The sequence below is a fragment of the Oryctolagus cuniculus genome, chromosome 8 (assembly GCF_964237555.1).
Source record: "Oryctolagus cuniculus chromosome 8, mOryCun1.1, whole genome shotgun sequence".
In the NCBI taxonomy this organism is placed as follows: Eukaryota; Metazoa; Chordata; class Mammalia; order Lagomorpha; family Leporidae; genus Oryctolagus; species Oryctolagus cuniculus.
Genome location: NC_091439.1, coordinates 54756086 through 54976144, shown reverse-complemented (window position 1 = coordinate 54976144; position 220059 = coordinate 54756086). Strand labels below are relative to the sequence as shown.

At 43.8% G+C, this 220059-nt stretch overlaps 1 protein-coding gene across 6 annotated transcripts; it reads right to left on the bottom strand.

Moving 5' to 3' along the window:
• Positions 1–38991: 38991 nt before the first annotated feature.
• ELOVL6 (ELOVL fatty acid elongase 6) lies at positions 38992–170137 on the bottom strand. 6 transcript variants are annotated; one of them, XM_008267482.4, is made up of 5 exons: positions 169908–170137; positions 169068–169188; positions 73662–73793; positions 48851–49002; positions 38992–44424 (listed from the first exon to the last, which is right to left on the bottom strand). In XM_008267482.4, exons 2-5 carry the CDS (start codon positions 169154–169156, stop codon positions 44000–44002), a joined length of 798 nt encoding a protein of 265 aa, XP_008265704.1. In that variant the 5' UTR covers positions 169157–169188; positions 169908–170137; the 3' UTR covers positions 38992–43999. The 6 variants fall into 6 exon arrangements, with proteins under 6 accessions (XP_008265704.1, XP_002717168.1, XP_051675477.1 ...); XM_002717122.5 differs by lacking the exon at positions 169908–170137 and adding an exon at positions 169330–169470; XM_051819517.2 differs by lacking the exon at positions 169908–170137 and adding an exon at positions 169300–169441.
• Between the last annotated feature and the right edge of the window lie 49922 nt (positions 170138–220059).

The following is a 220059-nucleotide window of genomic DNA, read 5'->3' as shown; positions in this document are numbered from 1 at the left end:
ATTGGAGTGCTGGTATAAGTCCTGCTTGCTCTGCTTCTAATCCAGCTCCCTGTTAATACAACCAGAAAGGCAATGGAAGATGGTAGAAGTACCTGGACCTTTCCCACCTATGTGGGAGAACTAGGTGGAGTTCCTGGTTTCTGCTTGCAGCCTGGCCCCACCCTAGATGTTGTGGCCTTTTGGGGAATGAAAAAGCAGATGGAAGATACCTCTCTCCCTGTTGATCTCTCTCTCTGTTTCTCCCTCTTTCTCTGTCACTTCACCTTTCAAATAAATTCTAAAATATTGGGGCCAATGCTGTGGCATAGAAGGTTAAGCCTCTGCCTGCAGTGGTCCCAGCTACTCCACTTCTGATCCAGCTCTCTGCTAATGTGCCTGCAAAAGCAGTGGAAGATGGCCCAAGTCCTTGGGCTCCTGCACTCATCTGGGAGACCTGGAAGAAGCTGCTGGCTCCTAGCTTTGTCTTGGCCCAGTCCCAGCCATTGTGGCCATTTGGGGAGTGAACCAGTGGATAGAAGATTCTCTCTATATATATTTATCTCCCCTTCTCTATATCTCTGCCCTTCATATAATAAATAAATCTTTAAAAAAATTAAATCTTAAAAATAAGATTGGAGGCCAGCGCCGTGGCTCACTAGGCTAATCCTCCACCTAGCGGCGCCGGCACACCGGGTTCTAGTCCCGGTCAGGGCACCGGATTCTGTCCCGGTTGCCCTTCTTCCAGGCCAGCTCTCTGCTGTGGCCAGGGAGTGCAGTGGAGGATGGCCCAAGTGCTTGGGCCCTGCACCCCATGGGAGACCAGGATAAGTACTTGGCTCTTGCCATCAGATCAGCGCGGTGCGGGTTTGGAGGGTGAACCAACGGCAAAGGAAGACCTTTCTCTCTGTCTCTCTCTCTCACTGTCCACTCTGCCTGTTAAAAAAAATTAAAAAAAAATAAGATTGGAAAGTGCAAGGAGGTAAGGCTGTCATTTTCTCTCTTCAAGTACTTGTTAGTCTGTGAACAGCAGGCTTGTAGTAACATGGGAGAGAAATTGGAGCTTTTAACGGATCTTTGGGCTATAAGACTAGCATCAAAATTTAGGACCTGACAAAGAGTGGCCCTGATAACAAATTCAGGTTTTACATAAGATATGTGAGATGCTACCATCTATGCACTAACAAAAGCACTGACAAAAAGATCCAAAGTAGCTCATTCAAAAATGGGGTTTAGGTGATCTAATGCCACCGTTAATCTTACTACAGGCAAAAGTGAATTCTTTCTAGAGGAACATAATATAATTCAGAACCTCTGATTACTTCTTCAAATTTTTATGAGCAACATCTGGCATTCAGGAAAAAAAGAAAAGAAAACTAGAACAATTAGCCAAAACCAAGAGAAAAGAGAGCAAGCCAAATAAGCAGACTTACAAGGGATCCATTTATTGAACTTATCATATGTGGGTTTAAAATATTGTAGGTCTTTATAATAAAGGATACACAAAGTAATAAAAAGGATGCCATTGTGGATTTGAATCTTTGAAAATAATGCACTAAAAATATAACAAATTGAGAACCTAGTAAATGGGTTCATTTATATACTTTTTGTAAATGGGTTTAATTGCAGATCACACATAAGTAGAGAATTTATTGAAGTAGAAAATAGATCAATAAAAAAGATCCATAAAGAAATATAAAGAGAAAAATGATGCAAAATACAGAAAAAGCAAGAATTATGAAAACACAGAAATCTAATATGTGTGTATGTGTGTGTGTGTTCAATTCTACAAGGAAAGAAGAGAGAAAATGGGCTTAAAAACAATATTTGAAGAAATAACATATGATAAAATTCTAGAAATGAGGAATAATTACTGAATAAAAAATTCTACAAACCAAATAGAATAAATACAAGCAAAATCATAAATCCAAGGAAAATAACAAATATTTAAAAGCAGTCATAAATAACAATGATTTGAAATGAACAATAGATAGGCCAAAGATAAAAACCATCACAAGGGAAAAAAAAGCAAAACAAAAAAGAAACCAACAAATATCTCTACAAATGCTGAATAATAAACACAGCAATTCAAGAAACACATATAAGAGAGAGAACATGATGCCCAAAAGAACACAGCACTTCAATACTAGATGCAAAGACGAAGAGATTGAAGAAATGCCAGAAATACAATTCAAAAAATTGATCGTAGTATTACTAAGAAGTAATCAGAAGCAAATCCACGAACTAACGAAATCCATACATGACATGAAAGAAAATTTCTCCCATGAAATTGAGATCTTAAAGAGAAATCAAAATGAAATCTTGGAACTGAAGAATTCAATAGAACGAATAAAAAATATGGTGGGAAGCCTTAACAACAGACTCAGTGAAGCAGAAGAAAGAATATCCAAGTTAGAAGACAAATTGTTGGAAATTTTATAGTCAGACCAAAAAAAAAAAAAAAAAAGAAAACTAAAAAACAGAGTTGGAGATGTAAGGGATACTATTAAACCATCCAACATACAGGTCTTAGGAGTTCCTGAAGGTGTGGAAAGAGAGAATGAATTAGAAGGCCTTTTTAGTGAAATAATTACAGAAAATTTCTCTAATTTGGAGAAAGAAGGTACATCCAAGTAGAGGAAGCACATAAGACTCCAAACAGACATCACCAGAAAAGATCTTCAGTATGACACACTGTAGTCAAACTCTTCATGAAGAAAAGATTCTAAAATGTGCACAAGAGAAATGCCAGATTTCTTTCAGAGGATCTCTAATTAGGCTCACAGCTGACTTCTCAGTAGAAACCCTACAGGCTAGGAGAGAATGGAGATACATAGTTCAAGTCTTAAGAGAAACAAGCTGTCAACCCAGAATACTGTACCCTGCAGAGCTTGCTTTGATGAATGAAGGTGAAATAAAGACCATCCATAACAAATAGAAATTGAAAGAATTTGTCACCAACCATCCAGTCTTACAAAAATGCTTAAGAATGTGCTACACCGCCGGCGCCGTGGCTCAACAGGCTAATCCTCCGCTTTGCGGTGCCGGCACACCGGGTTCTAGTCCCGGTCGGGGCACCAGGTTCTGTCCCGGTTGCCCTTCTTCCAGGCCAGCTCTCTGCTGTGGCCAGGGAGTGCAGTGGAGGATGGCCCAAGTGCTTGGGCCCTGCACCCCACGGGAGACCAGGATAAATACCTGGCTCCTGGCTTCAGATCAGCGCGGTGCACCGGCCGCAGCGGCCATTGGAGGGTGAACCAGCGGCAAAAGGAAGACCTTTCTCTCTGTCTCTCTCTCTCTCACTGTCCACTCTGCCTGTCGAAAAAAAAAAAAAATGCTCATCACTATGAAAGAAGGTGAAGGGCAGAAAATCTCCCAGTAAAAGTACAGAGGAAATCCAAAAGTAAACAATAGAAATATTTATGGAAAAATAGCAGGGCAAAGTCATTACTTATCAATAGTCACCTTGATGGGAATGACTTCAACTCCCTAGTTAAAAGAGACAGACTGGCTGAATGGATTAAAAAACAAAACCCATCTATTTGCTGGCTACAAGAAGCACATCTCACTAGCAAAGATACATGCAGACTGAAAGTGAAAGGATGGAAGAAGATATTCCATGCTAGCAGAAACCAAAAAAGAGCTGTTATACCCACCCTAATATCAGACAAAATAGACTGCAGCACAAAAACTGTTAAGAGAGACAAAGAAGGGCACTATGTAGAGAGTAAGGGATCAATTCAACAGGAAGATATGACTATTATAAATGTATATGCACCTAATTACAGGGCACCTGGCTATTTAAAATAAATGTTAATGGATCTATAGGGGGAAATAGGCTAAAATATAATAGTAATGGGGGATTTCAGTACCCCACTTTCAGCAATAAACAGATCAACCAGACAGAAATTCAGCAAGGACACAGAAGAGTTAATCAACACTATAGACCAAATGGACCTAACAGATATTTATAGAACTTTCTATCTTACATTCGCAGGATACACATTCTTCTCACCAGTGAATGGAACTTTCCCAAGGATTGATCACATGCTAAGCCATAAAGCAAGTCTCAGCAAATTCAAACAATCCAAAATCATACCATGCATCTTCTCTGACCACAACAGAATGAAGCTGGAAGTCAACAACTCAGGAATCTCTAGAACATATGCAAACACATGGAGACTGAACAACATGCTCCTGAATGAACAGTGGGTCATAGAGTAAATAAAAATAGAAATAAAAATTTTTGGAAAAAATGAAGATGACATATAACATATCAAAACTTATGGGATACAGGAAAAGCAGTATTAAGAAGAAAGTTGATAGCAATTGGCGCCTACATCAAGAAATTAGAAATGAATCTCAAGGACCTAGAAAAACAATAGCAAACCTAACCCAAAACTAGTAGGAGAAAACAAATAATTGAAATTAGAGAAGAAATAAGCAAAATTAAAATAAAAAGTACAAAAGATCATCAAAATAAAAGGCTGGTTTTTTGAAACAATAAAACAGAATTGATACACCATTGACTGAACTAACCAAAAAAAAGAAGACCCAAATCAATAAAATTAGAGATAAAAAAGAAATGTAACAACAGCCACCACAGAAATAAAAAGAATAATCAGAAATTACTACAAAGAACTGTATGCCAACAAATTGGGAAACGTAGAAGAAATGGGGAGATTCCTTGACACATACAGTCTACATAAGTTAAGCCATGAAGACACAGAAAACCTAAATAGACCAATAACCAACACAGAAACTGAATCTTTATTCAAATTGATCTTTATTGACCTACCCAACAAGGAAAAGCCCAGAACCAGATGGCTTCACTGCTGAATTCTACCAGACATTTAAAGAAGAACTAACGCCAATTCTTCTCAAGCTAATCAAAACCATTGAAAGGGAGGGAATCCTCCCAAACTCCTTTTATGAAGCCAGCATCATCTTAATTCCTGAAAAAGATACAACAGGGATACAACAAAGAAAGATAACTACTGACCAATTTCTGTGAGGACAATAGACAGAAAAATCCTCAACAAAACTCTAGCCAATCGAATTCGACAACACATCAGAAAGATCATTCACCCAGACCAATTGGAATTTATCCCTGTTATACAGGGATGGTTCAACATTTTCAAATCAATCAATGTGAAACATCACATTAACAAACTGAAGAACAAAAAACATATTATTATATGAATAGATGCAGAGGAAGCATTTGATAAAATATAACACCCTTTCATGATGAAAACTAAGCAAATTGGATATGGAAGGAACATTCCTCAACACTAGGCAATTTATGACAAACCCACAGCCAGCGTGCTATTGAATGGGGAAAAGTTAGAAGATCCAGAACCAGACAAGGATGCCCACTCTCACCATTGCTATTCAGTATCACACTGGAAGTTTTAGCCAGAGCCATTAGGCAAGAAAAGAAGGAAGTTAAACTATTCCTATTTGCAGATGACATGATTCTATATGTATATTGGGGTTCCAAAAAACTCCACTAGTAGACTGTTGGAACTCATAGAAGACTTCAGTAAAGTGGCAGGATATAAAATCAACACACAAAAATCAATAGCCTTTGTATATACAAACAATGCCATGGCTGAAAAGAACTTCTAAGATAAATCCCATTCACAACAGCTACAAAAAAATCAAATACCTTGCAATAAATTTAACCAAAGGATCTCAAAGATCTCTACAACAAGAATTATGAAACACTAAAGAAAGAAATAGAAGAATAAAAAACAAAGGAAAAATATTCCATGTTCATGGATTGGAAGAATCAATATCATCAAAATGTCCATTCTTCTGAAAGCAATTTACAGATTCAATGTAATACCAGTCAAAAATGGTAACAAAGACATTTTTCTCATATAGAAAAAAAATTATGCTGAAATGCATATGGAAACACAGGATACCCTGAATAGCTAAAATAATCCTAAACAACAGAAACAAAGCTGGAGGCATCACAATATCAGATGTCAAGACATACTACGCGGCAGTTATATTCAAAACAGCCTGGTACTGGTACAGATGGATAGACCAACGGAACAGAACAGAAATACCAGAAATCAATTCATGCATCTACAACTTTGACAAAAGAACTAAAATCAATTCCAGGAGCAAAGACAGTCTCTTCAACAGATGGTGCTGGGAAAACTGGATCTACACATGCAGAAGTGGCAAGCAAGACCCCTACCTTACACCTTATACAAAAATCTAAAAATGGATTAAAGACCCAAGTCTATGACCTGATACCATCAAATTAGTAGAGAACATTGAGGAAATCCTGCAAGATATTGGAATAGGCAAAGAGTTCTTGGAAAAGACTCCAGAGACACAGGCAATCATAGCCAAAATTGACAAGTGGGATTACATCAAATTGAGAAACTTCTGTACTGCATAAGAAATACCTAGCAATGTGAAGAGGCAACCGACAGAATGGGAGAAAATATTTGCAAACTATGCAACTGATAAAAGATTAATAACCAGAATATATAAGACATCAAGAAACTCAACAACAACAAAACAAACAACCCAGTTAAGAAATGGCAAAAGTACTTAAACAGGCATTTTTCAAAAAAGGAAATCCAAATGGCCAACAGACACATGAAAAAATGCTCAGACTCAGTAGCCATCAGGGAAATGCCAATCAAAACCACAATGAGGTTTCACCTCACCCCTGTTAGAATGGCTTTCATAAAGAGATCAACAAACAACAAATGCTGGTGAGGATGTGGGGAAAGTTACTCTAATCTACTGTTGGTGGGAATGTAAACTGGTAAAGCCACTATGGAAGACAGTTTGGAGATACTTCAGAAATCTGAACATAGACCTACCTGTCGCTCCCCTTCTTCGTGGAGGAACGACACTAAACCCTGCGCTGTTCTTTCGTCTGCTCGGCCCTCCCCGGGTTTGCTGCTGGTTCTTCCCGGGTTGGCTACCATCCCTTCCACCTCCGTGGAAGGGCGGTTCCCCCTGCCACTTTCCCCACTTCCGCGGGGGAGCGGCACACCGCCGGCCGGCTCTCTCGGGGGCTGCACAGGTGTTCCTTCAGATAGATGTTCCCGGTGCATGTTGTCTCTCTCCTCCTTTATAGTCCTCTTCCACCAATCCCAACTCTGCTACCCACACGCCGAGTACGCTGCTCTCCTCCAATCAGGAGCAGGTCCTGCTGTTTATTGGTTGAACTGGAGGCAGCTGTGTGGAAGCTGTTTCCTCCTCTCCCAGCGCCATATTGTGGGAGAGCAGATGCATATAATAAGTGTTAATTCCAGTAACAGTCTAGTCCCAGTTGCTCCCCACAGATCCCTCTTTTTTATTTTTGGTGTTGATACGCGCCTGTCTTCGGTGCCCTGCGGCGCACACTCTGCTCTGCTTGCCGGAGTTGCCCACAGGTGCCTACAAGCCCCACCAATCAGGCAAACCGAATCCGGGTCCTCTCTTTGCCATGTTGTGAGGAGGTTTCCAGGTGCTGATGCGTGCCTGTGTTCGGTGCCCTGCAGCGCATGCTCTGCTCTGCTAGAACTGCCTGCAAGTACTTACAAGCCCTACCAATCAGGCAAACCGAATCCAAGCCCTCTCATTGCTGTCTTGTGGGGAGACTTATTGGTGTTGATAACGTGCCTGTCTTCGGTGACCTGCAGCCGCCCACAGGTGCTTATCGTCTTACTAATCAGGCAGACCGAATCCAAGCTCTCTCATTGCCATGTTGTGGGGAGGCCTTATTTTTCTCCATTTCTCTATCTCTGGGCATTCCTATTTCTCCTATTTTACTTCTATCTGCCAGCATTCCTATTTCTCTCATTTTACTTCTAAACTTCTGTTTCTCTTATCCCTGCAGCTTCCCGGCGCCCGCCCCGAGGCTGCTTCTCGGCGCCTCGCCCCGCGGCGGCTTCCCGGCTTCGCGCGCTCCGTGGTCTCCACGCCCTTTGTGCCCACACCACGGCCTTAGCACCAGCCCCGTGTTCTCTCTACTTGCGCCTCGTGCGCTCTCCCCATTCGTGCCCCGTGCGCTCTCTCTGCGCGCGGCGGCTTCCGCGAGTCACACAGCCTAGCTCACATTTCCGCCACCAGTATTCAGTCTAAGTTCCCCGGGCTAACCTGGCGAAATCAACCTAGCTTACGTCTGTGCCTTTCTGTTTGGCTTCCCGTCTTTTGCTCCCCGGGCTAATCTGACGGATTCCAACCTGGCCCACGTCTCCGCCTCTGGTTCCAGATTTTTGCCCCTTGTTCCCCGGGCTGACTTGACGAATCCCAACATAGCTTACATCTCCGCCTCAGCCTGCCCCCGCGGCTTCATCCTCCCTAACATTTTTCTCTACCCGGTATGTTTCCTAACTTTTCTTCCAACAATATTCCCCTCTCATTTTTCCTGGCTTCTCCCCACAGTCCGTATCTGAGTCTAAGTTTCTTCTAGGTTTCACTTTCGACCTTACAGATTTCTCCCAGCTTCCCCGCCATAGTCCGTATCCGAGTCTATGCCTAGGCTTTCAATAGCTTCTTCCGGCACCTTTTTCGTCTGGCTTTCCCCTAGGCTCTCTCTAATCTCTCTCTCTGGTATTTTCCCACTTCTTCCCGCTTCTTCCCTCCTAGGTTCCCTATCCGAGTCACGGCACCATTATGTCGCTCCCCCTCTTCATGGAGGAACGACACTAAACCCTGCCTAGGCTTCCTATCTGAGTCACGGCACCATTATGTCGCTCCCCTTCTTCGTGGAGGAACGACACTAAACCCTGCGCTGTTCTTTCGTCTGCTCGGCCCTCCCCGGGTTTGCTGCTGGTTCTTCCCTGGTTGGCTACCATCCCTTCCACCTCCGTGGAAGGGCGGTTCCCCCTGCCACTTTCCCCACTTCCGCGGGGGAGCGGCACACCGCCGGCCGGCTCTCTCGGGGGCTGCACAGGTGTTCCTTCAGATAGATGTTCCCGGTGCATGTTGTCTCTCTCCTCCTTTATAGTCCTCTTCCACCAATCCCAACTCTGCTACCCACACGCCGAGTACGCTGCTCTCCTCCAATCAGGAGCAGGTCCTGCTGTTTATTGGTTGAACTGGAGGCAGCTGTGTGGAAGCTGTTTCCTCCTCTCCCAGCGCCATATTGTGGGAGAGCAGATGCATATAATAAGTGTTAATTCCAGTAACAGTCTAGTCCCAGTTGCTCCCCACAGATCCCTCTTTTTTATTTTTGGTGTTGATACGCGCCTGTCTTCGGTGCCCTGCGGCGCACACTCTGCTCTGCTTGCCGGAGTTGCCCACAGGTGCCTACAAGCCCCACCAATCAGGCAAACCGAATCCGGGTCCTCTCTTTGCCATGTTGTGAGGAGGTTTCCAGGTGCTGATGCGTGCCTGTGTTCGGTGCCCTGCAGCGCATGCTCTGCTCTGCTAGAACTGCCTGCAAGTACTTACAAGCCCTACCAATCAGGCAAACCGAATCCAAGCCCTCTCATTGCTGTCTTGTGGGGAGACTTATTGGTGTTGATAACGTGCCTGTCTTCGGTGACCTGCAGCCGCCCACAGGTGCTTATCGTCTTACTAATCAGGCAGACCGAATCCAAGCTCTCTCATTGCCATGTTGTGGGGAGGCCTTATTTTTCTCCATTTCTCTATCTCTGGGCATTCCTATTTCTCCTATTTTACTTCTATCTGCCAGCATTCCTATTTCTCTCATTTTACTTCTAAACTTCTGTTTCTCTTATCCCTGCAGCTTCCCGGCGCCCGCCCCGAGGCTGCTTCTCGGCGCCTCGCCCCGCGGCGGCTTCCCGGCTTCGCGCGCTCCGTGGTCTCCACGCCCTTTGTGCCCACACCACGGCCTTAGCACCAGCCCCGTGTTCTCTCTACTTGCGCCTCGTGCGCTCTCCCCATTCGTGCCCCGTGCGCTCTCTCTGCGCGCGGCGGCTTCCGCGAGTCACACAGCCTAGCTCACATTTCCGCCACCAGTATTCAGTCTAAGTTCCCCGGGCTAACCTGGCGAAATCAACCTAGCTTACGTCTGTGCCTTTCTGTTTGGCTTCCCGTCTTTTGCTCCCCGGGCTAATCTGACGGATTCCAACCTGGCCCACGTCTCCGCCTCTGGTTCCAGATTTTTGCCCCTTGTTCCCCGGGCTGACTTGACGAATCCCAACATAGCTTACATCTCCGCCTCAGCCTGCCCCCGCGGCTTCATCCTCCCTAACATTTTTCTCTACCCGGTATGTTTCCTAACTTTTCTTCCAACAATATTCCCCTCTCATTTTTCCTGGCTTCTCCCCACAGTCCGTATCTGAGTCTAAGTTTCTTCTAGGTTTCACTTTCGACCTTACAGATTTCTCCCAGCTTCCCCGCCATAGTCCGTATCCGAGTCTATGCCTAGGCTTTCAATAGCTTCTTCCGGCACCTTTTTCGTCTGGCTTTCCCCTAGGCTCTCTCTAATCTCTCTCTCTGGTATTTTCCCACTTCTTCCCGCTTCTTCCCTCCTAGGTTCCCTATCCGAGTCACGGCACCATTATGTCGCTCCCCCTCTTCATGGAGGAACGACACTAAACCCTGCCTAGGCTTCCTATCTGAGTCACGGCACCATTATGTCGCTCCCCTTCTTCGTGGAGGAACGACACTAAACCCTGCGCTGTTCTTTCGTCTGCTCGGCCCTCCCCGGGTTTGCTGCTGGTTCTTCCCTGGTTGGCTACCATCCCTTCCACCTCCGTGGAAGGGCGGTTCCCCACTTCCCCGGGGGAGCGGCACACCGCCGGCCGGCTCTCTCGGGGGCTGCACAGGTGTTCCTTCAGATAGATGTTCCCGGTGCATGTTGTCTCTCTCCTCCTTTATAGTCCTCTTCCACCAATCCCAACTCTGCTACCCACACGCCGAGTACGCTGCTCTCCTCCAATCAGGAGCAGGTCCTGCTGTTTATTGGTTGAACTGGAGGCAGCTGTGTGGAAGCTGTTTCCTCCTCTCCCAGCGCCATATTGTGGGAGAGCAGATGCATATAATAAGTGTTAATTCCAGTAACAGTCTAGTCCCAGTTGCTCCCCACACCTACCATATGCCCCAGCCATCCCACTGCTGGGAGTTTACCCAAGGGAAATGAAATCAGCAAATGAAAGAATTATCTCTACCCCCATGTTTATTGCAGTTTAATTCACAATATCTAAGATATGGAATCAACCCAAATGCCTGTCAACTGAAGACTAGATAAAGAAATTGTGGGATATATAATGGAATACTACTTAGATGTTAAAAAATTAAAAAATGAAATATGGTCATTTGCAACAAAGTGGCTGAAATTGGGAAACATCATATATAGTTAATGAGCCAGTCCCAAACGGACAAATACCACATGTTCTCCCTGACCTGGGATAACTAATAGAGCACCTAAAAGGTAATCTATGGAATTGAAATTGACACTTTGAGAAGCAATGAGCTTGAAAAGCCATTGTCCTGGTTGTTGAAGAACAGTTTTTTCCCCATACTATTTGGTGAAAACTTAACATAGAGTTAATCATATGTGTATGAAGTTAATTGAAAATAGATCTTCTTTAAAAATAAGAATGAGAATAGAGAGGGAGGAGGAAGAGTGGTGAGAGAGTAGGCGAGAGGGTGGGTACAGTGGGAAGAATCACCATGTTCCTAGAGTTGAAGTTACGAAATGTATGAAGTTTGTATTCCTTAAATAAAAGGTTTCTGGGGGAAAAAGAAAAATTAACAATAATACAGATGACTGACCAATGGAAATAATGAAAGTCAGAAGAAAATAGAATATGTTTAAAGTGTCAAAACAGAATCCTATACCTAGCCAAAACTGAAAAGGTCAATATAGGTAACTGTAAACTGATTTAATTTGTATTAAAAATCAAAATTTGCTTGTGAAAAATTACATAGAATTTGATCTAATAACAGAAATTACTATAAAGCAATAGTTCTTAAGAAGTATGTTATTGTTACATGATAGGAGATGAATATGATAACAAAAAGCACATAGAAACTGAAAGATGATTGAATGGACACTCACAGTGGAGGAGTAAGGATAGACTATTGCTAAATACATTGAGAAGATATTCAGAAAATAAGAAACAAATCACTACCTTACATTTTACATAAATTGATTCTATGGAGAATCTAACCTTAAATGTGGCAGACAAAACTAAAAAATCTTATAGAAGACTTTATTAGAGCACATTTATATAGTTCTGGAGTATGGATAAATTTCTTAATAAAGACCCCAAAAAGGAAAATATCAAGGTTATCATTAAAATAAAGAACTTTCTATGCCTCAAAATACACCATAAAAGGGTAAATATGTAAGATTCAAGCTTTGAAAAGAAATTCTCAGTAGATACATGTGACAAAGTAAAGAATATATAAATGTTTCTTAAAGTTATGAGAGAACCGATGCAATAGAAAGATGAGCAGAAGAGAGAACATAAATATGACCCCAAAACCACATGAAAAAGATGATCTATCTCATTAGTAATCAGCACAATATGAAATGAAACCACAATTAGATACTATTTCATACTTAGCCATTTTCAAAAATGTTACACAAGTCCAAGGTTGGGCAAGAATGTGGAATTATCAATACTCTTAGACATTGCTGGTGGAAGAGTTAATTGGTAAAAAGTCATTTTGACATTAGCTAGAATATTACCAATTAGAACATACTTAGATTGTAAAACTTACAGATTCAGTCTGAGATATATATCCTAGAGAAAATTTTATACTTGTGTGTCTCAAGGTATATCCCAGAGGGTTCAGAGTAGCTAAAAACTGGAAACCACATAAATATTCATCAACAGTAACATAAATAAAAAATACAGCATAGTTTTATTATGGAAGACTGCATAGTGACTAAATAAGTGAATTAAGGTGGATGTTTAGCTTAGTGCCTAAAGCACCATCACATTGAAGTAGCTAATTTCAATGTCTGGCTCTGGCTCCCAATTCCACCTTCCTGCCAGTGACGCAGACCCAGGGAGGCAGCAGTGACGGCCCAAGAAATTGAGTTCCTGCTGCCCAAAAGAGAGATCTGGGTTGAGTTCTTGGCTCCTGTCTTGGGTCCCAACCCCTCTGGTTTATGCATGTATTTGGGCAGTGAACCAACAGATAGATGGTGTCTCTGTGTTTGTGTCTTGCTCTCTCTCTTTCTACCTCTTGAACAAATAAACTAATTAATTTTTAAAAATAAGTGATTTACAGCTATATATATGACAATGGATTAATTTTAGAAATTGTGTTTAATCTGGGTTAGCCAGGAAAACAGGAAACATTTTACTCATTAAATAATTTATATAAACGTTATAAATAGGGAAAATTAAACAGTATATTATTTATGGATGCAGGCTTATGTGACAGAATTACAAAAGAAAGCCAGGGAATCATTGAGAAACCATTCTGTAGGGCAACTGTCTTTAGTGCCGGGAGAGGAACCCATCAGTAGGGGGACTCAAGTGCTTCTGCAGTCCTGACAGAGCTCTGTCCCCAGGTCTCAGTGGTGGGCACATCCATGGTTTTGTTACAATGATTTCTCTGTGAACTTCCTATATACATGTATTGTCACTTTTTTTTGTGAGATTTATTTCACGCTTCAATAAAAACGAGTGAAAAGAACACAAAAGAAATTGTCCTTAAATTCTATGGAACACTTCATGGATTCCAAAGCAGCATTATTCACATTCCTTGCATTCATTCCGGCTGGGCTTGCTGAACTCTGGCTCCCTGAAGCCACAGAGCATGCTGGATTAACATACTTCGGAGCTGGGGATTTTCCTCCTGAAGAGAAGCAGAAAATGCTCCCTCTGCACACCTTGAACACTTTTGGTGAACAGAGGGATAAACAAGAAAAATAGGGTCATGGCAGAGCTGAGGAAAGAAGGGAGATATATAGCCCAAGAGACAAATTGGAAAGATTAAACACTGCCATTTAGAATCTCATACGAAATTATTTAGTTGGGGATGGTAACAATGATATTCATAACTATGATGAGATGGAGCATGCAGAGTCTATGCTTTGCCTTGGGTTGAGAGTCCTTGTTTCTTCTATTAATGTGAGCTGACTTTCAACAATCCATTGTTTGGGCTTTGCACTAGCTTTCGGTTTTAAATGCTACTTTTCAAATCCTTGTGCAAACTTTTCTGTGTTTGCTAAATTACTAAGCAAGATTCATACAGCAATGCCTGTTTGTCCTGAGCTGGAACTCATAATAAAACTGTCTGTGCTTCCTGCATTCATGCAGTCATGGGTAGGGACAACTGTTTAAGGAGTTAGAAAATCAAGTTCACAAGGTTCTCTGCCTCTGACAGCTTTGGTTAATCCTCCGTGTGTCGGAACTCTCAGAACCAGCCTTGTTCTTTTCTCATTCCAAAGCCAGAGTTCTAAGTGACTTTTTATTCTGACCCAGCTGTTACCATTTTCTGATTCATAAACCGTCATACAGGTCAGCAGAGTGCTCAGAGAATAAGGCAAATGGAAAAACCAGGGCTTTGGAGATGCTGCAGATCCCCGAAGCAGTCACTATCTTCACAATCTGTAACCCTGGCCCTACTGCTGGGGCATCTTCCAGATGCGGTCTGTCCTACCCCAGGCCATCCAGATCTGCCTGGCTGAGGAGCGCCCTATGGCTCCCGCCTTCATTTCCACCACTTGCTGTTGCAGGGAGCAAAGCACAGCTGTTGCACCATCAGAGTTGGGAGGAAATTCTTCCTTACAGCGAGTCATCACGGCTGTTCACTGGGCTAGAGCGCTGATGTTGCAAATATGTAAAATGGCGTCCCTTCGTCTCCAGAGAGTCATCTTTTCTTAAACTGCCCCCGCTGGTCTTGGCCATTGTGCTACGGACTATGTTTTGGATTATGTTTTCAGACGTTGCAGACACAGTCTCAGGCTCTGCTGGTGCCTCCTCTTTGGAGGCGTGACTCTGCTATGACAGCATCTTTTTAGAGGGAGAGGCTCTAAGTGGGCACCGCACTCCAGATGTGGTCAAATCCTGGGTAGTACTCAGTGACTTCGTTCCCCTTTTATAGTATGTTTTCCAAATTTTGCTAGTTTTGAAAGAAACCACTTGATACAGGAAGCACATATGAGGGTTCTTCAAAAAGTGTGTGGAAAATGGAATTAAAAGATAAGCTTATTTGGGTGTGCAGAAGTTTTGAAATCCATGCAGGGCCAGCGCTGTGGTGTGGCGGGTAAAGCCACAGCCTGCAGTGCTGGCATCCTATATGGGCGCCAGTTCGAGTCCTGGCTGCTCCACTTCTGATCCAGCTCTCTGCTATGGCCTGGGAAAGCAGTAGAAGATGGCCCAAGTCCTTGGGCCCTTGCACTTACGTGGGAGACCCGGAGGAAGCTCCTGTCTTCAGATTGGCGCAGCTTTGGCCGTTGTGGCCAATTGGGGAGTGAACCAGCAGATGGAAGACCCCCCCCCACTCCGGCCCCTGGCGTTCCTTCTCTCTCTGTGTAACTCTGACTTTCAAATAAATAAATTAATTAAAAAATAAAAAGAAATCCATGCATATGAGGAGTCTTCAAAAATTTTATGGGAAATATATATTACGAAAAACTATACATGGATTTCATAAATGTTGTACCATCATAAATGTGTTCATTTAATTCCATTTTCCCACAAATTAAAAATGCATTTATTTTCATTTTATTTGAAGGGCAGAGAGATCTTTCACCCTCTGGTTCACTTTCCAAATGCCCTCAACAACTGAGGCTCCTGGGCTTTGACCAGGAATCCAGAACTCAATTCAAGCATCCCACGTGGTTGGCAGTGACCCAAGTACTAGTACCCTTATCTGCTGTCTACCTGGATGTTCTTTAGCAGGAAATTGGAGTGGAACCGGAGTAGCTGGGACTGAACCAGGTGTTCAGATAAGGGATACTGTGTTTGAAGCAGTGACGAAACTGTTGCACCAACCACCCCACTCCCCATAAATGAAGTATCCTTGTATAGAAATAGTAAGATTAGCACCCAGCACCCACTGAAGCTATCTCCCCTAAGGAAGTGTTCATTGCAAAGTTGCCAGGACATCCATTCCAGATGTCCCCTGGCACTCAGAGGGATCAGGCAGGAGCCTGCTTGCTCAGCCCCACTGCACAAAGGCTCCTGTCTCTTCTTCTCACTGCAGGTCCGCTCCACTCTCCTCTTCCATCGGCAAAGTGCCCTTTCTGTGTCTTTCATGTTTCCTTGGAGCTTTGACTCGCCTGTTCTCCAGTGTGCCATGACACCACCACCAGGGACCACACAGCATTTCATTTCAAATATCCCTGCCTCAGCATCCAGCTCTCAAACTTGAACATCCACAGCATCACCCAGGGAATCTTGTTAAAGTGCAAATAGTGATTCAGTCGATCTAGGGGGAGGAATTAGCACTTTTAACAAGTTCCCAGATCACATGTATGCTTCCGGTCCATAGGTTAGACTTTGAGTAGCAAATGAATCAGGACACAGTGAGTCGTTTCCCAACCCCACATTTCTGGGAAAAAGAATTGGAGTCTGTTGATCCGGTTTTCGGATTTGTTCACCCTGGGCCAGGTGTTTACCTTGATCCTGTTAGCCCTCGGTATGGAAACAGACGTCCATAATCCAAAGTGACCACTTTAATTGGGCCTTTGAGGAGGAGCTATGCACAGACCGGGTCATTCAATACGAAAGAAATACCTATAGAGGGCCCCTGGAACTCCTACATCACTTGCATGTCTGTGACTCACTGCATCAAATTTTCATACCTTGTTCTTGTGCAATTTTTCTGATAAGAGAGATTGTGATTTCCCAACACTATGAATGTGGTTCTGATTTCCTTTAAACCCTGCCCACACAATGGAATTAAACTTGCTTCTGATGCTGAGTGAGGCTTATGACTGGCAGATTACAATGTCCCAGAAAAGAGAGACACAATTTGAATTATCCTCTTGTGACAGACTTTCATAACTTAGACCCTATTCTGTCATTCCAGTGAGATTTTGGAAGAATGGAAAGACTTGCTGTCTTGGCCAGCCATCCTTTTAAGATTGGAATACTTGATAGTGTGTTTGTGTCTTTGAGTCTGGCCCTGAATTTAGTGCACATCAGCCTTCACATACATGGAATTTACAATTTCAGTGGTCAAATGTTCCTTTACTTTTCCAAAAATTATTTATTTATCTGAGAAGCAGAGAGGGAGAGAGAGTGAATGTGAAACATATGGACAGAGACCTCCTATCCACTGGTTCACTCCTTAAATGCCTACAATGGTCAGGACTGCACCAGGCTGAAGTACAGGAACTGGAAATTCAATCTGGGTCTCCCTTATAGGTGTCAGAGACCCAACTTTTGGAGCCATGATCAGTTGCCTCCCAGGGTGTGCATTAGCAGGAAGCTGGAATCAGAAGTGAAGCTGGGTACAGCATCTACACTGCTGCACCAAATGCCTGCCTCCAAATGTCCTTTGTCAGTGGGTTTTCAGGTAGGTGAATATGGCCCTTCCATGAGCTTGATTGCAAGACTCTGTGTGATAACTATAGGGATTTGCACACACACACACACACACACACACACACAGGGTGCTGACCTCTGCAGCACACTCAGGAAGGACACTGGGTACAATGTCAGTGTTTCATTTCTACTCCCTGGTTCAGGGGCTTACTCCACGGTGGTGACTCCTCAATGCTTTCCCCTACCTATTCCAGTGTGTGCCTATATGTGGGTTTTGTTGTTGAAGTTTGTTTGTTTTCTAAGTTTTAAGTAAATAGGTAGTTTCTAAAGGTTGAAGTACTTTAAGAAGTGTGCAACAGAGAGGGGATGACAGCGATGGATGAGACGGGCTAATGAGAAACTTCTCTGGAATAAGTCTGGGGAAGGTAAAGAAGTGATTTGAGCTTGGGGAGCTTAGGAAGAAATCCCATAGCAACGCATTTCAGCCTTAGATTGTTGGAGCTGGTCCTATTGTTCATTCAGTCAAAAAGAAAAAAAATAAAAACTAGTCCTATAAAAATCATATGATCCATCTGAGGTTTGCAAGAAGTCTTCCATAATTCAGAGAAATGGCACATTAATTTAATCAGAAACTTGGCTTCTTTTCCGCCTCTTCATTTGGTCAATTAAGAGGCATAGCCGCAATGGATAGATTCATTCTTTATGCAAAGAAAATCAAAGTACTCTCAGAGGTTTGTTGGGCCAAGGAGATGCTCACATGGGACCACTTTAAAGATCAATTTCCAAAGGCCATGAAAAATAAATGGAAAAGCCCTTGTGTGAGCCTGTTAGCATCTGTACCATTGCATTATGCATGATCCTTGCCATGTTCCTAGCGTGTCTATTCATCACACTGTTTCAACACGGATTTTCCATTTTTGCCCAGTGGCAGATACCAAGACCAAACACATAGCTTCTTCACTCTGGTTCTCTTGGCAGGAGCTTTGCCTGTGCTTTTGTTATTTTTTTTAAGCTCCCTATAATTTATTTTTGTTTGGTATAGCCACAGAGGTTTGGCCTCTTCCATTGGGAGCATTTTTGGAGGCTTATAGATATTTCCCTCATCTTGATATTTGCTTTGTAATTAATTCTTCTTTTTGTATCACTGTCATTTAAAACAATTTGAATATATATCACTAGAAGTAGAGTCTATATAAATAGTTAACACATATGACTCTCATGTAGAGGTTACAAGAAAAAAAACATGATCTGATTCCTAGCTTACAACAGTAAGTAAACAACATCATGGAATTTTTTTCTAACAGTAATTAACCAATCAGTTTTGATGCTATGGTTTATAGAATGGAAGCTTGCATTTAAATTATAGTTCCAATAAACACTCATTATATTTGTTTAATTGAAATGATTTCTGTACTTTATAGGCACTGAATTTTTGGATATCATAGCAAGTAGAAAGCCCATTTTTCTTTTCTTGGATAGATTTAATTTTGCTAATAGCTATTCAGACTCTTTCAGACTGCTGATTATTTGTCTCTGGGCATTTTTTCATTTTGTTTATTCTGTCTGTGTTCCAAAGCTCCTGTTCTAATATGTTGTGTATTGCTTGCTCTGCTCTTTCTGGATATTTCAATTTCTTCTGAGTAAATTTTGTGAATGTTTGTTATTAATTTGTCAGGAAAAATATTTTAGTGCAAATCACAGTTGATTTGGATTGTTAGTACATTAAAATGTGTAATGACTGCATGCTACAGTTGAACCTTTCCTATTGAATATGAATGGTATCTCTGGCAGTGGTCTAAGTGGCAACACTTAGGAACCTTATGAGGTTCCGTAAAGATCAGCTTTGATCACTTTCTACTTTGCCCTTATATGAGAGACATAGTTGTGCAGTGACCAAGAGTTCCAGAAGCCAAATCCCTCTTTTCCTAAAAAACGACTTTTCAGAAGGAGTGTAGAGCTCATGTACAAATTGTAGAAAAGCTTGGAATTGAGACAAATTGGAGGAAATGTATAATTTTTGCCATGGAAAGTGGAGAGAGATGGATATGAATCTAAACCGTAAAATTTTCACTCAGCTTTATAGGCTGGGATGATGGGGTTATTTTTTTTTCAACTCCAGATGTCAAGCCAAGCAGGTTTCTGCTACAGCAGGGTTTGCAGACTGTAAAATGCATGACTGCAAGGATGGGAACTGCTTTCAAGTGGTACCCATTTGAACAAGTTTTTATTTTAATGGTTACTGGTTTATTTTTGGTCCAATATCTTACCATGAAAAATTTCAGAATACAGCCAAGTGGAAAGAATTTTGCGGTGAACACTGTAAACCCGTCTAAATTTACCATTACTGTTTCATCATGCTTGCTTTCTCACATATCCAACCCTCTGTCTCCTGATAGAGGTATCAATCCATCTTATTTTAATGTGCTTCATGGTAAGTTGCCGATGACTGTACATTTCTCCCAAAATACTTTTGCATGCAGATTTTTAACACGAGTTCAATATTTGTTTAGAGTTTTTTTCTCTCAGAGTAAAATTTACTGAATTGACAAAATAGAAAGATACATCTGTGTAATCCAAAACCCCTATCAAAATATGAGACATCACTATCACCCTAGAAGGTTCTCTTGCTTCCTCCTTAATCCCTGCCCTTACCTCTGCTCCCAGTTAACTGCTGTTTTGTTTCCAACATAGATAACTTTGCCTGTTGGAGAACTTCAAATTAATGAAATCATACAATATGTACTCATTTGTTGAAGTCTTCTTCCATTTAGTCTCATTTCTTTCTTCATTTCTGTCATTCTGCCCATTGGTAGTTCATTCCTTTTCAGTGCTGAATACTATTTCATTGTGTGTATATATCACATGTGTTTATCCATTCTCTGGTCTGTTTTTCGTTTTTAACTACTACAAACAAAACTGCTGTGAACATTCTTACGTAGTCTTTTATGTAAACATATATTTTATAAAGTCATAGGATAGGTGTGCTTTTTGGCTTTATAAGAAACACACTGAATTTTCCCTCAAGCGGTTGTGTTGTTTTATATTCCCATCCAATAATGCTTGGGAGGTCCTGCTGTCTTGTAGTCAATCTTTTTCAACTTACTCATTCTGGAAAATGTGAGTGGTATCTCACTGAAGTTTTAATTTGTGTTTCCCAAGTATTTTAAGATTGTTTAGAAAAAACTAAAATTGTAATACTCAGTCCATAATTGCAGAACCAAGTAAAAATTGAGTCAATTTAAGATCAAATTGAATAAAAATACCAGGCTGCCGTGGTTGTTTGGCCTAATGGTTAAGCTGCAGGGGGGATGTCCACACCCCATGTCGTATTTCCCTGGTTCAAGTGCTGGCTCCTATCCTGATTCTGGTTTTCTCCTAATGTGTACCCTGGGAACGACTGAGTGCCTGCCACCCAAATGACTTTGGCTATTGCAGGTATTTGGGAAGTGAACCAACAGATAGGAATATTTCTCTTTCTCTCTCTGTCTCTTTCTCTCTCTCTCCCTCCCTCCTTCCCTTCCTCCCTCCCTTCCTCCCTCCCTTTTTTCCCTTCCTCCCTCCCTTTTATCCCTTCCTCCCTTCCTTCCTCCCTTGCCTTCTCTCTCCATCTCAAATAAAAAAATGAAAACATTTTAGATACCAGGTAACTACCTGAGGTGGTGTATGGCCATAGATTTGTGGAAATGATCTGTGAGTAAGAAAAGTTCGAGAAATGGTTTACAGAGGAAGTAATTTTTCAGAATTCCTCTATTATCAATGGTGTTTTTTTTTTGATCTAGTAAAAAAATCAATACAATAAAAATATTTTAAAATCCTAATGTACCATGATCTACTACAGAGTTGTTGAGCTCTGAGACTAGGATTCTATATGTTGAAAGAGAAAATTTGTTAGACCAACTATGTAAAGTAGGTTTATCGAGCAAAGAAAAGCAAAACAAAACAAAATAAAGCAAAGGAAAACAAAAACAATTTACAAATTGGGCAGCTCCCAGAATCAGAACAGGTTCTGAGAACTCTCCCCAACAACGTGACCTGAGAGCACTGGCAGGAAACAGAGTGAGACCTGGAGACCTGGAGACTACTAACTTAATTGGCTACTGCTTAATCGGCTGAGCTTCATGCAACTAGGAAGCTCAAGCACTGTGGGTAAGATCTGTTGGTTTGGTCTGTTCAGCCCAGTGCAGTCCACGTCAATGCCTCCTACATATTTTATTCAACATATCTAAGCCCGGAGAGAAAAAGATTTCTTTTGAGACCATGCTTTAAAGAGTCTAATTGTATGAAACTGAGACAGAGCAAAATAATATCACAAAGGCAAAATGGCAAGGTGGAAATCAGTCACAATTTGGAGTCAGCCTGCCTGGTTTGACTTTCTTTCCCCTACTGACTAGCTCTGTGACCTTGGCAAATTACCTTACTGTGCCTCAGTTTCCTCTCTGTAAAATGTGAGAAATCACAGAGCCAATGTCACATGGCATTAAGAGGAGTACACAAGTAGAAACACGTAAATCACGCATAGTCACCAGCATCTAAGAGGTGATCTACTGCTATTATTCTTGTAGGGTAACCACTTAGCACCAACTTATTCCACTGAGGAATGAAGCAGAAGAAAAAAACCTCTGGAAGGCCCTCTAGAATAGGCATGTCGGTTGCCAGCCTGGCATTCATTCTCCTTCTATCCAGTAGAGCAACCTGCTCTTCCATTAGGCAGTAACCGTTCCCAATTCTCAGTGTGTGGTGGACTCTGTTTCTTGACCAGGTGATCCAGGACTGGCCAATTAGCATTCCCCATCCCTCCTGCACACATTGATAGCTCCAGAGATGGACATCTGATCTCAGACAGAATACTACCCATGAGATGTCTGCTGGTGCCATTGAGAAGGACTGACTCCCTGATGAGACATAATGATGGTTCTACTCGGAACCATTTTTCATCCTCTGGGGAGAGCCTGCCTGAGACTGAATTCCCCAGACAGAGATACAAAACTGGAGAGAGAGAGAGAGAGAAAGAGAGGGTGAGAGAGGTCTACTGACATTTACCAACTGGTTATTTTGGCCTGAGGTTACCAGCTGTGAATTCAAACATTACCCTTACTGCCTAGGCCAGTTGGACTTCACTTTCTGTCATTTGTAACAGAATCCCAGTGATTGCATTTTTGATAGTCAAGGGCATGTTATCGCGAGACAATTTCCTTGAGTTAAGCTCTAGGGACTTCGCTGTGTTTGTGTAAATGCTTATTGCTGCTGAAACTCAAGTGTATAGATTCCATGGAGATCCCGGCAGAGCTAGGTTTAGGAAATACCCCAGTAGATTGAGAGGCTGGTGTGGAGAGAAATGATGCCAGTCAGTTCACTGTGAAGCAGCTGTGGAGACCAGGAGGCGAGTCATCGATGTTCAGTGTCATCCAGATATCACGGTCTGGGATAGAACTGAGTGAAGTGGGGGCGTGGGGGCAGGGTAGGATTCTTTTGTAGATGTTGCCCTGGCCATGTACACAGGATAAGTCAGAGGAGACAGCTGCTGCTTTGCTTTGCCCCTCTTGTGGTCTGCCCCTCTCAATTGTTGCTACTGAGACTTTTAGAACCTTTGCCTCCAGGTCTCGTCACTCTTTGATAATGCTTTTGATAATAATCCTACATTATACCCCTGGACTGAGACTCATAATAAACATGAAGTAATCATCTGATTTCAACTGGCTCAATCATCTGGAAAGGGTGCCTTTCAATCATCTGGTTGCACTGGAACTAAGCCTAAGATTACCACATCTATATTTAGTGACTCCCTAATCATAGTATCAATAAATACGACTTCGTACTGCAAAGCTGGATAATTGCATTTATTCTTGTTAACATCTCATGTGCCTCAAAGAGTAATTACAGATAATGAGGAAGTTGAGGTTCAAAGGATTGGGCATGTTATTGAATGATGGATGGAGAGTGCTTGGAGGATATCATAGGGGTTAATCACTGAGGCTCAAGCTGCCTGCTTGTGCACAGCTAAGGGAGAAGCAGCACGAGCCTTGTCCTGATGAACCATCATCCCGACTCCACGCTGGCCTCAATTACAGAAACCTAGCCTCTAGGAAAACAAGAGAACTGGCAATAAGGAATGAGTGGGTACGGTGCAGACAGGTGAGGGATGGGTAGGACTGGGCTAAGGGTAAGTGTGCAAAAGTCTGTAAAATTGATCTGCAATTAGCAAAAATTTTCTGGTTATGATGCATTCTCTAGTCACTTCATTTATTCAATAATTTTTAGATTCAATTCATTCACTCATGCAAACACTACTGAGACTGTATCAATGTTTCAGGGACTGTACTAAGTACTAGGTCTAAAATGAGGCAGTTGCAGAGAGTTTATAGTCCATCTGGGGAAGCAGCAGTGATGGTTAAAAAGTCACAGTGCAGGATGTTAGAATCTAACCTACTTTATAGGGTCAGGCTCCACTTTGCTGAGGACCTGACCTTGAAGCAGAGACCAGAAGGAATTAGATCAGAAAGACAGATGCAGTGGATATGGGAAGGCCCTGAGAGGGGGAACAGCTGGCTCCTTGGAAGACCTGAAGGGATGCCAGAGTGCTTGGAGGAAGGTGAAGGAGGTGAGCATAGTTGAGGGTGTGGGCTGGGACTGGATCAAGTGCAGCTCTCTAGGCCCTGTGCAGGAGAAAGATAGATAGAAGGAAAAGACAGACAGCCACATTTAAATGGGTATATGAATAAAAATATTAAAGGAAAGGGGAGAAGACAAGAAACCATTTCAGATGGTTCAAAAACCAACACAATTTTTAGAAATTGAAATTTCAAAGCAAAGAGACAGAGAGCAGAGCAGCACATCTAATGCATGACCTTCAAGGGCCAGCAAGGTAATATGAACATGCAAAGCCACCATGTATAACAGGAGGCTGTAGAGGGGTCTACACGAAAGCATCCAAATTAATAGTGGGAGTTGTGGTATGGTGGGTTAAACCACTGCTTGGGATGCTCAGGTTTCTTAGTAGAGTGCCTAGATTGACTCTTGCTTCTGCTTTTGACCCAGCTTCCTGCTAATGTGCTTCCTGCGAGTTAGCAGGTGATGCCTCAAGTACTTGGGTTCCTGCCACTCATGCAGGAGATATGAGTGGAGTTCCAGGCTTCTGGCTTCAGCCTGGCCCAGTCTCAGTTGTAGGCATCTGGGGAATGAGCTAGCAGATGGAGGATTTCTCTCTCTCTCTCTGTCACTCTGCCTTACTCTCTCTCTCTCTCTCTCTGTCACTCTGCCTTTCAAGTAAACAAACTTCTAAAAAGGTATTCAAATTGAAAACTATACATATGGATGTACTTCAAATACTCATGGGCAAACATAAGCCAAAGATAAGTTTATTGTGTTGCTGAAAAAAATTAAAATTTGTGCATATTTTGTAATATGCATTTTTCATGAACTTTTTGAAGACTTCTTGTATATTTAAAATAAATCATGCTGATCAAACAGTTTGCAACCCCAGGAATAAAGTGATGCACACCCACAGTGAACAGACAACAGCGATGGAAGTCCGCAGCAAATCCTTTCTGCAGCATGGAAGTTGTGCTCTCTGATCCTCCTTCCTTTCCTGATCTGCTCCAGGGCACATGCCCCAGATCCTGTGGGTCCATGTTAGCCACGTGCTGTGGCTCCTTAGGAAGACAGCCCCTCTCTATGCTTACCATACACAGCACGCCCCTGGTTGGGTTATGCTGGGATTTGAATCTAATCAGGAGTCTGGCAACCAGGAAAGGATATGGGGCACATCAAGAGAAAGATGGGCTTGGTGAGAGGCACTTGTCTAAGGGGAAGCCTCTTGAAGGAAGGGAGTGTGTGTGTGGCAAGGTGAAGGCTCTGTCTTCCAACAGAGGGGAGAAAGGGAAACTGGGGGCATCAGTGTTCTCAAGGCTATCTACCCAGATAGCCCCATTCCAATTCTCAGCTCTCACGTCTTTCCCATCAAAGCTCTGGAAGACTGGCCTCTCCATTCCAGCTTGTCTCAAGTTCTGCCATGCACACAGATCAGTGTTTCAGCTGCAAGAGATGAAGGGCACTACAAACTACAGCATTTTTCTTTTGCTCAAAATTGTTGATGACTAGGGTTGCCAGTCCATTCCTCTTGTTATTGGACCAGATCTCTGGGCTTTCCAGCCACTATTTCCCCCATATCTTCTATGCACCTGTCTCATTGAACCAGTAAATCCATCTCTTTCCACCTGTATCTCATTCCAGCTCACTGCAGGTAAAGGTCTTGGTAGTTAGCACACCGAGGACAAGGAGAACACCATTTCCTGCCAGTGATGTGGTCCTTCATCTACTGGGCTTGTGATCCAGTGAGAGGGTCCTCTCCTCAGCCCTGCTTCCTAGGCTCACGTGCAACACCCGCTCTCTCAGGTAGGACTTACTGGAAGCAAAGCTTGATGTAGAGCTTCTTGTTCGTGTTATCACTGGAGAGTGGTCCCTGGAGTAGAGAGGGGAGAGAAATGGGAGTAGGACAGGCAAGTGAAAAACCTAAACAAGGCTGTGATTGCCCTAGAGAGTTGCTTCCGCTTGGGGAAAAACTGGAGCAGGAATTGCACCACAGAATTGGCCACCCCTGGAGTAGGGGTTGTCTTGGACCCCAATGGCAGTAGATAATGGCCTGTGATCTGCACCATCTGTCCCCTGCCCCCTGCCACCACACACACACAGTGTGGACACTTCTCCATGGAGTTTTCACCTAACACATACAGCAGTCGGGAGATGGGTGCTCTGGATGCAAAGACCCCACAACACTTACTACGGCCATCACTACCATTATCGGGACTGATGATTTTGTTGGAGAGCAGTTTGTATTTTTTGCAGCTTGATAGTTTTGTTTCAATGGTGGTGACAAAACATGCTATTTGTTTTCCTTCATGTAAGGTTATGTTTTCCTTAATGTGGAAAAAGGTGGAAAAGCCTGTTAATTGAAAGGGAAAATGCAAGTGAATTTATTAAATAAAGTATGAAGAAATAAAAAGGTTTATTGTAGCAAGGTTCTCTTCTCATTCCCCAGAAGTCCCCCTAACACATACCCACACACGTAGCTCTCTGCTCCCCTAAGAATGTCTTTCTGTTGCTTTCGGAGGTAAGAACACCTTTTTTCATTTTTTTTTTTTCCTGTTAACCGTAATCCACACAAGGGTTTCTGAGTTGGTGAATTAATCCACTGTATCCGGCTTACATCTGGCTAAGAAAGATACACTATTATATTATATAGGCACAAAATACAGGTCTTAATATATGAACCAGAATTAACTAAAGTTTTGTGTAGAAATATCCATTTTGCCTCAATCATGTCATGTAAGCAGCTGAGCATTATTTTTCTGAAAGCTGCTGGGAAACTTCCAGAATGATCTATTGAACTATAAATGTGAATCTATTTATAATTTATAAGCAAATAAGCCTCAGGCATGTTTTTTGAGTTTCAGACTTCTCTGGCTAGACCTCACAGCAGTCAAGAAAAAAACAAATACTTTTTGAAGGTAACTCTAATTTTTCTTCCAACATTCAGCATACGTGAAGGAATTTGGGGAAATTTTGCATTTAGGTGAAACCCATTTATAAACTTTTTCTTATAAAAACATTATAAGCCTTGCAGCAATCATGGGGGCAGGAAGTACTTGATATTTATTCAAACCATTGCTTATGAATATTGGAGGTGCAGGCTACTGAGAATGGTGGTGCAGGGGCACTGGGCTGAAATACCTTATTAAAAGGGAAGGACTTATACATTTCAGCATTCAAGACCACAAATAGTTATGCTCTTCCAGGAAAAAAAAAATGCAGAAGAGGGGATTGCTGCCCATGCCAGGAGACAGAATTTTTGAGCAGTTCTCAGGAGAGCAATAAAGGCCCAGTGTGGGTCTGATTGATTTGCAACTGGATAGGTATTAACTTGAAGAAGGTTTTTGAGAAATATTTGAAATTATGATTACTCTTATTGGGCTGTCTTGAAGATTTAACTGTGCCTCCCAGTGCTATGCGATCAGTACAAAATGTAAGTGACTCGTGAGTTTTTGGAGGTGGATATTGAAGGGTGATGGTGATATGCTGATGGAAATCAAAGATTTCTCTTTTGTTGGTCTGGAGTGGTGGCTTGGCATAATGCATACTAGCTAACGCTTACTGAGGACTAAGGACGTAACAGCCGCTGGGAACTTGATTTGTGATGGAGGTGCTATTACTGTGCGCAGCTGACAGATAAGGAAATAGCGGTGCAGTGAGGGTCAGCAACTTGCTCATACTGATGCAACTGGTTAGTGATAGAGTTCCACTAGCATGCATAGTCTGGCACCAAAGCACGTGCTCTTAACTAGCTTACTCCTTGGCTTCCAAGGGTAGAAGCACATCCAGGAGAAGGAACGGGTAGACTTACTGCACTCCAGGTACTCTGATGCAAGAAAAGCAAATGGCTCCTTTTCTGACAAATTCCTTCAATTCCGTTCCACAGCTCATCTGTTTTGGGAAAGTCAGGTTAGTGCTGGTGGTTTCTGAGTCTCCAATGATCTTTTTTTTTTTTTTTTCCAGTTTACTTTTCTAAATTCTCTACTTGATTTTATTTGAATCTGATAACAATGCAAAAAATAGCCTGGATCTGACTACAAGAATGTCTCCTTTGTGGACGTGTGGGAGGATTTAGAGAGACAGTTGGGAAAAAGAGTTGGAGTCTTCGGGAGCCTCAAGGGCATCAGAAGCAGTGGAAATGCAAGGTGAGTGAAGGGCAGGGACTGGCCCTGAGTGCGCCCTGTGACTCAGAGACTTCCAGGGAGCCCAGGGTATCCCCTGCTGGGCCAAGGCTCTTTGCACAATAGGCCTATAAATGGAATAGGCGAGCTATCAGGCCACACTTGCAAAGGAGGGAACAGTGGAAAGTAGCAGCTCGGATGACAAGGTGTTTACTGACAAAGAGGCAAAATCTAATGGAAAAATATCCATGCTGGAAGCCTCTTGGGCCCTTCAGCCACAGAGCGTCCTCTGGGGAGGACATTTGGCTCACAATTACTGTGCTAGTAAAGGTGCCGGACGATGAGGTGGCGGGTGCAGGCTGGGAGGGTGATAATGACAAGCTGGCAACCTGAAAGAGAATAAAGCAGATTGATGGCTTGAAAACCTAACCCAAGCCGCGGTGAAGCACAGGGGACTGTCAGTTGCAAAGTGCCAAGGACCTCAAGGGGATTGGAAATCTGGGGAAATGAGGCCAATTCCTGCTCCGTATGTCTGGATCTTTTGAATATATCATGATACTTATCCTACCTTTCATGGCATGAAAAATGTTCAATTGTGATCGATTTACATTCCTTCCAAAAGTTTCCTGGAAGTTAATTTAAAACATTACAGCTATAGAGATTAAATGTTGGTTCCTTGGATTTCCTGGCTCATAAATATTTATTGACTGAGTGAATAAATAAATGGCCATTTGCTCTGGCCAGGACATTATTTCTTTGGGCAGTCCTTCCCTAGTTTTGTGTGGACTAATTATTACAATTATGATCAGGGTGGGTACTTGGCCTGGTGGTTCAACTGGCACTCGAGACACCTGCATCTCATATTGGAGTGCCTGGTTTGAATTCTGTCTCAGCTCCTGATTCCAGCTTCCTCCTGCTGCCCACACTTTGGGGGAGCAAGTCATGGCTGACGAAGGTGACTGAATTCTTGTCCATTGTTTTGGGCATTTCAGGGAGTGAACCAGCTGTTGGGAACACATGTTCTACATCTCTGTTTATGAAATGTAATAAATAATGATCAAAACACTTCTTTCTAGTGAGTTAACCAAAATTCAATTAAATAATTTTGAGTATCCTTTGTGTCATACTTTGTGCACTGCTTTGTATAATTTCTTTAGAGCCATGATGGGCTTTGGTTAATGGTGAGATAACATGACAGGCACCCCAGGGTTCACATGCCTCTAAGATTCTGTACAATTACATTTCTGCTTTTCTATTTAGCTTACCTTGTTAAATGGGGATAAAATGATCTTGTACAAACTTAATTGGAATATTGAAGAACCAGTGGGGAAATGCCCAAAGCACTTTGATCATCTTAATTGTGTATGCCTGGCGATTATATTAATTGAAATGTCTTTTGTGAGTAGCATGTAAGTGGGTGTTTTGTCTTTGAAACAGTTGGCTTTCAATTTACTTGAATTCAAATTCATTTTTAAATGTGTGCATTTTAGAGTAGGGGGAAAATGGTCATTTTCTGCCCTCAAACTATGGCTCTATATGAAAGTGGTTGATTCTGGGTTGGAGTTTGCAAAAGCAAAAGGAGAACCTGGGCCATCATCTTGTGCCAAAGCCAATGGGAGCTGTTTCAGACTACTGAGATCATGATGAAAGAACCTGGGAGTTGTGCTAAAGGGTTCCACTGCCCAAGGGTGGGAGAATTTGAGGAGCCATAATAAATAACGATGGTAAGTGATTGAAATGTATAAAAGTCCAGGATTTCATAAAGATAACAAAAGATTCACAGATGAAATTCTCAAGATTCATTTTTCATCCGTAGAGGTGACACGTGCATCAGATTGATACTCTGAAACTGGTCACTGAAGCAAAGAATTAAGGATGTAGCTATCCTTCCAATATAAATTATATTTCAGAATGCCCCAGTTGCCTTAGCTGATGAAGAATACTTTGTCTCAAGCGAAAAAATATTAGTGAATACACGTGGAAGAAATGAAAGAATCATGAAATTTCAGTTTTTCATCTCCAAGGAAGTAAATAGTTCAAAGGATTATTATTGAAATAGATGTCAGAAGATTTAAGTGAAAGGTTTACAGGAATCTGGGTATTCAAAAGATGTCATGGTACTTGCCCACGGAATAAGGGGAAACAGTATTAGAATGGGAGGGGATAGAATTTCTGTTTATGCCGCCTGAGCAATCCTAGTTTCTGTAAAGGTGAGACACCCAGACATCATAACATGAAGAAGCAACACGAAGCTAACAGTGCCATCGAAAATGTTTGGCAAAAATCTCAAGTTGACTCTCATTAAGCTTTTGTTAGTTTGTTTTTTGAAAGACAGAGTTAGAGAGAGAGAGAGAGAGAGAGAGAGAGAGATCTTCCATCCACTGGTTTACTTCCAAAATGGTGGCAACAACCTGGCTCGACCAGGCTGAAGCCAGCAGCCAGGAGCTTCTTCCAGATCTCCCATGTGGGTGCAGTGACCCAAGCACTTGAGCCATCTTCTACTGCTTTCCCAGGAGCGTCAGCGGGGAGCTGGATTAAAAGTGGGGCAGCGGGGACTACAACTGGCTGCCCATATGGAATGCTGGCACTGCATGCTTTAAACTGTTTTGCCATAGTTCCAGCCCCTCTCATTAAACTTTAAGATGCAAGATCTCATAATTATAGACGACACCAGGGAGAGAGTAGTTAGGTAAGTGATATAAGCTAACAATCAGAAAAATCCAGCCCACGGGATGTGTCCTGGGACCCTTGCCTCTGTTTCCTTAAGAAGTTTGTTGACATGGAGGAAAAGCAGAGAGGACCAGTCTGCAGAAAGGGCAGAGAAATGCAGAAGATGGACAGGATAGCAGGCCATAGTAAGAAATTATTGTTAACTATTCTACGTGTCGTATATCATTACTGTTGTCATGTAACAGAACATCTTGTTTTTAGAAATGTTTACTGATGTTTTCAAGAGCAAAATGTCCCAATGCCTGGAATTTGCATGAAAACAAATTTAACATGCTCCATTTAGGGGCTGAAAATAAGGCACTCATTATATACTCTCTCTTCTTTAACATATGTATACAATTTCTCAAAAGTTTGATCAGTGGTTAGACGCAATAAAGTTTCTTACAAATTAAGCTCTGAGGGGCAGTTCAAAACACTAAGACTCCAAACATACACAACACACACACACACACACAATATGAGACATTTTTGATATGGACTAAAATGGCTTTTTGAATGCAATAAGAATTTTTCTTAGTAAGCAGCTTCAATATGGCAAAAGGAAAAAAGGAAAGGGAAACAGGTTCTAATACCCTATTTATGGAAGACATTCCATGTTATTCCAGTTTTACAGCTGGGCATGGGATGAAAAGCGAAATTCATTGACTAGAACTGAAATTTGGGGGGAAATAGGCCAGTGCAGTTAAAATGCAGCTACTATAATACAATTGCAAAGTCGCACAGAAGTGTAAGGTGCACCAAAACCCTTGACAAGAAGAGCCCTTTCTAGTGGCATGATGCATGAATTAAATGAGGTTTATCTAATTCCCACAGTTAAAGCAAAAGGCATAACTTAAAACCTCAAAATGCAGTTGACCTAGTTTGAATGGACAAGCAAGCAAATGTGCTTCCTCAGCACAGGTGCAGCTTCTGACAGTTCTCTTCGCAGGATTTCCACACACATTTTAAGATTTGTGAGATTAGAGGTAAGTGAAGAGGTCTACGTTTGACAATACATTTAGTTGGTGATATTGTATTTCCTACTTTTGAATGACAAGGGCATATTTAATTTTGAATTTTATATGTAAACTCCAAAGTTTCAGGGCATTTGAATGTAGCAATCATTTGGGAGATAGCTAAGGCTCTGGAGTGAAGTTTCTTTTATTAGAGAACCTAATAAGAAGATGTACATGTTCTTTTTTTAAAAAAAAAAAGATTTATTTATTCATTTGAAAGTCAGAGTTACAGAGAGAGGCAGGGGGAGAGAGAGAGAGAGAGAGAGAGAGAGAGAGAGAGAGAGAGAGATCCTCTGGTTCACTCCCCAGAGGGTCGCAAAGGCCAGAGCCAGGAGACAGGAGCTTCTTCTGGGTCTCCCATGTGGGTGCAGGGGCCCAAGGATTTGGGCCATCTTCTGCTGCTTTCCCAGGCCATAGCAGAGAGCTGGATCAGAAGTGGAGCAGATGGAACTCAAACCGGAACCCATATGGGATGCTGACTGTGCCACAGTGCCAGCCCAATGTGCATGTTCTTACCAGGCTCACCTGTCACAGCCACCATACAAGAAGGCCATTCTGCTTGAAATTCAGATGCTTCTGTTTGCACCAATAGCCTAGACAATTTCACATTGCATCACAGAGTTACAGGATGCAGGAATTCACTTGTATCTTCTTAAAACTTGTTTTTATTACAATACTCATGCTAGAAATGAGCCAAGCAGTCAAAAATGATCCTTCAGGACAAGTGAGAATAATATCTGAACCCAACGAGTAGATGTTTAGGTGAAGAATTTTTTCTCTTTCTCTCAAAGGTCTTCGCTAACCCACCATGAATAAATATCAAAAGCAGGAAAGAAAAATGAACTACAACAAACACATCAAAATAAACTGCACACTTCTTCGTTGAAACATAGTTGAAAACCCATATCTTCTTCCCTATTAGTCTGCAAAAGGTGTTTTCTGCATTTATAATTTGTTCTACAATAATAAGGCAGAGAAGTTCTATAGGCAAACTTCTGGGATATCACAATAAGGAATAAACATAGGCTCAAGTGTGGACCACCCAGAAAGGAGAAAATATGAAATATTAATAATAGTAGTAGCAGCAATAGCAGCTGACATTTTGGAACACTTACTATCTGCCAAGTAACATACTAAGGGACTTACAAGTGTATTTAATTGAGTTCTCACAATGACTCTATGCAATAGGTACATTACTATCCACCTTACAGAAATAAGGAGACTGAGGCAGAGGTTCAAATAACTACCCAGTGGCATAACTCCAAGCAACTGATCTCCAAAGCCTACATTCTGAAGTCTTACACAAGGATTTTGGTGATCACAGCTACTATGTTACAGGAGATTGTAACGTTTCCATTGGAATAAGTGAATATTCATTATTCAATCCCTCAAACCATAGCTCTGCCTGGTTTAGTTTTTGTATTTTGATGTTGTTTATTGTACTTCAGTTTAATGATCTTTTTTTGTTTTTTAAAGGTTTGATTAATGTGTAATACTTTTTTTTTTTTTTTTTGGACAGGCAGAGTGGACAGTGAGAGAGAGAGAGAGAGAGAGAGAGAGACAGAGAGAAAGGTCTTCCTTTTTCTGTTGGTTTACCCCCACAATGGCCGCTGTGGCCGGTGCACTGCGGCTGGCGCACTGCGCTAATCCAAAGCCAGGAGCCAAGTGCTTCTCCTGGTCTCCCATGCAGGTGCAGGGCCCAAGCACTTGGGCCATCCTCCACTGCACTCCCGGGCCACAGCAGAGAGCTGGACTGGAAGAGGAGCAACTGGGACAGAATCCAGCACCCCGACCAGGACTAGAATCTGGTGTGCCAGCACCGCAGGTGGAGGATTAGCCTATTGAGCCATGGCGCCGGTCTAACATGTGTAATACTTGTACATTTTTATGGGGCATAGTGCAATACTGCAAACACATGCACACAATATAAACCAATCAAACCAGGAACCTAGGTTCTGCTTCTTTATCTCTTCCATTTCCTTATCTTTTTCTTTGGAGCCTACAGCTTATCTCTTGCAGTTCTTTCTTTCTTTTTTTTTTTTTTTAAGATTTGTATTTCTTTGAACGACAGAGTTATAGAGTGAAAGAGACAAAGAGATCTTCCATCCACTGGTTCAATCCCTATGTGGCTGCAATGGTCAGGTTTGGGCCAAGCTGAAGCCAGGAGCCAGGGGTTTCATCCAGGTCACCCATGTGGGTGTAGGGGTCCAAGCACATGGGCCATCTTTGGCTACTTTCCCAAGCTTGTTAGCAGAGAGCTGGATCAGAAGTGGAGCAGCCAGGACTTGAACCACTGCTCATATGGGATGTTGGTACCGGAAGTGGTGGCTGAACCCACCTTGCCACAATGCCAGCCCCCTCATTTTGTTTCAGTGTCTGACTGCAATATTTAAAAATACCTGTCTTCAAATTCAGATGTTCTTTATTCCCATTGATCTAGTTTGTTTTGAAGCTTTCAACTGCATTTTTTTTATTTGCCTTCTCTTAAGTTCATTTCCATGATATGTTGGGATCTTTTTCAAGTCTTTATCTCTTTGTCGAATTTCTCAACTGTATTTTGTGTGTGTGTGTGTGTGTGGTTTAATTTCATACAACTCTCTGTGTCCTCTTGTATCTCTTTGAGCACCCTTCCAATCATTCTTTTGGATTCTTTAACAGGAACTTTGTCAATCTTTTGTTCCTTGAGGCCTGTTACTAAAGCATTTTGATCTTCCTTTGGGGCTGTCACATGGCCTTGCTTTCTCATACTTCCTGTGTCCCTATGTTGATATTTCTGTGTCTGGTGGATTAGTTGTTTCTTTTAATAAGTAGCTTTCACAGTAAAGGTTTTTTCTGAAGGGGTGTCTTCAGATACTGGTGTGATAAGCTATTTTGGCTTTATTTACAGTGAATGCTGTAGTATAATCTCTCCTAGCAGGAGCAGTGGGAACATCGGGTGCTTTTTCAGTTCCAGCAGGGTGCCTGGGTGTAGGGAGCAGCCCGTAGGTCAGGGTCTGGAGTCACGAGGGGCACTAGCTTCAGTCCTGTGGCTGGGGTTCTGGGAACACTGCCCCAGGGTCCCGGAGGGGTTGCTTGAGTCCCGCTATTGCCAAGGGTGTGGCCAGGGTTGGTACTGCTGGCCCAATGTTCAGGAGGGGAGATTGAGGCCCTGCAGTACCAGCCCCAGGTTTCTATGTAATGTTTTGTCATCCATCTGCCTTTCCTGTCCCAAAGCAAACAATTACTCTGTTATGAGGCCTGCACTTGGGTAAGTGATGAAGCGAGCACTCCAGTGGGCCCCATGCCCTAATGCTGGAACACACTTGGAGCTCACAGCCTGCAAGGCCAGCATGGCATGGTGGAGGGCTAAGGCCTACTTCGCTATGGGCTGCCTACTGCTGAGGTGGGTTTGCAGCTGAGGACACTAAGAACAATCAAAAACGATGCTAGCAGGGATATAAATCCTATTGACTGGGGCCACAGATCTTCTTGTTCCATCCACAGATATTGGCCTAGAACAGTGTATCTACCCAGTGTTTTTATTTATTTATTTATTTATTTAAAAGGCAAAGTTGAGAGAGAGAGAGAGAGAGAGAGAGAGAGACACCTTCCATCTGCTGTTTCACTCCCCAAATGGTTTCAAATCCTGGGGCTGGGTTAGGTTAAAACCAGGATGCTGGAACTATATCCAAGTCACCCACTTTGCTGGTAGGCAGGGCCCACGAGGTCAGTTTGGAAGCTCAGTGGGCTTACTGCTATTCTATTGATTCTAGCATTCTAAAGCTATGGAGAAGAGGACAGCTTCTCATTCAGAGCCAATGCACTGACTGGGTATTTTATGGTTACTCACGGGTGGCTGTGAGATGCGGACGATAGGGGCATAGCCAACTCTGCTTTCCTTCTCCCCACCGAGAGCTGCTGGCCTCCTTAGGAAACCCCCACTGGAGTTTTCATAAATAAAACAGCATAGAAACACCCCGGGGGCCGGCCTGTCCCTGGAGTATGAAAGGAATTAGTGTTCGTCAATAGAAAAGGAAGCTGTGTGTGAAACCCCCAGTGTAACATGGTTTTCACCCCTGGGCGTGGGGCTGAAAATACCACAGATGACAGGGAGAGAAGGGTGGTGTCAGGAGGGGCTGGCACGCGTGCTTAACCCTTAGGCTGCCAGGTTGGTTTCATAGCGCGTATGTGCAGGATCTTTTCCTGGCAATAACTATTTCCTATTTCCAGGCAATAACTGAGACCTACCCTGGGCCTACGAATATTCTGTACCGCATAAATAAATGCGGCAAAATCTCCAAGACTCCTTCTTTCAATTATGTAGATGAAGAATCATGAAAAGCAGAAAATTAAAAAAACAATACAAAGCTATAAAAGGGGCAAAAATATAACTGATCAGACAAAAGTCTCTTTCAGATCAGGTCCCGTCTTTCTCCAAGCACAGCCTTTCTTATCCTGCTTGCTGATATAACATGACATGGACTGAGGCCAAGGGTACATCCACATGCAATTCTGTGTGTGCACGTGTGTCACTCTGTGGGCTTGAGGACTCTGTCCATGCACACACTCTAGTTGTGCTTGTACACAGCTGGGCATCCCAATTTGGTCTCAGAGAGCAGTGCCTGGCAATAACTGAGACCTACCCTGGGCCTACGAAGCCTGGAGACTAGACAGCTACACACCAGCCAGAAGGAGAAGCCTCCAAGTTATTCGAACTGCCACGACCATTGATTTAGGACACCAATTCATTTCATTCACTCTAAATCAAACAGAAATAAAAACCCAAGCATGATCATGCCATGACAATATTGATATTCTAATCCCAGTCTTGTTTTCCGCTGGAGGAAGCCTGCTACATGACACTTTTGGTCTTGGAGTGTAGTCGTTTGGTAGCTGGACAGTGATATAACTGCTTGCAAGTTTTCACGCGGGCTGTTTCATTTCTGAAGCTTTCATTTTGTGAGACACTCCAGAAGCTACAGGTGTGGCACAGTCAGTTATTCATATCAATTTTTTGGGATTTTGCTGTCAAAGCAGAACACTTCAGAAGGTAGAATTCTCTTTCCCATCCCTGTTTTGGAAGTTAGTAAAAAACACTTTGTGGGCAATACGGACTGTTTTCACATTTTACCACGAGTTAAGAAAACACACGTAATGGGTTGCAAATGGAAAGGCAAGTTCTAGCTTAACAATGTATTCTGAGATGTGAAAAGAGGTGTAATTGACTGTGGGACATCTGCCCCAATAGTAGGTCCTGCAGGGACGTTGCTGTTGTATACAGAATATGGGGGCTCCAAAAACAAAGAATGACATAAGCCATTCAACCTAAAATATGCAATGGAATCTATACCTGAACAGCAGAATTTGAAGACCAAATTCTTTTAGGACCAAAGAATGGACACCTTGGGCAACCCCCAACAAATAGTAGGCGTGTAAGGCACACACAGAGCCCTTACTCCGAAGGAGGTGCTGCCATGACGAAGACATTCCTCTAACATACTACCCTGAAACACTGTCCAAAGGTCAGTTCAGATAACTGGGAGTTGATTCATTTATACTCCTTTGCAAAAGATTGAATGGCTGCAATGTAATTGAGGTTGAGATAATGTTCAAATCTCATCCTTGTCTGACCTCAGAGAAGTTTAAAGCATAATGGTGCAGAGGGACGTGGGGAGATCAATAGCAAAAAGTTGATGACTGTGTAATGTTCCAACTATATAGGAGTAAGAGGTTCTGAGGGGCCGGCGCTGTGGTGTGGTAGGCTAAGCCTCCACCTGTGGTGCCAGCATCCCATATGGGCACCGGTTCGTGTCCCAGCTGCTCTTCTGATTCAGCTCTCTGCTATTGGTCTGGGAAAGCAGAAGAGGATGGCCTAAGTGCTTGGTCCACTGCACCTACGTGGGAGACCAGAATTTGTTAGCTTTTGGCTCCTGGCTTTGGATTGGACCAGCTCCAACTGTTGTGGCCACTTCCGGAGTAAACCAGTGGGTGGAAGACCTTTCTTTCTGTTTCTCCACCTGTCTGTAACTCTGCCTCTCAAATAAATAAATCTTTTTTTTTTTTTAAAGTTCTGAGGTTTTATTGCATGGTAAGTAAAAGTGCTATGTATTTTTCTGCTTAAAACAAAAACGTAAAGATAGAAATTTAATGTTTTCACTACAAAGAAATGTTAAATTCTTGAGGACATGGATATGAACTGCTTGGACATTGCACTACACATGTATCAAAACAGCATATGGTACCCCAGAAATGTGTACAGTTCTTCTAACAAAATACTTTAAAAAACAAAGTATGGGAGGTCAGTGCTGTGGCATAGTGAGTTAACACCCAGGTGTGTGGCACTGGCATCCCATATAGGCACTGGTTCGAGTCCCAGCTGCTTCACTTCTGATCCCACTCCCTGCTAATGCACTTGGGAAGCTCGTGAAGAATGGCCCAGATCCTTGTGTCCCTGCACCCATGTGGGAGACCCAGAGAATGCTCCTGGCTCCAGATTGGCTCAGCTCTGCCCATTGCATACATTGGGGAAATGAAGCAGTAGATAAGACCTCTCTCTGTCCAATAAATTAAAAACAAACAAACAAAAGGCATGGAATGGACATTTGTTGCAATGGTTAAGCCACTACTTGGGGGGCCTGTATCCCATACTGGAGTGCCCAGGTTGTAGTCCCAGCTCTATTCTTGAATCCAGCTTCCACTATGGGAGGCAACATGTGATGGCGCAAGTGGTTGGATCCCTGCCACCCTTGTGGAAGACACCAGACTGAGTTCCTAGCTCACGTTTGGCCCAGCTCTGGCTATCATGGGCATTTGAAGTGAACCAGTGGATGGGAGATTGAGGTCTCTCTGTCGTTAAAAGGCACAACTCTCATTCCTTCCACTTCTGTGACACTGGATCTAGTGAATATATTTTTTTTCACCTGTAAAAGAAGGAATCAATTTCTACTGTCTGCCCCATTAAGACTGCTCTGGGCAGCCAAAAGATAAGAGAATCCTGTGATACCCCTGCAAGGCTAGACACCTTGTGGGAACGAAGTCAGCGGGACCAGAAGCACGTCATTGCTGGGTTGCTTTGGAGAACCGAGGAGGAGTGGCCTCACGTCCCTCCCATGAGCATAACAGGCCCAAAGGTGGCACTAGCTTTTCTGAGTAGTTCTGTGCCCTGGATGTCCTTTTTGAATTGCTCAGATCAAGAGAGAAGAGAAACCAGAAACAGTTCGATTTTAAATCAAAATTTATGATTTTATTTTTAATACACCAGAAAAAATATTTCTTTTAATGTTGTGAAATAAGCACTTGAAAATAACAATTCCAACATTGCTGTGATTTGCTCTGTGAGGCTTCTCCGAGTGGGCATCCATCTGAACAGAGACGCTGGGGCCCCTAAGAAGCTGAATCTTCCAGTGGTTCTCAAGGTAGCAGCAAGCAACCTCCTGGCTGCACAGCCCCCGACAGACATCCCTGCCTGAGGCGAGCACGGTCAGAGAGAGCACATTTGGGCTACTTCTGTAGCCTTCTTGACCTCTGTCCACTGAAAGGGAGGCTCAAGCGCCACCAGGCGTGGGGAAAATAACAGCACTTAAATAGCAACAGGAGTCAGGATCTTTCAATTTGAGCCTACATGGATTGCAAATGTGGCTTGACCCTGGATAACGGGACAAGTTTCTTTCACTTAAACAGTATCTTTAGAAGGTATTTACCACAACAGACGGGAATTTGGGCTTCCAGTGAAGTCTATGTGACTGGGACTTCTGCCGGTCCACCCTAGAAACCCAAGGTGCGAGGCTGCGCTCCAAGGGGCCGTCTGGACCGCTAGCGCATCGTCTGCACTCTCTTTAGAACGCGGAAGGCAGGAGCAGGGGTGCCTCATCACCACGCCCACTTTCTTCTGTGAATTCTGATATAGCAAAGGCTCTGAGGATGAGAAACCGTTGTGAAGTCGTCCGTGCTGGGCACAGGGGCCCTCAGCTGGCCTCTCCAGCTTGAGAACCTGCCGCACGGCTTGCACATGCTTGTAACTACAATCGGGCACAGCAGGCATCCTGGGATATGCTGGTCCTGCACTCGTATTTGTTTTATGTAGCTTTTGGGCACTAGTGTACAGAGGCTGTTGGCTCCTTGGCGAACTGAGACCCGGCCCTTCAGACTGATTGTCGGAACACAACAGGGTGGTGTTCAGCGCTCAGCGTGTGCATCTACACGACAGGCAAAAGGCGGTGGTGCATTTGTAGCAACATCTCTTCCTCATGGCAACGGGTCTGAGGCACAAAGATTAGGTGTTGTACATAAATAGAAAAGGGACCAAAGAAAACTTAAAAAGAAAAAAAAAAAAGCCGTAGGAGACAATGACCCACAGCACGAACACAGGCTCTCCGATCATCCCAGATAGCAAAGTATTTATTATTGAAAACAAAGGTTGGGGGGAAAAAAGACTACATTGGAGTACTGGAAAGTTGGAGGCCATCATGAAATTCTCACACAATGGAGCAAAAGTTTCATGATGGAAACTTTTTCAGGGAAACAAAGTGTCTAAAAGAGACGTGGACCATGAGTACACAACTCCAAGCTCTGAAGCTGAGAGGCTAAGTCTGTTTGGTCATCTCTCCTGACAGTGCACCTGGCCAATCCAGCAACTCTTATAAAGAATCATTAACCAAACTGTGAAACAAAACCAAGCCAAACCGTCAGAATGTGCTGTAGCTAACTTAGTTGTGCAATACATACTCTGAGTAGAACCTGCTCTATCAGTCTAAAGAAAAGATAAGTAACCTGAGTAGGCGATCTCTCCCAGGTCATTCAGCAGTTTAGGAATACAGCCAGACTTCTAGAATACTTGTCTCCAGTGTAGTTGACTCCAGGTGCTTGGTTACTCTGTTGTGACAGGCTTTGTCTTATAAACATACTACACTTGATTTTTTTTTTTAAATTATGTGAGGTTCTCTCCTAGACCTGTTCTCTTAGTTTCATACTGTCTTTCCATTCAGTTCTCTAAAAACCCACTCAGATGACGTTTCCAACTTACGCTTAGATACATTGCTCACTAGACTAACTGGTTTCTTGACATAGTCTCCCTCTTCCCCTCATTTTCATAGTGGGCTAGGATTAGAAGGCTGGCAGTAGATTACCTGGAATCATAACCTCAATCCTTGATTTTAGTTGGGTGCTTTGGTCTGGCACTGGATATAAATAATATGGTAGTGACTCTTTTCTCAGTTGTAAAAGAAGGTCCGGATGATACTCCCTGCTCTATGAATAGAGTATTTCTCACTAGGATTTCATTGCAAACTCACAGACATGGGTTGATGCTCAGACCTAGGGTAAGAAATCATATATACTTATATATATTATATCAAAGATTTGTGGAGTTTTTCCCCAAGCCAGAATATGCTTTTACCATATTTGTATTGGAATGCAGTGGAGAATCTCTGCTAGAAAGATATCTATTGCCGCACAGTGGGGCGGCTGTAAAAACTCTACCTGCCCATGTTTTTCTGGAATGTTAACCGACAGCAGGATTATCTATGTGGCAGTCAATCCTCTGGCAGGTTTTAGGCTTGTCATGGGCCAGCGATCTAGCCTCATATCATGATGTAATTAAAGTGGCTGAGCTGAGATGTTAAACAGTGCACTGAACCTGTAATACCAGATTTTTTTTTTAAATGTGTGGCTTTCTTCCTCCCATGATAAACACTGGAAATGCCTCTACAACTGTTTAGCTAGTTTAAAAACTATTTATTAGACACTCAACCTGAAAACGAAAGTTCTAAATTATTATACAAGTGGACACAGGCGTGAGCCTAACCCAGAGGAAAGTGCTTTGGAAGCTTCGTTGAAGAGTCTTTGTAAGGTTTAGGCTCATTTCTTCATTCTAACCTGCATTAAAGGATCTGTGATCATCCACAGAATAATTAAATTAAGTCAACCAGATGAGCCTCAAACTGGTCCTTCAATTAAACTCAAGTCAACTGTTACGGGGCCTTTTCCCTCACTTTAATTATTCCAGTTACTTTTCTGTTATAAGGAGGGGAAGGCTTATTGCACAGTATCATGTATCTGCAAAGCTCATAATAACATTATTGGCATCCTAAGAACCTATCAGTTGTCATAGCAGGACCTGTCCTTTCAGCTCATGTCAGTTTTTGCCGTAATACTAATAATACATTCCTCCATGGATCACGGCTCACCTCTGAAACAACATCAAGACATCATAGACCTCTCACAGTAACTTTTCACACAGACGCTAACAGCCTCCCTTCGTGCGCGTTCCCCCCAACCAGTGCTTGTCGTCATGACTTGGGTTTGCATGGATCCTCTGTTCATTGTTCAAGCCATTCACACAGAATGGAATACAACTTTATTCTTTTGAAGTTCCACACATAAACAAGAGGCTGATAAAGCCCTTGCCATCTCTGACAGAAAAAGCAGAGCAGCTCTGTTTCATGAATGACAGCACAATTAAAGCTAAAATAATATAAAAATAATTTGAAAAATCCCTTTTACTGTACACTCTCAAATAAAGCAAGAAAGATAAACAACAGTTTCTTTTTCTGCTAGCCAGAAAATGTGTTTCTAGTCATTTGGGCTTCGAAGTTCAGTGTACCCAACAACAGTGTGCATATATGTGTATGTGTGTATAATCTATGCAGTGCGGTAGCCCCTAATCTTTTCATCTATTTTTGCCTAATCATTAAGCTACTTAACCAATTAGAATACTATTATATCACATTGAACAACTTTACATAATTGCTTCTTTGAAATACTAGGAACATTGACACATTTATTTGGCTTGTGTAAAGGACTGGAATATTACAGATAATATCATCTAGCATTTTGTTTGTTTAAAGAATATGGCTCTTCATAAATTGATTTTCTGAGTTCCAGAGCGAAAAGTCCCTTTTAAAAAAATTCTGAAACTGATTTGAAGCAGGACGAATGTCTTCTGATTTGGCCAAAAATATGAGGAGTGTTTTACAGTGTCTAAAATTTGACGGATATGTCTATAGGGGGCCCTTGTTGTCAATGGTTTTCAGCCAAACTTGCCATGAAGCACGTTTGTCGCAGTATCTCCACTCGGCCAGCAGAGGGCACTTTAAACATCTCTACATTGCTTGGGGAGCAAGTGCAGATGATGCAGAAACACAGTGTTCACCCTATATCAGAAAAAGTCTTGCAGGTTTCTTTTTGAGATTCACAAAAATAGAGAACATATGGACTGTGCCATAGGGTTTCATTTGGAAAGCAATGAGCATGTGTGAAGTGAAAGAGGGAGGGGCATATGTGTCGTCTGTGGAGTTGATTTCCGGTTCACTTCTCTTGCCGTCGTCTTGCCTCCTTTCCCAGCTAAGAGGGAGTTTTCATAGTTCTGATTCTGTATTTCACTCTTCTGTCTGGGGCAACTGAACAAAGGATAATGCTTCCTGTCTCATGTAAGAGTAGAAATCACAGACCATCTGTCACACACGCTCTGGGACGGAGCCGCCCTTGGAGGACCCAGGCTGCATTGTCCCCATCCTCCCTGGAAGAACCTTGGAAAAGGACCCTGCCCTGTTTGGTTCTGGCAAACTCATTTAACATGAGGCTATGCAGTCAAGGGAAAAATACTGCTCTTTTTTTTTCCCCTCTACATTGAAATTAAAAAAAAAAAATGACTAAGACATCTTTTCTCACAGGGGCTACGCCAGTTAGCCTTTCTTAACAAAGCTTCATTTCTGCAAAAGTATTATCGTTCTAGATCTACACCCTGTCTCTTCCGTTGGTCTCTCTCCTATTGGTTCCAATTTCGTGCTGAAGTAGATGAGAATGGACTGTGTGTCTACGTGCACTCGCGGTTTCTTAAAGTCAAATTTTTTCATCCTTAGAGAAATAGAACACCTAGTAAATACATTTGTTTCATGTAGTGTTAATAGCCTTTGTTTGCCTTCTGCTCGTCCCTCTCTGTCTCTGGCTCCCTTTAGCGCTCATTTGTTCTGGAGGTGACAGAAGGAGGGAAGGGGGTCGCCAGGAGCAGTGCTTGGAGATGGAGGTGCACTCAGTGAGTTCTCACCCGAAAAGGATCATAAACTTACTGGGTTATGTCAATCTAATTATCCCTCAGCTGCCTCGGGTTCTGTGTTTGCTCGTGTGTTTTGTTTTGTTTTAGCTGCACCATGTGTGATTCCTTGTGCCATTTTCTTTTGTCTATTATTTTTCTTGATGACCCTGAGCTATGGCTTCCTCCTCAGTTCCAACACTATTCAGCCTTCGTTGTTTTCCTCATTTTGCCGATGTAGGCCTCAAAGAAGAAATGGCAGAAGAGCACAAGGTAGCTGAGGTACATGAGTGAGGACCAGAAGATGTTCTGAAAATGAGAATGACACTGGTCCTGCTGCATCCAGTAGAAGACCAGGTAGTTAATGACACAGCCCATCAGCATCTGAGTGATCTGGGACAAGGTGATGAACATGGCAAACTTCCGGGAGACTCGGAAACCTGCAGCCCGCAAGGCATAGTAAGAGTACATGACGGCGTGCACGCCGTAGTTCATAGTCATGAACCAACCACCCCCGGCAACCATGTCTTTGTAGGAGTACCAAGAGTACAGGAGCACAGTGATGTGGTGGTACCAGTGCAGGAAGATCAGCTTCTGCTTCCTCAGAATAATGAATATTGTATCTCCTGAAAGACAAAGACAGGAGAGAATGACCGTGAGCCCCCGATCATGCCGTCATGACAACTGATGGTCTGGGAAGCTGGGCCTAGAATCTGGGAGCCACACGTACTGTACTTACTAGCCCTGCGGCCTTGAGCAAGTTCCTTATGACTGCGACTTTCTAGTTTCCTCTTATAAAGTGGGGTTAATTAATAACAGTCTGAAGTTTAAAGAGGCCATTCAACAAGTCTTTATACATGGTAAGTAAGCAACGGATCTTATGTTTAAGGCATGTGAGACAAATCCCATTAACTTTTGATCTGGAAGGAACATCAGCAACCATGTTCCAATTCCCACCTCAACTATACATTTTGGGAAATACCATCTGGAGAGGGTGGGTGATTTGCTTCAGGACATTTGTCAAGCAAGAGACACCTGCTGGAACTTAAGTGCCCGCAAAATGTTCTTGTTCTCTGTAGAATAGTGAAAGGCTACAGTTTTTTATTGGTCCACAACAAAAGGCATCTCTCAAGGGCATAACTTTGGGATCGTCTAAAAAATGTGAAGCCTTGCTATTTGGAATGAAAAGAAAACTTAAACAAAAGGGCCAAGGCAGGGAAAAAAAACAAAAAACAAAAAACAAAAAACGGGGGAACAGAAGTCTTCTTTTTATACACATTTGCTGATGAGAGTATAGCAATGAGTCACAAGAAAATTACAGTTTTTATTGTAGAGAATAAACTGAAAAAGCTTTCTAAGATCTGTCAAGACTTTTCTAACAATATCCCTTTGAAGGAAAAGCCCTCTCTTTTCAGAGGTAAGGAATCTCCACAATGCAAACTAGAATTCATTTCAGGTAAGCAGATTCTACATAGTCAGCCTGCAATACCAATAGGTTCTGCATCCATGGATTTTATCAAATGGGATAGAAAATATTTTTTTAAAACTGCATTTGTACTTAACACACACTAAATTGTTTTCCTTTGCCATTAACCCCTCAACATTTCAGCCTAACATCTTTGCACATAGCATTTGCATTGTGTTGGCTAGCATAAGTAACCTAGAAATGACTTAAAGTACATGGGAAAATGGGCAGAGGTTCCATACTATTTTATGTAAAGGACTTTGGCAATCAGCATTTTGGTATCCTGGTGGGGTGGTGGGGGTGGCGAGGTGTCCTACAGCCAATCCCCCATGAACACTGGTGACCTCAAATGGCTTCTTGTGTAACAATGAGAGCTAGAAGGTCCTTCCTATCCTGAAGTTTAAGCGCAAAGGGAACTAGTACTTAGTCTGCTCCCTCACATTCTCCATGGATAGCTGGAAATGGGTGGCAATACACAAGGTCAAAGAGCCCTGGGCCCTGGGAAGACTTAACATTCTGACGGCTGTGGTTGGAATATACAGGGGCTGCCTCCTTCCATCACTCAAGAACTATTAGTTTATTTCCCTGCTGAACTGTTAAGCATTATGTTCAGAGCACAAGAGGAAGGATTCTAATTGCTACATTCTGAACCTATCATAAAATTTCTGTTGAAATCGTCTTCTCTCTTGCAAAACGCCTGCTTTGTCTGCAACTATCAGCCAGGCTCATCCAGACACATGGAGATGGTAACTCTCATGTGTAAGCTTAAAGGACAGAACTGGTGTCAGGAGACCTGCGGTCTACTTCTTAGCAGTAAACTGGGCTACCTCTGCACGGCTGCTAAAGATCCACTCTGTTCTGTGGGGCCTCCCCTCTCTCTGCAGACTATAGTGCAGACACAATAACTCCAGACTACCTCTGTTCACAGTGGAAACACTGTAGAAGTCCAAGGAACTGTATGTCAAAATCAAGTTTAATCATTCATAATTGAGATGTTTTTAATGTGTTAGTATTAACACAAATATAAGCCCCACATGACACAGCAATACAACCTGTTTGCCATAAACAAGCATTTAATCATCGCAAATTCTTTAGATTTACCTCTGTCCTCACTTTCATGTTAAAAGCTGATCCTATTAGAAGGGCTAATGTGGAACAGAAAGTGGAGCCTGCAGTCAGTCAGTTCTAGCTTTGAGAATCACTTTGTGTTTCTCCTGTCTGGGGCACAGGTTGGAGCTTGGGCTTGATTTGAGTCACTTAAGGTGCTTCTACTTCCTTTGAGGGAGGAGGAGCAGCATGAATGGGAAAGGAAGTGTCATAAAATCTTGAAATCAAAAAATCAAAATTAATTTGAATTCAACTAAGAACCTCATCCAGAACAAATATGCAGGATGGCAGACGGCATAAGAAATATCTCCCAGGAATGGCTCTGGATCAGCCAGCCGGGGCACCATTCTATAGCTACTTAAGGTTACTGTCCCCACAACGGGTGCCCCAGAGAATGGTATTTCCTTTGGAGAAACAAGGGTGGGCAGGGGTGGGGGAGAGGGCCTTTGACATTGCAGCTGAGACCTGCCAGTCACACGATTCTGGCAAGTACGAGTTATTTTTTCTCCAGGGAACTACATAATATCACATTTAATTTATCACAAGCCGAGGCCATTCTGAGTTGTGATATTTACCGAATTGCCCAGCAGCAATGGAATGACCCAGAAATGTAAACCATCCTGCAGACTGTACATTTAATGTTGGCCACTGGCCTTATGGAGAGAATTCTGGGGAGGTACACACAGGCGGTTCCAGTCATGGCACCCATTTCAGCTACCTCTCAGGTCATGTTCTCTTTATTATGGTCTCGCTAACCTCCAGGCCAGCTATTTTCAGCCCAGACAGCTTGCAGAAAGGGCGTGGGATTTCTCACATCTATGTGTTGCCCCTGAGCCCGAGCATTTCCTACCCATGCACCTGCCAAGTGTGACTCTCTGTAGCTATGGAGGAGTCATCAGCATCTGGAAATCTCCGGGGCACTCAGGGCCACTAAGAGCCGAGGAGGGCCTACTCTGTATCTGTGTGCATTGTTACAGTCGGCTGGGGCCCCGTTCACAGGGTTAGTTGGAGTGCTGCTGAGTCAGTTTTAAAAACAATGACAAGCTCAACAGAGCAAGGACCTAGATTCAGAGCAGATGTTTCCAAGTTTTACCAACAGCAAATCTCAGCAGGTTTTAACATAATTCACACAGTAGGTGCTAAAGACCTGACCCAGAATGCAGGGCGGTGGCTGTCTTCTCTGAATTTGTCCTAGTAATAGAATGCATAGGTACAGATCTTCATTTGGTGGAAAAAGTTTTGAGGATGCATGGTGTGATGGCTGCACAACACATGGATATTGCGTATAGTGTATCACACACACACACACACACACACACACACAAACCCAGTTCAGGGAAAACTGCAGGCATGCAGTTATAGGAGGAAAATACAATTTCATTGTTGTCTGTGGAAGAAATGTTCTTCATTCTCATCAGTAGAAGCTTAGAATCTTAGAATACCGAAAGGCACAATCTAGGATCTAAAAACATGAAAAATTCTCAAGAGCCCTAAATCTTTCTCAATTTAACAGAAGTGACAAGGTTTCCTGACTACAGAAAGCTGGGACGGAATATAACCTGTGACAGGTGCAAAAGGGCATCCACGGGAATGTGCTCACTAAGTAGGGCCAGGACTGGCTGACTCGGACACTCCCGCTCTGAGTTTTGATCTGATTTGACCCCACCTCTGCAAGGCCATTATCCAACAGGCTCCAGAATATTTGAAGGACAAGATTTGGCATTCTAAAATTTAAAAAAGGACACTCAGAACATGAGAATATTATTATCAATCGATCCCTTCTCCTGACAATAATGGCTTTTCCTAGAGAAATGTGCCCACGTCCAACCCTTGTCACTCAGTCTTCCTGTTACTTCTAACCTATGCCACTCTTAGATTCAAGACCATGAGAGCTGAGCCTTAGAAATGGACAGACACAGCCAAGTATTTTCTATTAATTTCTAGAAGGTGAACGATTCTACATATGTCCATTTCATGGCCAGTCTCAGGGATGATCAAAATCAAACACCGCCAGAGACCAACCCTTAGCGCATCCATTAATGAGAACATGAGACTACTCAAATGAAAAGCTTAATCTTCTAATCTGAATCCTAATTTGGGAAATGAAAGTATTCACGGATGTGCCATATGGAAATAGCTGTGTTGCTTTTCATTTTCTCCTATTCCAATATTAGCTCAGCTGTTAGAGAGCTTTAGAGAGGGCGCTGTGTACATTTTATAAGCCCTTGAGAGAATAATTTTTAGCAGTACTTAAAAATTGGCATGTTTCCTTTAAACAATTTTGCTATTAAGATACAGGACTGGAAAGAAGGAAGAGTAAAGAGCAAAACAGTCAAGATCTCAAATCCAATCATTGTTGACTTTCCTGCAACCAACCACACAGGACCTGCAAACTGTCTTTCTGTTCCTTTTTTCAGAAATATTGTGGAAGCATAGCTACAAAGAGAGGGGGGAGAACGGGGAGGAGAGAAAACACTCACCTAGTTCCGGTGCTTTGCTGAGCACAAATGCATAAGCCCAGAATTTGCTGACTGGTCCATTGTAAAAACTCTGGTCACAAACTGACTGCTTGAGGCCTTTGGTCATCAAAATGTATACCATATAAGCACCAGTACGAAGAGCACCGAATATACTTCATAAAAAAAAAAAAAAAAAAAGAAAGAAAGAAAGGAAACAGCGTTTAGTAAGATCATTTCACTTCTGGCTATTGAGCATACTTACAGGACAGCTGGGCCCTTGGCAGGAAACAGGCAGGGAAGCGTCGTAATAATTTGTGTCTACCTGGAAGCATCTTGAACGGTTAAGGGCACGAGAGCTAACACAGTGCTCTATCCTCCAGAGCAGATGCGCTCCCACATCGTCACTAATGTTCCTAAAAGCGGTCGTGGATAAGCAGAATCTTCAGTGACCTTGGTGTTGCAGTTGAGAACTATTCCTTGGGGAGAACCTGGGGGTGGCTGTGAATCCTGGGAATTAATCTCAGCTCTGTCCTATGGCCAATCGTTCTCCTCCCTGAAAATCTGTTTATCTCTGTAAGCTAACTCTTCTACATCGGGCCTGGCCTTATCAATCCAGACTTCCTGGCTTCCGTGTGGACTCCTCAGGAGGCTCCAAACCCCGGTTCTGGGTGCCCACTTTTCACTGTAACTCATCTTTCTCAAAGAGACCAGAAGGCACCTCTTTCAAAGCTCAGCTCGCCTATATCATTTCCCCTAGGCAGCCAATACGAGGCAGAGATGAATGTTTCCCACAACCATGGAGTAACACACAGCTCAATGCTGTTCTCCAAAGCCCTCCACATAGACAGGGGTGCTCATCAAAGATCATTGAAAAAGTGGACTGTTGGAAAAAAGAAGAAAACCTGACATGAAAACAAAGGACCCCAAGGACTGCTAAGTTCACAAGAAGGCTCTGCAAATATGCTGTGTTCAGTAATACAGCCCGGAGTGTGAAAGGACTTGGCAACTGGAACCAGCAGCTTCCAGCAGCGAGTGCATCTGTGAAGTGTCTCTCCCAGAGTGTGCAAGACACAGCCGGGACTGAGAAAGAGAACTGGTCAACACAGAGGAGACACGTGCTTGCCTATCCTTTCTCTGCCCAAAAGGGCAGCAGCCACGTCAACTGGGAGATGAAGGAGTGAACATCTGTAGAACCGAGTGGCACCCTCACCAGACTGGGAGGTGGAGCTTTCTTATCTCCTCAGAGGCACTACACACACACACACACACACACACACATTAATTTGAAGCGTGTTAGAAGTGCTGTAAAGTGTCATTAAGGCTGCCCCTAAAGCCTGTGGTCACCAACTAGAACGACAGATCCACTTTGCAGAGGGCCCAGGTAATGAAGAATTCCTGGCTTCTATAAAGGCACAACACCTGCATCCATCAAATGGTGTCACTCTTTGCAATGCAAAAGATGACCCTGCATAGGATGATTTATTGTCCTCCGGTGGCGGTAGATCCTGTTCAGCCCTTCTTTGGCCTCCCTCAGCACTCAGAACGAAAATCCCAGCTCCTTCCCAGGACCAACCAGCCTCTGAAGGGCCTCTGTCCCCTCTTGTTCCCCTCTCTCCGTCTTTCCACGTGAGGCAAACCATTTCAGAAAGCACTTTTCAGATGCTTTCTGTTTCCTGCCTTAGGGCCTTTGCCCATGCCTTTTCCTCCACAGGGAGAGTTTTTCTCTCAGGTTCCTTAGGTTTGGCTCCTTCTGTCTCATCTCAAAGAAATTATCTCCTCCTAATGGGATGTCCTAATTTGGGGAGGAGGACTGTATTGCTAAACACAGATCATGAAGACTTTTGTCTTACTTCAAGTTTCTTTTTTTCTGTCTTGTCTTTACCATGACAGAAGATGGCTGAATTTTAATACAAAAACTTGTCACCATCACTATGTTAAGGTATTGCACTTACACACTTCGACTCGCTGCAACAGAATATGGAAGTGTGCGTGTGGTGTTTCCACTAAGCATGTGTAACACACACTGTTGGTTGTTCAGCCTATAGCCAAATTCCTTCCTCTTCCATGTTAACAGACAGCAATTTCTTCCAATGTATTCTTCCCCCAAGAAAGGTGATCTTAGCTCTAATCTAGGAATAAATCTTAAATATCTAAGCCAGTTTTTGTAATCTCATTTTCCTTACCAGTGATTTGTTAAGGTAGGCATGCGACCCAATTCTAGCCCATGTGATCAGAGGAGAAGGCTGCTGGTGGTTTGCCCTTAAACGTGTATTTCTGGAATGCAGCAATCATCTTCCACCACGAGGGAGTCACCTTGAGGACAAAGCCAGCTCAGGGAATATGTGGTAAATTCTTCAAGATGTGACTGAAGGGCTCAGTGAACCGTTCAGTGACTCACAAGCCTCCCTGTTTTTAAAACAATAAAACTTCCTCAGAGTATTAGCTGTTCACGGGTGTGCATTCGATTACTTGCAGCCCAGTGCATCCCAGCAGACACAACGCTCAAGGTCTGACTCTCAGCAGATGTCTGACAGTATTAACATGCTATGCAAAAGTTCTCTCTGTGACTCTAAGATGCATCTAGTCAAAATTAGTGTTGGTAGACCAGTTGCTATATTAGTTATCTGTTTATATAAACTGGTAAGGGAGAGGTCAATGACTTTTGGGTAACCCAGAAGCAAGGAAAAGTATAAATGACACACTTTCAAAATGTCAAGTCTTTGCTCCAGATTTACGACTTTGTTCAGATTCATCGGGCAGACTTTATAACACTTCCCGTCCCCCGCTACACTGTAGACCACCACCTCCAGAAATAACACGGCCCAGAGCTCTTCTCCCACTATATTTGCAGCTAGACTGTGTGCTGTGCACACGACTGAAGTTCATCCAAGGACAATATCTTTGAAATAGTTACTTTCCTTTCATCCTCTGGGGTTTCAAAATCAAGGTACTTTATCCCCAATTTCTAAAGCACAAGCTAGTTTATTTTTTTCCAGCCATTTAAATATTTATCAGCATGGTTTTTGATGCTGGGATGGCAAAAAAGAATGAGGCTCCGGCTGGTGGTGGCAGTCCTGGAAGGCTTCAGAGGAAATGGTGTTTGAGTTAGGGGCAAATCGGGATTTAAAAGTATGAAAGGAAGGGTATAGAGTGGTCATTTCAGGGCATTTTAGAAGGTTTTGGTTTCATGAGGACGCACAATATTGCTGACAACAAGCGTAGTGCACATATTATTGTCCCATTTCTGGACATAAGCCTCATTCCCTAAGCTCCAAACAATAAGGCTGACTCAGACCAGAGGACAGTGGCACTTTTCAGGGAAACCGTCAGTGCCAGCCATTGGGCCCATGTGTCTGCAGGCAAAGGCGCATTGTTGTGATGTGACAATGCTACTGATGGAGAGCAATGGGGGAGCTGCTCGGGCAGTGGGGTGATTGTTATTCGTGGGAAGCCATGAGCTCTGCCCCTGGCACGTCTCAGCCACTGCACGCTTTGGAACCAGGTGGCTTCTATGATAACAGTGTCACACTGTGGCACTTTTATCAAAATATACTTTAAGATGAGGAGACATTTTTCTTTGCCTGTGACATTATCTTGCAGCAGGCAATTGTGAGCTTCTTTTTTTTTTTTCTTTTATTTATTTATTTATTTATTGGCAGGCAGAGTGGACAGTGAGAGAGAGAGACAGAGCAAAAGGTCTTCCTTTTCCGTTGGTTCACCCCCACCCCCCCAAGTGGATGCTGTGGCCAGCACACCATGCTGATCCAAAGCCAGGAGCCAGGTGCTTCTCCTGGTCTCCCATGAGGGTGCAGGGCACAAGTACCTGGGCCATCCTCCACTGCACTCCCGGGCCACAGCAGAGAGCTGGCCTGGAAGAGGAGCAACCGGGATAGAATCTGGCGCCCCAACTGGGACTAGAACCCGGTGTGCCGGCGCCACAGGCGGAGGACTAGCCTATTGATCCGTGGTGCCAGCCTGAGCTTCTGTTCTGCCACCTCTAGCCCTGCCTATGTCAGACATTGCTAATCCATTTTGCCACTCTTTCTGGCCATGTCTGGTGGTAGCACTGAAGTTCTCGAAGCTACTACTTCAAGCCACTGCTTGCAGTTGCAATTTGAAATGTTTGTATTTACTGGGCTCCAACACAGCTCCATCATTTACTGGTGTCATCAATAGCAAGTTATTAAGTGTTTTCACTCATGTGAAATGAGGATAATATCCAACTTGCAAAATGTGTTCTAAGACTTCTGTAAAGCAACATGAAAGCATTTTGTTAGCATTGAGTCTCTGATACACGGGTGCTCAGTAAAAGCTTTTACTGCAGTACTCGTATTCCCTTACTCGTCGTTGTTGTAACTGACGCTGCGATGCATTCCTGTGTTGAATACCACCATTACCTCACTCATCTCACTCCGTCAGGGAGGAGATCAAGGCTAACGGCCTTTAAGTGAAGTCAAGGCAACCGATTTATAGAGAATTTGCTTGCTCCACTGCTTCCTATTGCAACAAGAAGTCTACTTGTATATAAGAAGGACCTTCTATCACTGAGAAACTATACATCAATTACAAGAATTTTTTTTCCACCAAAATAAATTTATCTCTTAATTTTATGTCCCATGGACTTTTTGAAGCCCCCCTCATCTTTTGCTCCCCACAGTGCTGGTTGTATTGCTGGGCAGTTCACCAGGCCAAGGCTGCCCTGTGATAAACCCACATCCTTGTTGGTCTCTCATCTCCCAAGGGCTCAGTAGCTGCCTTCCCTTTGCCGGGAGACGTACTGTCTGGTTTTTAACAAGCATTCTACCCGCACTCATGGCCTGGGTTCAAGGGGCTGACCCCTGAGTCTCAGGGCATCAGTCAGGGTCATCATTCCCACAGCTCTTCTGGGCAGTTCCCTGAGGCCTGGGAGGCTGCTCTTACACAGTGGCCCTTCCCCAGCAGAGGGATGCAGACGACTGGTGGCCCCTGCGGGGCAGAGCTGCTGTCTGGCAATAGTGGGAGTAGGCCAGAGTGTGGTCAGGGAGCCCTGCAGCTGGGGCACGTACAGACAGCTCCAAACCCAGCAGGCTGCGTCCAGATGTCAGCTCCCATGCTGATAAAAGTTGATCACATGTGAGCCCTTCACAGCACAAGTTTCAGTGACAGCTAGCCAGATCACGCAGAGGATGAAGTGAGCATTCTCCACCAGCACTTCGTGAGGGAGAGGCATCCAGCTCCCGTGCCAGGTACCTTTCAAGCAGGTAATAAAGACTATTCTGGAGCCACAGATGCAAACAAGCTGAGGGTCTGAGTTCCATGAGAGCAGATGACTACTACATACGTGTCTTTTCTCAGATGTGAGATGACACAGGACACCTAATACTCATTGGACAGTAATTGCAATATTCCTCAGGAGGACTTTCTATCTGCTGCTACATACATCTCTGCATTGTTTGACAATTGGAAAACAACAGCATACTAATTGGTAATTTTAACATATTTATTTGAGTAAGAGAGAGCGCAAGAGAGCATGCTTCCCTCTACTAGTTCATTCACCAAATGCCTATAACATCTGGGTAGGGCCAGGGCCGGGGCCAAAGCTGGGAGCCAGGAACTCAGTCCAGGGCTTGTGTATGATAATAACTACCTGAAGCATCAGCACTGTTCCTAGGGACTACATGAACAAGAAGTTGGAGTCAAGAGCCAGGAACAGGATGCAATGCTGGCATTTAGATGTAGCACGCAAGAGTCCTAATAGTGGCTTAATCCCACTAGAAGGAATGAAGTGCCTCATCACAATGGACACATTGAGTAGACAGGCTCAACGGTACCACCTCATAAGGTGTTACTAGTAAGTTTTATAGTGTGAAGTTGAGATATAACCCTCATCTGTGATCAGCCCTTGGATGACAAATTGGAATTAGAATTTATTGGGAAAAGATAGATTCATTTATTGAATCAACACCTACTTAATCTACAGCCACTGTATATCAGACATTACAGTACTCACTGGTAGGGGCAGTATCTCTAGAAGCCTATAGCAAGAGGAAAAAAAAAAACCATGTAAATAAACAAAACTGTAGCAATAACAGAATTGCGAGTCCTGGAAGATTACTGAAAGAGTGTATGTATATGTGGTTGGGGTTCTTTTTTGGTTATATTCAAAAACAGATGCTGGAAAATTTAGAATAAAAGTTCTCATTTTCAGGTTTCAGTTTTTTTTTTTCTTTTACAAGTATTGAGGTCCTTTATAAAGATGTAAAGAGATTTAGCTAATCTTGGAACCCAGACTCTAGGAAGATTGATAATTTATTTGAGCAAACATTTTATGGCCATCTGGAAGTCACAATGGGATCTCTCAGTAAACACTCTCAGAATTCTAGAATTCTGCCTTGGGAAGAAAGAAACATGAGTATAAATCATCAACCCTTTTAATTTTTTCCATAGCAACATCAATAGTTGTTAAAAACTATTTTTATAAGATTCCTACATTAGTCCTCAACTTAAATGTAGGCATGTTGGAATCAAAAGATGGTTCCTAAGGACTTTTAATTGTGAAATGGCAGCCACCTCAGTCTCCACCCTGGTAACCCAATAACCACAGGTACAATTACTTTCAGGATTAGGCAACGAACGTGCTTTTATCCAACTCCTGCACCACCATCAAAAGGCAAAAATGAGGTGTGATAGTCTTGCCAGTCGTCAAAACATGGCAACAGCTGACCCAACAGAAGCAATAACTTTTTAGAAACACAGGAGAGATCAGAGATGCTTCTGATAGCACAACCGGAGCTGCTCTGGTTCTTAGACTCATGGCAGTTTGCAGAGCAGGCAGAATACTCTATGATTCCAGAACAGGTTAAAACAAATAACAACAGTCTACAAATCCGCTCTACGCCCTTAGACTAGGGAGAGATGTGTGCCACACGGAAGCATGGCATCTCCGTGTCAATATCATGTCTCTTCTGACAACATGAAATCCAAATTCTAAATTTTCCCACACCTGAGAACATGCATCCTCACTATAAAATACCTACTTAATTTGGCCTAGGGTTTATGTCTTGGCCAAAACATATTCTTCAATAACAATCTAACAAACCATCAAAGTGCAAACTGTTTTTTTCCAATAAATAAGCAGTTTATTGGGGACACATACTGTAGTTTCTCTGAAAATTTACTTCCTCTACTCTTCCACTAAATATGCAAAGTGCATATAATTTCACTTTACCATTTACTATTGAGTGGTCATTTAAAGGTCTGATAAAATAATTGAAAATATAAGGGGCTGGCATTGTGGTGTACTGGGTTAAATTGCCTTCTGTGGTGCTGGCATCCTATATGGGTGCTGGTTCGAGTCCCGGCTGCTCTACTTCCGATCCAGCTGTCTGCTATGGCCTGGGAAGGCAGTAGAAGATGGCCCAAGTCTGTAGGCCCTGTACCTGCATGGGAGACCTGGAAAAAGCTTCTGGCTCCTGATTCCTGATCAGTTGAGCTCTGGCTATTGAGGCCATTTGGGGAGTGAACCAGAAGATGGAAGACCTCTCTCTCTCTGCCTCTCAGTAACTCTGCCTTTCAAATAAATAAATAAATCATAAAAAAAGGAAAGAAAATACATACATATTTGGACACAATACCTCCAGTGGCGGCATATAATATACCCATTAAATGTACTTGAGGAAGTATATGAACTAACATGTTTTGTAATAGCAAAAAAGATGGATTGGACATAGTCTGAATGTGCATTGACAGGACAATGGTCAAATAAATTACAATGGACATAATACAGCCATAAATGTACCAGGTAGATTTGCATTAAATGCTGACATGAAATAACCCTAAGGCACATGCTGTTAAGAGTAAAAAAAGAAGTAGGCCAGTCCATACGGTATAGTGCAGTTTGTGCACATTTTTAAAAGGTTATGCAAGCATGTTTGTTAAACAACCATTGAAGGAAAACCTTCACGATTTTAAAAACTACTTTTAAGATTTTGTATAACATATGGCTAAGGACAGATAAGGTATATTCATTAACTGCTAGACTAATGAAATGCTGCATGTTGCAGTGTGCAGTCTATTGAGGCTAAAGGTTTCCTGGAAGAAGCAGTAAATGAGGAAGTCCTAGGACACAAAGACACCATCCTAATGGATTACATGTCCCCTGATGGACAAACATCAAGCAGGGACACACTTAGTGACTGTCACCTCTGCCCACCACCAATCCCCTTGATGAGTCAGAAAACTTTGGTCTCAAACAAGCATCTGACTGAATGTTTGATAGGATAGGTTGGCTTTGATCCACTTCATGATATGTTGGTTTATTCTCTTAACTTCTTGTTATTTTCTTTTTTAAAGAATTATTTTATTTCTTCGAAATACAGAGTTACAGAGAGAGAGAGGTCTCCAATCTGCTGGTTCACTCCCCAGATGGCCGCAACGGTTGGAGCTGTGCAGATCCAAAGCCAGGAGCCAGTACCCAGGAACCAGGAGCTTCTTCCAGATCTGCTACGTGGGTGCAGGGGCCCAAGCACTTGGCCCCAAGCACCAGGCCATAGCAGAGAGCTAGATCGGAAGAGGAGCAGCCGGGACTAGAACCAGAGCCCATATGGAATGCCAGCGCTTCAGGCCAGGGCTTTAACCCACTGTGCCACAGCGCTGGCCCTTATTCCCTTAACTTATAAAATTAACTCCAATTTTTTTGTTAAAGATTTATTTATTTGAAATGCAGGGCAATTGACAGAGGGCAAGACAGAGCTCCTCCATCTGCTTGTTCACTCCCCATATGGCTGCAACAGTCAAAGCTGGGCCATGCTGAATTTAGAAGCAAAGAACTTCATAAAATTCTAGTGCTGGCCAAAATATAACTAAATTGGAACCTTTGTGCACTGTTGGAGGGAGAGTACAAAGACACTGTGGAAAACTGCATGGCAGTTTCCACCACAAAATTAAAAATAGAATACTCAAGGGGCCAGTGCTGTGGCGCAGTAGGTTAGTTCTCCGCCTGCGATCCTGGCATCCCATAAGGGCACCGGTTCTAGTCCTGGCTACTCTTCTTCCCATTCAGCGCTGGGCTATGGCCTGGGAAAGCAGTAGAAGATGGCCCAAGTCCTTGGGCCCTTGCACCCATGTGGGAGACCTGGAAGACGCTCCTGGCTCCTCGCTGCAGTTTGGCACAGCTCCGACCCTTGCGGCCATCTAGGGAGTGAACCAGCGGACAGAAGATCTTTCTCTCGGTCTCTCCCTCTCACTGTCTATAACTATCTCTCAAATAAATAAAAATAAAATCATTAAAATAATTAGAATAATCAAGTAACTCAGCAATCCCATTTCTAGGTACATATAACCAAAAAAATTGACAGCAAGGTCCTAAAGACATATTTTTATATGCATGTTCATTACAGCACTATTGACAATAATTAAGACAGGGAAGCAACCCAAGTGACCAATGATAAAGGAATGGAAAAACTAAATGTGGTGCAAATGCAAAATGGGATACTATTCAGCCTTTGAAAGAAACGTCTGATGCATGCTATAACGTAGCTGAGCCTTGAAGACATTAAGTACAGTCACAAAGCCATAAATACTGTATGACTCAGCTTACAAGGAATCTGAAGGAGTCAAATCTGTAGATAGAGAAAGGGATCGGTGGTTTTCAGGAGCTGGGTGGAGGTGGAAATGGGGAGTTTTCTTTAAATGGGTACAGAATTCCAGTTTTACAAGATGATAAAGTTCTACAGTGTTTGTACAGCAATGCAAATATAATTAACACTATAGAACTACACACATAAAAATGATTAAGAAGATAAGCTTTATGCTTTTTTCCCCTATTTTACCTCATCAAAAGCACTGAATGAGGGCCTTGGATATCTCTGCACCTCCATTCCTGTGCCTTGAAGTTCAAAGGTTCTAACAGTGAATGTATTAGCCTGAAACACGCAATCACTCAGGCAGGCAGGGTGGGGTTGCACACAAGCATTTTGGCACTGAGGTGGGAACATGCCGATAGAGCAAGTGGAATAGAAACACTGAGCACCGGGACCACATGGCCACCGCCAGCATCCTGCCGGACAGTGACTCAGCACTTTAATCTACAAAGTACATGTGTTCATAAGGAGTGCTGAAAAGAGTAAACCTTAGTGCAAGGATCCTGGACCTTGCTACAAAGTACAAGAGAGGATGTGGCTGAAACCAGAACTGTCCTCCATAATTCATCATATTTAACTACATATGACAAGCTGTATCAACTTTTCATTTGGACTCAATCGACATCCACAAATCTTTTTGGCAACTCCAAGGAAATCTCAAATTAAGGTGGCCTTTCAGGTATTGTTACATGTAAATAGCAGAACTAGTGACACTTCCCTGAATATGGAGACAAGAAGCTAGGCTCCCACCTGAGCAAATCTGATTCTGATAAAGTAAATTGTTACTGTTTGGCTTAATTCGCTTAAAAGAATTTACTCTGTGCCACTATATATTAGGTTATTTTTAGTATCAAGGGATTAAGTAAAGAAAAGGGGTTGGCATTGTAGCACAGCAGGTTAAGCCATCACCTGCAGTGCCAGCATCACATATAGGTGCCAACTTGAGTCCCAGTTGCTCCACTTCAGATCCAGCTCCCTGCTAATGCACCTGGGAAAGCAGCAGAGGAGGGGCCAAGTGTTTGGGCCCCTGCATCTGAGCAAGAGACCTGGATGAAGCTCCTGGTTTCTGGCTTTGGCCTGGCCCAACACTGGTTGTTGCAGCCATTTGGGGAGTGAATCAGTGGTTGGAGAGGGTCTCTCTCTCTCTTTCACCCTCTCCTCTCCCCCGCCCCGCCCCATAACTCTGCCTTTCAAATAAATAAATAAATCTTTTTAAAAAAAGATATAGATGCAAGAAATCTATTTTCACAAAGTCTATATTCTAGAAGAGAATCACAAATACATTAAAAAATCGCATAATAGTTTCAGGGAGTGGTAAGTGTCATAATGATAAAATGGGGTGAGTGACAGTGTTTAAGGACAAGGGCAGGGAGGTCTTCTACTGAGATGACAAGGAATCTCAGAAGAGGTAACACGTAATCTGAAAATGGACAAATGAAAGGAGTCACTCCAGCAGGATCTAGAGAAGAACATACCTATCAGGGAAACTGACAAACTTGCAAAGCATGAATAAACTGGGCATGTTGGACATCCGAGACCAGCGAAGCTGGTGCTGTCAGGGCTGGAATGAGATGCAGTTTAACAGGTGAGCCATAGGTGAGGACCAGAACTTTCAGGACAGTTCAGGATTCTATAGGTCACAGAGATAGAAATATTAATAATTAAAAATAATACAACTCATTTTACCCTAACTGCACTGTACAAGCATTGGAAGGATTGGTTTTGAAAAATAAGTACTGGGATTGGCACTGTGGCATAGTGGGTAGGTGAAGCCACCGCTTGCAGTGCCTCTGTCCTACATGGGTTCGCGTCCTGGCTGCTCTGCTTCTGATCCAGCTCTCTGCTGTGGCCTGGGAAAGCAGTAGAAGATGGCCCAGGTCCTTAGGCCCCTGCACCCTCATGGGAGACCGGGAAGAAGCTCCTAGCTCCTGGCTTTGGATCAGCACAACTCCGGCTGTTGTGGCCAGTTGGGGAGTGAACCAGTGGACGGAAGACCTCTCTCTCTCTGCCTCTCCTTCTCTGTGTAACTCTGACTTTCAAATAAAGAATAAAATGAACCTCTAAAAAAATAATTAAGTACTTTATTTGAGAGGCAAAGAGACAGAGACTGAGCTCTCAGATGCCCACAATACCCAAGGCTGAGTCACAACAAAACTAAAGCCAGGAATGCAACAGCGATCTCTCATGTGGGTGGCAGGAACACAATTATTTCAGCCATCAGCTGCCACCTCCCTGGAACTGTACTAGCTGGAAGCTGGAATTTGGAGTGGAGTTCAGACTCAAACCAAGGCACTTCAATATGGGACATGGGCAACTAGCAACGTAACTGGCTAGATCAAATGCAAACACCACTGGTAGGAGCTAACCAGGAGAGTTACATAATATGACCTATATTTTTTGAAGATAACATAGGCTGCTATATGGAAAATGGACTACACTATAATATTAGTAACAAATATGCATAATGATAATGTTAGTAAATTTTTATTATTATTGTAATATAAGTGGTCAGAGAGGACATTTAGAAAGATACTTTATCTCTCACTTCCAAAGCAAATGATGGTAGCTAGTACATGGTGACAATGGATATGCATTTTGGTCTCATGGGGAGTTGATAGGACTGGCTAAAAACCGTTTTATAAAACTCCACTTTGGGGGCCGGCGCCGTGGCTCACTTGGTTAATCTCCACCTGTAGCACCGGCATCCCATATGGGCACTGGGTTCTAGTCCCGGCTGCTCCTCTTCCAATCCAGCTCTCTGCTGCGGCCTGGGAAGGCAGTGGAGGATGGCCCAAGTGCTTGGGCCCTGCACCCACGTGGGAGACAGGGAGGAAGCACTTGGCTCCTGGCTTCGGATCGGCGTAGCTCCGGCCGTAGCAGCCATTTGGGGAGTGAACCAACGGAAGGAAGACCTTTCTCTCTGTCTCTCTGACTGTCTGTAACTCTACCTGTCAAAAAACAAACAACAACAACAACAAACTCCATTTTGAACTATGTTGAATTTGAGGTAGACAGAACATCTAGGAAGGCACATGTAGACTAATGAAACAAGGACTTGAAGAGATGGGAAACTTACATGTGCATGTGTTTGGAGGGGCGTGTGGTGTCCTGGAGACATTGCCCTCATAGGATGTCACAGGAGGGGGATTAGATGCTATTTTGGGGTTGCTGTGCCTCTCATGGCTCTGCAGAGATGACATTAGGCTAAGAAGGAAGCCCACTTAGATAGTTACTTCCTGAAGTGAAAGGTCACCAGCGCAGTGATGCTATCTCAGGTGCAAGTCTCCAGTTAGTAGTCCATGATGGGGGAGAAGATGGCTGTAGAATGTCAGAAACACACTAAGAAATACACGAGTAAGGAGCAAGTATGCCGAGCAGTCCAGAGACACAGTCTGATACCCAGAGCGGCACACCATGCACTGTGCTTGTCACCTGCTGAACACATCCTGATGGCCTTTAGCTGTTCAGTAGGGACGGTTCATGAAGGAGGCCCTGACTCTGGGGTGGGGGGAAGAGTCCTATCTGAGGGACACAGAAGTCCCGGAATACTAAGGAAATTTTACCGGACGGCAAATCGCAGAACACGCAGGCTTCCAGGCTCCACCTTCAGGGGCTCTAATGTTTTTATTCATATTAATCTTCTGAAGACTTTATAGGTTCAACTTTTACATTTTTTCTTATTTACCTGTATTTAATCAATGTGCAATTGTACATGTGAGGGTGCTTCAAAAAAGATTAAAAAGATTAGTTTATTTTGGTACCAACATTTCACAGACCCACAGTTTTTTCAAACTCTGCATTTCCTGCAAACACTTTGAAGGCCCCTCCTACTGATGGATATTCCAATACCTGTATACAACGTGTACTGATCAAATCAGGGTGATGAGCATTTTCATCTCTTTACATTTCTTTATGTTTGGAAACTACAAGCTTTCTTGTAATTCTGAGCAAACTATAAAATAGGTTATTGTGAATTATAGTCACCCCACACCAGAACCTATTCCAGCGGCTCCAATTTAGTAGCTTTGAGGGAGGATCCTGAAATGGGAATTCTTAATCACCATTCCAGATTTTGATGCAAGTGGCCTACAAGTGGCACTTGCGCCAGCCCCACAGCAAAGTTTTTCCATCTTGATTTGTGAAAGTACTGAAATACTTCATTATTTTCAAATATTCAAGGGACTTCTCCATTTCTAAAAATGTGACCCCACTTTACTAGCATTCTCTTCGTAGGACTGCTGTGAGGAAGAGTGAGACAGGGGCTATATCAATTAGATATGCCATCTAAATGGGTTTTCAGGTTTGGAAATTCAGAGGAAAATCTGTAACTTTCTGTTTTCAATAGATGGAGCCTGTTCAACTTTAAACCAGGGCCTACTTTTTGGAAGAAGAATTTTCTGAACAATAAACACCTTTGATTCAATATTGAGAGTTTCCACTCCCTCCACCCTGGCGCCCACCTGTGGGGAGGGCTTGATGAATTACCTAACAGTCAAAAGTTGGCCTAACTGAAATCCTCAACCCTTTTATTACTGCGGCAGCCTAGGAGTGGATGAGCCAGATTTTCTGTGGTTTTGATTAGATTGTTCTCTATATTGCATTCTTAGTAGTCAAAGCAAACAGACCACTTCTGAGCAAATCACTCCTTTAGAAATAGCTCTTATAGATTTCAGACACTAGTCTTGCACCTTGACTCATAATTTTTTCCAAGTCCAGAGTCATTTGAATGGCCTGACAACTTGGCAGCTCTAAAGAGTAATTATTCTCACGCTTGGACTTGATCCAATATAGGAAACAAGGAAAGACTTCCGGAAGGTTTCCAAGCCCCACCGACCCTGGCAACAGACCTGTGTCTGCCAGTGTCTCAATGGGTTTCTTAGTGTGCACCTGTCCTTACTGTCACCGCAAAGAGATTTACCTTCACCTTGTCCACATACTTAATTAAACCACAGCTACACTTTTAGGTTAAGGAACAAAAAGATTCATGGTGGGATGAAGAATGAATTTAAATGACTCTTAATATCTACAATACTTCTAATCAAAGGGATTTCTTGTAGCTTTGTTTAGTCAAAAGTTTGCTCATTTTGTCCTTTGTAAGCAGAGTCAATTTGGTTGTTTTGCTTTTTTTTTTTTTTTTGGATTCCAGCCTTTCTGAAAAAAACTTACAAATATATAGTTTTACTAAACTTTTAATGAAGATTTTTTTAAAAGATGTATTTATTTATTTGAAAGTCAGAGTTACACAGAGAGAGGAGAGGCAGAGAGAGAGAGAGAGAGAGAGAGAGAGAGAGAGAGGTCTTCTATCAGATGGTTCACTTCCCAATTGGCCACAACGGCCGGAGCTGTGCAGATCCGAAGCCAGGAGCCAGGAGCTTCCTCCGGATCTCCCACATGGGTGCAGGGGCCCAAGCACATGGGCCATCCTCCACTGCATTCCCAGGCCACAGCAGAGATCTGGATCGGATGTGGGGCAGCCGGGTCTCAAACCAGTGCCCATATGGCAAGCTGTGCTTCAGGCCCGGGTGTTAACCCACTGCACCACAGTGCTGGCCCCTTTTTAATGAATATTTTAATTCTATTTAGGATTTATAGAACATGTTACAGGTTTCTTTTTAATAAATTCATCAGCAATTATAATAGATGAAAACTATTTATTTACCTTAAAAAAATTGAAAGGAAGAGATAGAGATGCAGACAGAGAAAATGGTCATGCACTAGTTTATTCCTGAAGTGCCAGTAATGGTCAGGAGTAGTCTGGGCCGATGCTGAGAAAGAAAAGTGGAAGTGGAATATGATCTAAATGATCTCTTTACATATGTCTCAACCACCACTCATAAAGGATGTAACTTCTGCCCATTATCACCAAGAGTATTCTACACATCTGATTACCACATATGGCTTGCAAGATGCAGCACCCAATCACTGATTGCCTTGAGAAATCACTGAATCACACGGTGTGGGGGGGCTCGGGATGCAGGAGAACAGACATGGCCCAGCTCCTCTGCACCTGGCCACACGAGGCAGTTCTCTTGAAAGTCAAAGAACATTGGGCTTTCATGGTTCACCATTAGATTCAGATCCAATTCTCTCTGCAATCTTATCCTGTGCATGTGAACTTGAAGAAAGAAGTGCAGAGTGTATTATAAAGGGATGGCAGAAAGAGGATCAATAAAATATTCACGGGTCAAGTAAAGATGGAAGGAAGTGGAAATAGTCAATGTACAACAAGAAAGAAACATATGAGGCAGGAAAATGTGTATTTGCCTTTAATTTTAATAATAAGGCAAGTGGCTTGGGTAGGCATTTTTCAAAAGATAAAACCAAATGGTCAACAGACACATGAAAAAGTGCTCAGGATCACAAGGCATCAGGGAAATGTAAATTGAAACCATAATGAGGATTCAACTCACCCCAGTTAGAATGGCTTTCACACTGGAATCAAAAAACAATAAAAGCTGGTGAGGATGTGGGGAAAAAGGTTCCCTAATCCACTGTTGATGGGAATGAAAATTAATATAGTCATTGTGGAAGATAGTATGTAGATACCTCAGAAAGCTGAAAATAGATCTACCATATGACCCAGCCATCCCGCGCCTGGAAATTTACCCCAAGGAAATGAAATCAGCAGATTAAAGAGTTATCTGTGGCCAGTGCCGCGGCTTACTAGGCTAATTCTCCGCCTGTGGCTCCGGCACCCTGAATTCTAGTCCCGGTCGGGGCGCCGGATTCTGTCCCGGTTGCTCCTCTTCCAGGCCAGCTCTCTGCTGTGGCCCGGGAGTGCAGTGGAGGATGGCCCAAGGGCTTGGGCCCTGCACCCGCATGGGAGACCAGGAGGAAGCACCTGGCTCCTGGCTTCGGATTGGCGCAGCGCGCCAGCCGTAGCGGTCATTTGGGGAGTGAACCAACGGAAGGAAGACCTTTCTCTCTGTCTCTCTCACTATCTAACTCTGCCTGTCAAAAACAACAACAACAAAACAAAAAAAGTTTTGTTTACTGCATGTTTACTGCAGCTCAATTCACAATAGCTAAGATGTGATAAAGAAAATGTGCTATATATAGACTATTACTCAGCTGTGAATAAATGAAATCCTGTCTTATGATACTGGAAACCTTACTAAGTGAAATAAGCAAGTCCCAAAAAGACAAATGCCACATGTTTCCCCTGATCTGTTGTAACTCTAACTAATAGAGTACAAAAAAAATGTAATGTAGACGTGAAACTGACATTTTTGAGAATGGATTATTGTTTACAGCCATTGTCTCTACTGTTGTAGAACAGTGTTTTCTTCTTCTTACTACTTGTTGAATTCTTTACTTAGTGGAGGGTTAATCTTTTGATTATAAAAGAAACTGAAAGTATGTCATTATAAAAATTAAAAATAAGAAAGAAGGGATAGGGTGGGAGAGTGGGCAGATGAAAGCTGGGGTGGGGTAGGAAGTGTCACTTTGCTCCTAAATTTGTATATATGAAATACACGAAATTTATTCACCTTAAATAAATCTTAACATGTTAAAAAAATGAAAAAACTTAAAAAAAAAAAACCACTTTTACCTGTCTCTACGCTATGAAATTAAGAACCTATGGCCATAAGGAGGACAGAATTGCATATACATCCTAGAGGTGCCAATCAGTGAACACTCAAGTATGATTCTGTCTCTAGAGATGTGATGAAAAAAATGGGTTTGGTTTCAGCAAAAATATATGGGACAGAAAGAGCCAGAGCCAGGCTGTTCACTTGAGACTGGAAAATTTTCAGTTTTAACTACATTCTTATGAAAGTTGGAAACTAGATTTTCTTCCCATTTCTTCTCTCTTCAGCTCTGCAGCCTTGTCCTAGACAGTGTGTGTGTGTGTGTGTGTGTGTTGCAGCAAGCTAGTATAAACTCCAATTTAAAGCTAAATCCTTTCAGAGAACCCAAATCCTTGGCTCCTGGATAAGACAGCTCTGAATAGCTAATGATTCAAAATTTCTGCAAAACATAAAGCATTCTATTAAGCTGTATTGAAATTTTCTGCTCCAGCTCTGGGTTAATAGAGATACCAGGAATCAATTAACAATCTCTTGCAGCTGCATATTCACTAAGTCAATGACATTCATCTACATCTCAAAACAACAAAAAAATATATAAAAAGCCACCTACTTCTCTACCATTGTACTCTTAGCAATTCAATGAAAGCAGTAATAGGAAATCATTGCTTTATTATGTTGTTAGAAAACTGTGGTGTGTGAGCAATGAAGTATTATGTCCCAAATCAATCATTTTAATTACATAGACTGAGGTCAAAACCACAGGGCTCTGAAAATTCTAAGAACTACAAAATGATAATGCATAGTGATGACTGCTTGCACAGCACAGCCTCCAGAAAGCACAACAATTTAGTGAGAAGTGATACTAAGAAGGGATCAAACAGTCCACACCAACTCGCACAAGTGAAATTCCTTGAAACAAATGGTAGGAAATGAATTCCAGGGAGACCTAGTTACCAATTAGCCGAAACCACCTACTGGCAGCACTGGCTAGAAGAATTGCTGGTTGCAGGGGAGGAAAACTGGGCTTCCTCTGCCTTATGCAAGACTAAGTGAGATGTGGGCCACCTGTCAGTACAACAGCATCATCAAAAATAGATGAGCAATTACTATTTGAAGCTCTTGGTGGAAACAGAATAAAAATAGAGATTTCACGAAAGAGTTGTCAATACTTTCAATGCTGGGATTGTAAGCAACCTGCAAGAGTTATTTCACATGTGAAAGGCATTATATTCAGGAGTGAGGTTTTCATTGATTTAACAGCAGCAGAGAGGGTGCATGACCAGTGTTTCTCCACCAAATCCTGACCCATTTCTTTCCTACTTGCTCCACTCAACTCCATATCTTGAGGACAACCAGACTAACAAGGAAGTGTCATCTAATTCTCTGCTCATTAATGGTAACCTCTAGGATAAAAACTCCTAGTACTTTTCTAAGCTATTTTATTTATTTTAATGTTTTCACCTGCCAATCTACCACTGCGGTTACTTTAGCTCAATAATAATATCAGCATCATTTAATACCTTCCAGATTATGTAGTTAGGAAATTTCATAAAATGTTCATTCCTTAGATCTGAAGGATTTGGTTTTTGTTAAAGATTTACTTGTTCATTTGAGGCAGAATTACAGAGAGAGAAAGGGAGAGAGATCCTGCATCCACTGGTTCACTCCCCAAATGGCCACAACATCCAGGACTGGGCCAAGCTGAAGCCAGAAGCCTGGAGCTCCATCTGATTCTCCTGCGTGGGTGTAGGGACCCAAGCATTTGGGACACCTTTAGCTGCTTTTCCAGGTGAATTAGCAGGGAGCTGGATCAGAAATGGAGCAGCTAGGACTTGAACCAACACCCACACAAGATGCTGGGGTCGCAGGTGGTGGCTTAACCCACTGTACCACAGATGGCCAACCCCTGAAGGGTTTTTTAAAGTATCCATTTTCTAGTTCAAATTCCTATAGCTAAGGACACACAATCAAAGCAAACGCTGCTAAGCAAGAAGGATCCTTTAAGGAATTTCAAAGTGAGACTGTGATCCCTAACTCATTCTTAATTCAAAACAATTAACAAATGCTACAGGTGTCATTAAACTTACACCCTCAATTATCTTACAACTCGTCTAGAACAGTCATGCTATTTTTCAACCAAGTTTCAGGAAAGCTATAGAATTCCAGCTATTTAAATAAGCATGGTAAAATGATTTAAAACATCTTATGGGACTGGCGCCGTGACACAGTAGGTTAATCATCCACCTGTGGTGCCAGCATCCCCTATGTGCACTGGTTCGAGTCTCAGCTGCCCCTCTTCCAATCCAGCTCTCTGCTATGGCCTGGGAAAGAAATAAAAGATGGCCCAAGTGCTTGGGCCCCTGTACCCGCATTGGAGACCTGGAAGAAGCTCCTGGCTCCTGGCTTCGGATCTGCACAGCTCTGGCCATTGCGGCCATCTGGGGAGTGAACCAATGGAAGGAAGACCTTCCTCTCTGTCTCTCCCTCTCACTGTCTGTAACTCTACCAGTCAAATAAATAAAATCTTAAAAAAAAAAAAATCTTACATGTCAGCTGTTTCAAGTTGTTACAGCACCTGTAAGATCAAGATATTATGGAAGTCATATTTGTTCTGAACTCAGATGTATGGACTGTATTATAGATAATTAAACTGATGATAAAAACATTTTAACAGTAAATATCTGTGGGGAGTGATATTAAAGACTTGGAGTGTGAGCTTTTCTGTGGTTTTCAGTTTTCCTGCACAGAAAATCCTCACTAATATAACTGTAAAAGGAAAGTGTTTAATAAACACATAACTGGTGGATAGCTTTTCCAACAGTAAATATGCAAAGCTTGTCAAGTCCATGGAACATATGAGGAGAATGAGAAGCTGTCCTGTGTCTACGCGTACAGAAACCTGCAGTTCTTTGTCGTGTTTGCACACACCACACTGACACTGGTCTCAGCAAGTCTGCAGAAACAGGATGACCTTCAGGTCAGTGCTGATCAGCAACAGCCAAGCAAAGGACAGGCCAGATCTGTCTCCCGTGACCGACGCCCACAGCACCATTTGCAAAGTAGAGGGACATTTCTGGGCTTCTCACCAGTAAGCCCCCATTCACAGCGCATCGGGATTCTCCCTCCTTCTGGGACATTTTTAACTTTAAAAGGCAGAAATATCATGCACTTACTTAATTCATTATTATTTTCTTAGAAATACCAGAAACTCCCAGTAGTGAGTCCCTGGATTCCAGAGAAAAATGGAAACATGTCTCTATTTCTCCATTTGGAAAGAAATGTAGACCATTGTTAATAAGTTTCCTCTCTTCATCTCCTTTATTCAATTTTTACAAAGAAATATTTGTTAAGTACCCACTTGGACACTAGAGACACACCAGGAAATCAAGTAGATCAAAATCCCTGCCCTTGGGGCTGGCGTTTGTGGCACATCGTATTAAGTTGGCTGGTTTGAGTCCTGGCTGCTCCGCCTCTGACCCAGCTCCCTGTTGATGCATGCAGGAAAGCTTGGCTGGAGAAAGCATTTGAGGGACACTGATAGGTTATTACAATACTGAAGATGTGAAGTAATGCAAACCAGGACTGGAATTTTTGGGGAGGAAATGAGGAAGTAAGACAGATACCTAAGATGTTAAAAAGAGAATAAATCCAAGTTGGTGACTGGTTCAATGAGAGTTATTTGCAAATAAAAGCTTTTGAAGACTTAAAAGATGTTTACTAGGGTGAGATAAATTTTGATAAGGGGAAATAAAAATGAATCTGGTTTTAAATTTGAGTAACGATGAGTCAAATGTTCAGAAATGTAGACAGGAGATGAAACTGGATGAGAGGGTCAATATGAAAAATGAAGATGTGTAAGCTACAAGCTCGCAAGTGGTCACTGGTTTTCTGACTTTTGCTGTTTTATGAAGCCAATATAATTTCTCAGTGTGTTACATACAGAATATCATTTGATTTATCATTTAAGTTGGGCCATTTTTAGAGTGAGTGGGGAGTGACTATTAATAACACTGAGAGAATGGGCATGAAACCAAGATCACCCAGAGAAGGCCAATATGTACAGACTCCTGCTTACGTACTCTATCTTACTTTCAAAGAACAGAAAGTTGTCATTTCTTATTTTTATTATTGCTCAGGTTTTTCTTTTCAAAAATTTTTATTGATTGATTTACTTATTTACTTGTTTATCTGAGAGACTGACAGACTGAAAAAAAGGGCAGCATCCATCTACTCTCACTCCCCAAATGCCTGCACCAATTGGTACCAAAGTCAGGCTAAAGCTATGAGCAAATAACTGAACTCAGGTCTTCCACTTATGTAGCAGAGATCCAGCTACTTGAGCTGTCACCACTGCCTTCTGGAGTGTGCATTATCAGGAAGCAGGAATAGGAGCAGAGCCTGGACTTCAACCCCGGCACTCAGTGTAGGACACAACTGAGCCATACCCCTGCTCCTGCTCTTGATTTTTCAATAGGAGTTAAGAGATTCATTTCCTGTCCTATTTCTGTGGTTTGAGACTAGGCGGATCCCACCTGGCAGATTCCAGTCTCAGATAGCTAGAAACAAAGACAATGCTAACAAAGTAGCATGTCATAAAACTCCTCTATGACCTACTGCTAATGATTGCATGACTACTGAAGTGTGGAGGGCAGAATCAGAGCTCCTGTGGGTGGCAATGGACCTTCTAATATCAATGTTTTCCAAAATCTTGTTCACAATATCAGGATCAAGGGGGTTACTCTGTGGCATTGCAGGTAGAGCTGGCATGAATGGGAGGAGAAATAAGAGGTTAGTTAAGTAAAGCTTTTCTCGACTTAAATTTGAATTGGAGGTAGCAGTATCAACTTTGGATATATTTCTTTTAAAAAAATAAGTTTCCATTTCTGAAAGGCTTACAAATAACAAAAAAGCACCATCTACCACCCGCAGTATTCAGAATGGTTTTAAATATTATCTGCCACCCCCAAAAGGAACTAGGGCTGTTTGGAGAATGGCTGATCCCAGTTCTGAACAACAGAACTGTGGGTTGGTGAGTTTGGAACATCTTCCCATACAAAAACACAAAAAGACACCAGCATCAGAAAGAGTAGTTCTAGACTATAAAATATCAAAAATCAAATTTAACTCAAAATCACTGACACATAGAAAGTATAAATTCATGAGTTTGTCATAATACTTAAGAGAATAAACTTTATTGCCCATGGGCAGTTAAACAATTTTTTTAAATGGCAAATATGGGCAAAGAATCAAGCATTTATTCAGATTTTACCAAAACCATGAATATTTCAAAAGAACTAAAGAGCTGATGAAAGCAAATTTCTTCTTACAGAAAGTCTTGTCAAGTATTAAGCCTAAATTTAACCACCCTTCTAGATCTACCTACCAATTCAAAACATACTGGGCACACACGAGCCAATTCCCTTGGTAAATCCCGTTTCATAAAGCTTAACAAAGATTTTTAAAAACATGAAATACAGGGTTTAGAAGAAGGCAATGAAGCCAAACCCAGTGCGGCGAAACAACAGACTAAATGGTTTGGTGTCTTCAAGAGGTTGGTTATCAGAGGAAGAGACAGAAGGAGAGAAAATGAAGAACACTCCAAGTTAAAAGAAAGATAAATGGAAATCCCTACAGATTTTATTTGATAAGAATCTTAATGATTAACTTAAAAATCATTTAAGAGACAACAGGAAAGATTTAAACATTTCATGAAAAAGTCTAATTGTTAGTTTTTATGACTAATGAGACAATTATTAGAAGACAATGATAAAGTTTTCATTTTTTTTTCCACAAAAGAGCACTTAAGTTTCAGCCATGGTATCGTTTCTTTCAGAATTATTGCCTGCATCATGTGGTGGTAAGGGGGACTCTGCAGGGTAAAGAGGAAACGTGAATTGCCAAGAGCTGAAAACCCTTTAAGCTGGGTCACCAGTGCACAGGCCATTGTGCACTTTTGACTCTCAAATGTCTTAAAGTTTAAAATAACAAAAAAATAAAGGCTCCGGGAACAATGGAAAATTGGTAAAATGCAGAAAGACCTCCTTGGAAGAGAAATCACGTCCCTCTTAAATTTCTAACTATCATATATGGCTCAAGCTTTGTCAACCAGAGACATGAATTAAAATAAAATGCTACTTTGTTTTACAGAATCATGATATGATATAGATTTCACTGGAACAGCATTTAGTGACAGATTCACAGCATGGGTACATGCAACCTTACAAAGTGCACTGAAATAAAAAGTGTATTCAGAAGTGGTGAGAACAGGGGTGTTTCTGTGCAGGGATCTAACAGAGTGCATCTATATTAATTACCAGAGTTTAATGGCAAAATCCTATTCCTGCTTGATCATCATTAGGAAGCAGTAAGTGACTAATGACATTTTTTAATGATACCAACTGTTTCTGTTTAACAGAACAGTTACCATAGAAGATGAGAAAATACAAATGAATACCTATAAAAATTGTAGTTCATAGTTCTATAGTGTATCAGAATTTGCCCCTCCCCCGGCTCCACCAAGCTTAGCCCTAAACGTGCTGTCCCCCCCCCTTTTTTTTTTGACAGGCAGAGTGGACAGTGAGAGAGACAGAGAGAAAGGTCTTCCTTTGCTGTTGGTTCACCCTCCAATGGCCGCTGCGGCTGGTGCACCGCACTGATCCGAAGCCAGGAGCCAGGTGCCTCTCCTGGTCTCCCATGCGGGTGCAGGGCCCAAGCACTTGGGCCATCCTCCACTGCACTCCCTGGCCACTGCAGATAGCTGGACTGGAAGAGGGGCAACCAGGACAGAATCCATGCCCTGACTGGGACTAGAACCTGGTGTGCTAGTGCCTCAGGCAGAGGATTAGCCAAGTGAGCCGCGGTGCCGGCCATGTGCTGCTTTTGACAAGTAAAACACAAGAACAGGTGTCTTGTTGTTAGTGCAGTAGGTAAATTTTGGCACATGGCTGGACACCAGCTGCATGCTGATTAGTCTTGTGATGGCCGGCACATCAATATGATGACTAGAAACACTCCTTAATGCCTCAGGAGGAATATGTCTGCATGTTGGCTGACAGCTATGTCTGGAGAGACGAGGCTTGGTCCTAAAAGGCTCTATGTTGAGATCTGCAAGGTGCAAACTGAGAACTAGCTACATACACACATGCTCGAGAGTCGGGTCAGGGAACAGGGATGGAGGTTGTGACTGGAGATGCACAGCCAAAGTGCTCTCTGGTCTAGTGGAGCTGACAAAGACAAAGCCTGCTCCTTCTCTGCCTGGGTGCCATTTTTTTTGATTAAATATTAGTAACAGCATGCTTATGACATCTGAACTCTGCTAACCAACGGATTCCAACAGTTCCCTCCTGTGGCTTTCCATTTAGCCCTACAAATGTATTTATGCAACAAAAGTAGTGAAAGTCACACATCGTTTCTAGTCCTAACAGATGAATTGGATTACTGCACTAACTGGATCAGGGCATGGATTATTAGACAGAGAAAGAGATGACTTGAGAACTCAGAAAAGAAGAGTTTGAGTAGATCGTGGCAAATCCGGTTGCAAATTCATGTTCTTTCTCATGCCATGCCATCAATGCACTGAATAATCAAAACATATCAGATATAGAGTAAGATGTCCCATAACTGCTCTCTGATCAAATTGAATGACTTTATTAAGAGGAAAAAAAGGGAAAGGAAACCTACCTGAAGACTGCAAGGGTCAGAGACCAGAGCACTAGCGGCTTCCTCAGTTCAAACTTCGCCCGTTTGTTCATTAGGTGCCTCCCACCAAATATAAAGGCAGCATACAGAGCAGAAAACAGGAAAGATTTCTTCCTATAAGCAAACAAACAAATGAAACCTTAGAAAACAGAATCCTTTATTTTTGTTTATTAGGAAGCATCAACCTTTATGCCAGTTTCCCTTATTGTAATTGAGCACAGACCCTTGGGAAGGCAGCCCTTCAGTGAAGACAAGCGCCCAGGTGCTGAATGGAAAAATCCCTCTATGAGTTAGTTCATACAGCAAATTAACGGACATCTCCTTGTCAGAGCTGGCTATAAAGCTGCTTCCAAAAGTTTGTGGAAAATGACAGGAAAAGACAAGGTTACTTTGGTGCAACAAAATTCAAAGTCCATGTATAGGGTTTTTTTCATAATACACGTTTTCCATGAAATTTTCGAAGAATTGTCTTTTCTTTTTTAGGCTTTATGATTCAAATTTCAGTAACAGTACGGCAGTACAAAGTTACCTTTTTGATGACAGGATTGATTTTATTCTTTCGAGTTTGTTGAGTTGATTTTAATAAGCGAAATGCTTAAAAAAAAACAAATAGCAGGACTGTCTTGGAACAAGAAAGCCATTTAGAGGTGTCTCTTCCTAACAGGCTAATGATACTAAAAAGAGCTTGTACGCAACCTACATGACTCACGACTTCTCCACCATGGATTCCTGAAATCCTCTCTGCCAAAGATGTCAAGTACTAAATTCCAATACTATCATCAGGAATAGGCATGACTGTCAGGTATGAATGCAATAGGGGAACACAAAACCATCCATATTTGAAGCTAAACTAATTTCTTTTAAAAAATTTCATTGGGGGGATATAGCAGGTTAAGCCTCTACCTACAACACAGACATCCCATATGGGCCCAGTTTGAGTCCTGGCTGCTCTACCTCTGATCTGACTACCTGCTGATGTGCCTGAGAAGGCAGCAGAAAATGGCCCAAGTTCTTGGGCCCCCGTACCACATAGGAGACCGGATGAAGCTCCAGGTTCTTGGCTTCCACCTGCCCAGCACTAGCCATTGTGGCCATTTGGGCAGTTAACTAACAGATGGAAGATCTCTCTCTCTCCTCTCTGTCACTTTGCCTTTCAAACAAATTTAAAATAAACTTAAAAAATTCTTTTTACCTATTTGAATGTCAGAGAGAGAGAGAGAGAGCTTTTATCTGCTAGTTCACTCTTCAAATGGGTGCAACAGCTAGGGCTGGACCAGGCAGAAGCCAGCAGCCAGAAGGTCCATCTGTGTCTCCCATGTAAGTAGCAGGGACCCATGTATTTGTGCCATCATCAGTTGCTTTCGTAGGTGTATCAGCAGGAATGCTAGATTGGAAGCAGAGCAGCCAGGACACAAACTAGCACTAGATATGGTATGACAGCCTCGCAAAGGGAGGCTTAACCCACTGCACCATTAAGACTGGCCCTGAAACTATAAGATTTTTGGCTTATACAAATTTACATTCCCATCAACAGTGCCGAAAATTTGCCCTTTCTCCACATCCTGAGCAGCATTTATTACTGTTTTGATAACAGCCATCCTAATAGGAGTGAAGTGATAACACTGTGGTTTTGATTTGCACTTCCCTGATGGCTAGCAATATGGACCGTTTTTTCATACATTGGTTGACCATTTGTATTTCTTCTGAAAACTATCCATTCAGGTCTTTTGCCCTTTTCTTAATCGGATGGACTGGTTGGTTTTGTGGTTGAGTTTTTTGAGTTCCTGATATATTCTGGACATTAACTCTTTGTCTGATAAATGGCAGAACCACTAGCAAAAAACAGTATGGAGATATCTCCAAAAACTAAAGAGAACCTGCTATATGATACAACAATCCCACCGCTGGGTATAAATACAAAAGACATGAAATCACTGTAAAGAGATATCAGCTCCACCATGTTTATTCCAGCATTGTTCATAATACCAAGATAGGGAACCAGCTAAAGTTGAATGGATAAAGAAAATATGGCTTATATACACAATGGAATCCCATTCAGTCATAAGAATGAATGAAATCTTGTCATGTGCAGCAATATGGATGGAACTCGAGGAAAGAATGTAAGTAGAATTAACTAAACACAGGAAGACAAATACTGTATATTCTCCTTATATGAGGGAGCTAAAAAACAAAACAAAAAACAAATCCACCTCAGTATGAACACAAAACATTGATTACAAAGACTGGGAGGGGTAGGAGGAATAGAGGGAATTTGGATTGAAAAAACTGGAAAAGTTAGGTGCAGTTTATAGAGTGTGACAAATATACTAATATAAAATGTTAATAAAATTTCTGATCTGACTGCCTATTCATAGAGTATATGGAGTATAAATGAAGTGGGACACTGCAGGACATTTGAACTTATTTCTTGAAGTCAGTGATATATTGTAGAAATCTGGGGCAGTTCTAAAGTAAAAACAATTTGAGAAACATAAAAAATGCATGGGTTTGAGTGTTGGCTCCAGCTCCTGCTTCCAGACTCTTGCTAGTGCAGACCTTGGGAGGCAGCAAGTGATGGCTCAGATAGCTGAGTCCCTGCCACACATAGCAGATTTGGATTGCATTCCAGCTCTGGGCTAAAGCTTAGCCCAGCCCCAGCCATTGTGGTTATTCGGGGAGTAACCAACAGATAGAAATTCTCTCTGTCTCTCAAATAGATAAATGGAAAAAACAAATAAAAAAGTTGTTAAGGATAAGTTTATTTTATTTTTTTAAATAGACTCATTTATTTATTTAAAAGCACAATGAACGAGAGAGAGATATCTTGTATCTGCTGGTTCACCCCAAAATGGCCCCAGTGGCCAGGGCTCATCCAGGGTAAAGCCAGGAGCCTGTAGAGCTCCATCTGGGTCTCCCACATGAGTGACAGGGGCCCTGGTATGTGGGCCATCCTCCGCTGCTTTCCCAGGTACATTAGCAGGGAGCTGGATTGGAAGCAGAGCAGCGAGGACTTGAATTAGCAGTCCTAAATGGGATGTCAGCATTGCAGCCGACAGTTTAAGCTCACTGTGCCAAAATGCTGACCCTAAGCATAATTGTAAAGACATTTACAAGTTATTGATATACACTGAAATATTTATGTGTGAAAATACCCGTTTTGGATTTTCCTTAAACTGCCCCAGGAAACAGACAAAAGAGAGATAAAACAAGATAGGTCAAAGGGGTGATGAACAATGCCACTCATCAATCTTTCTCCTGTTTTCTCTCTCGTGTAAATGCTTAAAATTATAAAAAAGCTTTTAAATTTTTCTAGTAAGATGTTTATTAAACCAAATCAAAGACAATCCAGTATTTTGTTAACCAGCATTTTTACTCCTTTACCAAAGCAACATCTAGTGACATGCATAATTTTCTACTTGTTGTGCATAAAACTTTAATTCCATTGGTACTGAACTGGAGAATCAGCCTTTCTAGGCTACCACACAGTTCACACACAATGGCCTGAATAACCCTCTGGATCCATTGCATGGCCTTTCCATGAGGAACAGATCACACTCTGGTGACCATATCATTTCGTGTATGCATTACAAAAGTTCCAAGGACTGCCTCATACTCTGACCGTAACTGGTTTCATTCCTGCGTAACGCAAAAAATCTGCAGCTAGACAAATGTGATAGTAATTGGGTGATGCCAAAAATGTTGTCTTATAATTCTGCCAACAGTTCATACTCTTCTTCTAAGTGCCTGATATTTCTCTTAACAGTTGTAGCTTTCTTTTTAAACAAGCTTTAGAGCAAGTATAATATAACTTTTTTGTTTCCTAATCTGGGAATGAAACTTGCCATAATGTCTCAGTATTTACAATCTCTTCTCTGCATGTTGCAATACAATATATCAATTTTAAGATTCTTACTTTGCACTTATTCTATATAAAATCATGAACTGATTTCTTAGCAGTGAACAGTGCTGTTTTGAAAATAATAGAAAACTTAGTGGTCGCATGCCATCAAAAGTATGTTTCCTAACAAAAGGCACTGGGATGTGGCGCAAATGGATCTCTAACTCAATTATGTTCTTTTCCTCCAATTTTCCTAATCAGGCCTCTATTCACATTTTTAACTTTTAAATGATTTTCGTAGCCATAGACTGTTATTATCCCTGCAGATGTTAGAGCTAAACTGACAATGTTAATTTTATGATGCTAAGAGGTTGTCTGTAGAAATGTTTATGCTTTTTTTCCTAGCACTAATTTAATGCAACCACTAAATGAATCCTGATCAATCTTTGAGTTGAAATTTTAATACAGCATGAGAACAATAAAAAAGCAACTCTAACAAACAGAACTATTGGATCTGTCATAACGTGTTATCACATTATAAAGGAAATAGTATGAATTATCTTTTCCAAATTACAAAGTGACTATAACCACACCACTATGATTTATTGAGTGACTCTTATGAGTAGATAAAATGCTAAAAAGTTTTACCATTTAATCCCCTGCATCACTTCACGATGCGTGTAAAGTGTTATCACGTTATAAAGGAGCAGACTTAGGCTAAGGAGCCTCAGACACCCCCACTCCAAACTTTCAGGAGAAAAACAGGGGGGGGGGGGGACTAGATGTGTTTGAAGTGCACAAGAATTGCTTGATTCCTCCTGCTCAATTTCATGATGATTTTGAATAGAAAGAACACTGTTCACTGTGGAAAGGTGAAGACTCTCGCCACCTTCATGTTTCAAGTGCCGCATTTTCTGGGCCTGGACCACTTTTCTCCAAGTCTTCTCCCCCTCCTTGAGAACACAAGTTAATTACACACTGCTGAAAACATCCGCTTAGCAGTATCATGATTTCTCTTACTCACTCAATAGCTTTCAGATTTTGGTTATGATGGCACTAATTGGTATTTGTATTTTTTTCCCATTTCCAGTTCTTTCATCAAGGTGAATAGAAATAAAATAATGAATGGGAATTAGGCCATCTTAAAGATCTGACTTTCTCTATTATACCACCTTGTTCCAAAATATTCCCTATGAGACGCTTTACTAACCTTGCCAGATTAGCTGATCAAGTTCCTGCTTATAATTCGTACTCTCATTTATTTCCCTACCCATTTATTTCTCTACTTTAAAAAAATTGTGTATAACTCAAATACATTTTTTTTTTCAACTTGTGAGATTCCACTGAAACCACTCCTTAGCTAAGTCTCCTTGGTATTGCCATCAAGCTCTCTGCCAGCTGTCTTGTACTCCTGCGAGAGTCCAACAAGTCTCTTTCCCAATGGAGAAACTTTCATGTGGGCAGCATTTCAACACAGGATAATTGCTAACGAACAGTTTGGGAGATGGCCAGAGCTCCTCCTCAACTGTTTCATTGCGTACATGAACGACCTTGTTTTTGTTTTTGTTTTTTTTTTTTTTTTTTTTGACAGGCAGAGTTAGACAGAGAGGAAGGTCTTCCTTTTTCCGTTGGTTCACCCCCCAAGTGGCCGCTATGGCCTGCACGTTGTGGCCGGCGTGCTGTGCCGATCCGAAGCCAGGAGCCAGGTGCTTCTCCTGGTCTCCCATGGGGTGCAGGGCCCAAGGACCTGGGCCATCCTCCACTGCACTCCGGGGCCACAGCAGAGAGTTCGGCTGGAAGAGGAGCAACTGGGACAGAATCTGGAGCCCTGACTGGGACTAGAACCCGGGGTACCGGTGCCGCAGGCCTACGACTGTGTTTATGGCTAAGTCCATCTGCAAGGTGTAAGGAGTCATGAAAGTGAAGATCAAGCTGCAAGGAAGAAAAAAAAAAAAAAGAGGCCTGAACGCACCTCCTGCTTAGGCTGATATCTACTTAGTTCTAAGTAGAAGGCTCTGAAGCTGAGAGAGTGAACAAACTGGTGGGGCCACATTTCTTTTAAGATTTAAGTTGCTGATTCAAGTCGGGAAACAATTCATTGTTCTGAAAGTGATTTTAAGAACATTAATAAGTAGGGAGCCCAGACCTACATGGAGGCGTAGTGGGTTAAGCCACAGCCTGCAATGCTGGTATTCCATATGGGTGCTGGTATGAGTCCTGGCTGCTCCACTTCCAATCCAGCTCCCTGCTAAAGGCCTGGGAAAGCAGCCGATGATGGCCCAAGTCCCTGGGCTCCAACACCCATGTGGGAGACCCCAGTGAAACTCCTGGATATGGACTGGCCAAGCTCTGGCTATAGCAGTCATTTGGGGAGCAAACCAGCAGATGGAGATCTCTTTCTTCCTCCCTCTCTCTGTAATTCTGCCTTTCAAATAAATAAATAAATATTAAAAAGGGGGGGGAGGGAGGGAGCCCAGACACAGGAGGAAATAGCTCTAGATTTTGCCAATATAACATGTGATGTCTAATGCTGGTTAGGATCCGAGAAAATTATAAAGGAAAGTTTTCTACAGAAGAACCTCTAGCAGTTATAGCCAGGGCTGAGTTTGCCATAGTCTTGAGGATTCTCCAAGACTTCATACAAAGCATTTTTCTATATTAAAAACTATGTGGGGAGCCAGAGCTGTGGCATAGCAGTTAAAGCCGCTGCCTGCAGTGCAGGCATCCCATAGGGGTGCAGGTTCGAGTCTGGGCTGCTCCTCTTCTGATCCAGCTCTCTACCTATGGCCTGGGAAAGCAGTGGAAGATAGCCCAAGTCCTTGGGCGCCTGCATCCACTTAGGAGACCTGGAGGAAGCTCCTGTGTCCTGGCTTTGAACTGGCCCAGCTTTAGCCGTTGTGGACATTTGGCGAGTGAACCATCAGATGAAAGACATTTCTCTCTGTCTGTAGCTCAACCTCTCAAATAAATATATAAAATCTTAAAAAAAAAAAAAAACTTAAGGGAGTTTTCCAGCAGATTTAATTTGTAAGATAATTCTACCCCAAAAATTTACAACATGCCCAGAAATTTTGCAAAATTATTTTTGCACAATAATAGGATATAGCCCATAATTAATAGAAATAACAATGGCTTTACAATTGCAAGACAAAGCCACAAATAATGAAGAAAAATGCATTATTCCTATTATTCTAATATTTTATGTTTAACCCAGGAACCTATAATGTGCGATTTCTGAGCTTTTTTCAGTTGCAAACACCTCTTTCTCATTCTGCTTCCTCCTCAGAGGCTATTTCAGAGATCACAGGTTCTCCTTCAAAAAAGGTGAGAAAACCATTCTGCTATAATTCGCTTTTGCTATCACTGAAATAGGCCATGATCAAAGCAGAGCTACATTTAGTGTTACAGGTTCAGAACCACAGCTACAGCTCCCTTTTCAGGGAAGGACAGTTCTCTTAGAAATAGACCTGGTGGGCCTGCCCTGTGACAGCAGGTTAAAGCCCTGGCCTGCAGCGCTGGCATCCTACATGGGCACTGGTTCTAGTTCCAGCTGCTCCACTTCTGATCCAGCTCCTTGCTAATGCACTTGGGAAAACACTGGAAGATCGTCCAAGTCCTGGGGCCCCTGCACCCAAGTGGAAGACCTGGAAGAAGCTCCTGGCTCCTGGCTTCCTAAAGACTCAGCTCAGGCCATTGTGGCCATTTGGGGAGTGAACCAGTGGATGGAAGACCTCTCTCTCTTTCTCTGCCTCTCCTTCTCTCTCTGTGTAACTCTGACTTTCAAATAAATAAATAAATCTTAAAAAAAAATCTTGGTGAATCCTGTTTTGTTGTTACAATTAAAAATAACGATGTTCGGGAGGAAAATGCTCTCAAAATGTGAAAGCCAAAACCAAACCAAACAAAACCCTTAACTAAAAATTGCCATCTATTTAATACTGAAATCAGCAGATATTACTTAATCCCTTTTGTTTCTTTACAAACTGTTTTTCAGTAGCTGATGAAAAATGTTGACAACCATTCATCTGTCCAAAGTTCATTCAAAATGTAATGAATTTGGGGGTTAGTGCTGTAGCATAGTGGGCTAAGTCACCACCTCCAAAGCCGGCAACCCATTGGTTCCAGTCCCAGCTGCTCCACTTCTGATCTAGCTCCCTGCTCAAGTGCCTGAGAAAGCATGGAAGATGGCCCAAGTGCTTGGGCCCCTGTACTTATATGGGAGACCTGGAAGAAATTCCAGGCTCCAGGCTTCAGCCTAGCCCAGCTTTGGCTGTTGCTACCATTTGGGGAGTGAACCAGTAGATGGAATCAAACTCTACCTTTCTCACTGTGCCTTTAAATCTACTGTAGTGAACTTTTGTCACAGGCATTTGCAGTGTGAAAAGTATGCACTGAATTAGAAAAAACAATAATCTCTATGGAAAAAGTAAATTCTGTCTCTGATAATCTAGTCAAGAAAATGTACAGGGAAAAACCTGGTGGTTATCCCTGTGTGTTACAGGTAATGTCAAGGGGATAATGAGAAGATGGTCTGTGGAAAGCAGGGCTCTCGAGTGCACTCTGGAGGCCTTGGATGATGAACAGAGCCACCTGGCAGTAAGCAGTAGCGTTAGGCATGCGCTACACTGGCTTGTGTACTAGACCTGCGGCTTTGGAGTGGGTGTGGCGGGAAGTCTGTTTACAGATGCAGGTTAAAGTGGGGTTGTACAAAGCTCTGACAACTGTAGCAAAGTTCAGGTTGCATCTCTACGTGAAGGCTACAGAAAATTGTGAGGTTTGAGACCAGTAGTTTGCTACTGTTACTAATTACAGTATTGACAGGTCTATCTTCATTGGGCTTTCTTCTTTTTGTCTTTGAAGTATATATTTATTCATTTACGGAATCTGAAAGGTAGAGAGGAACAGAGACACAGGGAGATTTCCCATCCACTGGTTCACTCCCCAAATTCTGCAACAGGTCAGGTTGAAGACAGAAGCCAGGATTGGAAACACCATCTGGGTCCCCCATGTGGGTGGCAGGTACCCAACCACTGCCTCCAAGAATGCCATGAGCAGGAAGCTGGATCAGAATCAGAGGAGCTGGGACTCAAGAGATGTTCCAATATAAGATGTGGGCATCCCAAGCTAAGTCTTAACCACTAGACTGCAGCCTCTGCCTCGTTTCTTCTTTTTAAATAAAGAAAAGGACAGATTAACTCGCATGTGTACCATTGTGTCTTTGAGTGAGAGGCAGAAAGAGCTGCTACCAGTGCTGTCCAGAAAAAAATAGGAAAAAACAAAAACAAAAAACAAACAAAAAAAAAAAACAAAAAAAAACACCTGCTGGTAGAAATCAGAGAGTAAGGCCAGCACTGTGGTGTACTGGGCTAAGCCTCCGCCTGTGGAGCTGGTATCCCATATGGGTGCTGGTTTATGTCCTGGCTATTTCACTTCCAGTCCAGGTCTCTGCTAATGGCCTGGGAAAGCAGTAAAAGATAGCCCAGATGCTTGGGCCCCTGCACCCGCATAGGAGACCCAGAGGAAGGCTTCAGATCAGCCCAGCTCCGGCCCTTGCAGCCATGTGGGGAGTGAACCAGTGGATGGAAGACCTATTTCTCTGTCTCTCCCTTTCTGTCTGTAACTCTACCTCTCAAATAAATAAACAAAAAAAAATTTTTTTTAAAAAGGAAGTCAGAGAGAGAGCACTGAAAGTCTTGAGGGTGGAGTGACACATAAAGATATATTCGCCCAGAATCTTGGTCTGGATTTCTTCTATTCTAGAGAGCAGCTGCCGGCTGGCTCACTGGGCTAATCCTCCGCCTTGCGGCACCGGCACACCGGGTTCTAGTCCCGGTCGGGGCGCCGGATTCTGTCCCGGTTGCCCCTCTTCCAGGCCAGCTCTCTACTGTGGCCAGGGAGTGCAGTAGAGGATGGCCCAAGTGCTTGGGCCCTGCACCCCATGGGAGACCAGGAGAAGCACCTGGCTCCTGCCATCCGATCAGCGCGGTGTGCCAGCTGCAGCGTGCCGGCCATTGGAGGGTGAACCAACGGCAAAGGAAGACCTTTCTCTCTGTCTTTCTCTCTCACTGTCCACCCTGCCTGTCAAAAAAAAAAAAAAAAAAAAAAAAAGAGAGAGCAGCTGCGGTGGAAGCTGGATTCCAGGTCTCTGAGTCAATGCTCTTGCCCACTCCCCACAGCATCCGTTGCCGCAGCTGTTAGCTGCAGGACTTGCCGAAATGTGTGTGTGTGAACTTGAATAATTGCTGCTCTTTACAGGAATCACCAGATGGGACCACATCTCTGAATAATATTCTCCCACTCTGAGGAATGGATGGCAAATTGCTAGGCTAATCATTGCATTATTTCAGTAAATTTGGTGCTTGGTTCAGCGTCTGAAAATGTCTTGTCACATTGAGAAATGTCTGTTTCAGGGCTAAAAGAGTCCATCTTAGAGAAGTGCAAGAATATTTTCCCTTTGATTTTGTAGATCAAGAAGAAGCAACTTCAAAGTTAGAACCAAAGACTGTAAACCTACTAAATCCAAGAATTAAAATACATATTTGTCATAAAAATGACCATTTCTTATCACATTAGAAGGGAGGAAGCAGCCGGCGCCGTGGCTCAATAGGCTAATCCTCCGCCTGCGGCACCGGCACACCGGGTTCTAGTCCCGGTTGGGGCGCCGGATTCTGTCCCTGTTGCCCTCTTCCAGGCCAGCTCTTTGCTGTGGCCCGGGAGTGCAGTGGAGGATGGCCCAAGTGCTTGGGCCCTGCACTGCATGGGAGACCAGGAAAAGCACCTGGCTCCTGGCTTCGGATCAGCGTGATGCACTGGCCGCGGCAGCCATTGGAGGGTGAACCAACAGTAAAGGAAGACCTTTCTCTCTCTGTCCACTCTGCCTGTCAAAAAAAAAAAAGGGGGGGGGGAGGAAGCTTGGGGCTGGCACTGTAGCATAGTAGCCTGGGCTTCTGCCTGCGACACCAGCATTCCATATGGGCATCAGTTCATGTCCTGGCTGCTCCACTTCTGATTCAGCTCTCTGGCTATGGCCTGGGAAAGCAGTGGAACTTGGCTCACATGCTTGGGCCCCTGCACCTGCATGGGAGACCTGCAGAAGGCTCCTGGCTCCTGGCTTTGGATCAGCTCAGCTCCTGCCATTACAGATATAGATCTAAAAAAGAAAGAAAGAGAGGGAGAAAGAAATAAAGAAGAAAAGAAGAGAAGAGAAGAGAAGAGAAGAGAAGAGAAGAGAAGAGAAGAGAAGAGAAGAGAAGAGAAAAGAAAAGAAAAGGGGGAAGCTTACCACTACCCTTGAATCAAAACAAACCTCCCCACCGAGAGCAAACTAACAAAGGAGCTCCACTCTGAAAAATAATTTATGGTTTCTGTCTTTCTTGAGCATGCTCTCTCAATATTCTTATTTTGTTTCTCTGCTGCTGATTGTCACTCCCAGGCAACTTTCCTACCTAATAAACATCACTTTCCTACCTAATAAACATCAAGGTGATACCAGTCGAAGCAAAACCTGAAACCCCCATGGAAGCCCCGAATAAGAGAAGCAGCATGTACAGAACAGAATCCAGAATGCGCTCCCAGCAACAACTCATTGTCATTGTACTAACTCCCTTGAAGGAAATGTCCTTTGTCCTACAAAATGGAAAACTCTTCTGAATTTCCAAAGGGGGCCATGCTCATCTAGGAGTATTTGAAAACATAATAATGAGCGTAATTCAGAAAGCACACCACAATTTTGAAATGGTTCCAGTAAGGGCAGCTGAGTGAGTCCTCTTATGCTTCTTAAAATCTATTATGTAACACAAATGAGACATTGGTGATCTAGTCTAATTTACTCCAACGGCTTGTGTAGGTTTATAGATTATAGGCTTTTCTGAGAGATGTGGAATAAAACCGGCAGTGAAGAAGCACAATTAAAAGGCTCTCTTTGGGGCAGGCCTTGATGCGGGAGAAGACACCCGTGGGCTGCCAGATTCCCACGTCCGAGTGCCTGGTGAGCGTCCTGGCTCTGTTCCCAATTCAGCTTTCTGCCATACGCACCCTAAGAAGCAGCAGGTGACTGATGCAGGGAGGCTGTGCCCTGTCACTCATGTGAGACACCTTGATTGGGTTCTGGACTGGTGGACATGTGGGAATGGAGCAGCAGATAGAGGCGTTCTCCCTCCTCCTCCCTTTCTCTCTCTCAAACAAATACAAATCAAACAAAAACAAATAGGATGTGATTATCCAATGGAATGGACCTCAGCAAGAAATTCTAAACTTCTCATCTTGGGAATTTCATGTTAAAGTTCTGGCTGGTGGTCATCCAGGTTCCGCTGACTATAGAAATAATATTCACAAATGGCATCTTGCATTCATTAGTTTGTGGTCATGTGGTGCAGGGAGGCTTCTTTCAGGAAAAAAAAAAAGTCCCAAATCTGAAGACACTCCTCCTTCCTCTACGTATAAACAAGCAGGTCATACTTTAGTAAAGGATAAAAATCTGTCTCTTGTCTGTCTTCATCCCAAGCTGCCCTGGATGTTTTATAGATAACAGACTTATCTAAGCACTGAAAACTAAAACCAGAAATGAAAAAAAAAAAAAAAAGTCCCACTATAAAAAGGATGATTATTCACAATAGAATGGAAACCGGATTTCAGGTTTATAAGACGAAGTCCAATTCAGACACGGACTTTTCCTAGCTTAAATCAAAACTGAGAAAAATGACAGCTGTGCAGACAGCTATATAAACAAGCATAAACATAGCCACGTTTGTAGCACTTCCTCTACAGCTGAGTGCTGAACGTTTAGATTGAAAGATGATCCATTGCTATTGCACGTTATTAATTATCTTATCTTTATACAGGGTTTTCCTTTATACTTATTGCCTCACAGGCAACTATGTAAGCAGCTAGAAAATAAAATGAAATGGCATGTTTTCATTTAACTATTGAATGAAAAACATTCTTTTTTTTCTAAATTTATTTCCAGTTTATTTGAAAGGCAGTGTACAAGTGAGAAAAAGAGAGAGAGAGAGAGAGACCTTCCATCCACTGGTTCACTCCCCACATGCCTAACAGTAGATAGGACTGGGCCAGGCCGAAGCCAGGAACCCAAAACTCCAGCCAGGGCTCCCACATGGATGTCAGGGACTCAAGCACTTGAATCATCATCTGGGTTTGCATTAGCAGGAAGCTGGAGACAAAGCTGAGGAGCCAGGACGTGCACTACATTCTGGTATGAAACGCAGGAATCCCAAGCAGCTACCGAAGCTGCTCAAACATCTGACTCAGATTTATTCTTGTCATAACCTTTCCTTTAATAGAAATTTTGAAAGGAAACTGGGGAATCCCTAAAGGAAATACAGCCCAAATGCTGTTTCTGGACTTCAGAGGAAATAAAATAGCTCAACAGCGATGAAGATGATCTCATGGTATATCTCACAGACTGTCTTTTATCAGCAAAACCAAATTCACATAGGAAATGAAGCTTGAGTGAAAACTGGCGATGACAATTATTGCTCAATTACCAAGAGGGGACTGTGAGGGAACATTTTGCTCTAATAATAATAGTAATAAAATAATAAAGCTTTGGTTTGGGTACCCACATTGCTTCTTCAAGGTCTGAATGGCTCGCTCATACAGTGCCTAAGATCAGAACCATGGATACTGTGAGGGACGGATTGTATTATGTATTAGTTTCCTAGGGCTGCTGGAACAGACCTCCACAAAACTAGTGGTCTCTAACAGCATAAATGTATTTATTATCTCGCAATTCTGGAAGTCAAGGGTCTGAAATGGTTCTATGAGGCTAAAGCGTTACCAGGGCTGCATTCCTTCTGGAGGTCCTAGGGCAAAATGAGGCTCCATGCCTTTTCCAACATCTACAGATGAGCTAGCATCTCCTGGCTGCCTTTCACAGATATCTGGGAGAGGGTCAGCTGTTGGCATCTAGTGTGTGTAGGCAGTGCTCCCCAATACAAACTATGCAGCCCCAAATGTCAAGAATGCCATGGGTGGGAATAGCTCCGTTTTGATAAGTTCTGGAATTATAAACACGAAAAAGCACATCCATTGTGAGGAACAAAATAAACTGTGCTGTATTTTAAACCTCAGAGCAAACTGTTTATCCATTCTCAGGTCTTAATTCTCCCATACATGTCTGCCAGGTTGGGAGGCACTGATTCTCCTCTGATGATTGCGCATAAAACAAAACAAGTTCAACAGGAAGCTATGTCATCAGTTGCTACAGAGTCAAACCTGTCAGCAAGTGCCCAAAGCCGGTTTGGGGCCCTTTTATCTTTATGGTTCAGGAGACTTTTATCTTCCTATCTGGCTACCTACCTCATTCACCACAAAAACTTTCACTTTACCACCTTCCCCCACCTTTTCCCCTTAATTCAAGGTTTGAAGTCAAGAAAGATGATAGATCGTTTAGGGAAAAGTTCTTATTGGGAAAAAAAGACATCTCAAGATCATTCAGATAACAAGGAAAGTAAGAGCCCATTTCTTCGGAAAATGAAGAGGGAGTTGGTTTGTAAGTTTCTCCTTCACTTGCATGTCAGGTGAATCCTACCGCACGACTGAAGTATGCCTAGGATTTACAAAAAGGAAGTCTCAAATCTCAGTGCCCATGGCAACCTTTTCTGTAATGAGTTTCAGAAAGGAGGGAAACTGCTTAGGGACAGGAGTGTGTGCCTGACTCATTGTTCCTTTGAGAATCAGAAGGTTAACATGTCTCCCTGTATTCCTAAAAAACTGCCCCTTGGGGTATGCACCATGAGCAAATGTGTCCCTTATCCCTCATGCTGTCCTGTGCCCACCTTGTCAATGAATAGCCATCCCTCCAAAAGCTGAACTTGACCGTTGGCACTTGAACTAGTCTCTTCTACTTTGCTTATCTGTCAACACTGATTTACTAAGCACAACACTTTGGAGTAACAATATTTATCACTTGGCTATACTTATAGAGAAAGGTTTTCTACCTGCTGGAGAAAAAAATTAAGTAAAAAAACAGGATCGGACAAGTGTTTACTCAAGATACTTCTCTGAGTCTAAAGCACTTTGTAAATCCATTTCAGGAATTCTTGATGCAAGGTTAAGTTAACTTTGTACAAGAACTCATGACTTTCAAGAGACAGGACTGGGATTTTAACCTAGGCAGCAGAGTATCAGAGACTGGGCTCCCAACCACTCCGTTATATTCTTATCCAGAATCTTAACACTTGGTCCTTTCAACATCAATGATTTTGATTTGTGGGCGTTTGGCGCTGCAGTTAAGATGCTACTTGGAACACCTGCATCCCATATCGGAGTGCCTGAGGTTGAGTCCTGGCTCTGCTTATGGTTTCAGTTTCCCACTAATGTGTAACCTGGGTGCCAGAGGTGATGGCTGAAGTACATGGGTCTCTGCCACCCACATAGAGACTCAAACTAAATTTCTGGCTCCTGGCTTCAGCCTGGCACAGATCCAGTTGTTGTAGGCATTTGGGGAGTGAACCAATCAATGGAAGATCTCTCTGTCTCTCAAATGAAATGAAAAGAAATTCCCATATCAGAGTGCTTGGCTTTGAGTCCTGGATCCTCTGCCTCCATTCCACCTTCCTGCTAATGTGCAGCTTAAGAAGCAACAGATGATGGCTCAAGTACTGGTGTTCCTGCCACCCACCTGGGAGACCCAGACTGAGTTCCAGGCTCCTGGCTTTGGCCTGGAGGTTGAAGGCATTTGGGAAGTGAACCAGCAGATGCAAGATCTCTCTCTTTCTCTGTCTCTCTGCCTTTCAAATAAAATAAGTGATTTAAAAGAAAAAAATGTGCATCACTTAACACTTGCAGTCCACTTTTTCTCCAAGAAAATCCTTAAGTCATGGTTGTAAGGATATTGATTTTTAAAGAAAAAAAAAAAAAAAACAGGAAGAAAAACAGAACAACAACAACTAGAAAAAAATCGTATGCCTGCTTACGAGGCTGAAGTCTCTGGGGCGTATTTCTCTGCTTGAAGCAGGCTGCTCTTCTTCCATCCAGTGTGTGCCCACTTTCTTGTAGGCTGGCAGCCATGCTCCCTTCACTGTTCCATGGCAGGATGTTCTGTAAGGTCTCAGGCATAAGACACAGTGTTCTTCCCACTCCAGCTGACTTACTCTGTAGTTCCAGCTGTCTACAAGGACATACAAAGATTCTGTGCTTGAGGATTTTAAAATATGGAAAAAACTGCGGGGTGTAGAAATACACAAGACTATACACAAAAAATGTAAGCATGAAGTTATAGAAAGATAAGGACTTTATATTTTTGTATATAGTATATAATCTTTACTACCAGTCAACTCCCTTACATATTTAAATACAAATGTCATTAATGTCAAAGGGTGGGTTATATACAGACTGCAGGAATGCTAAAGCTTTGATGCTGTCTTCTAAGGCACACACCAACCTGGGAAGTGCTTCCTGCCTGGTCTGGTCATTTTGTTAATTTCTCTGAAGACAGTCCCTGACAGCTTCTAAGCCAAGTTGATTCTCCTAGTCCTCCCTGCATCACCACTGCACTTCCTGCGCCTTTTCCATGCTTCATAGAGCACTGACCTCTTTTTATTTCACAAGTGAACTAACATGGCTGCCATTCCTTCAAAACCGTGTAAGGTAGGAAGGACCTGAATCTTACTCTACTTTGAATGCAGAGGGCCTTCTATCCACTTTCTCTAACATATGAAGGAATGACATTTGGGGCATTTAAAAAACCTTGTCATTTGGACATACAATAAGGAGAAAGAATATTACTAGGAGATGAAATAAAACAATTGACACTCGAGACATCTATGAATCTATGCTTTAGCACTTGAGGCTAAATCTAAACAGTACAAATTATATGCTTTTTATAGTTTTCTTTTTTTGTCTGCTCAGGAGCTGAAAGAATCCTGCACATTAATCTAAACACATGGAGTGAAATGGACATTTTGAGATTTCATGATTGTTGAGGAACAGCGTTTTTTTTTTTAATCCGATTTGTTGAACTCTTTATTTAGTGTAGGGTTAACCTTATAACCATTAAGTAAAATAAAAATATCTCTTTGTAAAAATTAAGAGTGGGAATAGGAAGGGGAGGAGGAAGGGTTGAAATGTGGGTGGGAGGGAGGGTAGGGTGGGAAGTACCACTATGTTCCGAAATCTGTATATATGAAATACATGAAACTTGTATAACTTCAATAAAATAAATAAATAAACAAATAAAAACCTAAATACAATTATACTGGCACTATTTTTTTTTATCTTTTATTTAATGAATATAAATTTCCAAAGTACGACTCATGTGTTACAATGGCTTCCCCCCCCATACCGTCCCTCCCACCCACAACCCTCCCCTTTCCCACTCCCTCTCCCCTTCCATTCACATCAAGATTCATTTTCGATTATCTTAATATACAGAAGATCAGCTTAGTATACCTTAAGTAAGTATTTCAACAGTTTGCTCCCACACAGAAACATAAAGTGAAAAATAATAGATGATTTTTTTTAAATGATGATGAAATCAGATCAGACCTATTGTCATGTTTAATCCCAGTGAGAGTCAAGTTGGGAATTGATAATTTCTTTCTTTCTTTTTTTTTTTTTTTTTACAGAAGATCAGTTTAGTGTACATTAAGTAAAGATTTCAGTCGTTTGCACCCCCATAGAAACACAAAGTGAAATATACTGTTTGAGTACTCGTTATAGCATTAAGCCTCAGTGTACAGCACGTTAAGGACAGAGATCCTACATGAGGAGTAAGTGCACAGTGACTCCTGTTGTTGACTTTACCAATTGACACTCCTGTTTATGGCATCAGTAATCTCCCTATGCACCAGTTATGAGTTTCCAAGGCTATGGAAGCCCCTTGAGTTCTCCGACTCTTATCTTGTTTAGACACGGTCATAGTCAAAGTGGAGGTTCTCTCCTCCCTTCAGAGAAAGGCACCTCCCTCTTTGAAGACCTGTTCTTTCCACTGGGATCTCACTCACAGAGATCTTTTTGCCAGAGTGTCTTGGCTTTCCATGCCTGAAATACTCTCATGGGCTTTTCAGCCAGATCCGAGTGCCTTTAGGGCTGATTCTGAGGCCAGAGTGCTATTTAGGACATCCGCCATTCTATGAGTCTGCTAAGTATCTCACTTCCCATGTTGGATCACTCTCCCCTTTATTTATTCTATCGGTTGGTGTTAGCAGATACTAGACTTGTTTATGTGCTCCCTTTGACTCTTAGTCCTTTCATTATGATCAATTGTGAACTGAAATTGATCACTTGGAGTAGTGAGATGGCATTGGCACATGCCACCTTGATGGGATTGAATTGGAATCCCCTGGTATGTTTCCAACTCTACCAATTGGGGCAAGTCAGCCCGAGCATGCCCCAAATTATACATCTCTTCCCTCTCTTATTCCCACTCTTATGTTTAACAGGGATCACAAATTTAGTTAATTTTCAACACTTAAGAATAACTGTGTGATAATTACGGAATTAAACCAGTCATATTAAGTAGAACAGACAAAAAAAAAATACTATGAGGGATAATGTATTAAGTTGTCCATTAGCAGTCAGGGCTATGCTGATCAAGTCACCATTTCTCATAGTGTCCATTTCACTTCAGGAGGTTTCCTTTTTGGTGTTGAGTCAGTTGTCACCGATCAGGGAGAACATATGGTATTTGTCCCTTTGGGACTGGCTTACTTCACTCAGCATGATGTGTTCCAGATTCCTCCATTTTGTTGCAAATGACTGGATTTCGTTGTTTCTTACTGCGGTATAGTACTCTAAAGAATACATATCCCATAATTTCTTTATCCACTCTACCGTTGTTGGGCATTTAGGTTGGTTCCAGGTCTTGGCTATTGTGAATTGTATACTGGCACTATTTTTTTAAACTCCCTTTGGATACATGATGATGTTTGACCCAGCAGGCTGCTCCCGGATTAGCTGGTGCCATCAGGCCCTCCCTGCTCAGCAATGATGGCGAAGTGCCACACCAGTTGCTTCACTTCCTGCTGACCAAGAATTACTCTCTCAACTGTTTGTATAAAGTAAGCAAATGTGGAAATAGCACAGGTATGGGGTGAGCTAGTGCTGAGACAGGATCACTTTCCCATGAGAGTTGACTCTGCTTTGCAATCAACGGACTCTATTATTCGCTGACACATTTCCAGATTCCTTGAAGGGCCAAGCTTAATCTGAAATCAGCATAATGCTTAAGCCGATATCATAATGTTTTGATTCTCAATGAAGCAGGTTTTCTTTAACCAGGATCATTATGTTATCAAAGAAAGTCATGAGATAGCAGTTGGTGTCTACCTATTGATAGGCAAATGGAAAATGACAACTACTCCAGGTTCTGGTGAGTACCGTGACACAGGCATGCTTTGGTTGCTGCTAGTGACACGAGTGTGCTTAGGCACGCTTCTACATTGCTAAGGGAAGGTAAAATGATACATCTCTGAGCAACAGTTTGGCAGTATTTATCAAGAAGTTTTGAAACACTCATACCTTTTATTTTGTAAGGCCACAGGACTCTGTCCACAACAAACAATCTAACCTTGGTAAAGTCAAGATGATCACTGAAGTAAAAAAGCAAACTGGGTGTGGGATATACTACACTCTAAACACTCAAAAGACAGTACTGAATGAAGATAACAACACAACATATAAAAACTTATGGGATACATCAAAAGCAGTGTTAAGAGGAAAGTTCATAGCGATAGGTGCCTACATCAAGATATTGGAAAGGCACCAAAAAAATGAGCTATCAATGCATCTCAAGGATCTAGAAAAACTACAGCAAACCAAACCTAAAACTAGGAGAGAATTAAAATTAGAGAAGAAATCAACAGAATTGAATCCAAAAATCATTACAAAAGATCAGCAAAACGAAGAGCTGTTTTTTTGAAAAAAAATAAAAAAAAATTGACACACCATTGGCCCAACTAACTAAAAACAGGAGAGAAGACCCAAATCGATAAAATCAGAGATGAAAATGGGAATGTAACAACACACACCACAGAAATAAAAGAACTCTACTAAGAGACTATTGGAACTCATAGAAGAGTTTGGCAAAGTAGCAGCATATAAAAAATCAACAGCCTTTGTATACACAGGCAATTTCTCGGCTGAGAAAGAACTGCTAAGATCAATTCCATTCACAATAGCTATAAAAACAATCAAATACCTTGGAATAAACTTGACCAAGGATGTCAAACATCTCTACGGTGAGAATTACAAAATCTTAAAGAAAGAAATAGAAGAGGATACCAAAAAATGGAAAAATCTTCCATGTTCATGGATTGGAAGAATCAATATCATCAAAATGTCCATTCTCCCGAAAGCAATTTATACATTCAATGCGATACTGATCAAAATACCAAAGACATTCTCCTCAGATCTGGAAAAAATGATGCTGAAATTCATATGGAAGCACAAGAGACCTCGAATAGCTAAAGCAATCTTGTACAACAAAAACAAAGCCGGAGGCATCACAATACCAGATTTCAGTACATACTACAGGATAGTTAAAATCAAAACGGCATGATACTGGTACAGAAACAGATGGATAGACCAATGGAACAGAACAGAAACTCCAGAAATCAACCCAAACATCTACAACCAACTTATATTTGATCAAGGATCTAAAACCAATTCCTGGAGCAAGGGCAGTCTATTCAACAAATGGTCCTGGGAAACTTGGATTTCCACATGCAGAAGCATGAAGCAAGACCCCTACCTTTCACCTTACACAAAAATCCACGCAACATGGATTAAAGACCTAAATCTACGACCCAACACCATCAAATTATTAGAGAACATCAGAGAAACACTGCAAGATATAGGCGCAGGCAAAGATTTCTTGGAAAAGATCCCAGAGGCACAAGTCAGAATTAACAATTAGAATTATATCAAAGTGAGAAGTTTCTGTACTTCAAAAGAAACAGGAAAGTGAAGAGGCAACCATCAGAATGGGAAAAATATTTGCAAATTATGCAACTGATGATTAATAACCAGAATCTACAAAGAGATCAAGAAACTCCATAACCACAAAACAAACAATCCACTTAAGAGATGGCCACGCTGAAGCCAGGAGCTGGGAGTTTCATCTGGGTCTCCCATCATTATGATCAATTATATAAACACAATCAAAGTGCAGGCATTTGGCATAGTAAAGTTGCCACTTGGGATGCCTCCATCCCCTATTAGAGTGCCTGGTTTGAGGCTTGGCTGCTCCATTTGTGATACAGCTTCCTGCTAATGTCCACTCTGGGAGGCAGCAGATGATGGCTCAAGTACTGGGATCCCTGCCACCTATGTGGGAGAACTGAATAGAGTTCTGCTCTCCTGGCTTTGGCCTGGCCTAGCACTGACTGTTGTGGGCTTTTGGGGAGTGATCCGGAGGATAGAAGCTCTCTTTCTCTCTGCCTTTCAAAGAAAATGAAAATAAATAAAAATGTGAATAGAATCTTATGCAAAGTCAAACTAGCTGGGTCTTCATGCTGAGGACTTCTCAAATCATGATTAGCAATTTTAGGGTACAGGTGAGACCAAAACTCTTGTGAATTTGACATAGGCCTTCTGTGAGTGCATGAGCTTAAAAAGCAATGACAAGGCCAGCGCCGTGGCTCACTTGGCTAATCCTCCGCCTGCACCATATGGGTGCTGGGTTATAGTTCCAGTTGCTCCTCTTCCAGTCCAGCTCTCTGCTGTGGCCCAGGAAGACAATGGAGGATGGCCCAAGTCCTTGGGCCCTGCACCCGCATGGGAGACCAGGAAGAAGCACCTGGCTCCTGGCTTCAGATCGGCGCAGCACTGGCCAAGCAGCCATTTGGGGAGTGAACCAACGGAACAAAGACCTTTCTCTCTGTCTCCGTCTCACTGTCTATAACTCTACCTGTCAAATAAATAAATTAAAAAAAAAAAAAAAGAAGAAGCAATAACCAAGCAAAACAATACAATCCAAGTTTGTAGCAAGTAAGAGCTTTTCTGAGAACAAGTTGTAATTTTGATATCTGAGCTCGAAAATAGAAGTAATATTGTACAACAATAATCTGAACGCTTAATTCTTATAAAAAAAATTGCCAATACAGGACATAGTTCCAAGAGCCTTAGATAAAATGTTTACCTCATTCTTGAACTGGGCTGAAAAGTAGTGGACCACTTAGAAGCAGTTAAGTTGGGCAATGGTAACAGAAGACAATATCTAAAAATAAGCCAATATTCTCAGAAGATGAAAACAACAAACACTGTTATGGGTAGATACCTTTTCCCTGGACCTGTGAATAGTGAGAGCAAAAGGATCCCTTTTACACTGATTTACAGATTAGGCAACAGTGAAGAAAGGAATTGCATCTAACCATGTGGCTGATTTAGGCCCAATGTTAAAGGCTAAAAGGCTCATGAGATGTCAACACTATTTATAGTCATGACATTTGTACTCTGCTCATTCTTTTTTATAACTGAAATATTTTCACAATCAAAAAAATTTATTGCAGGTCAGTTTCTGAGTTACTGAGAGCTGAGTTCAGACTGGTCATACAGAGTGTGGGTGGAGACTAAAGCACTTTATTAGGTCATTGCTCTGCCTTGAGATAGGTGACAGGGAACAGCGAACCTTGTCGGAAGGTTATGGTCAGAGCTCATCTGAATGGGTAAAACTGGCATCATTTCTTTGATGTCAGCAGATGGTCAGAGGGTATCAACCCACAAGTTACAGTCAGGGCACAAAATCATCAGATATTCCAAACTAGCTACTGGCTAGGAACCTGCCCTCAATTCCACACGCCTGGCATCGAATGAACCTGACTGATCATGAGCAAACATTCACCAGCTATTTGACCTGAAGCCCATCTTTCACTTTGGGTCTCGTTGGAGACCTAATGTTCTTAGGTAATCGGTTTCCAATCTTTGCCCTTTGCCCATGATCTCCCATAGACCTTTACATGAAAACAGGAGCAGGGGTGGGAGTGGATTTTTACACACACGTCAAAAGGGGCTGACATTGTGAAACAGCTTTGGGAGGTTTCTGTTCTCAGCAATCCCCATTGGGCTCCCGCTGGCTGTTAGGTGCAGAAAACCAACTGAGAGCTAACCCAGAGTCCCAACTGAGCAGAGCTCTGTTCACCTTAGCAGTCCCGGGGCAGAGCTGTGCACGGCGGACTCTGGCGTGCAACAGGGAAAGTTTCCATGTCAAGAGTGATGTGCGAATGCCAAGCTAATCTCTAACTTTAGAGTGCAATCTTTGTCTTTGTTATAAACTCTTTGGCTAGATCCATTCTCAACTGTACATTTTCTGTAAAGACTTGGCAAAGGTAAGACACAGAGCAAGATCAGCTTTACCTACTGGACCTCATGGTCAGGGATTTTTCCCAAATAACAAATAACACCAAAGTAACAAATGATTCTTTTTTCTTTTTTCATTAAATTGATAAATTCTCTAGGATATTATTGAATCTAATAATTTATGCCCCCGATTTACTGAAACATAGATGGCATATTCATAAAAGACCTGTATCTTATGTCTAGTCTCCAAAACAGACCCAAAGAATTAAAGTTCATTGTGACATCACATACATTAAAAAAATAATAAATTTTCAGTATATTTTCCAACTCCAGCAATCCCTCTCCACTCCCCCACAAATATATTATCTTTGCAAAGACTACGAAATTAGAGGAATTATAAAATTTGTCTGTTTTTATTACTCTAGGATTTTGAATCATGAAATGACTTGAATGACTCATTCAACGAGTATTAACCAAGCACCTACTGTGCACCAAGCACTCTTCTCAGTGAACAAAACAGACCAGAAGTCCTGCTTTTGTGGAGTTTACAAGCCTAGAGACAGACAATGAATAAGACAACAAATAAAGGGTATGGTAGAAGGTTATAAATCACTATGATGGGAAGAAGAAAGAGCAAAGAAGCACAAGGGGAAAAAAGGACAGAGAGCGAGGGACTGACGCCAATTTTAGAGAGTGTGGCACCCTGGAAAGAAGAATCTGAGCAAGCATTTGAAGGAAGTGAGGGGATGAGTCACTCCAGGGGGAAATGTGAAAGGCAGAGCGAAATAGCCAGGCAAGATAAAAACACCCGATTCTGCTAGGTCTGTCTTTGGAAAATGCAATGCACTGAAATTACTTTCAACAGACGGCCTGATTTTCTACAAGCACCTTAATTCTCCACTGGCAAACTTTTTGGGTCCAACCTGCATAAAAAGTGTAATGATTCCTGCCAAGCACAAGGAAATAGGTGTTCAATTTGTTTCATGAGTCAGCAGGGGTGTAGAGAACTCAGGCCTTCGTGTGCATTTCTCTAAAAGTACAGATTAAAAGCCTAATGGTACTGTGGAAATCAGAACAAAAAGGCAAATGACAATGAATAAAACATGCCTCAAATATGAAAAAAGGAATCAAATGATTTTCTTTAATAAGGAAAATAAATAAAGATATATCCAGCAAATATGTCTTTCCACTTTCAAAAATTTGACATTTTATTCTGGGGCTTCTGTGAGTTGAGATGAAAGTTTTTAATTTTCAATCAAGTAGTAAGATGATATGCATTATAATCCACTTTATGAAGCCATCATTGAGTAGAAATATAAGCGTAAACATATAAACATAAACATTTCAAAGTTGTTTTCTTAAAAACCCAAAGACGTATTGAAAAAAAATACCAACTTTCTGTAGGTCCCTACATGTTATAAAAATATCTTCCTACCACTACAGAACTCCAAGAGATCTCACTCTGTGTAAATGACAGGGCAAGATTATATATATATCTAAAGAAAAAATGGATAAAAGTTAATTCTCCTTATTTGCTCTATTAAGAAGGTACCCTGTGGTGGTTGGTTTATGGATGATTTTTATTTTCTATGTGTGTTTAAAGTGTGTTATAAACTTAACAACAGGATCCAAGAATGTTTATAACTTTTATAATAAAAAAAAGCAAGATAACCTCTTTTAATTACAGCGAGGGAAGCAAGAGATTGCAAGTTGAGAATTAGGAAATGAGAATAAAGAACTTGACCTCTGTCTTGGTCTTAAACAAAAAAGCAGCTCCTGGTCTAGGGAGTGATAGGAAGGAAGCAGTCCAAAAAAAAATGTCAGAGTTGGGATTTCCAGTACAATAGCCCTTTCTATTCTTTTTTTTTTTTTTTAAAGATTGAGAGGTTTTCCATTTGCTTTTTCATTCCCCAAATGGCTGCAACAGCTGGAACTGATCTGATCTGAAGCCGGGAGCCAGGAGAATCTTCTGGGTCTCCCATGTGGATGCAGGGGCCCAAGGACTTGGGCCATCCTCTGCTGCTTTCCCAAGAGCGTTAGCAGGGAGTTGGATCAGAAGTGGAGCAGCCAGGACTCGAAGGAATGCCATATGGGGATGCCGGCGCTGTAGGCCGGGGCTTTAATCCGCTACGACACAGTACCGGCCCCAGCCCCTTCTATTCTTGGGGTATACATTCCAGGACCCTAGTGGATGCCTCAAAACACAGACAGCACCAAAGCGTTTTATATATACCATGCTTTCACCTATACATGCATGAAAATGTTTAATTTACAAAGTAGGCTCAATAGGAGATGAACAAAATGAAATAAAACAATAAGTTATAATAAAATTGCTAGCATCACTACTCTTGTGCTTTGGGCCCATAATTAAGCAAGATAAGAGTTACACAAGCATGGCAATACTGCGACTATCACTGTTAACCAAGAGGCCAATGACACAGATAGAACACACGGCATGGATACGATGGACAAAGAGTGAATCAGTTCCTGAACAGGATAGAGCAGGAGAGCTAGAGATTTCTTCACACTATTCAGACTACTCAGAACCACGCGCAATTTCAAACTTACGAATTGCTCATTTCTGGACAGAGGCTGACTCTGAGTAACTGAAATCTCAGAAAGTGGAAGCACAATAAGAGAGAACTACTCCAGCGACAAACCAGTGGCTCAATTTTGGTCCCCCTGGTGACTGCCAGGAATTCTCCCATGGAGGGGCACCTGTGAAGGGTACCGGGCAATTAGATGCCGATTTCCTCTGGGGCTGCCGCAGAACTGAGGGGTCGCAGGTGCACACCTGCTTCAGAACCTGCCTGGTGCTGCAGATTTCCTCCTCCCAAACTCCTGAACCTGGCAGAGGAACCATAAAGGACTTCGCTGAAGTCTCAGAAGATTTTTAGCTTGGTGCTTGAACCACTCCATCAAGATCATTATGACTTCAAAGAAAAAAACAAAACTTTAATTTATCTCAAAGGCAGACAGAGAGACAGAGAGATCTTCACTGCTGGTTCAGTCCCCAAATGCTCACAACAGCCCAGGCTGGGCTCTGCCAAAGCCAGAAGCTTGGAACTCAATCCAGGTCTCCCATGTGGGTGGCAGGGCCCCAAGTACTTGAGCCAGCACGTGCTGCCTCCCAGGTGGTACACCCACAGGAAGCTGGAACTGGAAGAGGAGCCAGGACTCGAAAGCAGACACTTCGATGAGGATGTGTGGGCATCGCAAGTGGCATCTTTACTACTGCACCAAGCACAAAATCATTATGACTAAATAGCTTCACATATTCAACCGCCACCATTCCAAACCCCTCGGGACTAGTTGATTTCCTGGCACAAAGATAAGCACAGATAAAGCATATCAAATTATATCCCGGTGTAAACACTTCTGGCAAGTATCCTATTTACTCAAAAAATCAGTACACTAACAGCAAGGAAAAGTAATAGACTATCTCTTGCACTTTGCATTAACAGAGACAGAACATATGCACTGTGGTTGCCACAGCACACCATCATTTAAGGTTAGCCTACGACTCACTGAGCTCCTAAACCTTCTCTTTTATGTGAGAACCTAACAAAAACATTCCTTCAAAGTTCCTTACCCTTTAAAAACAGAAAACAGAAACTTAGGAATAACATACTTGTTTTTCTTCGTAAGTAATGAGCTATATCAGGTGTAAGATTTAGTTTTCCAGAAATTGCTTTGAAGATTACAGTTTATTTTAACGATGGACATCAAATATATTTTTTTACTTCTGATAAAATTTTTCAAATGGTACAAACTTCTGCTGAGTTACCATTGTTTTGAAGAACTTATTCTCAGCTGAGAGTAAGATGATTTCTGATTCACTCACGCTTTTGTGTTATTCAACACATGAGGGTGCTTCAAACGGTGAGATGTTTACTTCGGTACAAGCAGCTCGGAAACCCAGGTAGTTTTTCCATAATATGGATTTCCATGAATGTTTTAAAGACTCCCTCATGTCCATGGATTTCAAAACGTTTTTGCACTAAAATAAACTTAATCTGTACATTTCATTTTCCACAAATGTATGGAACTACTCTCATATTCAGTAAGAGCCAACTATGTGCTGGGCATTGAGAGTGTTGACAAAATAGATCTATTCCCTCCAAAGACTCTAAGTCTTTTTTGGGCAGTAAAACAGACAAATAAATGGAAAAGGAAGGGAATGGAGAAGGAAACAGAGAAGCCATTGCAATCCAGCTTTCTGTGACACAGAAGCCTTTAGGGAAAAAAAAAAAAAAACATTCGAAGACAAAGAGCACAAAACTGGCCGAGAATGTGAGAGGGAACAGCACGGACAAAGAGCCAAAAGCAGGAAAGAGAAAGGACACTCAAACAACTACAAGAAACTCTGAGTGCTTGACTTCCAATTCCAAAGAGTAAATGGAAGACATTGAGACGAAGGCCAAGCGCCAGTGGAAGATGCCAAGGGCTCTCTCAGAGCATATAAAGAAGCGTCTTTTTAATCCTAGGAGCGATGGGGCACTGGAGGTTCTAAGGAATGATGTCAAAAGGCTTGGGTTTGTGATCAGTCTGATGAAATCCAAGTGGAACAAGAGCAAGTGCTGTGGGAGTGGCAGAGGTTTTAGATAGCAGCAGAGCCTGGCGCAGGTACTGTGGGCAGCCTGGTTCCAGGAAGTAGCTGAGCCTGCACATTCCCACCTGGAGACTCAAGTCAGAGTGTCTGGGCAAACGTTCCACACACACGGTGTGAGAGGTTCAGCAGGAGCCTCTGCAAGCGATTTCACACACTTACCCGTGAGCACCGGGCAGAGAGCGAAGTATAATATCTCACTGGTTTTGGAGTTTATCATGTTCTTTGCTATGAAACCATGCTCCACCCATCGTGTGTCAGCTACCAGTGTTCAATAATGTCAGTTTCAGAACTAAGAAAACAGTCATCAAAGTTTCCAACCAACAAGACAAAACTTGTACTGCAATGTCCTCAGCTCACTGGGAACTATTCTGGAAGGTCGAGAAAGGCTGAACTGATGGGGATATTTAAGTGACGGAGTTACCAAGACAGAGCATTCAGACCTCAAAGGTGCAATACACGTTTCCAAAGTATGGGTTTATCTTGCAATAGATCTATGCCCAGGAAAATTATATAAATGTTTTAAATTAAATTTATCTTGAAAACATTCGGGGAGCTTTCTTATGTAAGAGCAATGTAGCAACAGTCAAGACCCTGTACTGTTGCTGTATGAAATGTTCTTTAAGACAGACACACCCACATGGGATTGCTCTGAAAGGCCAGGCTTGTCCCTAGTGCCACCTCCTAAAACATCCTGGCATCAAGTGTTGTTTTAGGAGATGAGATGGCCTGGGACTGGAACTCCGGTTTCACCAGACTGGATAGCTCCGAGTATGGCAGTAGGACTGAACTCCCACACGCACCACCCAGCTCTCTCTTGCTCCCTCCCAGGGACTGGTCTGGGAAGAGCCCTGTGATGGAGTTAGGGTAATGATCATGTAAGTAACAAGGGCCAGGTGAAACTTCTGGGAAAGCCCTTGAAAACATTTTGACTTGGCTGGCCTGACACTCCCAAGTATGAGTCCTTGGCACTTCGCTTTCCTGCCTCATCACAGACACGGTGCCTGGCAACAGCTGTCTCATCCTCGTGTGGCAATACACAGGAGAAAAAAAAGTGCAGTCACAGAGGAAGCCAGCCGAGTTTCCTGACAGCATCGCTGGGATGCCTTTGCAGCTCTAGCCTGTGCTATTTTGGCCTTCTACTGTGAGATACGAGGAAATCCCCACACACCACAGTTAAGATCCTCCTTGTTATCTTTCTGTTATTTCCAGCCCAACACAATCATAATATTCTGAATTTCTGTTGAGACTTCCTTGAATATGACATACCCAATTCGGTTGCCATTGACAATATGTGCAACTCCGTAGTGATTTTAATAACTGGGCAGAAATCTTCAGAACTTACACATATGCATAGAGATGTCTGTACAGCCTCCTTCTATAAAGATATCGAGCTGCCCTATCTACGTGTTATTACCACAGACAGCAGGAAAACGGAAGCCATGAGCCCTCCACACACTTCCAGTGCACCTTGGCTATAATCATTCTCATTTAGTTGAGCTTGACTGATCAAATATTAAAAATGACTGAGCCCAGGACACTAAAGCAGAACCAGTTCAGTGGCCCAAGGAGAAGTCATTTCTCAGGAAAACAGAAGGACAAAATGTTCTGTGAACAATTCTAGGCAAATTAAACTAACACAACAATAATAAAGTGACGCAGTACTAAGCAGCATACAGACCAGCCAGAGTCAGCTTTCAACCACCCAGCCCTGGACGGCTTAGCTCACTTTCAGTAAAACATGGCAGGTGTGTTCCAGGCTGTAGCAGCTACACGTATTCAGAGATACAGCCTGTCTGCCAGACTTTAAGATTTTTCAGGCCAGTTTATAAGCATATGACTATCCATCCTTTAAGGATTTCAAAGACAATCTGTGCATGAGTACACATAAAATATAGGTAAGCAAACAAGGAGATAGCATATAAATTTAGCACAGTATAAAGATCATTAGAGACTTCTAAGCTCTAGCCACACCGGTTTGCTTTTTGTTAGAAGCTTTCACAGGTTAAGGAAGCCTCCTAAATCATCAGTGTTTATATTATGTGTAGGGACTACACCTTGGGTATTGCATTGAAAATAACAAAGCATTTATGACAAATATCTGCCACAGCTACTTTCCAACCTCTGCAAATTCCTGGGAGCTTTGCAAGGTGATTTTAGTTGGCACTGACGAAAACAGTGGCAGAGGGGAGACAATGTGCTCAAAGCAGAGGTGCCCTGAAGAGAACTAAGAGAGTTTTGGGGTTGCTTAAATCTAGAGTCCTGTGGATTATATTTTTGTAAAATGAACTATTCAAATAGTTTTTGTGCATAAAAAAAAAAGCGGCCATAGGATTTCCAAATCCCCAGTTCACTTTATGACAGGCAATCTTTTCTCTATATGACTAACCTGCCTCTTTTATAAACACGGTGAGTATTTTTAGAATTATTAGTAACACATCCAATTTAATAGACTGTATGTGAATAAAAGAATATGATCAGGGCTAGCTAGCACTGTGTTATGGGGGTAAGGTTACCACCTGCAATGCTGGCATATGGGTACTGGTTCGAGTCCCAGGTGCTCTACTTCCTATCCAGCTCCTTGCTAACTGGGAAAGCAGCAGAAGATGGCCCAGGTCCTTGGACCCCTGCACCCACATGAGAGACCTGAAAGAAGCTCTGGGCTCCTGGCTTCAGCCTGGCCCAGGTGTGGTCATTGTGTCCATTTGGGGTTTCGAATGAGTGAACCAGAGGATGGAAGATTTCTCTCTCTCTCTCTCTCTTTCCCTCTATCTCTGTAACTCTGCCTTTCAAGTAAATAAAATAAATGTTAAAAAAAAATAAGATCACGGGGCGCCGGATTCTGTCCCGGTTGCCCCTCTTCCAGGCCAGCTCTCTGCTATGGCTCAGGAGTGCAGTGGAGGATGGCCCAAGTGCTTGGGCTCTGCACCCGCATGGGAGACCAGGAGAAGCACCTGGCTCCTGGCTTCAGGTCAGCGAGGTGCACCGGCCACAGCGCGCCAGCCGTGGCGGCCATTGCAGGGTGAACCAACAGCAAAAGGAAGACCTTTCTCTCTGTCTCTCTCTCTCTCACTGTCCACTCTGCCTATCAAATAAATAAATAAATAAATAAGATCAAGGACTCCAATTGATTTTCTTTTCTTATTCAAAAACAGTTTTTAAAATATGCTCATGAAAACCACCTAGAGTATTTCCTGTAAGAAAGCACTGAGGAGCAGGTGTTCGGTCTAGCAGTGGAGTCACCGCATCCCATGTCAGAGTACCTGGGTTTGTTTCCTGGCTCCTGTTCCTGACTGCAGCTTCCTGCAAATACAGACCCTGGGAGACAGTGTGATGGTTCGACTAATTGGTTCCCTGCCACTCATGTAGCCGACCTGGACTGAGTTCTGGCCCCAGTCTGACCAGGTCCTGGCCATTATAGACTTTTGGGAGAATGAAGCAACAGATAGGATTGCTTTCTCTCTGAAGTGAATAAATAGATATTAAGAAGAAAAAACAGTCAATAGATGATTCTAACTTTCACAGGAACACATGGGGGCCCCACTTTGAGAAACACTGGGCTATACCATTCTGGATGCTGGGAACACAACCTCAAATTGCCCATAGTGTGACAGACAGGTAAACAAAAAAGTCTCATCTGGTCTAACTATTCAGAGGTATGAAGAGGATGGGAGAAGAGCATAGACCGGAGGGCAGAGAGTCTTCTGCAAAAACGCCCAGCCTAACAGAGCGGCAGAACTGCTGGATGAGAACAGAGACAGGTGCTTCTGGCAGGAGAGGGGTGGAGGGTGGGTATGCGGCAGGTTGCGAATGACTGAACACGGGCTATAGGAACCAGAAATGAGGCTGGAGCATTGAGATGAAGTTGTACAAGGCTCGGCTGAACTTTATCCTGAAGACACTGAGGGTTTTCAGTGAGGGAGGAGGAGCACGGTAGGTTAAACATTTAGAAAGCCTGCCAGGCAGCAGCCACCTGGAAGACAGACGGGAGGGGTGTATACAAAATAATAACCCGACGGAGAAAGAGGCCAGGTAAGTGCAACTCTCCTGCAGAGGGGAGGCCAACAGGTGACAGGCTCTGAAACGCAGACATCCAGAGAGTGCTCATTTCCTACTCCGATGGAGCCAAATTCAACAGAGGAGGTGGAACAGAGAGTTCTAAGCAATGGTTTAATGTAGGGAGAGAAGCAATGATTCTTGGACTTCCAGTTTGGTTACCTGGGTTGTTGATGTCAGCTTGGTGGTTGGAGAGTACAGAAGAGGCATTTTGGGGGCTGGTGTTGTGGTGCAGGGGGTTGGGCTACCACTTGGCATGCCTGCATCACATGTCAGAGTGCCAGTGTGAGTCCAAGATGTTCCACTTCTGATCCAGCTCCCTGCTCCTGTGCTTAGGAGGCAGCAGATGGTGGCTCCGGTGCTTGGGCTCGTGTCAGCCACATGGGAGGCTTAGATGGGAATTTATGGCTCCTGGCTTCAGCCTGGCCCAGCTCTGCCTGTTACAGCCATTTGGGGAGTGGGCAAGCATATGGAAGATGGATGTCTGTCTGTCTGTCTCTCTTTTCTGTCATTCTACCTTTCAAATAAATAAATAAATCCTTTTTTTTAAAAAGAGCCATTTCAGTTTTCACCAGCAGAGACTAATGGGACTGTAGGACTCGCTTATAGAGAGAGGCAGGAAGAAATCGACAGTGTGGAACTTAGGAATGTCAGAGCTGAAGATGTGTATGTGGAAGTCATTCACTTCCGATGGGTGGTGATTTAAGTCAAGGGCACGAATGAGAATATCCAAGGGAAGCACTCTGAAGGTCAAGGTGGTGCTCAATTGGAGAGTGAGGAGTAGGGAGGAATATCATACTTTAACAGCAAGTGGAAAAGAAACCGATAGAGAAGAATAAGAAGACAGCCCAAAATGCAGAAGACAGAGAAGTGTCAGAGGAGAGAGAGGTTGAGTGTTACACTGCAGTCAAGCCAGACAGTTACTGGGAGGGAGAGTGTTCCACCAGCACCCACTGGCTTAATCAGGGCCTAATCACTGTGTGAATGGTTCATTCACTTCTTCCACAAATATTTAATGAAATCCCCTGGGTACCAGGGGCTATACAGATAAACCAGACAGCCCCAGCCCACCTGAGAGCATAGCATAAGCACTTTACATTTCCTTACACATCTTACACTACATAAAAAATATGTACTGGGGCTTATTGAGCATCATGTATTAAAACAGAGCCAGTCCAAGAGCCACACTCGTACGTAAAGCATGTGTTGACATTGCACTTGGTCAAGTGGGTGAGAGGTGGAGTGAAGGGGTGCTGGAGGGAATCACAGAAGCCTCAGAGACAGGAGGGAGGTAGACAAGATATGGCCCTGACCTTCTCACCTGTTAACCCTTTACTTAGTCCCCAAAGGGCGGGGTTTACTTAATCTTCAGGGCAGAAGAGAAGTAGATATTTTCCAATAGCAAAGAAATAATTAAATTCAGCAAATCCAGCTAAAATGTTTCTAGGCTCTAACTACATTTACACAAACAGCTTATCTCACAGTACTTGCCCAAGCCCTGACTAAATGGCTATTTCATAAAATCTTAGGAAAATAATCGCCTCTAAACACCCCAAATGACAATTATTAGGAAGCACGTTGACACAGTTTTAGAAAAACTTAACTAATAATAATACCCAGAGGAGCTGCTGGATTGCTGCACTTAGCATTTTTTTTTTTCAATACATTTTCAGTACTATTTCACCCTCTGAGTGGTCAGCCACGGCTTCCTAGCTTCCCTATCTCCTTTGTGCTTCAGGTCCCCAAATGTTCATTTATTTGAAAAGCTGTTCTTTGAGGCTAAAGTAATAAAATGAGCTGTGAAGTGGTAATCACACCATATCCACCTTACCCCAACATGGAACCAGGGAGAAGCTGGAGAAGGATGAGGGGTGGAAATGGAGAAAACAGATGTCTGAAAAGAAAACCCAATCCCAGCAATGCCCCTGTGTCTTCTGGGATTGTCTAGTAAAGAGCTGTGGAACGCACACACAGCAGAATTACCCCGTTGTCAAGGGGCCCCATAGTAGTGATATCATGCATCAAAGCTTAACAGGGAAATTGGCACTTTCAGAAATTCTACGGTCAAAAAATGTAATAAAGCTAATTCATGGAAGATTGGCTATCGAGAATTTCCGACTATACTCTGGAGTTAATAAGAAAAAATTTTAGTTCCATCCAAGGATTACTGGCTGGTTGCCTTTGAGAGTCTTTGCTTCTTCTTATATTTGCAAATGTGACTGACTTTTTTGAAGGTCGAGTTGGAAAGCAGAGGTCAAGGTTAATGTCAATCAGAAATGGAGCAAACTCATCTTGTACTATCTGGTGATCTGTCCACTCTGAAGCATTAGCATCATCCATGATTTTACACACTACGCGGATGGTACCACAGATCTTATTATACCAACATCAGCTAAACTTGGGCTTCCAATAAGCTGGAATGGAATAACTGGAATAACAGAACTATACATTTGTATGGTTTTCTGCAAATCTCACAGAGCACTTTCACTAACATTCACAAGTATTCCTCAACAACCCACTCTGAGACATTAACACACATCTTAGGGAATAACACAACTGCCAGTGGGCACACGGAAGCCCAGAACTCCAAGCCAGCTAGCATCAAGGGCTCTTCTCTCATTAATTTTAAAATAACAAGCTTGTGCACACTCATTTCCATGATGATGGCAGGGCACAACTTTATCTCACCTACTACCTATATCACTCCTATGTGACAGATCTCACAGATGAGAAAACTGCGCTTGAAAAGCGACTTATAATGATTAATAAATCGCAAGTATGTGTTCAAGGTGAGTACAGGGCCGGTGCTGTGGCACAGCAGGTAAAGCTGGAGTCCCGGCTGCTCCTCTTCTGATTCAGCTCTCTGCTATAGCCTGGGAAAGCAGCACAGGATGGCCCAAGTCCTTAGGCCCCTGTACCCATATGGGAGACCTGGCAGAAGCTCTGGGCTCCTGGCTTTGGATTGGCCTAGCTCCCGTCATTGTGGCCGTTTGGGGAGTGAACCAGTGGATAGTAGACCTCTACCTCTCTCTGCCTTTGCCTCTCTGTAAGTTTGCCTTTTAAATAAATAAATCTTAAAAAAAAAAAAAAAAAAAGTGAGTTCAATTCTTTCTTCCACCCTACAAGTTCCATTCAAGTTACTAGAGAAATGCATAGAGCAATTCATTCCCCTTGTTGCTTAGGGTTCTAAAGAACATTGGCCCATTTTAGCAATACAACATGCTCTATAATTTACTGCTTACTTAACCACCTTACTAAGGCTTCATTCGCAACTTTTAATTTGTCAAAACATGTCTAATAAACACCACTCAAAGAGCAACCTCTTTCTTCATGGCCTTGTGATTATAAAAGCAAGCTAATAAATTAACTTTGTGGGGGTGGGCATTTGGCCTAGCAGTTAAGACACAGTTGGGACGTCCACGCCCTCTATCAGACTGCCTGGGTTTGAGTCTTGGCTGCTTGCTTCTTGCTAAGGCACACCCTGGGAGCAGGTGGTGGCTCCAGTAGCTGGGTCCCTGTTACTTTTGCAAGCATTTGAGGAGTGAATGAGCAGATGGGAGTTGTCTCTAACTTTCTCCCTGCCTTTCAAATAACAAATTGAAATTGTAAGAAGTTTGTGTATTTGTGCTAATGCCATTCTGCATAACTCATTAACCCACAAACAACACGGGGGATCTTCTTATCTGCCAGACCCTTTGCCAGTACACATTACGGGACAAGATGGTCACCAATAGGAGCCTCACAGCCTGTTCTATTGCAAGAGACAACATACTATGCAGCCAGCAAGTTCAAGGAAAACTAAAGGGAACTGGGCAGGATGATGTTCGCAGGTGAGGATGGGGCCTCTCTTAGATGGAGACTGAGGACATCTCCCTGAAGAGCTGGGAAATAACCTGAGACCACAACACAAGAAGAGCGACCGCAAGAACATTCCAGGGAGAAGGAACTGCTGCGGAGGGGTCACCAAGTGGGTTACACATACACACACACTGGCGGTGGCCTGGGCTAAGAATGCAGCCCCGCAGCTCTCTGGTGGTGAACCACACGCCTGCTTTCCTTTCAGGTGCCTCCCATTGGCCATGACCCAAATACTTGCATTGTGATCCAAACTCTAGTGCAAAGGAAACCCAAATTATCAGTGTGCCCACGGCCCCAGGAACACTGGCTTCCACCTGCTTGATAAAGCTGTACATCACGTTAAATAATTATATAATTGTAGATACTGATATAGATACAGATATGGATATGAATCTCTTGTACCTTAAGTTTTAAAAAAATGTTAAAAGTAGTATTTATTGGGACTAGTGCTTGTGGCATAGCAGGTAAAGCTGCCGCCTGTAGTGCCAGCATCCCATATGGGCACCGGTTCGAGTCCCAGCTGCTCCATTTCTGATCCAGCTCTCTGCTATGGCCTGGGAAAGCAGTGGAAGAGGGCTCAAAACCTTGAGCCCCGGCACTCACGTGGGAGACCTGGAAGAAACTCCTGCCTCCTGGCTTCAGATGGGTGCAGCTTTGGCTGTTGTGGCCATTTGGGGAATGGAACAGTGGACTTTCTCTCTCTCTGCCTCTCTGTAACTCTGTCTTTCAAATAAATAATCTTTAAAAAAAAAAAAAAGTATTTCTTGGAGTTGGAGGGCCAGGCTATTTTCACTTTTAGATTTTTAAAAAATCTCATCCAAAGGGCAGAGAGAGAGGAGGGAGAAGAGAGAGGAAGAGAACGAGCAAAAGAGAGAGTGAGAGGCACAGAGCTCTTCCATCCACTTGTTTACTTCCCAAATGCCTGCAACAACTGAGACTGGGCCAGGCCAGGAGCCTGAAATTCAATCTGTGTCTCTCATGTGAGTGACAGGCACTCAACTACCTGAGCCACAGCGCTGCCTCCGAGCGTGTGCATTAGTGGAAAACTGAATCGGAAACAGAGTGAAGACTTGAACCCAAGGCCTAGGATACAGAATGTGGGCATCCCAGGTGGCAACTTAACCACTGTGCCAAAGGTCCACCCCACTTTTAGATTTTTGAGGGGAAAAAAGTGATATTAAGGGTGAGTCACATTTTTATGGCTGTGCATTCTTTAAATTAACAAAACAACAAGATGAGTAAAACCTGATTTCTTCCACAAAAGCCTGGTTTTCAGAAGAAATTTCATCTGCTTGGATTCAGGAAGCCAAGAAAAGCAAACCCTGGAATGCTCACTGGCACCAAGCCCAACACATTTTTATTTGAGTGAGACTTGGATACATGTCTATCCACTTGGGTCTGTGGGATGTCAACGTTTCACTGTTCAGACGGGGCAGACACCTGTAGACAGATAATCACTGTGATTGCAGTAACATTCCTTTCCTTATCTGAATCTACTGTATGTCCACAGTCTTTTTGCCTGTAACAGCTGGGTGGGTTTTGCTTGTTTGTGTACCTATTTACTGGGAATAACCATGCCCCTCAAAGCACTGCGCATGCTCCGCTGGACCTGGACAGTTCTCAGACGTCTGCCTCCTGTCCCTCTTTAAAGTGGCTTGGAAGACTAGAATTGCTCTGTAGTCAGGGCTGCTCTGCCTAGCCACAACTTTTTTTTTTTTTTTTTTTTTTTTTTACTTAGAGGTTTTAAGCAGAAGTGAATTTTGTCAGTGTTTTTTGCAGGAACTTTACCTACCTCTGTCCCCTTTCCCCATGTCAACCTCTTAGTCAGCAGGTAACAACTCTTCATACCTGAAATAATCACTTTCACTGAATCTCCCTAGCCAAGAAGCTCGATGTTTCCCACTGGGTGATACACTGGTTTATGAACCTCTAAGCGTTCGTGGCCCATGTCCTGTCCTATCCCCTCGCCTCCCTGGCTGATCCCTTAGCTCACCCGTCCCATCCACCTGTCATGCGCCCTGTTTGCTTGGTATCTGCCACCATTCCCACAAGTAGTGCTTGTGCGTGACTCTCTTAATCCCTGGCTGCCTTAGCTGGGGCTGACTCATGTGCATCTCCGCTTGCTGCTGGCTTTGTAGTCCTTTATGCTCCACATCAAGTTGGAGACAGACACGGCTAGTTAGTACCTGCTGTAAGCCCCAACCTTGACTCTGTGTGTTTCACACTCAGGCACAGGAATTGAATTTTTCTTCTTCTCATTCCATGCAAAGTTAAGAGCCATGGGAAGTTCTTTCTATTTCTATCTTTACCACTCAGCCAGGATTTTGGCAATGGCAACGATAGGCTGCTCCTTGCTCCTCAATGCCGAAGTTTTTGTGCACTCAACCATCAAATCTCCTCTGCTTTAAAAAAAAAAATTATTTAAAAGGCAGAGTGAGAGAGAGAGACATGTGTGTGAGAGAGAGAGAAAAAGAGAGAGAGAGAGAGAGAGAGAGAGAGAGAGAGAGAGAGATCTTCCATCTGCGGGTTCACTCCCCAAATGACTCCCAAACTGGGCTGAACTATAGTGTATCGTTGTGAGTCACGCATCACTGGATTTTGTCAAGCTCTCCAGGTGATCTGTATGTGCTCTCAGGGCTCACACCTATGCAGCTTTCACAGTTAAAAACCAAGAGCTGTCAGTTGTTAAACCTCAGGGTGAATTGTTTCTCATGAACTGAACTGTGTTTTATTTTTCAGCCCAGAACTCCATGAGGACCTCCTCCATAAGCAGCAGGGACGTAAGTATTTGGATCACCTTCTGCTGCTCATTTGCAAGGAGCTTCATGGGACGCAGAGCCAACACTCAACCCTGGCACTTGGATGTGGCATAAAAGTATCCCAAGCAATGTCCTAATTGCTGTGACAAATGCTGGTTCCAGCACTTCTTAGCCATAACCACAGGTAATATTTCAAGAATTCTTAGTTATCAACAGATACCCAAAGTTTCCAATATCTGAGTGATATTAAGCTTGTCCTTACTGCCCAAGTCATTTCAAAGACCAAGTCTTAATTGCAAGCAAGGATAAATTTTTTTAATGAATGTGTTGAAGTCCTTCTGTTATCCAAAAGAAGGTCACCTCTCAGGCACCATAAAACTACCAGTAGCCAGAGTAAAGTCTTCCAGAATGATCTTCTAGTGTTCTGGTGTTTTCTCTTTTATTATGCTCTAAGTAGATAATATGCATAGAGACATTCAACAGCTACTGAGGTAAAGTAGGCAACAACAACATTCTCCCCTAGGTCTCTGTCTGCAAGTGTTTTGCTGCCTCACTGAACAGTTTATAATTAACCTGAACAAACTTTTTTTTTTTTTTTTGGACAGGCAGAGTGGATAGTGAGAGAGAGAGACAGAGAGAAAGGTCTTCCTTTTGCCCTTGGTTCACCCTCCAATGGCCGCCATGGCTGGTGCGCTGCAGCCGGCGCACCGCGCTGATCCGACGGCAGGAGCCAGGTGCCTCTCCTGGTCTCCCATGGGGTGCAGGGCCCAAGCACTTGGGCCATCCTCCACTGCCTTCCCAGGCCACAGCAGAGAGCTGGCCTGGAAGAGGGGCAACCGGGAAAGAATCCGGTGCCCCGACCGGGACTAGAACCCGGTGTGCCGGCGCCGCTAGGTGGAGGATTAGCCTATTGAGCTGCGGCGCCGGCCTGAACAAGCTATTAACCTAAACTATATTCTGTTCTCCCCAATTTACAGACAACTAAAACACTTATTTCTTAATGTTCTACCACTAGTATTAAATCCTTTTCATAGCTCCTGCTTTGGGAGAAAAATAAAACACAGTTCAGTTCATGAGAAACAATTCACCCTGAGGTTTAACAACTGACAGCTCTTGGTTTTTAACTGTGAAAGCTGCATAGGTGTGAGCCCTGAGAGCACATACAGATCACCTGGAGAGCTTGACAAAATCCAGTGATGCGTGACTGCACAACGATACACTATAGTAGTCCCATAAGACTCAATGGAGCTGAAGGCTGCCTATGGCCATTCCTAGCACCACTGCTGACGTCACAGCTGTGGTACCGTCCTAGCGCAATGTGTTCCCTTTGTGCTTGTGGCAACGCTGGTGTAAGTGCATACAACTATGTACATGACTAAAAACAACTGGCTTATGTATTGATCATACTATACTTCTTTTTTAAAGATTTATTTGAAAGGCAGAGTTACAAAAAGGCAGAGAAAGAGAGAAAGAGAGAGAGGTTTCTTCCATCTGCGGTTCACTCCCCAGATGGCTGCAATGGCCAGAGCTACACCGATCCAAAGCCAGGAGCCAGGAGTTTCATCCAGGTCTGCCACGTGGGTGCAGGGGCCCAAGGGCTTGGGCCATCCTCCACTGCTTTTCCAGGACACAGCAAAGAGTTGGATTGGAAGCAAAGCAGCCAGGTCTCGAACCGGCACCCAATGGGATGCTGGCACTGCAGGCAGTGGCTTTACCATCTATGCCATAGAGACGGCCCCCATACTATACTTTGTATTGTTAAGAGTGTGCTCCTACTTATACAAATGAACTATGCAGCACAACAGTGCATCCCGTTACGCCAGCAGCAACCTCATCCATTTGGCATTTAAATGTGTTTCTTGATCGCACCACGAAGCCATATGGAGTGATGGGCGTATACCATCTAGGTTTGTGTAGGTGCACTCTATGTTTGCACGATGCTCAAAGTGCGTAATGATGTATTTCTCAAAATGTATCTTCATCCCTAAGTGACACTTGACTGTATTTTATTTGAGTGTTACCTCCTAGAGAACCCGAGTTGTCTGGAATAAGCCTTGGGTACTAGTATTTTTTAAAGCTGCCAGGGGGCTGATGCTGTGGTATTTTAAAAAGCTGTTTTTTTTTTTTTTTAAAGAGAGATTTATTTATTTGAAAGGCAGAGTTACAGACAGAGGGAGAGAGAGAGAGAGAAGAGAGGAGATCATCCACCCACTGGTACACCCACATTGTGGTACACCCACAATGGCCAGAGTTGGGCTAGTCCGAAGCCAGGAGCCAGGAGCTACCTCCAGGTCTCCCACGTGGGTGCAGGAGCCCAAACACTTGGGCCTTGCCTTCTGCTTTCCCAGGCAGCTGGATCAGAAGTGGAGGAGCTGTACTGTAACTCTGCCTTTCAAATAAATAAATCAATCCCTGTGAGGTACGAGGTCGAGGGATCACATTTGGAGATGACCTTCTTGCTGACAGGAACAGGGACTGGGGCTGGAACAGGGACAGGGAGTGGGTGCATGTGTGGGAAAGTGCCTCTTCTGGCCCCTCCTCCTTCTTACTAAGCCATCTGGGTTCACTAGGGGGCTCCACCCTCTGGATCTCATCTAATCCCAAGGTCCCACCCCTAAATACATGGTTGGATTAAATTTTCACCTTTCTACCTCCTCACAAAGCCTTCGAGGACTCTCAAACTATAGCCAAGCCTCAACAGCAACATTACCCAACAATGTTTTTGTTGGTGGTGGTGGTGGTAACGGTTGCACTATGGTCTCTTTGGAGCTCTTATCAAAGGCCAATGCTCTTGTGTTTTATAGCCTGGCAGAGCTGGCAGTCCAAAAAGGAAAACTGGTAAGATTAGAGAAGCCCTTTGCTTCTCACCCAATGTCATCCTCCCAGGTAGAACAATTCTTCTTTGTTTCTAATACAAAATTATTGATTGTGAACTGAGTAGCTATTTTCCCTGGTAGAAACAGAAAATATTTTGACAGTCAAAGGGATGTTTCCTGATTAAATTCTGTCAGTCAGTGTTACCACTCTGATACTTAAAGTTTTTTTCTTTTTAAAAATTTGCTTCCCCCCAAAAAAGATATCACATCCTCAGAATTATTATTTCTGTTTTGGGAAGTGGAGAATGCATTCCCCAGAGTTGAAAAATGGTGTTATGGAGCTGGTTACACACACACTTCCAGAAGGTAGCTTATTCTGGCACACAGCCTTACAACTCTGGAGAATTTCACCATCTCCAGAGAGAAACATTGATTAGGTGCATGTAAACACGAGTTAAAATTATGAATGTTATAGCTACAAATGCCTTGCATGTATATTTTATTTTTAAAAAAACTTAACCAGGATGCTGTTCCAATTCATCACAGTGTAGAAAAACACAACAACTGGGACTGGTGCCCTGGCGCAATAGGTTAATCCTCTACCTGCAGCGCCGGCATCCCATACAGGTGCTGGTTCCAGTCCCGGCTGCTGCTCTTCCAATCCAGCTCTTTGCTATGGCCTGGGAAAGCAGTGGAAGATGGCCCAAGTGCTTGGGCCCCTGCATGCACATGGGAGACCAGGAAAAACACCTGGCTCCTGGCTTCAGGTCGGCACAGCTCCGGCCATTGCAGCCTTTTGGAGAGTGAACCAATGGAAGGAAGACCTTTCTCTCTGTCTCTCCCTCTCACTGTCTGTAACTCTACCTCTAAGAGAAAGACAGGAAGAAGACAGAAAGACAGGAAGGAAGGGAGGGAGGGAGGGAGGGAGGGAAAGAAACAACAACCTAGATGTTATTATTTTTACAGATCACAAAACTGGTTTGGAGCCCATGCAACATGTGTGATACATCAATTGCAGGGGACAGTAATGGACCTTGTCGTATACTGCACTGCTGTGTTAGAGGCATCATACTATTTCTAGGTCTGTACTGAACAGTATGACTGGACTTCAAAAAAAAAAAAATCAAAAAGGTTTTAATTCCCTGAGTATGTTTTAAGACTATTAACTGCATTTCTAACTTTTATTCCAGGTCAAAAAACTATGTTTTTTTTTTAATTTAAGTATTTTGTATAACATCCTCAGTTGTGCATACTACTTAGTAAAAGTTCGCTGATAACTCTCATTGAAAGAGTAAGTGTCCTGCCAACTGGCTAGCCGTGACTGATGTCTTGATCTCTCTCAAGAAGTGGAACTAGAAAATGTGGAGACATATGGGCATGCCCATCCTGCACTTGCACCTCTGACAAAGGCCATCTGCTTCGGGCACTGCATCCTGGAAACCCCACCCTTCACCAACTTTTAGTAATGTCCCAGGGCCATAGGCAATCTGCCTGTTCTGTAACAGAAATTAACAGAGTTAACCTTGCTCCCCTTCTAGTCAGAATTCAGAATCATGGCTTACATTCCCATGCATGCCTGTCTAAACCATGGTATTACTGTCATTTGACATAACTGGTCTACTCAGTTTAGTCTGCCTTGGGAATTTTTGGCAAGACACTTGATGAATGCAATAAAAAGGAAGTTCAAACTTCCAGTAGTAAAAAGGAATTCTTGTGGTATTGGCAATCAAAATCGGTCCTTTGCCCTTCGGGTGTATCACGGCATTTTCTCACTTGTAATGAATAGGTGAACAGCATAATTCCTGACTTGTAGTTAATTCTCATATCCTTCAGTATGCCTCAGCGGCGAGGTTTGTTGGTGTCTTGTCCTATTTGCAGGCTGTCAACAGTCCTATGCTCCTTCAGCATAGGATTCACTTTTTTAAGAGTTATTTATTTATTTGAGAGGCAGAGTTACAGACAGAGAGAGGGAGAAGCAGAGAAAGAGAGAGAGAGGTCTTCCATTTGCTGGTTCACTCCCCAAATAGCTTCAATGGCTGGAGCTGGGCGGATCTGAAGCCAGGAGCCCAGAGCTTCTTCCGGATCTCCCACGTGGGTGCAGGGACTCAGCACGTGGATGGATCATCATCTACTGCTTTCCCAGGCCATAAGCAGAGAGTTGGGTAGGAAGTAGAGCAGCAGGGACATATGGGATTCCATGAAGCCCGCCCTGGTAATTCACCTTTGAACTGTGGTTTGATCTTTTCAAGAAGTTATTAGTTATACTAACACCAAATCTTCTAAAACTATTGTTATGACTTGTGATTCTCCCTCACACACTGTTCCCTCCTCCACCCCTCAGCTCATACACAATGGCTTATTCCTTTGCCAAGACCCATAGACTTCTAAATCTACCAATTAAACACTCATAGCCTATCTCTCTACCATGTAGCAAAAGTGTGAGAACATCGGAATCCTCACCCCATGAGGACATGCCATTAAGAAACAAAACAAAAACCTCCAGACCTTGCTAGCTGAGATGCGGCATATCTCATCGACGCCAGCTCTAGTAAACGGAAGGGAGATTTTCACACAAACTGGAATCTAGGGCTGTTTCTTTCATTTATGTTTATAGTAACTTCCCCCTCTGGATCCCTTGAAGATTTTTTTTTTTTGCCTTTTTTTTTTTTTTTTTTTTTTTTTTTTGACAGAGTGGACAGTGAGAGAGAGAGACAGAGAGAAAGGTCTTCCTTTTCCATTGATTCATCCCACAATGGCCACTGCGGCCGGCGCACTGAGCTGATCCAAAGCCAGGAGCCAGGTGCTTTTCCTGGTCTCCCATGCGGGTGCAGAAGCACCTGGGCCATCCTCCACTGCCTTCCCGGGCCACAGCAGAGAGCTGGCCTGGAAGAGGGGCAACCGGGACAGAATCCGGCGCCCCGACAGGGACTAGAACCCGGTGTGCCAGGGCCACAGGCAGAGGATTAGCCTATTGAGCCATGGCGCTGGCCCTCTTCAAGATTTTTTAAAATATATTTTATTTATTTATTTATTTGAAAAGCAAAGTGACAGAGAGTGAGCCAGAATCAGAGAGAAAGAGAAGAGATTGACTCTCCATCTGATGATTTACTCTCCAAGTCTCCACAACAGCCAGGTCTGGGTCAGGTGGAAGCCAGGAGCTAACAACTCCATCCTGGTCTGCCATGCTGGGTGGCAGGGCCCCAAGGACTTGGCCATCTTCCATTGCCTTCCCAGGTACATCAGCAGGAAGCTGGATTGGAAGTGGAGCAGCTGAAACTTAAACCAGCCCTCTGATATGGGGTGCAGGTGCTGCAAGTGGTAGCTTGAACCTGTTGCACCACAAAGCCTTGGAGATTTCTGATGCAAAAGTACAGATCTTCTAATAACTTTCTTAGTTCAATTGCTTTTTTAAATGGCACCCTTGACTTGGAGAGTAAGGACAGAAAGTTTGATGTGCTCATACCATGTTTTGCATTTATAGAATAAATTTACTTATTTATAGAATAAATGCAAAAACAGATCAAAAGAAAAACATTAGTTTGTACAGAAATAATCTATCCTAAGAACTACCTTACATTTCTTAAGATGATGAGCTACTCCAAAGGCAGTGACAACCTACACCATCAACATTATCTAAGAATGAGGATTTGTATCACCACCTACCAACCTCCTGAGAAAGAATCCACACTTAATGGGACTCCCTAGTTGATTCAGATGAATATTAAAGTTTGAGCAACACTGCATTTGAAGGCTCAGTTTTCCAACAACAACAAAAAAAAACAATAACCCAAGAAACATAAAATATGTCACTTTCAAAACATGGGGGGGTGGGGAGTGGGATGGGAGGTGGTGTTCAGAAAAATTTAAACTGGCCGGCGCTGCGGCTCACTAGGTTAATCCTCCTGCGGCGCCAGCACACCAGGTTCTAGTCCCGGTCGGGGTGACGAATTCTGTCCCGGTTGCTCCTCTTCCAGTCCAGCTTTCTGCTGTGGCCTGGGAGGGCAGTGGAGGATGGCCCAAGTGCTTGGGCCATGCACCTGCATGGGAGAAAGCACCGGCTCCTGGCTTCGGATCAGTGCAGCGCGCCGGCTGTAGCGGCCACTTGGGGGGGGGGGCGGTGAACCAACGGAAGGAAGACCTTTCTCTCTGTCTCTCTCTCTCTCACTGTCTAACTCTGCCTGTCAAAAAAAAATTAAACCAAGGAACTGACATAGCAGTTTCAATGCAAGACTGTGGAATCTCTCATCCATGGGCATCTGCTATGAACTGCGGGGTATCCGTGACACTCAGTCTGTCCATTACTATTGCAGCTGAGATAACCCACAAAGCTAGGTAGTTCCCTGTATTTTGATTCCGCCTCAATCAATAATCCTTGTGTAGTACTTTATAGTGAATGAAGAGCCTTAAGAAGTAGTTATGAATATTTTAGATGTTGGGAAGGCTAACAAATACCATAAATCAATCAACCTGATCGACCCAATGCTTACACTGTATTTATATACTACTATACCATATAAATACCGCCTTGATTTGCAATTTTGATGATGAATATGAACATTTTATATAATACAAATCTTCCCCAATAAAACATGAATAAGCATCAGTGAGCTGATGTGCCCCTCAGAGCACAGATGATTTGCAAGGTTCTGCCTTGGTGGTCAGCTATGGCATTCCTCTTTCCAATCTTCCCTCAGCACCTAATCTGTGAACAGGATCCAGGATATGAAGTAATAAGCCAGAATGGGAGCAGGTAGGGTCTCCCATTTGGGTTCTGTAACGGAGGGACCCTCACCAATAAAAACACGATTTATAACTGAATCTTTAAATAGACTCTTCCTGCTTCGAGGAATTGAACTCATTCCAAATGGAACAACTATAATCACTATGAAGAGGACAACTGCCAAGAAATACACTGTCACAGAGGGAAGTACCAGCACTTCAAAAGGTCTAATTTTAGACACCAGAGTGGGGAAACTTTTCTCTCATCTTGTCCTCAAGCACTCGCCCCTACTCCTTGGTTCTTACATGCACTCTCATTTTCAGCATACACTCCCAGAGGTGAGTTCAAGTCCTTGTCACAGTCTGAGAAGGCTGGTGTTCAGTATGCTGCAAGGCCAGGGCAGCCACGCCAGCTGAAGGAGGGATTCAGGGTTGTATATGGGGGAGAGGAGCAGGCAAACAGAAGCACAAGGAAGACAGGGATGTAGTGCCAGGTGATTCGAAGCAGTGAGGATGAAAACAGAACCAGTCCTAGCTAACGGGGCTGGCACGGTGGTGCAGCAGGTAAAGCCATGGCCTGCATTGTCAGCATTCCATACGAGTGCCAGTGCCAGTTGATGTTCCAGGTGCTCCAACTATGATCTAGCTCCCTGTTACTGGCCTGGGAAAAGCAGTGGAGGGTGTCCAAGTGCTTGAAACGCTAGGGCCCCTACCACCCACAGGAGAGACCTGGATCAAGCGCCTGCCTAGTGCTGGCTGCTGCAGCTATCTAGGAAGTGAACCAAGGATGGGAGATCTCTCCCTCTCTTTCTCTGTAATCCTTTTAAATAAATGGAGGAGGAGGAGGAGGAGGAGGAAAAAGAAAAGCAGCAGCAGCAAAGCAAACCCCAGACACCTCCCCAGGGTCCAGGCAAGGATTATCTCCCAGCTACTCTTTCCTAACCCCACTCCCCAAGCTGAGAAACCCAAATATACAGTATATCAAGGCAGAAGGGCCGCTAGCTGGCAGCCTCCTACCCAGGAGATTGCTGGAAAGGACTATCACCAAGCCCACTGAACAGAAAAGATTACCAAAGGAAGAGCTCCAGATTTGGCAGGAGAACAGAGGTGAACAGCTATCCACATCTAGGTGATCGTAAGTCAGTATAAGGGTGAGACGGGAAGCGACCATTTTACAAGACAGAATGTGGTTCTAGGAATAAGGTAAATACGAGTTTGACTTCTCCCTGGGCCATGGCCCAGTCTGTTTTCCCCATCTGTAAAGAGGAGATAATAGCCTCCTATTAGAAATGTTGTGATGAGAAGAAATGTTGAAGGAAAAAGTGCCAAAGCAAATCCTTAGCAAATATACGACGTTTTCTTGCATGGCTTGTTAAAATATTTTGAAGTAGCTGCTATTTTCCTGTTAAAGACTCATCCTTGAATGGAAGGGGAGAGGGAGCGGGAAAGGGGAGGGTTGCGGGAGGGAGGGAAGTTGGGGGGGGGGAGCCATTGTAATCCATAAGCTGTACTTTGGAAATTTATATTCATTAAATAAAAGTTAAAACAAACAAACAAAAAAAGAGACTCATCCTAGCACTCACCTGCCTACAAAGAGAAATCTCCACTTAGAGACCTTCACAGAAAAATAGATGCTGCAAGTAACCCCAAAATAATTAATACATGAATGAATTTATTCCTTTTCAAAGGACAAATCCTGTGGATTTTAGAGAGATTTAAATACCTTCTTAGATTCTTATTTTTTTATTTAAAACAAGTATATCATGAAACCAGGAATTAAGCAGTTATGTGCCGTTGGAAGGCAGAAATCTGAATAGAAAATTGTTCTTTTCTGTTTCACACAGCAACACACCTCACCCCTTTTATCTGTAGAGCATGTGTTCCAAGACCCCTAGTTGATGGAGGCCTGAAATCACAAGTAGCCTCAAACCCCACACATACTAGGGCTTTTCCTATACAGAAATACCTATGATAAAGTTACATTTTTAAATCAGGCATATCAAGAGATTAACAACAATAACTGGCTGGTGCCATGGCTCACTAAGCTAATCCTCTGCCTGTGGCGCCGGCACCCTGGGTTCTAGTCCCGGTTGCTCCTCTTCCAGTCCAGCTCTCTGCTGTGGCCCGGGAAGGCAGTGGAGGATGGCCCAAGTGCTTGGGCCCTGCACCCACATGGGAGACCAGGAGGAAGCACCTGGCTCCTGGCTTCGGATCGGCGCAGCGCACTGGCGCACTGGCCGTAGCAGCCATTTGGGAGGTGAACCAACGGAAGGAAGACCTTTCTCTCTGTCTTTCTCTCTCACAGTCTAACTCTGCCTGTTTAAAAAAAAAAAAGCAATAACTAATAATAAAATATACAAGTTTTTAAATATTCTATAATAAACGCTATTTTAAAAAATACTATTTTTCTGCAATATTCCACTTAATACAAAGGCACTGGAAGTTCATGGAAAATGGAATTACATGCGGATCTCCCACAAACTTTTCAAAGTCCCTCTGCCTCTCCTTCTCTCTGTGTAAGTCTGACTGTCAAATAAATAAATCTTAATAAAAAGAGAGATGATGTCTCAATAATTAAAGTATTTTCGAAAATCCTATAATGCATATTTTTAAACTAAGAATGCTTAACAATTTAAAAGCACAGTTTTTAAAACGCAATTTTTAGTATTGTTTAGTGGTTTTGAATGTCCCTTTCATTTCCATGCTTTATTTTTAACATTTGGTAATAATGTTATTCCATAAATAAAAATATTGCTTTGAAGTCTTAGCTTTAAAACTCTTTTATTTTCTAAAGATCTATTTATTTATTTTAAAGGCAGTTACAGAGAGAGAGGGAGAGATCTTCCAACTGCTGGTTCATTCCCAAAATGGCTGCAACAGCCCAGACTGGGCCAAGCTGAAACCAGCGACCTGGAATTCCATCCGGGTCTCCCATGTAGGTAGCAGGGGCCCAACCAAGCACTTGGGCCACCTTGTGCTGCTTGCCTAGACACATAAGCAGGGAGCAAGAAGTAGAGCAGACAGGACTCCAACCAGTGCCTTTATGGCACTGTTTGCAGCAGCTTAACCTGCTGCCCCACAATGCGGGCCTCTAGTTAAAATTCTTAACTGAATATCCCTATCAATTGCATAAATTCCACATGACTCGTGATTGTGAGATTTTTCCAACACTATTATTATATTAATGAGTCCCCAATATTATAAATAGTTGGATGTGACCAATAGGATAGGTGCTTGGGTGTGTCAGAAACCTTGTATGTAATTATGTACTAAAAGGTTTCTAACTAATTGTAAGTAGAGCATTAATGATGTTGCAATTTGACATGCCAGTTCATTAAGAGATAGCACTTGGGATTGAGAGATGATAGATTTCATATTTGCCACTTCCACTTTCTATCTGTGCCAATTTCTTTCTTTGTTTTTTTTGTTTTTTGGTTTTTTTTTTGACAGTCAGAGTTAGACATTTGGGTTCACCCCCAAATGGCCACCACGGCCGGCACGCTGCACCGATCCGAAGCCAGGAGCCAGGTGCTTCCTCCTGGTCTCCCATGGGGTGCAGGGGCCCAAGCACTTGGGCCATCCTCCACTGCCCTCCCGGGCCACAGCAGAGAGCTGGCCTGGAAGAGGAGCAACCGGGACAGAATCCAGCGCCCCAACTGGGACTAGAACCCAGGGTGCCGGTGCCGCAAGCAGAGGATTAGCCTAGTGAGCCACAGCGCCGGCCTGTGCCAATTTCTAAAACATGACTCTTGGTTTGTCATTTCTTTCACCAGCAAAAAGAAGCTCATAAGCTCAACTAATCCCATGTTGCCTGGGACTACTGTGAAGATTAACTCCGACAATGGATTCCACAGGCCACATCTGGCAATTAGTCAAGGAACACGAATGCTATTACAGAAATTGCAGCAGTCACCAGCAAGCCATTTCCTGAAAATAACTTCTTGAGGTTCTAAACTCAGTGGAAATCCTAGAAGTAAAAGGGAGATTATTTTTTCTACTCCAGGATAGCAGTAACATGAATATTCATTTGAGACACACTCAAGTGTAAATATTTGGCTCTTGGCACTCTCACTTCCCCCCAAAATATTTTTATTTATTTTTTAAAAGGCAGAGAGCGAGAGAATCTTCTATCCACTAGTTCAAATGCCAGATGCCCTCAATAGCCAGGGCTGGGCCAGGCCAAAGCCTGGAGCCAGGAACTCCGTCCAGGTTTCTCACGTAGGTGGCAGGAACAGAAGTACTTGAACCATTACCTGCTGCTTTCCCAGGCACATTAGCCGGGAGCTAGATTCGAAGCAGAGGAGCCAGCACTTGAATTGAACTGGCCTCTGATATGGGATTGGAGCATCACAGGAGATGGTTTAACCAACTGCATCACCACAGAAGTCTCCCACCCCCAAGTATTTTTAAATCCTAGCACTGGTTGGGTTACCCTGTAATGAGAAACGGTTTCCTACATGACTAGCAAAAGGTGGATCATAACCTTGTCATTCCAAACCATATTATTGTCCCAGAAAGAAATTTGCGGGAGGGAAAAAAACATCTGTCACAACAGACTCTCATGGATTACTTTTCTGGCGTTATATAGACAGCTGCTATTGTTACACCCCCGTGTTTATAAAACCTTGCCTTGCCCAGTCCTCACGTCTCTGCTATGCAGTTCAGGACCTCTCAGGCAGTGTGTCATTATTATTATTCAAGAACAATAACAGAGAGTGGTCTGTCGGGCCGTTCTGCGCAGGGTGACTCAATGGGAACGGGGCCTGTCTGACGGTCAGCGCTGGCAGTCCGCTCTGCAGCGCTTCTCCCGGCTCCCACGCACATCTCACCGACAAGTAGTGAGGACCGAGATAATGAGGTCCCTGTGGGGCGGGCGCGAGCACACACACACAGACATGCTTCTAGAGGCTTAAAACTATTTCAGATGACGAAGGGGCAGGCACGTTACTGCACTGTCCTAGAAACCTTATTTGAAAATGAACATTCGATTGCTGTGTCAGCATCTTCTGCTCCAATCTGGCAAAGACAACTTCTGTCGCCCGGAAATGTGGACGCGCAGCCTCTGCGGCCCCGCCCCGGGGGTACACACCGGAAGCAGGAAGTACACAATACTTAATGGAATGCTTCTTGATGTGACCTTGGGTATGAAAATACCAAATTTGCATTTTACCCAAATAAGCAGGCAGCACAAGTCTGTGTCAGCTTGCAAGCGTGTAGCCAAAACACTGACAGAAGAATTAGTAATTATAGCCTGAAGGTATACTGGGAAACATTTCCTGGTGTCACAGATAAGACTTTTCAAGTCTAATATAACAATAGTGAAAAAGGAATTCTCATTGCATAAGAATGTGGGAAGCGTGCTGTTCTGTGTTCTGTAGAAAGCAGGTGGCCGGGGTCACTTTGAAGACCTCACACTAGTGTGTTTCTTGCTCCAGGTATCCATCTGTGTATAATGACAGCATTAGCCACCTACCCTTCTGTTTGGAATGCTTTAAACGGTCATAGATGGTGGCATAATTTGATAGTTATAGACCATGAGAGAAAACTTGGCTGACAGTGGAACAGCTGAAGAATTGCCACAGTTACAGAGGCTCAGAAATTCACTCATCCATCTAAAACACGCAGGCGGGGCGAGCGGAAAAGTGCTATGTAAAGAAAACAAAGTGCAGGACGTGCTTCTCGAAGATTCACCAACTGTCAACACGTTTTATCTTCCACCAAGAAGAAAGCTTTCTTGGCATCCAAAACTTCTAAACCTTACGCTCCAACATAAATAAGAAAGTGTCAAAGTATTATAATCTTCAAATCATTATGGGCGATTTGACAAACCCAAATAAAGCTAACAGGATCTTTGTCTGCAGTGGGATGCACTGAAGTTTCCAAGCCATTCCTGAAATAACTCTCGCGGGGAATAATGGCCGTTTCTGACTCTGTAGTTCCTTAATGCAGTGGAAGCAGCTTTACAAGGCTTAGCAGTCCTAACAGCTGACCCAACGGCATTCTTTACCCATCTGTGCGGAAACACAAGTAGATTTTCCCCACATTGTTACACCAAGGCACAGACTCTAGGAAAAACATCAATTTCTCTTATTTTTTTGGCTTTTGTCATCAGTATTAATTTCTTAATGTAAAGTTTAACATGTGATTGAACTCCCTTCAAAGTTACTTTTGTAAACTTTGTCATCAAGCCTAAACTGAATTTCTGCGTGCTGCCAGCTGTCAAGTGTCTCTCACAGCATCCCCACGGCTGGCAAATTGCGGCAGTTCGGGAAGCAGCACGTGACGACCGAGACGGAACGATACGTCACAACACCACTCTGTTCCAACGGGCCTGTGTGATACCTGGGAAGAAATGCTACCCTACCCAGAATGCCGTAAGGCTGACAGAAAACGTGGCAGAAACACAAAGTGCAGGGGCGGGCATTTAGCACAGCCCTTAAGATACTCCTAGAGATGACCGCATCCTTTACCCAAGTACCTGGGTTCAAGTCCCAGCTCTGAACACAATTCCAGCTGCCTGCTAATGTGCACCCTGGGAAACAGCCCTTGTGAACCACGTTCTTGGGTCCCTGCCACCCACGTGGAAGACCCAGACTGAGTTTCTGGCTCTCGGCTTCAGTCTGGCCCAGTGCCAGCTGTTGAGAACATTTAGGGAGTGAGCCAGCAGAGTGGAGATCTGTCTCTGTCTCACTCTTTTTTCCACCTCCCTGCCTTTCAACTAAAAAATAAATATTAAAAAGAGGAAAGAAATAGAAAGGACATGATTTTCCTGGAAGAAAGGTCTGAGTCCAAATCCTACTCTTTTTGAAGATTATTAATTCTGTGACCGAGTCTCTGTAAAATGGAAATAATACCTTCCTTGTAGCATTATTTGAATTAAATGAGTGATATATTTTAAGTATATGTTAGGGACCCAATATGTACTTTTAAAAATTATATTAGATTTTTTGGAAAATTTGGGGCATCACCAATAACATTTAAAAAAATTTCATGGAGAGTACATATTGTGCTTACATTAAATTTTTTATTTATTTATTTTTTTTGACAGGCAGAGTGGACAGTGAGAGAGATACAGAGAGAAAGGTCTTCCTTTTGCTGTTGGTTCACCCTCCAATGGCCGCCGCGGCCGGCGCACCGCGCTGATCTGAAGGCAGGAGCCAGGTGCTTATCCTGGACTCCCATGGGGTGCAGGGCCCAAGCACTTGAGCCATCCTCCACTGCACTCCCGGGCCACAGCAGAGAGCTGGCCTGGAAGAAGGACAACTGGGACAGAATCCGGCGCCCCGACCGGGACCAGAACCCGGTGTGCCGGCGCCGCAAGGCGGAGGATTAGCCCATGAGCCACGGCGCCGGCGGTTTACATTAAATTTTCACACTAAAATTATTTTGATTGCTCTTTTAGAATCCAATTAAAGTGATTATGTTTTAGAAATCCTTGTACATTTGGTCACACAATATTTATTGATGTATTAATAGCCATCTGCTCCAAAATTGATTAGCCTAGAGACCCAGAGTGTAAGAACTTTTCCTAATCTATAATAAAAAGAAATTTTATTGTTCACAGTAGTCAGAAAAAAAGATCATTTTTAACCTATCAAAATAAATAGATTCCATTACAAACTGAATATTTTACCAAAAGAGAGTTTAAAAAATTGTATCAAGAATTCAGAATTCAATTATGCTACTGAATTTTGGGGGAACACTTATTTTTACACTAAAACAATTCCATTCCTTTCAGAGAGTAAGAGAGACTCCTGTCATCATGGTTCATCTTCCTATATCCATCTCTAGGTCCACAGGGAGCTCATTACATCACGACGGAATGCCTGTCCACTCCAGGTACATTCAAAATAATCAGAATCATTAAAGGGGCCAGGCAAATAAACAGACTTTCCTTTGTTTTTTTTAAGTGAAAGTTACAGAGAAAAGAAGAGAGGGAAAGACAGAGAAATAGAGAATTTTTTTTTTTTTTTACAGGCAGAGTTATAGAGAGAGACAGACAGAGGGAAGGTCTTCCTTTTTTCCGTTGGTTCACCCCCAAAATGGCCGCTATGGCCAGTGCGCCACAGCCAGCGTGCCACGCCAATCCGAAGCCAGGATCCAGGTGCTTCCTCCTGGTCTCCCATGCAGGTGCAGGGCCCAAGGACCTGGGCCATCCTCCACTGCACTCCCGGGCCACAGCAGAGAGCTGGACTGGAAGAGGAGCAACCCAGACAGAATCCAGCGCCCTGACCGGGACTAGAATCCAGGGTGCCAGCGCCGCAGGCGGAGGATTAGCCTATTGAGCCACGGCACCGGCCAATAGAGCAATCTTACAACCCCTGGTTCACTCCCCAAATAACTGCAATGGCCAGAGGTGAACCATACAGAAGCCAGGAGCCAGGGTCTTCTTCCAGGTCTACTGCAGGGGCCCAAGCACTTGGGCCATCTTCCGCTGCCTTCACAGCTGCATGAGCAGGGAGCTGGATCAGAAGTGGAGGAGCCAGAATTCGAACTGGCACCCATATAGGATGCTGGTGTCAAAGGCGGTGGCCTCACCTGCTAGACCACAACGCTGGCCCAACTGCTCATTTCTAACATCTAACATAACCACCAGTTCTTATCCTATCTTGTGGGATGGCTGTTTTGTTTTGTTTTGTTTGAGAGGCTGAGAGAGAGACAGAGAAACAGAGACCGAGCTCCCAACTGCTGGTCCACTAACCAAAGGCCTGCAACAGCTGAAGCCGGGAGCTAGGAATGCTATCCAGTTCTCCCACGGGGGTGGCAGGAACCCAATTACTTGATCTATCACTGCTGCCTCCCAGGGTCTATGTTAGCAAGCAGGTAGAGTCAGGATCTAGAGCCAAGATTTGAATCCAGGCACTCTGATAAGGGATATGGGTGTCCTAACTGTGAGGCCAAACGCTCAGCTCTGGGCAGGTTTTTTAATTTATTCATTTATTTGAAAGGCAGAGTTAGAGAGGGGCAGAAGTAGAAAGAGACAGACAGAGAAGAGACAGAGACAGAGAAAGGTGTCTTCCATCCACGGGTTCACTCCCCAAATGGTCACAACAACAGGGGCTGGGTTGATACAAAGCCAGGAGCCAGGAGCTTCCTCTGGGTCTCCCAAATGGGTGCAGGGGTCCAAAAATTTGGGTCATCTCCTGCTGCTATTCCAGGCCATAGCAGAGCTGGATTGGAAGAGGAGCAGCTGGGACTAGAACCGGCGCCCATATGGGATGCCGGCACTGCAGGCGGCGGCTCTACTTGCTATGCCACAGCTCCAACCTCGCTAGGCAGGTTTTACAACTTCATGATCCCCACCTGCACAGATGTCAAGTCTCAGCACTGGTGACCATAAATGCTCCCCCAGGGAATTACAATGTTGAGAGGGACACTTTCAGATAATGAAAGTTGTTTCAATGCGGTGTAGAAATAATAAAGCACACAGCCACTTCTTAAAAGACGTTTTATAAACATTCTTTGAGGAATAGTGCCTTCATGGGGTACACCTTCAAATATGCCTGTTTTCCTTACTCTGAATACTGAGTCAAGAGATGAAGAAAAACATCGACTATGAAAGGGGAGACAAAGGCAAAGCAAAACCTGTTGGAAAAGTACAATTCCGTCCTAGGCACCTGGACTTGACACGGTTGCTAAAATCTAAATATTAGGAAGTTACAATATTTCCTGGAGTGGGAGGCCGTGTCAGGAATGAGGATTAGGTAATGAGTGACCTGGAATGTCTCCGATGGACAGACTGCTGCAAGCACAGCGAAAGGGAAGGGCTTTCCTAAGACATTCCTGCACGGGACTGACCTCCATCCAACACCTCACTGATGCATATTCACAAATGAGTGTTGTATTCCACGTGCTTCCTTAGTTACTAAAACAGACATTTGATTAATGAGTGTCTGCGCTGGAAGAAACCTACATTGAAACGAGAAACAGCATTTACCCTGAAAGCACAAAACTGTTCCTAAAAATACAACCATGGCAGCCCATGGATGGCTATGTGTGGCTAAAGGAAGCCACGGGGCAAGTCTGGTAAAGTCACCACCGCCAGAAACTGGCTAATCATCATTCTCATCACTCACTGCTGGCAGATGTGGAAGGAAGGATGAGCCAAGAGCAAAATGCCACCCAGGCTGTGTGGCCCCTGAGGATCTTAGGACTTGTGAGAAAGCCTGCAACACCTTGTTCCCCCCGAATGTCAACCACAGGCATCACTTATTTCCCCTACAATTGACCACTAAAAGTGGGAGAGCCTAGGGGAAACGGAAATTATTTTAGTACATGCAATGTGTGGCAAAAGTATCCAATTATTCTACCTGAGCAGGTCAGACGCCGAATAACACTGCACAGTAGTTGGGGGCAAGGAAGTGACTGGATATGCTATTAAATAGTTCTTAGATTGGGGCCAGCGCTGTGGGTAAGGCCACCACCTGCAATGCCAGCATCATATGGGTGCCAGTGTGAGTCCCAGCTGCTCCAGTTCTGATCCTGCTCTCTGCTGTGGCCTGGGAAATGGGTAAAAGATGGCTCAAATATTTTTGCCCCAGCACCCAAGTGGAAGACCTGGAAGAGGCTCTGGGTTCCAGGCTCCTGGCTTTGGATTAGCCCAGTTCCAGCCATTGCATCCATTTCGGAAGCGAACCAGCCAACAGGAGACCTCTATCTCCCTCTGCCTCTCTGTAACTCTGTCTTTCAAATAAATAAATAAATCTCTTTAAAAAATTTAAAATAATTAGTTTATTTTTCTTAAGAAGGAAATAAAACCCAACAGCCATTCAATAAACATTTACTGAGTGCTACCACCTCAAGGAAGGTTACTCTGCCCTGGGAAGCTGTGCACCTGTTGAAATTGCCTTTATGGTACTTTGTTTCATTTTATTGCTAAGAATTTTTAAAGGAAAGGATGTAGTAAATACATGTTCATGAAGGTAAGAAGTGAACTAGAGGTCAGGGCTTACTAGCTGGTACCAGAAATTCTTTTGTAAGAATGAGGAGGATTAACCAAAGACATTTAAATAGTATACACATATTCAGTTACTTTATATATAAATACAAAGGGACACCAAAGTTCATGGATGTAGTACATTGAAAACTGCACTTGCCAAGTTAGTTAGCTAAGCTTTAATACAGTTTGAGAAAATCATGTTAGTTCCATGTCCTTATTGACAATTTGGTGCATTTAACATACATTGTTTATAAAAATTCAAACATACTTTTTTTACATCCCTATTTCACTTGGTGTCATGAAAAAGTCCACCTTAGCATGTGAACATTCATCCATCTCCACAGAAATAGATAACTACGGGGCATGCGAGTGGGCCATCGTATGCATGGTTCATACTTGATTAGCCTCATTCTGAACAGCACGGAAAATCTTTAAACAATTTCTTTACCACATTTTGTTTAAGCATAATAGGTTTACTGAGAGGAACACAGCTCTGGGGTGGGTGTTTGGCACAGTAGTTAAGACACTGCTTGAGACCCCCACATCCCACAACAGAGTGCTGGGTTTGAGCCCTGGCTCTGCTTCCAGTTCCAGCTTCCTGCTGTTGTGGACTGCAAGAGGCAGCCGACGACGGCTCACCTCCTTGGATCCCTGCCAACCATATGGAGGCCTGGATTGAGTTCTTCTTGGCTCCTTGCTTTAAGCTGGCCTAGTCCTAGCTGTTCTGGGCATTTGAGGAGTAAATCAGCATACAGAAGACCTCTCTCTTTCTCCTCTCTCTCTCTCCTCTCAAATAGATTAAAACAAAAAAACAGCCAAACAAAAACTAGAGCTCTTGCAAAGAAAAACACTCTCATTAGCATTTTTGTATTATACCATGGGCAAGAACCAGAATAAAACATAACAACTGTTCTCCAATTAGCAAGCAAGAAGCCAGAGAATCTATTAAGCTCAACAACAGTCATGACTCACAAACTCTCAGTCTCAGCTCTAAAACTAAACTCACTTTGCAGAGTTGCTTTATTTTTATTTACTTTAATCACGTCTAGACATTGCAATGAACAAAATTTTTTCTTTACATATGAAACTGCAACAAAAACAATGTACCTGGTAGTGTTAATGGTATTTATCGCTACTTTGGCCACTTCATGTATTTCCAGATTTTTCCTTCATGCATTTAATCAATAAACTTTTATGGCGTTCTTACCACATGCCTAGGTACCAGGGCATACCCAGGGGAATAAGGCAGACCAACCACAGGACTTGTAACACTAGATGACTATCAGTCAATGATATAATTCAGTCACTAATATTATTCTGCCTAATCATATAACATAGAAAAAGAATTTTCAACTTAAATTAATGAAGGTTTTCATTTTGACTACAAAAATAACATGCAATTCCCCAAAAAAGTCAACGTGCAAGGTGTAAAATGAAAGTCAACTTCCCTGTCTTTCTTAATTAACTCCCAATTCTACTCCCCAGATTTGTATACATACTTGCATATTTTAGTAGATGCATCTTTTTTTAAAAAAAAAATCCTTTTTTAAAGACTATCATGTATCTTTGATGATCTTTGAGTCTTTTTTTTTTTTTTAGGAGATTTATTTGCAAGTCAGAGTTATATAGAGACAGAGATCTTCCATTCACTGGTTCACTCCCCAGATGGCCACAGTGGCCAGCACTGGACCAGGCAGAAGACAGGAGCCAGGAGCTTTATCCAGGCCCCCAACATGGGTGCTAAGGGCCCAAACACTTGGGCCATCTTCCACTGCTTTCCCAGGCACATTAGCAGGGAGCTGCATCAGAAATGGAGCAGCCAGGACTTGAACAGGCGCCTAGATAGACAGCAGCTTTACCTGTTATGCCACAATGCTGGCTCCCATCTGAATCTTTCTACATCACCACATTAGACTGCAGTCTTTCTTAACAGTCAACAGAGAATGCAAACCCAAAAGACTACAAAACATATGGGAATTTGCACTGCCACCAACTATGTCCCTCCAACTCTGAAGTTCCTCAAATATTTCAATGTCTCTCAATCTAAAAAACAAATGGTATCACACTGCTGTTCTCTTTTATTTATTCAGTTGTAAGTAGATGCAAGTATTATTCATGTCTCCTGAAAAGGCTTAGAAACATTTTCTTTGCTGTGAACTTTTACATGCATTATTATTGAGTTATTTCTTTTTCTTGTGGATTTTTAATTCCCCTTAAAATTAAGATAAGGATCACCTGAAAGAAAAAAAAAATGATAAAATTCAAGGTCTTAAAAGACCAATCAGTTTGTTTACCGCCTGCATACAACTTATGCACACACATAGAGACACAAACACCCACACACACTATTGAGTGCCAGGATTTTCATCACTTTAACAATATATCTTTTGAATCTCTCCATAGCAGCACTTAGAACTTGACCTCATTTTTCATGGTTATGTAGTTTTCCATGGCTTGACCGTCCCATAATTTATTATACCAGTTCTCTACTGCGAAGCATTTGGATGGCCTTTAATTATGTGTTACTACAAACAATGTTGTCAACAATAGTCTTGCAACTGCATCTTGTGGTACACCTATGTAAAGGGGAGGGGTGGGAAGGTGGGGGACATCTCAGTCATGGGCAAACACACACAGATGTAAGCATTACATAGGTCCTGCCTTATGTCCACTGACAGGACTGCAGTCAGTGTCCCACCAACAGCACTCTCAGTCCTCTGATCCTAACCAAATTTTAAAATCAAACTCGCCCTCTTGGCTTCCTCTGTCTGAACCCCTACTCACCAGCCACCTTGTTTGCCTTGTCAAACATGCTCATTCCAGAAAGGGCCTTTGCACTGGGCCTTTGCTCAACCTCTAATTTTTTTTTAATATTTATTTTATTTATGTCAGAGGCAGAGTTACATGGAGAGGGAGAGACACACACACAGAGAAGAGAAATCTTTATCCGCTGGTTCATTTCTTAAATGGAAATGGAGAATGACTCATCATGGCCAGGCCAAAGCCAGGAGCCAGGAGGTTCATCTGGGTCTCCCACAAGAGTGGCAGAGACCCAAGCACTTGGGTCATCTTCTGCTGCCTTCCAGGCGCATTAACAGGGAGCTGGATCAGAAGTGAAGCCTCGGAGACTCAAACTGGTGCCTGCCTAGCTTAACTTGCTATACCACAATGCTGGCCCCTCAGAGCTCACTCTCACTATCTTAGTCTTTGCTCAAATACCACCTTTCTCAACATTTTGCAAAACCTTACCTTCCTGCCAATGGCCTCCCCTCTACACACACACTCTCTCTCTCTCCCTCGGCCATTCCCATGTTGTTTATCTCTTTAGCACCAATCACCAGACATACACAAGTAAATAAACTGTAAAACAGGGACCGACACTGTGGCATAGAGGGTAAAGCTGCTAGCTGCAGTACCAGCATCCCATATGGTACTGGTTTGAGTCCTGGCTGCTCCACTTCTGATCCAGCTCCCTGCTAATGTGCAGTTGCAGCCATTTGGGAAGTGAACCAGCAGAGGGAAGACCTCTCTCTCTCTCTCTTTCTCTCTCTCTCTGCTTCAGCCTCTCTGTAACTCTGCCTTTCAAATAAATAAATCTATCTTTAAAATAAACAAATAAGCTAAAATATACTACATGTTTTAGTTATTTATTTATAGTCTATCTCTTGCTATATAATTATAAACTTTCAAGTCAGGGACTAAAAGTGACATCTTATTAAATGATTTGCACATCTTTGCCATTTTCCAAGTTTCAATCAACTCTAAATTCATAATGGTAAAACTTCAACTGGAATTCCACTTTCTAGGCTACTCCAACAAACCTAGAAACATGCGTGAAACCTCTGTGTTGTTACAATGTGCAGGATTTCTGAAACACATCACTCTCTGTGGAATGTTTCCTGAGAAAGGGAAATGACAAATTTGTTCATGTGAAACACTGACCACATTCAATAGAGAAGATGAGGGTTAGGAAACAGGTATGGGATGGAAATGGAATATTTCATACACTGAATCCTTTGAGGTTTCAATTGGTGCCTTCATATTTAGTGGGTTCTTTTTTGAAGATTTATTTATTTGAAAGGCAGAGTGCCAGAGAAGAGGAAGAGACAAGGAAAGGAGCGGGGAGAGAGAGAAAGATCTGCCAAGCTCTGGTTCATTCCCCTAAATGGCTACAACAGCCAGGTATGGGTCAAGATGAAGCCAGGAGGCAGGAAACCCATTTGGGTCTCCCAGATGGGTGGCAGGGGCATAAGCACTTGGACTATCTTCCTCCGCTTTCCCAGGTTCAGCAGGAACTCGAACTGGTCATCAGGTATGGGATGCCAGCCGCTGCAAGTGAGAGCTCAACCCACAGCGCCACCACACCAGCCCTGTTAAATGGATTCTTGTGCATTAAGGTTTCCCTCAACATCGTAGGTTGGTACAAAAGGCAAATACAATCCAAGTCCTTATTCAGTACACCTAGCAGTTAAGTGCTGCTCTGGAAAAGAAGGCTATCTCCCTCTGTAACAGTGGTAGGAACACCTAGCACACAACCACCATGGGGGCAATGTGATAATCTATATTTCTAGAGCAGTGTAACCTATGTTTATCTACAGGTATATGTATACTCATATAATTGGCAAAAATAAAAAATTTGAAACATAAATGCTAGGGTAACAATAAAATATACAGAGTTGACAATAAAATACAATGCAGAATTAAGTGTGTGTGTGTGTGTGTGTGTGTGTGTGTGTATAAAATAACTTTAAGATGCAGTGTTGGGGCTGGCGCTGTGTCTGCAGTGCCGGCATCCCATATGTGTACCAATTCGAGACCCAGATGCTCCACTTCCAATCCAGCTCTCTGCTGTGGCCTGGGAAAGCAGTGGAAGATGGCCCAAACACATGGGTCCCTGCACCCGCATGGGAGACCCAGAGGAGTCTCCTGGCTCCTTGCTTCAGATCAGCGCAGCTCTGGCTGTTGCAGCCAACTGGGGAGTGAGCAGGCGGACGGGGGACCTCTCTCTCTCTCTCTCTCTCTGCCTCTGCCTCTCCGTTCTTTGTATAACTCTTTCAAATAAATATAAATAAATCTTAAAAAAAAAAGTTGTAGTGTTAAGGGGCTGGCATTGTGGCATAGCAGGTAAAGCAGCCACCTATGTCGCCAGTTCATATGGGTGCCCGTTCAATTCCTGGCTGCTCCACTCTGATCCAGCTCCCTGCTAATGGCCTGGGAAAAGCAGCACAAAATGGCCCAAGTGCCTGGGCCCCAGCAACCTGGTGGGAGACACAGAGAAAGCTCCAGGCTCCTGACTTCAACCTGGCCCAGACATGGTGGCCATCTGGGGAGTGAACCAGTGGATGGAGGTCATCCCACTCTCACTCTATGTTTCTCTGTAACACTCTTTTTTATTTGATTTGATTTGATTTTTTTTTTTTTTTGATAGGCAGAGTGGACAGTGAGAGAGACAGAGAGAAAGGTCTTCCTTTTGCCGTTGGTTCACCCTCCAATGGCCGCCGCGGTCGGCGCACCGCGCTGATCTGATGGCAGGAGCCAGGTGCTTATCCTGGACTCCCATGGGGTGCAGGGCCCAAGGACTTGGGCCATCCTCCACTGCACTCCCTGGCCACAGCAGAGAGCTGGCCTGGAAGAGGAGCAACCGGGACAGAATCCGGCGCCCCGACCGGGACTAGAACCCGGTGTGCCGGCGCCGCAAGGTGGAGGATTAGCCTAGTGAGCCGTGGTGCCGGCCAACACTTTCAAACAAATAAATAAATCTTTAAAAAAAAAATAGTGTTACGAGAGCAAGATACAGAACATTATGAACTATCATTTGTGTTTTATTAAAAGAAGAAAAAAAGAATACTGTTACCTTTTCCACTGATGCTGTATTTGCAAATTCTCCCACTCCCTCTCACTGACTTGTAACCCCCAATCAATACTGATGGCGCTTTCAAGGTCAATCTCAAGTGTACGCAGTGCTGAAAAACTTGGAGTTGCCTTAAAACTTGGGGTTGTCCACTGTGCACTATCCCAGCTCAGGTGGCACAAGGCACCACACCACCTGGTTTCAGCTCTGTAAGCAAGTGTCCTTCTCTTGGTCGTCCCTAGTGCCGAGTCCTTCCCACTTCTGCGCTTCTGTCAGTGATTCCCTCTTTAGAAGAGCTCTCAAGCTGAGCACTGAGATGCTGTCTCCTGCTCCTAAGCACAGGAAGGCCGCAAAGTGCCTCTGTGTCAGGTGAGCTTTGTTCAGGCCTGCCTTACAAAGCTGTAGGTTTTGAGTCCAGCGTTAATGAGCCAACACAGCATATGACAGATAAGGGGTCTTCAAGCAGAAACACACAGAAAGAAGTTAGGGAAAATGCTGTGATCACAGCTTCAAAGGCAGCTGAAGTGCAACGGCTCTAGATTCATGAATTCGGTGTTTGAAGTGACTTCCTAGAATGTAAACACCTGGAATGCAAACTGACAGCACTAAGATTCTTCTACGTGCACAGAACATCTCTGGGAGGGTGCACTGATTACCTGGATGGAGGGGCACCGTGGTTTGGGTAAAGGGCTATGGTTCTTAACATTGAATACCCTTGTCAACAGTCAATCTTGTACCATGCCTATTTTTCTTTTTTTTCTTTTTTTTTTTTTTGACAGGTAGAGTGGACAGTGAGAGAGAGAGACAGAGAGAAAGGTCTTCCTTTGCTGTTGGTTCACCTCCAGTGGCCGCCGCGGCCGGCGCGCTGTGGCCGGCGCACTGCGCCTATCTGAAGGCAGGAGCCAAGTGCTTCTCCTGGTCTCCCATTGGGTGCAGGGCCCAAGCACTTGGGCCATCCTCCAATGCACTCCCTGGCCACAGCAGAGAGCTAACCTGGAAGAGGGGCAACCGGGAAAGAATCCGGTGCCCCGACCGGGACTAGAACCCGGTGTGCCGGCGCTGCAAGGCGGAGGATTAGCCTACTGAGCCACGGCGCCAGCTATTTTTCATTTTTTAAAACAAATACAAGTTAAAAGAAAAACCAAAAGCGTGTTCACAGAATACTGAACAGATGGTTTTGAGAGACTGACCACAGTAAAGTTAATTATAAAGGTAACAGACTACCAAATTAACAAAATCCTGTTCATTTCAGTCGTCTACCTAAAAACATTTAATGTGGCTATTTCAAGCAGCTGTAATGAGCCACTGTGCTGCATACAGGTATTTTGGATAACATCTCTCACCCCAGGAAGTTAAAGTTGCCATTTTCCTTCCCTTCTCCCTCTGCAAATATACCACAGGTCCCCAAATGTTTCTACCCGGATTGAGGACGGACGGCTAAGGAGACATTACTAGCACTTTCTCCAGCTCAGCTAACACATGATAATTTCTAGCACCTTAGTTGCCGCATCAAAGTCTAACTCGATGTTACCACTTTGATTCAAATCCGGGAAAGGAGACAGATATACCAGGTGATATTCTAGTGGTTCACTTTGCTGGGGGTTTGTGCTACACCCAGGGAGAAGGGAGAACTAACTCTACCAGAATGGTGAGCTGAGGTCACACCACAAGGAATCTTCCACATCAGGCTGGAAATCTGAGTCAGTGTGATAGGCAATTTGGGACCAATACGAAATTCTCAGGCAGGGTTGTGACAGGATGTTTCCTAATGCTTAATGAGAAGGAGAAAATCTTGTTGATTAGGAACTGTCATACCGAAAGGAAGACAGCCCTAAACTGGCTGCCGATGGTCAGACCAGTAACAAGCTACCTTTTATGGAGGGCTTATAAAGTGCTGGATGTGGGGCCGGTGCTGTGACGTAGAGGGTAAAGCCACAGCCTGCAGTGCCGGCATCTCATATGCGTGCCAGTTCAAGTCCCTGCTGCTCTACTTCTGATCCAGCTCTTTGCTGTGGCCTGGGAAAGCAGTGGAGGATGGCCCGAGTCCTTGGGCCCCTGCACCCGCATGGGAGACCCGGAAGAAGCTCCTGGCTCCTGGCTTCAGATTGGCGCAACTCCAGCCATTGTGGCCAAATGGGGAGTGAACCAATGGATGGACAACCTCTCTCTCTCTCTGCCTCTCCTCTGTGTAACTCTTGACTTTCAAATAAATAAATAAATCTTAAAAAAAAAATAAAGTGCTGGATGTTTTGTAAGCCACGGACACACCTTGACTAGGCAAGGCTTATCACAGCCCAACTTGATTATCCTCATTTCACACTAAGAAATGGAGGTTAGAGGTTAGAGAATGTGCTCAAGTTCAGCAAGTCACTCAGTGGAAAAGCTGGAACCTGACTTGATCCACTCGTTCCCCACTGACAAGTTCAGGGTGGGGGAGGCCATGGCCATCTCAGGACAGGAAGAAGGCACTAAAGCAAACACATTCATGTAACTCAACCTTCACAACAAGTTTGCCATAAGATGCTGTAATAGGGCCAGCACTGTGGCAAAGCAGGTAAAGCCCCCGCCTGCAGTGCCGGCATCCCATATGGGTGCTGGTTCGAGTCCCAGCTGCTCCAGTTCCAATCCAGCTCTCTGCTGTGGCCTGGGAAAGCAGTGTAGGATGGCCCAAGTCCTTGGGCCCCTGCACCCACGTGGGAGACCCGGAAGAAGCTCCAGGTGATAATCGATTGAAAGAAAGAAAGCAGAGAGCATGCAGATGGGCAAGTACGTTGCTCCTTTCTCATGAGAGGATTTCTCAAATGTAATGCAGTATATGGCTTTTTTTGTGCACTCAATCTTTATAATGTGCACCCACACTATGGAAAACGTTCTAGGCTTTCGGGGCAGGTCTGACCTCTGTTCTACAATAAAAAACCTGACTTCTGGCTGTGCAGACAAGCATAGCTGATGGCTTGACGTCTACAGTGAGTAATAAACTCAGGAAGGAGGGCAACCCTTCCCATCGTCCTTTTACCTACAAACAGATGTGCAGTGTGATTAAACAAAACCGGGGACTCTACTTCAGTGGAATCATATGATACTGCCATGTCACAGGACAAAATATGATATAGTGGAGTATTGTCAGTTTCTGTAGTTCATCCTAAATATTACTTGAGGTTATGGAGGAAGAAGGCACTTCCACATTACTCTCCTACCTGGTTTACGTGGTTCCTTCCTGTGCACCAGAGTTAGCCCAATGCCTCAAGTCTGGCTTCCAAGCTGCCCACCTATCCTCTTGTATCCAACTATATTCTCTACAACAATCCACCTAGACCTCAGTCAGGCTAGGCTCCTAATGCTGATCAAATCCTGCAAGTTCAGAGCCCTGCAAGAAACAGAACAAGCAGGAATGAGTTTGGACGGTCCAGCTCCCAGGGGCATAGCTGGCTGCACTTTCCCCGTGTTCTCTTTAGCCCATATGGCCCTGTGGTGGGCAAGAAGGCGCATGCACACTGTGGGGCAGAGGTGAATTAATCAGCTTGGAGACTCAGTTTCCTCAACGGCAAAATAACAATTATCATGCATCCTGTGGACCATCAGGAGGATTTATGAAATAAACATTGGAAATTGCCAGGTAATACCTGTTTTGAAAGACCAGCATGAACTCATGCATGAAAGAGAATCAAAGACTAACTTTTACTTTAAAAAATATTTATGTTATATCTTTGAAGAGTGGAGTGGGGGATGGGGGGACAGAGAGAGGTCTTCCATCTACTGGTTCACTCCTCACATGGCCATGACGGCCAGGGATGGGCCAGATCACCAAAGGCTAGATCCAGGAGCTTCTTCAGGGTCTTCCACATGGGTGCAGGGGCTCAAGGACTTGGGCCATCATCTGCTGCTTTCCCAGGCCCATTAGCAGACAGGTGGATCAGAAGTGGAGGAACCGGGACACAAACCAGTGTGCATATGGGTTGCCAGCATTGCAGGCAACAAGGCTTTATCCGCTATGCTGCAACTCTGGCCCCAAAGACTGACTGTTAATGACAAGGCTACACTGTCTATCCATACACTCAGCTCCCCGCCCAAAAAAGTGGAAGGACAAGACAAGGTGTCTCTCTGAAAGCAAGATCCAAAAATTTTCTTCTCTACATTCCTGATAAATTATCAATCTGTGATCCTGATTTCAATACATCTGGCCTCCTCCCTTGGCTGTGACAGAGCCCCAGAACTCCGAGGACAGCTCATCCGCAAAAGCCCAGCTCCAGGCTGATCTTCAGGGCAGATGGTGACAGCATTACCTATTTCCCCAGGCACTGTGAGTTCCAGCCAACAAGCAAGTGGGATCATGGGAGCTAGCTCAGGCCACAGCAACCTTGCTCTTGGACTGTTATGTTCTGGACTTTTCCCAAAAGGCTGATGCAAGTCTTAGATCTAGGACCTTGATTTGTACTTCTGAAACTGACTGGCAGGAAAAGTATCAGGCTCTCCAGAACCAAAATTAGACACTGCTTTTCTTTTCAGAAAATAAGAACTTTCCAGATGTGGGCATTTGGCGCAGTAGTTAAGATCCTATTTGATGGGGCCAGTGCTGTGGCGAAGCAGGTAAAGCCGCCACCTGCAGTGCCGGCATCCCATATGTGTGCCGGTTTGAGTCCTGGCTGCTCCTCTTCCAATCCAGCTCTCTGCTATTCCCTGGGAAATCAGTGGAGGATGGCCCAAGTCCTTGAGCCCCTGCACCCACATGGGAGACCCGGAAGAAGCTCTTGGCTCCTGGCTTCAGACTGATGCAGCTCTGGCCATTGCAGCCAATTAGGGCGTGAACCGGTGAATGGAAGACCTCTCTCTCTCTCTCTCTCTCTCTCTCTCTCTCTCTCTCTGTCTCTCTCTCTGTCTTTCCTCTCTCTGGTAACTCTTTCAAATAAATAAATCTTTAAAAAAAAAAAAATCCTACTTGAGATGTCTTCATGCCTAGTGGGAGTGCCTGGGTCTGAGTCCAGGTTTCATTTTCAATGCCAGCTTCCTGCTAATGTGCCCTGGGGGACAGCAAGTGATAGCTCAAGTACTTGGTTCCCTGCCACCCACATGGGAGAGTCATATTAAGCTCTAGATACCTGGCTTCAGCCTAGCTCCACCCTGGCTATTATTGCAGGCTTTTGGGCAGTAAATCAGCAAATGAAAGATCTCTCTACTTCTGGCTGTCTCCTTCTTTCAAGTAAAAGTAAATAAAAATCCGGTGCCCACACTTTTCCTGGAATAAAATCTTCATCCCGTCTTTAAAAGATAACCAACCAGGGTCAGCAAAGTGGTGCAGCGGGTTAAAGCCCTGGCCTGAAGCACCGGCATCCCATGTGGGCGCCAGTTCAACTCCCTTCTGCTCCTCTTCCAATTCAGCTCTCTGCTGTGGCCTGGGATAGCAGTAGAGGATGGCCCAGGTCCTTGGGCCCCTGCACCCATGTGGGGAGACCCAGAGGAAGCTCCTGGCTCCTGGCTTCGGATCGGTACAGCTCCGGCCGATGCAGCCATCTGGGGAGTGGACCAGTGGATGGAAGACCTCTCTCTAACTCTACCTCTCTCTATAATTCTGTCTTTCAAATAGATAAAATAAATCTTTAAAAAAAAAAAAAGATAAGCAACAACTGTTAGCTCATAGCCTTATTAAATGTCCAGTAGAACGCTTTAAATAAGCATTTTTTATAATTTCCAGTAAATACATTGCAATCACCTTCTGCAATCATAAAACAATGGCAAGAGATTCACTCAGTCTGTGTGTGTGTGTGTGTGTGTGTGTGTGTGTGTATTTGGACTCTCCTTCTTCCCAGTTCTCTGTAACTTCTTTTCTAGCAAACAACACAAATTTTATTTAGTTCTGCATCTTTAAAGGCAAGCTTTGTGATTTAAATTGGAAAAGAAAAGTTCTCTTTATGAAAAGAAAACTGACTTACCAATCTTGTGTGGAAATATTTTTGCAACAGAGCACAGGTGCGTGCTGCCACTATACCTGTGGGTCATCCAGAACAAGATGCACCTGTGCATTACTCCCTTCAGTGAGTACCGCCAATCCTCATTCTTAAGAATTCACCCACTCACTAACATATACTAGTAACTACAAAATCAGTACTCACAGTGCTGTCATGGTTACTTGTGGACATACAAAGAACCGACCCATGGACAGGTTCCCAGCTGAGGTCAAACAAGATGCTGCTTGGCCTTCTTGTTGAGGTTTGTACCCTGAGCAAGTGTTCTTTTTGCAGACCCTTAGGGTCAAAGTGTTTTGCTTCCTTGTGCATTTTGTTGGTAATCTTGTTGTTAAACATGGGCCTCAATATGAAAACGTTGTGTTGGGGCCAGCGCTGTGGCACAGCAGCTTAATGCCCTGGCCTGAAGTGCCGGCATCCCGTATGGGCGCCGGTTCAAAACCTGGCTGCTCCATTTCCCATCCAGCTCTCTGCTGTGGCCTGGGAAAGCAGTAGAAGATGGCCCAAGTCCTTGGGCCCCTGCACCTGCTTGGGAGACCCGGAAGAAGCTCCGGGCTCCTGGCTTCGGATAGGCACAGCTCCAACCATTGCGGCCAGTTGGGGAGTGAACCAGTGATGGAAGACCTCTCTCTCTCTCTCTGCCTCTCCTCTCTCTGCGTAACTCTGACTTTCAAATAAATAAATAAATAAATCTTAAAAAAAATAAGAAAGCACTATGTAGTTTGTGTTGCTAAGCATGTGAAGATTGTGACATGTCTTACAGAGCAGTGTGTGTCACAAATATGCCTCATTCAGGCAGGAGTTACAATGCTGCTTCCCAATGAGCTCAATGGTAATGAATCAATAATACGGACTACAAGATTTCTAACAGAGAAGGTTATGTATTGATCAATTATCAAATGTTGTGGTTGAAGACTCACAGGCATTGAATCCTGTGTGTCCCCTGGGATCAATGATCCAGAACTTGACCATTCAACAGAATACAATTATTGCAGGTAATGAGAATCTCCTGTCCTCCTACTGAATATAGCTTAGAGGTAGGCAGATAGAGCTAATCCATTCCAGGTTCCTGAATTAGATGCTTGCAAAGAACAGCCTTCTAGAATATAATCCACACTTGATACTGGTTGCTTAGTTGAGTATCTTCTTAAGAAATGTGATCTGACTTTCCCTAGTTTAAAATAAACACTTGAAAAAGTAAACAACTACTTGCATTAGGCTGAAGTACTTGAAATTCCTTTTTTTATCCTATTTTTTTTAACTTTTATTTAATGAATATAAATTTCCAAAGTACAGCTTATGGATTACAATGGCTCCCACCCCCATAACTTCCCTCCCACCCGCGGCTCTCCCCTTTCCCTCTCCCTCCCCCCTTCCATGAAATTCTTGCTTTTTGTTTGTTTTTACTGTGGATGCGACAAAGGATTTCTAGTTTTATCACGTGAGACAATGGACATATGTCCCCCGGAACAGACTTCTCACTTGAGTCTTCTGCTACATAATGCAGGGGAAATATAAAAACCAACAACACACTACAGATCTCAGAGACTTGCTTTGCCTTAAGTCTTAAGAATAAAAGGAAGGCCGGCGCTGCAGCTCACTAGGCTAATCCTCCGCCTTGCGGCGCCGGCACACCGGGTTCTAGTCCCCGTCAGGGTGCCGGATTCTGTCCCGGTTGCCCCTCTTCCAGGCCAGCTCTCTGCTGTGGCCCGGGAGTGCAGTGGAGGATGGCCCAAGTGCTTGGGCCCTGCACCCCATGGGAGACCAGGAGAAGCACCTGGCTCCTGCCATCGGATCAGCGCGGTGCGCCGGCCGCAGCGCGCCGGCCGCGGCAGCCATTGGAGGGTGAACCAATGGCAAAGGAAGACCTTTCTCTCTGTCTCTCTCTCTCTGTCCACTCTGCCTGTCAAAAAAAAAAAAAAAGAATAAAAGGAAAAGCAGAATTTGGAGCTGCACTGGCTTCTCACATAAACATATGACTTCTCCGATGCATGTGACTAGGTAACACTTCCTACCTGTCCTAGGCTCACTGAACCTACAGGTTTGTGTGAAAAAATACAAAATGCATTCCATGCCTGGCCATAATAGTATACTATTCCATCCATTGACTTTATCGGCATATCTTTGTATTCAAATAGCACCTCTGACCTGCTTCTCCACCCAGACAGAACAAATTGTTGGGTGCGACTCACTGAAGCATGAGAATTAACGTAGATATGTGAACTCGGCTGCCACAGCACAGGAGCAGGCAGAAACAGAAAGAAGGCCAGATGTGACTTGTTCTCTGAGCACAGGCCCCAGGATGTCAATAACTCTTCCAAGTTGTGCTAATGCCCCCAGTGATACCTGCAACCACCATCTTCTTATACTATCCGCATCTGAAGTATTTCTAAAGTCTCCAGCTTATCATCTAAAACTTTATTAGGCCTGATGAGGAGGGATAAGCTCTTGATTTAGCTTCTAGATCTACAAGAGTCCCATCACAATGCAAGTTCCCTTATTAAACAGTCCATGTCCGGGGCTGGCGCTGTGGTGTAGCTGGTTAAGGCCTCCACCTACAGTGCTGGTATCCCATGTGGGTGCCGCTCTGAGTCCCTGATGCTCCGCTTCTGAATCAGCTCTCTGCCATGGCCTGGGAAAGCAGTGGAGGATGGCCCAAGTCCTTGGGCCCCTGCATCCGCGTGAGAGACCTGGAAGAAGCTCCTGGCTCCTGGCTTCAGATTGCCGCAGCTCTGACTGCTGTGGTCAATTGGGGAGTGAACCAGAGGATGGAAGACCTCTCTCTCTGCCTCTGAGTCTCTGTAACTCTGACTTTCAAATAAATAAATATATCTTTAAAAAAAAAAGTCTATGTCACTCAATTGCAGCTGAATTCTCCCAAAACAACTTCCTGAACTGTGAAAACTTTCTTGGTTAACTGATTGGTCTATGTGCCTACGTGCTTTGGTAAAACAATCTTAATGAAACCAAAGTAAAATGGAATTATCCTCCATGCAAATTTTTTAAAAATCTTAAAATATCATGATGTAAAACCAAAATGTCAGGATTTAAAACCATTTATCCATTTAAAACACTTATTTTGATAATAAAGAACAGCATTGCTTTTGGACATGAATTAGATGGTATCTATTTTTGCCCACAGCAAATCAGATTGTACTCACCAAGTTCTGTATTGAACATAGGTTCGCACAGGAAACTGTCATGCTGTACACCATAGTGCAATTTGTACCTCACTTACAACCTTTTTAATACTAGTGTTAACTGTATTCTTGCATTCTTTAGAAGGTACCAGTTTTATTTATCTTGTTTTCTAAAAATGATAGAAAATGTTGGTTAAAAAGAAGGGGGGTAGGCATTTGGCCTAGCAGTTGGGATGCCAGTTAAAATACCTATACCCAACAACAGAGTAACTAGATTGGAATCTCGGTTCCAGCTCCTGATTCTAACTTCGACCAATGCAGACTTAGGAGGCAGCAGGCAATAGCTCAAGTTGCTAGCTTCCTTCTGGGCTGCTGGGTCAAGTTTCCAGTTCCAGCCTGGTCCAACCTTGGCAGCTGTGGGCATTTGAGGAGTGGACCAACAAATAGTAGCTCACTCTGTTTGCCCCTCTCCTATACTTGTCTCTCAAAAAAATAAAAAATTAAAATGGAGGAGGAGAGGTTGATGCTGTGGCATGGAGGATAAAGCCATTGCCTGTGACACAGGCACCCCATGTGGACACCAGTTCGAGTCCCAGATGCTCCACTTTCTGCAGCTCCCTTCTAATTAGCCCAGGAAAGTGGTGGAGGGTGGCCCAAGTACTTGGGCTCCTGCACCCATGTGGGTGCTCCTGGCTTCAGTCTGGCCCAGATCCAGCTATTGCAGCCATTTAGGGAATCAATCAGCGGATAGAAGGTCTCTCTCTCTCTCTCTCCCCCCCCCCCCCCCTCCTTCTGTAACTCTGCCTTTCAAATAAAATAAATCTTTAAAAAAAAGAAATCAAAAACATAACTGATAGAAGCTTATACCATTTAATAATGTTTCTTGAAAAGTGTACATCTTTGCTTTATTAAAATGGATCTAAGTACTCCTATACATTAAAAGATTACATATGTGTCTCTATAATTCTAGACCACCAGATGCATATAATTTAACCAATGAGGCAGATACATATATAGACAAACACACCTAGAGACACACACACATGCACACATATGAATTCCAGAAAAGGGGGTAGGAATATTACTGTTTAAACTGAGCTGAGGAAGTGGGTGCTTGGTACAGCAGTTAACTTACCACTTGGGACACCCACATCCCTTATCAGAGTGCCTGGTTTGAGTCCCAGCTACTTTACTTCTGATCTAGCTTCCTGTTAATGTATACTGCAAAGGGCAGCAAGTGATCGCTTAAGTACTTGCGTATCTGAGATACCAGATTGAGGTTTAGGCTCTTGGCTTTGGGCAAGTCCAGTCCAGACTTATGCAAGCATTTGGGGAAAAACAAGCCAATACATGGTCTTTCCCTCTGTTTCACTGTCTCTGTCTCTCTGCCTTTCAAAGAAATGTAAATAAATAGGTAGTTCTTAAAAATACTGAGCTAAACTCTCAAGAATTGAAACAGGGGCTGCTGTTGTGGCACTGAGTGTTAAGCCGCTGCTTGTGAAATCAGCATCCCATATCAGAGTGCTTGTTTAAGTTCTGGCGACCCTGCTTCTGATCCAGAGTCCTGCAAACGCACCTAAAAGGCAGCCTACCCATTTGGGAAACTGGGATGGAGTTCCAGGCTCCTGGCTTCAGCCTGGCCCAGCCCCAGCTGTTCCGGAGCATTTGGGGAGTGAATGATCAGATGAAAAAGAGCTCTCTCTTTTTCTTTCTCTATCACCCACTTTGTCACTCTGCCTTTCAAAATGATTAATAAATCTCTAAGAATTGCAGCATGATGAAGGGCCGGCGCTGTGGTACAGTGGGTTAAGCTTCTCCCTGGGACAACAGCATCCCCTATGGGTATAGGTTCAATTCCCAGCTGCTCCAGTTCTGATCCAGCTGTCTGCTATGGCCTGGGAAAGCAGCGGAAGATGACCCAACTGCTTGGGCCCCTTCCACCCATGTGCGAGAACCACATGAAGCTCCTAACTCCTGGTTTCAGCCTAGCTGGGCCAGGCTTGTTGCAGCCATTGGTGGAGTTAACAATAGGCTGGAAGAGTTCTCTGTCTCTCCCTCTCTCTCTCAAATAAATAAATTAAGCCTTTAAAAAAAAAAGATTTACTTTATTTATTTGAGTTACAGAGAGAGGTAGAAACAGAGAGAGGTCTTCCATCCGGTGGTTCACTCCCCAGATGGCTGCAATGGCCGGAGCTATGCCGATCCAAAGCCAGGAACCAGGAGCTTCTTCCTGGTCTCCCACATGGGTACAGGGGCCCAAGGACTTGGGCCACCCTCCACTGCCTTCCCAGGCCATAGCAGAGAGCTGGATTGGAAGAGCAGCTGGACTCGAACCGGCGCCCATATGGGATGCCGGCACTCTAGGCCAAGGCTTTAACCCACTGCGCCACAGCACCAGCCCCCAATAAATAAAGCTTAAAAAAAAACTGAAGAAGGAATTTTCTACAATATATAGTTGCTTGCATATATATATATATATATATATATATATATATAAAAGTCACTTCAACATGAAGGGAAAAAAACTAGTGAATACAACCGGCAGGCTCCTGGTTGTCTTACTAAGATGAATGAAAACATAATTTAGCATGATACTTGGAACTACTACATCCCAAATGACCAAGATATTGCGTATAAATAAGACTTAAGGAGCTATAATACTGTAATTACCTAAGGAAAACAGTTTAAATCTACTATGGCACACCTAGACATCATATACTACAACATAAAAGAGCCTACATTCTTTCCACTGAATCAAATTCAGTCTTGAAGGGGTCATCCAGTTGCATCCATTTGTTTTTCCCTGTACTCCACTGTGAGAAGGTGGGAGTTCGCTAGTTGCAGATTCCTTGTTCCCGGTCCCTGTAGCATGGCTGGGAAGGAGCCTCTGGACTCCAAACGCTCCCCATGAAACGTGTAGCCACATGATGAACTCGTGGACGGCTGAGGCTGAGCTCCCTCTTCCTTATCTATGGTATGGTCATTCTCCAAAACTTGGCCAAGATGGATATGGGAAGCTGGTGTGTTGTTCCATTCATATAATGCAAGTCAAAAATCTAACTAAAATTCTTTGAGTTGTGAGGGGCAGGTATTTGACCTGGTGATTAAAATGCCTGCATCCCATATTGGTCTAGGTACAACACCCGCCCGTGGCTTCCAAGTCTAGCTTCCTGTTAACGTAGACCACGGGAGGCAGCAGTGATGGCTCAAGTAATTGATGGCTCAAGTAATTGAGCTCCTGCCATGCAGGTGGGAGATGTAGATTGTGATCCCTGTGCCTAACTTCAACCCCCACCTAGCCTCTGCCATTGTGGGTATTTGGCACATGAGGCAGAGGATGGGAGCTTTTTCTCTCTGTCCGTCTGTACCTATCTCTCGAATAAATTTACAGAACTTAAAAATAAATAAATAAATAAATCTCAGGCTTGTGTGCCCACATTGACATAATTTGCACAGCCTAAACAAGGCAGCAGTTACAGGGTGCTGATCTCACTTAACAGCAGAACTAAAGGTCAGAATTAAACAGTGCTGGATTAAACAAGAAGCCCAATCGCTGATGAAAGTTTAGTTCTTAAATGACAACAATATTTATATTTTTTGCATTAAAATTGAAGAGACTGGTATAGAGAGCCCATCTTCCTGGAGCCAGGCTAATTTCCTAGAGCTAATCTGTCAAACATAATCACACCAAAAGCCTACTTTCTATGTACTCCAAAGGCGATCCTACACCCATCTCTTTGCTCTCAAAGAGGAAGGCCAGAAGCAGCCAGAGTTCAAAGCAAGGCCGAAGACCTAAGAGATCAGCTCCATGAGGCAGCGCTGCCAACAGCTACACAATTCCCTACCTGATACCTGGAGCCTCTTAGCAGACGAGACACACCAAGCTCTCTGGATCCAGAGCCTGGCCATGGCACTGGAAGACTGAGCCCTCATCACCTTCACTTCAGAGTCAGAGGATCGGCCCAGATCCGCTAAATCAGACACAATTGCCTAAGCAGTCTGCAGTCTGGACCTGTTTGTTCCCAGTGTATCCCAAGTATGTGTGCAAGCATCTGTTTCTGGGTGCCACGAAGTCCCTGAGCCAATTATCCTCTTCACTCTCTACGGACAGGTTTATGTTTAATCATTTATCTCTGAAGACTGGAAGACTACAGTCCCCAGAGAACCTTTGCCCTGTTAGATGCATTCCTGAGTCCAGAACATAAAAGGTGTAAGGCCAAAGTAAAGTCAATGTCTTTCGACACCCTCTCCTACCAAAAACTAATCTAACCATTTAATTTATTATCAGAGGAAAGCTTTATTGTGACATTAACAGTATGGTTTCTCTCTACCTTAGTCTGAGACAGCACATTCATTTGGAATAAGAATGTGCAGTTACTGTGTCTTTAGATTTAACTGTGCTGCTCATTTTAATGCTTACTTTAAAATGTGCTTGTTGATTAAAAAAAGTTTCGTTACCTGACATTAGATGTCCATGTACCTTTGTAAAATGGAATTCATATTTTATTATAAAACCAGTAATTATTTCCTAGATAATGTAAAAGTAAATAAATAAAACCAGACAAATATAAGACCACCTGACTATCATACCAGCAACTCATACCCAGAATACAATAAGCAGATTTTAGATATTGGGAACAATAAAAGAATAATAATCATTTTATCGCCTTCACAGCTGTTTTACCATTTATACTACTTTCTTCCTGTTATTGTTCTTGTGCATACAATCCCACCTTCCCTCTCCCCTCTTTCCTTCTGACTGGAGCAGACCATGTGACCACCTAGGAAAAGACCAACAATCCCTCCAAGTTAGCCTGAGTTCCCTACCAATCGCTCTGCTTTCTTTTCCTCTTAAAAATAAGAGTGGATGAAGGGATACAATAAGCATTTTTGAAGCACGCGACAGTCTCTCATGATTCACTTAATGAAATAAGATACCACAATCATACATCTCAAAGTGAATGATCAGCCTTATGAATCTGTGCCTGCACTCATCTGTGGAACCAACACTGAGTGCAACTATACACCAAATTGTGTAGTAGGCAATGATCTCAACATTAGAAGAGAAAATACTAATTTGTTCATGAGCCAAGTGCCAGCACACCACAAGGAAGAGGCAATGGATTTTGATGTGTGAGGTGGATAAAGGCTTTGGAATTCAAATGTAATAGGTAGGTATGAGATAAGGGCTGCTTCATCAGGTACCACGAGGAAGGTAATCTGGAGGCAGATGTTGAATGGCCTTTCAAACCATTAAAAAAAAAAAAATCTGGATTTGTGCCATGGACAATGAGAAACCATTGAAGATTCTTAACCATAACCACAGGAATGACACGATCAGATCTAAGACTTGGATGACACTGAAGGATACAGAAGAGAAAGGAGGTAGGAGAATGGTGGAGGAGAAATCAGCAGCTTGAGAAGACAGACACAAAGAATGTGGGATGGACTATCACACACACTTCTTGCTTAGGACAGTGGGGACATTTTTCACAATTACACCTGTGTGACCCTGTCCCGAGACCCGCTAAATCTAAATCTCTGAGTTGAAGCCATGAATGTGCATTCTGGGGAAAAACAAACTCTTCAGATAAGTTTGGCCTAAATAAGTGGCTAAAGATCATAAACAAGAATGTGTTTCTGAAGCTTTGTTAGCCAACACTTCCCACATGTTAGTGGAAACAGAACTTAGTAATTACAAAGAACTGGAGAAGAACCAAGTACTAACCAAAGTGGTATGATCACATGAAACATTATTAATCACAAAAAACAGGTTCCAAAAAGCAGTTTTGTAATAAGAAACACAAAAACTATAATTAAAAACTGACTAGAGGCACAGGTGCTTAAGGCACTACCTAGGATGCCCATATCCCATATATGAGCATCAGGGTTCAAGTCCTGGTTGAATATCCAATTCCAGCTTGCTGTTAATGCACACCCTCATAGGCAGCAGGTGATGGCTCAAGTAGTTGAGTCCCTGATGTTCATATGGGAGACCTGGATGGAGTTCTGGGTTCCTGGCTCCAACCTGGCCCAGCCCTCACTGTTGCAGGGATTCGGAGAGGGAACCAGCAGGTAGAAGATCTCTCTCTGTCTCTCTCACTCTACTTTCCAAATAAATAAATAAAAACAACTACAATTCAAAACAACCCAGGTGGTTCATCATTAACAGTGTCCTTATATTTTCCAGAATGCCAGCTATAGCAGGGATTGTGTAATGTTCCAAAGCAAAAGTGTGGCAATCTTTCTGGAACTCCATCTGCACCCCTACCCCGGAGCAAGTCTCTAAAAGTCTCACTCACCCAAATGCAGAAGTTCCACATTTTAGTAAGCTCTAATGAAGTTCTCAGTGATTTCCTAGCAGGTAGCACTTAATTTTCAAACCAAAAAGTCCCAGGTTTTGTACTTTTCAGAAGAGTGTGTACGGATTACAAGTGGACTGAGAATGACATTTGAGGAATGGCTTAGAAAAGGTCGAGGTCTTAATGGCTATTTTCAAACACATACAAAAGGTCATACAGAAGTGGGAGTACAATACAGTGAGAATAGAAAGTAGGACTGACGGAAGGTCAAACTGTGAGGACACTATGTGAAAGAATCTTTAATAGAAGGATATAACTTTCAGGTTATATGTAGAAAAATCTTCAAACACTCGAGCCACTCCAAGTGAAATGGACTGAAAGGGATTGCTTACGTAAGTCTTCAGGTTCTGAACACAAAGCCAGGTCAAGAGTTAGGAAGGCACTGCTTCACCTCGTAGGAGCCTAGTCAATGACCAACTCATACAGAAATGCCATGGTCTTCAACCTTCTCCACAATGAAGAAAAAGTGTTTTAACACCACTGATAGCCTGCTAATCTCTCTCCTTCCAGATACAAAGCAATGTAAAACGGAACAATAATGCAAGACAATGTGCTAGTCTTCATTTTCCCACTTATTAGACCTTCTACATTCTGGATGTTGGAATATTCTAATTCAGAACAGTCAGAGGCAATACAGGTAAGTACCACTTATATTTGCAAGTATACATGAAATGTTTTTGAGAACTACCAATTGAATAAAACCATGGATGAAAATGTTATGTGATCCACTTCAAATTAATTATGTATGTATAATTCAATAAAGCAAATAAATTGAACATCATGAAATATTTGTTTACTGCAAACACCCGATCCTCATCTTCATCTATTTCACAAGATATTTAGGGGTCGGTGCTGTGGTATAGCTGGTAAAGCCACTGCCTGCAGTGTTGGCATCACTTATGGGTGCCGGTTCAAATCCCAGCTGCTCTACTTCTGATCAAGCTCTCCACTATGGCCTGGGAAAGGAGTAGAAGATGGCCCAAGTCCTTGGGCCCTTGTACCCGTGTGGGAGACCCGGAAGAAGTTCCAGGTTCCTGGCTTCAGATTGGCCCAGCTACAGTTGTTGCAGCCATTTGGGGGGTGAACCAATGGATGGAAGATCTCTCTCTCTCTCTCTGCCTCTTTAATTCTGCCTTTCAAATAAATAATAAATCCTAAAAAAAAAAAAGTTTAAGTTACTCTCCCTCTGATTACTAATTTTATTTATTTCAAATGAAAGATTTAAATATGTAAGGCTGTGCAGTTCAAACGCCTTCTAGAGGAATGTGAGCAGAGTGGTTTGAAGACCACTTCTTTACTCTGCAAAGATCCCATAAACTGCGATATCTTTCCTAAGCTTCACAACTGTTCCTGGATCTCTTCATCTTCTCTTGGCTTTCATAATCAGTACCAACTGATGCACTCTTGATAGGGTTATTTTGCACAAGGGCACGGAAGTTCCCACCCGTGCAAGTCAGTTACTCCTGACAAGACAGTAAGACAAAATACAACATGACTGACAATGGATACTTTTCAAGTTTGACCTCAGCAAAAGAAAAGGATTGCTTAATTTCCTGGGCCTTTGGTCAAGATTTCAACCATTAGGACAACAAATTCCAAGTAAGTAGAATGCTAAGCTTAAAAAGGGAATTGCAGCCGGCGCCGCGGCTCACCAGGCTAATCCTCCGCCTTGTGGCGCCGGCACACCGGGTTCTAGTCCCGGTCAGGGCGCCAGATTCTGTCCCGGTTGCCCCTCTTCCAGACCAGCTCTCTGCTGTGGCCCGGGAGTGCAGTGGAGGATGGCTCAAGTGCTTGGGCCCTGCACCCCATGGGAGACCAGGATAAGTACCTGGCTCCTGCCATCGGATCAGTGCGGTGCGCCAGCCACGGCGGCCATTGGAGGGTGAATCAACGGTAAAGGAAGACCTTTCTCTCTGTCTCTCTCTCTCACTGTCCACCCTGCCTGTCCAAAAAAAAAAAAAAAAAAAAGGGAATTGCTCTGCCCGATGGGGGCCCATGGGACAGTCCGTTGATGCCTCAGTAGCAGCAGCTTGGAAGTTCGTGAGAAGACAGCTGGAAGAGCAAGGCATTCTTCACCTGTGCTGTCATCACGAAGTGTGCAAGCTGCCCACGGTGACGCCACCTGCAATCCTGCAAGCCTCAGGGAGTCTCAGGGCTGGGGGTGATGAATGAGCAGAAGGAACAAGCTCCTCCATCCCGACCTCCAGCCTCCCAGATGAGAGAACTGGAAACCTTGAAGACAATGTGCACCTGAATGGTTCTCTACCACTAGCTGCCCGCTCTTGTGTCAGAGAGAAAACTGTTCTGGTTCCAGTGGCTCATGTTATTACGCAAAACAGCCAGGCCTCTAACACTGAAATAAAATGATCCTTGAGCAATGCCCAAAGACATACCTGAAGCATATACAAGCCCCTAATATCAAAACATTCAGCCACCAGGATTTCACGGATTGACCCAGTGATTCTGTTATGGTATATAACCTACACAGAAACTATACACTTTTTCTGAATAAAGTATGACTATGGTAATCTCAGGTATTTGATAGAAAATGAACAGTAATCAGGGCTGGCGCTGTGGTGTAGCAGGTAAAGCTGCCACCTGCAGTGCTGGCATCCCATATGGGCACTAGTTTGAGTTCCAGCTGCTCCACTTCCGATTCAGCTCTCTGCTATGGCCTGGGATAGAAGATGGTCCAAGTCCTTGGGCCCCTGCACCCGAGTGGGAGACCCGGAAGAAGTTCCTGGCTCCTGGCTTCTGATCGGCGCAGCTCCAGCCTTTGTGGCCAATGGGAGAGTGAACCAGCAGATGGAAGACCTCTCTCTCTTTCTCTGCCTCACCTTCTCTCTGTGTGTTAACTCTGACTTTCAAATAAATAAATAAATCTTTAAAAAAACAGTCGTCAGTGTCTATTACCGGGAGCACCTGCATATCACAGTGTTAAGTGTCACTGAAGATAAAACATGACTTTTGAAGACGCTGCAAAATGTGCACACTAAAGTTGATCCACACACTTTTACTTAACCACATTGACACAAGCAACGTTTTCTCCTGCTGGGGAGCTTTCGATGTAGATTATACATTTCTTCAAAGAAGAGCGGAAGTCCTATTTTTTCCCTAGAGCGCCTAGTGGCTTCTACATCTTGGGGCTCCTTACTGGGGGTCTGGAGGATTGGCTGCATGGGCATTATGGATTACCCCAGGAATTGAATTATGATTCCACACAGTCTCCCTTTCTCTCTTAATCCCATAGAGCCTACGGTACAGACAATGTATGTGCTGGACACATTCTGAAGGCTTAATGTACCGTAAATTATTTAATCCTCATAAGCTGCTGATGTCAATATTATCATCTTCATCAACCCCGATGCTATTATCATTATCATCTCCAATTTAGCAGTAAGAGAATGAAAACAGACAAAGGCTAATAAACCCTCCAAAGATCACTCAGCTCCTAAATCGTGGAACCAGGACTTGTACCCAGACACACTGGCCCTACACAGTTCACGGTCTTAGCCAATATACTGCAATACCACTCATTTCTCATCAACACAGCAGTGGAAAGCAGAAAAATAAATGCAATTAGTAAGAAATTCCAAAAACCAGCAGGAAGCCAAGGAAACCAATGATCTCTCTCTAGCCACATTGAGCAGAATGGAGCCAACAGACAGACTGTGCTTTCTTTTTTCCTTTTCTTCCATCCCTTCTTGAGGGCTTCAACTACGGAATACTTACAAAGACAAGAACAGTTTTTATTAGTCTGGATGATGACAGAAAATTCTCTCATATATGAAACTAACTGCTAGATCTACCCTGACTACGGAAAGTTAACAGAGTACAGACCACACAAATCATCCTGGAAAGAAATTATCTGCAACTACTCTTGCTGAATAAAAGGTTAACAGCCTCAATATATCCCAAGTGTAAGCAAATAGAGAACTAGAACAGGACAGGTGCAATAATTTACAAGAGCAATGGAAAACACCAAAGAAAAATTCTGAATGTCTCTAGAAAACAATTAAATACCAACTAAAATAATGGAAAATCACTTTTTCTATATAAATTCATCATAGATGTTTCTTAAAATGTGTGCATCTTCAATGCTAAGGGTTTGAGTACTCTCCTTCCCTGTTGGAGTATAAATTGGTTCAACTTTTCTAGACATCAGCCTGGCTTTAAATTTCATAAACCTTTAAAAGAGGATACTCCTAGACCCAAATGGGGTTCCTGATTCCTGGCTTTGGCCTGTCCTAGCCCTGGCTGGTGTAGCCATTTGTGGAGTGAACCAGAAGATGGAAGATCTCTCACTCACTCTCTCTGTCTCTTCCTCTCTCTCTCTCTCTGCAAATCTGCCTTTCAAATAAATAAATAAATTTTTTTACAAAGTTTGTGAAAAATGTGTATCATGAAAAAAAAGCATGTATGCATTTCAAAATTTTTTTGCACCAAAATAAACTCATGCTTACTTGCTGTTGTATACCTGAACAAGACCTAAGTTGAAGCACTATGAGGGACAAGACATCAGTTTGAAAAAAGCTCCTTTCAGAGCAAAATAAATTCTGTTAAAATTGAACCAAGAGCAAACGTGATCCATAGTGAAGCTGGGGGCGGGGAGAAATGATGAAATCACTGATGCTTTATGAAAAGTTCATCAACACAATGCTCCAAAAAATCGTTTACACACAGTCCTTCAAAGAATTGGGACAGAAGATGAAACATGCCTTTCCAGGCAGGACCCCACAGAAAAAACACAATCAAACAATGACTAACAAGGGTCACAATCAAAGCAAACAGGTCAAGAATAAAGGCCAGGGCAATGCTTTTTTGGGAGACTTTGCTGGAATTCTATAGGGTCAAAGTGATAACATCTGTTTATTAGCAGAGTGCTGGGGTAAAAGTACCCAAAGCTTGAGCAGAACAGCCCCAAGGAGCTTCACCAGATTATCTCTCAACCACACAATACTCCCATTCATTCTTCTCCTAAAACAAAGACAACTTTGGGGGTAGGCTTTGTGTTGTCAGCCAGTTTAGCCCTGTTTGAGACAACTGTATCTCATCTTTGAGTCCTGGCTTTTCAGCTCCAACTTCTATGCCTGGGAGGCAACAGATTTTGGCCCAAATACTTGGGTTCTTGCCACAGAGGTGGGAGGCCAGATGGAGCTTCTGGCTAACCTAACCTAACCCCAGGTATCTCTCTGAATAAATAAATATTTGGGAAAAGAAAACAATTTCATGAGTTTCCATAGGAAATCATTATGTATCTACTTTCTAGTCCCAACTTGACTCCTTCTGACTTTTGTTTCCTAGTCTTAAAAAAAAAATCTTTTAAAAGCACCCACTTGTCTTCAGTCACTAATGTAAAAAAAGTCTGCACTGAGGTGCAGTGGGTTAAGCCACTGCCTGTGGCGTCAGCATCCCATATGAGCACCAATTCAAGTACTGGCTGTTCCACCTCTATTCTAATGTGCCTGGGAAAGCAAATGAAAAGGGACCAAGTACTTGGGCCCCGGCCACCCATGTGGGAGACCCGAGGGAGTTCTTGGCTCCTGGCTTCTTCCCAGCCCAGCCCCAGTCACTGCAGCTGTGTGGGGAGTGAACCAGCAGATGAAGATCTCCTCCCCACCCATGTACTTTTAATAAATTAATAAATCTTATAAAAAAACCTTAAAACTGCATTGACATAGTTAAATTCCTAGGACTTTAGTTCTTTAGGATAGCTGTTATCATTACTTACCAAAGTACCTTAAACTTGATATAATTTATGTTGAGAAATAGCATTTTTTTGTCTTTTAACTCCATTGTTCACTGACTTTCTGAAATCCCCTTGTAATAGGGAACACTGTCCTTTTTTATGTACTGAACGAGCTACAGAATAAAAAACTTGGGAACAAGCCTGCAGTGGTTACCTCTGTGTAAGAATTAAAGGTGTTTTCTTGACAGCTTTGCATTTTTTGGTGTTTTTATTTATTTTTCCTATAAATAGTTCTCACTTTGGAATCAGAACTTAGAGATTAAAAAAAAAGACAAAAGGTGCTCTGCAATGATTCACAATGTAGGAGCTGACCCTCAAGAATGGAAAGATCCTGTGGCTGGCGTTGTGGCACAGTAGAATTAAGCCACTGCTTGTGATGCTGACATCCTATGTCAGAAGAACAGTTAGAGTCTTAGCTACTCTACTTCTACTTTTTTTTTTTTTTGACAGGCAGAGTAGACAGTGAGACAGAGAGAGAGAAAGGTCTTCCTGCCGCTCGTTTACCCACCAATGGCCGCACCGTGCTGATCCAAAGCCAGGAGCCAGGTGCCTCTCCTGGTCTCCCATGCGGGTGCAGGGCCCAAGCACTTGGGCCATCCTCCACTGCACTCCCGGGCCACAGCAGAGAGCTGGCCTGGAAGAGGGGCAACTGGGACAGAATCTGGCGCCCCGACCGAGACTAGAACCCGGTGCACCGGCGCCGCAGGTGGAGGATTAGCCTATTGAGCCGCGGCGCCGGCGCTACTCCACTTTTGATCCAACTCTCTGCTACCGCACCTGGGAGGGCAGCAGAAGACGGCCCAAGTGCTTGGGCCCTGCCCTCCATGTTGGGGACCCAGACAGAGTTTGTGGCTTCTGGCTTTGTCCTCACCCAGCTGCAGCCATTTGGAGAGTGAAGAAGCCAGATGTTAGATCCCTCTCCATGTCTCTCCCTCTGTGTCACTCTGCCTTTCAAATAAGTAAATAAAGAGAGAACAGGGAGCACTGCACTCTACCACAAGTTACTAAAACCTGCCCTTAGAGAAGGTTAGGTACAAGCAGTGGCAGGTGGAAACTCAGACTCCCAGATTCAGTACCAAGTTGAGGTTAATAACACAAAGAAACAGCATTTATATGTGAAAAATTTCTAAGAAATGCTCCCAAATCCATGGATCATGGTTTGTTTGAGGTTACACAATGTATCAAGATTGAAACATCGGGGCTGGCATTATGGCATAGCAGTTATATAAAGCCACCACTCAAATCCCACTTCCAATCTAGATCCCTACTAATGGCCTGGGAAAAGTAGCAGAGGATGGTCCAGGTGCTTGGGTTCTTGCTACCCAGGTGGGAGAACAGGAAGAAGCTCCTGTGTCTTGGTTTTGACCTGGCACAGCCCTGGGCACTGTGGCTACCTAAGCAGTGAACCACTGGATGGAAGATCTCTCTCTCATCTCTCCCTCTTCCTTTCCCTCTCTCTCTATAATGCTGGTCCTACAAATAAATAAATCTTTTTATAAAAAAAGAGACATAACTAAAGCTGTCATAACTTTTCTGTAATTATAAGTGTGTTGATAAGACATTGAGCACATGATGTTCAGAAAACAGGAATGTTTAATGTCTCAAGTCTTTACACAGTTTAATGTCTGCGGCACTCAGTAAAGCTGCAGTTATTCTGCCCTTAAGCATTCAGGATTCACTTAACGAGAACTCTAGGACACTTGTGAAGTCACTGACTGAAACGACAAGTTTTCAAGTGAATTGTTTTCCCAGGTGAATTTTTATCTTTTCATATTCGAATAAGGGGGTGATAGGGCCCATGTGAGCAGCCCCTCCCAACGCAGGCATTATCCAAACTTGGGGCCCATTTCTCTTTTTGTCCCCATATGCACACCCCACATTGTGCCTCAGTTTCCAGCTGTGTCCAAGATAATCCAAAGAGTGGTAGAACAGTTAACATCTATGACTATGTAGCAACTATTACTAGTATCGCTGCTCCAGAATTAAGAAAACCTATTCCGCTTTCTAAGATCTGTAAGTCTAAATCAGAAAGTCATAAAACTGAAAGGAAACTCTGGAACTTGAAATATAGGGTTTTTTTTTTCTTGTGAACACCTTTTTTTAAAAATTTTTTTTAAAAAAATTATTCGAAAGGCAGTTACAGTGAGAGGGAGAGACAGAGATCTTCCATTCGCTGATATACTACCCAAATGGTGTGCATGGGGCTGGGCCATACCAAAGCCAGGCACTTCTTCCAGGTCTCCCACATGGGTGCAGGGGTCCAAGCACTTGAACCATCATCCTTTGTTTTACCAGGGGCACTAGCAGAGAGTTGGGCCAAGGCTGAGCAGCCAGAACTGGACCCAATGCTCACATGGGATGCCTGCATTGCAGGTGGTGGCTTAACCTGTTGTACCACAAAGCCAGTCCTATCAAACATCTTTTATTGAGGTTTCTACCTTCTTATTACAGTTCAGCTCTTAAATGCTTAAGATACCGTCATGTCTTCAAAGTTTCAACTGTTTTTTTTTCTTTTTACACTCAGGGTAAACCTGTTCATTCAGTCTCTTTTTCATTAAGCCTTCAAAAACAAGATCATGAAATGTTCAACTTTAGGCCATTCAATCCCACTAAACTCACCTGTGATAGTTAATTACCCCAGTTAGGGCAGGGCAGGCCTAGCGGCTTCAAACCTTTTCAATTTTGCTGAATGTGACCCTTATAAACAGGAGGTACTAAGTAACTAGGTCTAAAACACAGGAAAACTTGAGATTTTAGTTATTATTAACCATACTGAAGGTTGTTTAAAATTCAGTAATAATCATTTTAAGTCTCAGTACTCAATTTTTACAACTTTAAAATGCACTGAAATCATATTATTTATCTCATTTTTAAAATAGGTTATATAGTCAGTTTTCCACCTATTAGGACCTGTAAGTACTTTAAGTTCAGCAAGATGCTCTTGTGGTGGCAAGAAATACACGAGTAAGGAACTTCTGTCACTTTACATACGTTTGTGTTTATGTATATGGGTACTTCAAGAAGTTGGCAGAAAAAGAATTAAAAGACAAATTCAGAGTGGACACTTGGTATAGCAGTGAAGTCGCTGCCACTGGGGATGCCCATAGCCCACATCGGAGTGCCAGAGTGAATCCCAGCCACTTCAATCTAATTTCTGCCAAGGTAGACCCTAGCAGACAACACATGATAGTTCAAGTGCTTGGGCCCTTGCCAGCCATGTGGGAGACCCAGGTGGAGTTCCTGGCTCCTGCCTTCCAGCTTCAGCCTGGTCCAGCCCTAGCTGTTGCAAGCATTTGAGGAGTGACCAACAGATGGAAGATTTCTGTCTCTCTCTCTCTGCCTTTCCTGCAAAATGAAAATAAATTTTAAAAGTATTTTAAAAAGTTTATTTCTGTGCAAAAACTTTGGAAATCCATCTTTATGAAAAGACTACATCCTTTCAAATTTTTTTGCACCTAATAAGCTTATCTTTTTATTTCCATTTTTCACGAACTTTTTGACGTACATGTGCGTGTATACATATATTCATATAATCTAGGTAAATGCCTGTACTTCCCTGACCAAGACACACAGTAAGCATGAACCTCATTGCTCTTTTCAGCCTTTATTTTTTATTTATTCATTTATTTATTTATTTATTTATTTTGACAGGCAGAGTGGACAGTGAGAGAGAGAGACAGAGAAAGGTCTTCCTTTACTGTTGGTTCACCCTCCAATGGCCGCTGCGCTGATCTGAAGCCAGGAGCCAGGTGCCTCTCCTGGTCTCCCATGCGGGTGCAGGGCCCAAGCACTTGGGCCATCCTCCACTGCATTCCTGGGCCACAGCAGAGAGCTGGCCTGGAAGAGGGGCAACCGGGACAGAATCCGGCGCCCCAACCGGGACTAGAACCCGTTGCGCCGGCACCGCAGGCGGAGGATTAGCCTATTGAGCCGCGGGGCTGGCCCTCTTTTCAGTCTTTAAAGAATGTTCTATTTAGGACTGGTGCCATGGCATAGTAGGCTACACATTCAACTGCAGCGCCAGCATCCCATACAGGCACTGGTTCATGTCCTGGCTGCTCCTCTTCTATCTAGCGCTCTGCTTGTGGCCTGGTAGGGCAATGGGGCATGCCCTTGAACCCCTTCACCCTCATGGGGTAGCTGGAGGAAGCTTCTGGCTCCTGGCTTTGCATTAGCCCAGCTCCAGCTGAATTAGCCCAGCTCCCGCTGTTGTAACCATCTGTGGAGTGAACCAGTGGATGGAAGACCTCGCTCTCTCAATCTCTCTCTCTCCCTCCCTCTGTCTGTAACTCTACCAAATAAATAAAAATTTAAAAAAAATTTTTAAAAAGCTACCAGTTTTGAGGCCTACTGTCCGTTAAGTATCAACATGCAGTCAATTCAAGGATCCAGCCTCAAAACTCAAGATACTTTCTTTTTAAATCTAGTTGATAATAAAATTAAGGACTAAGCGAAAACATCTGAAATTTATCTTTACAAAAAATATGAAACCCCAAAAGGCAGGGGAATGAAAGTATTAGAAAACTATTTCAGTGATTATTCAGCAAAATTGCTTCCAATCAGCATGTCTAATTTAACTCAACAAATTATCTAAGTTATCTCAGAAAAGATCATTGTAAATCTTTTGCACTTGTATGAGCTTTATGTACAAAGCAAAGGCTTGGCCAGCATTGCTGCTCACTAGGCTAATCCTCCGCCTTGCGGCTCCGGCACACCGGGTTCTAGTCCCGGGCGGGGCGCTGGATGGATTCTGTCCCGGTTGCCCCTCTTCCAGGCCAGCTCTCTGCTGTGGCCCAGGAATGCAGTGGAAGATGGCCCAAGTGCTTGGGCCCTGCACCCGCATGGGAGACCAGGAGAAGCACCTGGCTCCTGGCTTCGGATCAGCGCACCGGCCACAGCAGCCACTGGAGGGTGAACCAACAGCAAAGGAAGACCTTTCTCTCTGTCTGTCTCTCTCACTGTCCACTCTGCCTGTCAAAAGAAAAAAAAAAAAAAAAGGCTTAAAGTTGAATTTCAAAAAGTTCACCCCGTGGTGAACAAAACATTTTCTACAAGTACTTGTCAGTCCAGTGTAGTAAGAAAAAGAAACTTAAAACTAAAAAATCATGAATGCTCAATATAGAAATGAACCATGGTAAATACACAGGCTTGAACCCAGATGACATTCGCGGTCCCATGCTTTAGAAATTCCCATTTTTTACTCCTGGGCAGTACTTAAAAAAGACTAACCATCTCTAAAATAAATTATTGGAGAAGCTGGGTTTTTTTAAAAAAAAGTTCTCTAAAATCTGAAGAACTATGGCTAAAACACACATTTGCACCTGCCTGTATACCTGTACAAACGATCAGAATATTAATACTATAATAAAGCCAAATTATACTTTCATTCAATTTTCCTGGGGTTATCAATGGAAAGAAAGCACGTGGGACAGGCAACTCCTTTAGGTAAATGCCTGAGCTCTTCTAACAAAGATAAATGGGAAGCGAGCAGGATCAGGCGGCTATGAAGCTAGAGTGTGGTAAAGGTAGACCTCGGGCCAACTGTGTGACTCATGTCTGGTTCCAGCTAACAGAGGGCAGATCAGCTCACCTGTGTCCATGAGAAAAAATTCAGTGAATCACTGAGACAATTTTTGGATGACTCACTTCAGAATACTTGGACCTGAGCTATTCAGATCACTGATACAAAGATGAATTCCTGAATTGCCAGAATAATTGCCAAACTCCTTCCTTTTACTTTGCTGGCTAAGGGCTGATGTGATGCTTGTACTTGCACTGCACCCTCCCACGTTCTTTTTTTTTTTTAAGATTCATTTATTTATTTGGAAAGCAGAGTTACAGAAGCAGAGAGAAAGAGAGAGAGAGGTCTTTCATCCGCTGCTTCACTCCCCAAATGGCTACAATGGCAGGAGCTGTGTGGATCCAAAGCCAGGAGCCAGGAGCCTCCTCTAGGTCTCCCATGCGGGGGCAGGGGCACAAGCACTTGGGCCATCCGCTGCTTTCCCAGGCCATAGCAGAGAGCTGGATGGGAAGTGGAGCAGCCAGGATTCAAACCAGAGCCCATATGGGATACTGGCACTGCAGGTGGTAGCTTTACCCGCTATACCGGCACATCTGCTGGCACATCAGCCGGTGACTTTACTGGCTATGCCACAATGCCTTATTTCTAAGTCTCAATTGGAAGTTTCTTCCTTCAATGAAGTATGTAAGGCAGCCCTTTGATATGGAGTGGGTTGACTCTAGAGTTAAATTCCAACATTATTCCTTGACACTGCTAGAATTACCTTCATTCTAATATAAACAAAAATTCAGCTGGAGACCACATTTCACTTTCAATTTAACAAAAGACCTTATTGGGCCTGGCTGTTCTACTTCCCTTTCAGCTCTCTGCTATGGTCTGGGAAAGCAGAAGATGGTCCAAGTCCTTGGGCCTTTGCACCCAGGTGGGAGACCCAGAAGAAGCTCCTGGCTCCTGGCTTCCATTAGACTCAGCTCTGTCTGCTGTGGTCATTTGAGGAGTGAACCTGCGCATGGAAGACCTCTCACTCTGTCTCTCCCTCTCTCTGTCTGTAACTGCCTCTCAAATAAATAAATAAAATCTTAAAAAAAAAAAAAAGACCTTATGTGAAACTTTGATCTCCACACAGTATTTATAAGTAACGCAGAAGTATAGATGGATAATATAACCATAAAATAATTCTCTTTAAACTGTCCTTCACCCTTGTCCTAAACAAACAGGGACTGCATGACTCAACATCATTTCCTAAAAGATGCACGAGAGTTCAAAGTTCCCACACAACATTTCACTATTTTCTAGGATCATAAGACAGATCAGATTTTTCTCCATGCAACTTCTGAGTCTTCACACTCGTAAGCTAGCACATAGGACTCCACGGCTTCTTGAAGTTTACTGAACGGTATGTTAAGTTCCTTACACTTAACACTTCCCAGTCTTCAGGTCAGAATGAGCTGTGATTCCAAAATAAATGGTGGCATAACGGGAACGATAGGAATACGGCATTTTCCTGGACAGCTGACCAACTTCGTGCATTCTGTGACTGATGGACTGAAACTCTGGCTTACTCTGTTCCACCGTCACAGACTTGCACTGTTCTCCTGCCATTTGCAGCCGGTCCCAAGGAGGACCTCAGAGAGCCATTCAAAGCAATCCTCAGCACAGGAAAAACAGCAGCCTAACAGTGAGCCTGCATGTGAAAAGTTTCTGCAACATCATGCTGCTGTATCTTGAGTTTAACACTAATACCGGCTATGCTGCTTTGTGTCCTTTTATCTTGAAACTGTCTATCATGCGCCTTTTTCTGAGCCTCATATACAAGAAAAGAACCTACAGATGTACTACTCCTTTTAAAGTGTTCCTTTCCCCTACTTTGGTAAAGAGCAATTTCAGCCAGATAGTATTTAATTCTGAAAATTTCTACACTATCTTATAGTCTGCAAGATAGAATACAAAATAGAGAAACAATAAAACCCTTACAGCCACCTCCATGGTGGGGGAAGAGAGGCGAGAAAGTCAGAAAAATCTACAAAGCATTGAAAGGCTGGATGTGTGCAGGACGCCAGGAGAGGGGGCAGGGTTTCATGAGGTTCTAGGCAAGCCCTTTGATGACGTCATCTCACATACATAATGTTACAGCAGTCAGCACAGGCCTCCTGCTCTCCTATTGGAGAACACTGTGTCAGCCGACATCAGAAGATAATCATCATTGGCCAGACAATTACAACTGGAGCAACTCGCATCCACTGTTGTTAGCACGAACCTGGCAGGCTGCTGAAAGAGGAGAAGGCAGAGCCCAGCTTCCCTTCTCACTCAATGAATTCATGCAGCCTCACCAGTCACTAGGTGATTTTGTTCCCTGGCTGGCAGCACTTATAAATTAAGTCAGCTGTTAGTGAGAATAACAGGTAGAGGCCAGACATCTCATAAAAGAACAACATGTCTCTATTTTCACTGTTGGGAAATCACAAGGGCTTTTCAGTGTAAAACTGGAACCCTAAACTGCTCTTTGGAGCTAAAAGCAGGCATTTTCCTCTACCTCATGTAATAAACTTTCATTTACCAGGTATGTTTTTAACTGTCTGTGTGCCTTCAAGATGAGGCTCAGGCTGATTCTCCAAGGGAACATATTACTCTGTATCTCAATTGCTATTCTAATCTATTATTGATAAAACTATTTGCCAGAAAAGTGAAAAAGTCTACAGTATTTATTTCGTGTCCAGGCCAAGGAGTACCAGGTTAATCATTCATTTAAAAAACAAGGAACTTGATGAACTTGTCTCAGTGGAACCATTCACTGTTTATACACACCCCACTCCAAAACTGAAGCCTCACTCCACTAGTACATGCCGAGGTAACCAGTGAGGGTTCAACACACTCTCCTTATCGTAGGTCCCCTTAAATGATGCTAGTTGGTGCACATAGCTCGTAGGTAAAACCTGACCCCTGGTCCTCCTCACCATTCGTCAAAAGCCAAATGTAGCTTTTCTATTCATGGTTTTGACACCTAATATCCGTACACATTTATGGCATAGAGTGTGCTCCTCCAATACATATATGTACAACGTGTGATGACTAAGGTAATGACATGGTAACTCATTTGAGAGTTACATTGGAATTCTCTAAGTTGACAAGTTTTGTCTGAGGCCAAGTCAAAATGATTTTAAAGGCAACGCAAATGAATTATCAAAAGCAAGGAGAAGCTTCCCTACATCCGGGTTTTGTTCCAAAATCCATTTCAGACCATGTTAAGTAAAGGAGTCTGGAAAAGGCAAAGACTCTGTGGTTTGCTAAAGTTCTCCCTCTTCCAGAGGGCCCAAGCTTTGGTTTTGCCACTTCCTTCTCCCGTTAGTAAGTGGAAAACAAGACATTTTCCTATATACCCAATTCTAGACTTTCTGGCTGTTGGTTTGCAGGAGTTACACAACTGGGCCCCTAGGATACCAGGAATAAGGCAGTAGGGTAAAATAAAAAGAAGAAAGTAAGACAATTAGGATGGAGAACAGGTGCAAGGTCAGCAGGGTTCTTTGACTGTCCATGCAATTCGAGAAGAACACACCGTCAATAGCGAAGGCAGGAAGGGAAAAATCCTAAAATGTGACTTTAACACGATATTCAAACCACAGGGGCAGGCCAAGCATGGCAAAGCCTCCGGTACTAACAGGTAATGTTGGCCATAAAACCAGCCCCAAGCATCTGCCAATACAAAGCAGGCTGCTGGGTGCCCTGCAGAATCGATAGGAAATGAGGCAAGAGTCGTGCCTTGAAGATTAGACGGTCTGGTATAAGGCACAGATGTAATACGCAAATATCCAGCTACAGTAATAAAAGCCAGGTGAAAACAACGCATTAGATAGGTAAAGAGCAAGTAGCGAACAGTAGTGAGAGCCTAAAGGGCGAACAGAAGTTGGTGCATTTTTGCCATTTTCAATCCCATGAGGGCTAGGATCTCTCTGGCTGAGCGAGTGCTTAAGTGAATGAAGAGAAGAGGCGGGAAAGGGTACCTGGGGGCAAGTGTAGGAAGTGGTCTCAGAGAAAAGGCAACAAGTAAATAAGAGGCAGTATCGACCGCAGCAGCGACCGCAGCAGCGTGCAAAGATGCGGGCAGACAGGGAACCGGTTCAGGCGGGAGGGCGAGGGGAGGCGACTCCGGAGAAGCAGGTTGCACCAGGATGCAGCAAGCAAGAGAGCTGGCTGACCCTGGGAAATACAGAGCACCCGGCAGGCAGGGAGACCGGCAGGAGCTGGACGCCCAGAGGACCTGACGGAACAGCTGCGGCGAGGACCCCGGCCCGGCGCGCCAGCTGCGCTGCTGCCGGCGCCCGCCAGCTCCGGTCACCGCCCCTGCCCGCCTCCAGCGCCACCCACTACGCGGGAGGAGGAAGTGCATGTGGATTAGGACCCCAAGGCGCCAAGGCCGGCGCCTCCCAACGTCCAGTCTCTACCGGATCGGGGCTCGCGGTGGACTGCCACCTTCCGGACCCGCCCCCGGGCGCACAGTCTCGGCTGCCGCGAAGGGCACCAGCCCCGCCGCCCCATGTGCTTGCTGCACCTCCCGTCCTTCCGGGGCGGCCCGCGGGCCCGGCGCCCACCAGCCACGCCGCAGCTGCGAAGTGCAGGCGGCGCCCGGCCGGGGAGTGCGGCCCAGGGGGCAGGCTCCGCCCGGCTGCAGTCGCCCAGGGGCTGGCGGGCCCGTAGTAAGGACGCTCGGGCGGGCGGGCAGGAGCTGCCGGGAGCGGCGGTCGCGCCTCCCGAGGAGGATGGACGACCCCAAGGGGCGGGAGGAGAGGAAATCGGGCCCCTTTCCCGGCACCCTTATAACCCCCTTGCCCAGCAGGGTCTCCGGCTGCCCAGTGATGCGAGCAGGAGGGAGGCAAGGCAGGGCGCGAGGGCGCGGGGCACGCGCGCTCGGCACGCGGCGACCGGAATCCCCCCTGGCGCCCGGGAGCCCCTCTGCCCGACCTTTCTCGCCCCAGCCCCGGGAGGCGGCCCCGCGGACCGGCTCCCGGGTGCCCCGGGCTGGCCACTTCCCCGTTCGCCAGACCTAGGTGGGGGTAGGCAGGGGAGCGAGGGTCTGTCTCCGGCACGGCCCAGTGCACGAGGAAGAAGCGAGACGAGCACACCCTCCTCGGTTAAACATTGCAAGGTGACACCGGATCGCCTCCCGCACGGGCGGAGGGAGCGCAGTAAACAAGAAAGAGGTTTCCCCATTGGAAGTTTTTGTGGCGAAGATCCCTCTCCCCCTCCCCAGGACTGCAGACCGAGGGGTTTTTCATCAGCGAGCATGGACTCCACTCAGCAGCTTTGCCTTAGAAGTGAGTGCAGCCAAAAGGCGTTTCCGTAAAACAGAAACTTAATCATGGCGTGGCTGCGCTCGCTCGGGTTCATTCATTTTTATTACAGTTTTCATTGTCCCCTCCCCCGTCTCTGTATGAAACCGGAAAGGGGTCCAAGCAGGGAGGCATCCGGCCGGGGAGCGCACGGAGGAGGGCAGTTTAGTGGGAGAAGCTGCAAGGAGAAAGGAAGGGCACGAGGATGGGAGAGGGCGCGGACCAGAGCCGAGGGCGGCGGGCGGCAGAGGGTTAAAGCGAGCTGGAGCCCGGGTCCCACCTCCCCGGTCTCTCACACACGGCTGCTGGAGGCCGAGGGAAAAAGAAAAAAAAAAATCTAGAGGGAAACCAGGAGGCAGCACAGGTAGAGGACAGGACTGTGGCATCTCTCCCGCCTCCCCTCTCGCGCAGACATCACCCTAGGCACACACATATGTTCTGAGTTATATAATCCGTGCAAAAGATGCCTGTGGAGCCGCGGCTCGCGCAGCCGGGCGTCTCCTGCGCGCCGAGACCCGGGCACGGGGCTGCCGGCTGGCTGCGCGCGCGGGCAGGGAGCCCGACCCGAACGCGCTCCGGGGGGAAGACGCAGGGCTGCCGGGCGCCGTGTCACGCGAAAGCATCACCTACCAGTTTTCCTGCATCCACTGGATGGCCTCATTCTCGTTGAACTGCTTTTCGAATTCATATTCTTGTAAAGTCAACACTGACATGTTCATTGGGGCTGATCTTCGGAGTCGCTACGTGCTCTCTACACAAAATAAAATAATCTGTAAAGCGCTAGGTCTCGAGGGCTCGCTCCTGCCTGCTCCCCCACCCACCCCCCCGGGTCTGCCCTCGCCGCTGGGTCTCCGGCGCTCGCCTCTCAGCTACATCCAGGGTGGAGCATTGCCTGTGCCTCGGCGCCCAGCTCCTCGCCGCCGTGGGGCTCGCCTCCTCCCGGCGTCCGCATCCACCGTAGGAGGAAATGAATGCCTTGCGGTCTTAGTGCCCGCACGTTTGTCCATCACCCTTTTTACTCGTCTACAGGGAAATCTCCTCCCCCTCGTGCGATCAGGAAAATTAACCCTTTGCGAGGGAGGGCGCAGAGGAGCGAGACCTCCTCCCGCCCTGGGGTGCAGTTTAGTAAAGGCCACGGTGGGGGTGGAGGGCTGGGGGAAGGGCGCGGGGAGGGAGGAAGTGGCCTGGCGGTCACCCGCGTACCCCGGCCCCAGCCTCGCGGGCCGCCGAGCCCTGCCTTTGAATGAAGTTCCAGCGTGTGGGGCGCAGCCCTGAGGCGCGTGGACGGGAGAGCTCGGGGAGTAAACAATTGGGAAATAGTAAAACCTGCCAGCGCTCCCTCGCAAAACAACTCCAGGTAAATCTGCGATGAGATCACACGTGAAGGGGACGCGCTGCCCCTTCTCGCCCCGGCGCAAACCCTCCGGGGCCTCCCCCTGCCCCCACTCCGGAGCTCCGGCTCAGACTCACGTTCGCCGGGGGCCGAGTGGCCCGCAGAGCGCCCTCCGTCACGTGCAGCCGGAGGAGGATGAGGATGAGGAGGGTGGAAGTCGGGAGAGGCCAATAGCCGGAAGTGGAAGAAAGGACTGGGAGAGGGGTTAGGTGGAGGGTTTGGGTACCGAGAGGGGGATAATTAATGAACAGAGACAAAGGAGGAGAGGAAGTTAGCGACCGGAGAACTGGACCAACTGGTCCAATGCAAAGGCTTTATTTGTATGCATGGGTAATTTTGACTTATTTGTTGTTGTAGATACTGTTTGAGGAGAGGGTTGGATGCAATGTTGACCTCATACATCAAAAGAATTCTGCTCCATCTGCCCCTTCAATGATTTCCCCCAGACGTGGGGGAAAATGAAATGGGAGGGCAAGGAGTTGTCCAATAATCTAATATAGGAATGCAATTGTAAACTTAAAAAAATAATAAACAACCTGTACTTTCAAAATTAAACGGACATTAAGACCAAAAAGAAAATGACCCTTCTCAGATGCAAATAGCCCTCACCTCCCCAGGAGTCCAAAGGGAGGGTATTTTCATTCAAAGATGGGAGCCTCTGAAACTTGGGAACTCAGAGGCGCCTCTTCCTAGGGAGCAAGGTGTAGTAAGAAACTAAAGAAAAAGTTTTTAACAATCCAGTACAATTTTATGTAAACCAAAGGGCCGGCCCGGTTGCTGATTTGCAAATCAATGAATAGGTTGACACTCCAGGTAGGGAAGTTGCTTATCTTTCCTTTTAAGGATTGTCATTCTGGAGACTTCTACAGTGCAAGTCTGAGTGAATTTAAAAGTGAGGCCCAGGCCAGGCCGAAAACACTTGGCTGAGTTAGGCTGGAAAGTAGGTGTGGTCAGATGAGAAAGATTTTATAGCACAGGGGCTGGGCCTCTGAGTAATTAATCAATATTTGTAAAGTGATGAGTAATTGTTAAGTATATGAAAGAGAATAGGAAAGTGAGGAAGCGCTCTACAGTGAGAAAATCCTAGAAAGACCTCATTGTATGTTGCAAGGATAAGTCTTATTTTTGTCCAAAAGTAAATCAATTTTAAATTCATTCTTTGTGTTTGCAATGTAATCGATTTGAAAGCAGTTTGAGAAATTCACATTTGTTTACTATGTTTTCTTTTTTAAAGATTTATTTATTCTGAAGACAGAGTTACACAGAGAGAGGAAGAAACAGAGAGAGGTCTTCCATCCACTGATTCACTCCCCAAATGGCTGCAAAAACGGGGACTGGGCCAGGCCAAAGCCAAGAGCCAGGAGATTCTTCAGTCTCCCATGTGGGTGCAGGGGTCCAGACACCTGGGCCATCCTCCACTGCTTTCCCAGGCACATTAGTAGGGAGCTGGATCAGAAGTGGAGCAGCCAGGTCCCAAACCTGAGCCCATATGGGATGCAGGCATCCCAGACAACAGCTTTACCGGCTATGCCACAAAGTGCCCCTACTATGTTTCTTATTTAAAGCATGTCTGTTATTCCCTGCTTATTTTCTAAACATGGATGTGGGGTTATATTAAAAACAAATCTGGACCTTAAAAGAGCAGTTATAAAAAACAGTAAATACTTGATGTTAGTGAAATGGTGCTGTCTTATCTAAAGGCGCCATCTCCAGTCACCTTCTACAGGGGGTTGCACTGAAGAGCAAGCAAGCACGAGAAAGCCCCGAGCTGAAGAATGAGTTTGCAGGCTTTAGGAAAAAGCCTGGTGTGACTCTAGGCCACAGCTAAGGAGTAGCAGAAAATTAGATTGGAGAGGTAGCCACAAGAAAAAGTAGTGTGTTCTGATTTCATTCTGCCTGTTGTGTGGGGGGGGGGAGGTCGTGGGAGAGAGGAGGTTACAAGATGTTATACTGAGAAATAGCATGTTAATTTCCAATAATTCCACTGCTAGGAATTTATAGATATATCATCAAAGACATTATGGATGTTTGTGTAAGATACATAGCACCCTTGGTAGCAGCAACAAAAAAACCTGGAAACATATGATGGAATAATTTTATATCAGAATATTTTGGGATTTTTGTTCTATAGATCACAATATCAAAGGAATTCCTGATATGTATGAAGGAAAATGAAAAGGCAAGGCACAGAACATTATGTATAGTGTTATATGTAAATGACATCTATGCTGTGCATAATATTTTTTAAAGATTTATTTTATTTATTATTTGAAAGACAGAGTTACAGAGAGAGATAGACAGAGAGAGAGGTCTTCCATCTGCTGGTTCACTCCCCAGATGGCCACAATGGCCGGAGCCAGGAGCTTCTTCTGGGTCTCCCACACAGGTGCAGGAGCCCAAGGACATGGACCATCTTCCACTGCTATTCCAGGCCACAGCGGAGAGCTGGATAGGAAGAGAAGCATCCGGAACTCGATCTGGCGCCCATATGGGATGCTGGCATTTCAGGCCAGGGCTTTAACCCGCTGCACAACAGTGCCTGCTCTGGTACATAATAATTTTTTAAAAACAAAGATTTGTGTGATGTATATGAATGATATTCAAAAAGCTCATGGAGGCCGGAGCCGCGGCTCAATAGGCTAATCCTCCGCCTAGCGGTGCCGGCACACCAGGTTCTAGTCCCGGTCGGGGCGCTGGATTCTGTCCCGGTTGCCCCTCTTCCAGGCCAGCTCTCTGCTGTGGCCAGGGAATGCAGTAGAGGATGGCCCAAGTGCTTGGGCCCTGTACCCGCATGGGAGACCAGGAGAAGCACCTGGCTCCTGGCTTCGGATCAGCGCAGTGCGCCGGCCGCAGCGCACTGGCTGCGGTGGCCATTGGAGGGTGAACCAACGGCAAAGGCAGACCTTTCTCTCTCTCACTGTCCACTCTGCCTGTTAAAAAAAAAAAAAAAAAAAAGCTCATGGATGGGCTGGTGCTTTGGCATAGTAGGTTAAGCCTCCACCTGCGGTGCTGGCATCCTGTATTAGGGTGCCTCTTCAAGTCCTGGCTGTTCCACTTCCAATCCAGCTCCCTGCTAATGGCCTGAGAAAGCAGTGAAAGATGACCTAAGTGCTTGAGCCCCTGCACCCACATGGGAGACCCTGAAGAAGCTCCTGGTTCCTGGCTTTGGATTGGCTCAGCTCTGGCCGTTGCAACCATTTGGGGAGTGCACCAGTGGATGGAAGACCTCTCTCTGTCTCTCCCTCTGTCTGTAAGTCTGCCTCTCAATTAACTGAAATAAATATTAAAAAAAAAGTTCATGGAAAAATGAAAGAAGCTATACATAGTTTTCAATTTTTTTTGCACCAAAATAAACTCATACTAACTTGTTATAACATGTCTGAATCCAGTTTGAGGCACTAAGAACAGAGTTCCTATTAGAACAGCAAGAATTCTGCTAACATTGAAGCAAGAGCAAACAACATTTAGGAAGAAGTTCTGGTTGAAGAGTTAAGAAATTAGTAATGCTTTATTAAAAGAAACCAACCATTCATACATGGATAACTCACTTTTAGAAGGGATTAGCATGGGTATTTGGCATAATGGTTAAGGTGTCTGTGCTCATATCCGAGTGTCAGGATTCAAACACTGACTCTGGCTTATGACTCTAGCTTCCTGCTAAGACATGCAATAGGGACGGCGCCGCGGCTCAATAGGCTAACCCTCCGCCTTGCGGTGCCGGCACACCGGGTTCTAGTCCCGGTAAGGGTGCCGGATTCTGTCCCGGTTGCCCCTCTTCCAGGCCAGCTCTCTGCTATGGCCTGGGAGTGCAGTGGAGGATGGCCCAGGTCCTTGGGCCCTGCACCCATATGGGAGACCAGGAAAAAAGCACCTGGCTCCTGGCTTCGGATCAGCACAATGCGCCGGCCGCAGCGCACCAGCCTCGGCGGCCATTGGAGGGTGAACCAACGGCAAAAGGAAGACCTTTCTCTCTGTCTTTCTCTCTCTCACTGTCCACTCTGCCTGTCAAAAAACAACAACAACAACAACAAAGACATGCAATAGGTGATGGCGGGATCCTTGTTACCTAAGTGGGAGATCTGAATTGAGTTTTTGTCTCCTGGATTTTTTCCATGGCCTGGGCCATTGCAAGAATTTAAGGAGTAAACCGGCTAGTGCCGTGGATCCCTTGGTTAATCCTTCGCCTGCGGCACCGGCATCCCATATGGGAGCTGATTCTAGTCCCAGTTACTCCTCTTCCAGTCTAGCTCTCTGCTGTGGCCCAGGAAGGCAGTGGAGGATGGCCCAAGTGCTTGGGCCCCTGCACCTGCATGGAGACCAGGAGGAAGCACCTGGCTCCTGGCTTTGGATTGGTGCAGCGCGCCAGCCATAGCGGCCATTTTGGGGGTGAACCAACAGAAGGAAGACCTTTCTCTCTGCCTCTCTCTCTCTCACTGTCTATAACTCTACATGTCAAATAAATAGATAAATAAATAAAAAGAACTTAAGGAGTAAACCAGAAAATGGGAACTTCTGTCTGTCTCTGTGCTTCTTGAATAAATAAGATTGCTTTAAGATGATCAAAAAAGAGACAATGCTGAAGATGGAGCCTGTAGCAGCAAACCATTCACATCAATTTATGGGGGGGGGGGGGGCGGTAAATCTTGTGGAGCCGGCACTGTGGTATAGAGTGTAAAAGCCACCACCTGCAATGCTGGTATCCCATATGGGCACCAGTTCAAGACCCGGCTGCTCCACTTCCCATCCAGCTCCCCTCTAGCCTGGGGAAGCAGTACAAGATGGCCCAAGTCCTTGGGCCCCTGCACCCATGTGGGAGACCCAGAAGAAGCTCCTGGCTCAGGGCTTCAGATCAGCTTAGCTCTAGCCATTGTGGTCATTTGGGGAGTGAACCAGCGGATGGAAGATCTCTCTCTCTCTCTCTCTCTCTCTCTCTCTGGCTGTACCTTGCTATGTAACTCTTTCAAGTAAATAAAATAAATCTATTAAAAAATAAAAATAAATAAATAAAATCAATCTTTTCCACTCCCTATTTGATAAGGACCCAGAGTTCATAATAGAAATTATAACCAAGACTATAGACATCTCAGTTGGTTCGACTTACATAGTTCTCACTGAAAACTTAACGTGGAACAAAGTGTTTGCTCCATGGGTGCCTAGCTTGGCTACAGATAAGAGCAGAGCTTTCAATGGAAATTTTCAACAACTGGGATCAAGATCCTGAAGCAAGTCTTTGAAGCATTGTGATAGGAGATGAAACAGGCCTTTATCAGTACAATCCTGAAGGCAAAGGACAGTTAAGGCAACAGCTACCCAGAAGTGGAAGTGATGTAGTCAAAGCCAAAGGAGACCTGCCAAGAGCAAAGGTCACAGCAATGGTTTTTTGGAAGATGCTCAAGCATTTGACCTGTTGATTTTCTAGAGGGCCAAAGGACAATAACATCTGCTTCCCATGGGAGTGCTTTGAGAAAGTAAGTCAAAGATTGAGCAGAAACTCTTCCCCAGAAATCTTCAAGAGAGTCCTTCTCCACCATGACTGTGTTCCTCATCTTTCCTAAGCAAGGGCGATATGGGGAGAGTTTCACTGGGATCTCATCAGGCATCTAATCATTGGGCTAGCTGGCTCCTTCTGACTTCTTTTTAGTTTCCTAATCTTAAAAATATCTTTGAAGGGCACCCATTTTGCTTTAGTTAATAGTATAAAAAGGACTGAGGTAACATGGTTACATTACCAGGACCATCAGTTCTTCAGGGATATACCCAGTGGCTGCCATCATCACTTACAAAAATGTCTAGAGCTTGATGGAGTTTATGCTGCTAAATAAAGTTTATGATTTTGGGTTTGGCGCTGTGCCAGTATCTCATATGGGCTCTGGTTCGAGTCCTGGCTGCTCCACTTCTGAAAGAGCTCCCTGCCATGGCCTGGGAAGGCAGTAGAAGATGGCCCAAGTGCTTGGGCCCCTGTACCCATGTGGGCGACCTGGAAGAAGCTCCTGGTTCCTGGCTTCAAATCAGCCCAGTTCCCATTGTTACGTCCATTTGGGGAGTGGACCAGCAGATGGAAGACCTCTCTCTCTCTCTCTCTCTCTCTCTCTCTCTCTCTCCCTCTGCCTCTCTGTAACTCTGCCTTTCAAATAAATAAAGAAATCTTTTAAAAAGTTATAATTAGAATCTACACTATCCAAAAGTAAATAATCTTTTTGAAAAGTTTATAATTTTTATTTTTCCCATTTAATTTCATTTTCTACTGTTTTAAGTCCTAGTTTTAAGCTCTAGTCCTGGATGGGGTGTGGGGAGATAGTCTTCAAAAAATCTGTGTGCAGATGGAATGAAAAGATTATGCCCATTTGCTGTGGAGTTCTTGAGGTTCCCTCCTATGTGGGGAAAGATCTGGGAACACACTTTGGGAAGCTTCCTCTTACTGTTTACACTGTTGATTTTTCTGTGGTATTTGAATTTTCTCACAGCATACCTGTATTTCATTTAAAAATGAATTATCTTAGGAAGATAATGAATCATGTTTCTTTTGAAAGCTGCATATATTGAAAAGCTTAATAAGTACTCTAATATTGGAAATCAAACCTTTTAAATGGTTATTTTTCTAGAGTTATTTAAAATTACAGGACATACACTAAGGTTTGGAAGGAGGGAAGGGAAAGTTGGGAGAATGTCCAGCGACACCACTCAGAATTTTTATGAAAAGGCTTATTGTATGTGTTTCTAAGCCATAACCAGATATGTAGCTAATATTGAATAAAAATAACTAGGGCTCAAGAAATACAGTTAATTCATATTTAGCAGCAACATTTTTGAAATTTAGGTCAGAGGAAAAAGAGTATTTGATAGATGGGAAACTTTCCTTTAAAGATTACTGCCAAATAGGAGATCTAGATTTTAATCCTGGCTCTGTGACCTTGGAGAAAGAAAACTGATCCTTTCATTCCCTTTTCTAAAAAAATAGCAGTACTAGTCTGAATGATCTTGATACCAACTCAGGATTTCTCTGGCATACAAACATGTTAAACGCATGCACATTGTTTGGGGGACCTTTCTGACTTGCTTTTCTAGGTTTCTTTTTTTTTAAAGATTTATTTTATTTGTTTGTGAGAGTTACAGAGAGAGGTAGAGAGAGAGAGAGAGGTTTTACATCCGCTGGTTCACTCCTCAGATGGCTGCAACGGCCGGAGCTGAGCAGATCCGAAACTAGGAGTCAGGAGCCTCTTCTGGGTCTCCCATGTGGGTGCAGGGGCCCAAGGACTTGGGTCATCTTCTACTGCTATCCCAAGCCATAGCAGAGAGCTAGATTGGAAGTGGAGCCGCCAGGACTAGAACCAGCGCCCATATGGGATGCCGGCACTTCAGGCCAGGGCGTTAACCCACTGTGCCACAGTGCCGGCCCCTCTAGGTTTCTTTTCTTAGGCAAACACCAAGCAAGCTGGAGCTCTTGACTTTGAACATTTTTAAAAATTTATTTATTTATTTGAAAAATAGCGTTACGGGGGGAAAGAGAGACAGGGACGACAGAGAGAACATCTTCCATCCGCTGGTTCACTCCCCAAATGGTCTCAATGGCCAGCGTTGGGCCAGGCTGAAGCCATGAGCCAGGAGCTTCTTCAGAGTCTCCCACATGGGTGCAGGGTCCTAAGTACTTGGGCCATCTTTCACTGCTTTCCCAGGTGCATTAGCAGGGAGCTGGATAGGCAGTGGAGCAGCTGGGACTCAAACTCATACCATATGAAATGCTGGCACCGCTGCACCACAGAGCTGGCCCCTTCTCTGAACATCTTAAGCTTTGCCACCCCTGCTGCTTTTCTTTAGTGGATCTCTGGGCTTGCAAGACTCTTCCCTCCCTTCTATCCACTGCTTACTTAAAATAAGTATATTTATTTGTGTGAGAGGGTGTGTGTGTGTGTGTTGGGGGGATCTTATCTGCAGGTTCACTGCCCAAATGCCTAAAGCATCCCTCGCTGGGCAAGCCTACAAGCAGAAACTCAGAACTCTATCGGGCCTTCTCAAATACTTGAGCCATCATCTGCTGCCTCCCGGTATACACAGTAACAAGAAACTGGAATTGGGAGTATAGCAGGACTTGAACCCAGGCACTTAGATGTGGAATGCAGGCATCCCCAAAAGGCATTTTAACCACTACACCAAATGCTTTCCCACCAACCCCCCCATTTTGCCTGTGAAATTCAGTTCACTCTTTGGTTCTTACAAGCTCCTCCCGTTTAAGGCCTTTCCTGTTCATAGAGAGGACTTCTGTCTCATCTCTTAAACTCTGCAAGTGCTTGTTACGGCAGTTCTTACAGACCTTAGCTCAGCTATCAAGGTCTTTAACTCATCCTCTCCCATGTGTATTAAAGATTTCCTTAGGAGCTGCACCGATGACTTACTGATTGTATTAGTTACTTAGGCCTGTTGTGACAAATTACTGATGTCAACCTCTGTAACAACAGAGACTCCAAGACAGTGCTTTCACTGGGAATGCCGAACACCCAAGCCACAGGCAACTATGTTAACATAATAAGCAGTAAACTATGGCATATTCAGGGAAGCAAAGGAAGACTAGGGTTTTTAGCGATAAAATGAGGATGGTTACCTACATTGTTTCCTTTTTCTTAATTATTTTTTTTTTATTTGACAGAGGTGTAGACAGTGAGAGAGAGAAAGGTCTTCCTTCCGTTGGTTCACTCCCTAAATGGCTGCTACAGCCGGCGTGCTGCACCAATCCGAAGCCAGGAGCCAGGTGCTTCCTTCTGGTCTCCCATGCAGATGCAGGGCCCAAGCACTTGGGCCACCCTCCACTGCCTTCCTGGGCCACAGCAGAGAGCTGGCTTGGAAGAGGAGCAACCAGGACTAGAACTGGTGCCCATATGGGGTGCCAGCACTGCAGGCAGAGGATTAACCAAGTGAGCCACGGCGCTGGCCCTACATTGTTTTTCTTTCTTTCTTTCTTTCTTTCTTTCTTTCTTTCTTTCTTTCTTTCTTTCTTTCTTTTTAAGATTTAATTTATTTATTTGAAAGACAGAGTTACAGAGAGAAGTAGACAGAGAGAAAGGTCTTCCTTCCGTTGGTTCACTCCCCAGATGGCTACAATGGCTGGAGCTGCACCAATCTGAAGCCAGGAGCCAGGAGCTTCTTCCAGGTCTCCCACACGGGTGCAGGGGCCCAAGGACTTGGGCCATCTTCTACTGCTTTCCCAAACCATAGCAGAGAGCTGACTCGGAAGAGGAGCAACCAAGACTAGAACCAGTGCCCATATGGGATGCCGGTGCTTCAGGCCAGGGCTTTAACCCACTGCGCCACAGCGCCAGCCCCACCTACATTGTTTTCAAACAACTGTCCTTGGATACAAGGATCATTGCTAAAGTTGGCCGTCCAGTCTTTGAACAGGTGTCTTCACAGATATGTTTTCTGTGTAAGGTTGTGGTGACCTCTGTGCAAGGCTTTTGTCCTGCCAGAGTCTCTTTGTGATTGTTGTGATCACACAGATGTGCACGCCTGACAGCCCTTCCTTCGTGACCTCCCAGCTTTATTTATTTCTGTTAGGGGTTGACACAAGCGACTCTGTTTTCATCTCGACAGCTTTTACAACATAAACTCCATGGCTTAAAATAACAATTTTTTTTTTTTTACCTCTCACTCTCTGGAGTCTCGAAGTCCGAAATCAAGGTAGCAGCTGAGTTGGTTCCTTCTAGAGACTCTGCTCATTTCTATTCACTAGCTTCCAGTGGTTGCCACCAAAGTGCGGCACTCCTTGGCTTGTCGAAATGTCACATCCATCTCTCGCATCACCAGCTTTTCTGTACCTCTGTGTCTTCTGCTTTTCTCTCTCTTATCACTCTCATTGGATTTAGGGTCCACCTTACTCTAGTACTGTCTCATCTTGATCCTTACCTTAATGTCAACTGCAAAGACAGTTTATTTTATTCCAAATAAGGTCAAAATCTGAGATTCCAGGGGACATGAATATTTTGGAAGGAACACTTTTTTAAAGATTTATTTATATGGAAGGCAGAGTTACAGAGAGGCAGAGAGAGAGAGAGAGAGAGAGAGAGAGAGAGAGAGAGATCCTCCATCCACAGGTTCACTCCCCAAATGGCAGCAATGGCCAGAGCCAGGAACCTCTTCCAGGTCTCCCACATGTGTGCAGGGGCCCAAGGGCTTGGGCCATCTTCTGTTGCTTTCCCAGGCCACAGCAGAGAGCTGGATGGGAAGTAGAACAACCAGGTCTCAAACTGGTGCCCATGTAGGATGCTGGCATTGCAGCGGCAGCTTTACCCTCTATGCCACACCCAGAAGGGACAATTTTCAACCAGTGCTCTGGCCATAGTTCCCCAGCAGCCTTCCTTCCAGATTGTTATCTGCTTACCCATTATTCTGTTATCATCCCAAATTACAGATGAGGAGCTGGCATGCACAGGTGCTCAGTTGTCTGCCCAAGATCTCCCAGCTCTTGGAAAGTCAGAATCTGGACACACACCTTTAACCACCATACTTGTGTCCCCTGCTGTCTCTCCCTTGCCTGACTGTCCATTTTAAGCCAAAAAGAGTCCTCTTAACTTTAGACCATTGCAGAGGATGACTCCAGTGAACACAGTCCAACTTCTTTCCCGCTTTATCATTTCCACTTTTTCTCAGGATATTTGGATATTTGTAAAGCGTTTTCCTTTTAGTTTACATGGGAATAAAAAATGTCTCTTTTACCGTGACCTAGTTTCTACATCTGATTCTGATTCTGGACCTGTGATATCTACAAAGTGGGCATACTGGAGGCTACAAAAATTTTGCTAGAGAGTAAGGTATTTATAACATACATGATAGATGATTAATGTCCTAAATATGTGGAAAGAGTATGTAAACAGATAAGAAATTTTTATCAGAGCTGGTGCTGTGGCATAGAAGTTTAAGTCTCTACCTGCGGTCTCAGCATCTCATATGGGCACTGGTGTAAGTCTCAGTGGCTCCACTTTCAATCCAGCTCTGTACTAATATGCCTGGGAAAACAGCTGAAGATTGCCCAAGTAGTTGGGCACCTGCACCAATTGTGGCCATTTGGGAAGTGATCCAGAGGATGGAAGATCTCTCACTATCTCTTTCTCTCTCTCCCCTTCTCTCTCTATCTCTGCCTTTCAAATAAATAAATCCTAAAAAATAATTTAAAAGTTCCAAATAGATTCCCATATGGGACTTGATAAAGAATTTCTTGATAAAGAAAATACTTGTTGACAGAAATCATAACAGATATCAGTTATTGAGTGTCTGCTATAAGCCAAACATTGTGTTTGACTTTATATGCATTATCTCATTTAATCTTTAAACAAATTGTTTTATTTGTTTATTTTCATTTTGTTTAAAAGGCAGAGAGATAGACAGGCAGAGATCTTCTATCCATTGGCTCATTCCCTAAATGCCTGTAACAGCTGAGACTGGGTCAGGCAAAAGCCAGGAGCCTGGAACTCAGTCTGAGTCTTCCTTAGGTACTTGAGCCATAACCTACTGATTCCAGGATGCACATTAGCGGGAAACTGGAATTGGTGGCATAGGAGATGGGACTTGAACCAGGTGAGTTGATATGGGAGGCAGGAGTCCAAAGTGTCATCTTAACCAATGGGCCAAATGCCTGCCCCTCATTTAATCTCTGTAACAACTCCGTGAGATAGGGAAGGTGAGCTTGAAAAGTGTGAGGACTTTGCCCGATTTATTAAATAGCCATTTTAAGTCTCTAATCTCTGTTGGACTCCAAAGGCTGGTCTCCCCGCTCTGTATAGTAGAGAGCCACTAGGCATTCGGCACCAGGTGGCACAGGGATGGTTTATTCATTACAACACCACCTTCGCACAGGTAAAAGATAGCAGTGCATGTATTTATGGTACATGCTACACTCAGTCTATAATAAGCATATAGTTTTAGGAACCCCTTGCAACAAATTCAAAATCCCTGGGTCCATGGACCAGTTTTTAAATTCCTGATTTGAGAGCAGGTGTTGTGGTGCAGTGGGTAAAGCCTCCGCTTGGGATGCCTACATCCCATATCAGAGAACATAGGCTCTGTCTCTGTTACCAATCCAGCTTCCTGCTAACATGTATCCTGAGAGGCAGTAGGTGATGGTTCAGGTATGTAGGTCCCTGCCACCCGTATTGTAGATCTGGATGGATAAAACTCCTGACTGCATTGTTAGCAGTGTAATCAACACGGGGTCAGCCTTGATAAAGCACTTACAGTGTGTAAGACATTATTGATCCTGACACATGGATAGCACCTGATTTCTATTTCCTAAGAGATTAGAACTCTGCAATGCCAGCATCCCATTTGGGTGCCAGTTCAAATCCTGGCTGCTATACTTCTGATCCAGCTCCCTGCTAATGTGCCTGGGAAAGCAGCAGAAGATGGATCAAGTGTTTGGGCTGTTGCAGCAACATGGGAGACCCAGAAGAAGCTCCTGGCTCCTAGCTTCAGCCTGTCCAGCCCTGGTTGTTGTGGCCATTTGGGGAGTGAACCAGTGGAAGGAAAATCCCCCCCCCAATAACTCTGCCTTTCAAATGAAGAAATAAATCTTAAAAAAAAAAAAAAGGAAGGAACAAAGAAAGAAAAAGAAAACGGAGAGAATCATTTCACTTAGCTTAAAGTGTTTGAGAGACCTGGGCAGGGTATGGAGAAACACCAAACAGTGTGTGTCTAAACAGAAAGGAACTGTCCAGCATGCACAGGTCAACGGGACCAGCTCACCTTGTGCTTCTCTCTTGAAGAATGGTCACATTGCTTGACTCTGTTTGGGTCGTGTGTTCACCTCGAGAAGAATAACTCAGGGCAGGGGTTGGGGTACTGAGATCGCCCCAGTTGGGTCAAATGCCCACTCCGTCCCTTTGGATCTGGAAAGAAGGGGAGGGAAGACTGCCCTGTGATTGACAGAGTTTATATGTGATAAAGCAATTCTCCAAATTTCCCTAAAGGAAATAGTGAGTTCCAAATGAGGCAAGAACTGCAAATGTCCCCGCTGATATAGCAAGAAATGAGTATATATTTCTCATTTTCTTTCCTGTTGATGTTGTAAACTAAATTCTTTATGTCACCTGTTTACTTTATCTTCAGATCTTTTCTCTGGCTTTGGAAAGTTTTTCATTCAATATCACTTTCTCTTTTTAAGCTCGTGCTGCCTCTCTTGCTGACACCTAATCTCCTACCCATACTTATTTCAAATAATCCCATCTTCTTTTTCTCCATGCTGATTTAAACTCCAATTTTCAAAATTCAAAATGATTAGAAATGCCATCAAATACATGGTGCCTCATAAATCATTAGACTTGTAAGGGCCATCTCTTCCAAAGCTTGTTCTAAAGATAGGTAAGTAGTCCTGGTTGGGGCACCAGATTCTGTCCTGATTGCTCCTCTTCCAGTCCAGCTCTCTGCTGTGGCCAGGGAGTGCAGTGGAGGATGGCCCAAGTGCTTGGGCCCTGCACCTGCATGGGAGACCAGGAGAAGCACCTGGCTCCTGGCTTCAGATCAGCACGGTGTGCCAGCCGCAGCGGCCATTTGGGGAGTGACCCATGGAAAAGGAAGACATTTCTCTCTGTCTCTCTCTTTCACTGTCCACTCTACCTGTCAAAAAAAAAAAAAAAAAAAAAAAAAAGATACGTAAGTAAGCACAGAGTTCCCCAGGTAGTCTATCTGGGAGAGACTCAAGGCTGGAAGCTGCACTGACTGAGAATAATCTGCTCCTGTGAGAGCCAGTCACACCTAAAGCACACGCAGCAGAAGCAGGCAGGCCGCCATGGCCAGTGTGTGCACGTCCTCTTCCTCCTTCCTCCCCTGCCTGCTGAGAATCAAACACTTCAAGCTACAGGAGACCTCACTGACCACATTGCCCAATATCCGCATTTTGCAATGAGGCTTGGAAAGGCCAAGGGTTTTGCCCCTTGTGATGGTTCATTTCATGCATCAACTGGGCCATGGGGTGTCCAGATATAGTCAAGCATTATTATAAGACGTGTCTGGGAAGACATTTAACTGGAGAGCTGACAGAAAGCACATGGCCCTCCTTGCTATGAGGGGGCATCACATACTCCATGGAGGGGCTGAATAAAACAAAGGATTTGAATTCACTGTGAGAATACTTGAGTTGGGACATTGATTTTTCTCCTGCCCTCAGTGTTCCTGGTGCTCAGGACTTCAGAGTCAGCTGGAATCTCCACTGCCAGCTCTCTGGCTCTTGGGCCTTTGAAATAGAACACCAGCCATCATAGGTTTGCTACTTGCACATTGAGTTCGTGGGATTTCTCCGCCTCCATAATCATGTGAACCAACATCCTACAATGCCTCACTTTGTTTCCTGTTGGTTCTCTTTCTCTGGAGAACACCACTTAATACATTAGGATGACCCAGTGAATTAGTGTCAGGGATGGAAAAGAACTCAGGCTTCTGACATCAGGCCTAGTAGTTTTTCCACAGTGCCACCCTTTTCTCTTTTGAGATGCCCTTCATCTAAGAGGCAGCTGAAGTGACTTTTCAAAGTGGTGGTCTGCATGTCTTTGAGCCTACTTGGTCTCCCTCCCCTCCTACTCCTTCCTTCCTTCCTTCCTTCCTTCCTTCCTTCCTTCCTTCCTTCCCTTCTCTTTCCTCTTTTTCTTCCTCCCTCCCTCCCTATCCCCTTCCTTCTCCAATTCTTTTTATATCTTGTTATAAATAAAGCATAAAATCCAACAAAAAGATAAACAAAATACAATATGATAGTTAGAATAGGTAAGAAAAGAAAAAGGAAGCATGCTATGGTTTGTTTTGGATATGCTATGGTTTGTTTTGGAGGTCCTTGGGTCTATGGGGCCACACCCTTAAAAAGTAGTTCTCATGAGATACTTGGTTATATAAGCCTGAGTTGGGCCCAGTTGCTCTCTGTCTGCTTCCAGGCTTGTCATGTCTCCTTCCTCTCTATGCATCCCAACATCTACCACCCTCATGACATACTGAACTAGTGGGGCTGCCCAATCTTAGACTGTGAACCTCCAAAACTGTGAGCCAAAATAAACCTTCCTTCATAAGTAGATTCTCTCAGGCACTTGGTATAGTAACAAAAAGCTGGCTAATACAAAAAGCAAGATGATAAGGAGGCCATTAAGGTTAGAAATGTGTATTATGTAAAACTAAACATTTTCTGGAAGGAAAATCACAGATTTGCCTCTAATTGTTCTAATCGTGGAGACTTGATTCATAGGATTCTTTACAATAGAACAATTACTCAAGCTGACCCAATTATTCTTAGTACTGTGAGCAAATGGAAATATTCTTCAGCAGTTCCATAGAATAAAAAGATTTGGGGAATTTTCTTTTCTTTAGGTTATCTAGCCTAGCACAGACTAAAAAGATAGTCTTTAAGAGTTTAATTGGAATTCACTGTTCTAAGTCCATACTACAAGGTGTTAAACCTTTCATGATAGTCAATTGGCTGCTTGTCTGAAGGCCCAAGGACCTCCACTAGATCTACTTCCTAAATACCACAAATGGATCAAATCTCTGCCTTCTCATAATGGTACCACGCTGGGGCCAAGCCTTTAATACATAGGTCTTTGAGTGACACTAAAACTCAGTCATGGTCTACTGGTTGCCATGATGTCTCTGACAGGTGAAGGCTCATCATGATGGGAAAAGGTGGCTACTGGGGCCTTCACCTTTCTGGAGGCCTCCTCTCTGTAGTTTGGACCCAAGCATATCAGTGGCATAGTTGAAGAGGGTCCAGGTATTCCTTTTGTAATGTAAATCTTAAATTTTTAAAGGGGAATTTTTTTTTTCATTTTTAAATTTTTAGTTGTTGTCAGTTTGCTGGAAAGCCAGAAAAAGACAGTCACACACACACACACACACACACACACACACACACAGATATGAAACAGATCTTCCATCTGCTGGCTTACTTCCCCAGTGCCTTCAATGGCCAGAGCTGGGCCAGACCAAAGCCAGTAGCCTGGAACTCAAACTGGGTCTCCCACCTGGGTGGGACCCTAGCACTGAGCTGTCATCTGCTCCCTCCCAAGATGTGCATTAGCAGGAAGCTGGGTAGGAAGAGGAGTCAGGACTCAACCCAGGCACTCCAGTATAGGGTACAGGCATTCTAAATGGCCTCTAAACCATAGGGCTGAATGTTTACCCTACCCCAAGGAAGTTTTCATTATTAGATATTTCCCATGCATCTTTTTTTTCTATTAACACAGATAATGAGGAGTAAATGCAATTTCCTAACAGCTAGTTCATTAGTACAAATACACATATGTATAGAAATATATTACTAACAACTTAAAAGTAATTCACCAGGGCTGGCACTGTGGCACAGTGGGTTAACACCCTGGCTTGAAGCGCCAGCATCCCATATGGGCGCCGGTTCTAGTCCCAGCTGCTCCTGTTCCCATCTAGCTCTCTGCTAAGGCCTGGGAAAGCAGTAGAAGATGGCCCAAGTCCTTGGGCCCCTGCACCGGCGTGGGAGACCCGGAGGAAACTCCTGGCTCCTGGCTTGGGATTGGCACAGCTCCAGTCGTTGTGGCCATCTGGGGAGTAAACCAACAGATGGAAGACCTCTCTCTCTCTCTCTCTCTCTCTCTGCCTCTCCTCTCTCTGTGTAACTCTGACTTTCAAATAAATAAATAAATCTTTTTTTAAAAAAAGAAAAAGCAACTCACCTGCAGGTTGCCCAGTTGTCCTCCATGGGCACTAATATCTTAATATCAGTGATGAGGAATCTGCTTCCCTTACGAAATGGTATTCTTAGGGTTTTCATTTATATCCCAGGTGAATTTTTGTGCTGCTGAACAATGTGTATGTTAAGCGTGTGTAGGAGCAGAGCATCAGCATGCATAGGAAATAATAAAAGCACAAGACAGAGAGATGCCCATCTCCTAGCTGACCCTTTCCCTAGGCCCCAGGGGCCAAGACACACTCATTCCCTCGACCTTGACCGCTCTGTCACTCACTATCAATGTGAAAAGTTTTGACCCACAAACTCAGGATTTCAAGCAGAAACTGTCTCCAGTGTGGAAGACACGTGTTCACAGTGTTGTGAAAACCTCAGCATCAGATTGGACTTTTGAGCACCTATCATATTCCCTTACTACTTTTTAAAAATAAATTTTAAGGGCTGGTGCTGTGGTGTAGCAGGTAAAGCCACTGCCTGCTGCACCAGTATCCCATATGGTGTCAGTTTGAGTCCCGGCTGCTCCACTTCCCATCCAGCTCTCTGCTATGGCCTGGGAAGGCAGTAGAAGATGGCCCTGTACCCATGTAGGAGAGCAGGATAAATCTCCTGGCTCCTGGCTTCAGATTGACCCAGCTCCAGCCCTTGCAGTCATTTGGGAAGTGAACCAGTGAATGGAAGACTTTATCTATCATCTATCTATCTATCTATCTATCTATTTATCTATCTCTATCTCTACTTCTTTATGACTCTACCTTTCAAATAGATAAATCTTAAAAAATATTAAACATAAATTTTATTATACATATTTGAGATTTAGAACATGATATTGTAGGATACATTTAGATAGCAAAATGGTTACAGAGTAAAGCAGAGTTCTTTATTTGTGTGTAACAAAAGCAGCTAAAATCTAACTTACTAAAAATCTCTGGCACAACTTTATTGGATTTAATCATGTTGTATATTAGATCTGTAAACATATTCAAACTACTATGTTGTGGGGTCAGCACTGTGGTATAGCAGGTAAAGCCACCATCTGCAGTGCTGGCATCCCATTTGGTCACAGTCCAAGTCCCAACTGCTCCTCTTCTGATCCAGCTCCTTGCTAATGCACCTGGGAAATCAGCGGAAGATGGCCCAAGTGCTTAGGCCCCTACACTCATATGGAGGACCCGGATGAGGCTCTTGGCTTCAGCCTGGCCCAGCCCTGGCTGTTGCAGCCATTTGGGGAGTGAACGAGTAGATGGAAGATCTCTCTCTCTCTGTCTCTCTGTCTCTCTCTCTCTTTCTCAACTCTGCCTTTCAAATAAATAAAATAAACCTCTAAAAAAAAGTTGGCTTCTGTCCCAGTGTCTAACTTATCTCCCACCTCTCTGCCTCTCAAATGAGGCTCAAGGAAAACTGACATTCCTAAGTATAAACCAAAGTTCTTGTTGGATTTGAAATCACATTCTGATTCTACTTGTTTTCATTCTGTGTGACCCCTAGCTTCTGTTATTCCTCCATAATCATGATTTCTGCATCCATGGAGTTAACTAACCAATTCATCCATGGATTGAAACTATCAGGCAAAAGAAAATTGAATATGTACTAAACATGTACATTCCTATTTCTCTTGTCATTACTCTAAACAACACAGTATAACTATTTACATAGTATTTATGCTGTATTAGGTATTAAAAGTAATTTAGAGGTGATTTACAGTGTACAGTAGGATATATGTAGGCTATATGCAAATACCATGCCATTTTATATACCAGACTTTGGTATCCTCAAATTTTGGTATCTTCAGGTGGTTTTCAAATGAATCCCCCATGGATAACAATGGGTGGCTGTGAACACAAGGAAATATTATTCAGCTTAAATTGAGAAAGAGAGAGATTCTGCCATTCATAGCACAGAGATGTAAAACACTAAACTAAGCCAGACCTAAAAGGAAAGTAGTACCTGGTCTCATTAATATGTGTCATGGTAAAAAATGAAGAGCTCGAATACACAGAGACAGAAAATGGAACAGGTGGAAGGGGGGAAGAAAATAGGGAGATGGAGGTCAAAGGACACGGCATAGCAGATTTTTTTGAGATTTATTTATTTTTTAAAAATTTAAAAATATTGCTCGGAGGAATATCTCAATCCTTGGCTTACAGTTCTTGTGTTTACCCTTCCGGTGCACTGTATTGTCTCAAGAGTTTTGAACACCCTCCAGCAGCCACTCCCACACCAAGTGATTGCCATGAGGAAACTGGCACCAGTGGCAACTGCTGAGGCTACACAACTCTGAGCTCCAGCACACCTATTGCTACTGATAGCAACATCTCCCTGACTTTCTATCCAAGGACTGTGTCAACGATGATGACCAAAGGCACCTTATGTCATCTGGTCACACTCTCAGCTTGTTGGAAGAATGACCCAAAGCAGGGAGAATGGTTAAAGCAAAATTAAAGTGGAGGCAGAGCCTGAAGAATTTCTGAACACACCAACCCAGTTTGACCTGAAAAGTAGCCTTAACCTTGCTTACACTGTAAACATACATGAAGCTTAACTTGAGTCATTTCTGATAAAAAAAATATTAGAAACAAAACCTCAGGGACCAGCGTTGTGATGCAATGGGTTAAGCCTCCTCTTGCAGTGCTGGTATCCCATTGTCAGAGGGCTGATTTGAATCCCAGCTGCTTCATTTCTGATCCAGCTTTCTGCTAATGCACCTAACAAGGTAGTAGTTGATGGCCCAAGTACTTGGGCCCCTGTCACTCATGTGGATGGAATTCCTGGCTCCTGGCTATTATTGTGGCCATTCAGGAAATGAACCAGCAGAAGGAAGATCACTCTTCTGATGGTGAAGAAGAGCGTTGTAGCCTGAGGAACACTTTATGAGAAGAACTGAGCTCAAGATTGTTGATAATAAACCTGGATTCAATTCATGTCTGAGCATTTTTCTAACCCTGGGACCTCTGGAATTCCTTAATTCCTCTGTACCCTCAACTGTAAAACAGGGAGGGCAAAACCTGTCTTTTACTTTCATTGTATGTAGACTTAGGACAGTTCAACCACAACGTCCCAAATGTACATTAAATATTTTTCTTAAGTCTCCAATGAGGTTTTGTAGCCCTATCTTGTTTATGAAACACTTGAGTGGATGGTAAACACCTGGGCTGGGGAAGCACACCACTTTCAGCAGCTAGAAAGTGTGCAATGATAGTAGTCATTATGGCACAGCATAGCAATTGTCTGGTAGGATGGTTGAAGGAAGTTATGGTGGGGGTAGAAGCAGGGCAAGACAATGATAGCTGGTTAGGTAAAGGGCTCTTTCTGCCTTTAGGGAGTTATGGCTCAATCCTTCAGATCAATATAAAGAAGATCAAATACTTCAAGGTGCCAGGGCTGGATAACCAACCAGTGAAGCAAGCAGGTGTTTAGTAAATGCTGCCATGCGGACCCAGACACACCTTGCTTGTATTTTCACTAAGTTTAAATGGTCCATTCCCCTCAAGGAAGTTTGCTTTTCCCATTTTTTTCCCTTGAAATACATTGCCATTACAAGCCTACTTTTTGCTTTCTTTTATTTTTAAAAAAGATGTATTTATTTGAAAGGCAGAGTTAGAGAGAGAGAGAGATCTTCTAACTGCTGGTTCACTCCCCAAATGACCATAAGGGCTAGGCCGAAGTCAGGAGCCAGCAGGTTCTTCTGCATCTCCCACGAGTAGTAGACCATCTTCTGCTGCTTTCCCAGGTGCATTAGCAGGGACCTGGATCAGAAGTGGAGTCCAGGGGCTGGCGCTGTGGCGCAGTGGATTAAAGCCCTGGCCGGAAGCACCAGCATTCCATATGGGCGCCAGTTCTGGTCCTGGCTGTTCCTCTTCCGATCCAGCTCTCTGCTGTGGCCTGAGAAAGCAGTACAAGATGGCCCAAGTCCTTGGGCCCCCGCACCCACGTGGGAGACCTGGAAGAAGCTCCTGGCTCCTGGCTTCGGATCGGCACAGTTCCAGCCATTGCGGCCATCTAGGGAGTGAACCAGCAGATGGAAGACCTCTCTCTCTGTCTCTACCTCTCTCTGTAACTCTTTCAAATAAATAAAATAAATCTTTTAAAAATAATAATAAGAAGAAGAAGTGGAGCCCAAATGAGGTGCCTGTCACAGGAAACATCTTAACTCCCTGTCCCCTAATGCTGGCTCCTATTTTTTGCTTAATTGATTTAAACAGAAATATAGGTATAAAATGATTTCACTTTCTTTATAACTCTCAGAAAACAACTGTACAAAAATGATGATAAATGCCGAATTACAGTGTCAGTATGGAGAGACAGTAGGGCATGGTGGGTTGTTCGAGATTGGAATCATAGGTTGCCCCTAAAGAAAGGAGCTCTTGCCAAATGCTGGCTCATTGTTGGCAATCCATATTTTCTTTTTAAAAAAATGGTTAATTAGGGGCTGGTGCTATGGTGTAGCGAACTAAGCCTCTGTTTGCAGTACCAACATCTCATTTGGGTGCCAGCTCATGTCCTGGCTATTCTACTTCTGATCCAATTTCCTGCTGATGCACCGGGGAGAGCAGCAGAAGATGGCCCAAGTGCTTGGATCCCTGCACCCATGCGGGAGACCCAGAAGAAGCTCCAGGCTCCAGGCTCCAGGCTTCGACCTGACCCAGCCCTGGCCTTTGCAGCCATTTGGGGAGTGACCTAGCAGATGGAAGACCTCTCTCTCTTTTTCTCTCTCTAACTCTGACTTCTAGGTAATAAAAAAAATATTAAAAAATTTTAGTTAACTAATTAATTTGATAGATGTCTTACCTGCTAGTTAACTTCCCAAATAACTGTACCATTCTCCTCCTACCCCAAGGACTAAAACTGGGAACCAGGACTCAATCTAGGACTCCCACGTGATTTGCAGGGACCCCCAATTACTTGAGGCATCACCACTGCCTCCTAGGCTCTGTCTTCAATAGCAGGAGGTTGTAGTCAGGAGCCAGAGCTGGGGATTGAACCCAAATACTTTGATGTGGGATGTGGGCATCTTAATTGCTAGGTTAAATACCCACTCCTGTAATTTCTTAAGAAAAATGTAAATACAGGATTGTGCTCAGATTATTAAACAATAGCCAGAGATTAATTTTGTTTTTAAGCAAATCATTGTTAAGGTGAAACAAAATCTGTGCTCTGGGTTTGACTGTGGGGCCACTGGTTTGTAATCTTGGTGCAGGGGAAGAATGTCACTGAAGTCACTGAAGCGGTGGTTCACAGGTCAGACTAGCATACCTGAGAAAGCACACAGGAAAAGTGGAGAGTAGATTGGGCACTTGAAACGAATTTCCTTTTTTTCTCCTAAAGCAACGTGAATATCTATTTGAATTATTCAAATTTCAGAATTGTCAAACCCTTGCTTTAGTTTTTCAATTTTAATTTTTTAAAAAGAATTCTACAAATTAAAGGTGTACAGTATGTGTATCCAATACACATACACATACAAATAAAGGAGTAAAATAGGTGTATCAAATACAGTTTGATATGCATATACTTAGTGAAATGATTACTACAGTCAAGTTAATTAACATATCTCTTCCAACACAGTTATTTTTTTCTTTTTGTGAGAACAATTAAAAACTACATTGTTAGCACCCCTTCTTCTTTTTCATCTTCTTCCTCCCCTTCCCCCTCCTTCTCCCCTCCCCCCCCAGTTCTCCTTCCTCCCCTCCTTCTTTTTCTACTGATTTATTTATTTGATTGATTGATTGATTTGAAAGGCAGAGTTACAGAGAGGCAGAGAGGTCTTTCATCTGCTGGCTTTGGAGCTGAGCTGATCCAAAGCCAGGAGCCAGGAGCTTCTTCCCAGTTTCCCATGCAGGTGCAGGGGCTCAAGGACTTGGGCCATCTTCCATTGCTTTCTCAGGCCACAGCAGAGAGCTGGATCAGAAGTGGAGCAGCTGGGACTCGAATTGGCGCCCATATGGGATGCTGGCACTGCAGGCGGCAGCTTTACCCACTACACCATGGTGCTGGCCCCTCAAAATATCCACACACTGCAGGCGGGCGGCCTCATCCGCTATGCCACAGCACCGGCCCCCAAGCCCACCTCTAAGTCACTCCTGGGCAATGCAGCCCTGTTGGGCGAATGAGCTCACAGCCAGGGAGGCACAAAGGTCTATCGCCAAGCAAAGATGGCGTTTGTTTTTGTTCTGAGGGGGTTTGAAAAGATTCTGCCAATGATGACAAGGTGGTGTCACGTGGGGAAGAGTAAGGAAACACACGTGTGACTGTGGCCTTCGGAACATCTTCTCTGGCTTTTGAATCACTTTGATTTTCTCCAGGTAGTTTGTTTATGTCTAAGACACAGGCCCTTTCTTTAGATGTCTGCAAGGCAAGATCATTTTGGCAGAGTAAGGATGGGCTTATCAAGAACAGAACCTTTAGATTTGGGCGAACTGCCACACAGAACTGCAAACAGCTTTGATTTACTGAGCACGTGGTGTGCAGGGACACAGGCCAAGCCTTTCACAGTACTTAGGCCTTTTAATGCTCACACCCTCCTTGCTGTCTTGTCTTCACGCACAGATGAATAAACTGATATTCAAAGTGAGGAACTTACCCAAAGACAACCTCATACAATGCGGAATTCAAGACCCTAACTCAAGCGCAAGACTTCTAAGTAGCGATGTTTTGTTTCTCCCATGACAGCATGCATGCTACGTCTGTATTTCTCATTAATTTATTCACTCATTTAACATTTACAGATTCGTTGCCAGGTGAGAAAAATTTGTTCTAAATGCTAGCAATTCAGAGATAAAGAGCTTCATCTTATGCATCTGGGTGATTTATTATCAAATAAATCATAACCAGTGGTTGCCAAGTGTTATTTTACTGTGCCTTCTTCACCAGAAAAAAAAAAAAAAAACAAAACCGGGGGTGAGGAGGAGGTGCTGTGGCATAGCAGGTAAAGCCGCCGCCTGCAGTGCTGGCATCTCATATGGGTGACAGTTCAAGTCCCAGCTGCTCCACTTTCCATCCAGCTCTCTGTTATGGCCTGGTAAAGCAGTGGAAGATGGCCCAACCTCTTAGGCCCCTGCACCCACATGGGAGACCTGGAAGAAACTCCTGGCTCCTGGCTTCAGATGGGCTCAGCTTCAGCCATTGTGGCCATTTGGGAGGTAAACCAGCAGGTGGAATATTTCTCTCTCTCTTTCTGCCCCTCTGTAACTCTTTCAAATAAGTAAATAATTTAAAAAATTGATGAACCCTCCCTATATACATGCCTCTTTTTGAAACTTACAAAAAACTTTAAAAGAAAATTATATACACATACTAATGTTGCATATTACATTTACTTTGCAAAACACTTAAAATAATCAAAATGTTTAAAACTTATGAAAAATATGAATTACAGCTTTTAAGTAAAAGTTGTGATATTTTCTTCATGCACATCAAACAGATAACTATATATCTTACTTGGACATTACTGAAGCAGATAATAGTTCTACATCACTCTTGAGGAATTCACACTCCAGTGGTTACAGGTTATGGAAGGATGCATCTAGGTCTACGTGGGGGAATCAGGAAGGGCTTTGTGAAACAGGTGGCCTCAGCACTGAGCCCTGCAGAATAAGAAGGCTGGCTGGTGGAAAGGATGAAGTTCATTTCATGAAGAAAGAACAGCAGGTGGAAGGGTGGGAGAGTGCTGGTTCAAGTACTCTGCTTCTGATCCAGCTCCCTGCTAGTGTACCTGGGAAGGCAGTGGATGATGACCTAAGTGCCTGAGGTTCTGCCACCCACATGGGAGACATAGGTGGAGTTCCAGGCTCCTGGCTTGAGCCTGGCTCAGTTCCAGCTGTTGCAGACAACTGGAGCAGTGAATGAGCTGATCAAAGATTGTGTGTGTGTGTGTGTGTGACCCTGTCTCTTTCAAATAAATAGATATTAAAAAAAAAAAACGAGCAGAAAATTATGACATTATGAAGGCCTGGTGTGTGGGAGCACAGTTGTTAGGTAGGAAGTCAGTTATATGTGTGTGTGACATAAAGGCCTAAAGAGAAGACATCTATGTCCAGCATATGCTGCATCTCAAAGTCATCCTGACAGTGTTTCAGGGGCAGCCCGGTATTCACATCCTGCCCTGCCCTGCCCCTTTTACCTGATAACCTGCCAGGTGGAGGTCCCCACCCCTTCTGCCTGACAAATCTTCCACAATCTCCCAGGTGCAGCCCAGTATCTGCATTTCAAACACCCTGCTGCCTTCCTCCTGTCTGATAACATTTGCATCCATAAAGTCCTTTGTTTCAGGCCTTCAAGAGAGAAGTTTTTCTATTTACATCCAAAAAGCCCTTTGTTTCAAGAGGAGCAGAGGTCTCCTTAAAAACCCCCAGCCTCAACAGGACTGCGTGCTCAGCCCTCTGCCTCTCTGCTGAGCCACCCGCCTGCCTGGCCAGGTGTAATCTTTCCACTCAATCATGTAACCTTGCTCACCCCACCCCACCCCACCCCACCCCCGTCCGAGCGATGGCACTCTTTCCCAGGTCCTGTCTGGAGAGGTGCCCATCCATCCTTACGGATGTCCCTGCCCTAATAAGCCTTGCTGTTTTACCTCCCACTACTCTCTGTCTCACGCCTGAATTCTTTCTTGCGGGAGCGAAGATAAGAACCCTGCAATTTCTCTGGTAACACAATGAAAATTGAGTGCGGGGGGGCCAGTGCTGTGGTATAGCGGAAAAAGCCACCACCTGCAGTGCTGGCATCCCATATGGGCACCAGTTCAAGTCCCGGCTGCTCCTCTTCTGATCCAGCTCTCTACTATGGCCTGGGAAAGCAGTAGAAGATGGTCCAAGTGCCCCTGCACCCGCATGGGAGACCCAGAAGAAGTTCCTGGCTCTTGGCTTTGGATTGACCACTTGGGGAGTGACCCAGCAGATGGAAGACCTCTCTCTCTCTCTCTCTCTCTCTCTCTGCCTCTGCCTCTGCCTCTTTGTAACTCTCCTGTTTAAAAAAATAAATATATCTTGGGCCGGCGCCGTGGCTCAATAGGCTAATCCTCCACCTTGCGGCGCTGGCACACCGGGTTCTAGTCCCGGTCGGGGCGCCGGATTCTGTCCCGGTTGCCCCTCTTCCAGGCCAGCTCTCTGCTATGGCCAGGGAGTGCAGTGGAGGATGGCCCAGGTGCTTGGGCCCTGCACCCCATGGGAGACCAGGAAAAGCACCTGGATCCTGGCTCCTGCCATCGGATCAGCACGGTGCGCCGGCTGCAGCGGCGGCCATTGGAGGGTGAACCAACGGCAAAGGAAGACCTTTCTCTCTCTGTCTCTCTCTCTCACTGTCCACTCTGCCTGTCAAAAATAAAAAAAAAAATAAATATATCTTTTTTAAAAAATTGAGTATGTCACTAGAACACTGGGTGTGGGGGAAACAGAGCTGGTGACGTTGTTTGGGGTCAGATAAGGCAAGGCTTAGGTCTTGGACTTTGTACCATAGGTAACAGGGAGCCTTTAAGATACTAGAGTGTAGGGAAGGTATTGCCCTGACCTGGGGACAGTGTAAGTAAGGTATGAATTCCTGTATAGTGAAAGGATGGGTGGTGGACATAGGCTCCAGCACTGAGTGTGACTGCTCGGAGAGCAGAGACTTCATTGTTGAATGATGTGGGTCTCAGGAAGAATTGACTTGCTGCTTTGTTTGTTTTTGACAGGCAGAGTGGACAGTGAGAGACAGAGACAGAGAGAAAGGTCTTCCTTTGCCGTTGGTTCACCCTCCAATGGCCGCCGCGGCCGGTGCACCACGCTGATCCGAAGGCAGGAGCCAGGTGCTTCTCCTGGTCTCCCATGGGGTGCAGGGCCCAAGCACTTGGGCCATCCTCCACTGCACTCCCTGGCCATAGCAGAGAGCTGGCCTGGAAGAGGGGCAACCGGGACAGAATCCGGCGCCCCGACCGGGACTAGAACCCAGTGTGCCGGTGCCGCAAGGCGGAGGATTAGCCTATTGAGCCACTGCGCCGGCTTTGGACTTGCTGCTTTATGAGTGGAGTGGAGAGTTGCCTGCTTCAGGAGTGGCTGAGACATGGGAGCCCAAGGGAGAACAGGTTTCAGTGACCTCTTGGGAGAGTGGAGGAAGCATGGCTTCCTGCAGCAGATAACCTACTTGGAATCCTTGTGGCACCACTGTCTGCCATGTATTGTTGTAAGCCACAGGCTTTTGCTTTGACCTACACTGCTTTCCTCTCTAAAAGTGGGCTGACAAACAGACTTTGTAGGATTGTTTTAAAGATTCAGTGAGAGTTTTACTGATATGACTCTCCACCCATCCCTACCTAGTACCAGATATTTCTGGCTTGAGATTCTAGAGTGATATTAGAAGGTCACTGGCAATTCAACTTTAAAAATCAACAAATTACTGATGACCATATTTCCATATTTTGAATCTAAAACAACAGTACTGACTAAGCTTCAGCCCATGGGAAACCACTTCAGGAGAGGGGAACAGACAACAAGAGACTAAGGAAATTGTAGTCTGTGAATATCGCTTGCTCTTGTCCTCCAACCCAGTGGATCAAGCAATTTCAATGATGGCAGGTAGCTATCCGAAGGATGGGACCTGGGACGAGATGTACCAGAATGATTGCTGGGGGACTGGTGGCAGTGGGCGTTAGGGAATTAGAAACAGGGAGTGGTTGTGAGCAGATTATAAAACTCATTCAATCTGCACCGCAGGCTTACTTGGAAGGACACAGGCTAAGGCCTGAGCTCATGATGAGTACCAAGAGGATAGGAGAGTGAGGAAAGACAATGCATGGAACGGCTCATTTGCTGGAAAACAAAACTAATTTGCCAAATAGGATAAGAAATTATGAATAATAATATCAAAGAGATAAATGGGAGGCGATTGATGTGGCATAGTGGGTAAACCCACCGCCTGCAATGCCAGCATCCCATGTGGGTGCCGGTTCCCATGCCGACTGCTCCACTTCTGATCCAACTCCCTGCTAATGGCCTGGGAAAAGCAGTCAAAGATTGCCCAAGTGCTTGGGCCCCTGCCATCCAAATGGGAGACCCTGATGAAGCTCCGGGTGCCGGGCTTCAGCCTGGCCCAGCCTCAGTGGTTGTGGCCATCATGCCCTCCCCCTCTCCTCATCTCTCCCTTTCTGTAACTCTGACTTTCAAATAAATAAATAAATAAATAAATCTTTTTTTAAAAAGAGAGATAGGTGCCGGCGCTGTGGCATAGCAGGTAAAGCCACCACCCGCAGTCCCAGCATCTCTTATGAGCGCCAGTTCGAGTCCTGGCTGCTCCACTTCCAATCCAGCTCTCTGCTGTGGCCTGGGATATCGGTTGGGGATGGCCCAATTCCTTGGGCCCCTGCGCCTGCGTGGGAGACCTGGAGGAAGCCCCTGGCTGCTAGCTTCAGATCGGCGCAGCTCTGGCTGTTGTGGCTAACTGGGGAGTGAACCAGCGGATGGATCCCTCTGTCTCTCTGCCTCTCCTTCTTGCTCTGTGTAACTCTAACTTTCAATAAATAAATAAATCTTTAAAAATAAAAAAAGAGATAACGGGGAACATTAGAAGCAGTACCCAGCAATTACAAAAAAAAAAATGGTAGGAAACATTGAGAATGGCAATGCTAAAAGTGAATTAAATAAAACACAACAGGTGCGTTAAAAGGCATAATAAATAAACACACTTAAAAACAAACACACTTAAAAAAAATAAACACACTTAAAAACTTGGTTTTCATAGGAAGAAACCATTGGTGTTTTGTGAGTCTGCCAGAGGGATGATTTCCGGATTGCAGTAGGTGGAGAAATAAGTCTAGGAGAGCATGAGAAATTCCAAAATTTCTGCAGCTTTCCTTTGCACATTAGGCTCCTGCAAACAGGCACTGTATCCTCCACATGCCAACATCCACTCCTGCCTCCTCCTCTGCCTCCTTAGTCCTGTCCCACGAGACACCTGCAATCTCTTCATCTATTGCTTTCCTTCTTTGGCTATCATGGTTCAGGATCTCACTTGTCTCCTACAGACTAAAAAACATTTGTGTTTACCTTATTACAGTCGGGTGATTTTTTAGGGATGACAGTTGAATATCAATATCTGTCATAGTGAAGCTAGAAATTTGGAATATAGCTACTTAGGTTCTGCCTTTTGTATGCAACATTATGATACAGTCAGTTTTTCATTTTTTAAAGTTTTAAATGACTAGCATTTATCATGTGGCCATACAAATTGCCATGTAACCACTTTTTGTTGTGTTCAGACACAGCGATTTTTCCCTGTTTGGGAAGGACTTAGTGTTACACAACACCCAGAATATGAGAGTACTTCACAAGTCTGGGGAAGACGGAATTGAAAGGTACATTTATTTTGGTGCAAAAAGTTTTTGAAACCCATGCACAAGTTTTTCATAATAAGAATTTTCCAGAAACTTTTTTGAAGACCCCTCATGAGACAGATGCATTACAATCATGGTCACCTTCAGGAAACCCATAAGATTCTTTACACCATCCACACCCCAGGGTGCCACACTCTGCAATCAGGATGGCTGCCCTGGGCCCTGCCCTGTGTCATAGTTCAGGTCCTGAATGTCTTGCTGACGGGTTCCAGCTTCGAACAACTGAACTCATTGTCTCCCCGCCCAGTGCTTCCCACTGACTCTTCCCAGTCCCTTTTCCTCCCGTGAGAAAACTCTCTTTCCTCTGCAGTCCTGGTCGGGGCTGCGTTCTGGACACAGATCTGTTCTTCATCCTAAACATCTCCTTCCTTTACCCATCCATCATCGAAAGGGCCACCGAACCCCTCCCCTTCTGCCTCGCCTTCCATTTCAGTGTTGTCACCTTGAATCAGATGAGAGAACGATGTTCGGAGAGAGAAGTTACTGCCCAGGGCCCAACTTCTGGGAAACAACGCTGAGAATGTTCTTCACCTCAGAGCTCCAGCTCCATTCCTTCCTTTAAACTGGGCTCTTGCAATAACCTTTCTTTTAAAAAAATATTTATTTATTTTTATTTATTTATTTGAGAGGTAGAGTTACAGACAGAGGGAGGGAGAAACAGAGAAAGGCCTTCTATCCACTGGTTCACTCCTCAAATGGCTGCAACGACCAGAGTTGGGCCAATCCAAAGCCAGGGGCCAGGAGCTTCTTCCAGGTCTCCCGTGTGAGTGCAGGAGCCCAAGGACTTGGGCCAACCTCCACTGCTTTCCCAGGCCATAGCAGAGAGCTGGGTTGGAAGAGGAACAGTTGAGACTCCAACCAGCACCCATATGGGATGCCAGTGCCACAGGCGGAGGCTTAGCCTCCTTTGCCACAGCACTGGCCCTGCAATTACCTGTAGATCTGGAAGAGCCACTCTTTCCCTGACTTTGATCTTGTATTTTATGATTTGTCTCCTTTTGGATCTGGGCTCACTCAACTATTGATTACACAGAGTTATCAAATCCTTGGATTTGGCCGCACCGTTGCTAGGTTCTTTACGGACTCTGGAAATCTGCCCTGTACTAATTGCCTTGTAAAATTACAGGGCCGATTCTGAGCGAGTGATTCTCTCTGGTGCTCCCAGGTGACAGCTCAGTGGAGAACTGCCTGGAGAGGCTGAACCAGCAGCCTCTGATACTTCAGGACTTGTGTTAATGTCCTGTGACTGCTGTATCAATCACCAGAGACTCAGTGACTTAAGCTAAGCGATATTTGTGCTTTCATAGGCACAGGGGGCAGAAGTCCAGGAACAGTGTCAGGAGGTTGGTGTTGTGACACAGCGGGCTAAGTTTCTGCCTGTGACACCAGCATCCCACATGAGCAACAGTTCAAGTCCTGACTGCCCCACCGTGGGTCCAGCTCCTTGATAATGAGCAGGAGAAAGCTGCAGAAGATAGTCCAAATCCTTGGGCTCCTGAAACCCATGTGTGAGTCCCGGATCGGCGTTCCAGGCTCTTGGCTTTGACCTGTCCCAGTCCCGGCTATTGCAGCCATTTGGGGAATGAACCAGCGAATGGAAGATCTCTTTCTCTCTCTGTCTCTGCCTTTGTCTTTCTCTGTATCTCTGTTCTTAATTTAATCACATCCTCAGAAATTCTTTTCCTGTATAAAATATTATATTTCACTGAATACAGGTTTGCAGATTAAGGTCTGGTATCTTGAGTGGCTGTTATACAGCACATTATAGTAATCTTTCCATTATCTGTACAATGTTCAGATTTTATGTGATGCAAGCCACAGGACACTTCTTCCTAAACTTAAATTTTTGTTTATTTTGTTTTATTTAGAGAGAGAGAGAGAGAGAGAGAGAGAGCGAGCAAGTGAGCTCTCATTTGCCGGTTCACTCCCCAAATGCCCACAGCAGCTAAAGCTGAGCCAGGCCAAAGCCAGGAGCTGAAAATTCAATTCTGATCTCCTTTGTGGGTGGGAGGTGACCCAAGTCCTTGATCCATTACCTGCTGCCATCATGGAATAGAGCCCGGAGCTCTCATATGGCATGTGGGTGTCCCAAGAGCTGCATTGTAACTGCGGCACTCCTATGCCCACCCACTCCTCCCCCTCTCTCTTTTTTTTGCATGAAAGAGAATGAATATATTTGGGGGGGGGGACAGATTTTGAAATAATTTTTTTAAAGCAAATGGGCTTACACATGTCAGATCCCTTTTTCCCTTCCCTGTAATATCAAACAGTTGGAAATTCGGCGTTGTGGAGCCATGGCTCATGAATAAACGGAAACTGGAATGCTTCATCATTTCATTGATATTCAAAGTTGCCAGGTAACACTAAGTGCATTTCTCCTGCTTTCAATAGAATAGATTTGCTTGAAATAGCTTATTTCCCAAAGGGGAGTAAGTTTCGTCATGTCACTGTGTGATTTTGGGTGTATGAATGCAATATACTCATATTAGGATTTGACACGTTGTCTGTGATAGGGGCTGCAGAGGAGCCTGCTCAGTGACATTCCAGCTTCTTCCTAGAACACCTGGATGTAGACTAGAGGCTGGAAAGCTGAAAACGACTTGACCACGCTCCTCTCTGTCTGGAATCTGGATGCAAATGAGGTTCTGTCTTTTAGATGTCGTGATGCACTTGGAAGGAGGATAGCGGCTGGAGGCCGTTCTCCTGCCCTGCTTGGCTCTTTCCTGCTTTCTTCGGCAGCAGCCTTCTGTTGTCTACTCTGCTTTCAAGGAGTTAAGATGCGGTTGTGGCAGAGGCAGCACGGGAGCCACAGTGAGTTGATTCCACCGTGGCTGTGCCTGGATAGGAGTTGCCACTGTGTGCTTTGGACCGGATCAGTGGCGTCCCCAGGGATTCTCCTCTAGCAGATTCCTTCCGTTGTAGTGCACCAGGAGACAACGGCTCAGCTTACAGGTCACACCAGAAGTGTGGTCAGAATTCAATTCCCTGTGTTCTTCATTCTGCTTAAGATACCTGCAGTGGTCGGAGTGTGTGCTTCACGGAATACTGATGGCACTGTCAAGGGGCAAGAAGACAGAGGTCAATGCCACTTTAGCGTTCTGTAACCTAAGCTCCTAAGTTTTAGGAAATGCCATTTTATTCCTTTTGTCACACCTCCCCCATTTTCTTTTCATTTATGAAGCTTCAGTTAAAATATAAAAATATGGGATACTAATTTTTCCAAAGTAAAATCCTTGATTTTTTTTCCTCTCTAAAACATATAGTACAAGAATTCTCAAGAAAAAATAAAAAAAACCATGATAAATTGGAAAATACGTATTATGATTATTACACATTATGTGTAATATCATGCATTAGCTAAAATCAGGCCAACATTAAGACTTTTAAAGCTGAGATGGCTTGTTTATTAATTCAAAACACTTTGAGCAGATGCTTTAAATAGCAGTTATTAACTTTAATTACATGCATTTACTGGTAAACATCATGTAGATTTCTGGTTGTTTTTGGGTACAGTAGACTAGTTGGCTTAATATTAAAATTATTCTATAGCAGAGTTTCAAATCTGAGATTAACATGGACTTTGAAATATATGGAGTAATTTGAGATTCTCTAGGTAGATTCCTCTACTACCAACGATCCTCATTAAAATTGACTGAAGCATCATTATTAACAATTAACTACTTTATTCTACACTTTGCTCTTTAGGTATTATGCTAACATATGGGGTATGGTGAGGGTGTGGGGGAGGAATCTATTAGATTAATCTATTAGATTAATGTTGAGCAATTGTCCACATTAGGTTAGAGTAGGCTCAGAACTAGTAACGAATATGAAATATTCCAGGTGAATGAATCACTTGGACAATGGTATATCCTTCTTCTACAGGTGCTGCTTCCTAAAATGTGGTAGGCCACGATGTGTCTAAGAGGAAACAAGCCGATGGTCCAAGCAACTGGGTATGCATGGCAGAATAGGAAGACTCCGGTCTTTGATGACTATTAAATTACTTCTCTATGTTCTGTGAGCAAATAAATAATTTGAAATGTTTGAATACATATAAATACATCCATTTCTTCAACTATGCCTGTATAGCTTCTTAAACCAAAAGTTACTACATTCTCATGTGGGATTTATAGTGTTCTACCGACATAGTACATTTGACAACCACATAGTGATGGACGGGGCAGTAATCGGATCTACATGGTTGTAAGGGTTCCACATTTTGTGATATTGACTCTAGGTAGAACGCAAAATGTTGAGGATGTATATTTTAGTCTTTTATCATAACTAGTAAAAGTAGTGCATGAAGTTTTATAAATCTTTTTTTAAAAGATTTATTTATTTATTTGAAAGGCAGAGTTACAGAGAGGCAGAGGCAGAGAGGGAGAAGCCTTCCATCTACAAGTTCACTTCCCAAATGGCCACCATGTACGGAGCTGGGCCAATCTGCACGAAGTTTAGATAGACTAAAATTGCATTCTAACTTATGTTCAGTTAGTCCGAAGTAGTCAACAAACATAAGCAACAAACATGAAACAGAAAAACAAGCAAAAAACAGAGGGAACAAATATAAATAATGAAATAGTCTACCCAGACCAATGTTAATAGTCTAAATACTCCAGCTAAGAACAGGGATTATTAGAATGAGTTAACAAAGAATGGCCAATTACAAGCCTTTGACCACAGATGCACTGTAAATATAAAGACACAGACAAGTTGAAAGTATGTGCATGGGGGCTGGCACTATGGCACAGTGGGTTAAGTCATTGCTTGCAACAATTGCATCCGGGTGTCAATTAGGCTCCCAGCTACTCTGCTTCTGATCCATTTTCCTGCTAGTGCATCTTGGGGATCAGTGGATGATTGCCTAAGTGCTTGGTCTCTGACACCTATGTGAGAGAAACAGGTGGAGTTTCATGCTCTAGGCCTGAACCGCTCCTGGCTGTTGTGGGCATCTGGGGAGTGAACCAGTGGATAGAAGGTATTTCTGTCTCTCTCTTGCTCTCTCTCAGTTTCAAGTGCATGAAAAATAAATAAAAATAAACAAACATTAAAAAAAATAAAAAATCCCTCCTTCACGAAAGAGGAAAAGTTTGAGTTAGAAATTTTCTTTTACAAATATCTTCTATTTTCCTCCAGAAGTCAATCCTGAGACAAGGATTTGAGAAGTAATTCAGGCAGGACTGCTAAGGGAAAGGAAAACGAGCTGAGGAAGGAAAAGAAGCCAATGCAATGTGTATAAGGAGCAGCCAGGGCTCAGACTTACAGGGGGACGCTGGAGACAGTGAACGTGTGTTCTCATTTGTCCCTTCTGAGAAGTGAAGAGTTGTGATCTTTATCTACCAAAGTTTTTGCCTTGATTGAGAATTGCTCTGGATGCATTAACTCTAGCACTTCTGGCCTACTCCTCAAGCTGGGCGTAATTCTGAGGCCCAAGAGTCCTCGGTAGTGAAGGAGTGTAGATAAGTAACAATAGCACCTCCTACCATACTGAAGGTTGGAGGGAGATTCTGCAGGTGGAGATTTGCTGAAAAGAGGGGTGGATAAATTTTTAAAATCTCACGTGGGATTTATAGTGTTCTACAGACATAGTACATTTGACAACCACATAGTGAAGGACAGAGCAGTAATATATGGGGCCGGCGCTGTGGCGCAGTGGGTTAACACCCTGGCTTGAAGTGCCAGCATCCCATATGGGCACCAGTTCGAGAACCGGCTGCTCCACTTCCAATCCAGCTCTCTGCTGTGGCCTGGGAAAGCAGTAGAGGAGCCCAAGTCCTTGGGCCCCTGCACCCGTGTGGGTGACCTGGAAGAAGCTCCTGGCTCCTGGCTTCAGATAGGCGCAGCTCTGGCCGTTGCAGCCAATTGGAGAGTGAACCAGCAGTTGGAAGACCTCTCTCTGTGTCTCTCCTCTCTCTGTGTAACTTTGACATACATTTATTTATTTATTTATTTGACAGGTAGAGTTACAGACAGTGAGAGAGACAGAGAGAAAAGTCTTCCTTCTGTTGGTTCACCCCTCAAATGGCCATCACGGCTGGAACTGTGCTGATCCAAAGCCGGGAGCCAGGAGCCTCCTCCTGGTCTCCCATGCGGGTACAGGGGCCCAAGCACCCGGGCCATCCTCCACTGCCTTCCCGGGCCACAGCAGAGAGCTGGACTGGAAGAGGAGCAGCAGGGACTAGAACCGGCACCCATATGAGATGCGGGCACCATAGGCGGAGGATTAACCAGGTGAGCTTCGGTGCCGGCCCCCTGACTTTCAAATAAATAAATAAATCTTTAAAAATTTAATCATATAATCAAATTTAAATGAAAACAATACTATGGGCTTTTGAGCTTATGTAGTTTTCTTAGTTATAGAGGAAATTTTTAACAAGATTTATTTGAAAGGCAGACTAAGAGAGAGAGAGAGATCTTTCATCTGCTGGTTCACTCCCTAAATGCCCACAGCAGCTGGGGCTGGACCAGGCTAAAGTCAGGAGTCAGGAACTCTATCCAGGTCTCCCAGGCACACAAGTTCTAGGTTGACATCTGCTGCCTTCACAGGTGCATTAGCAGGAAGCTGGATTGGAGGCAGAGAAGCTGGGACTCGAAGCTGCACTATGATAGCAGATTTGGGCTTACTTTGTTGATCTATAGCGTCTGCTGATACAGAGATCTTTATTCAGTATTAACCACTTTTGGGGGAACATATACCACCAAATATCTTTCTTAGTTATCATTACCTAAGTTTCATTGGTTTCAGGTTTCATTGTCCATTTAAAATAAAATACAAAAATTGCCATCCATGGAGGAGAAAAGGAACCTAACAGCAAGGGACAAATTAACAGATTCTTTTATAAAACATAAAGCATGAATGATCTATTTCTATGACCGTGGTTGGGTAACATACTTTCTTCAAATTTAACTACATCCAGTATTATGTGATTCCAAAGGATTTTTGTACCTGGAGAACTGGTGTTGCCATATAAAAAGCTTTTTTCTCTCCCAGTATAAATTCATAAAACTCAGTGCTCAAATGTTCCCTAATTCCTTCCTGCCTTCTATTTTTTCACTGTGAATGAATATATAATGGTACACCTTTCTACATGATTTAAAAACATGATACTTGTTTTTACACCTGGTCTATTCATTATCTTGAATTCAGCAGATTTCCACACAGAAATTCTGTACTATGAAGACATTGTTCTAGAAGGCAACACCAACGAGGCAGAAATGGATATCTGTCTAGAGGTCACAGCTGTTCATCTGGAAAGTCTTTAGGGCTTGCTTCGCAGCACATACACTAAAATTGGAAAGCCTTTTAAATAGTAGTGATTTAGCAAGGTTACTAATTAATAATCTTACCCAGATTTACAGAGACTTGATTTTTCTTTATGATCATTTTGTCTTCTTCCTAGGGATTATCTTTTTATTACTAAATATGAATTCATAAATCTACTTACATTTTTGTGCAGTAAGAAAGCTCAGACCCTACCATACAACCCAGCCACCCCACTCCTTGGAATTTATCCAAAGGAAATTAAATTGGCAAACAAACAAGCTGTCTGCACCTTAATGTTTATTGCAGCTCAATTCACAATAGCTAAGACTGGAACCAACCCAAATGCCCATCAACAGTAGACTGGATAAAGAAATTATGGGACAAGTACTCTATAGAATATTATACAGCAGTCAAAAACAACGAAATCCGTTCATTTGCAACAAAATGGAAGAATCTGGAAAACATCATGCTGAGTGAATTAAGCTAGTCCCAAAGGGACAAATATCATATGTTCTCTCTGATTGGTGACAACTAACCAAGCACAAAAAAGGAAACCTGTTGAAGTGAAAGGGAACTATGAGAAACAGTGACTTGAACAGCCCTTGTCCTGACTGTTGATGTACAATTTAATACTTTATCCCTTTTAGTATTTTTTTGTTCTACTTAATACTATTGGTTGAACTCTGTAATTAACACACAATTATTCTTAGGTGTTTAAATTTAACTGAAAAGTGATCCCTGTTAAACATAAGAGTGGAAATAAGAGAGGGAGGAGATGTACAATTTGGGACGTGCTCAATCGGACTTGCCCCAAATGGTAGAGTTAGAAATGTGCCAGGGGATTCCAATACAATCCCATCAAGGTGGCATGTACCAATGCCATCTCACGAGTTCAAGTGATCAACTTCAGTTCACAATTGATCATACTGGTAGGTCTAAGAGTCAAAGGGATCACACAAACAAGACCAGTGTCTGCTAATACTAACTGATAGAATCAAAAAGGGAGAGAACGACCCAACATGGGAAGCGGGATACACAGCAGACTCATAGAATGGAAGATGTCCTAAACAGCACTCTGGCCTCAGAATCAGCCCTTAAGGCATTCAGATCTGGCTGAAGAGCCCATGAGAGTATTTTAGGCATGGAAAGCCAAGACACACTGGCAAAATAAAAAGAGGACCTAAATGAAAGATTTCTGTGAGTGAGATTCCAGTAGAAAGAACAAGCCATCAAAGAAGGAGGTACCTTTCTCTGAAGGGAGGAGAGAACTTCCACTTCCACTATGACCTTGTCTAAATAAGATTAAAGTCGGCGAACTCAAAAGGCTTCCATAGCCTTGGCAACTCATGACTAGAGCCTAGGGAGATTACTGACTCCATAAACAAGAGTGTCAAATTGTTAAGTCAACAACAGGAGTCACTGTGTACTTACTCTTCATGTAGGATCTCTGCCCTTAATGTGTTGTCCAATGTGAATTAATGCTATAACTGGTACTGAAACAGTATTTTACACTTTATGTTCTGTGTGGGTGCAAACTGATGAAATCTTCTCTTAATATATACTAAATCAATCTTCTGTATATAAAGGTAATTGAAAATGAATCTTGATGTGAATGGAATGGGAGAGGGAGAGGGAGATGGGAGGGGTGCAGGTGAGAGGGAAGTTATGAGGGGGAAAAAGCCATTGTAATCCATAAACTGTACTTTGGAAATTTATATTTACTAAATAAAAGGTGTTTTGTTTGTTTGTTTGTTTGTTTGTTTTTTTTTAAAGAAGAGTATCTCTCCTGGAGATCTGATAAGGAAAAAACACTATAAAGGTTATATCACTAAGCATTTTGGGAAATCTTAAAATTATTATAGCCTTTGTCCTTTGCCTATTTTATGAATTATATGGTGGTAAGATGGACATGGGGATGGGGGCAGGTACTGGTCCCTTCAGTGCACAGGTTTTCTGGTAGAGGAATTAGACTCCAAGAGCTGTACTTCAGATACTCAAGCCAAAGTGCCTCTTCTGCAGTGGACCTGGCTTAGATGTTGAGCTTCTAGACTTTAAGCTGATGATACAAAGGGGGAAGAATTTTGGAGGCTTTGGAGAGCAATGAGTACAAGCTGTCTATAGGAGGAATGACTAGAAGGCATTCTTTTTTTTTTTTTTTTTTTTTTTTTAAGATTTCTTTTGTATATTTGAAAGGCAGAGTTAGAGAGAGACAGAATCTTCCACCCTCTGGTTCACTCCCCAAAATGGCTGCAATAGCCAGGACTGGGTCAGACCAAAGCCAGGAGCCAGGAGCTTCAGCTGGGTCTCCTCTGTGGGTGCAGGGACCCAAGGACTTGGGCCATCTGCCTTTCCCAGGCATAGCAGCAGGGAGCTGGATCAGAAGTGGAGCAACTGGGACTCTAACTGGTGCCATATGGGATCCCAGTGTTGCAGGCAGGGACGGCTTTACCCATTACACCACAATGCTGACCCCTCTTTGCTGGTTTTAAAATATATCCACAAAGTCTCAGCTACTTCTCCCTTCAAGAGTTGGAGCCTAACTTCCCTCCCCTTGAATATGGGCTGGATTTATTGGTGCTTTTCAAGTGAATATCACAAAGCAGACGTGATGAATGGTATGCAGTTTTGGAGACTAGGTTATAAAGGCATATGGTGTCTGGCATGTTCTCTCTCTCAGACAGAAGTTAGCTTCCATGCCAAAAGGACATTCGTGCAGCCTGTGGGGAGGTCCACATGGTGAACTGGGGCATCCTGCCAATAGTTTTGTGAGCATAGCATCTTGGAAGCAAATCTTCCAGTCCCAGGCAAGCCTTCAGGTGACCACAGCCCCTGTCAACACCGTGGCTGCCGCCATGCGAGAGGCTCTGATCCAGAAACAGCAGCTAAGCCTCTTCCATGTTACCAACTTTCAGAACATTATGAGATAATAAATGCTTACTATTTTAAACCATTATGTTTTGGGATCATTTGTTACATAGAGATTGATAACTAATACAATGGTATGTGGTGATGCGGTCACATTAATACCATGTTTGAAGCAATTACAAAATCTCGGATACACAACAATAAATAGTTACTATGACTCAGCTGGGGTTCAGGTGATCTGGGATGGGCTCCAGGGGTGGTTCTGTTAGTCTTGGCTGGACTTGTTCTTGCATCTGGGGTGAGCTTGGAGTCTTCATATCTCTTTCATTCTCACCTTGTACTAGCAGGTTAATCCAGGTATGCTGTTTTCCAAGGCAAAAGAGGACAAGCCCAATCGATCATTCCTAAGTCTTTGGTATCTTTGGACATGTCCATCCGCTAACATTTCATTGGCTAAAACAAGTCACAGATTGACCAAAAACTTGAGTAGGAAAATATACTTTGCCTTAATGGGCTGGTGAGGAGGACTGCAGAGCATGACAAATGGTGTCACCATAGGGAGTAGTGAAAACTTGGAGCCACTAATGCCACCACCATTAGGGAAGGATTGACAGTAAGTTGTACAACAGGTTTGGAATGGATTTTGATCTCTTTCCACTAGCGCATGAAAAGATGAACTTTTGGGGCCGGTGCTGTGGTGCAGCGGGTTAATGCCCTGGCCTGAAGTCTCGGCATCCCATTTGGGCGCCGGTTCTAGACCAGGCTGCTCCACTTCAGATCAAGCTCTCTGCTGTGGCCTGGGAAAGCAGTAGAAGATGACCAAAGTCCTTGGGCCCTTGCACCCGCGTGGGAGACCAGGAAGAAGCTCCTGGCTTCTGGCTTCGGATCAGCACAGCTCCAGCCATTGCAGCTAACTGGGGAGTGAACCAGCGGATGGAAGACCTCTCTCTCTCTCTCTCTTCCTCTCCTCTCTGTGTAACTCTGATTTATATTTATATTTATATATTTATAATAAGTAAATATTTTTAAAAAAGAAAAGATGACCTTTTTATCCTTGCGAATTGAAGTGGGATGATCCTTGCTGATCATCTTCATCATCTCATCCTTTCTTAGCATGAGCTCTCCATTTGTAGACTGCTGATTTCTTTGGAGCTCTGTCCCAATAAATTTTTCATAAAGCATCAGTGATTTCACATATTTTCCACCCAAGTTTCACCCTAAGATGTCTTAAGCATGCACATCTTTTCTTGCTTCAAGTTTGACAGAATTCATATTGCTCTGATAAGGGCTATTTTCAGAATGATATCTTCTCTTTCTTAGTGCCTCAAGCTAGATCCTGTTTAGACATGTTGCAAAAGTTAGTAAGAGGAGCTGGTGTTGTGGCTTAGTGGTTTGGGTTGCTGCTTATGATGTTGGCATCCCATGGCAGAATGCCAGTTCAAGTCTCAGATGCCCCACTTCCAATCCAGCTTCTGGCTTACACATCTGGGACAGGCAATGGAGACCAACCAGGGCACTGGAACCTGTCACCCATGTGGTACCGGACTGGAGTTCCTCTCTCCTGTCTTTAGCCTGCTCCAGATCTGGCTGTCATAGTCCTTTAAGGGGTGAACCAATGGATGGGCGATCTGTCTCCCCCAACTCTCTGTTGCTCTGCCTTTCAAGTAAATAATAAGTAAATATTTTTTAAGTTAGTATAAGTTTATTTTGGTGCACAAAAGTTGAAATCTATGCATAGTTTAATTGTAAAACGCATTTTCCATGAACTTCTTGAAGACCACTCGTGTAGGTAGTGTGGGATGCTTGGACAGAAAGGTGAGACATGGAGGCTTTTAACAGAAAGCAAAGTTTTATTGATGCCAGCTTGAGGCCCAATGGATTCACAACCCAAAACACTGAGCACCAAAGCAAGAGGGGGTGTTTCCTTATATACCTTTTTGCTCCTTTCTCTCCCTTATATGATTACTTACATTCCAACTGGATGCTCTAATGTTACATGACAGCTCTAGGGACTGCTGTAAAGTTGCACATGCATACATAGTTACTGATGATGTTAACTAGTCTCCCTTAATAGATCTAGTACTTTCCCCCCATATATAGTGAACTATACGTTGGTTGGCTAGCACTACAGGATAGTGTTGACAAGCAATTGTTGAATCTGTCACAGAGAAACAGGTTGCAGGAAAGCAAGTTGAAGCTGTCATGTGCCCTCCCCCGGTAAAGGCCCTTCTTTCTTGTTTCAGGAAGGCCTCTCTACATAGCTGCTGAGTGCTTCAGAACAGAGCAAACCAATCTGGTATAATTAAACAAGAAAGGAAAAGGGGTCCTGGGAATGTAAATTTAATGTCTACTGTGCTCTTTTCTACCTCAGCTCCTTCCTCTGTAAATCAGAGATTGCGTATACAGAAGACATGTCTGGATAATGAATTTCATTAGAGTCTTTTAGAGACACAAGTATCTCTCCTTTTCCTTTCTCCCACAGGCCTAGGAGGTCTTTATGTACAGACCTGGAAGAGACACTGTTTCTTCACCCTGAGGCTTATAGATTTGGGCCAGATTATTTTCCTATATTCTGCCAACAGTTAAATTTCATAATTAAGTACCGTATGACTGATCTAGTCCACTGAAACTGGGAATTGCCCAAAATCTCACCAACAGATCTTCTTTCCACGTTGAGACCTATTTTTAAAAATTTCTGTTTTATCTTGTCATCTGTCCTAAAATGAGATGAATACATTTAAAGAGGTGGTAAGTTATACAACAATGAGTCATCTAGGAAGAGTTCTTTTATCTATAGTGAAAATTTTATCCTGAAAATTTCAAAATGATATGGAGAAAATACTGCAGGGTACTATGCAAAAATTACAATTGTTGTGTTAAGTTGTTGGAACTGTGTGACCTTTCTGTTCCAAATATTCTAGACTATGCTAATGTTATTTTATAATAAAAAATGAATAAACAAAAGATGATAAAAGATGGTAGAAAGAGATCAACACTTGACCCAGAAATGTTTCCCATGCTGTTGAAGTCCCTAAGACCAGCAAGGGACTCCACCCCACAGTTTTCTGTTGTGATTGAACAGGCTTCCTGACAGCCAAACACTGCTGTTGACAGAAATGGTTTACTGTTTAGCACAGGAAGACCTGGGAGTTAGATTGAGAAGTTTACAAGGGTCTCCATTTCGCAAATACTTGACAAAAGTGATGTAGAATTTCTAGCTTCATGCAAGTAAATTACGATGGTGGGTGGGTCTCTTCCTGTGTTTAAAGGTCATTTATCTTCTTAATGTTTCTTAAAGGGTGAGGAGTATGTGCAAGACTTGATGTCATAGGGGATATCATGGACAGATAATAGAGGGCAGTTTAATTGATTGATATGAAAAAGAAGTGGATGGTGTCCCCAACAGATTTTTGTTTGTTTGTTTTTGTGATCACTTTGATTCTATAGCTGAGCTCCACGTCTAGAGGGCAATGCTTCTCCATGTCATCAGTCTTGTGAAAATGGCTTTCCTGATAGCTCCAGCACTCAGCACCAGAGAGGTCTTCCCGTTCTGAGTGTAGGGTGTTCTCTGCATCCTAGAAGACGAGATCAAAGGTGTCCAAAGAGAGCATTATTGTTACCTGCCAGGTTTGGAGGTGCTGTGGCACGCTAGAAACAGCCCGGCTGGGCGTGAGATTCAAGCCCTCGGAGTTCTTTCCCTGGTCTGGAGACCCATTATTTGTGATGACCTTGGGTAGGTCATTTACCTTGCCCCGAGCCTGAGTTTCCTCATAAGCAAAGGCAAGACCATTTTATAGGCAAAGAAACCGAGGTTCTGAGACAAAGTGACTTCGTGGAGTGGGGGCTGAGTTAGACAGTGGCCGGTTACCTCATAGTGCAGACTGACTCGATTCTAACGCTCTCCACACCCATCACAAGAGTGTGGTTTACACACGTTGTTTTTTATTTGCTAATTAATTTTTATTTACTTATTGTTTATTTTAAGGGCAGAGTAACACACACACACACACAAACACAGAGCGCACAGGAGCAAGCTCCCATCTGCTAGTTCACTTCCCAAATGCCCACAAAAGACAGGGCTGAGTCAGGTTGAATCCAGGAGCCAGGAACTTAGTCCAGTTCTCCCACGTGGGTGGCAGGGACCCAGGTACTTGAGCCATCACCTGCTGCTGCCCAGGATGCACCTTAGCAGGAAGCTGGAATGGAACTTGAGCCCGCTATTCCCATACGGGATGCCGGCATACCAAGCAGTGGCTTAACTGCTGCCCTAAACATCTGCTTCTGTTCATTATTTTCTTGTAAAAATATAATTGTGTGTGTATTCCTACTTATTTTTAAAACCTATCAAAAGGAGAAAGAAATAAAGAAATTTTGCTGATTTTGCTAAATAACATTGTCTTCAACAATATATATTTAGAATTTTTTCTTTTAAAATAAATATATTTTCATTAAAACTAATACTTATTGTTATAGAAAACTTGAAAACCACAGACAAACAGAAGAAAGAAAAAAAATTATTCACCCCTTTGATGTTAGTTTAGTTCATTTCCTTCCATGATTTTTGCTTTGCAATGGTTTATATTAATGTGATGATCAGTAGCTAGACTTAGGAATAAGTAATAATTAAGATCTTATTAATTTTGTGACTTTTCCCCCTTCTTATCAAGGAACTTTCACATTTGAAAATCTGTAGTTGAGTATAAAGAAGAGAATAAAGAGCACTCAGTATCCCAGCAGATCATTTTCCTAACGGACAATTGTATTTGAAAATACAGCTTTTATGTCTCATGCTTCCCCTTTCTGCACCATATAATTTCTGATCCATGGAAGAAAGGATATTTTAAAAATTAACAAAGTGTGGGCCGGTCCCGTGGCTCACTTGGCTAATCCTCTGCCTGCGGCGCCAGCATCCCAGATGGGCGCTGGGTTCTAGTCCCGGTTGCTCCTCTTCCAGTCCAGCTCTCTGCTGTGGTCTAGGAGGGCAGTGGAGAATGGCCCAAGTGCTTGGGCCCTGCACCCGCATGGGAGACCAGGAAGAAGCACCTGGCTCCTAGCTTCGGATTGGTGTAGCGCTGGCCTTAGTAGCCATTTGGGGAGTGAACCAACTGAAGGAAGACCTTTCTCTCTGTCTCTCTCTCACTGTCTAACTCTGTCAAATAAATTAAAAATAAATAAATAAATAATTTAATATAAAAAATTAACAAAGATGTGAGAATGGTTGAAAGATTCCTAAATGCTATGCAAATATAAATTTCCCTTGTTCTCAGCATTCCTTTTTTTTTTTTTTTTAAGATCTTTTTATTTGAAAGGGAGAATGAGAGAGATCAAGAGAGAGAATCTTCCATCTGCTGGCTCACTCCCCAAATGGCCAGGAATGGGTCTGGCTGAAGCCAGGAGCCCAGAGCTCCATCCCAGTCTCCCACATGGGCAGCAGGGGCCCAAAGACTTGGGCCATCCTTCTCTGCCTCCCCAGGCCCATTAGCAGGAAGCTGAATTGGAAGTTGAGTGGCTGGGACTTGAACTGGTGCCCATAAGGGATGCCAGTGTTGCAGGCAGAGGCTTAACCCACTGCACCACAACACCAGCCCAGCTCTCCTGTTTTGAAGTTGGACTAGGGGTTTCGCTCCATGGTTGCTCTGGCCCTGAGTCTGCACCTGTGGTTATTAACTGGCTGCATTGTGTTTTTGCTCAGGTCTGCTTTCTTCTGCATGCTGACAGTGGAAGATTTATCAAGACATATCGTTTGAGATAGAATTTTGTACCAAAATCTAAGTTCCCAAATATTACAAAAAATGAACTTTGGTGTAACTTGGGATGACTATTGTATTTTCTTAATTGTAAATTTGTTTTTTTAACATTACTATTTTGTTCTGCTATAGATTTATTTTCGCTTGAATTTTTCAACTAAATTTCCCACTGGAAGCAAATCTTAACTGTTCAGCCAGGTTTAGAGGCGGTCTGAAACAGGTGTAAAAGTCAGACCATCTGAACTCTGTAAGTTCTACGTGCTGAGGGTGGAGGTGTCTTTTTCTGATTTGCACAAAAGTGCCCTATGGACTAGCAGTGATTGTGGCTGGGTGGTTGAGGACAAGGCAGAAGGTCACTGAGCTCCTTGATGTCATCTGTTGACACTGGCATCCATTGAAATAGCCACCACTGTACTGGTCCTAAGAGACCATCCTCAATGTTCTGCACTGCCACCTCGGCGGGCCATTCATTGTCACCACTCTGTGTGTCACATTATGCTTTTCCAGGTGGTGGTGGGGCATCGATGTCATCCCGCTCTCTCTCAAGCTGTTCCGGGGCATAAAGCAGCCTATGCCCTTGTGTCTGGGGCCATCTGCCTGGCACACCACCGCAGCAGTTTCCCCTGGAGACCCTGCCATTCCCCAGGCTCTCCCTGAGTAACCAGGCTAGGTTCCTTTCCTTTGCTTTTCTTTCTGTTTCTTTTCTTTTCAAAACTCTTGTTTATTTGAAAGAGCAACAGAGACAGAGATAGAGCAAGAGAGAGAATGAGCAAGTGAGACAGAGAGAGAGAGAGAGAGAGACAGAGAGAGAGAAACTTCCATTTCACTAGTTCATTCCCCAAATGGCAGCAATGGCTAGAGCTGCACTAGGTGGAAGCCCAGAAACTGGCAATCCATGGAGGTCTCCCACGTGGTGGCAGGAGTCCAAACACTTGGACCAGCTTATGCTGCTTTTCCTGGCTCATTAGCAGGGAGCTGGATCAAAAGCAGAGCAGCTAGGACTAGAACTAGCACTCTGATACAGGATGCGGGTATTAAAGGGCCTTCTTTTCTCCTAGATACCACCAGCCTTTATTTTATTTATTTGCTTTAATTAATTAATTAGTTTGGGAGGTAGAGTTACAGACAGAGAGGGAGAGACAGACAGAAAGGTTTTCTATCCACTTATTCACTCCCTAAATGGCCGCAACGGGCCAGAGTTGAGCTGATGCAAATCCAGGAGCCAGGAGCTGCTTCTGGGTCTCCCACACAGATGCAGGAGCCCAAGGACTTGCGCTATCTTCTACTGCTTTCCCAGGCCATAGCATTGAGTTTGACCAGAAGAGGAGCAGCGAGGACTCGAACCAACACCCATACGCAATGCTGGGGCTGTAGGCGGAGACTTAGCCCACTACACCACAGCGCTGACCCCTAGCTACCAGTCTTTATAGGGGTTCTAATGCCCTCCCATAACTCAGCCAGAGAACTAAGGGGTGGGGTTCTTCTTGTTGGGGCCCATTAGGCTCTGTTACCACTTCCCCCCTTTCCATTGCACCATGATGAACCCTTCCCCTCGACTGAGGACTCTTGCCCAGTCCAGTGGTGGGAGACTGGTAGGGGAGGGCTTGTGTGAAACATTTTACTTTTACTTTTTCTTATGATGGATTTTCCCCAGTGTGTTGTATGTATCATGGCTCTTTTTGGTCTCCAAATGACCTAAGTTTTTTTTTTTTTTTTTTTTTTTTTTTTTTTTTTTTTTAAGATTTATTTTATTTATTTGAAAGAGTTACAGAGAGAGGCAGAGATAGGTCTTCCATGCACTGGTTCCCTCAAATGGCTACAAGGGCCAGAGCTGAGCCAATATGAAGCCAGGAGCCAGGAGCTTCTTTCAGGTCTCCCACTTGGGTGCAGTGGCCCAAGGACTTGGGTCAACTTCTGCTGCTTTCCCAGATACATTAGCAGGGAGCTGGATCAGAAGTGGAGCAACCAGGACTCCAAGAGGCATCCATATGAGAAGCTGGCGTTGCAGGCCAGGGTTTTAACTTGCTGCACCACAGTGCCCGGCTCCAACCTAAATCTTAAAATCTGACATCCAGCACTGAGCTCTGAATTTTGTTGTTAACTGACACACCTTTCTCCCTAGTCATGGAGCACTGTCCAATGCGGTCTTCTGCCTGGCGATGATCATGTGTGTGTGCAAAGGGGAGCAAAGGGGAAGCAAAGGCAAGGCTGGAGTGGGAAGTCCTGGGGGAAGGGCAATGGCAATGACCAACATGCATGAAGATTTTAAAATATCTGATTCTTTTTTCATTGAGTTTATCTTGTTAATCTTGACCGATGCAAGGACCCCTTTAAAATGAACATAATTTGGCATATCCCGAATCTGCAGGTCAGGTTCATTGAACTGCAATTGTGAAATTGCATTCAGGGACAATTACTCAAGAACAGCGCTTCTGGACTTGTCAGGTTGATTGGGCCAGGTTTCCTGAAGAGGAGAGCTCAGTGTTTTCAACAAAGGGATTTAAAGTCACAGTGTGCTGTCTTTCCAGAGACCCAGCTTGGGATGCTTAGGGGAGAGGGTTAGGGATTGGTTTCTTGTGGAAACCCCTTGGTCGTCTCTTTGCCTTTCTTTTCCTCTCATCAGAGTTCAGGACACTGAGGATGTCTCAGCTTTTTTGAGACTCATGTCTTTCTCTTCGGCTGCCCCTTTATTCTCTTGTTGTAATCTATCACTTGCAGAAATCTAAACATTTAAGGAAAGGTTGGAGGGGTGTCCTATTTGGAAAAAATTGTGTGGGGTGTGTATGCCTGTGTGTGTATGAATTACTTTTATAAAAATCTTTTTTCCTTAAGGTACAATTTATATACCACAACAGGCACAACTCTTACGTGAACAGTCTGATGAACTTTGCTTATGTCTGTCTACATGTAATCACTATCCCGATCGAAATGGAAGTTATGTCCACAGCTCTGGAAAGTTTCCTAGTGCCCTTTGCCGTCAATACTCACTCCTCCAGGCAAGCACTTGTCACTCTTTGGGGCGCTCTGGGGCTTTGTGGGCTCCTTGTCTCCTGACACCTGGCCTGAGGAGGAAGGAGCAGGAGCACTGGGGAGAAAACCCCCACCCTTTCTGCAGTGTCTCTCAGAGTGAAACTTTTTCTAGGATGCATATTTTGTTGCTGATGCTTTGTGCTGGATGAGCTTTCCCTCAGTGTTGGAAAAAAAATCAAATGCTTAGGGAGAAAGGGACAAAGCGAGTCACTTGGACTGGTTTAGTTCTAGGTCCTAAGCTGCCCTTGGCTGAGATAAGTGAGTTTTCCAAATAGCCTGCCTTAATTTATCAATAACAGGAATGTTTTCACAGTTTCCCATCGTCTGCAGCCTTCCATTCAATAATGCAGCCTAAGGCTGGCAGTAGTAATGTGGGTTTGTGTTGTAATATGTGGTTTGGTTTAAAAAATGCTGTTGAAGCTGTGTGGGTGCAGAGATTTAATACTGATAATGATTGCATTTTGTTCTGGGGATTTCCTGGAAGTTTGAAAAACTTAGTGGGTGCTATGCTGTGAATGTGTCCTCCCCAAAGTCCCCTTGTTGAAAATGTAGTCTCCAATGCAGCAGTGTTGGAAAGTGGGACCTTTGAGGGGTGACTGGGTCCTTTGGACTCTGCTCTTGCGAGTAGGTGAGTCCTTTCATGTGTTAAAGGATCAATGGGTTATTGCTGGAAGGGCATTGTTACAAGAGGGGGCTCCCGTGGTTTGCTCGCTCTGTCTCTCTGTGTGATGCTCTCCACCAATTCATAACCAAGCAGGAAGGTGCTCACCAGATTCTAAGCAAATGCCAATGCTTCATTCATCAGACTTCCAAGTCTCCAGAGCTACGGACTGACTAATCTTGATTCCTCATCAATTCTCCAGTCTGTTGTATCCCATTATAGCAGACAGTCGGTGAGAGAAGGGCTGGTCATTTTACAATGTCCTCTGAGACAATGGTTGGAGCAATCCAGTTTAGCAGATGCTGAAGTTGTTTCAACTTTGTTTTGGTGGATGTTGAAGAAAAAAACAAGACTCCATTCAACTATCTGAGTGTTACCCTTGGGTTGGGTCAGATAATAGAAATTTGGATAAGTGAAATATTTTTTCCTATTCTGGGACTTTGAGTTCTTTGCATAAAATAGAAGGAGAAATATATTGAGGATGTTATTAATTTATTTCTGGAACAGGCATAGACTTGTTAGTAGCAAGAGATCTATTGTCTTAAATTTATGGCATGGTGGCCAACTTCAGGAATTTCATACTGCTCTCTGGATTGGCATTTTGTGTTATGTGCTTGTGTAATCTATGTTGTGTGATCCTTTTTGTGAGTTTGGGTGAACAACGTAGCACTAAGGAGCCAAGATGAGTTTTCTTTGTTATGTTGTATGTGGGTTGGCTTCCCAGTGAGCTCTGGGAATATGGACAAGTTTGGTTTGTTGTTGTTGTTGTTTTTGGTTAAGCAGACTTTATTTTTTGCAGGAGCGACCTTTAATCTGAGGGATGGAAAGTCCAGATATCAGAATGAGGAAGACTTTCCTCTGCAGCCCTCCACCCATCTTGGAAGCCCTATCTCTTCTAGGAAGTTCATACATTAACAAAAATCCTTAGAAGCATTTCTGTTAAAACCTCTGTGTTTAAAATGCTGCTGTTCATATGAGGAGAGTTAGAAATTTCAGCAGCTGGAAAGGATAGGCTGTCTGGCCCCAAACTGGGGAAGCTTTCTCATAGTCAGATTTGTTCTTTTACCCTCTGCTTTCGAGCAACTTTTTTTTGTTGTTGTTGTTGTTGTTGTTGCAGGCCACGTTAGACATACTCATTCAGTCTGAAAACCCGCAGGTGTTTTTACCTTGCTGACATCCTGTGCTTTTTCATTGCAATGCCCTGCTGTGTTTTCCTTCTTTCCAGCCTCCAGAAATATGTTGAATTCTTGCACCTGCTAACAACTCCTTCTTGTTCTCCTTTGCTATCTATTATCTTGGATCAAGAGTCATCAGGCATGCGTCAGGAGATATATGGACAGTTGGATGTAGTGTAACTTTAAGATTGAGTGAATAGCCCATTCCTGATGAGCTTTTCCAGGAGTCAGGATATAGAAACATGCACATGGTGTTGAGGGTCACAACTCCCCATCTCGGGTGACGCTCATACGCGGGAACACCTCTCAACCAGGCAATAGTCAAAGTGTTCTGCTCTCCTTCTGATCGCTTCCCTGATCATTGACAGTGGGATGGGCTGTTGAGCTTGTGAGGTTAACCAAAATTACACTAAATGTTGGCTTGAAAATATGGAAGTTCCTCCCCAAATACCCT

Bases quoted from the DNA above. Each gene is read 5' to 3' on its own strand.
- ELOVL6 (XM_008267482.4), bottom strand. From the start codon at position 169,156: ATGAACATGTCAGTGTTGACTTTACAAGAATATGAATTCGAAAAGCAG. The intron at 49,003-73,661 runs GTAGGTTTCCTT...TTTTTTATGAAG, and splicing joins CTGACCCTTGCAGTCTTCAG to TATATTCGGTGCTCTTCGTA. The intron at 44,425-48,850 runs GTGAGTGTTTTC...TTTGTCTTTCAG, and splicing joins CAGCAAAGCACCGGAACTAG to GAGATACAATATTCATTATT.